General features: G+C 44.3%; 4 protein-coding genes and 1 pseudogene across 10 annotated transcripts; 2 read left to right on the forward strand and 3 right to left on the reverse strand.

Annotated features, from left to right (window-relative positions):
• Positions 1-61678: 61678 nt before the first annotated feature.
• On the forward strand, positions 61679-96283 carry PSMB2 (proteasome 20S subunit beta 2). Its single transcript, XM_020880246.2, has 6 exons — positions 61679-61892; positions 66236-66358; positions 69402-69472; positions 92371-92533; positions 93988-94037; positions 96050-96283. Exons 1-6 carry the CDS (start codon positions 61802-61804, stop codon positions 96155-96157), a joined length of 606 nt encoding a protein of 201 aa, XP_020735905.1. The 5' UTR covers positions 61679-61801; the 3' UTR covers positions 96158-96283.
• A 5165-nt stretch (positions 96284-101448) lies between these two features.
• TFAP2E (transcription factor AP-2 epsilon) lies at positions 101449-117706 on the reverse strand. The gene is made up of 7 exons (XM_020880252.2): positions 117680-117706; positions 116898-117374; positions 116276-116327; positions 106413-106635; positions 104753-104871; positions 104077-104218; positions 101449-102358 (listed from the first exon to the last, which is right to left on the reverse strand). Exons 1-7 carry the CDS (start codon positions 117704-117706, stop codon positions 102076-102078), a joined length of 1323 nt encoding a protein of 440 aa, XP_020735911.2. The 3' UTR covers positions 101449-102075.
• Positions 117707-124845: 7139 nt separating this feature from the next.
• On the reverse strand, positions 124846-133675 carry NCDN (neurochondrin). Of its 3 annotated transcripts, none has more exons than XM_020880279.2 (7): positions 133586-133675; positions 132268-132408; positions 130206-131174; positions 128940-129181; positions 128162-128386; positions 127640-127782; positions 124846-126364 (listed from the first exon to the last, which is right to left on the reverse strand). In XM_020880279.2, the coding sequence occupies exons 2-7, from the start codon at positions 132388-132390 to the stop codon at positions 125928-125930; spliced, it is 2139 nt and encodes a 712-aa protein (XP_020735938.1). In that variant the 5' UTR covers positions 132391-132408; positions 133586-133675; the 3' UTR covers positions 124846-125927. The 3 variants fall into 3 exon arrangements, with proteins under 3 accessions (XP_020735938.1, XP_020735940.1, XP_020735936.1); XM_020880281.2 differs by having other exon boundaries at positions 132268-132438; XM_020880277.2 differs by lacking the exon at positions 133586-133675 and adding an exon at positions 133262-133564.
• A 157-nt stretch (positions 133676-133832) lies between these two features.
• On the forward strand, positions 133833-230140 carry KIAA0319L (KIAA0319 like). 5 transcript variants are annotated; one of them, XM_020880269.2, is made up of 21 exons: positions 133833-133920; positions 136879-137045; positions 169486-169997; positions 189085-189328; positions 191738-191839; positions 195778-195875; positions 198691-198778; positions 200195-200287; positions 202133-202265; positions 205277-205505; positions 207200-207323; positions 208042-208174; positions 209965-210113; positions 211155-211306; positions 211661-211799; positions 213344-213503; positions 218611-218753; positions 219523-219645; positions 220348-220438; positions 221452-221543; positions 228867-230140. In XM_020880269.2, the coding sequence occupies exons 2-21, from the start codon at positions 136907-136909 to the stop codon at positions 229052-229054; spliced, it is 3132 nt and encodes a 1043-aa protein (XP_020735928.2). In that variant the 5' UTR covers positions 133833-133920; positions 136879-136906; the 3' UTR covers positions 229055-230140. The 5 variants fall into 5 exon arrangements, with proteins under 5 accessions (XP_020735928.2, XP_020735929.2, XP_020735927.2 ...); XM_020880270.2 differs by lacking the exon at positions 133833-133920 and adding an exon at positions 134075-134157; XM_020880268.2 differs by lacking the exon at positions 133833-133920 and adding an exon at positions 134170-134252.
• Positions 140371-140844, reverse strand: LOC110129107 (thioredoxin, mitochondrial pseudogene; annotated as a pseudogene).
• Positions 230141-243793: the final 13653 nt, after the last annotated feature.

The raw sequence follows: 243793 nt of genomic DNA on the forward strand, positions 1-243793 counted from the left end.
CAGACCCCCGCGCCGCCTCAAGCCGGGGACTCAGCACAAAGCGAGGGGCGGGTAGAACCGAGGACACCCCACGCGCCGGCGCGCACGGGACTGTTGATCCGCACGATTGGGAGCGACGTTTCCTGCGCTTAATCCCAACAAGCATGAAAACGGCTAGAGCGGCCCGCCAGCAGGCCCTTTGTCCCGGCCCCTCGCGGGGCAGCTGCAGCCGGGATCCCTCCCCACTTTTGTGTCTCCTCCCCCGCGCCCCTCTCCGCCCTCCCCACCTCAGCTGCCCGGAGGGCCGCAAGCCTCCCAGGGCTCTCGCCTCGGGCGCTTGGGCTGTACAAAGAGGGGCAGCGCCCCTAATCTGGGGGAGGAGGAGGATTAACCCTAGGGTCTGCAGGGAGGGGTGGGACTGTGGAGAGAAGAGTGAGAGGGGGCTGCGGTGTGCGGTGATGTGGCCTGCAAGTGAGAACTTAGATGTGGGACTGGAGCCACGGGTGACACGTGTGAGCGAGTGCAACTCAGGGCTGGAGGGACCCGGGTTTGTTTCTCCTGCCTGAACCCCTCTGGCCAGCCTCAACATTCAGTGTTCAGACAGCTCTCAGGTCAAGAAACTCCCTAGACCTTGATGGATTGCCCTGGGACCTCCTCTCTCTACACTCCTCCCAGGATCACCTCCACTCTGGGCCTGAGCCTCTGCCCATCGTCTGGATTCCAGCAGGGCCTCTGCCTCCAACTGCCCCCTGGACAGCTCCACCCAGAGGACCCACAGCCCCTCAAACCTCCCATGGCCAAAAGTGAGCTCATCTACCCCTTCCCACAAACCTTCTCACCCCACTCAGTCGTCTGGGGTGTGAGCCTTGGTCCTCCTGGTCACGCCTCACACCCATCACCAGGTCCTGTCCCTTCCTCCTCGCAAACACTTCTCCAGCCTGTGCCTTCCTGTCCGCTCCAATTTCCCCACCTTGGTTCAGGCCACAGTCATCTCAGGTGGCGCTAATGGTAAAGAATCTGCTTGCCAATGCAGGAGACATAAGAGAGGTGGGTTCGATCCCTGGATTTGGAAGATCCCCTGGAGGAGGGCATAGCAACCCACTGCAGTATTCTTGCCTGGAGAATCCCATGGACGGAGGAGCCTGGCAGGTTACAGTCTGTGGGGTTGTGCAGAGTCGGTCGCAACTGAAGCGACTTAGCATGCATGCATGCATCTCTCACCTGGACAACTAGAAGGGCTCTGGTCTTCTCCCTCTGCTCCCCTTCACACTGCTCTAGAGTGGGGCTTCCATCTGATTCCTTGAAAGTACGACCTTTCCAAGGCTCTCCAATGGCTCAGCTTGCTTAGCTGGAGATGCAAGGCCTTCCCTGACTGCTTCCTATATCTCCACTGGCCTGATCTTTCCCCAGGGTCTAGAGTTCTCAAGTTACTGTCTAGTCCACAAAGACCTTCCTCAAGAGCCTTCCTGGAGATTTTTCCCATGAAATCTATGAGTAGCCTTGCCCCTCCCAGAACCGTCCTTCAGAGCCCCAAGGTCTGGGGAACTACAGGGCAGTGGGAAGGCAGACCTTCCAGAGGCGGTGCATGCTGGCCCAGCCTTGCCCACAATATGCCTGCCCCACGCAGGACAGCAGGTCTCCTCCCTGGCGGATGTGGCTCCGCCCTTCCATGGGCTTCCTCAGGTCTTCGTGGCCTCTGAGGCCACTCCAGGTGCATGAATCTTCAGAGCTGCTAGCCACTTTTGTCCTAGATATCTCAGGATGGACCACATCCCCAGAGGGCTCAGGACCCCACACTTCGCAAGCATGTCTGAGTCACACTGTTCCTGTCACCACTATCACCAGACACCTCCTCCCAGGAATCTGCTTCCAAGGTGCTCTTCAAGTCCTCGTCTTAGTCATAGACAGAAAAACCCTATATCCAACAGGTATTTGTTACTATCCATCATGGGCCAGACCTTCTGGTAGGCAGTGGTTCACCTAGATGAATCAGACACAGTCCCCGCCCATCGGAACTTCACAGTCAATTTCTGGAGACCCAGACATGGGTAATAAGAGTGCAGTGTGATAAATGCTAATACAAGTCTGTCTATGGTGCTACAGAAGCACTTTCTAAGACGTGTTCCAGTGCGTAGGAAGTAAAAGATTTCCAAGTTCAAAGGGGATGATCAGGAGAGTGTTCAAGGAGGAGCTGATGTGAGGGGTGTGACCAGGAGGATGAGAAAAGCAGGCGAGGAAGACAGCATCCTAGGCAAAGTGAGAGAGGACTTGCCCTGGGCAGCCAAGAACCAGGAGCCTCCAAGAGTTCAGAAGCTGGGCACTGTCCCAGAAACAGTCTCTCTTAGCCGGCAACCACAGTGAGGAGTGAGGCTTTACCTGTACAATTGTTATGAGTGCTTGCTCTCATGGGGTTTGGCCTGAGACATCACATCACTTCCTGGGGTGCTAGGGAGTGTAATAAAGTGAGTAAAATATCCCACTTATCTGTGAACCACTGTCTTCAGGTACACCCAGAACCTTCACAGTATGAGAGAATCTGAAGAAGGAATGGGTACCGGCTGGGAGTCCCAGAAGCCAGTCCTCTGAAGAAAGGGCTTCTGCTCCAGGTCACTGGGCTTCATTATGGGAGTCAACAAGACTTCCTTAAAAGACCCTCCTTGATTAATATCAACTAAACTTGTTTCTGCCGGAACCACGCCGCACGGGGTCAGTCCAGAACATGCAGGTGTACACAGATCTTTATGTGTGTATCAAAACCCTGTGAAGAAGACCAGATCTTCTTTCCTCTGGTGCATCTGGTGGGTTTCAACGCCATACTCCATTCCCCTCCCTCGGTTTTATTCCTACTTGCATCTCTGTGTTATTCTTGTCCCTGTAGCCAGCTCTGCTTCTTCCCATTCTCAACATCATCTTTCCTAACTCACTTCTCTATTTTAGCCCAAATCATCTTCCTAACAACATCAGCAATAAAAGAAGGAAGAAGGAAGAGGAGAAGGCAAAGGGTAGTAAGAGGAGAAGAGTGTCCTCTTAGATAGCTAACTTTGCATCAGGGCAGCCACTGTTCTTGGTGCTTTATCTGTGTTAATTCACCTAATCCTTAGAAGAAAGATACTATGATCATCCCCAATTTGTGGATGAAGAAACTGAGGCTGAAGTTGTGGAACAACTTGCCTAAATTCACGTAATTGGCAGGAGGCAGAGCCAGGATTCAAGCCCAGGCAGTCTGGCTGTACAATCAATTCTCAAACCACCCCAAAGCCCACAACCATTCCCTGCCTGCCTCTATAGCCATCTTCATTTCCTCCTACCCTATCCTACCCCATCCCAATCTCATTCTCATTACCATTCTTTCCTGCATGTTATCATCCCCGTCCCACTAACTCCATGCCCAATTTCATCCTCATTCATTACCATCACCACCACCCAACCTTTGAATCTTCCCATTCCTATGCCCTTTCTCTTCCTCCCACCCCTTATAAAATTGGCTTTAGATTCTTTTTTTAAAAATATATTTACTTGGCTGTGTCAAGTCTCAGCTGTGGCACAGATCACGTGGGGTCTTACGCTGTGGCTTGCAGGCTCAGTATTTGCTCTATAGCACATGGGCTTGGTAGGTTAGGGAATGAACCTGTGTCTATGGCATTGCAAGGCGGATTCTTAACCACTGGACCACCAGGGAAGTCACTAGATTCTTTTTCAAGTTCACTAGCCTTGTGAACAAGAAATAAATTCACTTAAATTTTTGGAGCCTTAGTTTCCTCGTCTGTTCAAAAGGGGTAAGAAAGCAAGTACCATCTATTTCATAGGCTTGCTGTGAATATTAAATAATGCTCTTGAAATTGCTTCGTAAATTGCAAAATATTTTACAGCCCAGTGTGTTGTTGTCTGTTAATTTGCTTTGGTATTATTTTCTGCCCCTTCTAGAAGCAAATGTTTTCATTTCAGTAATTGACCATTTGTTTTCCAAACAGTGAAATTTTTATGCTGTTTTGAAACTAATTTTAATGGAGGCTACTGAAATGGTAATCTTTATTGTTTGTGATTATTAACAATTTAAGAAAAATAAAAGTAAATGTTGCTTTATTAACCAGTTTGGGAATATGTTCCATGGGACATCCTACAAATGAAATGGTTGTGAGTGAGGGTGCTGTAGGACTCGATGGGAAGGAGGGGAGATGGGAATAAAAAATGGGAAAGAGGGTGGGGACGTGGATGTGAACAAGGTAGAGATAAAGAGCCTGAAAGGATACAGATGAGATAAGAATGTTTAAGCGGTATTGAGGCTTCCTGTGTGCCATTTTACTCTCAAGAAAGCAGGAAGCAGTTTATCCCAGGAAACAGTTTCTCTATTATCCTATTTTATAGGTGAAAAAAACGAAGTTTCTTCAGGTGGGTTCTCAAACTCGGGCCAGAAAGAAATATTGTTAGAGACTCATTGCCTGAGAAACAGGCTTATCTGTGCCCAGAAAGGGTCGTCTAAGCCAGGGAGCATCCCCATGACCCACCTAAGACTAAGTTCAGTGGAACTAAGCAAGAGGTGGTATCTGTCACTGGGATAGACAGGGGAGGAGACATGATAGCAGGAGTCTGCTTCACGCTGCAGGTTTACGGGTGATGCTCCAGATGCCTGTTTCCTCCTTCACGTGGGAAAACCCAGGGAAGAGAAGGTTCTACTTCTTCTGACTCCTTGTGCCTAAAGTGCCTGAAATCCTCATACAGCCTGCCAGGACTCACAAATCCCCTCACCTCTGAATTCATTCCTACTCCCCAAACTCACCCAGATAGGAGCAAAATCTTCTAGGTTGATTTCCTGATCTCCCCATCCCAACTTTTCTCAGGTACAATCACCACCTTGATCTCCTTTTATATGAGACATTCAGATCTCCCCTAATTATTACCGAGATCTAGTTTGTGTGTGTGCAGGAGTGCCTACACATGTGCATTGTGGGAAGAGGGGTCAGAATGGCTACATGCTCATCTAACAGACGAGGAGACTGAGGCAGGGAAATGAGAAGGGGGATGTTGCTGACTCATCCTAAAATGGCAAATTATCTTGTGGAGTCTTCTAGTACCTTGTTTCTTCACAATATTTAACATTTTTCAAATCAATTCCAGTTCTGTTATTGGCTATAGAGTAGGTGTAGCCAACCCTACCTTTCAGTCAAGCAGCATTAACTCACCTTGGGAGTTATTTGAGTACTTTACTTAGTGAGGCAAGAATGACTAGGGTCACCATGCCTTAAGAACTTTGCCCAGAGAAGGATAATTACCTGCAGGAGTTCTTACTAAATTACAGCCTATGGCTCTGCTCCCCACTGTAATACTATCCCCTTATACATAATCAGAGTTTGGTAGTTTATAGAACCCTGCCCTCTATTTTCCCATAACTTTCTCATGACTATGCTGGGAGGTAAGCGATGCAAGCCTTTTTATAGAAGAGGAAATAAGCACTCAGAGAGGTTAAGTGACTTGCACAAAGTTGAACAGCTTGCAATGGAGCCAGGACCCTGATCTTTCAACTAACACTCAGCTGCCCAGGTCTCACCCAGGTCTGCTTTGATTCCCAGGGCAGCAATGTGGCAGGACTTAAAGGAAAGAGATGCATATGTGCAGGGAGTGTTGCTGGCTCAGTGGGAATGCCTTGACATGTGGATAATTCTTTGAGTCAGACTCTCCTAGGCAATGCAGTGTCCCAATTTGGCATCCTTATTCCCGAGATATGAGATACTAGTAGGACTACCTACCTAATTGTTGGGGGTCAAAGGTAAATCAGTGGTAAAGAATTTGCCTACCAATGCAGGAGAAACAGGCTTGATCCCTGGGTCAAGAAGATTCTCTGGAAGAGGAAATAGCAACCCACTCTAGCATTCTTGCCTGGAAAATTCCATGGTCAGAGGAGCCTCACGGGCTACAGGCTATGGGGTTGCAAAGAGTCGGACACGACTGAGGACATACATACACATATTTTTAAAGCCCTCCCACTCCTCTCTCCTCCCTGCCACTTAGAACCACAGTCTGTGGTCTCAGACTTCTCAGTTTTGGACACTGGTCCTCTTCCTATTGTCTACCCTCTGCCATTCTTCTTTTCTCCCAGGGCAGTTTCAGGACACTCTTCTCTTGGACCCTGTCAGCTAGAAAGCATCAAGAGTTACTGAAGCTTGAGCCCCCCCGTGCCTCTGAGGCTTAAGGAGTGAAGTGAAAGTTGCTCAGTCAAGTCCGACTCTTTTGTGACCCCACGGACTGTAGGTTGCCAGGCTCCTCTGTGCATGGGATTCTCCAGGCAAGAATACTGCAGTGGGCTGCCATTCCCTTCGCCAAGGGATCTTCCCAACCCAGGGTTCGAACCCGGATCTCCTGCATTGCAGGTAGACTCTTTACCGACTGAGCCACCAGGGAAACTGTGGCTTAAGGAGGCTGTTCCTTTAAGAAGGCCGGTTCCCAAGACTAACGGGGGAGGGGGTACTGGGAGGGACGAGGCGGATGGGGAAGGGCAGTGGGTAGAGTAGGAAGAGGACCCCACCCCCCGCCCCCTGCAGGCCTCACCTAATCTCCACTCTCTGCGTTATTACCCGCCTAACGCAGCGTGCTTTTAAATAAAATATGCAAAGATTTCCCTCTCAAATTACCTCCCCGGGCAAGCTAGCTCAACTCTAGCTTGTTAATAGAAAAAATGCAAATAGGTTCTCCCACCTCGCTCCCCCAGCCCCTAGGCCCCGGACAGCTCCTGTGATTCCTTCTTTCGGGGAATTTCTGTTTCCATTGAAACCAATCTTTAGGAGAATGGGAGAGCTTTTCCCAGGTGTCATTCAAAGGCAGAATCTTGGAGGGGAGAGAACAGCTCAGGTAGGAGTCTGAAGAAATCACTGTGCTATGGGGTTTGCCTCTTTCTGAGCCTCATTTTCCTCACCTGAGATCTCAGTTAGTCCTTCACTCTGCTGCTGGTGAGGCTGAACCGAGGGAAAGCCAGTGGGCTGGTTCAGGGTAGGTGCACCTTTTAGAGTTTAAATCTGCTGTGCTTGGAGGATACCGAGGTGGAGAAGACAGGCTCAGCTTCTGCCCTCATGAAACTCACAGTCTAGCAGGAAAAAAAAAATCCCAGACCACTTAAAATTTAAAAAGCAATTATAAGACACCTTAATCAAGCAACCGAAATCAGTGTCAAAGTAGGGAGACAAATGGCATCCACCTCCTAATACAGATCCAATCCTAGGAAGCATTCCTGCCTAAGATGCAGGATCTGAGGGATGAAGAGCCAAGGAGGAAACCATCAGACAGACCCAAATTCAAGGTCAAGCTCAGCTGGCAGGGACTTCTTAGAAACAGCAATGTCATGAAAGAAGAATGAACTGTTCCAGGTTAAATGGGCTAAAGAGACAAGACAACTAAATGCATCCTCCTGGATCATTTACTGGCTTGAGAGAAGGACAGTGTCTGTGAAGCACATCATTGGGACATTTAGTAAAATGTGAATATGGGTTATCTTATACACATTTTATTGTATCTATTTACATTTCCTGAAATGGTCATCAAATTAGGGTTACATAGAAGAGTATCCTTGTTTGGGGGAAATATATGTAGAAATGTATACGGGTAAAAGCTTGTATTTACAACTTAATGTCAGATGCTTCAGCAACTAATGTGGCAAAATGTTACAAATGGGGAATTAAGTGAGAAATTTAGGGTTGTTCATTGACTTATTCTTGCAACTTTTCTGTAGGTTTGAAAAATTTCAAAATAAAACATTGAAAAAGGAAAAAATATAATTGGCTTTTTAAAAGTATGATAATATTGTAGCTATGATTTTTAAGGGACACTTGATAAATAAAACATTTTCAGATGCAGTAAAATGATCTGTATTATTTGCTTAACAATAACACAGGAGGAGGGATGTAGTTGGGAGTTCAGGTGAAACCAGATCAGTGTGCATTGTTAACTGAAGTTGTGTGATGGGAAAGTTCTCTCTCTTTTTCTTGCATTTGAATTTTCTATAATTAAAAAGTGTTGTTTTTAAGAAAAGCAGTTACAGGAAATACGATGAGTGTCAGAGGGAAAGTATGGGTCTGGCAGGGGAACACAGTTCAGTCTGAGGGGTTTGAAAAGTGAAAGTGAAAGTTGCTCCTTTGTGTCTGATTCTTTGTGACTCCATGGAATTCTCCAGGCCAGAATTCTGGAGAGGGTAGCCATTCCCTTCTCCTGGGGATCTTCCCAACCTAGGGATCACACCCAGGTCTCCCACATTACAGGCGGATTCTTCACCAGCTGAGTCCCCAGGGAAGCCCAGTTTGGAGAGGTTTGGAGCAGGTTTTCTAGAAGAGAAAAGTGGTTAAGCAGAGACTTAGAGTGAGTGGGGCCAAAGTAAGGAAGAGCTCTCTTGGCCAATGGTCCAAAAGCTACAAGTGTGAGATGCAGCGTGGTGGAGTTCATAAGATCCAGGTGGAGATGACAGGCCAGCTGGGGAGTGGAGCCGGAGCTAATGAGGACCTTGCAGGCCACCTAAGGCATTGGTATTTTATCCTGAGAGCAATGGAGCGCTTTAGGCAGGGAAGTGACAGGATCAGATCTGCATTTGAGAAAGGCCACGCTGGTGCTTTGTGGGCTAGTAGGAAGGTGCCATGCTGGGGCCTGCTGTAAACTCCTGTCCTGTGAATAGCAGCCGAATCACTTCCCTCCCGAGCCTGCCGGACCCTCCCTTCCCAACTAAGGGATGGAACTTCCGTGCCAGGTTTCAAATCTGGGACTAGCCCATCCCCAAAGCCCTATAGCTGTCACCCCATCTCCAGTTCCCGTTCCCTCCCTCATCAAATGGAAGCTGTATGGCTGATGGTTAATGGTTCCAACTCTGGAGCTGAGCTGCCTGGAGTCAAACTCCACCTCTGCCCCTTCCTAGCTGATGACCTTGGACAGACTTCTTTAACTTCTTCATGTAGAAAATAGGGATGATAATATTATTACTTACATCACAGGGAAGTTGTGAAGATTCAATCATTGATATATATCAAGTGCTTAGAACAGTGCCTGACCTGTAATAAGGACTCAATAAGTCTCCTCTGAAACAGTTGAGGGAGATTAAGAGGCAGAAACTTCCAGTCATAAGATAAATGAGTCATGAGCATGAACTGTACATTGTGCAGAATACAGTCAATAATTATGTGATATCTTTGTATGGTTACAGATGGTAACTAGACTTATCATGGCGATCATTTGTGAAATGTATAGAAACAGCGAATGACTATGTTATGTACCAGGAGCCAACACTGTTGTAGGTCAATTATACTTTAAAAACAAACTAATAGGTAAAGATCAGGTTTGTCATTACCAGAGGAGAGGGAGTGAGAACTGGATGAAAGTAGTCAAAAGGTAAAAGTTATAAGATAAATAAATACTAGGGATGTAATGAACAACATGAAAAATATAGCTAACACTGCTGTATGTTACATATGAGAGTTAAGAGAGCAAGTCCTAAGAGTTCTCATAATAAAGAAATTTTTTTCTATCTCTTTTATTTTGTATCTATATGAGATGATGGCATGTGTGGATCATGACATACTGTGGAAAGCTCTTAGAGAGACAGGAATACCAGACCGTCTTATCTGTCTCCTGAGAAACCTGTATGTGGGTCAAGAAGCAAGAGTTAGAATGCTGTATGGAACAACTGATTGGTTCAAGATTGAGAAAGGAGTATGACAGGGTTGTCTACTGTCACCCTGATTGTTTAATTTATATGCTGAGCATATCATGAGAAATGCCAGACTGGATGAGTTACAAGCTGAAATCAAGATAGGCGGGAGAAACATCAACAACCTCAGATAGGCAGATGGCACCACTCTAATGGCAGAAAGCGACGAGGAACTAAAGAACCTCTTGATGCAAGTGAAGGAGGAGAATGAAAGAGCTGGCTTAAGACTAAATATAAAAAAAAAAACCCCTAAGATCATGGCATCAGGTCCCATTATTGCATGGCAAATAGAAGGGGAAAAGGTGGAAGTAGTGACAGATTTCCTTTTCATGGGCTCTAAAGTCACTGTGGATGGTGACTGCAGCCATGAAATCAGAAGACAGCTGCTTCTTGGCAGGAAAGCTATGACAAACCTAGACAGTGTGTTGAAAAGCAGAGACATCACTCTGCCAACAAAGGTCGGCAGAGTCAAGGCTATGTTCTTCCCAGTGGTCACATATGGTTGTGAGAGCTGGACTGTAAAGAAGGTAGAGCGCTGAAAAATTGATGCCTTCTTACTGTGGTGCTGGAGCAGACTCTTGACAGTCCCTTGGACAGCAAGGAGATTCAAACCAGTCAATCTTAAGGGAAATCAACTCTGGATACTCACTGGAAAGACTGATGCTGAAGATGAAGCTCCAGTATTTTGGTCATCTGATGCAAACAGCCTACTCATTGGAAAAGTCCCTGATGCTGGGATAGATTGAAGGCAGAAGGGGAAGAGGGTGTCAGAAGATGAGATGGCTGGATGGCATCACTGATGCAACGAACATGAACTTGGGCAAACTCCAGGAGACGGGGAGGGACAGGGAGGCCTGGTGAGTTGCAGTCCACAGGGCCACAAAGAGTTGGACACAACTGGGCAACTGAACAACAACAATGAGATGATGAATCTTCAAAAAACTTATTGTGATAATCATTTCATGATGTCTATAAGCCAAATCATATGCTGTACACCTTAAACTTATACAGTGTTGTATGTCAATCATCTCTCAAAAGGCTGGAGGGAAAAAAAGTCTACTTTATACCAAGTATTGTCCTGGAAGGATGTGGATGTGAAAGGGAAGAGAAGAATTGAAAGGGAAAAGAAAGATCTCAGCTTTACTGGACAGATGGAACACAGGTCAAAAAGAGCAGTATCAAAGCTCTTTTTTTTTTTTTTAATTTTATGACATTAAATACACTTGGAAACAACCAAGGTCCATTAATGGGGGAATGGCTAAGGACATTGTAACATCTAGGAATGTTTAGGAGGAGGTTGGGAAAATTCCCATTTTATCATGTTAGGTGAAAAAGTCAGCAGTAAAATTGCTGACTTTATATGACTTTACATTATATGACTTTTATGACATTTACATTATATGACTTTAACCATAGTCTGGAAAGAATAGAAAAAGAAATTCAAAGGAAATGCACTGAAATATTTACAGTGGTTACCTCTAGATGGTGCTATTTGGGTGTGGTTTAATTTTTCAAAAAATCTTTTTGACATATCTAATAATGTTAATGAATTACTTGTATAATGGTAGGGTTGCAACCTTATTTTGTTGACAATAAGAACATTCCTTTTGGTTACAAATGACTAATAATGAACATCATTAGCCAGCAGAAAAATGCAAATGAAACCACAATAAGATAATCACTTCACACCCACAAGGATGGTTATAACCAAAACAACAGATAACAGCAAGTGTTGAAGAAGATGTGGAGAAATTGGAACTCCCATTACCAACTGGTGGGAATGGAAAATGAGGTAGCCACTTGGAAAACAGTCTGGCAGTTCTTCAAAAGGTTAACATAGAGTTAATCACATTTCTACAACCCAGTATAAATGTGGTATACTCATACAGTGAACCGCTGCTGCTAAGTCACTTCAATCATGTCTGACTCTGTGCGACCCAATGGACCATAGCTGGCCAGGTTCCTCTGTCCATGAGATTCTCCAGGCAAGAATAATGGACTGGATTGTCATGCCCTCCTCCAGGGGATCTTCCTGACCCAGGGATCGAACCCACATCTCTAACGTCTCCTGCAATAGCAGTCAGGTTCTTTACCACTAGCATCACCTGGGAAGCCCACAGTGGACTATTACCTAGCAATAAAAAAAGAGGTAGTACTGATGCATTTTTTATATTATAATTATATTTCATTATATATCATATTTTGAAAGTAATAAGGCCACCAACTACAAATTTGAAAAGTAGGGTTGTGGAATTATAGCTGACTCCATATAGATGGCTTGAAGTTGCATTTCTATGGCAACTCACTCCCGTATTCTTGCCTGGAGAATTCCATGGACAGGAGCCTGTCAAGTCACCGTCCATGGGGTCGCAAAAAGTCATATATGACTGAGTGACCAACACTTTCTTATATATCAAGAAAACAAGTTGGTCAATATCTAAGAATAAGTGGGAGATTATGGTGAGGGGAGAGGGGCTAAAGATACCAGGCATGACTTTTCTGATACAGGAATTCTTAGCATGCTGGTGTATTTTCTTTCAGTTTGTTTTCTCTGATCATATATATATATTTTTTACCAGCAATCATAACGCATATTCATGATGAACCCTAATTTTTTTACTTCAACCTTTCAGCAGTCATTTTCCATGCTGTTACACAGACTTTTCAACCATTATTTTTAATGATTGTATGATGTTATGGGCTTCCCTGGTGGCTTAGACCTGTAAAGAATCTGCCTGCAATGCAGGAGACCAGGCTTCAATCCCTGGGTCAGGAAGATACCCTAGAGAAGGGAATGGCAACTCACTCCAGATTCTTGCCTGGAGAATCCCATGGACAGAGGAGTCTGGTGGGCTACACTCTATGAAGTTGCAAACAGTTGGACACAACTGAGCAACTAACACACACACACATAATGTTACATATACTACCTGGTGGTTCAGTGGCAAAGAATCCGCCTGCCAGTGCAGGAGACAGGTTCAGTCTCTGGGTCAGGAAGATCCCCTGGAGAAGGAAATGGCAATCTACTCTAGTATTCTTGACAGGGAAATCCTGTGGACAGAGGAACTGGTGGGCTACAGTCTATGGGGTTGTAAAAGAGTTCGATGACTTAGTGACATAATAATGATAACAACATTACATAGAGCAAACCACAGCTTACTTAACTCATTCCCTATTAGATGTTGAAGTTGCTTCCAACTTTTTATTATAATGAACAATGTTTATAATTAACATCTTTGTTCATGTTTTCCATCATATTTTGGACTACAATTGACTGTTGAACAAAACAGATTTGAATTGCACAGGTGCACTGAAATGCAGATTTTTTTCAGTAGTAAATGAATCCTTTCATGAGGAACTGCAGGGATGAACCATGAGCAGGAAGGGATGACTATAAGTTAGATGCGCATCTTCTACTGCTCAGAGGGTCAGCACCTCTAAATCTCCCCGTGTCCTGGATCATAGTATCTTTATTGTTCTTGAGAAACATTATGAAGTCATTTCCTTTCTTCGTGATTCCTAATGAGGTTGAGTAGCTCTCTTTTTTTTACAGTATCCCAATGAACCTTTCATGTAGCACCTACTGTGTGTTAAGTGGCTCTTTCCACCGAACCTGTTGTTGGAAGGTAATTGAAGCCATGGAAAGGTTGATGAGGGCCTGAGCTAAGCCAGTGGTAGTGGGAAAGGAGGAGATGGGGATGAATTTAAGAGACTTTAGGCAAAGACTAATACCCTCTGTAGGATGAAGTACCAGTTGAGTGAAGGGTAACGGAGAGGGAAGATAACTGACTCAGACTTGACAAGCCTAGAAGTTTGCTCATAACATAAGAGAACCCAGAAAAGAAGCAGGTTCAATTCAATCTGGGGTATGTAGATTCTGTGATGCCCAAGGATGTCCAAGTGGTGACTGGTGTCATGGATGCTGTGGTACCTTGCCCAGATCCCTCTTTCAGGGCTGAAATGCTCGTTCTGCCATTTCTGGATGTGTCGGTGGCTGAGGGTTCTCAGCTGAGTCTCTTTCTGTATTTGCCCTCAGCTGAAAAGAGCCACCTGGCCCAGGGTCAGACTGCCTTCCCCGGCAGCCAACATCAACGACTGGCCAGTGTGGAGATACGAAGGCCAGCACCTTTGCTCAAGGCCGGGACCACATTCCAGAGCTCATTGTAGGACTGGTTGCAGCTTTTTGAAATTAATTAATTAGTTATTTTTTGTTGTGTTGGGTCTTTGTTGCTGCATGGAGTTTTCTCTACTTGCAGTGAGTGGGGGCTACTGTCTAATTGTTGTGCACGGGCTTCTCATTGTGATGGCTTCTCTGTTGTGGAGCACAGGTTCTAGGGGTGTGGGCTACACACAGTAACTGTGGCACGCAGGCTTAGTTGCCCCAAGGCATGTGGAATCTTCCTGGACCAGGGGGCATTAGCGCTGGAGCATAATGTTCTGATTAGCGTTAGCATTAGGACCATCCCCTGCCTTAGCAGGTGGGTTTTAACCACTGGACCACCAGGGAAGTCCTGTAGCTTTTGTTTTGACCCTTTAGTTCTTTCATCTGCCCAACGTTCTTTCCTCCCCTGCCCTACTGATGTTCACACCCAAGAATTCTCCCCAATTCACTGCCTGCTTGCAGATCTCCACCTCGGACTCTGTCTTCAGGGAACAAACTTTAGACAGTTGGAAACACCTGTCTGGCTTGGGAGGAAAATTTGTTTAAGGGATGGAGATTTGGGGACCATTAGCGAGGATGGTGGACGTGGGGCAGTGGGCAAGATGATGGGAGGTGAGGGGCCAGAGAGCAGAGACTTCATCTTGAGGAATAAAGGCCTACAGGGAAGGAGTGGAAAACGAATAGACAGAGAAGGGAGCAGAGGCATGACCATGTAGGGCTGAGACTGGTCTTTTCTAAAGGGGCCACCAGTCTGAGCCTTTCTAGGGTGACTGAGCCCAGACCGCTTTTGATTATTTTCCCCAAAGTTTATTTATTTATTTTTGGCCATGACATGCAGTTTGTGGGATCTCAGTTCCCCACTAGAGATTGAACCTGGGGCCACAGCAGTAAAAGCATGAAGTCCTAACCACTAGGCAACCAGGGAACTCCCACAATGTGATCATTACAAATACCTCCATTAATTACTTATTTTAACAGTGATATGAAAAAACTTGATCTATATATAATCTCACTGGAAACAAAATTAAAAGTACAAAATTTAGGCCCTTCATGAATATGAAGCCTGCTCCAAAAGTCTTGCCAGGTCACTGGTTTTCCTACCTCTCCCTGTAGCAAGCCCGACAATCACTGACCTGCTCAGAACTTGGAAAATAAACCAGAAAAGAGCAACGGTTGGTGAGGATGTATAGAAATGAGAGCCTCTGTATATCACTGATGGGAATACAAAACGGTACAGCTGCCATAGAACATCATATGACAATTCCTCAAAAAAAAAAAAGTAGCATTACCGTATGATTCAGAAAAATGTTGCCTCTGAGTAAATTCCTCAAAAAATTGAAAGCAGGGTCTCAAAGATGTTTATTGCAGTGATACTCACAGTAACCAAAAGGTGGAAGCAACTTAAGTGTCCATCAATGGCTGAATGGATAAACAATATGGTCTATACATACAATGGATACATTTTGAATATATCAGCAATGAATGTAATTCAGCATAAAGAAGAAAGAAATTTTGATACATGCAAAAACACGGAGGAAAGCGGAGAACAGTTTGCTAAGAGAAATAAGCTAGTCACTAAAAGGCAAATATGATTCCTCTTTTATTAGATAATATAGAATAACCAAATTCAGAAAGACAGAAGTAGAATGGTGGTTGGCAGGGCCCAAGGAGCAAGAGGAATGGGGAGTTAATGTGTAGTGCGTAGGGGATTTCAGTTTTTCAAGATGAAAAGAGAGTTCTAGAGATGGACAGTGGTTTTATTTATACAACAATTAATGTATTTAATGCCACAGAACTGTGCACTAAAAAGTGATTAAGATAAAAAAATGATGAAGATGGTAAATGTTGTTACTATTATTTTTTTGGCCTCACTGTGTGGCCAGTCAGGGATCAAACCCAGGCCCTTGGCAGTGAGAGCATGAAGTCCTAACCACTGAAGTGCTGGGGAATTCTTATGTTATATGTATTTTACCACGCTCGCACAAACAAACCAAAAATGATTGCCACAAGTCGCACTCTTGTGAGAGTGTATCCATTCCTGACCTGCCTGGACCAATCAGACCTAAGTGACTTTGAGTAATCCACACTCAACAGCATCGCAAGCTGCAAGCAAGCACACATGGTACATCCGCCATCTGAGCTTAGGAACCAAAAAATGTTATAGGTGATCTGGCACTTTATAAGTCATATTTGAAAAATGAATTACTTGTAGCTGATGACTAACAAAATAATTAGCTTATACTCACTACCAAAAACAAGTTTGCAAATAACAAGAGTGGACAACTTGAATCAGGTGTTACAAAAACTCAAGTTCTGATTTTGAAAGGATTAGCCACTTTGACTTGGATCATCAGTGCCTTTTGGGAAAAAAAAGAGAGAGAAGAACCTGAATTGGTGTCAGTGGACTTGACAGCCAGTGGTGACTGGAAGAAAGTACAAAGATAGTTATATGATCATCATGGTGGTGGTTTAGTCTCTAAGTCATGTCTGATTCCATGGACTGTAGCCTCCCAGGCTCCTCTGTGGGATTTTCCAGGCAAAAATACTGGAGTGGGTTGCAATTATGTGAATGGTACCTTAGAGTTGTATAGTCTACAACCTGTACAACCACACTAAACTCCCTGAGTGGCCCGCAATGAGTTAGAGGAACATGTAAACACCTCCCAGAGTGCTCAGAAATACAAGAAGAAGGGAAGAACTTTTGTGATTACCCAGGATAGGGGCCAAGAGTTTTGTTATTTGAAGGTAGCCTCACAGGTTTACATGGGGGAGTCTCCAGCTGATGTGTGGCCAGATGTATATTTGCTGGTGTGTGTGCGTTTGTGAAGCAAAGGCAAATGTTTATTTGTTGGACCCCTCCATAGTAGGCGAGAGCAGAGGGCAAGGCTTTGTCCCTGGGACCAGGAACTGTGTCTGACACCCTTGGCGGTTAGAATGGTCTTTGTGCAACTCCCATAGATTAGGGAGTTGTACAACAGTGTACAACACTCTTCCACAACAGACGTGAATGACTGTGGGCTGCGAGGGTTGGCACTGCATCCTGAGAAGCTGACCTCAGAGGCAGATGATGCCCGCCCTCCTGCAGTGCTTTAGCTCGGTCCTGTCCCCACTGTCCCAGTTTTAGGAGGAGTTAAGGGCTGCAGTCAGGCCTCCCCTGGGGGGCCGAGCCGGGCTCCAGAGGCCTGCGTTCTGGCCAAATCCTGCTCTAGTGCTGAGAGCAGTCAGCTCAGCAGCAGCCAGCCGCCCAGCCTGGTTCTCGGTTCTCTGGCCCTCCTCCACCCCACCCCAGCTCTCCAGAGACCTGTCTAGCTAGGTCTCTCCCAGGCAGGTGCATAGACTGGCGACAGCCAGGGGAGAAAGCAGCCCCATCCCCTCCCCACGACCCTCTTTGCCCCCTTTTACAGCCTCTTTCCCAGGGGGTCCTTTGTGGAAATGGAGTGAGAATAGAGTCAGCCTCTGGCTCTTTATTAAAGATGTATGTGTGTCTGTGTGTGTGTGTCTGTGTGGAAGGAGAGGGAGAGAAGGACGCTGAAAAATGAATGTGTCCCTTTTCCAATTCCCCACAGCTCCCACCTCCCAGCCCCACTCATCTGTGCAGGTGGACCTCGGGCTCATCATTAAGTTTCATCTCTGACATCTCAGCAGCTTCCACGCCGACGGCACCTCTGTCCCCCCTTCCCCTCCCACCCCCTGCCCCATTTCAGCTGCATCTGCCGTCCAGCGTCCCTGAAGCTGCTCCCTCCCACCCCAGCGCTGGCCCTGAGAACCAGCCCTTCACAAAGTAGCCCCCCAGCCCCACTCCAGTCTCGGTGCTGAGCTCCTAGAGAACAGGAGGAGATAGAGGAGGGGAAAAGAGGTGTGCAGAGAGTATAACTGAGTCTAGAAAGATCAAGTTTAGGGAGGAGACAGTCTGTCTGTCCAGCTATTTTATACTCCTCTACTCTCTCAGCCACTTGCCCATCATCCTGTCTCTCTCTCTCTGTGTTTTTCTTTGATCTATTATTTTTCATTCATCCATTAATTCTTCATTTACTGATCAAACCCCAGTCAAACAGAACTGCAAAACAATTTACACACAAAAACATTTTCCGAGCTCTGGTTTTGGGAACTTCAACTTCCAGCTAATATTTATAACAATAATAATTCTTGTTTCCATTCTCTGTCCAGGGATGGTTTATACCATCTGCTTGACTAATAGCCACACCAGGCTGCCCACTGAGAATTGTGGGAGGGATTCCCATGGCCTCTCTGCTCTTGAGGGGCCCTCAGTGATGCTTCCTTTCCTACTCCCACACCATCCACATGCTCAGACCTTCCCCACTTCCCTCCCTAAGCTCCTACCTATTCTGCTCCTCCTCATCGCCAGACCCCCGCAGTCAACCAAGCTCCAACTCCACCCCTCCCCCGCGACTTCCGCCCCCCTCCCCCCAATGGTCGTTGAACTCTCCTCATCCTTCTTTCCCTCTGGATTCTGGTTTCTCCTTCCCAGTAAGGCCACCAACAACTTTGGATTTGACCCCTGCCTTCTCTAGCCTATATGGGCTTCTTTCTTTCCTGCATCTTCCATCTCTTCTGCTTCCACCATTACAAACACCTTCTCTACTCCCCCTCGTCCCACCCCTACCAGCCCAGTCTCCTCTCTGCAAAGCCCCATTTCAGAAGGCGGACTTCTTTTCTCCCTCTCTCTATGCCTCCCTTTCACTTCCTGCATGCCGGGAAGTTGCTTCAGTAATGATCGATTCTTTGCGACCCTGCAGACTGGCGCCTGCCAGGCTCCTCTGTCCATGGGATTCTCTAGGCGAGAATACTGGAGTGGGGTGGCCATTTTCTCCTCCAGGAGATCTTCCCAAGCCAAGGATTGAACTCGCATCTCCTGTCTCCTAGTACTGGCACGTGCTAAGTAGCTTCAGTCGTGTCCGACTCTGCGCGACCCTGTGGACTGTAACCCACCAGGCTCCTCTGTCCATAGGATTCTTCAGTCAAGAATACTGAAGTGGATTGCCATGCGCTGCTCCAAGGGATCTTCCCGATCTAGGGATCAAACCTGCATCTCCTGCATTGGCAGGCGGGTTCTTTACCACTAGCGCCACCTGTTGGCAGGCAGGTTCTTTGCCACTAGCGCCACCTTCCGCTTCTTCAGTTCAGTTCAGTTCAGTCGTCGCTCAGTCGTGTCCGGCTCTGCGACCCCATGAATCGCAGCACGCCAGGCCTCCCTGTCCATCACCAACTCCCGGAGTCTACGATTAATTAGGATTTTGTCTCTCTGTATTCCATGAAATGGTTCTCACTAGGGTAATCAATGAACTTTATGTCTTCGAATTTAATGGTTTTCATTCAGCTCTTATTTCATTTGTCTACAATGCAATATTTGATATAATACACTTGATTCCCTTTCTTGAAACCTGTTTATTGTCTTTGAGACCTCTTTGTCTCTATGTTCTTATACATTTGTAATAATGTCTTCCTAGCATTTCTACTTGAGAAGTCAGATTGAGCTGGCATTTTGCTCTAAAAACATAAAAATGTGGGATAGAGACTTTAGGTTTTTCCTTCCAGTTATAAAAAAGTGTGTAGCTGAGCTTGAAAGCAACAAAGATAAATTTTCAAATATCAAAACAACACTACAAAGTACTTCAATAATAAGTTGGAGTCAAAGTTCTGTTGCCCATGAAGATGTTGAAATCTAGGCTTTGGGGCTGGACTTACAACATTAGATGTTGGGGCAAGAGTCAAGACCAGAGGCTAGGATTGGGCTCTCTGCATGAAGTTGAGGGAAGGAAAGAGCTATATTGTCTGGTAATTTGGGTTTACAGAGCTCTACCTGCCCATTGCCTGGAGGATATGGACAGAAGTGGAAATGGGCCACTTAGTCCAGCTTAGGAGAAATATTCATGTCAATTGTGAGAAATCTGACACTCTGGCCTGAGCAATATGTGCTTACAGGACTAAAATTCTGCATTAACTTCCTAATACAGAAACCCTAATGTCAAAATAGCCTCAGCCTAAGGAAAAAATTTGTCCAGATCCAATGGAACACGGTGGTCATAGGCAATCCGCAAGGTAGTGCATAACCCAGGTTGTTTACAGACACCTACGGGAGAAAATGTCCCAGAAGATGTCACAAATAAAAATCACGAAGCAGCTAAGGGAATCAAATATCGTAAGAGACAGTCTTAGATACTTCCTGCTCAGTTGCTCAGTCGTGTCCAACTCTTTGCAATCTCCTGGACTGTAGCCTGCCAGGTTCCTCTGTCCATGGAATTTTCCAGGCAAGTCTACTGGAGCAGGTTGCCATTTCCTATTCCAGAGGATCTTCCTGACCCAGGGATCTGATTCACATCTCCTGCTTGACAGGCAGATTCTTTACCATTGTACCACTTGGAAAGCCCAATATATACACTATTATGTACAAAATAGATAACTAATGAGAACTGATTGTACAGCACTCAGCACTCTGTGGTGACCTACATGGGAAGGAAATCCACAAAAGAGGGGATGTATGTTTATGTGCAGCTGATTCAGTTTGATGTCCAGCAGCAACTAACATGACACTGTAAAGCAGCTATACTCCACCAAAAAGAGAGAGAGAGGGAGGGGATCTGCAAAGCAGAGATAATAGAATAATCAAATAGGATTTTTAAATGCTCAAAGAGAGAAAGAAGCTAAAATATATGAGGTATAAGTAAGACATTATTTAAAAATTAACTGTAAATTTTAAATAAGTTCTAAAACTAGAAATTGTAGTCTTTGAAAAAAATAATTCAGTAGATGAGTTAAACAGTTGGCTAGATATAACTGAAGAGAGAATTGTTGAATTCTAACACACAACACATAGATCAGTGGGGGATTAAAAAAAAAACCAGCAAGATTTGGGATAACAAAATAAGTATCTGGAAAAAAAAGTTAAAGACTCAGATGATAGGATGGTAAGCTTCAAAATACATCTAATAGGAATTCCAGAAGGAGAGGACAGAGAGAATGAGCAAAAGACAGTATCGGGAAAGATAATGGCTAATAATTCTCAGAATTGGATGAATGATATGAATTATCAAATTGGAGTTAAATACTGTGTCTCAAGCAATATAAATTAATAGAATTGCACCCAATACATCACAGTGAAACTAGAGAACATGAAGGAAAAATAGGAAATCTTAAAAGCTACCAAAAAGAGAAGATAAGATATATCAGAAGGAATGGCAATTAGACCAACAGTAGACTTTTCAACAGGGTTTCCCTGGTGGCTCAGATGGTAAAGAATCTGCCTGCAATGTGGGAGACCCAGGTTCGATCCCTGGGTCAGGAAGATCCCCTAGAGAAGGGCATGGTTACCCATTCCAGTATCCTGCCTGGAGAATTCCGTGAACAGAGGAGACTGGTGGTCTACAGTCCATGGGGTCACAAAGAATCAGACATGACTAAGCGACTAATACAAACTTCTCAAGGGCAACAGTAGATGCTAGAAGGCAATGGAATAATATAAAAATGCTGAGAGAAAATGACTGTCTACTTAGAGTTCTATAGCTGGCTGACCCATCACAAAAAGGTGAGAGCAAAATTAAGTTATTTCAGTCACCTGAAGACAAAAACAGCTCTTGCTAAAATTATCAAAGGATTTTCATTAGCAAGAAAGACATTAGATCCAGAAAGAAAGTATAGGATATAAGAAACAATAAAGTTAAAAATGTTTCCAAATATTTAAAAAAATTTCTTTCATCTCTTGACAAACTATTCCTTTATTTACCGCTTAAATATTGTTCAGTTCAGTTCAGTTCAGCCCAGCTCTTTGCGATCCCGTGGACTGCAGTACGCCTGGCTTCCCTATCCATCACCAACTCCTGGAGCTTACTCAAACTCAGTCCATTGAGTCAGTGATGCCATCCAATCATCTCATCCTCTGTTGTCCCCTTCTCCTCCTGCCTTCAAATATTGTGGTCTCTTCTAATTCTGTCTCCTTCTTCATCATCTTCTTTTTTGATTTTACTTGGGAAGTCATATCCACACAAATGGTTTCAACTATCATCTATAAACTGATGTGTCAAAGGGCTTTATTTCTATTCTTGATCTGGACCCGTATATACAACTGTCTGAAGGAATCTCTATTGGCATGTCCCGAAGACTCCTTCAATGCACCATGCTCAAACAGAATTCACTACCATCTCCAAACCTGCTCCTCCTCCAGCTTCCTTCTCGCAATAACTAGCACCAGTATCTACTCAGAAGCCCAAGCTACATATCTGGACACCATGCTCAATTCCCTGTCCCTAAATCCAGTAGGTTACTTACTTATAAAGTGTTTTTTTATTTTTTATTACTATTATTTCTTAGTTTTTGGTGTTTCATGTTTTCTTTTACTTATTTTTAATTGGAGTATAATTGCTTTACAATGTTATGTTGGTTTTTGCCACACATCAACGTGAATCATCCATAGATATACATCCATAGGTATACATCCTTAGGTATACATATGTCTCCTCCTTGTTGAACAAAATGTTTTTTAAATCCATCTTTCTTTTCCCAAATCATTCTTTGATCCAGGCCACCATCTTCTTCAGCTTTGACTGTAAAGGCAAGTAAGCTTTTATTTGTAAGCCTTGACTTTAAAAAAGGCAAAATAATTGGCATAGTGCCTGGCATAGAGTAACTATTTCATAAATGATAGGTATTGATTTTTTTAACTAAATGATTATAAACACTTTATGAAGTAGGTCCTACTATTCTGCTTTTTTGAGTTAAGAGAGCTGATGCTCATGGAAACTAATGTCACTAACCCCAAGTCACACAGCTTTCTGATTCAAGACTTCAAGCACTTAACCACTGTGCTACACTGCTTCACTTACTAACAGCTATTGTAATCATAGGCAGAGGTGTCTAATTCTCCCAAAAGACCAAGAGCTGTTCAAGGTCAGGGACTGGATTGGAATTGTTTCTATGTTATCAGTAAATACTTGCTGCATTGAATCTGATTGAGAGCTTTAAGGATAGGGTTGATACTGGGTGGGTGCCCACAAGGATTAATAGAATTAGTGAAGAAATTATCAGGAAAGGCCCTGCTTGTGGGCAAGAGGTAGATCTGCGGGTTTATAGAGAGAGGAACTTGATGAGCGGAGCACCCGAAGGACACTGCCTGTGAGTTTGAGTCTCTGACCCTGGAGCTGTTCCTCCTTGGATGGACTGTCTGGTTTTTTCTGGGGGGCAGGGGGTGGTTTGGGCAGAGTAGGGATGCAGGGGGACTATGCTGTCACTGAAGAGGCCAATTGCAAGCATCCACATTCTTCACTGGATCTCTGGATAGAGAAGAGAGAAATTTAGAGTCTGTCTCTAAGGGAGATTTTTTTAAAAAGCCTGATTAAACCCAGGTAAACAGCATCGGTTTCTTGGTTTTGACAGATACAGCATGGCAATATAAAATGTAATAATGGGGAAAGTGAGTCAGGGGTATACAGGAACACCCAGTACTATCTTCTGTAACTGTTTTGTAACTCTAAAGTTATTAAAAATAACATTTGTTAAAAAAACAGAAAAGCAAGATATAGCTGAACCCATGGCCAGAATCCCAGAAAAGTGCAGCCTTTGAACAAAGAGAGGAAAACTTCTCTTGCCCCTGGACAGCTACCTTGCTACTTTGCACTTCATCTATGTTATGGAGAAATATTCTTTTGCAGTGTACCTGCTGGGAATATGGTGATAATGAAATGAGAAAAAGGACAGGAAGGAGATCAGGACCCCAGAGCAGTGAGATTCAGGACCAGGCTGTAGGTTCCATAGAGAAGCAAGCCCAAACCCTGAGCAGAGGCAGTGGTGAGAATGGGTTCAGTTCTTTGCAGTACAGTGTATACAGAAGCAGGCTGACTCAAGACCTCTGCCCTGGGAGATAAGGCAGTAATCAGCTTGATGGGGCGGGTCCTGGCAAAGACTAATACTTCCTCACAGATGATGTCCCGAACTCCTAGGCTGTGGATGGCTTATCTCTGGCTCATTCTGGCTTCTGGATCTCCTGGAGACATGGACATAAGTTAAGAGGAGGTTGAGGGACTTCCCTTGTGGCCCAGTGGTTAAGAATCTGCCTGGTAATACAGGAGATCCTAGAGACTTGGGTTCGATCCCTGGGTTGGGAAGATTCCCTTTAGGAGGAAATGGCAACCCAGTCCAATATTCTTGCCTGGAAAATTCCATGGTCAGAGGAACCTGGCTGGCTACTTTTAAGAGTTGGAGTTGCAAAGAGTCGGACACGACTGAGCACATACATACGTGCCCTAGTGCACAAGCCCACGCACACCACAACTCAAGAGCCCACGGGCTGCGACTAAAGCTCCACAGTATGCGATGAGGATCCCAAGCGCACCAAGTAAGACCTGATGCAGCCAAATAAATATTTTTTTTTAAAAACTGTGCTTCTACTGCAAAAAGCATGGGCTTGATCTTTGGTGGAGAAACTAAGATCCCTCATGCTGCACAGTGTGGCCAAAAAATTTAAAAAAAGAGAGAGAGAAAGAATGGAAGTTGAGTGATCAGAGTCCAGTAAGAGTGGTATCCCAGGTTCCGGCCCCAGAGGACGGGTCTTCCCTTTCCCATCCATGGAGGCAGGCAGGTGGGAGACAGCTCGTGGCCAGAGGGACAAAGTGGCAACTTCGGGCTGGGAATATGAGTGAAGCTAGGTCTGACAGGTAGAGGCTGAGCATTTGTGTATGCCTGGGCCCTCCTTTGTTTTAATTACCTGCTGACACGGTTTGTGGGTTTGTGCGTGCTCTCCCTTTGTGCTATTTTAATTAAAGGGATCTCCTCCGAGCAAAGCAGCTGCTGTGTAAGTTGTCAACCCATCAGCACACACAGGATGAGTGCCATGGAGACATTAGTGTGGGAACTACCAACGGGCTCCCCATCTCCTTGGCACATTTGCACCTCCCTCCAAACCCACCTTAGTAACTGCGGGCAGAAGAATGTCAAGATGGAGAACTTGACTTTGGGTTCAGACAGGCTTACGTTTGAACTTTGACTCTGCCACTAATTCACTATGAGAATCTGTGCAAACCACTTAACCTTCTAAATCTTGTTTCCTCCTCTTCAAAATGAGACTAGTAACATTGGGTTGGCCAAAAAGTTCATTTGGGTTTTCTTGTAAGACATTACAGAAAAACTTGAACCAACTTTTTGTCCAGCCCAGTGCTTTTTCTTTTTTGACACACAAGGATTGTTAGATAATATATGTTACATGCTTCATCTAGTATTGCTAGTGCCCAATAACTGTGACTTGTTACTAAGTCTGCATTCCTGGTCAGCATAGGATTCCCTCCAGGCCCTTTGTAAGTTCACTACAGCCAGAGAAGCTCTAACTAAAACATACATGGCAGGAATCCTATAGCTCTTCTTGACTTTCTATTTTTCTGTGCAGCATTTTCTATTATATTATTCTAGGGGCTTCTGAGGTGGCCCTAGTGGTAAAAAAAAAATGCTGCCAGCCAGTGCAGGATAGGTAGGAGACGTGGGTTCAGTCCCAGGGTTGGGAAGATCCCCTGGAGGAGGGCATGCCAACCCGCTTCAGTATTCTTGCCCATGGACAGAGGAACCTGGCGGGCTACAGTCCATGGGGTTGCATGGAGTCTGACATGACTGAAATTGCTTAGCGCGCGCGCACACACACACACACACACACACACATTATCATTCTTTGTTCAGTGAATCCTTGTTTTCTCAGTAGCTTTGACTCTCATTAAATCATTAGGACCCTGCAGTTCTTTCCCCGCTTTCCTCCCTTCCCTAGAGGATTCTTGGGTGGACTGAGAATTCTTCTTGAGGTTCTTAAAGTTTACAAGTGGCCACCCTCACTGAATAAATGAATAAATGGATGGATGGGGAGGGGGTTTAAGGGAGAAGCTGATGGCTGAGTTGAGCCCAGACGGACAATACTTAGATAAAGAGGGGAAGTGAGGGTAGGGGAGGGTGTTCTAGGCAGAGAGAGTACCATGCTTAAACGCCCAAAGATATTTAAATGCCCTAATCATGCTGTGTTTGAGGAGGTTAAAACAGTTCAGCTGAACAGAGAGAACATGTAGAAAGCAAAGGGGTAGGTTTGAGAGAAGAGGTTCAGGTGAGGGTGGGATCTGAGCACAGAGGACCCCCTTAAGCACTCTTTCAGAATTTGGGTTTTTATCTTTATGGACAAGGAGAGGCCAATGAATAATTTCATGCAGCATAAGAAAACAGTCAGATTTTTGGACTTTCCTGGTGGTCTAGTGGTTAAGAATCTGGCTTGCAATGCAAGGGACAGTGGTTCAATCCCCGGTCAGGGGACTAAGATTCCACATGCTGCAGAACAACTACGTCTGGGTCACAACTACTGAAGCCCACAAGCCAAAACTGAAGAGCCACGATGAAAAATCCCACAGGACTCAGTGAAGGTCCCACGTGCTGCAGCTAAGACCTGATACAGCTGTTGACTACAAAGGACAGTCACAACCTGAAAGTAGAGAGTTATTTATTTGGTGGGAAAGTTTAGGCCTCTGAGCCTGGGAGACAGCATCTCAGTAGCTCTGAGGAAACTGCTCCAAGGAGGCAGGAGGGGAAGTCAGGCAACAAAGAGAGCAGGTGGTCTGAACATCAAAGATCGGGTATCAAGTTAAGGAATTGAGCACTCTGTGTTTGGGAAGATGCAGGCCTCTGGGCTCACTGAATTAATTTCTTTCATATGCACCTCAGCTACCTGGGCCAATCCTATTTCTTTGTTCACTTTGCTTCCTCCATCTCCCCAGCTCCTCAGCAATCACAGTGTGGGGGTGGCCGCATCCGCTGGATCCCAGTTTTGGGAGCCCTCCTTCACATTTGGAGGCCAGAAATCACTGATGGCTGTGACATTTCTTGTTTATTGATATGGCAGGAGATATTTTCATTTCACACAGCCAAATTAATTAATTAATTAATATCATTTTTAAAAGGATATAGTCGGATTTGGGCTTCCCTGGCGGCTCAGCAGTAAAGAACTTGCCTGTCAATGCAGGAAACATAAGAGATGTGGGTTTGATCCCTGGGTTGAGAAGATTCCCTGGAGGAAGGCATGGCAACCCATTCTAGTATTCTTGCCTGGAGAATCCTATGGACAGAGGAGCCTGGTGGGCTAGAGTCCATAGTGTCACAAAGAGTCGGACACGACTGAAGTTACTTAGCACGCAAGCACACATAGTCAGATTTTCATTTTAAAAAGATCACTTAAGGAGTTCCCTGGTGGCCTAGTGGTTAGGATTCTGGGTTTTCAGTGCTGTGGCCAGGGGTTCAATCCTTAGTTGGAGAAAGAGATCCTGTAAGTGTAAGTTAGAACAGATCAGAGTGAGCCCAGAAAACCTGTTACGGAGGTATTGTTTGAATTTAGACTAAAGCTGAAAGACTCAGTTGGGAAGAAGAGAAGTGGAGTCCTTTTAGAAATCTTTAGGAGGTAGAAGCTACAGAATTAATATTGATCAGACATGGGGAGTTTAAGAATAGAGGAAAAAGAGGCCAAAAATGAGTGGTCAGAGAGATAAGATGATGATGAAAGAGAGTCAATACTTGCAAAGAGAGATGACCAGGGAGAGAGCATTCCAAGAATTAGAGAAGGTCAACAATATCCCATGTTGCCAAAAGGTCCCAACTATAGGGACTGGGAAGTGGACACTGGGTCTAACTCAAAAGCAATGGCTGGTGGCCCTGATGGGCAGTTGTTTGTGGGTGCAAACTGAATGAGATCTTATGCAAAAGACAGCAGTGATTTGGGAAATGAAGCAGTGTAGAGAGGAAGAGAAGTGAGTGGAGACAATTCAAGAAAATTGGTAATGCACAAGAGAGAGACAGGGTGGCACATAGATGAAAATACTGTATAGAAGAATAACTTATTTCTCAGGATGGAAGAAATGTGAGCATATTTCTATACGAAGAGAAGAATCAAGTAAAGAGCAAGGGACTAAAGATGCAGAAAATGGGGGGATAGTTGATGGAGAAAGTTTCTGGAAGAGGTGGGAGGGGGATATAGAGCATCAGTTAGCAATTAGCTGTGGACATTGCTGAGAAGGGAGAAGGTAAGGATGAGAACAAATGTGAATAGGTTTCTACTGGCAGGTGTTTAGGAAGTTAAAGTTTTATTTTTGATAGTCCCTCATCTATTTGTGTTCTCTGCAAAGAAAGAGGTAAAATGATGTTCTGAGAGTGAAGCCAGAGGGTGGTGGAGATGTGGACAAGAGGGTTGAAGCAGCTGTTATGGAGAATGACTGGGAACTGACTCGGGGCTTGTGAAAGGCCTGTGCAAGGCTGAGGCCCAGATGACAGCATACCAAACATGTACTCCCGGGACAAAGTCCTTCCTCTCCTCAAACTCAATGTTTCCATTACCCACATGGGGACCCACTACATACCGCTCACTTGCAGGATGTGCAGTAGTGAAACCAGGAAAGGAAAAAGGGGCCTGGGGCAGCTGAGTTTGTGCAGATGTCCTATGAGATGGTTTTTTTTTTTTTTTAATATTTATTTATTTGTCTGCATCAGGTCTTATTGCAGTGGGTAGGACCTTGCGTTGTGGGTATGGACTCTCCAGTCACAGCATGCAGGCTTAGTTCCTCTGCAGCACGTGGGATCTAGTTCCCTGACCAGAAATCGAACTTGCATCTCCTGCATCGCAAGGTGATTCTTAACTACTGGCCCACCAGGGAAGTCCCCCTATGAGATGTTTTTGATGACCATGGCATTGGCCTGAGGGCTGAAGGCTCTCTGAGGACAGGAACTGTGGTTCAGAGGATCCTCAGCTTCTGCTCAGGGACATGGGAGTGCAAACCCCTGGGCATCTGGAGAGAGACAGACAAGGAAGGAGAGGAGAGAGGTCTGCTTCTGTCTCTCTGCCTTGGCTCCAGACAGATTGATTCTCTGCTGATAGCAATGTCTTGGAGCAAAGCAGCAGATTGGTGAAATCATTTACTAACTAAGAAGTCCTCCTTTGGCTCTTGAATGTTGAGAGAACTCAACCCTCTTCAAGCTGGAAGGTTCTTTCTTTCAGCAGACATGTGTGCCTCTGTGTGTGTGGACTTGCACACATGTGAGCCTAAGTGGGCATATGTGAATGAGCTTGTCTGTGATAGCGTGCTTGTCTGTGATAATGTGCTTATAAACTTGGGTGTATGTGAGCTGTAGGGCAATGTGGTAGACTGTGTGTGTGAGTCCAGATATATCTGTGTAGGCCTATGGGGGAGTGTGTGTGTCTTAGTGGATTCGTGGACCCATGTGAGCATACACGCCATTGCTACAGTGTGAACTTACGAGTCTGTGTGTGCAAGGCTGATATATGAGAACCTCAGTGTGTCTTCATGGACTTATGTATGCATATGAGCTTGTTTCTCAATAATAATAATTCTAATAGGGCTTTCCAGGTGGGAAGTCACTAGTGGTAAAGAATCTGCCTGCCAATGCATGACGCAAGAGATGCTAGTTTGATCTTTGGATTGGGAAGATGCCCTGGAGTAGGAAACGGCAACCCACTCCTGTATTCTTGTTTGGAAAATTCCATGGACAGAGGAGCCTGGTGGGCTACAGTCCGTGGGGCTGCAAAGAGTTGGACAAGACTGAGCGGCCACACACACACACACACAAACAATAATTGTATTATTCATAGTTTTGTAGCACTTTACTTGATCCTCACAAACTTGTGAAGAATATAAAATGGAATATTCAACCAAAGTCCCAGATACATTAGTTATGGCTATTGTGTACCAGACTTCCCAGGTGTAAAGAGGAGCCTGGCAGGCTACAGTCCATGGTGCTGCAAAGAGTCAGACACGATTGAAGCAAATGAGCACGCACGCACTGTGTACTAGTAGTGTGTACTAGTAGTGGAGGTATATGTAAGTCTGAGTGTGGGAGTGAGGGTGTATGTGGTCAGCCACACGTGTAGCCATGGACACAACCACACCCTTTCACAGACTTGACACGACTGCATCTGTTCATGTCAAAGAACAAAGGGGTACCTTCTTGTCAGCGCGGGCAGAGCTTGGATTGGTCTGGATTCTGTCACTGCACACAAAGGGTTGGCGGGGGATGTTCATAGGAAGTCTGGACATATCTGGCCCTAGGTCAGTCCTTTACCTTTCTGTTCCTTAGAGCTGTGTCTTCACCTTCTACTGCTCCTTCTTTAACCTATAAACTTGCGTAGATTTTCTCCATTGCCAAACAGGCTTATCTCACCTCAAGCTGTCATTCATTTCCCCGGTTCCTTTTGCTACCAAAACTCTTGCAAGAATAGTTGAGGTCAATGGATACTTTCTCCCCTCCACCCTGTCTTCCACGCCTGGCTACCCGGCTTCTGCCGCACCAATCCTGGGTCTCTGTTGCAGTGCTCAGCCTTTCTCTAGCTGTGGTGCGTAGGCTTCTCTTGTTGTGGAGCACAGGCTCCAGAGCACTCAGGCTTAGTGGGTTCCCCCAGGGCATGTGGGATCTTAGTTCCCCATCAAGGATCGAAATCACATTCCCTGCATTGGAAGGTGGATTCTTAACCACTGGACTACCAGGGAAGTCCCCGCCCCACCACTCTTGATAGAGTTACCAATAAGTGTAAATGTCAGTCCCAATGGTCTTTCTCACCACGTGTCTGAAACATTTGACACTGTGGATGCTGTGTTTCTCCTGAGACTCTCTCCTGCCTTAGCTTCTTTGACAAGGCTCTGTGCTCATTCCCCTCCTCCTTTGTGAGGTCTCATTCTTGGTCCTGTTCTCCACTTCCTCCACCCACCTTTCAAATGCTGGGGCAGGCTCCAATCTGCTTCTCCTTTAATCTATAAATCTCATCTATGTCCAAGTCATGTTCTTCCAACTCACTAGTCTGTCTCCTGCCCAGATATCTCACTTGCAACTCCCACACTTCTATCCTTTCCTGTTGGACTCCCTTCCCTCTTCTCACACTCACATTGTCATGTAACCATCACCACTAACCAGCTCCAGAACTCTTTTCATGTTGCTTAAAAACCTCTGTACCCATCAACCATAACTCTGCACCCTCCTCAGCCCCTGAGAGCCACCATTCTACACTGTCTCATGGATTTGCCTACTCCATACAACTGACTTATTTCACTTAGGTGAAAAATATCCTTAAGGTTTATTCATGTTGTGTGTGTTAGTTGCTCAGTCATGTCCGACTCTTTGCGACCCCATGAACTGTAGCCCACCAGGCTTCTCTCTCCATGGAATTCTCCAGGCAAGAATACTGGAGTGGATCGCCATTCCCTTCCCCAGAGGATCTTCTCAACCCAGGGATCGAACCCTGATCTCCTGCCTCACAGGCAGATTCTTTACCGTTTGAGCTACAGGGAAGTCATATTCATGTTGTAACATGTGTCTAAATTTCCTTCTTGGGACTTCCGTGCTGGTCCAGTGGTTAACAATCCAGCTGCCAATGCAGGGGACACAGGTTTGATCCCTAGTCTGGGAAGATCCCGCAGGCCACAGAGCAACTACGTCTGTGAGCTGAGCTCCTGAGCAGGTGGGCCGCAACTCCTGAAGCCCGAGTGCCTAGAGCCTGTGCTCCAACTGGTAGCAAGAGAAGCCACCACCATAACTACAGAGCGGGCCCTGCTTGCTGCAACTAGAGAAAGCCCACTCGCAGCAATGAAGACCCAGCGCAGTCAAAGATAAAGAAATAAAATTTTTAAAAAGCATTAAAAATAATTTCCTTCCTTCTTAAGGCTGAATAATAGTCTATTGTATGTATATACCACCTGCAATGTATGTTTTATATACTTACTTAGGGCTTCCCTGGTAGCTCAGGTGGTAAAGAATCCACCTGCAATGCGGGAGACCTGGGTTCGATCCCTGGGTTGGGAAGATCCCTTGGAGAAGGGAAAGGCTACCCACTCCAGTATTCTAGACTGGTGAATTCCATGAACTGTATAGTCCATGGAATTGCAAAGAGTCGGACACGACTGAGCGAACTTTCTTTTATATACTTACTTATTCTGCGCAATCCTGTATGGTAGAGATTACTGTCCTAATTTTTCAGGTGACACTTAGAAGTCAGGTGAGACTTGGGAGGAAAGTGGCTTTCCTTAAAAGCAGAACCAGGACTAGAACTCAGCTTCATTCCTGTTTCTCTCCTCACTGTTCACTTCATTTATAAAGCCCCAGGCACAAGCCTCATGCTCACCTGTGATTGAGATTCTAAGACAGCTCACGGTGGGGGTCTGGCCCACACCCTCTCATCATGTAAATCATAAGTTAGGTTTAGTTATAGGAGGCCCAGACTGAAACAAGTACACAGACCCCACCCAGTCCTGCAGGGACAGAATAGGGGGAGCCCCCAGCTGAGGGTGAGAAGTGAGCTTGTTGGGCAGGGTCTCTGGCTCTGGTAGAAGGCATTGAAACCTGGTTCTGACCTTAGGGGTGAGTGGTGGGGGGATTTCTATTATGAAAGAGCAGGGAAAGAAGGTGTAGGATTGGGGCAGGAAGCTCCCTATGCATTTGCCAGACAGGCTAGCAAGTTACTCAGTTACATTTCTACGAAGCAAACTGTTCCAGATGGGACTTCAGAGGTGGGCGGGAGCGGGAGGAGGGCCGCACATATAGAGTGCCTTTGCTGAGGCTGGCACGGTTGCAGGCAGATGTGTATGAGGGTGGATTCAGGTATGAGGTGCGTCAGAAAGTGTGATGCTGTGCAGAGTGCTGTCTTGTTCGACTCTTTGTGACCCCATGGACTGTAGCCGCCAGGCTCCTCTGTCCATGGGATTGGACATGGCAAGAATACTGGAGTGGATTACCATTTCCTCCTCCAGAGGATCTTTCTAACCCCGGGATCAAACCCACATCTCCTGCATTGCAGCGGATTCTTTACCGCTGAGCTGCTGGGGAAGACCTGCTGTGCAGAGGGTCAGGCCCCAAATCCAGAGAAGGGGGCAGGAGTCCCAAGCCACCTGGACTTTGTTCGTCCATTCCCATCCCCATTCTGGAGCTGCGGAGGGAAGGCATCCAGAGGACAGATCCCATCACGTCCGAACCCGCATGGCCTGGCTCCTTCATGGCACCCTTCAGCTTGTCTTGCCCTGGTGTAAGCCATCACAGAAGCCCCCTGGATGTTGCCTGGTGTCTCATTAATGGTATTACTGATCTCATTAAGCTGATCTTTCTCCTATCTTCAGCCCCCTAGCTCTGAGCTGTCGCCTCAGTGATTCTCAGCCTGTGGCTGAGTTAACCCTTGGTGGCTCTAGCCCAGAAGATCCTGCAAAGGTGGCTGTTGGTCCCATGAAACAGATTCAGAAAAACCAATCAGAGCTTCCTTTGGGAGTAGATTAGCTCACTAGAACTACCTTCACAAAGCATCACAGACTAAGTGGCTTCAACAACCAAATCTTCAACAACAAAATTTATGATTTCAGAGTCCCGGAATCTAGAAGTCTGAGATCAGGGTGTGGGCAGGATTGTTCCTTCTGAGCGCTTATGAGGGAAAATCTGTTTCATGCATCTTACCCCAGCCTCTGATGGTTTGCTGGCAATCTCTGGCATTCCTTGGCTTGTAGAAATATCACCCCATCTCTGTTTCCAACTTCACGTGGCCCTCTCCCTGTGCATGTCTATGTCCAGATTTCCCCTTTATTAAGGACACCTACCCTACTGACCTCATCCTAACTCGGTCACCTCTGTTGAAGATCCTACCTCCAGACAATTTGGATATACTGGGTGCTCCAGTCACAGTCTGATGTACTGAGGGCTAGGACTTCAATAGTCCTCTTTTGCAGGACAGAACCCAGCTTATAATAGGGGACCATCTTTTGCCCTTCTTAATCCCCCTCTGAACATCACATGTCTTTAGGAAACAGATTTGCATCCCAAATAGCATGAACTAAAAGCTCAGAAATGACTTCCTAATAGAACATGGTGCCAGACATGTTAATGGTCAAAGAGGAGAGAAAGGAAAGCAGGAGAAAGAGAAAGGAGAGGAGGAGAAAGAGAGGAAAGAAGAGGAAGTAAAGAAGGAGAGAGAATGGGGGAGAAAAGTCACATCCAAACTCATTTTCAGGACATGCTAGTAAGCAAGAAGACCGAAGCAGCCTCTCTAAGGTCTTGGGCTGAATCTCTTAGCTGGACCCAAACCAAAACCTTGGTCAGGGAAGATGACTTATATTTATACATAAATTTATAATATAATTTATATTATATTTAAGTATAATTTATATTCCTGGAGAGGGAAATGGCAACCCACTCCAGTGTTCTTGCCTGGAGAATTCCATGGACAGGTGAGCCGGGTGGGCTGCAGTCCATGGGGTCACAGAGAGTCGGGCACAACTGAGTGACTAACACACATAATTTATATTAGATAACCTTTCCTTTTACAGACAAAATGTCTAGTGGAAGGAGTCATACATAAAAGAGCACACACCATATAACTCCATTTGCATGAAAGTGAAGATTAGGGAAAAATGTCTACATTGAAAGAAGTCAGAAGTGCTTACTTTGGGAGGTTTTGATTGGGAGGAGGCCTGAGGGATACTCTCCGGTACCTTGATCTGGTGGTGGGGATGGGGGTGGGGGATGGGTGTGTACATGTATGTGACACCACTGAGCTTTATTTTGCATTAAAATAATCTCATTTTACTATAATTAAATTAGGCCATTGACAAATGAGTAAATAAACCCATTCCTTGCTTTTCTTCTCATCTGTGATCACCCCATACCATTTGTCCAGCTCTCAGGCTATGTCCATACTTTTTGTGCTCACAAATGCTCACACATGTGAAATAATAGAAACATCTAGCATGGTGTCCAGCACACGATAGCAACTCGGAAAATGCAAATTCCCATTATGCTTCTGTGCACATCATGTTCTAGGGCTACAGGATGGGCGGTGTTCAGAGATGATCTGGGCTCCCTCCTCCCTCCCACCCAAGGAGCATGACTCCAAGGTCTGCGGGTAGAAGGTGTACAGGCCTGGTGGAAGACTAGTGGAAAAAAAATGTAATATCCCCTATCCCCAGGAACAGAACATAGCCCAGCAGAAACCCCAAATCATAATTAAAAGATGCCCTGCAACTCTCTTGGCAGCATAAATTTTGAAGATGAAAGTAAATGATTAAAATAATTAAACACTTCAAGCTGACAAGCTGGAGCAGAATCTTGCCAGCGGACGTTTGTCAGTAATTAGCTAATTAATCCTGGCGCAGATTATAAGCCATAACAAACCAGTCAGGCTGAACAGAGCCGGCTGCTCTAATTCTTTAAAAAGAATTAGACTTTTTAAAAAGAGAAGGTTGGGTGGAGGAGGAGGAGGGATCAAGACAGAGGAAAGAAGGAAAAATAAGAAAAAGACATGGTTTTTCTGGCCACCTATCCTAACCCTAGCAAATAGTGTGGCTCCAGCCTATAGGAGGCTTCCTGGAGTGTTGCGGACCTGTGTCTAGGCCAGTGACCCTGCATCTGCTGGGACTTCAACAGAATAGATTCTGAGGAGGGGGGGAGGGAGTGTTCTGGCCCCCAAACCAGAAGGAATAGTGGGAAGGAGTCCCGGTAGGAGATGATGTCATATCAAGTGGGTACAGAATTACTCCATTTATTTTTCAGCAGAGGACCCCAACAGTGACAAAGTTCCCATTTGTGTGGAAAGGAATAAGACCCGAATAGGGGATCAGGAATAAGATCTAAGTAGGGGATCAGGCCCCAGCCAAGCAGTGTGGGATCAGGACAGGCTGCAGACTATGCTTTCAACAGAAATGTAATGCAAACTACAAATGTAATTAAATAAAGCAAAAAGAAACAGATGGAATTAACTTTAATAATATATTTTATTTGACCCAAAAGGCTATCATTCAGCATAAAATTATTATAGAATATTTTTTAATGAGCTATTTAACTTTTTCTCAGACTAAGCCTTTAAATTCTGGCATGCATTTTACACTTACAGCCCATTTCAATTTGGACTAATTGTATTTTTTGTTTGTTTGTTTTTTGGCTGTACTTGGCACGTGGAACTTCCCTGCCCAGAGATCAAACCCATACCCTCCACATTGGAAGTGCAGAGTCTTAACCACTGGACTACCAGGGAAGTCCCTCCAGTCATATTTCAAGTGCATAGTGGCTCCTATATTGGATGATACATCTCTAGACAGAAAAAAAGTGGGGAATTGAGATCCTAAGCCCTGGGACAGTCTGCAGGAGGGCAGAGGCAGAACAGAGTGACGCGACCTCCTTCTTGTCTTTCCCTCCTTGGCTGTTACTCCACCTAGCTGTGTCTGTTGGCAATTTCCAGCCGAGTTAGCCTCAGCTTCACAGGTCTCCAAGGTGGGTTTGGGCAGCCCTGAGAATGGGAGAAAATATTTGCAAACGAAGCAACTGACAGGGATTAACCTCCAAAATATACAAACAGTTCACGCAGCTCACTATAAAAAAACAATGCAATCAAAAAATGGGGCAGGGGAATCTAAATAGACATTTATCCAAAGAAGATCTACAGATGGCTAACAAATGCATAAAAAGATGCTCAATATCACTACATATTAGAGAATTGCAAATCAAAACTACGATGAGGTATCACCTCACACTGGTGAGGATGACCATCACCAAAAAATCTATAAACAGTAAATGCTGGAGAGGGTGTGGAGGGAAGGGAACCCTCCTACACTGTTGGTGGGAATGTAAGTTGGTGCAGCTGCTGTGGAGAAGACTACAGTGGTTGTTTTAAAAACTAAAAATACAATTACCATATGATCCAGCAATTCTACTCCTGGGCATATACCTGGAGAAAACAATAATTCAAAAAGATCCATACATCCAAATATTCACTGCAGCACTATTTACAATAGCCATGACATGGAAGCAACCCAAGGGTCCATCAACAGAGGAATGAATGAAGATGTGGTACGTATATACAAAGGAATATTACTCAGTCATAAAAAGAAATGAAACAGTGCCATTTGCAGAGACGTGGTTAGACCTAGAGACTGTCATAGAGAGGGAAGTTAGGAAGAGAAAAACAAATATCATATCACTTATATGCAGACTCTAGAAAAATGGTACAGATTAACTTATTTGCAAAGCAGAAATAGAGCCAGTTGTAGAGAAACGAACTTAAGGATGCCAAGGGGGGAAGAAGGGGTGGGATGAGTGGGGAGAATGGGGTTGACACATATACACTACTATGTATAAAACATAACTAATGGGAACCTACTGTATACCACAGGGAACCCCACTCAGTGCTCTCTGGTGACCTAAATGGGGAGGAAATCCAAAAAGAGGGGCTATACGTATATGTATAACTGATTCGCTTTGCTATACAGCAGAAGCTAACACAATGTTATAAAGCAACTACACTCTAATAACTTAAAGAAAAAACAAAAGACAAGGGTCTGGGAAGGACAGAGGAGAATCCAGAGGGACTAGTCTTCTGCCTTGCTGCATATACACGGGAAAGTGCAGTGCTTCTGCTGCATGCTGTGACTTGCTCTCTGGGAGTGAGGGTGCATCTCTGCGTTCCAGAGATGCTCCAGGACCTGAGCACTGACCCTCAGAGAGCTTCCTGCAGCTGCAGTCCATGTGAAAAGCTCGGGCTCCTTCACAATAATCATATCAGGCAATGGCCAAGAGACGGCACATTTCACGCCAGTGGAATATTCTGCTAGGACTGTCAGATGGAATCTATCTCTTAGAAAATAATCAGGATCTTTTCTCTTTCCAATTATTTTATTGTGTAAAAATATATAACATAAAATTTCCATTGTGACCATGTAAGTGTACAGTTAAGTGGTATTAAGTACATTTACACTATTGGGCAATCATTACTATCAATCATCTGCAGAACATTTTCATCTTGCAAACTGTTTGTGAAGAGAGCGTGTTAATTGCTCAGTTGTGTCTGACTCTTTGTGACCCTGTGGACTGTAGCCTGCTAGCCTCCTCTGGCCACAGAATTCTCCGGGCAAGAAAACTGGAGTAGGCAGCCATTCCCTTCCCCAGGGGCTCTTGCTGATTCAAGGGCTGAACCCAGGTCTCCTGAGTTGCAGGCAGATTCTTTACCGTGAGCCACCAGAGAAGCTCTGAGAGAAGGAAATGGCAACCCACTCCAGTATTCTTGCCTAGAGAATCCCATGGTCAGAGAAGCCTGGCAGGTTACAGTCCATGGGGTCGCAAGAATCGGACATGACTTAGCGACTACACCACCACACCAGGAAAGCACTGCAAACAGTTTAATTACTCATTAAGCAAATAACTCTCCATTCACTCAGCCCCTGGCAACCACTATGGTACTTTCTGTCTCTATGAATTTTACTAATCTAGGTAGTTAATGTAGATAGAATCATACAGTTTTTGTCTTTTGGGGACTGACTTATTCCACTTCACATAATGTCTTCAAGGTTCCATGTTGTGGCTTTCCTTTTTAAGGCTGACTCATATTCCAATATATATACACACATTTTGTTTTTCCATCCATCCATCAATGGACAGTTGGGTAGCTTTCACATTTTAGTTATTGTCAGTAACAGCTAATCAGGATTTCTTCTGAGGCAGAGATCACTGCTTCTAGCCAGAGACCAGTCTGTTTCCACTATCCTGGAGTAAACTCTCTGGAGGTAAGAACTGAATCTCTCAGAATGCAGAAGGGAGGGAGTGAAGCTCTGATAAAAGGGAAAGAATAAAAGGACACAGCTTCTGGAACAGTGGCATAGATTTGTTGGTGCAGCCACTGACGTTGCCCGCACAGCCTGGAGGGGAGGTCTGGGGAGGGAAGAGGAAGCAAGAAGAAGAAGGTGAGCTTTGAGAGTCGTGGCACAGCTCAGACTGCAGGACAGCAGAAGCCACTCTAACCCCTAAACTCACTGCCAAAGATAGAAAACACTTCTTTCCCACCCTCGAAACTCAACAGTGTTCAGCCAAGCGCACCTCTCCACAGGAAGAAGGAGTAAGGCTTTTCTGTTGTAGACTGAGAGATCCAAGTTTGACTATGTATCTTGGCCAGTAGCTCTGGGCTCATAATCAAATAAAGCAACATTACTTAGGTCCAAGAGAGATGCACAGAGACTCCTGCGCTGGCTCAGAGCTCGGAGACGTCTTTGTTAGCTGGGTTGGTCAGGGATGTCACCGAGGAGGAGAAACGCTTGAGTTGTACCATGAAGAAGGGGAGGAATCAGAGAGAAGAGAGGAGGAAGAAGGTACTTTGCAGGGGAATTTAATACAGGCCCTCTCCCCCTTGTTCACTTAGCTCTTCAGAGCTTACAAAGTATGTTCGCATGTGTAATCTCATTTCACCCTTATTTGGCTGTAGGTTCCCAGAGGTACTGTCTCATTTAAGAGGCAATATAGCATGGTAATTAAGGGTACAGTCTTTGGATTTATGATTAAATGTGGCAAATTGAATACATGCATTTATATCTGTTCCCTTAAAAAAAAAGCTCATTGAAATAAAAGTAAAGGAATATAAAAGAGAAAATGGTGGACCACAGTTGTCAACACGTTTTCAGAAGAGGGCAAGTGGATGGAAGGGTTGGCAGCGCTGAGATAGCTACATACTAAGTGCTACAACAAAGGGTGCTAAAGAGGAGTCAGCCAGTAAGAGACCCAGGACCAGGGGAAGAACAGAGACATTGGAGGCAACATTTATCGCAGAAGGTGGGAATGAGACATGGGGCTAAGAACATGGGAATAGGTTGAAAGTCTGCAACAGAAGCAAGTCCCTTCCCTATCACACAACCAATTATATCTTCCACACTCTGGCAGATTTTATTTTGTTTAAAATATGAACTAGAGATACAAACTATTACGTATAAAATAAGCTACAAAGATATATTGTACAACATGAAGAATATAGCCAATATTTTACAGTAACTATAGATGCAGTGTAATCTTTAAAAAGTGTAGATCACTATATTCAAACCTGTAACATATAATATTGTACATCAACTATATTTCAATTAAGAAAACGTGAACCAGGGCTTCCCTGGTGGTTCAGTGGTTGAGTCCGCTTGCCAATGCAGGGGACATATGTTCCATCCCTGCTCTGGGAAGATTCCACAGGCCATGAGGCAGCTGGGCCTGTGGGCCACAACTATTGAACCCTCGCACCCTAGAGGTCATGCTTCCCAAAAAGAGAAGCCACTGCAATGGGAAGCCCACTCCTGCACTTGTAGCAACTAGAGAAAGCCTGAATGCAGCAATGAAAACCCAGCGCAGCCAAAAATAAATTTAAAAAAAAAAGGGAACCAGAAAGACTCCAGCCAGGAACACTGGGTTCAGCAGAAATCAGGGGAGAATGTCATAGTACATAGAAGGAAACTGGATGGAAGATGTGAACAGTGAGGCTCTAGGGCCCATGAGACATGGTTTCTAGAATCTTACGGTCTGGTGCATAACCTCTCAGGTGGAGACGGGTGGATTCTTCACTGGAGAAGCTGAGCACACAAAAGACCTTTAGATATTCAAAGAGAGCTTCGATAAAACGGAGAGAAGACATTCACAGAAATAATAAAGGAAAATTTAGCAGAGCCAAGAAAGCTTCCAGCTTGAAAGGGCCCACAAAATGTGACAAATATAACAAATATATTACATGAAAATAAGCACATACAAGTCTCATTAGCATGAACTTTTAGATGGGCAAGGATATGTATATAATCTTCAAAGTTTCCATACAGAAAGGACAAGGTACATACAAAGTATAACACAGAACCAGGAATGCCAATGGACTTCAATAGCCACACTGTAGCAACGCTTTCAGAATTCTAAAGAATTCTGATAGCAGCCTAGCTATGAATCAACTCTGAGGTAGAATAAAGAATTTTCGGAAATCCAAGATTTCAAAAGTTTTACTGCTCATACATTCTTTCTTAGGAAGCTACTAAAGGATGTGGTCCATCAAAATGAAGGACTAAACCAAGAAAGAAAAAGATGTGGGTCCCAGAAAAGGGGATACAGTCCAGAAAAATTACAAAGACAATCCCCTGACGCAGGTGGCTGTGCAAAAGTCCCAGAGAGTGTCGTCAACAATCCACATCTATGTGTTGCACATCTGTGGACTCAACCAGCTGCAGATCAAAAATATTTGGGAAAAAACTTCCAAAAAGCAAAACTTGAATAGCGTTTACCCTGTGTTTACAACCATTTATGTAGTATTTACATTGTATTAGATATTATAAGTAATCTAGAGATGATTTAAAGTATGTGGAAGAGTGTGTGTAGGTTAAATGCAAATACTGTGCCATTTTATACAATGCCATTTATTGAGTGTTTGTGGCTTTCAGTATTTGTGGGGGTCGTTGAACTAATCCCTCAAGAATAACAAGGGAAAAATGTATCCTGGGGGGAGATGGAAGACTCCAGGAAGGATGCCTCTAGGAAAAACAAAAAGGTGGAATTAATAGATTACCTGATGTGTGTCACCACGTGGAAATTAGCATTTAGAAGGTTTTTCACATTCTGTTAAAGAGTTTCAGAAGAATTCATGATCAGAATATAGGAAACAGAAAATGGGAGAAAGAAAAAATAACAAAGTCATTAACATGAGGGAAGACAAAAAAATCTGTACAAGAAAGGTTATATAATATTAGTTTTGGCACTGAACTATGCATGTAAAATCAATAAGGTAAACCCTGAATATTGATTTAATAAAATTTATATAATTATATTAGAAGGATGTAAGAGGGAGAGATGTGCATGTACTGTAAGTATATTAAATTATTATCTTTCCTAATAGATTAAGACCTAGCATAAAATGCATATTATTTAGATCCTCAGAGGTAAATGCCAGTTGTTGTTCAGTCGTTCAGTCGTGTCTGACTCTTTGTGACCCCATGGACTGCAGCTCACCAGGCTTCCCTGTCCTTCACCATCTCCTGGAGTTTGCTCAAACTCATGTTCATTGAGTCGGTGATGCCATCCAACAATCTCACCTTCTGCTGCCCCCTTCTCCTCCTGCCCTCAATCTTTCCCAGCATCAGGGTCTTTTCTAATGAGTCAGCTCTTCGTATCAGTTGACCAAAGTATTGGAGTTTCAGCTTCAACATCAGTCCTTCCAATGATTGTTCAGGGTTGATTTCCTTTAGGATCAACTGGTTGGATCTTGCTGTCCAAGGAACTCTCAAGAGTTTTGTCTAGCACCACAGTTTGCAGGCATCAATTCTTTGGCCAGTAGGCACAGCTAAAATGATTTTAAATGGTTGCCTTGAGGAGTAAGACTTGGGGGTGGGATATGACTACTGTCTTTTGTGATAAGACTTATAGTACTAGTTGGCATCTTAAAACCGTGTACATGTATTGATTTGCTTTGAAAAAAAAATAAAGGACGCATACAATGGAATATTAGTCAGCCTTTAAAAAGAGGAAAATTCTGAAAATGCTACAATATTGATGAACTTGGAGGACATTACACTAACTGAAATAAGCCAGTTGTAAAAGGAGACAAATACTGGAAGAAAAAAGGAAAAAAAAAAAAAAGAGACAAATACTATGTGATTCCCCTTCTATGAGGTAGAGAATTCAAACTCATAGAAACAGAAAGTAGAATGGTGGCCACAGGGGCTAGTGGGCAAGGGGAATGGGGAGTTGTTTAATGAGTATGGAGTTTTAATTTTGCAAGATGAAAAAGAGTTTTAGTATGGTGGTAATGGCTATATGACACTGTGAATGTACTTAATACTGCTGAATTGCACACTTAAAAAGACTAAGGCAGCAAATTTTATGTTTATTTTATCACAACTTAAAAATATAAATAATTTAAAAATGGCTAACATGATCAATTTTATGTGTTCGGGTCAGTTCAGTCGCTCAGTTATGTCCAACTCTTTGCGATCCCATGGGCTGCAGCATGCCAGGCCTCCCTGCCCATCACCAACAACTCCCAGAGTTTACTCAAACTCATGTCCATTGAGTTGGTCATGCCACCCAACCATCTCATCCTCTGTTGTCCCCTTCTCCTCCTGCCTTCAATCTTTCCCAGCATCAGGGTCTTTTCCAGTGAGTCAGCTCTTCACATCAGGTGACCAAAGTATTGGAGTTTCAGCTTCAACATCAGTCCTTCTCATGAATATTCAGGACTGATTTCTTTTAGGATGGCCTGGTTGGATCTCCTTGCAGTCCAAGGGACTCTCAAGAGTCTTCTCCAACACCACAGTTCAAAAGCACCAATTCTTCAGTGCTCAGCTTTCTTTATAATCCAACTCTCACATCCATACATGACGACTGGAAAAACCATAGCCTTGACTAGACGGACCTTTGTTGGCAAAGTAACGTCTCTGCTTTTTACTATGCTGTCTAGGTTGGCCGTAACTTTTCTTCCAAGGAGCAAGCATCTTTTAATTTCAAGGCTGCAGTCACCATCTGCAGTGATTTTGGAGCCCCCAAAATAAAGTTTGTCACTGTTTCCACTGTTTCCCCATCTATTTGCCATGAAGTGATGGGACTGGATGCCATGATCTTACTTTTCTTAATGTAGAGTTTTAAGCCAACTTTTTCACTCTTCTCTTTCTCTTTCATGAAGAGGCTCTTTAGTTCTTCTTTACTTTCTGCCATAAGCGTGGTGTCATCTGCATATTTGAGGTTATTGATATTTCTCCTGGCAATCTTGATTCCAGCTTGTGCTTCATCCAGCCCAGCGTTTCTCATGATGTACTCTGCATATAAGTTAAATAAGCAGGGTGACAATATACAGCCTTGATGTACTCCTTTCCTATTTGGAACTAGTCTGCTGTTCCATGTCTAGTTCTACCTGTCTCTTCCTGACCTGCATACAGATTTCTCAGGAGGCAGGTCCGGTGATCTGGCTTTCCCATCTCTTTAAGAATTTTCCAAAGTTTGTTGTTGTCCACATGGTCAAAGGCTTTGGCATAGTCTATAAAGCAGAAGTGTACTTTACCACAATGAAAATTTTTTTAATTAAAAATGCAGCCTTTGATTCAGATTTTTAAAGATTAGGTGTAGGATTAGAATGTAGGGATTAAATGTAAACTCCAAGAGGACAGGGAGTTTTGTCTGTTGCTCACTGCTATATCCTTAGAATCTAGTACAATAATCACTCAGTAAACAAATACACTGAGCACTCGATAAATGCTACCTATTTTTATTCTTTATATTTGTCTCCAGGGCATATCCCTTCATGCTGGAGCAACAGCATTGCCTCTCATCATGTATGTGCAACATGTGCATACACATGCACACAAGCATGCAGTAAGTCTCAGGGCATATTCTTCCAAGTACTTGCTGAACAAATTAGGAATGACTTGGTAACAAGCATTATTATGCCATTTTTCAGGTGAAGAAATTGATTTCAACCTTGGTCTTCAGACTCCAGGTCTGGTGTTCTTTCTTCAGCTAACAGTTGAAGAGTTGTAGAAGCACAGAGCTGAGAAATCACCTATAATTAATAGGAATGACAAATAGATGTGTTTGGCTGGAAAAGAGGAGGACTTATGCAGGGGAGGAGTGGGCAATTCTGGTGATTTGAATGCTTGTCAGATGGTGGAGGAGAGCCTTGAATGTCAAGTGAGGGGGCCTGGAAATTATTCAAAAGTGATGTAGAGCCATTAAAAGTCTTCATAGGAAAGGCCTTTTAGGATGCTTCATTTGGCAGCTCTGTACAGATTGTGCTGGAGTGGGAGACTAGGGCATAAACACTTCTTATGAGGCTGCAACATTGAAATGATAATGTTCTAAACTGGCACAACAGAGACAGTGGCAGAAATAATGAAAAAAAATCCATGACATTTATAAACCTCTAGTCAGACTAATGAAAAGTGGAGGTGGTGGTTTAGTTGCTAGGTTGTATCCAACTCTTGCAACCCCATGGACTGTAGCCTGCCAGGCTCCTCTGTCCATGGGATTCTACAGGCAAGAATTCTGGAATGTGTTGCCTTTAAATGGAGAGAAGATACAAATTATCAGTACCAATGTCAGGAAACAGAGAAAGGTTATCACTATAAATCCTAGAAAAATTAAAAGAATAATAAGTGGGTACCACAAACAATCTCTAATAAATTTGACAGCATGGATAAAAATGTGATTTCCTTGAATTACTCAAGAAGAAATAGATAACTTAAATAGCCTCATGTCTGTTAAAGAAACCACATCTTGTTTTAAGGTAAAGGGGGATGTGCCTATTACTTCCCACTGCTTATTGCATCAAGTCTCAGGACTGAGTGCTGCCATCTCACTCATCTGGGTAATTCAAAGACTAGCTTAAGCTAGTTTGAAGTAGGCTTCCAATTTTTTGTGGTTGGAAGAATCATGAATAATCCAGGTCTTAAACACTACTTCCAAGACAACAGAGACTGTGGCATCTGTCCATGGTGCTAACTGCTGTGTGCCACTCCCTACTCACTGCTTCAGCGTGAAATCAGAGCCACTGAATTCATTCTCAACCCCAGGAACCCTGTACCCTGTTGATTCTGTCCATGGTTTTGACCACAATCTTCATCTGCCACCACAGCCCTTGGAGTCAATATCAGAACTTAGTCACATTTTCCAAATTTGGGAACTCAAGAAGATGCTCCCCTTTCTTGATGTAGCTTCAGAGACCTTTGGTGGTCCGGAAGTATGAAACTCAAGCAAAAATGAGGCCAAGCTCTGTAACAGAAGGCATAAGCAACTTGAGACAGAAGACCAGCCATCAGTAGAAAAGTCCAGGCTCCTAAAGAGAAGTGGCAAAATCAAGCAGAAAATCAAGGCCACTACCAACTGGGCAGAGCTCCAGCCTTGGAAGAACAGGAGAGAAAACTAATGAAGGAATTCTGCCATGTGGACCATGTACAATTTGAAGCAGTGGAAGAGGTCACAGCCTGGCAGGTGTAAGAATGCCAAGGGCATCCTTAGATACCATGTGACAAGCTTATGATAGAATGTCTAAGTCTAGATGGACCTTGTTGTGGGAGGGGAATGAATCTGAGCCTGTCTGGTTCCCTTGATGGAACTCTACAGTTTACTTACCCAAAGGCAACCCAATACTAAGGGCTGAGTTTTCCTGGAGGCAGAACTTCTCCAGGTCAGGGAAAACACTCAGGCACTTGCTGTCACTTATACATGACCCTAAAGAGATGATAAGAGAGACAGAAGTTGGATCAGCCAGAGAGGGCTTCCCAGAGTGGGTGCCTCTTGCAGAGAGTGGAGAGTCAATTTCCAAATAACATTTTTTAGTTCCTATGTGTCAGGGTCTGCAAAATGCTTTTTCACACACTTCCTTTTTTAATTCAAACAACCTAGAGAGAAGGCTATTTTTATCCCATATTGTATTTTTCAGGGTGCTCCAGAGAACAGAATCAATAGGATGTATATAGACATATATATGAGGAGATTTATTGTAGTAATTAGCTCACATGGTTATGGAGGCTGAGAAGTCTCACAGTAAGCTGTTAGCAAGCTGAAGCACCAGGAATGCTGGTGGTATAATCCAGCCTGAGACCAAAAGCCTGACCACCAGGAGCTCTGATGTTTAAGGACAGGATAAAATGGATGTCTCGGCTCAAGAACAGAGCAAGAGAACTTACCCTTCCTTTGTCTTTTTATTCAATTTGGGCCCATCAACAGATTGCATGCTGGTAAAGGTAGATCTTCTTTACTCAGTCTACTGATTCAAATGCTAATCTCTCCTGTAAACCCCCTCACAGACTCAGAAATGTTTACCAGCTATCTAGGCATCTCTTAGCTCAGCCAAGTTGACACACAAAATTAACCATCACACACACACATACATATGGAAAACAGAGCCCAGAAGGGTAAATGATTTGCCCAAGGTCACATGGTCAATATATGGCAGAGCCCTTGCTTTTCCCATTGCATGATGTAAGCTGCAACTTGAACCCTGCACCTACTCACTCACACTGGATCCTCCAAGCAGGCAGTGCATTTTGGAAAGGCCATCTGCCTTTCTATCGGCTAGCTGCACCTAGCATAGCTGAATGAGGTAAGTACCAGCCATGCCGCCTCTTTGGTCAAAAGCAGTTAGAGGTGCTCTGAGCACACATTAGGCCTGGCAGCTGGAGGAGGTTTGGAGACTTCAGGTGGCGGGGAGGGGGAGAAAGCTCTAGAGAGGGAAGAAACTGGTGGGGATGGAGGTGGGAGAGGGCTGGCTCCCTGCTGCTCCCAGAATGATTCTCACCTGCCAATCGAAGGCGGGAGACTCACGCAAGTGCTAATCAGCTCCATTGACACACACAGGTTGGGGCTACAATCCATTTTCACATGAAATGGCAGATCGATTCCTCATTCTCTACAATCCCTGACCAGTTTCATCAGGCCATCCATCCTTGAGGGGCTGAGATGCTGAGTTAATTCTCTGCATCTCCAGCCACCTGCAAGCTTTGGCCTTCTGTATTCTCCCCAGAAACAATCTCACTCTCCAAACCATTGCCAGGTAGAGCGGTACAGTGGAACTCTGGGCTGGGCCTCTAACAGACCTTGGTTCCAGTCTCAGATCACAGTTTAATAGTACGACTTTGGACAAGTCACCTCACCTCCTCCAACTTCAATATTTCTCATCTGTGTAACGGGAATAAAAGTTTCAGATCTGCAGGGTCACTGTTTGTATCCACTGAATGTAAAATTGGGAAACACTGCAAAATATAGCTAATATAAAGCACAGGCTAGAATAGGCTACTTCCCCAAACCTGGCCCTCCCACTTCACCTCAAGCCCTCTACTTGAGATCTGACAATTTGGGGAGGGAAGGTCTGTTGACATAGGTCTAGGAAAGGTTTATCTCCTCTCTTGGGTTAAGAGGTCAAAAACAGCTCTGGTCCTTGTTCTCGTGGCACGGTCAGACATTGTGGTGAAGGCGACTGTGTTCTGGAAACTGAGCTTAGAAGTAGCAGAAACCAGGCTGGCAGCAGCTGAACTCAGCCAAGCCAGGTGGAGTGCCTGGGCAAGGGACATTTCTTGGGTTCTAAGAACATGTCTGGGCTTATCTCCTACTCTCAAAAAAGAAATCTCACCTATAATGGCAGATACGTTGTCAGTACTCATCATTAATTTCAGGGAAAGGAGATGAACTTCATAGTCTTCGCATGTGTATCTGCTTCCAAAAGGAGAATTCCTCTGAATCTCTCAATCCTACCAACTGATCATAGATGATTAGATGGAAGTAGGAACATTTGCTTAAAGCTGGGCCAGATTCTTTCTCACTTCACATGTATTGGGGCCGTAGTAGTGTATGTGGAAACAGAGGAAATAAGTTCTCTGAGAGAAGAATGGAGCAGACATGAAGAAAACACAGGGGCAGGAAATCAGGAGGCTCTAAGAGACAGAAGTGAGGGGAGTTGCTGCCTGATGATTTCCTAGTTCCCAAGTATACTATTGAGTGTACCTGTTGGAAGTGGGTTCAGTGAGTTTTCCCTGTGTTCTTCCAATGTAAACAACCCTTTATTAAGCTGGATTGGGCACATTTCTGCTCTTTGCTGCCAAATAGCCCTCTATGCAGAACAGACCTCAAGTGTGCAGCTGCTGCTTTAAGTTTCTTTTTTAGACATCTTATGAAAATATTGACACGTTAAGTGGGACAATTACAAACATTGAAATGGAAGTTGTTTGGCCATGGAAAAGTTCTACTGAAGTGCTTCTGAATTAGCACCTGTACACAGCACATACCCTGCAGGTGAAGTATCACTCACTCACTCATTCAAAAGTATTCGGTAAATATCAAGTGATACAGTTACAGCTACCTTTAAATATGTGCTGAGGATACAGAGGCAGCGATACAAACTTTGCGCATAGGAAGCTTGCATTCTGTTCAATTTTTCTCATAGAAAATGGAAACAGTAGCAGTATTAAATAACCAAAACACATTTAATTTAAGCACAATAATCAAACAATTTAAATATACACATAGGATTTAATGTGTCTTAAAAGCTGTTATATATTCTCTTCATATGTAAATTAATTCATTTAATTCTTATACCATCTTTATAGGCAGATATTATTACTACATATGTTTTACAGATTAGAAAATTGAGGCACAGAGAAGTCAAGTAATCTAACTAAGGTTATATAGTTAAGTGTCAAATCTGAGATTTGAATCCAGTCTGCTTGGGGCAAATCACCCATGGACTTAACCATTACATCATACTATCAGTACAAATGAATAACATCCTAAATCACACATGAACCTCCATCAATTCCCCGGTCTCATCTGGGCTCAGATGAAGGCAAGGAAGTGGAGCAGATCTAACAGGTCATGAAAAAAGGAGAGCTTCATCAGCTTCCGCTGGAGCCAGAGCAGTGCACAAAACGTGGGCCCAGGGTATTGGAAAGGAGCCCTGGCCTCTACTCATCCTACCTTGGGCTCCACACAGCCATTGGAACTCCTCAGACCTGCCAGCCTGCTGACCTCGCCAGGGAGATTGCGGGTGATGCCAAGTCCCTCACATGACAGCTACTTGCCTCAAAGAGCAGACCACCCAGCCCAGCGCCTGCGTCTTCTGACTCTGCTCTTGCTCCTTTCTCTTGCAGAGCATTTATAGCCAGCTGCTCTGATTCAGAAGTTTTCTCACGTCCAGGCCTTCCTTAGCAGCCCCTGTCCTGACTGCGTAATTCCCTACCAGATGATGCTAACGGCCTCGTCATTGGTCTTCTGGGCTCAAGTCTCTCCCTCCAGTTCTTCCTCTTCACAACGGTTACAACAACTTTTCTCCAGTGTATCACTGACTAGGTCGTGCTCTTGCCTTAAAAGCAGTGGCTCCCTTTAGGGTGTTCCCATTTGGGAAAACTAAGGGAAGCATGTTTTGGAACTTTCAGCACTACTTTGCAAGTTTTCTGTAAATCTAAAATTTATTCCAAAACAAAAAGTTTATTTTAAAGCACAATGTTTCACCATGCCCCTTACCCTGATGCTCAAGATCCCCTGGCACACCCCTGCCCCCAGCTGCCTTCCCATCATTTCTCGAAGATGCCATCTTTTGGGAACCCCAATATCATTACATTGTTTGGAATGCTCTTCTTTACATCCTTAACTTTCTTCCCTGTTAGCCTGATGAGTTCTCAGTCAGTTGTTTTTATTTACGACACACTTATGTAGTACTGTGTGCTGTTATTTATGCAGTAGTAGTTCTATGTCCTAAGCATCTTAAAAATATTAATGTAATCTTTACAACAACTCCATAAGGAAGGTAAACATTTTACAGATAGGGGAATGAAGGCACAGAGAAGTTAAGTAACCTACCTCAAATCACACAGAATTGGTATTCAAACCCAAGCACTCTGAATCTAGACTCCATGCTCTTAACTAATACACTGTGCTGCCTTTTAAGCTTTCAAAATTCACCTTGAACATCATCCCTTCTGGAGCCTTCCTTGATGTCTTTCCAATAAAATTACTCTTTTCCCCACTCTCAGGTCCCAAAGCTCTTTGTATATTAATTAATTCACTAAAAATTAACCAATCGATCCATCCATTCACTCATTCATTCATTATGCATTGAAATGTATTTGTTGAGCACTCACTATATGACCAATCATTCTTCTAGGCACTGAGAATCCATCCACCTAAAAGCACTCTGTGCAATCTTATATTGGAATTATTGGTTGAAGTCTCTCTTTCTCCCTGGGGACTCCCCCTTGAAACTGTTAACCTTTGTAACTCCTTTAGAATCTTGCACAGTACCTGGCATGCAGTTTGTCCTCAGTGAATGTGTTTTTCAGGAATAAATGAATAGTTAATCAAGAATGGTGGTGGCAGTAATGATAGTGTCAACCATTCAGAGGAATCTGATGTGCGACTGTGACAGTGTGGGCCAGGGGCCAGGTACATTGTCGCAGTCAAGCCCCAGGCCAGGAGGCTCCTGGGCAGATGACAAGTACCTTCCGTATGTGGACCAAGCCGTTGTTGTCACGATGATTATTTCTGCTGTTAGTGCTGCTGTTACGCTACATCGTGGCAGATGCCAGCAGCAAGCTGGCCTGCCACACTTTCTCATGGCAGGAGAAGCATCAGGGAAGCAAATGCTTTCAGAGGATGAGCAGAGAGGACCAGGCTGGGGATGGGCTTTCAGCCCAGACTCTGAGCAATCCAAACATCAGTTCTGGGTGGATGGAGTCAGGGCACGTTTGTCTGTTGTCTTGTCTCTGCCGTCCAAAGCCCTAGATAGATGAAGGAGCAGGGATATAGAAGAGGGTCCTTTGGAGCAGGAACCATCAGATTAAAGGGCCCCAAGCAAAAGAGTTCATCAACTTCTGCTGGTTCAGAGCCTTACCATGTGATGGGAAAATTAGGGGTGGGTTCCAGGTGGAATATGGGTTTGCAATGAGAATGGGAGGGGGACAGATAAGGCAGAGCTTAACTGAGCTCTGAATTCCTTTATTTTTCCAAGCCCTGGGAGGGGGTACACCAGGTTTCCTAGTTCTATTTAATCTCCCTGGGGATCAAAAGTCAGATGGCACAAATGATATTTCTGATGTTTGTGGAGAATTCTCATAAGTCCTCTTTGACTTTTCCTAAAGGATCCCAGAATCACTGTATTTAATGATTATGTGCTTCTTGGGCCACTGGAATTCTCTAAAAGTCATCAGGTCCATCCCCCTGCCTCTGGGCAAGAGGTTGAAAGAGTCATAGGTGGTAAATAGCAATTACGAGCCAGTGACATGCTTGGGGCTGTCAGTTTCAGATAGTTCAAGGTAGCAATAGGTCTCTAATTATGGACCACTTCTTTTTTTTTTTCCATTTATTTTCATTAGTTGGAGGCTAATTACTTTACAATGTTGTAGTGGTTTTTGTCATACATTGACATGAATCAGCCATGGAGTTACATGTATTCCCCATCCCGATCCCCCCTCCCACCTCCCTCTCCACCCGATCCTTCTGGGTCTTCCCAGTGCACCAGGCCCACGCACTTGTCTCAAGCACCCAACCTGGGCTGATGATCTGTTTCACACTTGATAATATACATGTTTCAATGCTGTTCTCTCGAAACATCCCACCCTCGCCTTCTCCCACAGAGTCCAAAAGTCTGTTCTGTACATCTGTGTCTCTTTTTCTGTTTTGCATATAGGGTTATTGTTACCATCTTTCTAAATTCCATATATATGTGTTAGTATACTGTAATGGTCTTTATCTTTCTGGCTTACTTCACTCTGTAATGGGCTCCAGCTTCATCCATCTCATTAGAACTGATTCAAATGAATTCTTTTTAATGGCTGAGTAATATTCCACGGTGTATATGTACCATAGCTTCCTTATCCATTCGTCTGCTGATGGGCATCTAGGTTGCTTCCATGTCCTGGCTATTATAAACAGTGCTGCAATGAACATTGGGGTGCATGTGTCTCTTTCAGATCTGGTTTCCTCGGTGTGTATGCCCAGAAGTGGGATTGCTGGGTCATATGACAGTTCTATTTCCAGTTTTTTAAGGAATCTCCACACTGTTCTCCATAGCAGCTGTACTAGTTTGCATTCCCACCAACAGTGTAACAGGGTTCCCTTTTCTCCACACCCTCTCCAGCATTTATTGCTTGTAGACTTTTGGATAGCAGCCATCCTGACTGGTGTGTAATGGTACCTCATTGTGGTTTTGCTCTGATAATGAGTGATGTTGAGCATCTTTTCATGTGTTTGTTAGCCATCTGTATGTCTTCTTTGGAGAAATGTCTGTTTAGTTCTTTGGCCCATTTTTTGATTGGGTCGTTTATTTTTCTGGAATTGAGATGCAGGAGTTGCTTGTATATTTTTGAGATTAATCCTTTGTCTGTTGCTTCATTTGCTATTATTTTCTCCCAATCTGAGGGCTGTCTTTTCACCTTGCTTATAGTTTCCTTTGTTGTGCAAAAGCTTTTAAGTTTCATTAGGTCCCATTTGCTTTATTTTTGCTTTTATTTCCAATATTCTGGGATGTGGGTCATAGAGGATCCTGCTGTGATTTATGTCGGAGAGTGTTTTGCCTATGTTATCCTCTAGGAGTTTTATAGTTTCTGGTCTTACATTTAGATCTTTAATCCATTTTGAGTTTATTTTTGTGTATGGTGTTAGAAAGTGTTCTAGTTTCATTCTTTTACAGGTGGTTGACCAGTTTTCCCAGCACCACTTGTTTAAGAGGTTGTCTTTTTTCCATTGTATATCCTTGCCTCCTTTGTCAAAGATAAGGTGACCATAGGTTCGTGGATTTATCTCTGGGCTTTCTATTCTGTTCCATTGATCTATATTTCTGTCTTTGTGCCAGTACCATACTGTCTTGATGACTGTGGCTTTGTAGTAGAGTCTGAAGTCAGGCAGGTTGATTCCTTAATTATGGACCACTTCAATTCTACTGTGGCTGCATCAGCTCCTGTGGGACCTGCAAGAAGAGTTGTGGTTTGGCAGTCAGCAGATGTGACCACTTTGGTCCTTGGAGTAATGCAAGGAAGAGAAAGGTGTCATTTGTCTGACAACTTCCAGGATGCTGGAACCTACTGCTAAAAACACCAGCCAGCTCTGGTGTTTGTGTTTTCGGCCAATCCCACAACCCAGGGATGGGGGGTGGGGATATTTTCCAAGGACAAGTCTTTTTTCCAGAAGGAGAAACTAAGGCTTGGAGCACAGATGTAGTCATAGACTCTGTCCAGTCTCTAGGTTCCTGATTATTAACTTAACCTCTTCCCTAGGACTGGTTCGATCTCAAAACCTTCTAACTGAAATCCAAACTTCTTTTTCCCAGATCAGTAGTGGGGAAGCAGAAAAGAGAATTTGAAGGTTGCGAAGGTTTTTTATCCGTCCTGGCTCTTTTCCTCTAAGACTGCTTCTATCACCTCAGGGTACCTCGGTCAGGAAAGATACTGCTTTTCGGGGTTTCCATTCTGAATCCGTGCAGTCCATCCATTTGTACCTTAATCTTTCTGTGGTTATCCCAAACATAACATCATCCATCCCTGGCTTTCTCCCCTGTCCTGCCTCTCCAGATGAGACTCGGATGGTTGCCTTCCTGCTTCTATGCTTTGATTTATACCCTTAATTCTGTCTGGCCTCACTTCCCTCTGACCCAGCCTCTCCTGTAATGAACTTCCTTCTGGTACTTCCTTCGTACATCCACTCCCACAGTGGTGGATAGCTCTCATGGACATTTTTTTACCACACATTGATTGGTCCTTTGCATAACTGACAGGTAACTCTGGAGGTTGAAGAACTGCCTTTGAAGATGGTGAATGCATATTAGTAATATCATTTATTAAATGCATACTGTATGTCAGGCACTAGACTAAGCACTTTGTTTTATCTCATTTCATCCTCACAACTCTCTGAGGTAAGTGCTATTATTTCCCATTTTGTAGATAATGAAACGAAGACTCAAAAACGTTGAGCATCTTGGTCATGGTCTTCCAGCTAGTCAGTGGTCGAGCCAGGATCAAAACTTTCACTTGTTTTATGTCCAAACACAAGACTTTAACCACTATTTGCGTGTGTCTCCAAGTTGAAGGCACTGAGTTTTCTGAAACATGACAAAAATCACTGGTAAGCACAGAGATCATTTTACAGACATCCAAGAAACATGTGTTTGGAAGAAAGCTTCCTGACCTGACATAGAAGGTGCTAAATAGAAATGTGATGAGGGAATTACCTGGCAGAACAGCAACTGGGACTCCCTGCTTTCACCGCCAAGAGCACTGGTTTGATCCCTGCTCAGGGAACTAAGATCCTGCAAGCTGTATGGTGTGGTCAAAAAAAAAAAAAAAAAAAAGAATAGAGGAAAGATAAACATCCAGGCTGAAGTAAAAGTAGGTACTATGAAGGCCAAAGATGTGATATAGAAAGGTGCTTTGTACAAAAGGATAAGGATTTAGAAATGCTGCTTATGACTTCAAGTGTCTAACCATCAATAAAATATGCAAGACAAAAAAATGAACTGTTTAAATGATGTATTTGCCCAACATGAACAGCCTCAGAAGTACCACCAAGGTTGAGAAGAATGGGACTCGAATGTGGAAGAGAATGTTTTATACAATGTGAGCTTAATAAGACCAAAACCTGGGGACTATCAGGGCTTGTTCCAGAGGGGCAGGTAGCATATTTCAGATGTAATCAAGGAGGCAAGGGCAGCATTGGGAGATGAAACCAAGGACATCTAATAAACAGCAGTGGTTGAATGTCATGACCAGCCTATGAGGCAAAGATAGGGCCAAAGGGTAAACTATAGTCAGTGAAGGTCCGTCAGAGTGTGCCAAGCAAATGGGTTCTGACTGGCAGAAGCAAATGAAACTGGAGACATGGAAGCTTGAGGAGGGGGACAGTCATTCAATTAACCATGGTTCTGGCAGAAGGTCCCTTGCTGTTGAGACATCTTCCTATCACACTGTGTATTTTTTAAAAAGTACTGACTTGCATCACGCAATGAAAAGACGTACTTTGTTCAAAATAAATCCATCTACTGGAAGGAGTGTGGTGTAAACCAGAGGACAAGAGACACACTTTGGTAACAGGTGTGAATTTTACTCTATAACAGTCACATGTAAGAAGTGATACATTTCTCTACATTTGATAAATATCATGTAAGCCCTCACTCGCTCTGGTCAAAAAGTCAACTTCAGAAATGTTTTGGGGGACTCTCCCTCTTCCTAAGATCATACAAAAATTCTGAGTAATGTACACAGGCTTCACTTAGGTTCCCTAGATGCAGAATCTGAGATAGGGATTCTTGTTCAAGGGACTTATTGGGAGAGTGATTTCTGGACAGGGTGTGAGAGAAGCAGGATGGGACAGAATAAAAAGCTGGCGAGAAAAAAAAAAAAAAGCTGGCGAGAATGCAGTCTCAACTGGTTCTACAAGAAAGCTCTGGAGCACAAAATGGACATCAGAATTAGTTAACCCATTGAGGCAAAAGAACCAGTCTTTTGTATCCCTGTGTGAATGAGTTATTGGTCAAGGTGGAGTGCAGCTTCTCAGGTGAGGGGATGATAATTCTCTAGAAAAGAAGGTAGCTGTTCTGGGCTGACTGTTTGTGTCCTCTACCCAAATTCATATACTGAATCCCTAACCACCAGTATGATTATACTTGGAGACAGGGCTTTTGGGAGATAATTAGGATTGGATTAGGTCATGAGGGTTTGCCTTCATGATGGAATGAGAGGCCTTATAAGAGAAAAGGAAGATATAACTCTCTCCCTCCCTCCGTCTTTTTCTTTCTCTGTCTCCACATTCTGAGGAAAGGCCAAGTAAGGAGATAGTGACAAGTCAGCCATCTGTAACCCTGGGAAAGAGCTCTCACCAGGAACTGAACTTTGTTGGCACCTTGATCTTTAGTCTACAGAACTGAGAAAATAAATTTCTACTGTTTAAGCCACTCCGGCTGTAATCTTTTGTATGGTAGCCCAAGCAGACTAATACAGCAATTGTGAATTGTTATCAACCAACACAACTTGGCGGGGTGGGTGTTTACACAGATGGAGCGTCTACAGTTCACCCTTGCCCCAGTCAGCTCTGCTTTCTTCTCATATTAAATTCACTCTGTCTAGGCATAGCTTCTTCAGGACCCTGGCTGGTCACAATTCTGACCAATTCTAAACTTACAAGAGTAGGGTTTGGTGAAATGAACTATAGCCTCTCTTGCTACATTTTGTCTATGAGCTGTAATTGACATTCACCATCTTCTCTACCACTAATTTTATTTTTAAAATTTTTTTGGTCAAACCATGCAGCCTATGGGCTGGACCAGAGATCTCTTAGTTCCTGGACCAGAGATTGAAACTGCACCCCCTGCAATGGAGGCGCTGAGTCTTAACCATTTTGTTATTTATTGTTTATTCTATTTATTTACTTATTTTTGGCTGTACTGTTACTGTGTGCTGGCTTCCCATTGCGGTAGCTTCTTTTGCTCCGGAATACAGGTTCTAGGCTTCCCTGGTGGCTCAGATGGTAAGGCGTCTGTCTGCAATGCAAGAGACCCGGGTTCGATCCCTGGGTTGAGAAGATCCCCTGGAGAAGGAAACGGCAGCCCACTCTAGTACTCTTGCCTGGAAAATCCCATGGATGGAGGAGCCTGGTAGGCTATGGTCCATGGGGTCCCAAAGAGTCAGACACGACGGAGCGACTTCACTGCACTTTTTCACAGGCTCTAGGGCGTGTGGACTTCGGTAGCTGGTGACATGTGGGCTCAGAAGTTGTGGTGCATGGACTCAGTTGTCCAGTGGCATGTGGAATCTTCCTGGACCAGGGATTGAACCCGTGTCCCCTGCACTGGCAGGCAGAGTCTCAACCATTGGACCAGCAGGGAAGTCCCTGCCACTCATTTCAGATCTCTCTCCCCTTTAACTTACCTGGTAAGTTGACCCACTTCCTAATTTCTTTTCTCCTTCAGCTTCATTGAGATATATTTGACATATAATACCATGCATTAATAAATCCAAGGTGTACAATGTGATAATTTGATACACATTCACACCCTCATTTCTAAGGTATTTGGTCTTGACAGTTGGTCACCAGACCCTTACCAGGCCATGGTTGCTAAACTTATAGTTCAGCTGGGTATAAGAGTACCAAGAGATGCTCCAGTAGATCACCTGGATGTCAGGTATATTCCTCTATGTCCTCATTATGTAGCACAGCCCTCTCTCCTCATGATGATTAGCATCAATTATCCCTGCCAAACACTTCATGCAGTTTACTTGTGCTCTCTGGACTAGGTCAGACTTGATCCTAGATGTCTCACTTTCACTTTATGATGTGTTACTGCTGGGCCCACTTCATCTTATAATCTGGTAGGTTAGATAGAACTCAGCTCATAATGAGAAATTCAAACTTCATGGTCATTTAACATCCTATGGTCAGACACTTCTATCCAGATGGTATACCCTTCCTCTAGAGTCAGAAGTCTGAGCTACAACTCTCCCATTGTGGATTAACAGAAGTCTCATATGGCATATTTCTTTACCAAAGACAATTGTAGGACACAGTCAGCTGGGGCAAGGGGCCCAAGTAGCCAGGCTGCTTATATTGTAGCCCGACACTGCTGAAGCACTTTTTTATTCTGGACCCGCTCAGAGCTAGAGAGCCTCAATGTGTCAATAGACAAGACCACCAGGTCACCACTCAGCCTCTAAAACAAAAAATACAAAGCTTAATTATTGCTTACTTATGTACATGCTGATTAGGCTTAGTTTCTCCAAGAAAAGCAGACTGTTCATCTTAGAGTTTTGGGAGAGCATGGAATTCAGAGACTGTAGATTTTCAGAGGCATGAGTGGGTTGATATAGTCTTAATAAGTGTGGTTTCTTGGGTGAATTGGCTGGCATTCAGAAGTATGTTCGTTGGAATGGGTCAAGTCTTGACTGGCATTCAGAAGTATGTTCGTTGGAATGGGTCAAGTCTTGACTGGCTGACTTAGAAATAAGTCTTAGAAATAAGGAGCTGTCACTGAGTGATTCGCTTACAAAAAAGCATGTTCATTATGTCATTGACTGATGTATCAATACTGATTGAGTAAAAGTGTTTAAACCTGTTCTGGTGATTTGTTACCAAGGGTATAGAGCTCTCATTTATTGATTAGGCAGGTTTAAAACAGATTCTTGCTTGGTACCATGACCTCAAAAAACAGTCAATCTTTTCATAATAATGTGGAAACTTTTTAAAAAAGTATTTATTTTTTGGCTGCATCAGGTCTTAGTTGCAATACGTGGGATATTTGTTGTGGTCCTGAGGGTTCAGTAGTTGCAGTGTGCCGTCTTAGTTGCCCCGCAGCATGTAGAATCTTAGTTCCCAACCAGGGATGGAATCTATGTCCCCTGCATTGGAAGGCAGATTCTTAACCACTGGACCACCAGGGAAGCCCCAGTAATATGGAAACTTTTAAATTCTGTTTTCCCTTTTGATTTTTCATTCAGCCAAAACTCATAGAAAGAGTTTTGAAGCCGCTCGAGAAATATGACCCGTGATTTCTGAGGCCTGACCAAGAAAACAAGTTCAAACAACTTCTTGAGTCTACTACCTAAGACAGCCAGGCTGTTTTCTTCTAGCTTAGATGTAAACCGTTCCATTTCCCTGCAATGTTGGTTGATGTAAAATATGAAGTTGGGGGCCAGATGGTATACCTATGATGTAATATGTGAATCCCATCATAATTTTATTTTTCTCTTCTGTAAGAGGTTCTTGCCTAAGAACTTTAGATCCAGCAGCTTGTTAGCATGAAGTGAAAGTGAAAGTCACTCAGTCATGTCCAACTCTTTGTGACCCCATGGACTACACAGTGCATGGAATTCTCCAGGCCAGAACACTGGAGTGGGTAGCCATTCCCTTCTTCAGGGGATCTTTTCAACCCAGGAATCAAACCAGAGTCTCCTGCACTGCAGGTGGATTCTTTACCAGCTGAGCCACAAGGGAAGTCCAAGAATACTGGAGGGGGTAGCCTATCCTTTATCCAGCAGATCTTTCCAGCCCAGGAACTAAACTAGGGTCTCCTGCACTGCAGGCGGATTCTTTACCAACTGAGCTATCAGGGAAAACCATTAGCATGAATACCTGCTAAAGAATTGCCTTTAGCTTCTGAAGTAGGAGAAAGGGAGTAACAGAAGCCAGAAAGGGCAGGAATAAAGTTAAGCAAGAATGTGTCTTGGTTGGAGTCTAGTTTTAGACTGATCCACAGGGAAACTCTGGAGGACAAACTATGTTCCACTTTAAATTAAGGGAATTGATCTTTTATCCCTGTGTCAGTAAGTTAATGATTGGGGAGTGGGAATCAATTCATAGCCTCCCAGGCAAAAATGCTTCCCTTACGGTTGAGAGAAGTCCTCCGAAGAAAGGCAAAGTTGTGAGTTGTTATTCATCAAGATTTATAGAAGCTAGGGTATGGCAGCTACTACAAGTAGGTAAATAGATATGGGCAGGGCATCAACATTATCCGATATATTAATATCCCTGAATATTTAGGGGTGGACCACTGATTTCCAGTCTTGGTCCCAACCTTACTATCTAAGCTCACAGAGTCTTTTGAGTACAGGCTAAGCTGATGCCTCCGTGTCAAGCTTGGGAGTCTTGGCAAAGCTGGTAGCCCCCTGTACTATGACCACATTCCCTAGGTACTCTGCACTCATTCTTCTTTCTGATCCTACCAAACTTCCCAGAGTTCATGAAGGAGCAGGATATGACTTCTTATACTCATGGAGCCAAACAAGCCTGCATCTCCTTCCCATCTCAAGAAAAACAATAAGCAAATCTCTCTTCTGAATGTCCCTTTGATAAGTAAAGAAATTGAAGCTCAATGAATTTTGCACCCAAGTTGGAAGAGATAGAGCTGGGACCAGAGTTAGGTGCTGATTCACAGGCCTCCCACTACTTTTGGGGTCTGCAAACTATGTTCGATGAACCAAATCCACCTCTCCCTTTCACCTGTTTTTTTGTAAATAAAGTTTTATTGGAACATTGCCATGTTCACTGATTTATATATTCGCTATGGCTGCTTTTGCACTACAACGGCATCACTGAGTAGTTATGGCAGATATTTGATGGCCTATAAAGCCAAAAATACTATCTGGTTCTTTACAGAAAAATTGACTACATCATGCCATTTCTGGAACCTCTGCAGGCACTGTTCTAACAGTTATTCTAAGACTTTAACTGAAGAAGGGATTCTCCCTAATTCTTAGTGAAATAGAACAAGTTATATCTTGAAAATTAACTTTCTTCTATTATAATGAGAAGTTAGAGAATCTAGTTTGACTTAGCTAGAGGGGATTTCCTGGGGAGGAGGACAAATGGCCAGCTTACAAGATGCTTGGGGGTCCTTTCTTTTTAAGGTCCTTTTTAAAAATTGGGTTTTCCAATTCAGAATTCTGCAGCCTTTATGAATGAATGGATGAACAGACAAATATTGGTATACGCAAAGGAAAAAAGTTCTGGAAGGATACAGACATCTGGTAAGTATTATCTCTGGTGAGAGGAGGAGAGAGAGTTAACTTCACTTCTGCGTTGTGTATGTATAGTATAACTATGTAATTTTTGCAATTGTAAAAGACAAACAAAATGACAGGGGGAGTGAGGCTTAAGAGATTGCTTCCCCAGTGGTGTTTAAGAAAGGATGTTTCTAGGATGATGGATGCATCTGTGTTCACAGTGAGACGGTCGACGTAATGACCTCGCTTGCCTCTGGCATAATCCCATGATAGATTGGCTGCCCCAAGCTCCTCAGGCTCTGTGTTTCTGCATGGGCAGAGAGCTGGAAGAAACATTCAGAAGGGAGTAGGGACTACACATTTTTGCAGAAGCAAGAGAATTGCATAGTTGTGTTTAGAGATACAATTGCAACCAGTTTTCCATTTCTGAATAAGCTAGTATGATTAGTATGAAGACTCAATTATGAAACCATTCAAATGTCAGAAACTAATCATGGAATAAATGAGCTTTCCCAGAATGGCTGAAACATGTAAAGGGATGGCTGTACTTTTTCCTATTAAAATACGAGTAATACCTGAGCACTGTGACACATTCAAATAATATAGATGTGTATAAAATAAAAAGTGAAGGTGCTCCCTTCAAATTACTGTTATCAGAGGTAGCAACTACATATAATTTGAGGTTGGAACAACATAAACACATTTTTTATTATTTGTCTTCATGTTTAGATCTTTAACTCAGTCATATTTTACAATTATGAAACATGTAAAAAGGGCTCCTTTCAAATTTCAGGTTTATTTTTCTCTAATCTAGCTTGCGGAAAAGGGGTCTCAGGAGATATTTTACCGAGAACCGAAGGGAAATTGCCAGCTAAAGACGCACACCTTCGGGCAGACGCATGTGCTCGGCACTTTATATACAGCGCGTGACTTCCTCCTCAAGCGAGTTTTAAACTCCCAATTATAAATAAAGTAACTAGGTATTACGTAACATTACGTGAGGCAAGCGCCCAGTACTGCCAGGATCGCAAGAGACCGGAACAGGTCAGAAGCCGAGAGAGCGTTTTACATACCAAACGCCACGCCCACTTTCCAAACTCTCGCGACAGTTGTACGTCATCCGGGAGCGCCGGTGGCCAGGACTGTCGCGGGGTCTGCGACGCGCGGAGCTCTGCTCGGAGGTGCTGTCTCACCCGTGAGGCGGAGAAGCCGGCCAGCCCTGCGCTCGATTAAGCCTGCAGTCCCCGGCCTCCTGCCACCATGGAGTACCTCATCGGCATCCAGGGTCCCGACTATGTCCTTGTCGCCTCCGACCGGGTGGCTGCTAGCAATATTGTCCAGATGAAGGATGGTGAGAGGAAGCAGGGAAGGCCCGGCCGGGCCTGGGTATAGGGACAGCCGGGAGGAGTTCGTGGGAGGTTGGGTGAGTACCGGGGAGGTCTGGGGCATGGAACCTCGACTGCCCTGGTCAGCCCTTGCGTGGTTTTAGAATTAGGAGACAGGCAGACAGGCTTAGGACCTTGACTTTGGCTCCTCCCAGGGCTCCTGGGTCAGTACTGTGCTCCTGCTTTTGCTGAATGCTTACTAGGCGAGAGTTGCTTAAGGGAACTCAGTTTAAGTGTTTAAGCGCCAGCCCGGCTTCAGGATTCCTAGACCCCCTAGTCTCTGATAGATTTCTTGTTGTCGGTGCTGATGAGGTTAGATTGTGACAGCATAAGGTGGGATCCTGGGGGGAGTGAGAGACTGTGGGACCAGAAACCTGCCGTTTCCCTTCCACTGTCTATATCTTCCCGAGTCTTAGCTCTGACCCTTCCTTTTCAGGGCACTGGCTACCTAGTTTTCCTTGTATTTGAGTAGCTAGTGGAGTTAGGAAACTGGAACCCCCGTCAGTCATTTGCTTTATGACTTTGTACAAGTTATTTCGCAGTGCCCAAATTTCCTCATCTGCTAAATCAGGATTAGTAACGCCGACCTAAAAAGCTTGTTGAGAGGGTTGAGTTGAAAAAGTTTTGTGCAGATGTTTAACACTATGACAGATACTTGGTAGTAAACATACTGAGCACTTGTATACGTGTTATTTTAAGCAGTTTGCATTAATTCATTGAATCTTTTGAAATGGATGCTGTCACATTGACAGTTCTGAAGCATAGAGGTTAAGAAACTTGCCTAAGGCCTCAGTGACAGAACCCAGGTTCAGCCCTATGCAATTTGACTCCATATTTTTAAAAGATTTTGGTTGCTTGTCTGCGGAATCTTAAGAATGTGTTTTCACGATTCATAGATATCCTACTTTTGAAAAATTATTAATCTGTTTGCCCAGATGATTTAATGTTCATTTGACAAATAGGTTTGGAGCACCTATATGTCTGTTACAGTACTAGGTGCTGAAGGGATTCAAAGAAAAATAAGATGTGGCCCTTATCTTAGAAGTTACAGTTTAATAAGGGATTCAGATATGTGTACAAATAATTATAACACAAGCTAGAAAATGATGCTGCGTGTGAAAAGTACATTCGAACTTCTCAGGTAGTGCAGAGAAAGCAGAGATAGTTTTTATCTACTCCAGAGGAAGAAGAGATCTACAACTAGATCTCTAGTTGTAGAGATTAGGGACGGCTTTGAGGACAGGTAACAGTTCATTCTTGGCTTAAGGAAAGAGAAGTTATTAAACTGTTAAACTTTTATGGTATGGGTTGTGTTCTTTAAGTCAAATTACTTTATAAAATTCCATATGTTTGTGGAAGTTTTACTTGTAAACCATGTTTTCCACAGTAGTCAGTTCATTTTTTAAGAGTATATCTGTCCATTATTTTGAATACTAAGGCCTTTGACATGCAAGTGAGTTTAGCATGAAGTAGTTTCAGTTCAGTTCAGTTGCTCAGTCGTGTCCAACTCCTTGCGACCCCATGAACCGCAGCACACCAGGCCTCCCTGTCCATCCCCAACTCCCGGAGTCCACCCAAACCCATGTCCATTGTGTCAGTGATGCCATCCAACCATCTCATCCTCTGTCGTCCCCTTCACCTCGTGCTCTCAGTTTTTTCCAGTATCAGGGGCTTTTCAAATGAGCTTTCCGCATCAGGTGGCCAAAGTATTGGAGTTTCTTTTTTTTTTTTAGTATTGGAGTTTCAATGAAGTAGTTTAACAGTAACAAATTCAGTACGTTTATAGGTGTTCTGTTTCTTCATAATATGTATGAAGCCACTTCAAAAAATAGAATGTGTTTTAAGCCTACTTACATACACAGTACTTTTAGGTGGTATAGGGTATGCAGTGTATTTGGTATAATCCATGAAGGGGTCTAAGACATTAAGAAAACCAGGAAATAAATATCGCAAGATGATTTTGTATGATAAAAAGAAGTATCACCAGCGAGTATTAGGTTAGCTTTTAAATTAATGGTTTCAAAAGTAAATCCTTATGGTATTCAGAGAAATCACTGTGGTATAGAAGATGAATTTGAGTTAGTTCTTTAAAAATGCTTGAAAATAATTGTACTTAGCTCTAATTTTCCCCATAGTGTTTTCAGATATAAAAATGTTTATGATAGAAGCTTTGGAATTGTATAAGGACTTTTTCTTACCTTTCATTTCGTGAAAAAACTATGTAGGGTAGGCTGAAAATGAATTAACCTTTTGAGATTCATTATTCTTCTGGTATAAAATGAGAGTGATGCTTCCAGTTTTTTTGGTTTGTCATTATAAGGTATTTTGATACTATAGAGAAAATGTTTCCCAGAGATTGCTTGCTTGTTAAAGTGGTACAATATTTCAGTTTGGCTACACGCCACATTTCATTTCTCTTATCTTCTGGCCTCTATAGAATTGCTTCTAAATTTCTCACAGTATCTCAGCTCACACAGATTGCTCTTTTTCTTTTCCCCTGAATTCCTGTAGCATGTATAATCTGAACTTCATTGTCTCACACTGAGTATGATAATGTTGTACATGTACAGTTTTCCCCACCTATGAGTTAGGCAGGGGTAGGTGACAGTATCTTCATTTTACACACTTGGAAACTGGCTTAGAAAGGACAGATAATTTGCTCAAGTTCAGACTTGAGCTCAACTAGACTTGCTCAACCCAGGCTACGAAAATCTCTTGGGTTCCAGTCTAAAGTATTGTATGCTTACATTGCTTATTTTGTTGTCCACTTGTTTCCTGTATGTGGATCTTGTATGTTCTTTTTCAAGGATCAGAAATTGCCTTGAGCTACATAGCCTGTTTCCTGTATGATTTAGGGAGTCGTTAGCATCTTCTTTTTTTCTTTTTAATACCCCCTTCACCAATCACTATACAATGCATGTTTAAAAAACACTTTTTTGGCCTTGATTAAGTTCATTTCAAAATCGAACAGTTGAAGCGATTACTGTTTCAAAATTTAGCATTTCTTCTAAGTATAACATAAATTCTTTGTAAACAGGCTTTCCCCCCCAGATATGAAGCTTTTTTTCTCATTATGACAATAAACATATTAAGTAATGTTTTCTTACAAAGATGGTGCATATGAAATACAAACATTATAGGAAATATTCATAAGCATAATGAAAGAAATAAAAATTGCCCATACTTCTGCAACTACAGGAACTCAGATGCCAGCAGCATCTAATAGTCTTGGTTCTTTTTCTTTGCATAATTAATCTATAAGTGAATTTTTTCTTTCATAAACAGTCTTTAGATCTTTAAAGTCATAGTCTTTAAATCTCCTGTAGCCTTTAACAAATGAAAGTGTTTCAATCTAGGAGTTTCAAGGCAGGCACTATCTGCAGGCACATTTTCTGTGCACTTCCTCGCTAAAGTCTAGGAAACCTTATTACTGGTATCTCCAATTCTCAAATACTTGTAAAGTATTTGACTATAGCATTTGTTTTTTAAATCCTGTTAAGAGATTTTGACATTTCAAAAGCTTTCAAACAGGAAGCATGTCTCCCAGCGAAGATTATTCAGCACTATTTGAAAAAGGAAAAGTGAAAGTGAGAGTAAGATAGGGAGATTTAGCTTTTTTCTGAAGCTACGGACTGAATATGGAGTTTTCTTCCTTGGGCACTAATTTCTATCTGAATATTTATTTATCTGTTTAATCTGAATGTGTCTGGTTCAGCTAGATAAGATTAGAGTGTTGAGATTTTTGAGGTATTTTTAAATAGCTTAGTGCAATATTGGTTAGGATTTTTGCTTTGGCACTCACTGTAACTTTCTCTTTGTAAATGGAGTTGGTTTACTTTTTAAGGTGATTTGTATTCTCATTTGATTTTTTGTTCTTCCTTGAGATGGTTCCTTAATTGCAGCACTGGTTCTTTTCATATATGCTTTTGTTTATATAATAATTTACATTCCTATTTGTAGAGACATTTCAGGGTTTTGGAATCTTGAGCCGAAGATAATGGCCATTGGCTTGATTCCTTCAGTTATTGTTCATTGCATTTCAAAGTGCCTTAATGTTTTTATGTGTATTTTCAGTTATCAGCTTTTATATATATTCTCCACCTGAAATTGATGTTAATAAAATATGCAGATGAATTTAACCTGGAGAGTGAAAGAGAGTAATTGATACAGTTGCCCATCAAAGTCTTCATAAAACAGTTATTCATAAAATTCAATATGGTAATTGGTAAACCTGTTTGTAGTTGCTGTGTAATAAGAATAATTTTCTGCTAAGATAATTTCTAACACTGTGTGTTTCTTCTTTGAGCAGATCATGACAAGATGTTTAAGATGAGTGAAAAAATCTTACTCCTGTGTGTTGGAGAGGCTGGAGACACTGTACAGTTTGCAGAATATATTCAGAAAAATGTGCAGCTCTATAAGATGCGAAATGGTGGGTAATACTTAGAATGTGGCTTTGGTGGTCTTATCTTTAAAGTGTACTGAAAGAGAATATTCTATACTGGCAGTTCTATACATGTGCTCTTATTTTTATTTGAGTCTTACTATTTTTAAAGCCTTAGTTAGATCCTCCTTCTGGTCCTAAGGATTTTCTACAAAAATCCTAGAGCAGAAAAGAGAACTATTACAACACTGATACATGGGGGATAAAAATAACCCCACCTTGAAAAATGAGCATGATGATATGAGATTTTTAAGTGTTAGAGAATGTGACTTGAGCTACAGTGTATATGAAATCTCAGAACTAAAAGACCTAAGTTAGACTTGGTTACTGTTTTTTATGTGACAAATCACTTATCCTCTCTGGACCTTTACTTTCCTTATCACTAAAATGGCATTATTGGGAATTCCCTGGCAGTCCAGTGGTTGGGATTCTGTACTTCATTGTAGAGGGGATTGGTTCGATCCCTTGTTGGGGAACTAAGATCCCACAAGCTGTGCAGTGTAGTCAAACAATAAATAAATGGTATTGTTATAATAATATTAATGAATAGTATGTATGAAAATGCTTTGTAAACTTTAGGCTCTGTGTAATTATAAGAGATTTACCGTGTCATAAAAGGGTTCTGCCTTGCCTCTCTGGTAGGTTCTTGTCTAGGGAGATAATCAGAATTTTTGTGAGATATTTTGTGAACTCTCTGTGGCTAATAAACTCTTATCCACTGGTAAAGCCTTCCTGTGAAATAATACTAGCCACTAGCCCTTTGATCCAGGGAAGTTTATATTGATGCTTCAGCAGAAAAGAACCTTCCTTCCAGTTACTTAACTTCACAGTGTAATAATACTCTTAAACATAGAACTAGTATAAATTAAGGAAATTTTAATTGTATGTATAAAATCACTGGATATGATCCATTTGTATAGTTTTTTAGGTGGCAAGCTTAGCATCATGTATTCAGTTCTATAAATATTTTTGAGGGCCTCATCCATGTTAAGCCTTCTGTCTAGTACCATAGAGAATTCAAAGATGAATAAGGCTCAGTTCCTGCCGTTAAGGAACCTAAAGTACATGGTATTTAGGTTTAAGCAAGTTTAGAATACTTTTTTTTTTTACTTTTTATTTCCTAATGGGATATAACCAACTAACAATATTGTGATAGTTTCAGGTGAATGGTGAAGGGCCTCAGCAATACATGTACATGTATCTTTTCTCCCTCAGATTCCCCTCCTATTCAGGCTGCCACATAACACTGAGCAGAGTGCCATGTGTAAAATACTTCGTAATAATTATTTTTTAATAACTACTTGTTGTCTGCATGGTCCCCATGAAGGGTCCCAGTGTTTCTGAAGTACAGTTGGTAGAGCAATACTTCCCCTGTCCCGGCCCAGGAGAGCGTGGAGTAATAAACAAAAGAGTTTCTGTTATGTAACTCTCAGGGTCTAAAGTCAATGCATAAAAGACAAATTGTATATGGTTAGAATTGCCCTTAAAACTCCTTTAAGTTATATTTTGTGTATGTAACCCTACACAATATAGCTTGTGCATTTAAAATTCAATCAGTTCAGTTCAGTAGCTCAGTTGTGTCTGACTCTTTGTGACCCCATGGACTGCAGCACGCCAGACCTCCCTGTCCCATCACCAACTCCTGGAGTTTACTCAAACTCATGTCCATTGAGTCGGTGATGCCATCCAACCATCTCATCCTCTGTCGTCCCCTTCTCCTCTTGCCCTCAGTCCTTCCCAGCATCAGGGTCTTTTCAAATGAGTCATCTTTTCGCATCACGTGGCCAAAGTATTGGAGTTTCAGCTTCAACATCAGTCTTTCCAGTGAACATTCGGGACTGATTTCCTTTAGGATGGACTGGTTGGCTCTCTCAGTCCAAGGGACTCAATAACTAAGCCAAAATAAGGGAAAGAAAGAAAATCTATATGCAGATGGTCAGGCATCAGACTTTTCTGCCTTTTAAGATAATTGTGAAATCCTTAGCACTGTTTAGAGAGTTAGAGAATTGACAAGTATTCCTGCTTGTTCAGAGTTGTTTTTATTATAGTTTAACATGTACTAATAGACTTGTAAGGGTGAAATTCAGTAATATATGTGAAAGCACCTAGTGTAAGCTCTGAAACATAATAGCTGTTCAATAAATATTTGTTAGAATTTTAATCTGCATCTTACCTGATGTGATACTGGTATTTCGAACGTTGTAGGTAATAATCACATGCAGTCTTTCCAAACTGGCATTTTCTTGTGGGTCTGCTGAGTTGTGGGTCATTCTTGTGATTTTTGACACTAGCCCCATTTTATGCTGGAGTGTTAATGTCCAGAGTGTGTTACTAAGGCACATCTGATGCCATTCCTCTGGGCTGTACTTTGCTTGGCATTACAACTTTATTTATAGAGGTTTTATGCTGGAGAGCCTCAATTTTTAAAATGTTACAGATAGCGATAGAAACAATTTTTTCCCTGTGGCTTGTGCTTTTGAAAATCATATTACACTTCTTGATAAAATTACTTCACTTAAAAAAAAAGAAAACCTTATAAAGTATGACTAAGGCCATTCTAATTTCCAGCCTGTCTTTCCCAGTATCTTTTTTAAATAAACTAAAAACATTATCATCTCAAGACCTCTTTCTTTTTTATATATATATAAAACATCTGTATACATTTGTACCTCTTTCCTTCTGCAGAGGAAACCACAGTCTGTTGCTGAATGAATAGCTTAATCAGGGTGATGAATTTAGTCTCACTGTAGAATAGTTACCTTGATTCTGTTTTATGCCCAGTAATCACTGCCGGTACTAACTAGCTATTTCCCAACTGTTGACAAAGGCTACCCACTCCAGTAGTCTTTCCCTTCTCCAGGGGATCTTCCCAACCCAGGGATCAAACCCAGGTCTCCCACATTGCAGTATCCTGGCCTGGAGAATCCCGTGGACTGTATAGTCCATGGGGTTGCAGAGAATTGGACACTACTCAGCAACTTCCACTTTCACTTTTCAACTGTTGACAACAAGTATGTATCTCTTGTACCAGGTTATGAACTGTCTCCCACAGCAGCAGCTAATTTCACTCGCCGAAACCTGGCTGACTATCTTCGGAGTCGGGTAAGCAATACAACAAGCAGCCTTAGTGACAGAGAAATCTATGCTTCTTTTCTATTCCTATTACTCACGAGTAGTATTTTACCCTTATTTGGCCTTCCTGAGCCCTTCCTATTGCTATTTGTTATTCTTCAGTCTTGTGGGATTTGTTTTTTCTTTCTGCATAGTTGCTAATTAAAGCCCAGAGGGTGAACATAACAGTTGCAGAGAATTTGGAGGGGGTACACCAACAGGAAGATCTGGCAATGGCCTTTTAATTTTCAGTGTTTTCACAGCAAACCATGTGTCTTAATTCCTGTGGTTGGATTATGTGGTGATGGAGATGAAACCTTAAAATACTACTATATACAAATTTTATTTTGAGAGTAACCATGTCTTTCTGTGACTCTTCTCACCAGTGCACACAGAATTATTCCTCTTCACTTAGTCTGGCCTTGTTGTTATCTTAGAACTGTCTTTGTTCCGTTGACAGCATGTTAAAAGATGCAACATCTTAAAGATTCAATGAAAAAAGAAAGGGGGAAAAGAGGATTGAATGTATTAAAGATTGTGTAGGATGTGCCAAGAAAGTTTGTATGATCGCTAAAGGTGTGTATTATTCCCTTCCCACAGGGACTCAGTAAATAGAGCTCTGCCATGTGACTTTACCCCCTGTGCCTGTTTACTCATCTATGAAATCGTGATAGCTTCCTAACCCCACAGGAGTGCTAGGATAATGAATGCTTGTAAATCATAATATTTAACATTCATATGACTTTTGCCCAAAGCGTTTTGCTTAATAATTTAATCTACTCACTAGTCTGCGGAGATATATAGTAGTTAATTCTCCATCACTGATAGGAATGAAAAGCATAAAGTGGCAAAGGGATTAGCTGCAGGTCACACAGCAGGTCAGGCAAAAGCTACACTAATGGTACCGTAATTACTGGCCTATTCTGCCTTGACAGCTACTTGGTTTTTCAGTAGTGTTTCTAGAACATAATTTTTTTTTCATCTGTACTTATTTAAGCTGATTTATGACAAATCAAAACAAGTACAGGTTTTGATTTGTTACATATTACAGGTTTTAAAGCAGTTTATTTTCTAGTGTCTAATACTGAATTGAGAACTTCTCAGTAAATAGAATCTCTCTTTGCTAGCTTCGGTTTGTGCAATATGAAAAATTGTGAGGTTTGAAGAGAAGCTAAAAACAGGATGAATTGGGTAGAGGGGATAAATTTATATACATTGTTTTAATCTGGGTGAAAGATCAGTGGCTTTTCTTATTTACTCTTCCCCAAGAGAGGTAAATGGATCAGATACAACCTTCCCTGCTTCTTAGAAGTTCCTGTGGTATTCAGTAGAGAGTATACTGTGGCTTGCTGTGTAAAATATCCCTCTGACTTGCCAGGCAGAATTGGAATAAGAATTCCAGCTTTGGGCACAATAAACACTTTGTCTTAAATGCTACAGACATTAAGTGAGTTAAGCTCCTTTTAGAAATGAGATAAGAGAGGCAGTGTGCTTTATGCAAATGTAGTGAATCCGGTTAATCTCCTAGCAGAAATGTTTGATGTCTTAACAAATAAATATCCCTTGTAGACAGTGACATGGGGCTCTAGTAAACATTGATTACCTCTGCCTTGTGCTTCTAGATCCAATCCCTTCTCCGCCACCTTCCAATCAAATGAGATTGTTCTAAAATACTAATTCATATTTCAGGCATTTTTTTATGAGGAGAAAGGTGATGGTGATTTTTCAGTCTTCCAAATAAGTACAAAATTACTAGATTTGGCATTTTAATATAGTCTCACCATTTGGCACATGATACTTATTTGAGTCAGCCAGTTACCATGCATAATTTCATGTCTGTAGCTCAAATTGTTTGACCTCCAGTTTGCTATGTGCTGTGCTCTTTGCCAATCTTATATAAATTGGTTCTTTAAGATACAGACAGTTTAGCCTGTTGGTTAAACACAGTATCTGGAATTACACTGCCTGGGTTTAAATCTTTGCCCACTGACTTGCTAGCTGTGTCTTTGAACAAATTCTAAGCTTAATTTCCCTACTTATAAAATAATGGTATCTACTTCATGGAGTTATTATGAAGATTAAATGAGGTAATCATGCAAAGCTGTTAATACAGTATATGACACATATACCTAATTAATACATTTATTTGATAAATAAATTAATAAACTTGCTTTTATGGTGCTGTTACTGTTTGGTTAAAGAAGCAATTTAATAGTTTCCTATGGGAGATTGTTTCTTGTGCTATTTTAGTTCAACAATCTGCTAGTAAAGAGTGCTATTAATAAGGAAAATAAAATTAAACCAACATTGATCGTATATTATGTGCTCAGCTTTTTTCTAGATTGACATAGTCCAGCATGGTAGCTACTAGTCATATATGGCTATTTAAATTTAAAATAATTAAAATTATCTATCAATAGATGAATGGATTAAAAAGATGTGAGGTGTGTGTATACACACACACACACACGCATGCGCACACAGTGGAATATTACTCAGCCATAAACAAGAATGGAATCTTGCAATTTGCAACAATATGGATGGACCTAGAGCATACTATGCTTAATGAAAAAGTCAGACAAAGACAAATACTTTGGTACCATTTGTATGTGAAATGTAAAAAACAAAATTAAATGTATATAGCAAAAGAGAAGCAGATTTACAGATAATAGAGAACAAACTATTGCTTACCAGTGAGGACAGGAAAGAGGAGAGGCAAGATAGGGGCATGGGATTAAGAAGTACAGACTGCTATGTATAAAATAAATAAGCAACAAGGATATATGGTAAAACAGGGAAATGTAGCTATTTTATACCTTTAAATGGAGTATAATTATAAAAATATTGAATCCCTATACTAGACACCTGAAACTGATATAATATTATAAATCAACTATGCTTTAATAAAAAAACTTGCTTCAATTTAATTTAAAATTCAGTTCCTATGTGAAAGTCTCTTGAACTTTGAAAGAGAAATAAACTTTTGTTTCTTTAAAGAAAAGACTTTGGTTCCTCAGTCACAGTAGTCACATTTTAAGTGCTCAATAGCCACTTGTGGCTAATGGCTATCATATTGGAAATTATAGATATAAAGTTTGAAAACTAGTGTAATTGAATGATTCCTGATACAGGAGGTATAGCACTAACTCTCCCATGAGCTAGATGAAAAACCTTGGTAGAAAGAACATATGGGTAATTTTTACAGTTTCTTTCAGCTCCAGATAGCATGATTTAAAGATCTAATGTCAAATACTACAAAACTATAGTAATCAAAACAAGGTGATATTGGCACAGAAACAGACATACAGATCAATGGAATAGAATAAAGAGCCCAGAAATAAACCCACATACTTGCGGTCAGTTAATTTACAACAAAAGAAGTGAGAATATACAATGAAGAAAAGACAATCTTTAGCAAGTGATATTGGGAAAGCTCGGCAGTTAAATGTAAATCAGTGAAATTAGAACACTTTCTCACACCACAAAATAAACTAAAAAATGTTTAAAGACCCAAATATGTAACATGACACCATAAAACTCCTATAAGAGAACATAAGTGAAACATTCTTTGACATAAATTATGGCAATATTTTCTTAGATCAGTCTCCCAAGGCAAAAGAAATAAAAGCAAAAATAAAGAAATGGAACCTAATCAAAATAAAAGCTTTTGCACAGTGAAGGAAACCATCAGCAAAATAAAAGGCAACCTACGGAATGGGAGAAAATATTTGCAAATGATGTTACTGACAAGGGGTTAATATCCAAAATATATTAACAACTCATAAAACTCAATATTAAAAAAAAAATATTTAAAAAGTGGGAAGAAGATTTAAATACACATTTCTCCAGAGAAGATAAACAAGTGACCAACAGACACATGAAAAGATGCTCAACATCGTTAATTATTAGAAAGTGAAAGTCACTCAGTCATGTTTGACTGTTTGTGACCTCATGGACTGTATAGTCCATGGAATTCTCCAGGCAAGAATACTGGAGTGGGTAGCCATTCTTTTCTCCAAGGGATCTTCCCAGCCCAGAGATCGAACCCAGATCTCCCACATTGCAGGCAGATTGTTTATCAGTTGAACCATGAGGGAAGCCCAAGAATACTGGAGTGGGTAGCCTATCCCTTCTCCAGTGGGTCTTCCTGATCCAGGAATCGAATGAGGATCTCCTGCGTTGCAGGTAGATTCTTTTAATTATTAGAGAAATGAGAAAGGCAAATCAAAACTGCATTGAGGAATCACCTCACACCAGTCAGAATGGCTATCATCAAAAAGTCTAAAAATAATAGGGATTTCCCTGAGGGTCCAGTGTTAGGACTCTGTGCTCCCAGTTCAGGGGGCATAGGTTTGGTACCACTCAGGGAACTAAGATCCCACATGCTGCACAGCACCATCAAAAAATAAAAATAATAAGTCTACAAGTAATAAATGATGGAGAACATTGGAGAAAAAGGAAATCTTGTACTTATTGGTGGGAATGCAAATTGATGCAGCCACAATGGAAAACAGTATCCCTAAAAAATTACAAGTTAACATATGATCCAGCAACCCCACTTCTGAGTATACAGCCAGAAAAGACCAAAGCCCTAATTCCAAAAGATACATGTACCCCAGTGTTCATAGTAGCACTGTTTACAACAGCCAAGACGTGGAAACAGTCCAAGTACCCATCAACAGATGGTTGGTTTAAAAAGATGTGGTATGAATACACAGTGGAATATTACTCAACGGTAAAAGAGAATGAAATAATACCATTTGCAGCAACAGGGATGGACATAGAGAATATCATATTAAGTGAAATAAGTCAGGTAGAGAAAGACAAATATTCTGTCACTTATATGTGAAATCTAAAAAATAATACAAATGAATCTATACACAAAACAGAAACAGACTCACAGACATGGAAAACAAACACACGGTTACCAGAGGAGAAGGGGAGGCGTGGGGGTTAAACTAGAAGTGTGGGGTGAGCAGAGACCAACTACATAGAAGAGATAAGAAACATGGATTTTGGAAGAAAAGCTACGAAAAGGCTAGACAGAATATTAAAAAGCAGAGACATCACTTTGCTGACAAAGGTCTGTATAGTCAAAGCTATGGTTTTTCCAGTAGTTATGTATGGATGTGAGAACTGGACCATAAAGAAGGATGAGTGCCAAAGATGGATGCTTTTGATCCGTGGTGCAAGGAGATCAAACCAGTCAATCCTAAAGAAAAATCAATCCTGAATATTCATTGGAAGGACTGATACTGGAGCTTAAGCTCCAGTACTTTGGCCACCTGATGCGAAGCACTGGCTCATTGGAAAAGACCCTGATGCTGGGTAAAACTGGGGGCAGGAGGAGAGGGAGGCGATAGAGGATGAGGTGGTTGAATGGCATCACTAGCTCAATGGACATGAATTTGAGCAAACTCTGGGAGATAGTGAAGGATAGGGAAGCCTGGCATTCTGCAGTCCATGGGGTCATAAAGATTTGGACACAACTTAGTGACTGAACAACAACAGGAAACTATATTCAATATCTTAAAATAACCTATAATGGAAAATAATCAGAAAAAGTAAATATATATAACTGAAGTCACTTTGCTGTACACCTGAAACAAACCCAAGATTGTAAATTAAAACTATACTTCAGTTTAAAAAAAAATTCTGACATCAAGACCATAACTAGGACTTCCCTGGTGGTCCAGTGGTTAAGAGTCCACCTGCCAGTTCAGGGGACACGGATACGGTTCCTGGTCCGAGAAGATCTCATGTGTCGGGCAGCTAAGCCCACATACCACAACTACTAAGCCCGAACTCTGTAGCCTGCGAGCCGCAACCATTGAGCCCAGGTGCTACGACTCCTGAAACCTGTGAGCCCCAGAGGCCGTGTTCCACGACAGAAGCCACGGCAGTGAGAAGCCCCTGCACCACAGTGAGAGAGTAGCCCCCACTCACTACAGCTAGAGAAAGCCTGACTGCAGCAACCAAGACCCAGTGCAGCCAAAAGTAAATTAATTTTTTAAAAAGACCATAACTAGACTTGAATTTATATTTTTTAAGTGAAAGGGAAAGAATATATAGGAAAGAATTTCAGGTATCAGTCATTTCTAGAAGTGACTTGTCTCTGCACTCTGGCCTGAATTTGAGTGTGTTTAGTCTGGTTAATAGTAGGCAGGTATTGTGTGCTCCTGTCCTAGAAAGACCCTGTTGCCTTGAGCCTTCTATTCAGAGGACAGTATTGCCCTCGTGCCTTTGGTGGCTGACACAAAGACATCATCTGTTTGGTATCGGTGAGGTCATGTGATCTTGTGAACAGATGGCCCAGGTAAAATGTTGGCTTTGTAGGTCTTGTCCCCTAAACGCAACCAACCATTTGTTACTTGTGATTAAAATATCACTAACAAGGGTAATTTCACAAGCTTTTTGGCAAATGTGGTTAGCAGGATGTGACATGACACAGCACTGCTTTCTTCCTCCATGTGCCTTCTCCCTGGAGGCCTCATCTCCCTGCTCGCCCCCGCCTCACCCGAGCCCGGGCTTGCCTTCTAGCTCACCTGCTCCAGATGGGCGGCACAGTGGGAGGACACTGGCAAAGGCAGATGTGTTTCTTTTCCGGAGATGAAATGTTGTGCTGCTGCAGATGGCAGTGCCTCGGAGCAAATGGCAGCCTTTGACACTGCTGCCATGCAGCCTGGGCATCTAGACAGACAGCGCTGGCTCACTCTTGGTGATGGGGAAATTGAAAAAAAATACCAAGACGTTCCTCATGGAACTCGTGGAGTTTCAGTGCAGTCACTGGTTTTTTAGACCTGGAGAAGTGTTTTCTTCTGTGCCAGACCTCAGTTAGCTAGTCAGCTAGCTGGATTTTCACTATGGGCCAAGAGTTATATCTGTTAATTACTTTTGTCTACCAGCCTTAATAGAACATAGAGTAAAAACTTAAGTGGCTACATGTAGATGGACGTTCAATGGTATTGCAAAGCGTGCATTTCAAGTCACATCTCACTGGAATCTCTCAGGGTTGAAAGTGGCTCATGTCTGCCCCATTGGAGATAGCACCATTCTATTTTTAGTGGTCATTTTGATTATCCAAAGGCCCAGGGACAGATGTGCCCTGAAATTCAAATGCCTTAATTAATATGACAACACTTTGTGCTTATAGTGTTTTTCTGCCAAGAAGAATAAGAAATCTGACAGCTGCCCTTTTAAGCAGTTTATTTATACAGTCATTAGGGCTTGACTCAGTCCATTAAGGAGACAAAGACTTGGATGTTGAATCATTGCGCTTGCTAGTTTCCTAGGAAAAAAATGACTTAAGAACATCCTTCTCTGAAAGTTACTAGCTTTATCAAGAAACCTTTTTTCTTTTTTTTATTTTTTAAAAATATGTGCTGTTTTTCCCAGTCCTAGTGCTGATAGAGTTAGGAGTTTGCAGGTGTAAAGTCCTCCCCCCTCCCCTTCCCCATCTCTCTCCAGGGGGTTGTATGTGAGAAGGTGTTGCTTTCTCACTCAGAGAGCATATATGTGCTACCCTGTTGTATGCCTGCTGTGAGCATAGAGAACCCCTATTCTCCGCTGAGTGGAATGAGCCTGTTGGGTGGCTGGTATTGTGTAACCTCATAATGCCAACTTTTCACTTAAAACATCTTTCCTGTCCACAATGGGGGTGAAGCGGTATAAGTAGTTGGCCTTAAATTTGTGTTGTTTTGAAACTTGTATCTTGAAAATTATGTGGTTCCCTGTTAGGATTTGGTTTAAGCCATAAGCAGTAGAATACTGTTTTACTAAGCAGCAAAGTGTTTACCATTAGAAATACAGATTTACCCCACCTTTTAACATTGCTTTAAACCAGTGCCTTGGCCTGTGTGGGCATGTCCTCACACATATTCACAGATACGAATACACATGTACCCTGGCATCTTAGTGCTTCTCTGTACTTGCCATGGACCAGGATTGTGCAGAGATACGAATTCAGGGGCTGATCCAAACAACTGTGAGATTTTCTTTATTCTCCCACACAGGGGAATAGGAAGCCTTTGGAGGGAGAAATAGTTGACTCTTCTATTTCTTGACTTTGGTTGTAGTTAAATGTATGATCACTTTATTCATTAAACCATATGTGTATATTTTATGCACTTTTATGTGAGTGTATTATTTCACCAAGAAAGTTTAATAGCATAAAAAGGAAGAGTAAAGGAGTAGGAAAGCATAACACATTTTTTTAAAAGCTAAAAATGAAAAAAAAAAGTGTTTAGATTTATCATTACTTTTGAGTATAGACAATAAAGAAGATAGCATGAAGTAGATTGGAAAGAAAAAGGGAAGGCAGAAGACGTAATCTGAATCTTTATTAACTGAAATACTTGGCCAGAATTTCACACTTCCTTTTCTGATACCTCCTAATTTGTACAGTATAATATAGCTAAGAAGTTCTGTAGGTGCTGCTAGCCATCCATTCAGCAAATCTATAGCCTGCACTGTCCTTGGGAGCTGAAGAAATGTGCAGAGCTTAGTGTGTGCCTTCAGATGGGGCGGCGGAGAGATAAACAGCTGTCCTGCAGAGTGGCAAGTGCTGCAATAGCCTCGCGGGTAGTTGCTCTGTAAGCCAAGCCTAGCTTGAGTGTTGAAGGACCAGCTGTCATTAAGGCTAAGATGGAGCAGAAAGGACCACTGAAAGTGCAGACCTAGAGGAGTGTGAGAGAGGGTTAGGCTGGTGGTGGTGGTGCTTTAGTTGCTAAGTCAACGTCTGACTTGCAGCCCCATGGACTGCAGCCTGCCAGGCTCCCCTGTCCATGGAGTTCTCCAGGCAAGAATATTGGAGTGGGTTGCCATTTCCTTCGGCACAGTCACCTTCTAATGATGTTTGGGGCAGGCACAAATAGTTCTCTGAGCCTCCTACTCCTAATTTTTTACCTATTTTAACTAGTGGGGTACTGGATATGAATTAGGGCTCTTCTGATGGAAAAACAAATAGAAATACATATCTTCATATAGTTTTTACTCTAAACATGATATATACAAAATCTGCAATCTAAAGTAGTTTGTTAAATACAGCTCAGGGTTTTAGGGGAATGGTAAAAGATTGAAACTAGAGAGTTAGTCCATGTTATGAAGACTGATTAAAAAAAGCTCTTATGCTGAAAGCAGTGGGCCTCTCTGGAAGCTTGTTGGCTAAGATGGGGTTAGCGTGATCAGATGAGGTTTGGTTAGACCATTGGCTACTCTTTGGTAGATCATTTGGGGAAAGTAGACAGCAGCAGTGGCTCAGTGGTACAGAATCCACCTGCAGTGCAGGAGACACAGGAGATGCGGGTTTGATCCCTGGGTTGGGAAGTTCTCCTGGAGGATGAAATAGCAACCCACCCAGGGTTGTAATACTCAGGCAAGTATTCTTGCCTGAAAAATCCCATGGACAGAGGAGCCTGAGTTAGATATGCCTGAGCACAGCACACAGCACGGAAGGAAGCAGGAAGACCAATGAGGAGCTTTCATGTCCGTTGTGTTGGACCTAGGCTGCTATTGGGTAGCACCGTGTTCTAGTACAAGGGCTTCTAAATAGTCTTTTCCCCAGGATTTTCTAGTTGCTGTGGGCATCTGAAAACATACAATTATATGTTGCCCTAAGTAGGTTTTTTCCCAGAGACTTACTTATTAACTCAAGGAGATGAACCAGGTCAGATGCTCAACATTCAAAAATACTCGAGGGTGGGAGTTCCCTGGTGGCCTAGTGGTTAGGATTCTGGGCTTTCAGTACCATGCACCAGGTTCAGTCCCTGGTTGGGAACTGATACACCACAGCTGAGCGGTGTAGCGAACAAAACAAAAACCCCAAACAAAGATACTCATGGGCATGTTCAGCATATGCAGCTTAATATATATCTGCCTTGAGGTGTACAGAGCATGACTTTGGCCCTGGAATTTTTTGAGAACCGATGAAGGTATACGGAGTCTTACATTGGGTTGGCCAAAAAGTTCATTTCAGTTTTTCTGTAAGCTATTATGGAAAAACCTGAACAAACTTTTTGTCCAACCCAGAATTTTCCCTGGAAACTGCCAGCTCATGAAAAAAAAATTCAAGTGACCTTGTTGCAGACATGGTGTTGTTAGTTTTACCATTGCACAGTCAGCAATTTTATTTTGATGTTATTTGGGAGAAAGCAGTATTTTTGATTAGCAAGTAAAATTAATGTAGAAAACAAATACTGTGTTAACTAGTTGGTATAATAAGGCAGCTGTGCCATGTTGCATTTCAACTCATTAAATTTCTAAACTTCTAATTACGATGAGATCACAACTTTTAACAGAAGAACCACTCAAACTTGGAGTTAGTGATGGTTTTAGAGAGGTAAAATTTACAGAAATTTCATAATTATTGAGTATAATTTTGCTAAAAATTGAAATATACACAGTATTTAATTTTTTGCTTGTAAAATTCAGATTCAGTTGACATTTATTAGGCCCCTGTTACTTACTGGGCCTTCTTCTAGAAACTTTAACACAGATGAGTACTTTTCATTCCTTGCAGCTATCAGGCAAGCAGGACTGTCCCCATGTTCAGATGGCGCACTTGAAACTTCAAGGCCAAGTGGACTGTCTTTTATAACACAACTGTAAAGCGCTCAAGCCACATTTGATCTCGAGTCCTTATTTTTCACAAAGACACATGCCTGACTTTTGGTGTGTGTCATTTTAAAAATACAATTTCCCAGGGAAACTCTGTGTTTCCCCATATTTGTTTGTTACTCACGAGAGCTTCTTTGTGCTCTCCTGACAACCTAGGAAGAATATCTCTGCCATGGCGTGTCCTGTAGTAATTGTTTCCTCTCTTGTCTTCCACATGTGAACATAGGAATGTGTGTTTGTGTAAATAAAACCTTCCAGTTGGCTGACTCCTCATTCAGTCTTCCCTCATAGCTCAGTCAGTAAAGAATCCTTCTGCAGTGCAGGAGACCTGGGTTTGATTCCTGGGTCGGGAAGATCCCCTGGAGAAGGAAATGGCAACCCACTCCACTCTTCTTGCCTGGAGAATTCCATGGACACCATGGGGTTGTGAAGAGTCGGACACAGCTGAGCAGCAGCTAACACTTGACTTTCATTCAGTCTCATGATCTCATCTGTCCATTGTTTTTTCTTTGCAGTTGCTTCTGGACAGCTCAATTTAAGTCTCATTGGGTCTAAATTGAGTTTTTCACATTTGCTCTACCACCTTTCCCCCTTTTGAGCATTCTCTTAACTCCTCTTTCTCTCTCACCTTCTATTTCACTATTCTTAATTCCTATGTATTCTACCGTCTAAATATATCTTATATTCCACAGGTCTCCCTCCATCCCTACTGCTTCTGCAGTGTTCTAAGTCATGAAAAAGGCTTATATTGGCATGGGAATGGGGATGGTTTTTACTGGTTCCTCCATAGTTTATGTACAGAAGCTCTTTTTTGGGGGGTGTGTGGGGGTTGCTCAGCTGCGGGTCTTGCAGGATCTCAGTTCCCCAAGACAGGGATTGGACCCAGGCCATGGCAATGAAAGCCTGAAGTCCTAACTACTAGGCCCCCAGGGAACTCCCCATAAGTTCATACTTTATAGTCTAGGAAGTCAATGACAGTATTGTTCCAATTCCTGTTATCTCAGTTCCTCTTTGCTTTCTACTGAAATCACCTAATTCACTAAGTATACATGTCCCATATTCCCCAGTACCCAAATATTCCCTTTTCCGTTGTCTTTTTTTTTTTTTTTTCCATTGTGTCTTTACTTTCACAAATGCTGTTTCCTCCATCTGAAATCTTTCCTACTCCAGTCTGTCTTGTCAGCTCCTTCCAGATCCAGGTTTCCATCTTCATCACCTGAAATAATGCTTCTCACATAATAAGTGCTCAATAATATTTATTGAATTTATAATGTATTCACATTCCACATGCAAAAGTGAAGTTGGTTGGGGCATTCACTCCTTTTATAATTATTCTGTGCAGCCTCAGAGAACTCTTCTCAGGATTTGATTGAAGCCTTTTATAAACTTTGTATGGTTTTACTTAAAGCGTAGTCACCTCTGTTATTAGAAAGAAGAGATTGACGGTTTTCCTTAAAAGAGATTCTGTCAAAGAGGATTAAAGTCAAGGTGCAAGTGATTCTGTATTGCTTAGGCATTAGGGGTAAGGAGTTCTTCCTCAGCTCCAGTACTATGCCCATCTATAATCTTTTAGAGCTGGGAAAGGTACTTGGTCACAAGGACAGTTGGAAGCTGCTAAAATCTTTTAGATTTTCTATAAGTGTTTGAAGTAGTGAACATGGCAATTCCAGTATAAGTACAATGTCTTTCTTTAATTAAAGTGGCAAAATTAACATTGAAATTTTAAAGTTACACCACCTAATCTAGCCAGAGCAGAGAACTGATAAATTCTGTTGGTTATTGGAAACAAGCTCCTGATTCAGAGTTCAGAGCACCAGTGTAAGAAAATAACAATGGATCCTTTTTATTTATTAACAAAGTTGAAAAATTGAGCATTGACAAAGCAGTTAAGGTGTCAGCATCTGTTTATATTTATTTAGTATATCGTGCATAGTTGTAGACCCTTTAGAGAGGTCATAATGGTCTGACATTAAACCTGTCCTTTTAAAACTTAAAATATTATTGGTCATATAAGAGCCAATACATGAAATAGAGAACAATAGATGCTGATATGCAAAACAGTACATTCTGAACTATTTGAGTGTGAAACTGACATTTACATATTGAATCATATTTTCACACTAATTTCCATTTTGTGGAGGCAGCATCGTTTCCTAGAAAAGCACACAAGCTTGAGATTAGAAAGCCTAAATTCTGGTCCTGACTCTACTTAGCTGTATAATTTAGAGTAAGTCACTGTCCCCTCTTTGAACCCAAGTCCCCACATGTATGAGAGGGACATTGGATAAATTAGATGAGCTCTTAGATCCCTTCTAACTCTGTAAACTGCACTTTTGTGAAATATTCTTGGTGCCAAAGATGGAATTGTAGGCAGCTTTGACAATCGACTGGACTAAATGAGATAGCAGGCACTGTTCCCTTCAAAGCCGAGTCTCTGTTTAGAAGCTGCTTTATTGAAACACTGTTATCATTAGCCAAATCCTTTGTCCTGTTGGTGGTTCTACCTCTCTTACCAAATTACTGGCCCACAAGGAATGGAAGTATCCTTCACATGCTGCTTAATGTTCCAAGGTGTGCCGCACATTGCAAAGGAAACTGCATCGTTCTCCAAGGCACCTCACTTGTAGCGATGTCGTCCTATTCAATTAGAGGTGGGAAAGGCTGGCCTGGCTCCAGAGGAGGACTGTCAGTTCCTCTCCCTCCTGTGCCCACGCCCGGCAGGACGCTTCCTCACGCCCACCTCTCCCCCTCGCTGTGGCTTTGGCTTCCGCCAGATGTCACACCGCTGCTTGTCACCGCCCAGACTCTCCTCGCTGGTTTTGTTGTTTCAGTTTATTTGTCACAACTGTTCTCTTTAGCTGTAATATTTATGGAATTTCACACTCCTCTTAATCACTACCGTGTTTCTTTTTCATGAGAGAGGGAATATACAAGGAGTTGTATGCACAGGAGTTAGAAGGAAATGCTCCAAGAGTTAGAAGGAAACTTTGCGTATGTGTGTGCCCTATATACCTCCCACTTTCAACTGTACAAGGGAATTGAGCTCAGAGGTACAAAGTGAAACTGAACTCAGTTCTGCAGGGCTCACAGGTACTTAGGAAGTCCATTTCAATCCCAGGGAGAGGGACATAAGAGATGTGCTTATTGGCTGATTCCCCTGGCTTTAGTTGTATTCCTTTTAGCGACAGAAAAAGGTGGATAATTTTATTAGCTTTCTGTGGTACTTGTTTTTTTGAGCCACGCTATGTCACCTGTGGGATCTTAAGTACCCTGACCAAGGATTGAACCCAAGTCCTCAGCAGTGAAAGCTTGGAGTCTTAACCACTAGACCACCAGGGAATTCCCTGGTACATCTTGATCTTACTATTATCTAGTTAGATCTGTTAATAATGTGATCAGATCCTAAAACCAGTGGTGGTGGTGGTGATGATGGTGATAGTAGATCATCTGTGTTATTACCATGTAACAGGTGTTTCATTGAGCACACTTGTTGTTTCAGTCACTCAGTAGGGTTTGACTATTTGTGGCTTTATGGACTGCACCACACCAGGCTTCCCTGTCCTTCATAGTCTCCCGAAGCTTGCTCAAACTCATGTCTGTTGAGTCAGTGATGCCATCCAACCATCTCATCCTCTGTTGTCTCCTTGTCCTTCTGCCTTCAGTCTTTCCCAGCATCAGGGTCTTTTCTAAATAGTCAGCACTTCACATCAGATGGCCAAAGTATTGGAGCATCAGCTTCAGCATTAGTCCTTCCAGTGAACATTCAGGCTTGATTACCTTTAGGATTGACTGGTTTGATCTCCTTGCAGTCTAAGGGACTCTCAAGAGTCTTCTCCAGCACCACAGTTCAAAATCATCAATTCTTCTGTGTTCAGCCTTTTTTATTGTCCAGCTCTCACATTTGTACATGACTACTGGAAAAACCATAGCTTTTACAAGATGGACCTTTGTAGGCAGAGTTATGTCTGCTTTTTAAATACGCTGTCTAGGTTGGTCATAGCTTTTCTTCCGAGGAGCAAGTGTCTTTTAATTTCATGGCTGTAGTCACCATTTGCAGTGATTTTGGAGCCCAAAAAAATAAAGTCTGTCACCATTTCCATTGTTTCCCCATCTATTTGCCATGAAGTGATGGGACCAGATGCCATGTTCTTGGTTTTTTGAATATTGAGTTTTAAGCCAACTTTTTCACTCTCCTCTTTCATCTTCATCAAGAGACTCTTTAATTCCTCTAGTTAAAGCACATTACATTTATTTACTTAAACCTTGCCATAACCTTATAATGATGGATACTGTTATTATCCCTGTTGTATAGATGAGGAAATCTCAAAATGACTTAAAGATCTCCACTTCACAAATAAGCTTATAGCATGTACTTTTTTAAGGTAGGAAAAGAAATCAATTTATTTGTTTCATTTTTTTCTTTCCCTGCTTATAAAAAGTGGCAAAATTTTGGTTGTACTTATTTTAGAAACTAAAGTTCATTTTGAGTTCCAGGGGTGGTTCATTTAAATTTATGTGTGTCCGTTAGATACAAATTCATTTTTTAATTTTTAAAAAATATTTATCTATTTATTTAGCTGCATCAGGCCTTAGCTGCGGTACGTGGGATCTTCATTGTGGCACGTGGGCTCAATAGTTCCAGTGCGTGAGCCTAGTTGCTCCACAGCATGTGGGACCTTAGTCCCCTGACCAGGGATCAAACCTGTGTCCCCTGCACTGCAAGGCAGATTCTTAACTGCTGGGCCACCAAAGAAGTCCCTGAATGCAACTTTAAACCTGAACATGTTGGCATTTGCCCTGCAGACCGCTGATGGTGATCCTCATGGCCATTGGACAGTGTCTCAGCGAAATGTTTAGATTAATTTATTGGTCACTTGGATGTTTAGGTTAGTTAAGAATTGTGTGTAATATTTAGTGCTAGCCTTTGCTGTGGAAGATGCCTAGACATAAAAAAAATAGTGTTCCTTCCTTTGGGGACCTTATAACTTTGCTTTATTACTTAGACTTGCTATCTAAATAATTAGAATAGTGGAGCCAACCAAAGACTTAGATTATATCATGTACAGGATAAGGATTACCTTGTTAAAGATAGAGGATTCCTGGCAGTTTTATCGTGATTGACTGGTGTTCCCATTTCTTCAGGATAATTGGCAAATTCTCACATGTAGTACTGATCGTGGGAAAGAAGGGAACTGATGAAAAGGTAGATAGAAAGTGAGGCTTACCAGTCAGAATGGACATATCTGTAAAGGTAGAAATAGTATGAAGGTACTTAATAAGTGGTAATTTGTTCTCTCTCCAAATCTGGATGTAGGGTTTGTTGTTTTTGTTTTTTCAGGCTTCCAGAAAAATGTCTGTATGCCTGTATCAATTTCAAGATAGGTTAGGGTGTGTGTACTCTGAAGCAGATATGCTCGAAGTGTCAGTGCTTGTGAATGTTTGTGACAATGAATACTATCACCTTAGGGCTCCTGCCAAGAGTCCAGGAGGGAGAGAGGAGGAAGCTATCATCCATTTCTACCATGTGTCAGGCAGTGTGCTGGGCACTTTTATAAATAGCCCTTTAGGAAGATGTATATGGGATATTTATTTCTTTTCCTTTAAATTTTTGTTTATTTTCCTTTAAAAATTAAAAAAAATTACTAAGGTATAGTTCATTTGTAGTGTTTCAGGTGTATGGCAGAGTGAATCAGTTATACATATATACATATTCTTTTTCAGACTCTTTTCCACTGTAGGTTACCGTAAGATACTGAATATAGTTTCCTGTGCTGTACAGTAGGTCTTTGTTGTTTATCTGTTTTACATACAATGGTCCATATCTGTTAATCCCAAATCCCAAATATATCCTCCCCCCCTTCCTTTTTGGTAACCAAAAGTTTCTTTTATATGTCTGTGACTCTGTTTCAGTTTTGTAAGTAAGCTCATTTGCATTTTTTTTTTACAGTCCACATATATGTGATACTTGTCATTTTCTGTCTGACTGACTTCACTTAGTTTGATAATCTCTGGGTCCATCCTTGTTGCTGCAAATGGCATTACTTCATCCTTTTTTTATGACTTATTAATGATGTGTGTGTGTATATTGTGCCACATCTTCTTTATCCATTCATTTGTTGATGGACATTTCGTTTGCTTCCATATTTAGCTATTGTAAACAGGCCTGCTATGGTCTTTGGGTTGCATGTATCTTTTCAAGTTAGAGCTTTGTTTGACTGTATGCCCAGGAGTGGGGTTGCTGGATCATATGGAAGCTCTGTTTTAGTTTTTTAAAGAACCTTCATACTGTTCTTCATAATCACTGCACCACTTTACATTCCCACCAATAGTGTGGGAGGATTCCTTTTCCTTTTATTTTGATCTTGCAGCACAGCATGTGGGGTCTTAGTTCCTTGGCCAGGGATTGAACCCATGCCCCTTGCATTGGAAGAACAGAGAGTCTTAACCACTGGACTGCCAAGGAAGTCCCTATTTATAGGTTTTTAAATGATGGCCATTCAGACTGATATGAGGTGGTACCTTATTGTAGTTTTGATTTGCATTTCTCTAATTAGTGATGTTGAGCATTTTTTCGTGTGCTTTTTGGCCACCTGTATGTCTTTGGAGAAATGTCTAGATCTGCCCATTTTTCCTTGAGTTGTATGAGCTATTTGTATATTTTGGAAATTAATCCCTTGTTGGTTGCATCTTCTTCTTAAAAAAATTTTTGCTTGTGTATTCGTTTATTTTTGGCTGTGCTGGGTCTTCGTTGCTGTGTGCAGGCTTTCTCTTTTTGTGGCGCATGGGCTTCTCATTGCAGTGGCTTCTTCTGTTGTGGAGCACGGCCTCTAGGTGTGTGGGCTTCAGTATTTGTGGCTCCTAGGCTCCAGAGCACAGACTCAGTAGTTGTGGCATATGGGCTTAGTTGCTCCTCAGTGTGGGATCTCCCTGGACCAGGGGTCAAACCTGTGTCTTCTGCATTGGCAAGTGGATTCTTTACCACTGAGCCAGCAGGGAAGCCCCCTGGTTGCATATTCTGCAAATATTTTCTCCCATTCCACAGACTCTCTTCATTTTGTTTATGGTTTCCTTTGCTGTCCAGAAGCTTCTAAGTTTAATTAGGTCCCATTTGTTTATTTCAGTTTTTGTTTCCTTTACTCTAGCAGATGGATCCAAAAAGATAGTGCTGCAAGTTATGTCAGAATGTCCTGGGTCTTACATTTAGCTCTGTAATCTATTTTGAGTTTATTTTTGTATATGGTGTTGGAGAATGTTCTAATTTCATTCTTTTACATGTAGCTGTACAGTTTTCCCAGCACTACTTATTGAAGAGACTGTCTTTTCTCCATTGTATATTCTTGCCTTCTTTGTCATAGGTTAGTTGACCGTATGTGCATTGGTTTATTTCTGGGCTTTCTCTTCTGTTCCATTAATTTGTGTGTCTGTTCTTGTGTCAGTACCATACTGTTTTGATTACTGTAGCTTTGTAATACAGTCTGAAGTCAATGTGATTCTTCCAGCTGCATTCTTCTTTGTCAAGATTATTTTGGCTATTTAGGGTATATTTGACTATATGGGGAATTTATCTTGTATCTCATTTGCTAGGAGTGGATGGTCTTCTCTTGAGTGCTTGCATTGTTTTTTCCATGAACACTGTGAACTTCACAGTGATCATGTTTCCCTAGTAATTGTTTTAGCATTTATTGAGCCTTTGCTATGTCTTGGGCACTGTGCTTGTTTTACATGTGTTGTTTCTTTGAATGTTCATTGCAACCTTTCTGTAGTAGGTATCCCAGGTTTGCAATGAAAAAATTTTCAGAGACATTAGGTTACTTACTTTTCTAAAGCCACATGTCTAATAACAGAGCTGGATTTCAAATTCAGGCCTAGCTCTGTAAAACCCAGTTGTTTCTTGCTGACATGAGGTATTTATTTAAGCTATTGTTCTCCCCTTCATTTAATTTTAAATTCCTGCAGTATAATTTTTTTTCTTAGCAACCTGTGTCTAAAGGAAAGTAGAAAGAGAAGGACCTAGGAACCTAGAAAAAAAACCGCAGTATATGTATAACTATAGTGATACTGGCAGTCAACTTAAACTTGAGCCAGTTCTCAGAAGTAGGACCTATCACTTTCTGACATTTGTTTAAAGATTTTCTTAATCTTTCTTGTTATGATACTAGGCATTAGTCACATATGTATGGAAAAATATATAAGGCTTTTTGGTATGATTGTTATTCACTCAGCAAATCTTTATTGAACATATATATACTATATGCTTATACATCATTGAACAAGCCAGAGTCCTGCCTTCATGGAGTTTGTAATCAGTATAAATATTTGAATAGGTGGGTTGTGTCTTATACATACTATGTATTTCCCTAAACACACCATAGTCACACATGTATATGCTGTAAGAATATACACAAAATTGTATGGCTTGGAATTTGTCTTATTCAAGGAAAATACTGTTGCATCAGGAATAGGAGAAAATATAAGAATAAAGAAACCCATCAGTATGGCTTTGTCACTTTGAATGCCATGGTTCTTAGAGGAGTAAGGGAGTAGCAGTATATAAGACCTTATTTGAAATTAAAAACCAAAAACTGGTGTGAGCCAGAGATCTCTGATGGAGCTTTGTCAGAAGAATTTCAGAAACTGCAAGTTGTTACACAGATGTAATGATTTAATTAGTCTAGATAACACCATTTATTTATGCTTAAGCATCTCACACATGCAAAAGTTGGTAATTCAAAGTCACACAATAATTTGTGAGTTATCTTCTGTACCACGTGTTATAGCTTCTGAATACCAACTTTGATGAGTGTGTGTGTCAGATGCTTAAGCATAAATAAATGATATTATATAGACCAATTAAGCAATATGGTTTGTTTCTGGAATTCTCTTGACATCTTCACATAAAAATTTTTTGTGGTGGCTTTTAAAGGTCACATTAATTGTTTTAAACACAGTTTGATCTCAGTGTGGGCAAGATCCTCATTGGAGAAAGCATATATGGTTTCTGCTGATTAGGTCTTTTTAGATATCTGGGTGGATCCTTAATAAACAACTGGATAAAATAGCCATAAAAGGAATGTCCTCTAGTAAATGGAGAAGGTTTGTTATCCTTTTAGCAAAAAGATGAGCTTATTTTGTGATAGGTAAGTAACTATATTATTAAATCTCTTGGGGAAGGAAAACAGTTTGGATATTTCTCTCTTTTTTTGCTTTTCGTTTTAATTTATTTATTTGGCCGCATTGGGTCTTGGTTGTGGCACATGGGGTCTTCGTTGTGGCATGTGGGCTCAAGAGCGAGTGGGCTCAGTAGTTGCCCTGTGGCATGTGGGATATAGTTCTCTGACGAGGGATCAAACCTTTGTCCCCTGGATTGGAGGGTGCATTCTTAACCACTGGACTACCAGGAAAGCCCCTCTTTTTCGCTTTTCTAATTTTAACTATAAAAACACCATGATATTCTTTGTCTCCCTGTTGTTGCATTACTGTTGTCACAGTTTTCTAAAAATACTGTCATATTTATTTTTTATTTTTAGGTAGTTCAAACAGTTTTGTTGTTGTTGTTTAAAGTGGTAAGCTATCAAAAAAGACACTGGGATATAACTAATACACTAAGAATTTAGGTCACATTTTTTTTCTTCCAGAGTTCAGGATGTGTCACCTCTGTTATTTTTTCTCACCGTATTTCCTAGAAAGTAGAAAGGGGAAGGATTAATTAACCTAGTTTTACACATAAGGAAATATGTTCATAGAGGTTAAGTGTCTTGCTTAAGGTCAGACTTACTAAGAATGTAGTCACAGAATGTGGCAGAAAATTCCAGAGACTACTGGCAGCGGTTAGCATGCTACTTCCTGGGAAATGTAAAGGCAGTTAATTATTTTCTCAAAAGACTTAACTATTACTGGTTATTTCTTACTCCTCTGAGTCTATTCACTATTTTTTATCCCCAAGGCAGAAAGTTGTTTGCAGGTTAGAGCTACACTGTAATCTTTGGGAAATACTACTTAGCACAGCTGGCTTGGAATTCCAAGTAGGTATATAATGTTTTCATGTGTATCTTCTAACATGAGTTAGAATGTTTCTTCAAGCTGCCAAGTGCCCATGCTGATCAGTGTTCAAAGAATACAAAACATCACTTTTAAGACCATCAGCTGTTGTTACTTTATGCCCCATTATATGATGCATAAATGTATTTAGTTTCATTTAATGTCCATTTGATTGAATTTGTAAGTCTAGGAATGGGCACCTAACTATGGGCAAGGCCTGTTCACTGAGGCAAGGGCAAGAGGGAAAACATACTTGGCAGAGAAAAAAGGAAGTCATTTTTTCATGGAAGTTGCACCAGTGATGTCTGGGAACACAGACAGTCTGAATCTAACATGGCAAATGGCCCACCTGGTGTAGAAAAATAATCATCCATATAGAGATGAAGATCAAGGCAGACTTAATCAGCGTTCTCTGTAGAAATTTACTCATTACACTTGCAGGTAATACAAAAAAAGGATACCTATAAAATAGGTTATTGTAATTTTGTTTCATTAATAAAAATTACCTTTTAGTTATCTTAGCACAGCCTTGTTATATTAGAAAAATAATTAGCATTTCACCTAAATGTACAGTTCTTCTAGAGTTACCACATTTCTTTGAACTCACCAACTTCCATTACTACTCTCTGCATTAAAAATGTAGTGACTTGGGAGTTCCCTGGTGGTCCAGTGGTTAGGGCTTTGCCCATGCACTGCCTGGTGTGTGGGCTTCAGTCCCTGGTTAGGGAGCTAATAAGATCCCGCAAGCCGTGTGCTGTGGCCAAAAACAGGGTTAGTGATTTGATTGAAATATGTGAGAACTTCTACACTTGACCCCAAGACTTGTTTCTTTCTCTTTTTTTAATCTTTTTTATAGTTGATGCACTGTATTGTATAAATTCCAGATATACAGCAGAATGATTCAGTTATATATATACTTTTTTCAGATTATTTTCCATCATAGGTTATTATAAGATTTTGAATATGGTTCCCTATGCTATATAGTAAATCCTGTTACTTACCTATTTTATGTATAATAGTTTGTCACTGTTAATCCCATGCTCCTAGTTTATACCCCTCCTCCCTTTCCCTTTTTGTGACCATGCATATATTTTCTATGTCTTTGAGTTAGTTTCTGTTTTGTGTGTAGATTCACTTGTATTATTTCTGGATTCCACATATAAGTGATATCATATAATGTTTTTCTCTGAATTACTTCACTACATAGAATATTATCTGGGTCCATCCATGTTGCTGCAAATGGCAGTAATTCATTCTTTTTATGGCTAAGTAATATTCCTTTGTATATATGTACCACATCTTCTTAAGTCAGGCATCTGTTGATGGGCACGGGTTGTTTTCATGTCTTGGCTATTGTAAATAGTGGTGCTATGAACATTGGGGTGCATGTATTGACTTAGAGTTTTTGTCTTTTCTTGGACATATACCCAGGAGTAGAAATAGTGGGATCATATGGTAGCTCTGTTTTTAATTTTTAAAGGAATTTCCATATTATTTTCCATAGTGACTGCACCAGTTTACATTCCCAGCAACAATGTAGGCCTTTCCTTCACACCCTCTCCAGGATTTATTAAATGTAGCCCAAGACTTAGTTTCTTAATAGTGAGACAGACAGTTTGCCATTTGAGATTGTGGTCCAAATGCCCATACTGAGCCTTTTTATTTTGGATGATGTAGTTGGTGCTGTAGCTTTCTTTAGCCCATGGCCTGACATTCTCAGAATGGTGTGTTTTGGTTTCAGCTATTAGGAACAACACAAGAACACCCATGTTTTGTCTTTGAAATGCTTTTATAACAGGTTTTGGTCCATGGGCTTTAAGAAGCAACTTTTTCACATACCTTAAAGTAGTCCAAATGGTCTTCTGTTCAGAGAAAACAAGCTGACCTCTGTTTACCTCTCACCACACTTTGGGTCCTTTAGATTTCTCTAAATCTTTTCTTTTCTTTCTTTTTTTTTTTTTCCATTTATTTTTATTAGTTGGAGGCTAATTACTTTACATCATTACAGTAGTTTTTGTCATACATTGAAATGAATTAGCCATGGATTTACATGTATTCCCCATCCCAGTCCCCCCTCCCACCTCCCTCTCCACCCGATCCCTCTGGGTCTTCCCAGTGCACATCATCATTTACTCAGCTGCTGCTACTATTTATCAACAGTTGGAATGTTCCTGTTTCCATGAGACATGTTGGCGTTATCGCTTTGTCCATCACGTTACAGTGTCTTTCCTTGGCAGACCCCGTATCATGTCAACCTCCTCCTGGCTGGCTATGATGAGCATGAGGGTCCTGCGCTCTACTACATGGACTACCTGGCCGCCTTGGCAAAAGCCCCTTTCGCAGCTCACGGCTACGGTGCCTTCCTGACTCTCAGCATCCTGGACCGATACTACACGCCAGGTAAGTTGCAGCTCTCTAAGTTGGGAACAGTAGCAAAGCCCCGTCCTCAGCTGTTTCCCGGCTTTATGTACAACCCCTTGGAGTAGGGTGGCCAAGGAAAGTGCCCTCAGGAAGCTTTTTTCTGTAGGTCATTAGGGTTATGGAAAAGCTGGTCCAAGTCCCTCTTCCACCAGGTAAAATGAGGTATTGCATATGTCCAGAGCTGGGTTTTGTTTTAAAGGGGGGTTGGAATAATGACTAAAACTATAATTCTTCGGTTATAAAAGTTCAGGTTTTGCACTCATTTTGCCACTGCTTAGGGGCTCATTAGCTTTTCAGGTATAGAGAATAAGCAAGTAAACCAAGTGGTTTGGGTATGTTTGTTTGGAGCTTGTGATGATGAACAGGTCTCCAGGATGACAACTGAGGGTTTCTTTCCTTAAATATCAAAGCTTTTTAAGGCCACACCCTGTATCCTTATCACATAATAGCTGCCGTCTCCTATATGAGAAAGCTGGCTCTCTACTTGTCCATGAACTTTCCACTTGGCAAACCTCTAGACACAGGATTGCTTCTGTGTTAAGTTCTGTTTTCTGACCCCAACCCTAACCTCAGCTTCAGCCATCATGAGCAATAGGCACTTGGGATTCACAGCTTTTACACGCTGTAGATGCAGCACAGATAACCAGTTTTGGCCTTACATTCCGCTCTTCCCTATTAGTGTAGTAGGAATCTGGCTGGTTCTTTCTTTTTATGGTGCTGCCCTCTCACTCAACCTCAGCCATGCCAGAGCTCCAGGCCACATCCTGAAAAAAGTAGCCTGGCCTCCTAGTGACCATTGCCTGATTGGGCATCTGTCAGTAATACAGCTGATTTGCCCACCGAAATAGCCGCCAGCCACCCCTGAAACCAAACTGCATCATATGTCATCCCAGTTTGCCATGCCTGTGGACAGTTCCTTTGGCTCCTGTTTTATGAGAGACTCAGCCCCATCCTATGAATTCTGTTTCTATTGTTAAACTGGGGCCCAGCTGGCAAAGTGAGGCTAACACACTGGCCCTGTCCTCCCTTTCCCTGATCTGCAGCTGGCCAGGGCAGATGGAGCTGATTTAAGCCCTGGTCTAAAGGAGGGCTGGGGGTTGTTGGGAGTTGGGGGATGGGCTATAAAGAAGAGGCAGGCCGCTGGACTTCTCTGGAGGCAAGACTGGGCATGAGAGGCAGATTCCGTCATGCTTACCCTTCTCTGTAGCAAATCAATTCGCAATGGCTTGTGGCTGCCTGAGCACTGGGCCTGGGACACTCAACTGCATATAGAGCAAGTTGGTTGTAAATCAGAAGCCTTGGCTTTTTTTTTTTCCTCATCTGTTTGTGTGTCATGTTGACCTGAAAAAGTTTGAAACTTGGTTCAGAGTTGTGGCAGAGAGTTGGACTTAGTGTCAGCACCTTGAGGGCCTGACCTCCGTGTTCTCTTTCAGCTATCTCGCGTGAGAAGGCAGTGGAGCTCCTTAGGAAATGTCTGGAGGAGGTGAGTAGCTTTCATGGGATCCTGAAAGGAATGTTTTGTCTCTCTGTTGGCCAGTATTGTTTCCCTTCCTCAGTTGCATTTTTTCTTATCCTTGCCAGAAAGTGTAATATCCACTAACCATATGTGAAGTTCCTGTCAGGGATACAGTTTGATGCATAACAAGCTGATTTTTTTTCTCTCCTGGGTCACCATCTCATCAATGTCAATTTTACAATCTAATTACTTTTATTTTTGGTTCTTCCAGACTAGTAATTCTCAAATTTTAGCATGGGTAAGAATCATCTGGGGAACTTGTTTCTTTAAAAAAGGCATATTCATGCTTTCCACTTCACCTTAGTTCTGAATCACTTGCCCTGGTGTAGCTCTTGAGACTGTCTTGGCCAGCAGTCCCAGGTGATTTTGCTGCAGATGGTAGCTGGGGGCGGGGGGGCGGGGAAGTGTACTTTAAGAACTATTGTGCTGGATTTTATACCTGCTCCATTTTTGTGTAACCTGGGGTTGGCCGTAAAGTCTGCTTCCTTAACAGTACATGAGTCCGGGAGGGAAAGCCACCCCTGGGAATTCAGGAAGCCATAGAAGATAACGAGCAGGCTTTGGGCAGATGGAGAGAGTAGCCTTTAGTTTATGAGGCCAGGAGCATGGGCCCTTCGCCTTCCAATACTACTGCTTGGAGTCTGAGGCTCTGGTATGAAAGGAAGATGAGGAGGAAAAGAAAGCAGCTCCTTTAGGCTTTTTCATTATTTTGTTGTTCCTATAGCCTAAGGATGAACTTGAATTTGTACTCTAGTGAGAAGAGAGTAGGAGCTTGAGAGCAGCTGGTAGCATCAGTAATGTCAGTTTGCCTCTTATACAAGCCTGTCATTTTCAGTCCACAGGGGCCCTTCTTCCTCTTGTTAATCTCATTTCCAAAGCAGAAACTGAAAATAAACTCATGTGCTTTTCTTAAAAATTCAGCCAAGAGGCCATATTAGTCCAGCAGCTCCAAGTGTTGCAAGGGTTTGCCAGGAAGAAGCCATTGGAATGTGGAATGTCTGAGACTTGGTTCCCCAGGGAGCCTCCACATTTCCTTATCACTGTCTCTTTTTCTTGGTCTTGGAACTTCCTTCTGGACGTGGGAGTCATCAGCCGGGGAGGGCTGTGGAAATGGAAGTGGTGGTTGCTGCCCAGTCCTCATCTGTGAAGGGGATGGAAGCATCAAGGGAGGGCGGGCTTGGGCCAGGGGAGGGGTACCTTTTCAGGATATGCCCCTGAGGGAGCAGGTAGAGCTTTGTGCCTTCTATCCAGAGATGAAGTGAGCTGTCCAGGAAGAGTCGCCTAGAGAAGAGACGATTTCCTCCAGGTCAGCTGTGCTCTTCAGCAGTCTCCAGCCAGGTTAACGGGGCCTTTAGTCTGCTTTTTGTATACAGACCACAGGTCCTTGGGAACAGCCTCTCAGGCAGACAGTCACATGAGAGTCCAGAGAGGTTTCTTTAATGACAGTTCAGTTTGGATCGAAGAAGGTAGAAGTAGGGGTTGTTCCAAGAGCAGTTCTGAGACTGTCCTTGCCAGCATCCTCCAGCTCTGCACACAGACACACTCGCATACACCTGGTCCTTAAAACGTGTGTGGGTGGCTGGAGCATACTGTTGGACCTAGGAATGCATGGCTTTGGCCCAAAGCTTTTCCTAGGGCAGTAGCTCCTTGGTTGGCTTGTTGCCTTGAGATATTTTGAAAGAGAAGTCTGTGTTTACCAGGCCGATGGGTGGCAGACTGTGAGGAATAGAACATTAGATTGTACCATTCTTCACCAGCTGACTGACCAGAGTCAAGCTCCTGCTCACTGCCTTCCAGTCAGCCTCCAGCTGCAGTTTGGGCTTTCCTCAGTATCTTAGTACCAACTGTCCCCAGGAGGGTACCAAGCGCCCCCAAAGCAAAAGTCACTATCTGCTTATATGTCCAGTGCCTACAACAGAGCCTGGACCACAGTTCTCAATAAAAATTTGTTGACTGATTTCCTTCATGTTTCTCTGCAGCTCCAGAAACGCTTCATCCTGAATCTGCCAACCTTCAGTGTTCGAATCATTGACAGAAATGGCATCCACGACCTGGACAACATCTCCTTCCCTAAGCAGGGCTCCTAACGTCTTGCCCCCCTCCCACTTGCCAGGGGACTTTTTTTGATGAGCCCCTCTATTTTTTTCTACTCTTTTGATGTGTGCTCTCCACAGGTGGTTAATTCAAAATAAAGCTGATGGTGGATCTGTTGAGCCCTCTGGGTTGAGTCTGAGTTTACCTGACATCACCTCAGAAAGGAGGTGGGGGAAGGATTACCCGCACTGGACTTCCTGCGAGGATTCTTTCCTTCTGCCCCTTTCCTTCACTGATGCTCTGATTGTCCTTCAGTAGCTGACAGTTTGCTTGCTAAAGTCTCATTCCCTCTAAAGCAGTGGTTCTTTATTGCCCCTAAGCTTAAACATTTTTAAATTAATTGATTTGAATAGATAATACGTACATCTAGAGAAAATGCAAGCAGGACAAACACACAGTGAAAATGTTTTTTCCATCCCTATAATTTATTCACCTTCTTCCCTTCCCAGAGGAAACTTCAGCTACTAATTTCTTATCTAACCTTTAGAGAGATATTGTTCTTATATAAAATACATGCATGCACATGTCCCTTTTAAAAAATATTTTTAAACGTTCTGCATATTGCTTTTTTCATTTAACACTATTGGAGATGGTTTTTATATCAGTACATAAATAGCTACCTTACTCTTACTGACAGTTGCATAATATTCCATGATATTGGTGTACTGTAAGTGGTTAACCAGGTATTTATTTTACTTTCTAATATAGTTTTTTGGTAATGAGTAATGTAGATATTTTTCTGTTGGTGCCACTAAAACAGTAGTTCTTAGCCAGATGTATGTATCAGAATCACCTGGATGGTTGTCTTTTTTTAATCAGCTTGATTAGCCTGCGTTCACTCCCAGATTCTAACAAGTTTGGAGCCTAGAAACATTTTTTAAAGCTTCTAACCCTTAGTCACAAGAGAGAACCACCAATTTGAAGCTTCTTTGGAGCAGTGATCGTCAAACTACAGCATGCATCCCAACTTCCTTATAGACACAGCTTGCTGGGTCCTACTCCTGTAATTTGAGGAGGTGGCCTGAGATTTTACATTTCTGATATTTCTGATCGATGTGATGCTGCTGGTCTGGGAGCCATACTTTGAGCACCATTTGGTCCTAGACTAAGATAAGCCCAACTTTATCCGATTCTGTGCTGCTCTTAATACCACATACAATAGGTTTTTTGTTCATCTGGGGTGAAATATATCATCTGTCTAAGTTACTCCCTATAGATAGCATATTTGTGTTAACAGTATTGAATTACTATCAGATTTGGTAAATGCTTTGTACCATAAGCAAGCTAATTATTGAATAAATGGGAGAAAGAGATGATTCACATGACCATGTCTAGTTCGTCATTAGTTTACCACCATCACTGTGCATAGGTGTGAGCTTTTGGCTAGCTTCCTGACTCTCTTAAGACATCTGTTTTAAAGCTCCACAGGTGATTCTGATGCTTGGCCCAGCTGAGTGCCACTACTAAAGTGTAAGCAGTCCTGCTTCATGGTTTTCCTGTCTGTAAAATAGAATTGTATGAGGATTCCATGTGCTAATGTAAAGTATCTGGAACAGGGCCTGGCATATGTTAAGTGCTCTATAAACATATGCACGTGTGCTAAGTCACTTCAGTCGTTTACGACTCTTTGCAACAGTATGGACTTTTCCAGGCCAGAATACTGGAGTGGGGTGTCTTTTCCTTTTCCAGGGGATCTTCCCAACCCAGGAATCGAACCTGTGTCTCTTACGTATCCTGCATTGGTAGGCAGGTTCTTTACCACTAGTGCCACCTGGGAAGTCCCAGTAAGTATAGGATCATGGGTAAACTTGTTATTCTGCATCCAGGCCCCACTAAGAATGAAATCGTTCTCTGCCTTTGAATATGTGTCCGCAAGGCAATCTCATAGAGAAGGCCACCAGCCCACCTGGACCTCCAGCCTGTTTTCTCCAATCCAGATCTCTTTCTTAAACTCGATATACATGTAATTCTAGGTATCTCACCCTCTAGTCACAGGACATCAAACTCAGCATGTCTAAAGCTGAGCCTTACCACCAGTCCCTGGCTCCCAAGTGCCCAAGCCAGAAACCTATGCATCATTTATCTTTGATAAACTTATTTTGGAATAAATTTAGTTTTATAGAAAAGTTGCAAAGATGATGCAGAGTGTCATACTCCTCGCCTGGTTTCCCCTAGTGTTAACATGTTAGCCAGAATACGTTTGTGAAACTAAGAAACATTGGTTGGCACATTAGTATTGACTAAACTCCAGCCTTTATTCAGATTTCACCAGTTTTTCCACTAATGTTTTTTTCTATTCTAGGATATGATCCAGCATACCTCATTGCATCTAGCTGGGCATCATTTTTGTTGCCTTCTTTATTTCCTGCCTTCACATAGTCACCAAGTTCTCGCATTTGGCTTCCTAAATCTTTTAATGAAACTCTCCATCTTCATTATCTCAGTTCCCCAACCAAGGATTGAACCTGGACTACGGCAGGGAAAGCCTGAAATTCTAACCCCTAGGCCACCAGGGACTCCCTTTCTCAGACTACTTGAACAGCTTCCGAGCTTCTCTCTACTGTTAATCCTCCTCCCTCTCCAGTTTTTTCTCTGTACTCTAAAAATTGGATCATCCATTCCTCTCCTCACTTAACACTTTCTGATGGTTTCCATTGCTTATAGAACAAAGCAACTTTATTCCATTCTATTTATATTCCCTGATAGCTCAGTTGGTAAAGAATCTGCCTGCAATGCAAGAGACCCTGGTTCAATTCCTGGGTCAGGAAGATCTGCTGGAGAAGGGACAGGCTATCCACTTCAGTATCCTTGGGCTTCCCTTGTGGCTCAGCTGGTAAAGAATCCGCCTGCAACGTGGGAGACCTGGGTTCGATCCCTGGGTGGGGAAGATCCCCTGGAGAAGGGAAAGGCTACCCACTCCAGTATTCTGGTCTGGAGAATTCCAGGGACTGTATAGTCCATGGGGTTGCAAAGAGTCGGACACAACTGAGTGACTTTGAAAATGTGAAACCCAACTTGGGTTTGACATGCTAAGCATTTCATAATCCTCTCCCAGCCTAGCTTCCCAATTTCCTTTCCTTCTACACCTCATAAAGCCCATGGCCTAACTGAATTGATATAGCCTCAGCATACGTTTTTTACTTGATACCTACTGTATAAACGGTAAGCATTGCTTCCTGAAATCTCTCTTACAGATACATATATATGTATGATTGGGTTGTGATGCAGTGCACCCTGATATTTTCTAATCTATTACCTGTACTAGATTTTTTTTTTTTTTAATGCCGGCTTTGTCCTTCTTAATCGATTTTCTGAAGTTGAAAAACACTGGGAGTGTACTGATGCTTTAACACTTCTGGCCAAACCCTGCTCAGAATGGTATCCCAATTGGTTCCCATCTGCTTTCAGGTGATTAATACACTGGAAACAATTTATTCCTTCCCATGCTTGGGGTGAGAGGGGCTAGGTTGGAGAAGGGAGCAGCTGTTTTGCCTCAGGGTAGGGAAGCTTAGCTCCAACTAGTGAAGGCTGAGGAAGCTGACAAGGAGCCCCTAAGAAATGGAAGAGGCTGCTGAAATAGTCCAAGTGCCATATGTCTTATCTTCACTTAATTCCCTCAACTTCCTTCAGTCTAAAATAATGTTAGTAGTAGAACATCTCTTGCCAGGTCCAGGTCTTTCATTAAAGCAGAACATACTTTCTGCCTTTCCTCTCATCCTTTCATATGTGTAGGTTGTGGCAGGGAACCTTCTTGGGAGAAGCAATCACATCTTTGGACCTTTCCCTTGGGAGATGATTCCTAAACCTTTCATTTCTGCAAAACACCTGACCATCTGTCTTTGACAGCATGCCTATAAAGAACTGAGGGAAGAGAATTCCAGGCAAGGAGAATGGTAAGTGCAGTGGCCCTGAGGCATGAAAGTGGCAATCTGAGGAACCGAAAGGAAACCAGTGTGGCTAGAGCAAAGTAAGTGAAGGGAATAGTCTAAGATGTGGTTGAAGAAGTAAGCAACATCTCGATTGCTGGCAGGGCTTTACTATGGTGTACCAGTGAAAACAGACCAGTTGGAAGACTACTAATATTCCCAAGGACCAGGGTGGTAGCCCAGGAGAGTCTTCTATCTGGATGGACTTTGTGATGGATAGGGTATAGGGACAGAATCAAATATAACTTCTTAGTTTCTGGCTTGAGCAACTGGGTTTAGAGGGTGGCACCATTTACTGAGGTCAGGAAGGTGGCCAGGTCAAGATTTGAGTACTTGAGTCAAGTACTCCATTTTGGACATGAGTAGGGCGTGTTTCAGAAGAGACCAAGTGATCAGCCATGTCAAATGCTGCTAAGTCCAGAAGAGGGGACTTTGGATTTGTGGCCATTGATGACCTTGCTGAGTGGATTTCCATAGGCTGGTAGTGGTAGAAGCAGAGTAAAATGGGTTGAGGAGTGAATTGGGGGTGGGGAAGTGGAAGTAGGGGTGTCATAATCTTTTAAAGAACTCTTTAAAAGGAAAGGATTTATGTTTGGTAAGGTAAGAGATCCTAGAATGTGTCCTTTAGGGAATGATCTAGTAGATGACTCAGTAGGGACGGAGAGACTGAAGGTGCAGGCAAGAAAAATGGTTTGAAGAACGACCTCAAGAAGACAAAGAAGCTAGACTGGAATGGGCCAGACACACAGCCATCAGCATTCATATTGATACATGTCTAGACCCACCACCAATGATCATGGTAACGCATCACGTAGACCTAACAGCCAGACTGGCTCCTTCACACACAGGCTCAGTCACAATAACATGCAGCCGCGCCCCCACCCAGGATTCACCTCTCTCTCACACACAGAACAGCCACATTGACAAGCCAGAGAGACCCACCGTCTATCCCCTCACACAGTGGTGCCCACAGCCCCCTCCAAGATTTCCCCCTTAGGCCCTCCACCCCATTCCCCCAGTTCCCAGGGCCTGTCTCTCCGCTGTGACCTTGCCATCTGGGGAGGCAAATCCAGGCCTGAACTGAGGAAGGCTTCACATCCAGTGAAAGGTTTTATTAAGAGAATGAGAAAGCAGTCTGAGAGTGGGGGGGGTACACTGACTGCAGGGTCAGGAGAAGCAGCCGTGAGTACAGAACCTCAGCCACAACCTGAGTCCCTGGCATCTTTCTTCCTCCCGGCCCACCCATAGCCGTTTGAGCAAAAACACCCTCTCCCTCCTAGTGGAGCTGCACATCTTGGTGCGTGAGCAGGAGACAGTGGAACAACAGCCCTCAGCTCACTGGGATAAATAAGTTGCACTGGACATTTTTAAACTTTAATGATAAATAAATAGGACAGACAGCAACAGGACTGAAGTGCAGCCTGGATTCAAGTTACCCAATTTGTGCTTTATCTTCTCTGTTCCTGAGGGCCCCTCCTGCCCACTTCTTTAGAAGAGCGGCAGAGATCCAAAGAACCCCCTGGGGCCTCCTGCCAAGCGCCCCTTTTCTGGGGGTAGGAGACTGCGAGATGAAGCACGCCAGCTCAGCAGCACCTCTGGTTGGTTCATTTCCCTCCTGGTCTCAGTAAAAACAGCAAGGCCTTGGCCCCTAGGGGCACCCATCACTGCCCAGGCACCCTAATGGGCAGCACTGGCCCCAAGAACCAGGCTTTTGCGTGCCAACCTCCTCTTCAAGCCCGTCTCAGCAGTCAAGGGTCAGAAAATTGCACAGAGGAGGCAAACACCTGGGTGCTTAACTTATCAACACAGCACAAGAGGCCACTTCCCCTTACTCCAACCCAGACCCCTAACTCATGGGTTTCTGGAGGAATGTCCTTTTTCTGGTCTGACTCCAGCCCCACCTTTGAATGCTTCCAGGCCCACCCCCAGGAGCAAAGACCTCATTTCAGATCTTGCGAGCCCCTCAGGGATGGGGGGGCAAGCAGTCACTTCCGATGTTTGGCATCTTTCTCCGACGCCTTGGCGTCACCATGCCCACTGCCCGCACTGCTTAGAAACATCTTGTCCAGCCCCTTGAGTGACTCCAGTAAGTAGTTCTGGAAGGCAGTGAGGGCAGCACAGATGGCAGGCCCGCCGAAACCATGGGTGATGAGGCTGAAGTGTGTCAGACAGCTCTGCACTCCGGGCTCCAGGATGAGCGCTGGGCGAGTGTTGCCCAGCGGTGAGCGGTCCTGCGCCATCAAGTCTGCAAACTCCTTACAGATCTGCCTGGTCGGGGAAGGACGGTCAGAGGTTAGAGGACAGAGGTCTGAGTCCAGCTGGATATCATAGATATGATTGCTGACCCAACAGTCTACAAATGATGATCATACCCATGTTACAGAAAAGTAAATGAAGGTTCAGAGATGGTAACTGACTTGCTCAGTATCACACAGCTAATAAACAGCACATGCCAATACCCTACGATTTCTTTTCCTGTGGATATTCTGCCCACATTTCAAGTCCAGCTCAACTCCTGCCTTATCCAGGAAACTTTCCTTGATTCTCTCTCCTACCTACTCCCACCTGCACCCAAAACAGACAATGCTTCAAGAGCTTTGTTTATGAAATTATTTGGGAACAATCCAGAATCTACCTTAACTAACGGAAATAAAACCAAGCAGTGAATATGAATTGAGGCCTAGATTCTGTGCCAAGCACACTGTATCAGCTCACTTAATCTCACAACAAATCTGTATTGTTATCATCCCTGTCACATGGAAGAGGAAACTCGTTAGTTTCTGATGATTAGGTGACCTGTCCAAGTGACTAGACTGGAAGTTGAATCCAACTCCATTCTGTAGCCATCATTCATTTCTCTATGAATCCTGTGTCCACCTCAGGCAGGAGAACCACTTGTGTCTTCCCTTTGTATCACCAAGGAACCCAGTCAGCATCTTAGACATGACTGGGACCCAGGAAGGGCTTGGTGAGTAAGCTGATTAATGAGTGAGGTGGGTCCTGCCCTAGATATGTTTCTCCAGCTCCAATATGAAGTCTCAATTGCCCCATGAGTCATGGCAGTCCCGTGAGTCTGTGAGTCCATTTCTGCCCAGCGCACTTGAGAGAACCGTGAAGAAGGGAGGGTGCAGTTGTGATATGAAGAACTGCCTGAGGTGGAAGGACTGAACCCAAGAATGGGAGGGCAGGAGAGAGCAAGAGGGTCAGGTGGAGTGGGTGGAGTTCGTGCAGACCACATTGTGGGGGTCCTCAAAGGAGTCTGGATTTTACAGAACGGTGGTTTTCAAACTGCCCGTGTCTGTCTCTTCTTGCAAGGGAACCCTTTCTAAAAACTAAATCTTATCAAACATCAGTTCATTACTCAGGCCCTGCAGCGTCCCAGCAGAACCTAGTTTGAAAATCAATGCAGTAACAGTGGGAGCCGTTGAAGGCTCTTGGGTAGAGAGCAGTGCATGTGCAGGGCAGGAAGGCTGGGGGAACAGAGGGGCACTGGGGCAAATGTCCAGGAGTGAGACTAGGAGACCAGCGTCGAAGTGGCATGTGAGTGGGCTGAGGGAGGCATCCGTGAGACTTGTAGAGGGGTCAGGTGTGAAGGAAGGACAGAGTAGGGTCAACACAGGGGCCTGGCTGGGTGCCCTGATGCAGGTCACAGGAGCAGAGGGGCTGACTGGCAAGGCTCAGGCGTGGGTGCAAGGCTAGAGACCCTCGGACCCACGATGGGACTGGGGCTGGTGGTGCCGTGGGGGCATGGAACCCACACATGGGCTTCTGTGTGAGCCTGTCCTGACACTGTGTGTGTGACACAGAACTCAGATATGCTCACACGTCCACGTGCACCCTGTCACGTGCAGCATGAGCCTAGGTGTGCACAGAGCCACACGCACCGTGTGTGCACTGCAGGACACGTGGTGTCCACTGGGCCCACGCTCGGCGCCCGTGTCTGTGTGCGGCACCCATGGGAGCCTGTGCGCGACGCCCTCACTCACTTGGCAGCCAGCAGCATGCTCTTGCGGCCGTGCAGCTCCCCGGGGTCAGCATGTTGTCGGCCCAGGTACTCGGCAGCTGCCTTGGCTGGGAACTCGGTCTCACAGACGTAGCCAAAGTCTCGGGCCAGGTGGACGGCCTCTCCTGCGGGGAGGGGAGGCAGAGATGAGACGCCACCAGCCAGGTGTACCTCTGAGCCTGGAAGCCCCGGACCAGGGCTATCCTCCATTCTGATTCTATGTATGTATCTCCTTCCGATTCCCCTCTCAGCTCTGGTCACAACCCCACTGCCCTCCCTTCTCGGAAGGTCTCTGAGCTCAGGGATGGGAGCTCTGTCCCAGTGCCTGAATTCAAGATGACTGAGCTCAGAGTCACCAACCTCCCGGGAGCGGACTCTAACCCCATCATCTCTACCACATTCAAACACTGGCCACTCTTCCTCACACACACACACACACACACACACACACACACACACACACACACTCACTCACTCACTCCACTGCATCAGCACATGCATCTGTGTGCTGCGCATACATGTAAAGACTGTACACGTATTTCACACATACCCCTTATATATGGTGCACAGAGAACACACATATGACTAAACACACCCTCCTGCATCCAAGACAGTCACACACAGTCACACTGGGTGGCACGCGGCCCCTCGGGCCTCACCCTCTACTAGCGAAGTCAGCAGGGTCACGTTGGCGGCCTTGCGACGGCCAGCGGGCAGGTTGAGCCCAATCTTCTCCAGCCGTTCGCGCAGGCACCGGCCTCCGTTCTTGGACTTGGCCCTGGACGTGCACAGAGAGACACATACGCTATGAGAGAGAATCAGGTGTGCTCAGTGAGTCAACAGGGCCTGGCTGCCTCCACCAACCCTGCTGAGGCTTGGGTCTGGCCTTGGGGACACACTGGGGCCTCCACCTGCCCGATCCCGATCTCTTCCTAATCTCACTGGGGAAAGGGGGCCGTACACCCAGTTCCAGGAACCCCTCATTTCTCCCTAATCCTCCCAATAGCAAGGACAACCCAAGGTGGGGCAGGATGGACCAGCATCTCAGGGTTCTTCCTCCCACCTGTGTACATCAACACAGCTACCCAGGGACATGCAGGCCCAGAGACAAACGGGAAACACAGAGTGATACCTGGAGGCATTGTTATACACACAGCTGCCCAGGGGCACACACACACACACACACACACACACACACACACACACACACAGATGAAATGCACTGAGGGCCAGGAACAGAGACATGCACACCAATAGAGACAGACACACAGTCTCAGAGATCCAGGACACAGAAACACATGTCCACACCAAGTCAGGAGCCCAGGGACATTTGTGCAGATGCCCACGCACTCACACAAGCCACTCTGGGATGCTCAGAGACCAGGAATAAGGGGATATTCCCACACCTGCACAAATGCAGCCCCTACCCAAGGGTGCACGCTCAGTCACTCAGTCGTGTCTGACTTTGTGACCCCCATGTACTGTAGCCCACCAGGCTCCTCTGTCCGTGGAATTTTCCAGGCAAGAATACTGGAGTGGGTTGCTACGTCCTACTCCAGGGAATCTTTCTGACTCAGGGACTGAATCTTCCTGCTTTGCAGGGGGACTCTTCACCACTGCACCACCTGGGAAACCCCACACAAAGGTAAGCATATACTCACACAGACATACAGGGTGGAACATACTCTACCCAACACATCCCACTGAAAGTAACACAGGAAATGCACACTCATGGAAACATATACTCCTGTCCACTCCCTACACCATATACACACAAACACACATGTAAGCATGCACACAAACACTATCCTCAAATACATCAAAAGCCATAGTCCTGAAGCAGAAATACCTACCCAGGCACAAGGACATACTCAGAAAGACACAGACCCAATTATGAAGACAAACCACGGACCCCATGCTCCCTGCCCAGAACACACACATCAGAGAGGCCTATACTGACACAGGGAATGGGCCTTAAGTCCTGGGGATCCTTTTTCTGGGTGGGGTGAGGTTGAAAATGTCCCTGTCTCCTCCCCTAACCCAGCCTTGTCTATCATGCCCAAGGTGGGTGAGTCCTGCATCCCTTCTTGGTACCCAGGCTCTTCTCTACCCCCGACCTTCCAGCCTGCAGACCTATGGGAGCTGCCAAGGACGTAGGCCTGTCCAGAGAGCATGCACAATCCTCCTGGGAGACTGAGATGGAGATGCCCCTGTGTCCTGGGGTGGGGCCGTCCCCTCTCCAAACCCCTGAGAAAGTCTGAAAGAACCCCAGGTTTTAGCCTTGACCCTGGGCAGGGAGCTGTGGGCTGGCCTTCCTACCTGCGAAGGACACCACCCAGGAGAGAGGCATTGAGGCACTCAGGAGGTGAGAGTCGCCGCTGGACCTCCCCCACCGTCACCTTGTACTTGGACGTCGAGCTGAGCAGAGAGAGCCGGCCGGGCACGGAGCAGAAGACCTCACTGGGGTTCGTGATGCCGCCAACCAAGCTGTCTTTGGCCAGTGAGAGGGCCGAAAGGCTGCTGGCTTTGGAGAGGATGGGGACTGTGGGGCAGAAGCGAGAGCAAGGGAGAGAGACAACACTGAACAGGGGCCATGGGGCACGGGCACTAGCCAGATGGGATGCGAGCACGCTGCTGAGGCGCCAGCTGCGTGATGGCACCGTGCTCACAACCTATGCGCACACACAGCTGCTTCTGCACATCCCAGCACCTTCCGGAAGGAGCTTCCACTAACCCTGCTTTACAAGGGAAGAGACTGAAGCACCATGAGGTTAACGTGACTCACTCACGTTCACTCAGCCAGTGGGTGGTGGAAATGAAACTCAAAGTTCTCTGGCTCTGGAACCCCAACTCCCTTCACTGAGTCAGGCTGGTTCCCTGTTAAAAATCAAACAGCCTCAGCAGTCTTGGGAGTTTGGGCATGCGTGATCACAGAGGGTATTGGAAATAAGGAAATGGAATGTGAGCTGGAGACTGGATTCCTGGGTCACTGCAGCAGGGCCCAGCCAGATCTATGCAATCACAAGGAGTCCCCGATTCCCTGCTCCCACTCACCTGTGATCCCCATGTCTCCCCCAGCATCTCAGGTCAGTGAAAGGCCTGGGGGCTTTGGACTCCCCCATCCCAGGGACAGGGAGGTTATGGCCCCATTAGGTCCCCAACCCTGGCCCTCTTCCTGCTAAGTCACTCCGGGATGCTCAAGGAGCCCAGGAATAAAGAGACATCCCCTATCGTTCCCTCCCCCAATACTCTCTAATTTTGTACTAATATCTATGAAGGGCAGATAAGGGAATCTGAGAAGTTTATTTTTTAACACGCATTTGGACACTCTTGGCTCTAAAAGAAAGTTCTTCCTGCAGTCTAACCTCCATTCTCCTGCTAAGCCTCAGGGGGAAGGGAGAACAACTGAAGCACCTGTTTCCCCTTGGGCTTCTTTCAAGGAAGTGAGAGCCTTAGTAGAAAAGGCAGGCCTTCTGTATTTGGGGAGAGGAATCACGTGGAGATCCTGAGACCAAGAGTCAATGAGCACTCACTATACTATATACTCTGTGCTTCTACCGATAACCTTACTGAATCCTCAGAACGAGAGGTTACGTTTATTATCCCCATCTTACAGATGAGAGACTGAAGCCCAGAGAGGTCAAATAATGTGTCTGAAATCATGTAGCTGATAGACTTAGTACCAGTAGTAAGCCCTGGACTGTGGTCTCAAAGGCGGCACTTGGCCCTCCAGTCATCTGGCAAAATGTTCGCTGCGCACCGGTGTGCGGGGAACTGTGCTAAGCCTCGGGAAGGCAGAGGTAAGCAAGGCTGGCCCAGTGCCTGGCCTGGCAGAGCCCCTCCAGCTTTCCCCTCTGAATGTGCATTGAAACCCTCCCTGCCTTCGCCCAGCCAAAAACCTCAATGAGGCCCTCCACACCGCCCTCTGCCACCCCACTGCACCCATCAGCTAGGGCTTTCTTTTCTCCACGTGCCTGGATGCAGCCACAGGTATAGAGGGACACTCACTCACTTCCCACCTGAATTTCTGCACAGCCCCTGCTCCAGAAGGATCGTTCTGAAACATCCATCACTCCCCAGCCTAGAACTCATCAGTGCCTGAGAATCAAATTCTAGCTCCATAGCTGAGCAGAATGATGCTGCCTACCCTCCACTGAGTGCCAAGCATATGCCAAGGGCTTCACATTAACAGGTCTGTGGAGTAGATGGTATTTTTATCCCCATTTCAAATAAAGAGACTAAAAGTTCAAAGTATAAATAGTTAAGCTGGCTCAGCAATAAGGACCAGAGATGGGTCCTGACCTCTGATGGTGACCGTGACTATCATAGCGCCCTTCTTGGGACTTCCTTGGTGGTCTACTGGTTAAGAATCTGCCTGCCAATGCAGGGGGCATGGGTCCATCCCTGGTCAGGAAGCTAAGATCCCACATGCTGCACAGTGTGGCCAAATTTTCTTTAAAAAGTGGGACCTAGCTTGTGGTCCAGCCCTTCCTACCTGTCTTGCTTGGTCTTCCATCTGCCCTTTACGCTCTCGAACACACTGTCCAAGACCAGTACACTCTGAGCCACATATATAAATTTATATTTTCCAGAAGCTCCATTTTTAAAAAGTGAGAAACACATTAAGGCTAATTTTAATATATCTTACTTACCCCAATAAATAAATATATTCTCACTGAGTCATATAATCAATATTTTGAAAATTATGAATGAGCTATTTTACATTATTTTCTTGTACTTCGTCTTCAGAACTCAACACATATTTTATACTTACAACCCATCTTAATTTGGACTAGCCACACTTCAAGTGCTCTATAGCCACACATGGCTGGTGGATCCCACAGTGGACAGCACAGTTGTGGACGTCAAAGCGGGGAGTGCAGCAGTTAATATAAGTAAGTGAGATATGGGAGAGTGTTACCATGTAGGACACACCAACATTGCCAGAACTCTTAATTTGTCCAGGTTTTTGGTTTGTTTGTTTTTTTTTTTGCTGATAAGACCAGAATTTGAGGTTTCTAGGTAATATCTCCGGATTTTTTTTTTTTTTCACTGCACTGTGCAGTTTATGGGAACTTAGTGCCCTGACCAGGGATCGAACACACACCTCATGTGATGGAAGTATGGAATCCTAACCTCTGGACCATATGGGAATTCCCTGGATTTTTAAAACATTGGCAACTGATTCAAAAGTTTAGGGATGTCCTTGGTGGTCCAGTGGCTAAGGACTAGATTCCATGTGCAATCTCATATGCTGCAACAAAGATCTAAGATTTCATGTCCCACAACTAAGACTCACCACAGTCAAATAAAAACTTAATTAAAAAGATTCATAGAAATGCACATTTAAAAAGGGTGAACTGTACTATATGTAAATTATACCTCAAGCTTGACTTAAAAAAATAAAACTATGAATAATAAATTAACAAGAAGGGCAAAGAGACTGTCCGGTCGCCCATGACTCCTAGGCAGAAGGAATGGTCAGAAGAATAGAAAGTTCTTCTCTCCCCCAGCAGCCTCCTCCATCCATCTGGAGACCTCTGAGGCCAGGCTCTGTACCAGGAGAGAAGAGAGACCAAAGCGGGGTGAAGCCATTTGTGCACGTGCAAACAGGGACATATGTGAGCACACGTGTCACACAAATGTCTATACATAAAAACGACATGCCCTGCCATAGAGCAATGAGGGTGAACCTGTGCATGCGTACACTTAACGACAAACAGTGAGCCCAGCTCCATACACACAGGCTCTGCCCTCCTCCAGTGTTGCAGGAATGCAGCAGTGTACGTAAGGCTATCTGCAAGAGCTTTTGCTACTGTTGATACATTTAAACAGAGTATATGCCAGATTTATGCAGACATAGGTGCAGCTAATGTAGTGCAAGACAGGTGGAGAAGTGTTTCTGTATATGAATTAAGGACTTGGCTGCTTCCCCCCACTTGTCTGTATCTTTCCCCTCAGAGCTTCTTCCTTCAAAAATGATGGGTGTGAAGCCAGGGTTAGGCAGGGTGGCCTGGGGAAAGAGCAGTCACAAAGGTGGGAATTAACTAGCACAGATTGCAAGGCAGGGACACTGGCATCTGTCTCCCACACCACGGTGAGTCCTGAAGCTGGAGTGGTCCACTCATGGTGTCCCCCGGTCATGCACGCAGAAGGATGTACACACATGTGCACACGCCTACAGACAAGACTCACACACACCACACAAGTCTATACACTCTGTCCACAGGTGGGAGATACGTTCTGACCACTGGTTCTGGGCAGTGTGCCACGGATGCTCAGAAAGCTGGTTAAAACTGCAATTCTTTCTAGAATAAAATACAGGAGAAAAGCCTTCCTGACCTTGGACTGGGCAAAGAGTTCCTCATACAACACCAGAACATGATCCATAAAAGAAAATCATGAAACTAGATTTCATCAAAATAAAAGACTTTTGTATGTGAAAAGACACTATTAAGAAAATGAGGGGCTTCCCTGGTGGTCCTGAGGTTGGGAATCTGCCTTGCAACACAGAGGATGTGGGTTCGATCCCTGGTTGGGGAACCACGATCCCCCATGCGGCAGCCCAACCATGCACCACAACAAGTGAACTTACGTGCCACAGCTAGAGTCCATGTGCCACAAAAAAAGACCCTGCATGACCCAGTGAAGACCCCATGTGATGCAACTGAGACCCCCACGCAGCCAAGTAAATAAATAAAAGCAAGAGTCTCTTTTAAAAAAATGAATGAAATACTCTTGAATAAGACATCTACAAATCCTATATCTTATCAAGGATGTGGATCCAGAATATATGACTTCTTATAATTCAATAGTAAGATAAATAACCCAATCAGAGAATATTCAAAGCATGTGAATAGATGTTTCACTAAAAATGAGATATGAGTGGCTATCTCATATCTCTAAGCATATGAGAAAGAGCTCAACATTACTAGTGATTAAGGAAATGAAAATTAAAAATATACTGAGATACTCACCAGGAAGGCTATAATCAAATAGACAGACATATCAAGTGCAGATGACGATGTGAAGAAACTGGAACCCTCACATCTATTTGGTAGGAATGTAAAATAGTACAGCTGCTTTAGAAAACAGCTTAGGAGTTTCTTTAAAAAATTAAAGACAAACTCATAAAAATCCAGCAATTCCACTCCTAGGAATTCAAAAGCAGTGAAAATATGTCCACACAAAAATGCATTGTGAATGATCACAGCAGCATTATTCATGCTAGCCAAAAAGTGGAAACAAACCCAGAATCCATCAACTGATGAATGAATGAACAAAATGTGTTACATCCATACAATGGAGTACTACTAAGCAATAAAAAAGGGACAACCTACTGATAAAATCTACAATACAGATGAACCTCAAAAATAAGTACAAGAAGCTAGATGCAAAAGTTGGCATATTTATATATATGTTTCATTTATATAACATGTCCAGTATATGCAAACATATAGACAGAAAGCAGATCAATGGTTGCCTAAAGCGTGGAGTGGGAATTAATTACAAACGAGAATAGAGGATTTGGGGGGGAGGCTGTTGGAAATGTCTTCAAACAGACTGTGGTAATGGTTACACAACTCTGTAAGTGTCCTAAAAATCTTCAAATTGTACTCTTCCAATGGGTGAATTTCAGGTATGTAAATTTTACTTCGATCAATCAGTGTTTTAAAAAATAAAGTACCGGGGCCATATTTCCAGGGATTCTCATTCAATAGATGTGAGATGGTGCCCAGGAAATCTTCATTTTCTTAAGCAAGCACCCACTGGGGATTTGATGCATGTGGTTCCTTAGACCACACTTAGGGTCCCACCAATCCAAGGCCTCTGGGGAGAGGGACAGCAGGAGAAAAGCGGACAGGAGGGGTCCTGACCCTCCTCCCAGCCCACTTGAGTTCCCTCACCTTCCCCAGTGGGACCTGCTGGTTAAGTTTCCATCTCACCAACTGCTAGAGGGTTTCTTTTTTTAATTTTTAATTTCTTGGCTCAATCACGTGGCTTGTGTGATCTTAGCTCCCCAACCAGGGATCAAACTCACGCCTTCTGCATTGGGAGCTTAAAGTCTTAACCACTGGTCCACCAGGAAAGTTCCTAGAGGGTTTCTTTTATTTCAAATTTTAATTTCTTTTAATTGAGATACAGTTGATGTACAATATTACATAATATGCATGGGTACAACATAGCAATTCACAATTTTTAAAGATATATTCTATTGATAGTTATGATAAAATAATGGCTATGTTCCCTGTGTTGTCTTGTCCTTGTAGCTTATTTTGTAACTAGTAAGTTTGTACCTCTTGATCCCCACGCCTATCGTTCTCTTCTCCCTTTCTTTTAAATATAACTCCTACCCTTCACTGCCCTGCGTGTGCTATGCTGCCCTCAGGCAGAGTCCACAGTCCATTTGCAGCGGTTTTTTTAGTCTCATGCTGGGGCTGACAGTATCCTGGGAGGCAAGTGAGACAGGGCTGTAGAAGTGAGAGTCAGATTCCATCTTTGTGTAAAATTCTGGTATCCTGTGTATTGTGGATATATGTTGCATTTAAAAATTAGAAAAATATTGCACTAAGATACGTTATTTATCTTGATTACTGAGCTCCCAATCTTGCTTCAAGTGAGTTCCTCACTTACTTCACCCCAATCCTGGCCCTCCTGTGAAGCCCAGAAACTCCCCATTCCCCTTTTCCTTCCCCAGAGCCAGGGAGAGCAGAGGAAAGGGTGACTTCACACCAGTCTCTGTCCTTGGAATGGACAACAGAGCCCAGCAAGGGATTTCCACAACTACTCACTCTCCTGGAGGGAAGGAGGAACATCTCAGTTCTCATCCCCAAACCACTCTGTGTAGTCAGTAACCCATGGAGATGTTTAACCTTTTTAAACCTGTTGGCCTTTCCAAAGAGAGGGCATATGCATATGCCATGCCCGGTGGGGTGAATGTAGCTCGGCCATTTGTACACTACCTCTCCGAACGCATGCAGACTTCAAACCCTGTCACTCACTCATTCAACAAACCTCCGGAACACCTACTGAGCCTCATGCTAATGTTTCAATTTCAGGGCTCACCGCTTGTCTTTGGAGCTCCCATTACGACCTGTACAAACCGGCTCACTGCTGATATTCCTGGCCCTGTCTCTCTGGCCAGTCCCGCCCACTTTTTGTGCCCCTAGGACAGGTCGAAAACTGAAAGTGACAAATGTGGGTAGGAAATTGAGGGCTCCCTGCTTCCCTTCGGCTCAGCCTCGCCCCGTTTGCCATCGAGGCCGCACAGCTTCCCTGGCGGCAAAGGGCTGTCGACCTGTAGGGGTGTGGTGTGCCGGGGCCTTGCCGCCCCTCCCCTGCCTGGCCTCCCCTGACTCGCGGTCAAAGTGCGGGCCGAGGCCTCCTCCAAGTAGGAAAACTGCTTCTGGGGTAAGGCTGGGCTGCCTCCCTTTCACATCCAGGACCGCAGCCGCCCCTGACACAGCTGCTCTTCCCGCCACGGCCAGGAGGAGCTGGAGGAATGCAGCTAGCCAAGAACGAGTTTCTATAATTTCAGGGCTTTCCATAATTCTGTAACTCCAGGATTTTCTATAAATCCAGGAGTGGGACGGTCCTCCATCGCCCCTGGCAGATGCCAGAGGACTTCAGGACGGGACCGGGGCTCCAAGTCTTCGGAAAGACCCGAGGGCGAAGAAGGAAGCTGACCAACCGCGCCCACGTGGCTGGTGGCTGGCCCGAGTCCCGCAGTGGCTGCGGAGGGCGCAAACAATAATCACCCGCTGTGTGGGGCGTGGAGGCTCCAGGACGCAGGGCTTCAGCTGGGCCACCTGCTTGGCCACGGCTAGGTCGCCCGTGCGAGCGCGCTCCGAGGCCTGACCTTCGCAGATGGGCTCTGCCTGCCTGGTTGCAAAGCTGCAAAGTACCGCACGAACTCCGTCTCCTTCCCAAAGGCTAGCCGCGCCGGCCGCCAGCCAAAGGCCAAGTTCGCCGCTTAGGAACCAGCCTCTTCCTTCATTTGGAAGATTGAGCTCTCGCCCCTCCCCGTTTGCGGCACTGCCCTGGGCTGTGACTCTCCGCCCAGGTTGGGGCTCCCAGCGTGCAGTCCCTAACTCAGGTCGCCGGGCCACCCACGGGCTGACACTGCAGTCGGGCCGGTGTGCGCGCCCGCGACGGCGACATCCCGCACAGCACGGGCGCCCACGTCCATCCCGCACCCGCCGGAGTCCAACACTCCGAATCCTGGCCCCACTCCCTGTGTTCTTGGGGCTGCTTTGGGGGATCCTCGCGCACCCCTGGGACCCAGTATTTATGGAAGTTTGGGGCTGGGAGTTTTAGGCAGTTTTAGTTCCTCTTTGTAGCCAGTCTCTTGTCCTGGCTCTGTCCAGGGGATTGGGGTTTAAGGTACTCAGAGGCCCAGCTGGTTTTTCTACCCTTCCCCAAAGCAGAAATCCCCAGGTTCCTTGGGCTTCCCAGGTGGCGCTAGTGGTAAAGAACCCGCCTGCCAAAGCAGAAGATGTAAGAGACATGGGTTTGATCCCTGGGTCGGGAAGATCCCCTGGAAAAGGGAATGGCTACCCACTCCAGTATTCTTGCCTGGAGAATCCCATGGATAGAGGAGCGTGGTGGGCTAGACCACAGCGTTGCAAAGAGTCGGACACGACTGAGTGACTTGGCACACACATCTCCCCCAGGGTCAGTGAGTCCAGGCCCCCCCTAACCCACTGAGTCCTGGCAGGAGTCGGGAACTGGGGACTGAGACCGCGGAGACCATCTCCAGGGGACGCAGCCCGGTGGCAGGCTCTGGCCACTGGAGACGAGTTCTTCCTTCTGTCACTTTTGGAAAAATTCACTAAAGCAAGGCAGTGGCCGCTAGCAGAGCTGGCTCTGACCACACACCTCTGCTGGGACTCCAGGCAGCTTCCCCAAACCCCTAGCTCCAGGTAACACAGCCCCAGTACCTGGTGCCCCCTTCCCCCAAGTTCTGGGTGGACTCTTCCCTCATCTTTCCCCACACATACTCCAGGTGGTCCAGCTAAATCCTAGCCCCAAGTCTTGGAAATTCAAGTTCCGCCCCGCGCCCTGTCCCTCCCCGTCCCACACGCTCTCTGGGAGGGCAGACTGAGCCCTGGCTTGAATTCACTGGTTTGAAAAACAACTTGTGCCTGCCCTGGGCACTGTGGGCTTATCTGTGCCTCCATATTCCTCTCTTCACTGCCCCATCCCCAAATTCAAGGAGCCTGCTGGATGCCTGAGCTTCCTGAGTCTCTGTCTTTCTCACCTTTCTCTGTCACTGTCAGAAGTCACAGGTCTCAAGATCCAGTGAAGGGCAGATCTCAAACCCCTGGCTTTTACTAGGGCAGAGAGACACAAACACCCTGAAAATAAACAACTCTCCATGCTTAGAGATCCTCAGTGCCAAAAAACAAGTTTCTGGACACAACAGGGACCCTGACCCCCACAAGCATGGGAATTACACCAACATGACGGACACACATTACACACTCAACAGCAAAAGACACCAAGAAATACTAGAAAGACACCTGGGAAAGGAATATTTTAGACATGTACAGGACTGCAAACTCACATGGACACCAGGCCCTGACCCTCCTGCACATGGCCTGACACAATATTCACAGACCAGCTCCCTCACCCCGAACACTGAAAGAGGCTCCCCAGTGGAGAGAAAATTCCCTAGGGAAACCACAAGACTCTGGAGACCCTGCTGGGAAGGGAGCGGCAGAAAGAACCCAGCAGGTGAGGAAATGGTAAGGCTCCCTAAAGTGGAAATCATTTAAGGACGTCCATGGGAATAGCACCCCTATTACCACCTCTTAGGAAACAGGGAAGTGGTTTAACTTGTTCTGCAAATTAACTCCAGATCTAAAAGAGTGCCCTCCTTCTTGGTAGGGAGAGGCCAGGCCCCTGCACAGGCCTGGCCGCCAGGGTGGCTAAGTGAGCGTGGTCGGATTTCCGGGGCACCCTGGCTGGCAGGCTCTGGGGCCAAGTCACCAACCAACCCCAGCTGCCCGGGCTTGCAGCCTCCGTAGCCCCTCTACTGGGCCGGAAGGAGTGACCGGTGGCCACCGAGCTCGGCGATGCACAGGAGGGACGCGCCGTAGGGAAGACGTTGGGTCTGTGTGCCAGGGCTTGCATCATCTCGCCCAGTTCTGCCCTGGCAGTTGCACGCCATTCTTCCTTACCTTTCTTGATCACCGACTGGTCCAGGAGGCTCATTCCCGGTTCGTCCATGGCCTGCAAATAGGACAGGGTAGTGGTAAGGGCGCTCGTAGACTCTAGTAACTCTTGTCGCTTTCCAAGCCCCTGCAGTCCCCGCTCCTCGCACTGTCTGCTCCGCCCAACGCGCACCACCCGTCGCCTGCGGCGGCCTCGGGCGGGACTAGGATTCACCCACGCTCCAGCATTTGCGGCCGAGTTGGAGGCCTGGGAACCTCGCCGTGTAGTTCAAAGAGAGAATTTTGAACCTCAGGCAATTCCTCCGCCTCTCTTCGCTCCAGGCCCAGGCTGCCCCGGTAGACCAGGAGTGGGCATAGATGCCCTGCATTGCCCAGCGGAGAGGGACAGAGTGGTTCAGCCCCTGTCCATTTACTCGGCGAAGGGTCGCCGCCACCCAGACCCCAGGCTCACGGACTCAGAGCCCGGCCGCCTGAAAGGCCAGGCAGCGTCCAACTCAGGACGTGGGGCACGTCCTCGGTAGGCTGGGAGAAAAGTCGGGCGGGTTCCTGCATTGGCCGCTCTTTGCCCCCGCCAGGTCCTAAGTCACCGCAGCGGATGCTGGCCCATCCAGGACCGTTCGGGCCTCACCTGCAGGTCCTCCAGGCCCGGCGGGGCCGCCAGCCCGGGGAGGCCGAGGGGCGCGTCGGCCAGGCCGTGCGCGCCCTCGGTCAGGCCTTGCAGGAGCCGCGGCACAGCAGCGGCGGCGTAGTCGCGGCGCGGGTCGAGGCCCAGGGCGCGGGCGGGCGGCGCCAGCAGGCCGGGCGGCTCGTCGTGGGCGCGGGCGGCGGCGCGGGGCGCGGCCCAGGCGGTCTGCGGGGGCTGTGGCTGCGCCAGAGGCGCCAGGCCGCCGTACGGGTCCCCGGCCAGGTGGGGAAAGGCGGCGGCGGCGTCGGGCGCCTGGCCGTATGGCAGCGGCGGCTGCGGGTAGGGCGGCGGGAAGTAAGGCGGCTGGAAGTCGGCGGCGGTGGGCGTGTGGCACAGCGGCGGCGCCGGCCCGTAGGCCGCCTGGGGCAGCGAGGACAGGCGGGCTCCGCCCGCCGCTGCGCCCAGCCCGTCGGGGCGCTCCTGGGGAAGGAAAGGGGCGCGTCAGGCGATCCAGCGGCAGCTGAAAGGGCCCTCCTCAGCTCCCGAGGGGCCGGGTGCCGTCCTGCCCGCTCCCGGGGCCCGAGGTCTATCTCTGAACGACCCGTGGGCGCGGGAACCTTGGGCTGGGGACAGCGATGTCCCGTGCGCACGGTTCTCCGCGGGCGCAGTCGCTGTGGCCCCCTCCATCCGAGATTTCGTTGGAGTAGGAGTCTCGGAACGGAAGGTCCAGCACCCAGGCTGCCTGATCCCCGGCCGGGCACGCCCCCGTGCCCGAGACTACTCACCATGGCGGAGTAAGCGTGCACCAGCATGGGTCGGGCAGCGCGGGGCGCGAGGCGTGGCGGCTGCGGAGCCCTCGCCCGACGGCGAGCGCGGCGGGGAGAGGTGCGCGGAGCCTGCAGGACCCCCAGGCGGTCACTGCACGGTGGCGGGGTGCAACCCAGCCCGGAGCCAGCCAGGCATCTGGTCCTCAGCAGTGGGTGTCCCCGGCCGGGTCCATGGGGGCGGGATGTGGGTCGGACGGGCGCTGATCGCACTTGGAAAAGTCGGTCAACGGGTGCCCAGCGCCCGCCCTTCTTCCTCTGAAGGCAGCTTGCTCCATGCACACCAGTTATAGTGGCGGGGGCGCGCGGGGCCTCCGGGGGCGCGCATTAAAGAGACACGCTAGGGCCGCATTCTCCCCGCTCCCCAGTGACTGCTCAAGAGGAGGCGTGGCTTTGGCGCGACCCCCTGGAGAGGACAGGGTGGTGGTTCCTATCCGCGCTGGTCTGAGAGCCTTCTAGGCTCGAAGCTCCCAGCTACCTTGAAACAGAAGAATTCGAGGTTGGGACACAAGGGCCTTAGTTTGCTTTGGCTCGGCCCCATCTTTGCCTTTGGAGCAAAGCACTGCCTTTCCTCGGCTTTAGCTTGCTCGTCTGTAAGATGGGTATCAGTCCTTTCTCTAACCACCTCACCCCATTGTGGGTGAGGTGGGCAGTCCTGAAAGTGGAAGAGGTTTGTGAGCTGCAGACTCAAGCCCATTGGCTCCTGTGCAAACATATGTCAGTGCATGGGTCTGTGTGTGTGTGTGTGTGTGTGTGAGTTGGGGGCCATCACAGCCTCTCTGCATGTTTCTGGATAGAAGCCCCTCTGAGGGTGCTTACTTTACTCAGGCTTCCCCCAGCTGGTAACTCCCAATGCCTAGCCAGGGTCTGAGGAAGTTGGAGACAAATTAACTGCAGAGAGTTGCCTGGCCCTGGGATTGGGCATGAGTTCATTCTGAGTAGGGTTCGGGGTATTTCTGAGCCTTGAGGTCCTGGGCTGATTGAGCGTGGGTGGGTCATAGGCAGAGGATGTTGAGTGAAGCTGTAACTGACAGCATGTGGACCATGTGCTGTCATTGCATTTACATGCATGACGTGCACGGGCTGTGTGTTGGCATATTACCAGGACAGGCACTGGCTGGCTGGCACGCGTGTTCCAGTCTCTGCAGTCACTTTTGCTTGACTTCAAATCCCAGCCTTTCCTTCCTGAGGAACAGGGACAAGAATTAAAGAAAGGGAAATGAGAGGGGGCAGCAAAGGATGAGACGGTTAGATAGCATCACTGACTCCATGAATGTGAGTGTGAGCAAACTCTAGAAGATAACGAAGGGCAGGGAATCTTGGTGTCCATGGGGTCACAGAGTCAGACATGACTTAGTGACTGAACAACAAAATGAGAGAAATGGTAAGGGGGATGAGAATTAAGAAAGCAGATGGAAGGTGTTAAAAAAAAAGTTGGGCTCTTCCCTGGCAGTCCAGTGGTTAAGATTTTGTGCTTCCATGGCAGGGGGTGTAGGTTAGATCCCTGGTTGGGGAACTGAAATCCCACATGCCACGTGGCACTGCCAAAAAGATTTTTAAAAAAAGAAAAAAAAAATGGCAAGAAGGTGCTCCGAGCAGGGCAGAGCAGAAATGTTGTTCAGCTGCTAACTCGAATCCGGCTCCCTAGCCCCATGAACTGGAGCCTGCCTGGTTTCCCTGTCCTTCACTGTCTCCTGGAATTTGCTCAAACGCATGTCCATTGTGTGGATGATTCCATCCAAACGTCTCATCCTCTATCACCCACTTCTCCCTTCTGCCCTCAGTCTTTCCGAGCATCAGGGTCTTTTTCAATGAATGGGCTCTTCACATCAGGTGGCCAAAGTATTGGAGCTTCAGCTTTAGCATCAGTCCTTCCAATTAATAGTCAGGGTTGATTTCCTTTAGGATTGACTGGTTGGATCTCCTTGCAGTCCAAGGGACTCTCAAGAGTATTCTCCAGCACCACTGTTCGAAAGCATCCATCTTCAGCGCTCAGCCTTCTTTATGGTCTAGCTCTCATGTCTGTACATGACTACTGCAAAAACCATAACTTTGACTATACGGACCTTTGTAGGCAAAGGGATGTCTCTGTTTTTTAATATGCTGTCTAGGTTTGAATAGAAATGATCACAATTTATTACATACTATGTCAGACTCTGCACTAAATACTTGATGAATATTGAGTTATTTAATGCTCACAACAACCCTATGAGATAGAAACCCTTATCACCCCTCTTCTCAGGTGAGCTATGTGAGATACATAGAAGCCGCATGACTTGCCCAAGGTCGAGGAGCTAGTTAAGTGGCAGAGCTGAAAGAGTCAGCTTCTCACCTCTTTCTGTGTTCAGAATGACTATTCTGTATTGCCTCAGACTCAGGTGCCTAGAATTAAGTCCTAACTCTGATGAACTGTGTGATTCCGAGCAAGCCCCCTTTCCTCTCTGACCTCAATTTCTGCAACATCAACAACAGCAATATGGGGGGGAAGAATGGACTAGATGTTTTCTTAGACCCCTTTCTAATGAAGTGGAAATGAGAAAGTAAAGATTAAAATAGTGAGCTAGATTAGAGAGAAAGGGAGATAGAGAATGGGAGGTGTGTGGAGGAGACCTGAGGAGCGTTTCACAGAAGGCACACCTTGCGTGCAGAGCTCAGGTCTGAGTCATCTCAGTCTGGGAGGCTTTAGGGGAAGGGGGAGGATAGAAACAGCCAAAGTTTCATCACTAAGGACTTTCCAGAAGCTGAAACCACCAGCTAAGGTGGTAGAGAAAGCAAAATTGGGCAGCTTTGCAACCTCATGCCCAGGGCAGATAAGAAGTCAGGAGTGTGTGTATGTGTATCTACATGGATGTGGGGGTCTGTAGTGAGACCCCTCTTCCCCACAGGACATTAGACATCAGGCTCCAGGACAGGTGTACATGTGACAGCACATGCATGCAGGTCAGTGGACGCCTTTGAGAAACGTCCAGGACCAGTGAGACTTATGATGCCTGTGCCAGCCCTGGGCATCTCCTGCTCTCCTCAGGAGGCTTGGGAAGGCCAGAGTGACCAGAAACGCTGCCTGCCCGGTGGCTTTCCTCACCTTACTTCCTTGCAGTTTAAGACAACACTTTCTTGCTTATTTCTCCTCTTTTCTGACCCTTTCTCAATCTTCTCTTCTATCTCCCCTCTTTTCACCCACACCCTTAAGGTCCCTTATTCATCCTGAGTTGTAGCTGCTACCTTTTCTTCCTAGCTACACTCTTCACTAGTGAGTTCATACCCTTTCAAGACTTGAATGACTCCCTGTTCGTTGTTATCTCCCAACCTTGTTATCTCCAGTCTGTATCTCTCACTAGAAATCCAGACCCATAGGTGTGATTGCCTACTGGATATTCCCTCCGGACACCTTGTTGCAGCTGAGACCATCCAAACCCAAACTGAAGTCAAACATCTCCTCTACCACCACCACCAACTCCAACCTGCTTCTCCTCCAATGTTCTAGAGCTCTGTAAATGGCACCGCCATCCTTCAAATTAAAAAGAGCCATCCCAGGCTCTGTCCTTTCCCTCACCTCCATAAGCTACTGGAGTCGGTAGCCTTTCCCTTCTCCAGGGGATCTTCCCAACCCAGGGATTGAACCCAGGTCTCCCACATTGCAGGTGGATTCTTTACCAGCTGAGCCACAAGGCAAGCCCCTAATCCTCATAGAGGATCATCATTTATAATTCTTAAACATCTCTCTTCATCCTCTGTCAGCGTCTTAAGCTGCCATACTCTTCCTTTTAGACCAGTTGTTCTCAAAGTGTGGTCTCTGAACCAGCATCACCTACAACTTCTGGAACTTGTTAGAAGTGTCAGTTCTTAGACCCCACCCAGACCTACTGAATCAGGAACTCTGGGCAAGGGACCCAGCCATAAGCCTGTGAGGTGACTCAGCAGTACAATAAAACCTGGGAACCACTGCCTGGACCACTGCAACAACCCCCTACTTCAAACTGATTTCCTGTCTTCTTTCATATCTCTTCTTCAACAATAGTGACTAGACCATGTTACCTCCTGGCTGAAAACTCCTGGGGCTCCTCATGGCCCATCTTCAGGGAACAAAAAAATTGAAACACTGTAATTAGCATTTTAGGCTCTTTGCAGCTGCAACTAATTTTCCTTTCCTGCCTCATGAACCAGTTTACAAGAAGAAAGATGAAACAGAAGATATATCTAGTGTAGCGCTGGGCTTGGTACATAGCAGGTGTTCAGTAAAGGCTTATTAAATAAATGATGAATGAATGAATGGATGAGTCTATGAATTCCTCAGCCTATTCCTAGGATCCTTTAGGAAGCCTTATAAATGAATATGTCTTCCCAGGTGGCTCAGTGGTAAAGAATCCTCCTGTCAATGCAGGACATGCAAGAGACACGGGTTCGATCCATGGGTCAGGAAGATCCCCTGGAGTAGAAAATGGCGACCCACTCAGTATTCTTACCTGGAAAATTCCATGGATCGAGGAGCCTGGCGGGCTGCAGTCTGTGGGGTCGCAAAAGAGTCAGACACTACTGAGCAGGCACACATGTGAACATGACTCTGGGTAACCTGACGTAGAGCCCAGGTAAAATGTGGAGATGTCACATTATGATCAGTGAGTGATTTTGCTTATGGCTTCTGAGGAGAGGGATGGTCTTCATGGTTTGCTGTTTGGGGGCTCCTTAAAGTGTCCTGGTTGCAGACTCTATTCCCTTTCTTGTTCAGGACCAAGGGACTCTGCACTTTCTGAGGCATGGAGGTGAGCATTGCCAGTTGCCCACTCTCTGCAACACATGCACACATATGGAGGCCTGGAATGTGCACAGGGTCCATATGCAGACACATGGGGCACACAACATGCACAGAGACACTTAAGAGAAACACACAGATATGGGGACACAGGACATATATTGACACACAGGTATGCATGTTCAAACATGCACAGACTCACATTTGGCGTACTAGCCCTATTGCTCTTCTCCAAGGCTCAAATCTTTCCCTCTCTTTTCAAAAAGTGAGTTTGGAATAGGAGTTTATGTTAAGAAAGGACTCAGGCCTGCCTCCTTTATTGTTAACACAGCCACCCTCCAGCCCGCCTTTGACAGCCTTCTGCTCTCGGCCTGGTGGCGTGCAGGGTAGCGGAAATCAGGCACAAGGAGATACTTAGGCTCCACCTGGTGGTCAGATCTCACAACTGCAGCTCAGGTGCCCCTTTCTCCCTTGCTGCTAAATTGATTACCAGGGGCAAACTTGGTCTTGCTTGGCAGCCTAGCCCTCCTCGCATTCCAGAGTCAAGAACTCTATGACCAACCCTCACCAAAGTACAGACTCCAGTCCGCCTTGCATTTTGAGGCATTCTGCAGAATTTGTCTTCACCACACGAGGGAGAGTATTTTGAGAGCAGGGACCAGGGGCAGTTGCCAGTGGCTTTGGGGCGCTCTTCCCTTCGCTTTTCACTTTCCCAGATGATCTCAGTCACCTCCATCACTTTAACGACTGCCGATCCGACAACTCCTGAATCTGTTACTTGCCCAGGCCTCTCTCCAAGCTCCAGACTGCAGAGACACTTGCCCCTGAATATCAGCAGGGCAAATTCACCACTTACCAAGATGAGTTTATATTTTGCACAAACCTATTTTTCTCCCCATGACAGTGAAGGCACCATTAGTCACTCAACTGGCCCAGAACAGGAACCTGGGAGTCATCCTTTCTCTTCATCCCTCTTCACTTGCAATTAATCACCAAGCCAATTAACTAACACCGATTGCACTTACTTTCTCCACTATCATGGCCACCGGCTTAATTCAGACTTACTACCTCCTCTCCAAGTTCTCTGCCTCAGTCATCCCTCTTGCAGGCAAAGTCATCTTTCTACAACGCAAACAGAACCACACGCAATCTGCTCCAAAATCTACCACCTCAGCATGATCCCACATCTAAGCTCCTTGGCATGGCACACCAGAATTTGTAAGATCTGGTCCTTGCCCACAGGTCCAACTTCATCTTCCACCACTCCCCACCTCACACTCCCCACTGTAGCAGTAATGACCTACTTGCAGTTCCCAAGCTTCTGTTCTTCTGTTTGTCCATCTGGCAAGCTCCTTCTCCCCTCAGGTCTCGCCACAGATAGCTCCTCTGAATTTTCCTGGACTGATTCAGCCAGGCTGAGGTGACCTCATATTCTAGCCACACTGTACAGACCCCCTCATAGAAGCAACTGCTTACGTCTTTAGGAGTTGCCCATTGCCTTGTCTGTTTCCCCTCTAGATTTTGAGCTGCTTGGCAGACAGGGTCTGACTTCATACTTTTCAGGGATTTCAGGGACTCCATGCCAAGGATGTTACTTTGAGTACATCCAATAGATAAATCAATTTTGCTGTCTATGCATAGCCAACCACAGGTAGGTGCTTAGAAAAGGCTCAATGCGTGCTTGTAGGCTTCAGGGCCTAGGTGGGGAACGGTCTGTAGAATGTGGACCTGGGACTGGTCTGGCTCCAGCCTTACAGCTTTGGTTCAGGCCAGGTGAGGCAGTGGGTGCTCCAGTCCAGTCCCCACTGAAGCTCTCAGATCTTTCCCCTTCTCACTTGGCACACAACGGAAATGAACAGCTGGCTGCCTGAAGTCACATTTGGCCTGCAGATGTTCTGTTGGGGTAGTGATGATTTAATTAAAAACATCAACATTCAAAATCAGATTTCACATTAAAAACAGATTTTTGGACTTCTCTTTAAACATTGGAGGAGGTGACGGCCAACTTGGCAGCAACCTGCTGACCTGGAGAGGCAGCACTTCATTTGTACAAAAGAGCACAAGTTTCCCCTTGCCCATCCAGGCCTCACCACATCAACATGAGTTTGCCACCTGCTCTGGCATTGAAGGGTGTGGGCTGAGAAGCTGGATGGCCTGCATGGAGACTTGGCTCTGGGACTTACTGGCTGCAACATTTTGAGCAAATCACCTCCCGGCACCTCAGTTTCTTCAGAATCGGGATGACACTTGCTTCATTGGATTTTTGGAGGGAATGAATGAGAGGACACTTGTGAACTGTGATTAGCAGGGCACATGTGCTGTGAGCTGCTGGGGCCCAGAGGAAAGAAGGTGCAGGACAGACCACACAGGAGCCGTCTTGTCACCAATGAACATTTATTGAGTGTCCACATTGCACAGCTTTGAACTTGGCGATCACAGAACGCTGGGGGAGGGAAGAGGGGAGCAAGGGATCAGGTTGGGGTAGGGGTCCCCTGGGTTCGTAAGAAAGGTAGTCCCTGCTGGAGCCGCCAGTCGCGCCTCTTGGCAGAGAGCAGTCGTCAGCGGGGGTGGGAGTGGACCCAGGCACCACGATGGCGATGGGGTGCAGTCACTAGGGGAACATGCGGATTCTGGGGAAGCATCCTTCCGGCTCCTGGCTCCAGCCAGGCCAGATGGCACCGAGGGGACAGGGATCAGGTGCTCAGGAGTCCAAGCAGGGATAAGGACAGGCAAAATAAATAACTCCCCAGCCCCAACTGTCACTCCGCTGCAACACGACACAAAAGCTCAGAGACTGGGGCCCGAGGGCTCCCGGGTCCCCTCAAGGAAGCTCGCGTGGAAGGAGGTTTCCTGACCCCCCCACCAGGCCTGTCTGCCCCAGGTTCCCCCGGAAGGTTGAGGCAGTTCAGACCCTGGGTCACTGAAGTTAACAGGAAGAACTGCGATGTCAATGGCCTGAGCCTGCTCTCTGCCCAAGGAGGCCAAGGGCAAGAACCAAATGGCCAATTTAAAGGACATGGACCTGGGAGGCCAGAGGGGCACCACAGTCTTGGGGAGCCCACGCCCTGGCCGGCAGGGCACGTGGGCCGAGGCAGCCGGCTCCTGCCAGCCCTGTCCCATTTGAGGGCCTCTCTCCTGCAAAGGAGCCAGACATTCGGGCAAAATGACACCTGGTGCCCCCCTTCTCTGGGGGCTGCGCTAACCTCCCCTGACCTGGCGGGGACAACCACACTGATTTCCAAGTCAATCCCTGCCCCGGAGTGGGCCCAGGGGGCGTGACGCAGTTCCTTACACTTGAAGGGTGGGCACCATGCCCTCACCCCTCGGAAAAGCCAGAAAGCTGGGGTGTTCGGGGGGGAAGTTTGGGGAGGGGGGTCTAATTGGGGGGCTTCAGGGGAGATGCCTCCTCCCTCCTTCCCTCGCTGCCCACCCCCAGGTCTGTCCCCAGTGGATGCCCCCTCAGGGCTCGGCCAGGCACTGCTCCAGGGCGGCCATGCGGTAGTGGCTGGCAGTCTCCTCGCCGGCCTGCAGCCTCATAGCCTCCCGGCACAGCCGGTTGGCCCGAGCCAGCTCAACCAGGACGCCCTGATAGGCAGCCACCATCTCAGGCTTGACAGAGTTGGGGCTGACGCTGCCCAGCAACTGAAGCAGCTCCTGGGGCCAGCGGGAGCGCAGGGCGGCGGGGGCCAGCCAGGGAAGCAGGGGCACGCAGCCTGTGAAGGCCTGCATGCCCAGGAACCACAGCTCCTGCAGGTCCGCCCAGACGCCCTCGTAGTCGGGGGACAGGGCCAGCACTGCCTGGTCTGAGCCGGGCGTGGCCCGGGCCACGTGGGATTGCGACAGGAAGAGGATGGCGGCCGCGAAGAAACCTCGGGACGCGGGCGTTCCCTGCAGAGCTGGAAGGCAAGCAGCAATAGGGGCATGAACCAGAGGGGCTGGCGGCCCCCCGGACCCCCTGCCCTTCCCCCCGTCCTGATGAGCACACTTAGGAACCTCCGAGGCGCAGCTTGGAGTCAGGCCGCCTGGGTTCAAACCCTACCTTCATGGTGGGACCTCAGGTAATTCACTTTCTGGGTCTGGTTTCTTCACTGGTAAAACGGGGCCAATCGTGCTAATCTTAGAACTCTTGTCATGAGAATGAAAATGTAATAATCTTGGGACTCTACCTCGTGGTCGGACCCTGCTACGGTCTGAGTGGTGACGGGAGCTTCTGCTGGGCCTAGCCCTTCAGCAATGAGGGCAGTGCGGCAATCTGATCCTTAGGCCAGAAGAAGGTGCCAGAGGGGACCACGGCGTGGCTCACCGACCTGCAGGGCTACTGTGTCCCTTGCACTGCAGCCTCTCCCCAGGCTGTCAGGCTAACCAGCCCTGGGGCTCTGCTCAGGAGCTTTGGAAATGCAGCCTGGATCTGAGGGAGCTCAGGGCTAGAGGGTGGGGTGCGGCTCCTGATCCGCTGGGACTTGCATACCCCTCTTCCAGCTGCTGGGTTCCCTACTGGGGTCCCCCCCACCTCCGCCCAGGGAACAGAGGCTGCTGAGGGGACGGGCTCATTACACTCTGTTCCCAGGCATCTGTGCAGCTCCTCCAACCTGACAGATGGGGTACAGGAAAGGCGGGGACAGACGGACCCAAGCAGACACCCACAGCCAAAGTGGGAGACGCAGAGGGCTGGTAGGGGGCTGGAGCGGATGCCCCCCACCCGCACACAGCCAGAGCGAGGTGCGGGGCGGGGGTGCGGGGTGGGGAGGGACGTGCTGAAAGAGCACTGAAGCCTGTCAGGAGGGAGGTGAGGTGCTGAGCGGAGAAAAACCTCAATGGAGAGAAGTCGTGTTTCTGACTCAGGGCCTGGGTGGGGGCGGCTCCACCTTGAAAACACAGAATTCAGATTCCTCGGGCTGCTGGGGGTTCCAGGTGCTTATGCCTGTGCCTGAGAGCAGGCCTGTACTTACACCCACCAGGCCCTGCCTTCAAAGTCTTTAGAAGGAAGATGTTATTATCTTTGGGAAAGAAGGGTGTGGTGGGGCGGGGGATGGAGATGCACTTCAGAGATTGATTGGAAAATTCTGTAAAACCATTTTCAGAAAAATGATGACTTATGCCCAGAACAAAGCCTGGTCTTCTGCTTCCACCCAGGTCTTCCATCTGTTCGGACTGGGTCCCCAGGGGCTTACCTGGAGAGGTGCTCAGGAGCCGGGCCATGAGGAGGCCCAGGGTAGCCACGTTGGCAGCCAGAAGCAGCCTCCCCTGCTGCTGAACTAGAGAAGGCAGCGATGCCATCAGGGTGTTCATCAGAGAAGTGAAGCAGGCATCCCGCCTGGGGAGAAAGGGAGGCAAAGACGGGAGGCAGGGGATGAGTGGACCCAGAACAGCCCTGGGGCAACCTGGGCTCCCAGTTTCACCAGGCCAGGGTTTGGCAAGGGATTAGGCAGCATGGTGGACAGTTAACTGTGGGCCCCCGTCTGCGGCATCTGGGGAGCAGAGACTGGGTTATGGCCGGAGCAGGCAGACATACACGCCCAGGGGGAGTTCCACACATGCCAAAGCCCAGTGTGGGGTGGCTCTCACTAGCCTGAGGCCCTTTCATTCTAACGTTAACAGGAACCCACGGGCCCAGGGGAGCAGAGGAAGGGACCGAGACTGGAGGCAAGTCTGGGCAGGGTCCCTGCTTCCTCCAACCTCCGCCCCGGCCTCACTTGATCAGCCCTGGTGCAGTGACCACGAGGTTGAGGAAAATGTGGCAGCAGGTCTGCAGGCCGATCTCCACGCTGTCGGGCAGCACTGAGGTGTCGTGGCCGGGCGATGTGAGTTCCCACTGCTGTAGGAAGTACTTGCACAGAAGGGAGGGGGCTCCCTCCTTGATCAGGATCTCCCGGGGCCCGTCCTCAACGGTCAGGTGGCACCAGCCGGGCAAGAGGAGCCTGGGCGTGCAGAAGGGACAGCAATGTGAGGGGTGAGATGAAGGCACCAAGATTCCCTTTGGGGGGGCACCCCATCAAAGAGGAACAGAAGTCGGGGAGAAGGAGAACATATCCTTGCAGGCACTGTAGAAAGAATGCAGACTTAGAGTTACACAGGCCTGGGCTCAAACCTGGGCTGTGAGTGTGGGCAAGTGACTTTATCCTCCGGGAGTCTGTGTTCTCACCCTGAAGACGCGGATGAGACTCCTGTCCTAAGTGTGCTGGGAGGACCAAGGTTTGGTAAAGGGTGAAATAAAATGCCTGGCAGGCAGCGGATGCTCAATAAACAGGAGTTCTCTCTCTACAGAACAGTCTGGGCTTGGCAAGTGAGACTAGGAAGCCCAGGTGTCCTGGGGGAACAATCCCCCCCTACTCCCCCAAAAAGAAATAATACCAAACCCCATGCCCCAGTCAGGAAGCCCAGCACAGCCGAGTTCGGGGAGAGAGCACGTGTCCCTGTTACAACCCTTCCTTTAGAACATTCTGGCTCAACAGACCGTAAGTACAAACTCACCGGAGTGCGTCCCCGGGCCAGGTGGGCCCAGGGGTGGTGGGGGAGATGGCCAGGGTGGCCACCTGCTGGGAAAGGTCGTTGGCTTCCTCGGCCTCCTCGTAGAGGGTCTTGGCATAGCGGACGAGGAAGGGCAGCAGCTGGCAGACCTCCTTGCGCAGGGACGAGGTCTCCTCGGCTAGCCAGGCACCCAGGATCCGCACGGAGGCAAACACAAAGGGCTCCTTCTGCTTCTCTGGCCCCACCTGTTAGCAAAGGACCCTCCGTGAGATGGAGCAGAACCAGAGACCCTCCCCTGCCTGGCCAGCATGCCGGCCAGCCTAGGAATAACACAACTAGAAGGAAATCCTGGCCTGCGAGCCCTGCAAAGGCCGGCCCTGTGGGCCCAGAACCCAGCACATGGCTGGGACACGCTCACTCAACAGGGGCCTGGCACAGAGCAGGCCTTCCGCGCAGGCCTGCTGAGCCAACTGGACTTCAGAGGACATAGCCCTGAACTCGCTGGCACTCAACCTCTAAAGCAGCTCAAGGGAAGGACACCCACGGGTCCACGGCTAGATAAACACTCCCTCTCAGGCAACACCCCGCTCTGACCAGGGGTGATCGCACATACCTCGTGGAGGTGGGAGGTATGGGGTGGGAGGCCAGGAAACACCCCCACTGGTGGCAGTGGTGTGAGTGGTGGGAGAGAAGCCCCACTTTGGGCTAAGTCAGAAAGAATGAGACCATGGGAGAGCTTGGCATGGTAGGCGGGAGATCGGGGGGCTGAGGTCAGTGGCTGGAACAGGCTACTACAGAGACCAGAGTTCTAAGCGAAGCCCCGTGGGACAAGAGAGCTGGACTCTCGGACAGGAGCGGGGAGGGGTGCTGGGGGAGGTGATCAGATGGGAGTCGGGCAGGGAGGTCAGGAACCGGCAGCCCGGCTCCCGTCTGTATGTGTACGTGTGTAAGACAACGCTGCAGCCTGAGCAGGACAGACTGCTTCACTTCAGTGTGTGTGGATCGGGGGCAGGGTTGTGAGTGGGAGGCTTCTGTGTTGTGTGTGTGTGTGTGTACTGTGATGTGAGTGCACATATGGTGTGTGGTGTGGTGCTTGTGTGGAGGCTCAGGGAGGGGAGGGGGGAGGAGGGAGAGGGAGGCTCGCCACACACTACTCCCTGGAGTGCTGCAGGACCAGCCACACACCCAGGGGCGGGGTTTCACCTCCCCCTCTCCCTTGCCTCTGGGCCCCCCTCCCCCTCCATGGCCCACCCCGCCCCCCACCCTCACCTGCTGCAGGTAGTGGATGACAGCCCCGATGGCCTCCTTCATGATGCTCACAAGCTGCACCTTCTGAGGCTCCTTAAGCAGGGACTGCTCACAGCGGGTGCATTCCTGGATCCCCAGCTCCATGAGGGCGTAGCAGGCGGTCACCACGTCCTCTTTCACCTCTGTGCCCGTCTCCTCCAGGGCCAGCCGCACCTCCACGCATGCCAGGTTCACCAGCAGGGCCAGGAACTTGCTCCCGGAGCTGCCCGCTGGGATCCAGTCGGAGCCGCAGGCGTGTGCCAGGCGGGCGGCCAGCTTCAGGGCAGGGTTGCGCTGCCAGGAGCTCAGCTTGCTGCCCAGGATGCGTGCCAGCCCAGCCTGCAGATCCCGGAGGCACTCGGAGGGCACGGTTGTTGGGGGCAGAAAGAGGGGCAGCAGCTGGCAGAGCTCAAACTTGCTGGCATCCTCGGCTTTCTGGAAATCTTCGCTGAGGCCCCGCAAAACAGCCAGCAGGTCGGGCTCCGCCTCCTTCCAGCACTGTGTCTCAGCAGCAGCCAGGAGCCCCACCAGGAGTGCCAGGGCCTGGTCAAAGCCGTAGCCGTGCCCTAGGTACGCTTGACACAGGGCGGACACGGTGCCTCCGGCAATGAGGTGTCGGGGCCCACGGGGGGTACCTGCCACGGCTGTCAGGCACTGGTAGGTGTCATCAACCATGGAACGGCGGGCAGCATCATCAGGGTCCCCCCGGGCTGTGAGGAAGGTGGTAAGGATGGGGATCTTGTTCAGGACCTGGGGGTGGGCGGCTAGTTCAGGGTCACTGCAGAAGCAGGCCAGCAGGGCCACGCCCAGGGCCCGGAGAACGTGGTCGGGGCAGCCATCCGGCGCCTCCTTGGTGGTCAGGAGTCGATTGGGGAAGGTGAAACCGACGGCATCAAAGATCCGCCGCCGAGTTTTGGCATCGATGTCACCTGCTTTGACTGCCTTGGTCACCTGAGGGAAGTACGTGCGATCAGCAGGATGAAGGGAAGGGCTGCGAAGACCGTGCCCTGCACTCTGGGGGGGGACCAGCAGCAGGACTCGGTTATGTAACAGGACTCCCTCTGGGGTCAGGAAGCCTCCCAGAGATCACCCTATCCAGTTCCTCCCTTCTCCCCCGAGGCAGACGAGTGTGACCTCTGGGATCCCTCCTCTAGGGTCCCTGCAGAAGGGAGGTCCAGTCCTCCTCAACTGTTCTTTCTGCCATGTCATTACCCTGTTAGCTGGAAAGTTCTTGGTGTCTGAGCTAGATGCCCAACATCTGAGTTGCAAGAGGTTGGAACTCAGTGTTTAAAATTCTCCAAGGACTTGGGGTCCCTCTCTAATCACTCCCTTGAGAAGTCTCTCGTGCATTCCCGCCACCTTCTCAGGGGAAACGGCTCCTGTGTCTCGCCGCTCTGCCTGTCAAAACATTTCCCCTTACATTTCACCTAAACACCTCCTCTGCTGCAGTGTGAGCCCTTGACTCTGGAGCCTTCTCCCTGTTGCCATGGCAAACAAGCAGGCTGTACTCCTCCTCCCTTCACCCCCCACACACCAGCCCCCCCTTCCCAGCACTGCAGCTCCTGTTCTGGCCCCAGCTTGGGTTCCTCCAACAGGGCTGAGCCCCAAACCAGCTCCTTCATTCTCAACCTACATACGCATTCTGGCCGTCCCCAGGGACCCTTTCCCAGTCACTTCCAGTCCCGCGACTCTCTCCACCTCCAGAACATGCATCCCCAGCCATCAAGTATTCTGCACTAGTTACTACCTGCTGCTGTTACCCTATGAGTCAGCTCCCATCTGCTCTGGGACGCCCCAGAGAGCAGACCCAGGCAGCCTCCTCCAAGGTTCCTAAGGGCCACAAGCTTTATTCACCCTTATTTCCCCCTTGCTCCCATATGCAGTAAGAGCAAAAATGAGTCCACAGGTAGGTGCCTTGAACCTTCTTTGGTGCCTCCAGGTTTACCAGCAGCACCTATATATCCTTGGGGACTTGTTGACCCCATTCCTAGAGGGCCCAACCACCCAGCCCTTCCCACCTCCCAGCTGTCAGTCAGTTCCTTACTAGCAGCAGGGCTGCAAACTGCTCGCTGTCATTCTTGGCCTCACGGAGGGCTCCCAGGTAGCGCTCCAGGGTGGGGTTTCGGCTCTCTGCCTGGTTCAGAGCTGGCTCGCAATCCGAGGCCATGATGCCCGCCTTGCCCAACTGTGAACACAAGAGGGACTGAGCATCCCTCTGCAGAGGAGGGGTGGGGGTGGGAGTGGAGGAGGGAGGGAGGGATTAGCACAGAGGGAGGGGAGGATCAGGAGGGACGGACTCCTCAGGACTGACCTCCTGGGGGGAGCCCCTTTAAGGGGCTGGACCCTCAAGTCCTCAGGGATGAAGAAGGGACCCTGGTCCAAGGTCACCTCCAAAAAGTGGGAGAGAAGGACCATGCATCCTGCTGCTCAGTTGGACAGCTCTCCTCAACAGTCTCCTGGGGGCGGGAAAGGGCTGGCCCCATGGCTCCGCTGCCCCTGGCACCAAAGGCCAGGTTGTTTCCCTCCACCAAACGTAACAAGGAAGGAGTGGTGAGGACAGACGGAGGAATGGAAACATACATGGTGAAGTTCGATTATCCGGACTCAGGCTGACACGAGGGAAAAGGGCATGCTAGGTTTCCCTTCCCCTCCCTTCTTCAGAAGACACAGGACACAAGCTTCAGTAGAAGTGAGGGCGCAGGGCGCTGACCCAGGGAAGGCTCAGAGGCCCTCTGGGGACGCCACCCCTCCAGCCAGGGCTCTCAGTCGCCCCCGCAGGCTCAGTGCCTCCACTCCTTTCCCTCCCTCGGGCAGAAGCTGCAGCAGCAGAGCAGCAGCAGCAGAATTAACCCCTTGCGCTCCCTCTCCTCACCCTCCCCATCCGGCTACCAGCCTGTGGATGCCTGCAGGGGCTGGAGAAGCAAGAAGGGGTCCCGGGTGGCTCCCAGGACAACGGATAATCCAAAAGCCGGATAATCGAAGCGGGGCCGCTGAGATGGGGAGATGAGAAGGGGAGGAGGGTTTCTGGCGGTCACCACCTGTCCCGCCGCAGCCAGGTCACAACACGACATTGATGAAGTCACGACAGGGCGGCGATGAGATCACACTTCACGATGGCGCGGTGATGTCACGGAGAGATCACGGCAATACCACGACATGGGACAGCCCCCAAAGATGACAGGGCAAATTTTTTTTAAAAAAAGATATAGCTATATATTGAGAAGGGCTGTGACAAAATGGAGTCTCGACAGGGCACGGTGATGTCGCGATAGGGTCCCCGGGGTGTGTCGGCATCGATCCGCGCCGGCTTGGAGCGGCCCCGGCTGGGATGGAGGGGAGGGCCTGAAGGGGGCTGAGCTCACCAGGCTGCGGCCCCGAGCGGCGAAGTCTTCTCCGAGCTCGATGCTCCGGGAGCCTGGGGCCGCTGCTCACGCCGCGTTGTCCACTCTAGGCTCCGGGCTGCTGCAGCTCCACCCCCACCCCCGCAGAGCTCTCGACCAATCCGCGGCGACCTCACTCCAGGCTCCAGCCAATGGCACGGCTGGGCGCTAAGCCGTAGGGGGTGCTGCCGCTGCCGCCATCTTGCTTGTGGGTATTGCCCGAGTCTGGGGCCCGGGGCTCGCGCCGGGCTGGCGAAGGTGCAGACCGCCTCTGGAGAGCGGGAGGCGACAGCCTAGGGACCCAGGTTCCTTCGCTCGTGCGTAGTTCCACCCTCCAGCACTGCCCCTCCTCCCACGCGGGCTCGCGGCTAGAATTGAGCTTCCGGGGGGCCAGGAGGGCTTGTTTAGCCTGGAGAGTGTGTTTCCGGGTTGAGCCCGGGAGGTGGGAGGGGGCGGCGTTTCCGGCTATCGTCGCGGTCCTGGGAGGCTGAGGCGAGAGCGAGCTGTCCGGGTGGGGAGCCCGCATTCGCTTCTTCCTTTTCCTCCTCCTCCGGGTGAGGGGAGCGGAGGTTGGGGCCCCGACCCCATGGACCGGGAGGAGGCGGAGGCCGCCGAGAGCCGGGGCCCCGCTGTGTGGCCCTGAGCCCCGGTAGGTGGCCGGGGGCGGCTGGCTGCCGGGCCGAGGACCACGAGCCCATGGGAGGGGCGAGCGGGACGGGCTATTTCTGGGGGTGCGCTGGCCGGGTGTTGGGACCCGGAGGTGGCGCTCCTGGCCCGGCTAGGACAGCCAGCTGCTTCTGGCTTTGCAGGTGCGGAGCTGGAGTCCCAGGCTAAGCCCGTTTTTTGGGGGGCCAGGGCCTGGTCCTGCTGTTCCCTCCATCCCCTGACGGACAGACAGACCGGCCCCGAGACGCTGCTGGCCTCCTTCCTTCCTCGCCCCTAGTTACTGTCTCTGGTGTGTGTTCTCCCCACCGAGACGGCACGTTGATGCTGAATAAGGGGGGCGGGGCTGAGCACTACTTGTACATTACGTCGTGAAACCTGCCTTATTCAGGACACAGAAAATTATGCCCCCAGAGGGGTCCTTTGGTGGTTGCAGTGAGCACAAAGGTGAAATGAAGAAGTCGAGAGAAAAGACCTCGGGCGAGATTCCAGGAAAGATTTGCTTCCATTCACCTCACAGTGCTTGTGCCCAATTGACGACAGATGCAGTTAGTGAAGAGTATTAACTGAGTCTCCTCGAGCTTTCTGATCTGATTAACAGACTGGAAGCTAGGGAACAAGTTGGAAGGACGACCTCCCAGAACAATCTGTTCATTTTTCCAGTTATTTGTAAAACAATGTCTGCAAATATAAGCAAAGCTTTTCATGGCAGTCTGTTCTGTAACTTTCCCAAATATCTGAGACTTTTTTTTTTAAAAGAGCTTTATTCTTGATTACTCATACTAGCTGAATAGGCTGTTTCAGACGTGCTCTGTCGTTGTTCAAACATCTTATCGCTGGGTACATAAATGAAGTTCCACGTATGTAGCTGACAGACTGAACTATGATACATCCCCCATCAACCTAAAGTATTAAGTAAACATTACCCCCTTCTGTCTGAACAGCTGCTGCAACAGAGAGTGCTTTTATTTCGGGTGTACTTGTAACGCCCTAAATGCCAGAACTCTTGCTTGCTTTTCTAGATTTTCATTTGTCAAGTATTGTGGGGGTGTGTGTTCTCTGCCTGGGCTGTTTCCCTTTGATTCTGTAACAAGCCGTTTGGATCTTGGTGTTGTGGTGGTGTTCCTGCCTCTGGTCAGCAAGCGTTGACTGGACCCTAGCAGTGATTTGTGCCCTTAAGCAATTGTAGGTTTCAGAGGAAAGACTGATTGGGAGTTCACTAGAAAATAACCGCCTCTGTCTTCTGCACGGTGTGTGAGACCTTGCCCTTCTAATCAGCTTGCCAATCCAGTGGTGTTTATTACTCCCATTTTCAAAGCCTATTCATTTCTTTTATGCTTCTATCGCCCACCTGCCACGCTGTTGATGACAGGTGTTGAGTCACCTTGAATTTAAAATCCTTTTGTGGTAGGCAGTAATGTGTTGGGTAAGATTCATACACACACACTCACATGCACATTCACTCCTTCGGAGGCTAGAAGAGTTGCTGGATATACTTTCTAACTTAGGCTCCACTTCATAATCCCTTGAGCATGTGTCTGACCTGCACACCTTTCTGTCCCCTGCCCCCTAAGATACAATGACAAACCACTAGAAATAGGAATGGATGGAAGTGAATGAGAAAGAGGAAGTCCTTCAGATGCTTAAGGCTCAGTGAAAACTTCTTGTTGGGTGGGCTGTACCTTAGTTTTGCAGTTCTGTGTGTGTGTCTATTTCCTGATATTGATATCCAACCCAGACAGTGCTGGGCTCGGGTTGGGGGTTGTCAGTCTGTGCCATTTTCTAGATGTGCATGACAGGTGCATATTTAGTACAGAAGATTTTTGAATTGCTTCTTCAGAACTCAGTCAACCCTCATAATGCTGCCAACATTTATATAATAATTTATACAATATAGGGAGGTTGTGTAAGAAGAAACTGATGGAAAGTCATTTTTTTCTTCTGAAAGGGACCTGTCATTCAACCCCTAGAATCTGGATGCCTAGTACAAAATAGGGGTTGTGTAAATACTTGTTGAGTGGATATATGAATTTAAGTCAGGAATTGCTAATGATTCTAAGGATCCTGGAGTTGACATCAAAGTATAAACTGGATAGATTTTAAAGGTAAGAGTGGTGGGGACAATAGCAAACTGGAGAATGCATGCCCTACCTAATGACAATCACATTAAAGCTTTCTAAAAACATAGCTAGAAAAACCTTCAGATTAGTTTACCTGTGATGCTCCAAACTCTTCATAGATAAAAACAGTATTTGGATAAAGCCACAAAGCTCTTGGCAGAACTAGAACTGAAACTCAGATCTTTTTTTTTTAGTCACGTGCACTTTCCACTCTTCCACATAGATGATTAACTGTTAGATTAGAAAATAATGGAATATAAAGTGTTTCAGCTTTACAGTGGATTCATTTCATATCCCTTGCTATGTTTTTATCCTGATAATTATAGGCTATGTCAAAGCTCAGGTTTGAGAGTTATAGACGGGTATGAACAGTGAAAGACAAACTTGAAATTTCTCTTCTCCCTAATCTGTCACACTGTCGAGAACTCTGCATTTCGAGGAATCAATTATTAATTACTTGGCATATAATTTCTTCTTTTTCTGTCTTTCTAGTGGACTGGTTCTGCCTGTCTGGAAGGCCATGGAGAAGCTGGGAATCAAGCCAAGCTGTGCTTCTTGGATTTTATCAAGATTTTGTTGGCAGACATCTGTGAAGCAGTTGAAAAGCTTGTACCTGTTTTATATTTGCTTCTGCTTCAGTGCTTTGTGGTTGTTAACAGGTACCATTTTCTTTAATATTTAAGATTTTTTAAAAAGGGTACTTTGTATGAGTCTGTCAGTTCATTTTAAAGACTAGTAAGAGCCAGAAGAGCTAATTGATAGAAATGGTCACCCTTTTGGTGAATAAGTAGTTTGTTGGTTTTACTTGTTTGTCTGTTTTGTTTTAGACCAAAATTTAAATTGGGTTCGTTCTCTTTTTTTCATTTTTGAAAAAAAAATTTTTTTTTTTTGGCTTGCTGCTAAGTGGCATTCAGGATTCTTAGTTTCCCGACCAGGGATGGAACCTGTGCCACCTGCAGTGGAAGCGCAAAGTCTTAACCACTGGACCACCAGGGAAGTCCCTGGGTTCTTTCTTATAAAAGAGAATTGACATGATCATTTTGAGATTTCATGAAGATGTAATGAAGAGATAAAGGTTTCAAAGCTAGACCTAGGGAGCTGGATGTTTCTTCCACTTAATAACTACAAAACCTTGAGCAAGTTACCTATTGTCTGTAAGGAAGGATAAGACCTACCTCACAACTTGATTTAAAAGATAAAGTAATTAAAGCATGTGGTACAGTGCTGTGAACATAAGTGATACTTTGCTTTCTTTCCTTTCCTGATGGAATCTACTTTCTATACTTAGAAGGAAAATGTACCTTTTTCCATAGAAAGGGGTTATGCTGACAGATTTTTAAAGTATGGTTTCCTTCTAGAGATTATTTCACCAGTCTCTTACCTCTTGCCAGGAATAAGTGCCAAAAAGGCTCAGTTTCATAGAGTAGCCCTTTTTTTTTCTGTCTTTTTTCCTTTGGTTCTTTTGTTGACATTGTTCCTTTCAGAGTATGGAAGTGAGAATGACTTCTGCATATGCTGCTGTCCTGGGCAATGACCAAAAGACTTCGCTTGTAGAAACCACTGTCTGGGACAACTAATCAGTCTTTTGATCCTATAATTACCGAGATTTCTATTGCTTTCCAAAAGGAGTTGGTGGCCATGATCTTGAGAATCAAATAATTACTGTATTTAGCAATTTCAGTGACATCAACTTTGAGGTTTTTGTTGTCTTGCAGTGGTGGTTGATGATTGCATAATTATAGCAGTGGAAATTGCAGTTGACAGAAAGCTGACCTAAATATTTTTTACCCGGATGATACTTTCCTGGGACAGCTAGCTATTTCAGGTCAACATTTTATGTAAGGTTATTTGAATTAAATAAGTAACTGATTTAGCATCATCAAAGTAGGAAAATGACATTTTTTGAAGTGCACCTACTGTATACCAGACCCCAGGTTATAGACATTATGTATTTAATTTAATCTTTATGATATCCCTAAATTTATTTTTGTAATTAGGAAATTGAGGCCCAGGGAAGCAAGATGACTTGACCAGGGTTACACAGCAAGAGCACAACAGAGCCAGGAATCTAAATGCAGGTTTTTCCACTCTAGAGCTTATGCTCTTTTTCTTCTGCTTTGCTGCCTTCCAACCACGGGTGATCTTTTGGAGGACCAAAGGCAGCTTTTTTTGCCCTGAACCAGAATAAACAGCTTGTTGTTTGAGGGATTCTGAGTATAGGGGAGGAAGAAGCTTTTCTGAGTGTTTTTTTGTATTTTCCAAGCGAGTTAGTTAAACAGAGTGCTGTGGGTTCATTGGGCTAGTCTTTAGTATCCCTGGCGAGCCTGGTGCTTAAAAACAGCACCCTAAGGAGCACATTGAGTATAAAGGTAAAGAGGTGGTACTTGGTAGGAGTGGCTCTGATGGGAATTAGATTGTACCAGTTCCATTTTAGAAAAGTTTGGAGCTTTTACTATGGAAGAACCAAGACCTATGTGTGTTCAAACTGAGTGAACATGCAGGCAACACATGACAGATAGATTTGTTGTGTGTTTTAATTTCTCAGAGCTCTTAGATCAATTTTTTAAAAAGCACAATGTCCTAATAGCAAAAGTGAATAATAGACATAAACAGAGTATCATAAATAAGAAATTAAAATGATTTATAACATTTAAAAATGTTCATTCTCATTACTGACCAAAGAGCTGCAGAGTAAAATGAGAAATCCTTTTTAACCTATCATATTGATGAAAATCAAAGTAGAAATATCTAGTGCTGCCAAGGGGTGATGTGGTTGCTCTCCTGTTGTGCTGGAGAGTTGAATAGAGAACTTTGTGACATAAATCAGGATCCTTAAAAAGTTCATGCTCTTTGACTTCGTAATTCCCCTTTTAGGAATTTACCTCAAGGGCATATTTAGATGGTTGTGAATGAGAGCATTCATCCACACTCATTTATTCTGTGTTGGAAAACATTACTGCTACCTGCCTCACAATGGGAGTGTGGTGAAATTATGGCATGTCCACATGGTGAAATATTATCTGACTTAAAAATTTACATTTTAGAAGAACAAGTACATGGAAAATGCTCCTGGTGTTAAGCATGAAAAAACATGATACACAATTGCATATTCATGTTCAAAATTGGTGTCAGTTTTGTGAAAAGAGAAGTATTTTTGTATAACAGAAAGTTTGAAACAAGATATATATATATATATATATATGTATGTATATTTGAGTAGTGGAATTATTGTCTCTCTTTTTTTTTTAACAGTGTAAATCCTAGCTTTATTGGTCCAGTTTTTCAGTGAAGCCTCGGAGAACCAAAGGGCCAGCTAATGGTGAGGGAGAGTAGTGTCTTGAGCCTTGCAGAGTCAAGGGTTTGCAGGATACCCTCAGCCCAACACACGTTTGCTGCCCTGGCACCTGGGAGAAAAGAGGGAGGTGGCTCTCTGCAGGAGAGGTGGGGGTGTGGATACGGGGTCATGTAGTACACGGCCCAGGGTCTGTTATTCACAGTGGGCAATAGAAGGATCACATAAAGTTCTTTATTACAGACCTATGAAAAATGAGAGAATTATATATTTTATTCTCACTTGTTTGGGTTTCTTTTTCCTTCTTTGTCTTTTTACAAAACAGCAGCAGGAAAGGAAAATGCAGGAGGCAAATGAGCCAGGCACCAGTGTTCAGATCAGAAGGGAACAGGGAGACAGGACTTAAACCGTTGTTGCCGGCTGGCCCCAGGGCTGTGTCCCAGCATCCTTAGCGCAGAGCCAAAAGCCCTGGAGGGAGCAGACAGAGCCGGGGTTGGGGGCTGGTGGGGAGACGACTCTCAGCTGGGCAGCAGCCCTGGCCACCGTGTTTGGAGGCTTGGTCTCCAAAGCTTGGGGCCAGACAGAGGGAGGAGGTGGGAAGGGCCAGCAAAGAAAGGCTGTGAGTTGTATCAGGGTTCCCCTGGGACTGTGGGGCCCAGGCGGGCAGGGGCAGTCAGGATGCTTCCCGCTTGTCAGCCGGTCAGCTTCTTCAGGAAGGTCTCCAGCTCGTCCTCATCATTTGATGTCCACAAACTTGTCCACCACATCCCCGTTCTTCATGGCCGTGTTAGCCTACTCTACGGCAAGGTCTGTGTGGTCATCAATATCCACCTAGGTCATCACCTTCCCTTGCTGCTTGGTTACCACTTTCTCTAACCTCGGCCCCCAGATCTCGCAGGGACCACACCACTGTGCGTGGAAATCCACAACCACTGGTGTCTCCCTGCTGACAGCTCGGTCTTGAAAGTCAGGTCCATCCTGGATGTTAGAGTTTGTACAGCCACTGGTGGTGTCCATCGACCAGGCGTGGCTGGGTGTTCCTGTCAGGTTACTAGGACTGCTGTTGGTGCCTCCAGTGCCCTGGAGGTAAGGGCTGCCCACCGACTGAGAGGGCTTCTGGAGATGACAGAGGTCAGGAACCTCCTTTGGAGAAGTTGCTGAGCCATCTCCCTACAGCGAGAGTGAAGGGATGCACAGCATAGCCCTCCCCACTGGTTGTTACTCTTGATACTGATTCTTCTCTGTGTTTTCCAGGGTACATGTTAACTCTCTTCATAAGGGGGGCGGGGTAGACCCTATTTGAAAAACCAACAACAAGACAATAGCAGCAAAGTCCTGTTGTTGGTAGCCTGAATCAGTATTTATCTACTTATGAATTTGTTTGGTTTTTACCTGAGCTCTTTTAAGTTTTCCCTGATAAAATGCATTCTGATTGTTGTTGTCTTTAGTTCATGGATTATAGAAATTATTCTTGAAAAACTAACCAAAATAAAGCAGCTCTGCAGCTCTTAACTTATCCTCGTTCCTTAGCAGTTTCTTCATCTCTGGGAGAACCCCAGGTGTACATTGACTTATGTATAATGGGCTTCTTTTTTATTTCATTTTGGGGTTCAGTGCTGGAACCCACTGCTAGGAAGCAGTGATAACTGTTTGACAGAAGATGCTCTGTGTTTTCTTTGTGAGCCACTGAATCACTGTTTTTCTAATGTTATTGTTAAATGGCTTAAAATAGCATTTTGGATGTGGGGATTATCAGTATCTGGAGACAAATGTGAAGTGACCCCAAGAATTTGGAAACTCCTGCGATAGGTTGTCAGCTTCTTGAGAGCTGAGATTTTGCCTGTGTTGCTTACGCCAGCTATTCCTAGCAAGTACCAAGGGCTTGGCATATAGTAGATGCACCATAAAAATATTTGTTGACTGAATAATAAAGTAGCAATAAGAGAATTGTCCCTTGAAAATTAAACATTAAAATCAATACAGTCTATCGTTTGAGAGTGAAAGCTTAGAATGAACACAATCAGAGCAGAGATATGTGAAGGCACTTTAAGGAGACCTAATGCCTTTGAGAACATGATCTGATGACAGTAATAGAAGTAACATGATCTGATTAAGTACAGGATCTGATTAAGATATTCACAGATAGTGTGAGTGAGTGATAGTTGCTCAGTTTGTGTCTGACTCTTTGTGACCCCATGGACTATAGCCTGCCAGGCTCTTTTGTCTGTGTAATTCTCCAGGCAAGAATACTGGAGTGCGTTGCCATTTCCTTCTCCAGGGGATCTTTCCCACCCAGGGATCGAACATGGGTCTCCTGCATCGCAGGCAGCTTCTTTACCATCTGAGCCACCAGGGACACTTACTATTAAGAGACATTTCTAAATATAAAGATGGGTCAACTTAAAAAGTATCAGTAGATGCATACTTGACTTTATCTTATAATCTATAGACAATACGTTAGAGTATGTGATGAACATACACCTTTTCCAAAGGAACACCTGATATAGAAGTAGCAGTAAATTTGTAAATGACAGTCATCAGTCAGATGAAATAATTTAGATGAAGCTTATTTCTCTCAAAGAGATGGGGACTGGCCAAGTGGTCAAAATGGAAATACAATGTGCTTTTAACTTGGTGTGAAAAATAATGTCCAGTTCCATGTTGCTGAACAGTTTTGTTTTTGCCAAATCCTCTACTTCAGATTACTGCCCGAATGCTTTGTTAAAACTCCGCTTCGGGCCTTTGTTCTGGAATCTGTTACTTCTGTTGCCACGTCCTGATTGCTGACCTCTGAAGCTTCTGTTATCCCGTTGTCCCCTGACACCTGGGTTGCCCTCACGATGTCCCCTGAAGCCTCCTGCCTCCCCGTTGTCCTCGGAAGTTGCAGTATCCTCGTGGTGCTTCTAGCTCTGGTTGCTCCGTGGCCGCCGAAAACTGCCCATGTCATGAGTCTTGCCCCTCTTCCTAAACTTCTGTTACTGATGCAGTAGGGATATCAAAGCAAACATCCTGCTTTCCTTTGAGAAAGACCGTTCCCTTCACTTTGAAATCAATATCCTCACCCAGTTGCTCTTTAAGTTCTTTCCAAGCATAACTAATGTTTGGCATTTAAATTCACAAACATGTTAACCTTTTAACATATATAATAACAATCAAAAATATGTTAACATTTAAAGGGCCAGAACCAGCCTTGGAAAGCTAAACCAAGATGAGTCTTTGAGGCTAGTGTATACCTGAAGCTAACAATTGGCTGTGAAAATGTTTACTGTTGTTCTCTTGCTTCTGGGAAATAGATTAGAGTTAGTTAATAAGTATTTTGAGTACAGAGAAAAAAGATTCAATTCAGAACCAGTTTTTTAAAACTCACTAGGATTATGGTCCTGGACGAAGCACGAGGTTAATAAAGATGAGTGTAACGCAGTTCCTGCCCTGGAAGAACTCCTAGTTTAACGAGGGAGATAGATGTATAAATACTATGATGTGGTAAGTGGAAAGATAGAGGGGTGCAGTGCCCAGAGTGCTGCTGCAACCAGAGACGCATTCAGCTTAGAGAAGAACGGGGAGAACTGAAGCACTCTCTCCAGGGAAGCTGATGGCTGGCAGAATGTAGAAGGTTGAATTTGAAGGCGAGTCCCAGGCAATGGAATTGAAAGAGCAAAAGCACAAAATTGTGAAACAGCTTGGTAAATAAAGGATACTCGCCACGCAAATTAGTGCTGCTGAAATAAGAAGAGCAAGGCTAGAATGGTGACTTCTGAAGAGGTAGATGGTGGCCAGGTGATGAAGGATCTTATATGCCATAGAAAGCAGCTTTGATTTTAATTGTTTAAGGCAGGTGCTCTACAAATTTTCTTGATTATGCACTCATATCCATAAGTTGAGGCTGTGCTCCAATTTTTGTTTATACATTATAAACAAGCACCGTTGTGCTGAAGTCTTATGTTTATAAGAGATTCCAAAAGTAAAACCTTAATAAGATCAACTAAAAACAAATATTAATAGTTTTAATATTTTCTTTTCCTAACTCCATAATTTGTCTTGTGTATCTCTGGTAAGCAAAAACTCTACTTTGGAGAACATTGCCTTAGAAAATTGGGAGCTATTAAAACTTTGAGCAGAAGAGTAATACTGGTACATTCCTGGAACATTTTGGCTAGAATATAGACGAATGGTAGTGGTGCGGATGGGAGAAAGATGGCAAGGGGGGGGAGATGAGGGCTAGAGGTAAGGGTATCTGTTAGGAAGCGAATAAAATAGTAGTCCAGGAGAAAACTGTCTGTCTTCAAGGAACCTCTCTCTTGCTGGAAAGAGCAGTTTTACTCAATACAGATCAGTAGATATCAGGCTAAATAGATAGGTAAAATTTAGGAGTTCTGTAATGACAGATTAGAGGTGCCTGTTTTTTAATTGATATATAATACCATTATTTAATTCCAGAACATTTTATCTCCTAAAAGAAACCTCATACCTGTTAGCAGTCATTCCCTATTTCTCCCTCCTCTAGCTTCTGGAAGCCACTAATCTACTTTCCAACTCTTTGAGTTTGCCTTTTCTGGACATTTAATATAATTGGATTCATGCAGTAAGTGGCCTTTCATGTCTAGCTTCTTTCGCTTAGAGTCATGTTTTCAAGATTCATGTTGTAACATGTTTCGGTACCTCTTTCCTTTTCATGGCTGAATAATATATTAGATATAGATTTTGTTTTATATAGTAGAGTTGCTGAATCATATGGTAACTGTTTAACTTTTTGTTTACTACGGCAGCTGCATCGTTTTACATTTCCACCAGCAGTGTATGAGGGTTCCAGAACATTTCTCCGTGTCCTCACCAACACTTGTTATTCTCTGTTTTTTTTGTTTGTCATAGTGGAGGTTGTTGAAGGTGAGAAAAATCAGGGAAGGCTTTGTGAAGGAAATGGAACTTGGCTTGGGCTTAATACGTATCCAGTTTGCCAACAGACAAACTGACACAGTAAGAAACAAGGGCTAGTCAAACAACCAGATGGGTGCAGATCATTTGTTTTATTTTTTTATGATCGCTTATTCATTTCACAAATATTTATTGAGCCAAGCATTGTTCTTTGTGAGAGATCTCTGGCCAGGTTCCTGGCTTCGTCTTTCCCAGCCAGGGAAGCTTTCTGAACAAGCACACCACATTTGCTGTTTCTGTTCTCCCACCTCTGTCCTCTTCTGAACCAGTGAGGTCTGCTTCTGCCTAAACCCTGGCTTTTACCGAGGTAACCATGACCTCCCTAGCTTGACACCTTCACCTTTACTTTTTACTTAACACCTCTGCAGCATTTGGCACCTTTGACTGCTTTCTTCATTCCCTTTCCTCAGTTGCCTTAAGTCACACCATGCTTTTCTTTGCTCTCCTTTCAGCTGATGTATCGCACTTTGTAATTATTCTTCCCTCAGCCTCTTCGCAGCTTGTCCCTTAAATGTTTTGTTCTTTGGAGTTCTGTTTCTACTCTCTCTTGTGTGCCCACCCTGGACAATCTCTTTTTTTCCTTTAGTTGTAACCTGTATGCTCACTGCTCCCAAATCTATATATGTTCATTCACTTCTCTGCTGGACCTCAGACCGCATAGCCACCTGTATGTAACATATCTCCAACTTAATGTATCAAGACTGAAATCATCTTTTACCCCTTTTCTTCCTTTATTCCCTGTAGCAGTACAAAGACCATGTATGCCATGAGGCTCCTCAGTCTGTGAGATTTTTCCGGCAAGAATGCTGGAGTTGATTGCCACTTCCTCCTCCAGGGGATCGTCCCGATCCAGGGATTGAATCCATGTCTCTTGCATCTCCTGCCTTGCAGGTGGATTCTTTACCACTGAGCCACCAGGGAAGCCCCCAGTGCAAAGACCATCTCAACTCATTCTCTGAGGTATATAAGTCCCTGCGTCATTCTGTAGTCCCTTTTTACCTCCGCTTTGAACTCACTATTCACAGAGTGCCAGCTCATGTTTCCATGTAGAGTGCTCTGTTCCCTGCCTGTGCCGTTACCATTCTGCCTGATGTATCCTGGTTCAGGTAAACACAAGCTCCTCTCCCCGAAGCCTCTGATTTGGAATTTTTCTTTAGTGTTCTATGTTATCTGTACGTCGCTCTGTCACTGTGCCGTACTGCACGGTGTGGTTCTAGGCTTTGCGAGGAGAGCTTCGGAGTGGGTCACGCCCTCGAATGCGGTCCGCACTCCTGATGGCCTTTCTGCTGTCTACTGGCAAGTATGGTGGTGCGATTCCTTCGCTTTGGCAGAGCCTGAGTTCTGAAATGCTCCTCATCCCTACCCCAGCACTGCTTGGCCTCTAGTGTTTCTGTTTCCTTCTCATCGCTGTAGCATCTGGTATATACAGGCCTTTGTGTGCCTTTATGTCCCAGCCCTCAGCCTTTTGGGATTTCCCTATTTTCACAGCTCCCTGTCCAGTGTCCTGCCACTCAGATTCTAGCCACACTCAGAGCTCTGCCACTGGGGCTTGATGATACTCTGTACTGTTTGGGTCCCAGTTTTCTGTGCTGTGGTTGAGAAACTGTTGTTAAAAGAGAACTGGGCAACTTTGGGGCTCACTTCAAGTTTCCATTCTCCCAGGGATTGTAACCTTACACTGTTATCTCCTGATGGAAAGCAATTGTCTTAAGTATTCTGTCCAGTGTTATAGTTATTTATATAGATCATGAGTCTTGTACCAGCATACTCCATCATAGCTGGAAGCAGAAGTCTACTATACTTACGTGTCTGCTTCATGAAGCTGTCTTACTCATGGTTCCTTACTTGACATATAGCATGCAGTAGGTAGCAATAAAGGTTTGTTGGGTTAACCTAAACATAATGTTTGAGATAGGACCACTTTGGAATCAATAAGGAGAATCAGTTGCTGTTTTTTCAGTCTTGGTCCATTAAGTGGACACTTCACTTCCCAGGATGATAATTTTTATTCTTTTCCCCTGACCTTTTCTGATTCTTTCCAGGAATGGAAAAGTGATTTTTCTGACTAGTGATACTGGAAAAGAATTCTGTTGTAGGGAATGGCTAGTCTTCAGAATTTTCATGTGTTCTCTCTCTGCCACGATCTAACTGGTCTGCCCATGGCAGGGCAGCCTATATTTGTCCAGTTGATAAGTTTAATTCAGTGTAGGAAAGTATTAGGAACGCATTTGTGATTGTACATCTAAGCTATGTGCTCTAGTCACCTTATCCCTTATAAAAATACTTTGGTCTCCATGTACCTCTAACTCCCATGTTTTATTTTTTTAATTAGTCCTAAGCTCTGGGTGAAAGTGAAAATGAAGTCGCTCAGTCATGTCCGACTCTTTGTGACCCCATGGACTGTAGCCCAACAGGCTCCTCCATCCATGGGATTCTCCAGGCAAGAGTACCGGAGTGGGTTGCCATTTCCTTCTCCAGGAGATCTTCCTGACCCAAGGATCGAACCTGGGTCTCCCGCATTGTGGGCAGATGCTTTCCCGCCTGAGCCACCAGAGACCCTGAGTAGGAGAGATTAATGATGGCCCTCAGCCCGCACAGAGGTGCAGACAGGACAGAGACAGCTTTTGGCTCAGCAGGGGGCCTTTCCCCCACCAGTTGCCATCCCCATTTTGCTCTCATAACTGCTTGCATTTGCCCTGGGCGGACAGGAGGCGCCTGAACTCACTTTCCGCCTTTGCCCCCAGTTGTTAGTTGTGCTGTACTTTGAGAGCTGTAGCCCCTGTTGTACCAGTCAGACCAGGTGGTATCTTTTTCCTTTAAGAGAATAATATATTTCTCCTTTTTATATTAGAGAAAGCATTTTCAGGAGACTTTTTCGGTGGCATTGTATCGCTGCTCTTCTTGTATCTACTGGACACCTAATTTAAGGTGGATGACTAATGGACTATATACCTCATAGCAGTGAGCCTTCAGCAGCAACTTTTTCCTGCCAGACTGTCCTACATCCTTAACTACATTGCGGTACAGGAATGTAATGAATTATGAATCCTAAATCTGTCTCCTCGGATTGTGATAATGACTTGAGTACACGGCAGCTGGGGGGAGGTAGGGTTTTCTGGCTGTTAACATAAACCATACAAGCTCTTTGATTCTAAAATTCAGCTAGCATTGAGCAAGGTTGTGGCGTCTTTTTACATCACAATTTAATTGACCTAAGTAAGACCAGTCAGAATCATCTTAAGTTAGCCTCTCTCCCCATGAAATCAAGTAATTGTGTCTTGCTTAAATACTCTCCAATAAAAGATAATCATCTTTTTTGTCTTTTTAATCTTTTATTTTGTATTGGGGTATAGCCAATTAACAATGCTGTGATAGTTTCAGGTGAACGAAAGATAATCACCTTAAGTCCTTCTCTCTTGCCTGGAAAACTGTAATTCTGGTGGGTTCTATTTGAACTTTATGTAAACCCAAACTTGTTTCTTAACTTGTGTGACAAAGTAAAGAGGGTTAAGAAGATGGTGTAATTAGGCAGTAAATCCAATTCAATTTAAAAACTATTTTAAATCAACTCTCCTAGAATTTCCTCAGGGAGGAAATAATGAAATAGTGGAGGGATTTATAAAAACAGAATAACAAATACAGGACCAAAGTATGGTCTTTTGACTTATTTTGGAGGTTGTATAAAAGTCTTACTAATTGGAACAGCTTGCAATTCAAGGCATTGTGTGGAATGAGCAGGAACGTGGTCAAGACTGTGTGTGTGGTTGCTCCTTGGACATCTATGCTTCGGTGAGTAGTGCTAACTAAATAGACGCACAGTGTGAGAGTTGTGAGTTTTTCTGTTTGGGGCAAAATGAAGCCTGCAGCCTGGGAGGCAGCGCCTCAGATAGCTCTGAGAGATGCTCCGAAGAGGCGCTGGGGGAGGATCAATAATATATAAGATTCTGGTGAAGGGGGAGTTCAATGCAGTCATGCACTGACTTTACAAAAGGTTTTTCGCTGGTCAGGAGGAGCTGATGTCACCATGAAGGGTGCTTTTCTAGATATGAAGAGATGGGAGGATTGGGATCATAAATCAGTTCCTGAAAATATCTAAGACCTGTTCCATCAGTTTCCCTGGAGCAGACTGCCTCAGTCTCCACTCTGAATTCCTCTCAGGGGTTGCTGAGAGTCAGCAGCTACAGCAGCATGGGATTCGTTCCCACCGAGGGAGATGGCACATGCCGCTGTTCGGTCTCTGGCAGATGCTCTCGGCAAGTGCCAGTTGTAGTTGACGGTAGCATTGAAGGGTTTGGGTTAAGATGCAGGGCTCTTGGTTTGAGGGCCTACCCTTTGAACTTTCTTTCTGATCCTCCATCCAGGAACTGCCTTGAGAAAAGTCAGCCCATGTTGTTAAGATCTTTTAGCCACTTTTGATTCCAGATAGTGCTGGATATGTTTTAGAGAGAAGTTGTAAGAATTGGTCTTGACCACCTACCTAGTTCATCAGCTGAGCAAGAAGCAGGAGGCAGAGTGGTCAAGATCACGGAACATGGACTTGGGAGTCAGACAAGCCTGAATCTGAGCCCTGCTTCTGTTATATACTGGGTGGTGTTACTGAAACTCACCTTTCATCAGGTTCCTCATCTGCAAAACAAGAATGACAGTACCTCTGATACGGTTGTTATGAAGATTAACTGAAATGTTCCTGCAAAGTGCTTAGCCTACTCCCAGGTACATAAATAACAATTTAGCAAATGTTAGCAGTAGTCATGATATAGTGACATAAAAAACCCTGACTAGTTAGATTCTTGTCTCATCCCGAGATGACCCAGTAGGCAGTGGATTTGAGGTCTCTGTTGGCTTCTTAAACCTCTAGTGGGACATCAGTCCCCACATTTTTTGAAGTATACTGTAGGCAGTTGGCTTTTCTGCACTGTCAGGACAAGTAGGCCTCCATTCAGGTCTGAGGCCGGTTGAAGCCCATGACAGAGTGAACTCTGTGTTTCCTGTAACATACCCCTAAGGAGCAAGACTGGCTGCTTGTTTGGTCCTTCAGCCAGGGAGCCTTTTCCTCTGGAAGAGGGCTCTCCTCTGCTGGCCCTCAGCCCTGGTTCACTTCCCCCAACACTGATGATCTGCCCATGTTTGGCAAACTCCTGTGCTAGGCCAGGTTGGTTCTTGTAGTCACAGGGCAGTGTTTTGCCTGGGGCTACTCCAATAGCATTTTTGGATTTTATGTCAGAAGTAGCTTGCAGAGTTGGTTCCTTCCTTCAAAACATATTTATTGGGCGCCTGCCATCCTAGACATTAGAAATGCAGTGGTGAGGAAGGCAGACATGGTCTCTGCCCTCTTGGAGTTTGCAGCCTAGTGATTCCTTGGCCATTACTAGGGAAAAGAAATTCTCTTTGACAAGGGTGATGTTACTGCTATCAAGGTTCCCTTCAAAGAGGCTGAGGTCTCCCTAGGGTCTTAAGGTATTTCAGTGACAAGAGAGACCCAGTTTTACTTGCCGAATCCTAAGAGACTAGAGAATATGATGTCTCAGGCTGGTCTTAGTAGAGGAACCTTCTGCTGAGAATTATGTAGGTGAAGCCCCTGTCTATTAATACAGTATATCCAGCTTTCCTTTCAACCCAGCCCACTCTCTCCACCATTAATAACCCACATCCCTGAATAAGCAGTGAGGGTGGTTATCTGGAGATTAGGAAAAAGTGTGACAGCTGCAGCCCTTGCTCCAGTTTGGAAGTATATGTGTGTCCTCTGGTGATTTAGGGGTATTAGATATACCCAACCAGTCAGCTCTTGAAAATCCTTTTTGCATCAGGTTTGTTACTAGGCTCTCAGGTGAACAGTCCCTGTGCAAGGGAAGCACCACATTTTATTAATCCTGAACTTGTCTGGTCAATCACAAAAGAAAACTATAAAATACCCAGGGATGATGAGGAATTGTTTCATGTCCCTGAATGATGAATTAACAGGCCTTGTTCTAGCAGAAACAGAAACAGAGAGGAATGCTGGCCAAGGCCTATCCAACTCCGCCAGCTGCAGACTCTGCCCCTGAAGATGGATGCCTGGTGTGGCTCATCCCATTTCCTCTTTTAACACTCTCCTGGCAAATGACAGGAGTTTAGGAATGCTTGCTTTCTTCCAACTGGCTTAACATTATACTTTGATTCTGATCCAGCAGCAATTTAAAATAAATGCTTATGGATTCTCTCACTTTTAGGTAATAAGGGGAATTAGCAGTCCTGGGAGGTGATTTGCTTATACTGATTGGTTTTACTTCTGTACTCTAATTTCAGATTTAGGCTTAAAACTTTGAAGGGACTGCCGTTCTGCCTAGTAAGAAAGAACTCTGTTTCTTCTTCTTCTTTTTTTTTTTTTGATACAATTCAGTGCTTACTGTCCTTAACTGAGGGCAACCTGAGTCAGCTGGAGCTTATGGAAGTTGCCTGGTAGAATGAGTGAGTCTTAATCAGAATAAATGAAGCAGCCTTGTAGAGAGATGCTGCAGAGCCAGGTTCCACTTCAGAAAGTTGCATCCTGCTGGGTCAGTCTGTGGCTTTTGGCCTGAAGCAAAATAGCCCCCTGTGCTGAAGCACCGCCAGGCTGCCCTTCTAACTGTGCATTCCCCTTCATCAGTCTCTCTAGTTGCTTGGTTTTCTTTTCTTTCTTTTTGTTTGATTTCTTTAACTGTTTCTTTTTTTATTATAAAAATCATGCATGCTTAATGTAGAAAGTTTAGGAACTTATTACTCCAGATGGAAATAACTACTACCTGTGAATCCCATCGTGAACCTGCAGATGTAGTTTCAGGGATATTGCTGAGGAAGTTCTGTCTGTGAGGGGTTTGTTTTCTCTGCTCAGTTCCCACTTACTGGAGGCCCCCGTGGCCCCAGCCACCTCTGAACCTGATGGAAGGGACACTTCTGTTCTTGTGGAGTCCCTGTCCCAGCCTGACAGAAGCTTCTGGCTCTTCCTTTCTTCCTTGGTTTTCAGAATTGCTCTCAGCTGTGCTCTTCAGAGTATGCTTATAAGCTGCACCCTGACGTTTCTCATGATGCACTTTTCAAAGAATGCGGTGAATTTTCATATTACCTCTTCTGTGAAAGGTTTAAAGGGAGGGCTTGATTTCTAAGCGCAGGTGGGTAGATCTAAAGCAGGCTGGTTTGCCCAGGGTAGTCATGGCAGAAGGAAAAGTTTTCTGGCCTTTTCACGGAGACTTTGGCTGACAGGCGTACCCTCCTTTCCTTCCCCAAGCTGTTTGATTGAGCTGTTTCGCCCCCACTCTTTCGTGTTTCATGTGGGGGTTGCCGCCTTGGCAGCATGGCTGCCTCTGTCGTTAGGGAGGAGGAGGTAGAAGAGTGAGGCCCTCCACGGACAGTGTGTTTCCAAGGGTTTCTGTGTGTCTGTGGGGGTGTGTGTGTGAGAGAGAGCAAGAGGCCAAGGGGCGTTTGGATATCTCTGTTGCCCTGCCTAGAATTAGTGTCACTTTGAAGCCACAGAGAAATATTGCCATTTTATAGATGAGCATAAGGAAAGGCCAGCTTCTCTGTGGCTAGATAGAGTCTGTACTAGATAATTGGGTAGTAAGGAATGTTGACCATTTTGCCCAAATTTTTATTTCTGTCTGTTGAATGTGAGAATTACAATCAACTTGAAAATGGAAGTATAGGAAAAAAAATACCTATATATATACATACACACACACACGTTTATATATATGTATTTATGTGTGTATGTATGTAGGTATCATAAAAATAAAATTATTGAGAGCCACACATCTGCAGTAAATAAAAAACCATATCTGAATGTCAGTACTACATTATGTTAATGACTAACTAGATTACACTGTTCTAATACACTTTTCTAATATTTGTGATCTCTGGTGCTTTATATGTATTGTTATACGCTTACTGCATTTTTAATACCTTCTCTAGGATGCTTAATTCAAATAATTAATGATGATTAATATCTAGATGGTAAGTACATACTATAGATACATATAATTCATGTCAACAAGTACTGTCCCTGGCTAAATAAAACCCACTTCCCTGCCATCAGAGTGTTCACACTATGGAGGCAAAGATAGATGTAGAGACATGAAAAAGCATGATAAATTTCAGGACGTGTTGTGGGAGCACAAAGAGTGGAGCAGGGAAGAGCTGAGCCCTGCCCTGTAGTGGGCTGGTGAGATAGGTGATATTCTAATCCCTTTGAACTTCTCTGAGATTCATTTGACCTGGTTTTTAACCTGCAGAGCTCTTTTACTTCTCTGTTGCAGAGGAAAGGGTAAAGGGAAGAGTATGTACAGCTCTGTAAAGTCTAGAGAAGAGTCCTAGGAAGATTATTTTTATTTCTGTACAGATACAGATAAACTTTGGTTTAATTTAAATAAACTGGCTCTTAAAAATTCTAAGAATACTAACTACTCATACAGTTTTGCTTTCATTTACACACCGATGAGAAAGCATCTGTAGCTTTGCATTTTATTTGCTATAAGCAAAAAGTGGTTTGAGATATTTAAGAATCTGAAACTTGGTAGTATTGAGTCCTCGAATGTCCCAGTTCAGCCCACTGCAGTTTTTTTTTTTTTTTTAATGAGACTTACATAATACTCCAAAATGAGAGATTTTTTTAATGGATAAATTGACATAAAATTTTCCTCTATTGGTCAAATCTGCTGAAGTAACCCTTCATGGTTTGCTATATTATTTCCTTATTTCTTCTCACGCTTACTACTGTTTTATTTAATTTACATATCTCTGCTGCAACCCTCTAAATGATCTTCTCTTTAGAAACAACAAAACCAGCTAGCAAAAAAAGAGAAAAAGGAAAAAAAAAAAAGCAAAGCAAAAAAAAAAAAAAACCCAACCCACCAAAACCAAAAAAAAACCCCACACCTTCCCCTGAAACAAAACAGTGCTCTGATTCAAGGTTCACTGTGTGGGTTTCCAAAGAAGGTTGGTATGATTGTGAATGCAAATAATTTATCAGCCCTGCAGTCAGAGACAGCAGTCAGCTGCAGGTTCTTAACGATAACATCTACAAGTGGGCTGTATAGAGAATGGCTTGATTCTTGGCATCATATCCTGCAGCTTTTCTCTTTGGGGAAAAAAGTCTTTCTTCTTAAGACCACTTTTATTCACAGACTGAAGTTTGTCTTATTTGATAGCTGTGCTTTTTGAATATGAAGACAGTGTTACACAGAGAGATGTGGGCTCCTGCACCCTGTGGCTTGGAGGCGTGCTCTCCTTGACAGCGTTCTCGAGTCTTTTAGTCATAAGGTGGTGGGAGAAAAAGCAAAGCAGGAGATTCTAAGTGTATGATACGTGCAGTGTAACCCCCAGTCAAAGTTTTTCTTGAATACGTGGTTTAATCATTTGCCTTCAATCTGCCTTTAAAATTATAAAGCTCCTGATGACTGGCTTATTTCTAAGCAGGTGACTATAAAGTAGGTAGGAGAGCTATTTTCAGCTATACCAGCATTTCGATTCTTACTCTCACTTATGACTTGGTTGTGAAAATGGCTTTCAGCTAAATCTTAACATATATTTTTTGAAACTTTGTAGCAACCTTATCCAATTAATGCAAACTTTTGATTTATTAATAAGTATCAGGTAGAAACTAAAAGCGATAGAATTGTGGTAGACTGGTTTCCATTCATCTAGGTGACCAGAACTCAGATGTGTCCTTTTCTTTTTCTTTTCATCATTACTCAGGAGAAGGGAAATTGAACAGATCTAGATGTCATCGGTGATGAATGCCTATTTGCCTAGTTGAACTGGGAAGCTATTCCCCACCAGTGCTTTGTTCTGAAAGTTCTATGGTGAAAGCCTATCTTGCCTTTGAGTGAAGTGGAGTGGTCTGAAATAGATAACTCAGGGAACTGGAAATCACTTGGTCCTTTCATGAGGAAAGATTGCTTTGTGATTTGAAAAGATTTTTCAGTTCGGTGTTTAGGCAGGAAAGGCTGTATCCTAGCTGGTTATGTTAGATTCCATTATCTCTTTTTTAATCCATTTGGCTTTTCTTTAGTTTCTCATTTTGCATGTCTCTTGTCATTTCTGCCATTCAGTGCTCTCCCCAATTTAATTCACAAAGCTCTTTCTCATTTCTTAGTGAACTGGGAACTTTGGTTTTCTCTCCTCTCCCTCCCTTCTTTTAGCCAAGGAAATGAAATAACATTAAGAATCTGACTAAAACTGAAGTAATTCCATATTAGAGCTGACATCTTTTGACAGATATTGTTAGTTTAAAAAAAATGTAATTTTTAAAGTTTACCCAATATTTAAATAAATTTAAAGATAATTCTTTGAATGCCTACTATGTGCCAAGCATTTTGCTCTGTCAGCAAATACAGCAAACGTGCTACAGATACAGAGAATGTTCCGCAAGAGAACATGCTGGTCATAGCAAACACCTTCCAACAACACAAGAGACGACTGTACACGTAGACATTACCAGATGGTCAATACTGAAATCAGATTATATTCTTTGTAGCCAAAGATGGAGAGCTTGTATACAGTCAGCAGAAGAAGACCAGGAGCTGACTGTGGCTCAGATCATGAACTCCTTACTGCAAAATTCAGACTTAAATTGAAGAATGTAGGGAAAACCACTAGGCCATTCAGGTATGATCTAAATCAAATCCCTTATGATTATACAGTGGAGGTGACAAATAGATTCAAGGGATTAGATCTTGTAGAGTGTCTGAAAAACTGTGGACAGAGGTTCCTAACATTGTACAGGAGGTGGTGATCAAAACCATCCCCAAGACGAAGAAATGCAAAAAGGCAAAATAGTTGTCTGAGGAGGCCTTACAAATAGCTGAGAAAAAAGAGAAGTTAAAGGCAAAGGAGAAAAGGAAAGATACATGCATCTGAATGCAGAGTTCCAGAGAACAGCAAGGAGAGATGAGAAAGCCTTTTTAAGTGAACAATACAAAGAAATGTAGGAAAACAATAGGATGGGAAAGACTAGAGATCACTTCAAGAAAATTAGAGATACCAAGGGAACATTTCATGCAAAGATGGGCGCAATAAAGGACAGAAACGGCATAGACCTAACAGAAGCAGAATATTAAGAGGTGGTAAGAATAGAAGAGGTTTAAATAGATTAAGAAGAGGTGGTAAGAATACACAGAAGAACTATACAAAAAAAGATATTAATGACCCAGATAACCATGATGGTGTGATCACTCATCTAGAGCCAGGCATCTTGGAGTGTGAAGTCAAGTGGGCCTTAGGAAGCATCATGAACAAAGATAGTGGAGGTGATGGATTTCTAGCTGAGCTGTTTCAAATCCTAAAAGATGCTGTTTAAATGCTGCACTTAACATGCCAGCAAATTTGGAAAACTTAGCAGTGGCCACAGGACTGGAAAAGATCAGTTTTCATTCCAATCCAAAGAAGGGCGGTGCCAAAGAATGTTCACACTACTGCACAATTGCGTTCATTTCACGTGCTAGCAAAGTAATACTCAAAGTCCTTCGAGCTAGGCTTCAACAGTATGTGAACGGAGAGCTTCCAGATGTACAAGCTCAATTTGGAAAAGGCAGAGGAACCAGAGATCAAAATGCCAACATCCTTTGGATCATAGATAAAGCTAGAGAATTACAGAAAAACATCTACTTCTGCTTCGTTGATTACAGTAAAGACTTTGACTGTGTGGATCACAACAAACTGTGGAAAATTCTTCAAGAGATGGGAATACCAGACCACCTTACCTGCCTCCTGAGAAACCTGTATGCAAGTCAAGAAGCAACAGTTAGAACCGGACATGGAACAAGAGCTTGGTTCAAAATTGGGAAAGGAGTATGTATATTGTCACCCTGCTTGTTTAACTTAAATGCAGGGTACCTCATGTGAAATGCCAGACTGGATGAAGCACAAGCTGGAATCAAGATTGCAGGAGGAATATCAATAACTTCAGATATGCAGATGACATCACCCTTATGGCAGAAAGCGAAAAGGAATTAAAGAACCTCTTGATGAAGGTGAAAGATGAGAGTGAAAAAGCTGGCTTAAGACTCCACATTCAGGAAACTAAGATCATGGCATCCGGTCCCGTCACTTCATGGCAAATAGATAGGGAAACAATGGAAACAGTGACAGACTTTATTTTCTTGGGCCCCAAAATCACTGGAGACAGTGACTGCGGCCATGAAAATAAAAGACGTTTGTTCCTTGAAAGAAAAACTGTGACAAACCTAGATAGCATATTGAAAAGCAGACATTATCTCCAAAGGTACATATAGTCTATGGTTTTTCCAGTAGTCATGTACAATGTGAGCACCAAAGAATTGATGCCTTTGAACTGTGGCTCTGGGGAAGTCGCTTGCGAGTTCCTTGGACTGCAATGAGATCATACCAGTCAATCCTAAAGGAAATCAACCCCGAATATTCATTGGAAGGACTGATGATGAAGCTGAAACTTCAGTACTTTGGCTACCTGATAAGAAGAGCCGACTCATTGGGAAAGACTGTGATGCTAGGAAAGATTGAGGGCAGGAGGAGGAGGGGATGACAGAGGACAAGATGGTGGGATGGCATCATCGACTCAATGGACATGAGTTAGAACGGACTTCAGGAAGTGGAGAAGGATAGGGGAGCCTGGTGTGCAGCTGTTCATGGGGTTGCAGAGCCAGACATGACTGAGAGACTGGATAAGAAACACAGAGGTACTGGTGAAAATCCCAGCTCTTCAAGAGGGCAGAACGTTGAGGCAGACAAACGAATATGATCCAGTTAGAGAAATGCAGTGGTAGAGATATATGTAGGCTATGCAGAAGAGAGGAATCTTGGGTGAAGATTTCTAGGAAGACTTTCTGGAAGAAGTGGTGCCTGAGCTGAAATGAAGTGTAATAACAGCAAAAGTAATGGCAACTGATCATTACTGAGCTTTAATTACATGCCAGAAATTGTGTTAAGTATTTTGCATAGCTTATCTGCTTTTATATTATAGCCATGTTACCATTTCTGTTTTTACACATGAAACCAAGAAACTTGACCCAAGTTGACAGAGATAGTAAGTTGACTGGTTTGATATTAAAACTCAGGCAGTCTTATTTCAGAGACCAAAACCTTAAGAAAAATTGTGGGGTGGGGGTAAGAATATGGGTTAGATGGAACAAGGGTATTGATCTTGATATGGGATTTTCTTCTGGTTATAAAATTTTTAACATAATTTTCTGAGGTTTCTGTGTGAACATCCAGCCTTACCTTGGAGACTGGATGTATTTTATTAAACCAAGATTGAATGAGGGAGACTTTCATAATTCCTTTAGCCTGTAAAGTACAATAATAGGTAGGTTAAAAGAACATTTCTCCCCTCTTTTGCCTGTAAATTTTGCCCTCTTCTAAGGAGATGTTATGGTACTGTTTTTCTTCTCAGCAGTTTGCCACAGTCTGGTACCTTTGAGGCTTCTTTATTGACAACCTTATAAAAGAGAATTTTCTAAGTATTCTTAACTAGAGAAGTGATGAAAGGCTCAGGTTTTGTGATTGAGTCCTTGGAAGCTTGTTTTTCCTTCTAGCAGACTGTCCAGAGTTGATGTGAACAGTGGCTGAAAGGTGCCTGGTGGGCAGCTAGCTCCACGGAGAGTTTGTTTTTGATTAGAATGGTCTTTGGGAATAATGGAAATGTTCCATTTAAGGGAATGGAGTCAGAATATAGACACAAAGCCTATTGATTCTTCTTTAGCAGTAGTTTAGTTCCAGCAAATCATCTAAACCATGACATTCAACAAACTGTGCTCTTAACAAAGCTAGGCACACAGCAAAGGCAATGAATGGTAATTATTTTTCTTTGCTAAGGACTGCTTTGTGAAGCTACTGCTACCTTTCAGTCTAACTTGTGTGAATTGAGGAAAAAAGTATCGGCCCTTTTGAAAAGGAAGAGAAAGGGCAATGGTTATTACCCTGGCTTTTTGCAAACTTCATAATACCTGATTGTGCCCTTCAAAGGATTTAGTTACCTCCTCTGCCTTGCTTTCTGAATAAGTTAACCCCCTGCAGGAGAGAACTGGTGTGGGGAGTAACACGGAACCATTTTTGTGTTTGTTTATTAGTGGGTGTGCAGGTGACAGACATGCTGACAGTCAAAAGGAAAGTGGAGGCTGCCCCCTGAGGTGGTTTGTTTTGAACAGTTCCTGTGAGTTGTTTTGGGGATTGATAATATGCCTGCTTGTCTCATTTTCACATGGCAGCCATATTGGCTGAGACCCACTGCTTCTGAGAGAATACATATTTCTGATGATAGATAGCTTCAGGAAGACAGGTGGTGTGAAGCCATAGTTCAGTCACTGCCTGAAGCCCCAGATTGAAAGCTTTTACCTTGCTGCTTGGTAATAGTTCATTGTAGGTATAGTTATCAAAGGAAAGGGTTGAATGGATTCTTGACCATATTATAAAATTGTGTGATTTCAAGAAAAGAATTTTAGTTTCAGTGAATGTTAAAAGTAAGTGCAAGTCTTACCTATAAAATATGCTAATTATGTATAGTTTTCCACAGAAACTTGGTTCCCCCTGTACCCTGCACCCCTTAGTTCCGTCTCTTTGCAACCCCATGGACAACCCCATACAGTCCATGGAATTCTCCAGGCTGGAGTACTGGAGTGGGTAGCCTTTCCCTTCTCCAGAGGATCTTCCCAACCCAGGAATCGAACCCACGTCTCCTGCATTGCAGGCAGATTCTTTACCAGCTGAGCCCCAAAGGTAGCCCCCTTAGTTCCCAGGAGAATTTTATCAGCTGCTCTTTTTTTTTTTTTTTTTTTTCTCAAATAAAACCAGTGGGGCATTCTCTTTACTCCCATTCCTACCATCTCAGCCCTTCCATTGGGATGCTATTTAATGAATTTGGTTAAAGTGTGAATTTTCAAATGACCTTAACAGTATGGTTCCTAAGATGCCAGTATTCTGTCTTTACTTCCCTTCTTGGTTGCCAGCCAGCAGTTTCCAAGTTAGCTGGAGAAGTCAAGCTCGTTACCTGAGACTTAAGAATGCCGGAGGCAACAGCACCGTCTCTAAATATTTCCAGAGTTGTTCACAGCTTTCTAAGTGTATTTGATGAATTTCCTTCTGGCAATAATTCTTATATTCTGTAGACTTTTCTACTCTGCTGCTTGGAGTTATGAAACCTGGTCTAGATTTTGTGCCAGATTTATTAGAATTCTGTCTTTTGAGAGGTGGTAATGTTAAGTAAGCATTGTTACTTTCAGAGTTGGCTCTTGTGTGGACCCTCCGGGTAATTCACATGAGAGCTGTGCAGTCTCTACTTTGTCATAACTTTAGAAAGAATAAAGTCATGGCTCTGTCTTCCTGTTTTCACCTTGGGTAGGCTTTCTGTGTACTCCTACCAACAGTGAGTTCCATCGAGACTTTCCCAAAGGGTTTTCAGTCTAAGGTTCTACCAACTGTAAGCCCTTTTCTGTAAGGATTTAATATTACTTTTGTTTAGGCCCTGGGAGCAGAGCCAGGCTATGGCGGCGTGGGCAGGAGAGGAACTGATCTAAAATTGGAGCTTATTTTCATCTTACCTTTTATCCAAGTTACTTCTAGAATCCAATATTGATGCTACCAATGCTTCCCTGCTTCCTCCCCTGATGAATCCTTTATCTCAAGAGTAACAATAATGAAAACAATGAAAATTAAATCTCGGAGAGGTTACGTTACTTTTCAGAGGTTAAGGAAAATTAATAAATGATGAATCTAGAACTGAAACTAGAACCCTTGCCTTTTAACCATGTAAGATGATTAACCATCTTTTAACCATCTAAGAGGAAGAATTATGATCCACTGAATGAGTGAAAAAGAATTATTCTCCATCCCCCATGTTTGTTACTGAGCCCATAATAGAGTGACGTTGAGTAATATTTAATAAAAAAAAAAAAAGATCCTCAAATTCCCACTGAGTGAACATATGAACTAACAGATCAGAGTACCTCCTCTTCTTTCTGGGAGCTATTGGGGTTAATTGTTTTAGCAACACTGTAGCCAGCTCACTTGCCCCAGAGCTTGCCTCTCATCAGCTCCTCCTGGTCACCATTGAAGATGTTAAGTGCTTCTGACCATCTGGTCTCTCCCAGGTTCTATTCCTTTGAGCTGATACAGGGGATCAGTTTGTCAGATAAGACTCATGAGAATCTGAGACCTTACCTATTACTAAGTTTTAGTAATACTTTTAAGAGTACAGAAATCAAGGGGTGTAAGTGAAGTAGGGCGAGTCTGGAACATCCTCTATGGACCCGCAACAGATTGCTCTTCCCTCATTGGACATATTCTCTCCAGCCCAGGATAGTGGATGAGATCTCTAACTGAGGCTTCCGGTCACCTCACAAAGCAGGGGGAGTGTTTGGATTATGAAACATTTCCCTTTTATACTACCAGATAATGTTATGTAGCTTATGTGACATTCTTTGAGAAGCCATAGAAGCAAAAGAAGGCCTTTGCAGGACAAACCAGTTTTGTATCCCCCTTACCCCGCCGCTTTTATCTCCTCCTCTTTTAAGATCTCAACCAGAGCTACGAGTGACAACCAGGGAATTACAATTTTTGCTACCTTCTCTTCAACCTTGTAACCTCCATAAATCCTTAAATCCTCTCAACCATTTCCTTGGAGTCTCAATGTGTTTCTGTCTCCCCCATATTCCATTGGTAAGACGCCCTCTGTTGCTCGCCTTCAAGCTTGTGCTATTTTATACTAAGGATGGATAGTTAGCCGTCCTGTCATCAGTTTCTTGTCTTATTTTTCCATCTTCTTTTTTTCTCACTATGAAGTGCCTTAACTATTATGATTTGTGTGAATCTGACTTGACATTCCCACATAAATTCATGCTTTTCAACTCACTGGCACTTAACAACCCCTCCCTTCCTAACTTTTTAACTGTGACAAGAAACCTTTGAGTTAACCAAACCCTCTCTATACTCTAGCTTGTTAGTCAGGACATCGGATAGAGAGGATGTTCTGAGATCTAGCTTTCTCTTGGAGAAATACATATTTCTCCCTCTGCCCTGCAGGCAGTGGTTGTTTATTCTCCCATTTCCCATGTAGCTCTGAGTTTGGAGGTGGAGCTGACTCCTCACTGTCACTTCTTGAACATTACTCCTCCACTTTCGTGTAAAAACTTCTTCTCTTTGAGATTTATAACACTTCTTACCCCTAATCATTACTCATCTGTACCACCTATCATTCACCCTCTTTCATTTATTGTGGTATATGGGCCTCATCTCTTTTCACAGTCTTGCCATCAGCCTGGATGTCTTCAGTATGACCCTCTCAGTACCTGACTACCTGGTTTCTTAACCTGGCCACTTGACGGTTCATCTGTTTGTTCATTATTTCAGTATTTCCTTCATGCACACGTACATTTATTTATGCATTCATTCAAAAAGGGGTTTTGATCACCTGCTGTTGTTGCTGAGTCGTGTCTGACTCTTTGCGACCCCATGGACTGCACCACGCCAGGCTTCCCTGTCCCACCATCTCCCAGAGCTTGCTCAGACTCATGTCCATTGAGTTGGTGATGCCTTCCAATCATCTTGTCCTCTCTGGTTACCTTCTCCTCCTGCCTTCAATCTTTCCCAGCATCAGGGTCTTTTCCAGTGAGTCGACTCTTCACATCAGGTGACCAAAGTATTGGAGCTTCCTTTAGCTTCAGCATCAGTCCTTCCAGTGAATATTCAGGGTTGATTTCCTTTAGGACGGACTGGTTTGATCTCCTTGCAGTCCGAGGGAGTCTTGAGAGTCTTCTCCAATACCGCAGTTTGAAAGCATCAATTCTTTGGTGCTCAGCCTTTTTTATTATCCAGTTCTCACATCTGTACAAGACTACTGGAAAAACCATAGCTTTGACTATATGGACCTTTGGAGGCAAAGTAATGTCTGCTTTTTAATATGCTATCTAGGTTTGTCATAGATTTTCTTCCAAGGAACAAGCATCTTTTAATTTCATGGCTGCAGTCACTGTCCCCAGTGATTTTGGAGCTCAGGAACATAAAATCTTTCACTCTTTCCATTGTTTCCCCATCTGTATGCCATGAAGTGATGGGACCAGATGCCATGATCTTAGTTTTTTGAATGCTGAATTTTAAGCCAGCTTTTTCACTCTCCTCTTTCACCTTCATCAAGAGGCTCTTTAATTCCTCTTTGCTTTCTGCCATAAGGGTGATGTCATCTGCATATCTGAGGTTATTGCTATTTCTCCCGGCAGTCTTGATTCTCTTTTGTGATTCATCCAGCCCAGCATTTTGCATGATGTACTCTGCATATAAATTAAATAAACAGGATGACAATATACAGCCTTGACACACTCCTTTCCCAATTTGGAACCAGTCTGTTGTTCCATGTCCGGTTCTAACTGTTGCTTCTTGACCTGCATACAAGTTTCTCAGGAGGCAGGTAAGGTGGTCTGGTATTCCCATCTCTTGAAGAATTTTTCATAGTTTTTTCACCTCACAGTAATTTTCTGAGTCCTGTGCTAGAATTGGAGATACAGTGGTGGGGGGTGGATGGTGGTAGGATGAATCCAGACATGGTCGTCTCATTCTGGAGCTTACAGAGAAGTTGAGGGGAAAGACATTAAACAGATGAAGACACAAATAAATATAACTTTATAAGTTTTATAATTACTTTGAGGGAAAGAGGCTACAAGGCCCAAAGGATGTACTAGAGAGACTTATCTTACCATGGGCGTGTCTCGAGGAAATGATGGTTGAACTGCGTCCTCATTTGAGGAGTTAACTGGTTCAAGAAGGGAGGCGAGAAAATTCTGAGTAGAGGCGGCAGCATGTACAAAGCCGAGTTAGAGAGAGCGTGGTCCATTTGAGGGGCGAGTGGAGGCTGGTGGGAGAACATGGTGAAGGAGAGGGAGAGCGTGATGCCAGGGGGCTACAAGGTAGGCAGGGTTCAGACCACATGAGATCTCTTTAGGTTATGTTAAGGATTTTGGTTCATTCAAAGGGAGTGTAGCCATTGAATATTTTATTTACTATTTTTAAAATTTGCTTTTCCAAATATAATACATATACATTGTATAAATTCTAAAGGTATATAATGATATTTAGTGAACAAATAAGCTTCTCAGGTACCTAGTTTCTCCTCCTAAAAGCCACCGTGCCAGTTTCTTGAATATTCTTCCAAAAATAGTCTATGCATATATATGTGTGTATATATACACACATACATATAAACTCCCTCCCCACACACACAGATTGTGGCATACTATACACACTGCTATACACCTTTCTTTCTCCACATAATATTTCAATGTTTCCTGGATATCATTTCATATCACGACTATAGAGAGTGGCCTTATCCCAGCAACTGCATAAATCTTCCTCAGTTTACTTAACAAGTTCTCTGTTGAGGAATGTGTAAGTTATTTCCAGTGTTTTTCATTCCAGATAACATACAATGACTATTTTGATATCATATCACATATTTGATAATATTTCTGATAAATAAGCTCCAAAGTTAGCTACCTTTATTCTATAAGGACTGAATTTCTTTCCTTCATAGCACTTACATTCGTTTGCAGTTCTGCATTTTTTATTATGTCTATTTAATCACTGTCTCCCCCATCTAAATTATAAACTCCATCAAAGAAATGCCTAGCATGAAACAGATGCTCGATAATATTTGTTGAGGACTTCCCTGGTGGTCCAGTGGTTAAGACTCTGCACTTCCACTGCAGGGGGTGTGGGGTTCAATCCCTAGTCAGGGAACTAAGACCCCGTATGCTGTGCAATGTGGCAAAGAAAAACCTAAAAAAAAAATTGTTGAAGAGATGAAGGAATAAGGAGGTAAGGATAATAGCTAGATGGGAGGTAAGGGTGCTTTTTTGGTTAAGCCTTTTATACCAGATAGAAATAATTTGCATCTCTATAGAAATCAGAGTCCTTTGAAACTTATCAGTCTCCTATTAGTTAACATCTAAATTTAGGCTCTATTTAGTAATAGTAATTCAAAAAAAGTATGTTCTCATACACCTGGGGTTGGCAAACTTTCTTAAAGGGCCAAATAGTCAATATTGTAGGCTTTACTGATGTTGAGATAACTCTGTTGCAGCTACTTAACTCTGCCATTAGAACAAAAGCAGCCGTACATAATACATAAGTAAATGAGTGTGAGTGACTATATTCCAGTGAAAGTTTATCTACAATAACAGGCAGCAGCTAGAGCTGGCCCTTGGACCATGGTTGGCTCTACTTGTTTAGTGAATCAGTAATATAACCCTTCTTTCATTCCTGATGTTGTCCATTTGTGACTTCTCTTTTTTTTCTGTTATCAGTCACACTAGAGCTTTACCAGTTTTATTGACTTTTTAGACAATTAGATTTGTGTTTCGTTGGTTTTTCTCTATTGTTTTTTGTTTGTTTTCTGTTTCATTGGTTACTCTTTATCTTTTTCTTTCTCTGCTTATTTTGGATATAATTTACTCTTTTTTTTTTCCCCCTGTCTTTTATGATGAAAGCATAAGATCATTATTTTTCTCCCTGTTAAAGTTTGGCCTTTACTTTTCCAGATCTTTTTGAATGCATTTATCTACAAACAAAAAAGCTTCATTCTGAAGAATATAAATAAGACCATAACATATAGGTTTTCTGCAGCTTGCTAAAGGTATCATGGGTATATTTCTTCAGCTATATATGGAACTCGACCTCATTCTTTTCACTTTCTGTATAGTATTCTGCAGTAACTATTTCTATATTAGGTTCTTCAAATATTTCACTAGTACAAACTACACTGAAATCCTCACAAGTGGGAAATTCTCCAGGATAGAAGTAAACAGAATGTTTTTGTTAGATGTATAATTTATTGAATGTCTTGTCTTAATGCTCAGAAGGAATAAACTACTTCTATGTGATTTACCACATTAACTGCATTTCATGATTCTTTCTTTGTTACAAATTTTCCTATGTTGTTTAAGGGCTGAACTTTGGGGGAAAGTCTTTCTACATTAATTTTGTTTATAATTTTGTTTCTCTGGTATTGGTTCTCTGATGTCCAATAAGAATTGAACTCTTCCAATGGAATTTCCCACAGTCATTACATAAGTAGGGTTTATTTTCACTATGAGTCTTCTGATGTCCAGCAAAGGTTGTATACCTGAAAGATTTTCCACATTTACTACAGTGATGGGGTTTCTCTCCTTTATGCATTCTTTGATGATTAATAAGAGTTGAATTCTTCCTAAAGATTTTCCCACACTGATTATAACAGTATGGTTTCTCTTCAGTATGGATTTTCTTATGTTCCAACAGAGTTAAGTTATCCCTGAAAACTTTCCCACTTTAATTACATATAAAAGGTCTTTCTCCACATGTATTCTGTCATGATGAGTAAGGGCTACCTTCTCAGCATAGACTTTCTCACAGTCTTTACATTAGTAAGGGTTTCTGACTGGTCTGAATTCTCTGTTGACTTAAAAGAATAGAGTTCTTTCTGAAAGCTTTTCCACATTGATTGCATTTATAGGGTTTCTCTCTATAATGAATTACCTATTGATTAATAATTGTTGAGTGCTTCTTTAAGAATTTCCCACATTCTGTACATCTATAAGGTTGTTTTCTTATGTGAATTTTATGATGATTAAAAGGAATGAACTGCTCATAATGTCTATCACACATTCTTTATGTTTATGAGATTTTTTTGTGAGTATAATATCTCTGGTGTTTAATAAAGGAGAATTTATATTTGAAGACTTTGCTACATTATAGTACTCTTTCTCTGTGGAACTTCTGTACTTCTACTTCAAACCTATATTGATTGTGACACTTTTGTTTGCCCTTTCAGAGCAGACCCTTCAGAAGTATTTATTTTGCTTTAGGTCTGACATCTTTGTTCCAAACCAGTGCTCTTGGACTGCACAGGTACCTGGTGGAGCTTCTCATACTTTCATCCAGGGCTCTACCCCTTGCTCCAGTTGGGCTATTAATTTCAGCTTGAAAGAGAGAGAAGCCCCATAACAACAGATTCCTGTAGTTTTCCAGCATCATATATCCGTGTACATGTTTATCACATAGCATCTGGGTATCTTCATTCAATCTAAGTAAAGGCCACAGTCACATTTGCAGATGTCAGTGATCCCTGGATCTATGCCCTTGGTGGTCTTGGAGCCATCTGGCTTCTGAAGTATTCTTCCAGGCAAGGGGAGAAAGTCATGCTTAGGCTGATAGTTCTGGAGGTTAGAAATCCTAAATCAAGGCGTTGGCTTGGTTGCTTCCTTCTGAATCTTTGGGTAGAATCCTCCTTTAACTCTTCTTAGCTTTTGGTGGTCACTGTTAGTCCTTGACTTTTCTTGGCATGCAGCTATATCATTTCCATCTCTTCTTCTATCATCACAATGCATTCTCCCTATGTGTCTTTCTAGATCATTGATTTTAGACTTTTCTTCTTTTCTAAAATAAGCATGTAAAGCTATAAATGGCCCTCTAAACATTGCTTTAACTGTATCCCACACATTTTAGTATGTTGTGTTTTCAGTTTCATTCAGTTCAAAATGCTTTCTAAACTTTCATGGTTTCAACCTACACTTGGTGTAAATTAGTACTACACCAAGGGGAACCACTATCCAGATGTCTGGAGCTCTTTCTCTGTGTAACTCCTTTCTGGTAGTTTCTAGCTACCACAGTCCCCGTGAACTCTTGTTTCGTCAACTGAGCAAGACCACCATGCTCTGCTTAGGTTCTTCCCTGTCTCACAGTCTGCAGCATGCCTGGTCTGTAAACAGAAAGCCAGAGTGAGCATAGGGCTCACCCTTGTTTATTTCCTTTCTCTCTGGGATCACAGTCCCAGATCACATTGTTAAGTGCCCCAACCAATTGTTTCATATATATTTTTTGTCTAGTCTTCTAGTTTCTCAACGGTAGGAAAGAAAATTCTATGGCAGTTTCTCCTTCAAGGACAGAAGTGGAGGTCACGGTACATTAAAAAAAATACTGGCTTATAGAAAAGTGCAAGTTATTTTCGTTTTTGTGGATCTTTTCACTGTATTAAATATGAGAGACTTTTTGTGAGAGGAATGATGGAAAGTTGATATAAAGGTAACTGACAGTAGCTATTGATGTAACAATTTACTGATTTCAATAAACTCTGTGCACTCAGCTGTTACTGAGTCATACCATTGGTTATTGTGTGAGAAGGTGGATGAAGAAATGAGCGTTTCTATAGCTCTTAGTAGCATCATTTTTAAAATAGTTTCTATTTATTCATCTTTTCTTAAGGAAGTTTTTTTTTTCTGGCTTCTAATTTGCCTTGTCTGATGTTAGGTTGGTGCCCGTATTTCTTTTTTTAAAAGCACAGTGATAAATTGGCTTCCATGGTGTTTGATTCCATAATCCACAAGCCTTCCTATTTTTCTCTTGTCTTTCAGTTGACTAGTATCCACACTTAGTAAGTGTTTCCTTTGAGTCATGATGGCTTTGGTGGATTATCCAGTTGTTGCTTTAGTCAGTCTAACCCTTTTTCAGTTATGCACACATGCAGATATGACTGTCTTATCTCCTCAGTGGTTTGATTCTATTACATATTTTCTATAAGTAATTCTGCATTTTATGTTAGAACCCCTGGCTGGGACTAGGGTGAAGAAAGAGGTAACTAGGGTATGCAATTTAAGGAGACACTCAATCTCAAGGTTGGATAAGCCAGCCCTGCACTTACATGACTCTTAAGACTAAGCACTTCCTTAACACTTGTGCCCGGGGCATCTCCCTTGCCTCACCTGGTTCTGGCCCTGTATAATCTTGACTTCTTAGAGGTGGCTCAGAAGGTAAAGAATCTGCCTTTACCAGATTCAAGTAGTGCAGGAGTACTTGAGGAGTACTCCAGTGCAGGAGACCCAAGTTCGATCCCTGTGTTGGGAAGATCCCCTGGAGAAGTGCGTGGCTACCCACCCCAGTATTCTTGCCTGGAGAATCCATGGACAGAGAAGCCTGGTGGGCTACGGTCCATGGGATTGCAGAGTCAGACACGACTGAGTGACTAATACACGCATCACCCTGACCATAGTTGGTTACAGACACCTATATAACTAAGACCTTAAAATGAACTCTGTGTAAAAACTTTAGAACATGCTTTGGGATTTCTCTGGTGGTCTGGTGGCTAAGTCTCTGTGCTCCAAATGCAGGGGGCCCAGGTTCGATCCCTGGCCAGGGAACTAGATCCTACATACTGCAACTAAGACCTGGTGCAGCCAAATAAAAATAATTATTAAAAAAAAATGCTTTAACTTTATCTAAGAAAACAGAAATGAGGTGATATTTCAGGAAAACCAATACCATGCCTGAAAAAATTCAGTGGCTCAAAAGTTTATCCATAAGCAACATTAGCCAGAATTTTGGACCATGTTATCTAGGTTAACCATGGTAGGTCACTGTTGTACTTCTCTTCCTTTATTTCTTATTATGACATAACTTCTCATTAAAAAGTTCATCTAGCAGAATAAAATTTTTGGTAAACTTGACTACTGCTCTGATTAATGCTGTGATGTGCAAAGCCACCTAACTATGACCGACTGCTGATTAGAAAATGTATGAACCTGCAGCCTGCACGAGGTCAAGAGAACTCAGTTTGTGTTGCTGCCAGCTCAGTGGAGGGGGAGTACTCCATTTCTGTTTCATGAACTGGAGTTCTGTGTGAAAGGTCTACATGCAAGGGACTTATTGAGGAGGGGAGCCAGCAATAAGCATGGAGCAGTACTTCTACAAGCTAAAATATGCTGAGCCAAAAAATCTCTCTTTTGTATCTTCTTTTCCACTTAACCAGGCAGCTTTCCCACCCTTTTAAAAACCAGTCTTCAAAATAGCCTCCAATGTTGGTATTCAGGACTCTTTACAGAGCTGGAGTCTCTGCTTTTATTTCATTTTAAAATGTTTCCATTCTTTGTTTTTAGATGCCAAGGAGAGCAGGTGCCAGCGAGTGAAGACACAGTTTGGTTTTGGCCTGAGATCCAGGGGAGAAAATCACCTCCAGCTTCTAGAAGGAACCCCCTCTCTCCAGTCATGTTGGGCTGCCTGCTGCCAGAACTCTGCCTGTCATGCCTTTTGGTGGTTAGAGGGGATGTGCATCCAGGCAGACTGCAGCAGGCCCCAGAGCTGCCAGGCTTTTAGGACAGACTCTTCCAACTCAATGCTGGTGTTTTTCAAAAAATTCCAAATTGAAGATGATTTGGACTTTCTACCTGAAGATGATATACCACATATTTTGGGGCTAGGTTGGAGCAGGGCATCTTGGAGGAGGCAGAGCCCACCCAGAACTCCATTCAGACCCACTTTATCCAGTGACCAGTGGAGCTTAATCAGGAAGCTTCGGAAGAGAGAGAATCCCAGTGAAGAAGTAGCTGCAGTGACACAGCCTTCTAAAACGAATGAACTTGGTGATCTAAACAGCACTGGCTCTGCAGAGGTAAGCATATCATGAATAAGGAGCGACTAGAAAACTAGTTTAATCTGCTTTTGCATTTGGCACACAAACACACGAGCTTCAAAGCCGTGCTCGTGGGCGGTGCTCACAGGCTGAGGAGTGTGTGTCCACAGCTGCTTGGTGTCGGCTTAGTCGTTGCTGCCCAGGTGTTCATGGGTGATTTGATCTTAGGGATGTGCACTCCATGCAGATCTGACCATTGTTTTGGTTTAAGCAGAAAGCTGCTCATTATCTTGTCTAAGCTGGTTCTTGGCTACAGGTAAGTACGTTTGTGTGGGTGTTAGTCTCCACCAGCAATTCTGCAGCATTTTCTGCCGGATTGCAAAACACTTGATTGATGCGGTTACAGTCAAGTTCTCCTCCTCCTCCCCCATCTCCTGCTGGTAAACACTTTCCTTATGAGATAGTTTCTATTCCATTCTAAAGTAACCATCCTGGTACTGCATAAGACCTGGACCTGCTGGTCTGGGGAGCCGGATGTGGCCATTAGCCAAGAGGCCTCGGGTGAATTCTTACCAAGCTTTGTATGCTAAGGGAGATACTACCAGTAGAGTTTATTCTGCTGATTATGTTTCTTCATTGTTGATCTTCCTGGGCAAACGATTAAGAGGAATGACTCACCCTGTGCTCATTCTCCCTCAATTGCTGTGACTTATTTTTGTCTTTGTTTTGTCCTAGTTGTCTCTACCAAGTTAAAGCCAGAGTGGGGAGGCTACTACATGCCAGACACTGTGTGTGCTAATCATTGTGTTATGTCATTTTGTTTAATTTTCATAGCAATATTTCCAAGTATGTGTTATTAACCCCGTTTTCCTAGTGAGAAAACTGAGGTCCAAATAGGTTAAACAGTTTGATCATGCAGCTAATGAATAGCAGAACCTTTCTGTGCAATTTTAGAGCTACAGTATTAGGTTCAATTTGCTCATAAACATTTATGGACTTTTATTGTCAATGTTAGGCTTCCCTCATAGCTCAGTTGGTAAAGAATCTGCCTGCAATGCAGGAGACCCTGGTTCGATTCCTGGGTTGGGAAGATCCGCTGGGGAAGGGATAGGCCACCCGCTCCAGTATTCTTGGGCTTCCTTGGTGGCTCAGCTGGTGAAGAATCCTCCCACAATGCAGGAGACCTGGGTTCAATCCCTGGGTTGGGAAGATCCCCTGGAGAAGGGAAAGGCTACCCACTGCAGTATTCTAGCCTGGAAAATGCCATGGACTGTATAGTCCATGGAATCGCAAAGAGTCGGACACGACTGAGCGACTTTCACTTAGTGTCAGGTACTTTCCTAAGCACTAGAGGTAAACAAGACATGATCTGTGCTCTCAGGAGTTTATAGTCTAGTGGAAACTCAGGCATGAAGATGGTGTTTACAATACTGTATAATTTTTTTTTTTTTAAAGAACCAGCTTTTAAAATTTTATTTTATTTTTTTGACTGTGCTGGGTCTTCATTGTGGCTCATGGACTTTCTCTAGTTGCAGTGAGTGGGGGCTACTCTGTTTTTGTGGTATGGGGGCTTCGCATTACAGTGGCTTCTCTTGTTGTGGAAGCATGGGTTCTAGGGCACATTGGCTTAGTAGCTGTGGCCCACAGGCCTCGTTGCCCTGCAGCAGGTGGGATCGTCCCAGACCAGGGATCGAACCTGTGTCCCTGGCATTGGCTGGTGGATTCCTAACCACTGGACCACTCGGGAAGTCCCCCAGTAGTGTATAATTACTGCATTAGTAGATTTATGTATTGGGTTGGCCAAAAAGTTTGTTTGGGTTTTTCTGTAACATCTTATGGAAAAACCCAAACGAACTTTTGGCTAACCCACTACTACACAATAGGAACACAAAAGAAGAAGTGATACTCTTGAGCAGGCAAGTGATGTGTATGTGCAGGGAAGAGTTTACAGAGATTTTTAACTTATTTCTTAATGGATGTGTAGAATTTCACTTGGGGTTTAAAAGTTAAAAAAAAAAAATTTCTAGAGAGAGGTCCAGTGTGTGCAGAGGTTTAGTCAGCACATATTTACTGCACATTTACTGTCTGTAAGGTGTTGTACTAAAAGCAAGGCAGTACAAATATTATATCAAATAAGATCATGATTCCTGCCTTAATAGAGCTTACACTCTGGCAAGGAAAATAGACATGTCATTTATGATAATTAAATACTTATAAGCTCGATGTACATTATAAGAGGGTAAGTAGAGTACTGTAAGAACATCTAACAGGGACCTAATTAAGATTAAGGGGTCAAGTTAGGCCACCCTAAGTAAGGAAAGTTGAAGCTGAGATTGAAGTAGAAGTAGGAGTTAGGGGAAAAAACCGGCAGAATAATTCAGGCAAAAGAATAACAGTTTCAAAGTGTGTTAGATGCCTTAGAACATGGCAAGATCACAAAGTTGAGAGAGACTGGTCTTGTTTGGCAAACAGAGCAAGAGACCTTTAGAGAAAGAAGAGGCTTCAAAGGTGTTCAGAGCCTCGTTCAGTTGCCAAGTCATGTCCAGCTCTTGCGACCCCATGGACTGCAGCACACCAGGCTTCCCTGTCCTATCCTGTCTCCCAGAGTTTGCTCAGATCTATGTCCGTTGAGTCAGTGATGCTATCTAACCATTTCATCCTCTGCTACCGCTTTTTTGCCTTCAATCTTACCAAGCATCAAAGCCTTTTCAATGAGTTGGCTCATCTCATCAGGTGGTCTGAGTATTGGAGCTTCACAATCAGTCCTTTCAATGAATATTAAGGGTTGATTTCCTTTAGGATTGACTGGTTTCATCTCCTTGCAGTTCAAGAGACTCTCGAGAGTCTTCTCTACCATCATAATTCAAAAACATCAATTCTTTGGTGCTCAGGTTTCTTTATGGTCCAGCTCTCAGATCTGTACATTATTACAGTGAGAACCATAGCTTTGACTGTATGGAACTTTGTTGGCAAAGTGATGTCTCTGCTTTTTAATATGCTGTCTAGGTTTGTCATAGCTTCCCTTCCAAGGAGTAAACGTCTTTCAATTTCATGGCTGCAGTCATTGTCAGCAGTGATTTTTGGAGCCCAAGAAGATAAAGTGAAAGTGAAAGTTGCTCAGTCATATCTCACTCTTTGTGACCCCATGAACTATAGTCCATGGACTTCTCCGGGCCAGAATACTGGAGTGGGTAGCCTTTCCCTTCTCCAGGGGATCCTCCCAACCCAGAGATCGAACCCAGTTTGTTCATTCTTTACCAACTGAACCACAAGGGAAGCAAGAAAATAAAATCTATCACTGTGTCCACTTTTCCCCTTCTGTTTGACATGAAGTGATGGGACTAGATGCCATGATCTTAGTTTTTTTGAATGTTGAGTTTTAAGCCAGCTTTTTCACTCTCTTCTTTCTCCCCCATCAAGAGGCTTTTTAGTTCTTCTTCACTTCCTGCCATTAGAATAGCATCATCTGGGTATCTGAAGTTGTTGGTATTTCTCCTGGCAGTCTTGATTCTAGCTCATGATTCATCCAGCCCAGCATTTTGCATGATGTACTCTGCGTATAAGTTAAATAAGCAGGGTGACAATATACAGCCTTGATGTACTCCTTTACCAATTCTGTACCAGTCCTTTGTTCTAGGGCCAGTTCTAACAGTTGCTTCTTGACCTGCATACTCGTTTTTCAGGAGACGGGTAAGGTGGTCTCGTATTCCCATCTCTTGAAGAATTTTCCACAGTTTGTTGTGATCCACACAGTCAAAGTCTTTAGCGTAGTCGATGAAGCAGAAGTAGCTGTTTTCCTAGAATTTCCCTGCTTTCTCTATGATCCAGCGAACACTGGCAGTTTGAGCTCTGGTTCCTCTGCCGTTTCTGAATCCAGTTTGTACGGCTGGAAGTTCTCGGTTCACATACTGCTGAAGTCTCACTTGAAGGATTTTGAGCATAACCTTAATAGTGTGTGAAATGAATGCAGTTGTTTGGTAGTTTGATCATTCTTTGGCACTGCCCTTCTTTGGGACTGGAAGAGCCAGCCTTCAGGCCTTCTTAAAATATTAGTCTTTATCTTAACAGGGAATGAAATGGTCAGATACCTTACTGTGTGATGAATAGAATGGAGAAGCGCAAGAAGGTCCATGGAACAGTCGAGAAGGAGGCCTTTTGGGCAAGGGAACTATTGTACTAAAGAAAGTTGAAGATATGGGAAAGAGGATAAAGACTATTCTCCCTCAGGGCTGAGGATCTCAAACTTTAACAGAATCACTTGGAGGCCTTGTTAAAAACAGATTGCTGGGTCCTAGCTCCAAAGTTTCTGATTCACTTTGTTTAAAGTAGGGCCTGAGAATTTGCATTTATACAGCTTCCCTGGTGGCTCAGATGGTAAAGAATCCGCCTGCAATATGGGAGACCTGGGTTTGATCCCTAGGTTGGGAAGATCCCCTGGAGGAGGGTATGGCAACCCACTCCAGTATTCTTACCTGGAGAGTCCCCATGGACAGAGGAGCCTGGCGGGCTACAGTCCATGGGGTCACAAGAGTCGGACACCACTGAGTGACTAAGCACAAGTCCCTCATGTGCCAATGCTGCTAGTCTGGGAGCCACACTTTGAGAACCGCTGCCTTGTAGGGCTTCCCAGGTGGTGCTAGTCGTAAAGAACCCGCCTGCCAGTGCAGGAGATCTAAGAGACGTGGGTTCGATCCCTGGGTCAGGAAGATCCCCTGGAGGAGGGCATGGCAACCCACTCCAGTATTCTTGCCTGGAGAATCCCATGAACAGAGGAGCCTGGCGGGCTACAGTCCCTGGGGTTGCATAGAGTCGGACCTGACTGAAGCGACTCAGCATAGCACAGCCTCATAGGGCGGGGGGTCAGAATACAGGACACTTGATGAGTCTTAAGCAGGAGGAGAGACACTCCTTCATTGTGACAGGAAGGAAGGAATGAGTGGATGTAGATGTGGCTAAGGTAGACTGTTGGTTCGAGGGAAGGAAATTGTGGTAGTTCTAATCTCATTCTTGTTTTTTCCTGAAGTAGAATAAATCATTTATTGACAGTAGAAGCAGGGGTAAGTGGAATGGGGATGGGTGGGTAGTAGGCAGGAGAGTGAGAGATCCGGAGAGAGTGGTAAAGGTCTGAAATGACCATTGATCAGGATCGGAGATGGTAAACAAGGTAAGGAAATAGAAAGATTGCTGGGTAGCCTTGAAGATGGAGAACATGAATTTACAATTATAGTCATGTGATTCTCCCCAGGACCTCTCAGCAGCCCTGTCAAGGAAAGGTTGATGGTTTGATTCATCCAAGATTAGAACTTTGCCAGTTTTGTATGGAAGGAAATGGAGGCATGGAAAGTCAAGAGAGTGGATAAAAGAGATATAAGAAGAGAGACAAAGTCGGGAGGGGTTGACAGAGATTCAGTACAGGAGTCCGGCATTCAGAGACTTTGGTGATGGGAAACAGATAGGCAGAACAAGTACATGTGTGGGAAGGACATGAGGTAGTCCTGAGAATGGGGGGTGTTTGAATTTCAGCTTTCAGAGCTGTAGAAGTTATGGTGATTACAGGTCTAGGGTGAAGCTATGGAAGAGAGTTGCAGGGATAGAGCAGAGAAGAAATTTATTGATGATAAGGAGCTCAAAGAACATGTCGAATGAGTTACCCATGTAGACCTTGAGACCTTTAGTAAGGATGGTGATGATGATGATAACAGCAACAGTTAATGTTTGCTGGTAACACTTACTGTGTGTCAGGTGCTATTCTGAGCCTTTTACATGAATTAACTGTTTTATCTGTACAACAAATCCCATGACTTACTGTTACCATTTTTTATTTTATAAATGAGGAGACTCAGGAAAAGAAAGGTTAAGGCACGTGGCCAAGGCAGCATAGCTACTGTATGGTAGTACCAAAACTTGAACACAGGCGGTCTCATTCTCTCCAGAGACTGCCCTCTTACTCTGGAGGCAAGGACTTGCAGTGAAGAGGAATTTTGAGAGCCAGTTGTCAAGGCCGTCAGTAGGTAGGAGGAGTAATGAGTAAGTGGAGGGATGACAGCTGTGATGAGAGTTGAGATGTAGTGCAGCAAGACAGCAGAGAAGAGGCTTTTACAGAGAAGATGAAAGAGTGAGATTTGCAAAGGGTGTTGAGAAGGGGAGCAGATAAAGTAGCCTCCCACCTTTAATCCTGAAGTATGGGAGAATAAGTAGCCATTGTATTGCAGAGATACATGGGAAACTGCATCCTTCAAGGCGTGCAGACTTACCCTTAAGAATAGATCAGAGGGGGCCTCCCTGGTGGTCCAGTGGATAGGAATCTGTCTTGCAACTCAGGGGACACCAGTTCGATCCCTGGTCTGGGAAGATCCCGCTTGCTGCAGAGCCTCTAAGCCTATGTGCCACAACTACTGAGCCAGTGCTCCACAACAAGAGAAACCACTGCAATGAGAAGCCTGTGACCTGCAAGGAAGGATAACCCCCACTCGCTGCAACTTGAGAAAAATAAAAATATATATTATAAATAAATAAAAGATTAGGAGGTCAGAGATCACTTTATGAGCATGTGGCCTGTGCAGTCCTCACACTTAGAAAGGCCTTGTTCTTGATTTACTGTTCTGCTCTCATTATCTTGAAATTCTTAATTTTTGAACAAGTAAGCCACATTTTCATTTTGTACCAGATCCTGAAAATTTATATGTTGCCTGTCCCGCAAGAGGTATAGGGAACAAAATACGAAGGTACTGAGCATACTGGTGACTTTCTGGTTATATGGAATAGAAATTCCAGACAATTCAATGAAATTTTTGGAAGAGAAAAAGAGGTTGGGAACAGGTGTGGTGTGCTTAGTGTTTAACAACTGGGCTGTGTTCCCCCTATAAAACAAAGTCAAATCCTGAGTTGTAGACTCTGCTAGTTTATGTGGTGTAAACACTACCACCATGACCAGTTTCAAACTACAACATGAAGTCACTGAACACAACATTGGCAGAGATGAACCCAGTCAGCACACCATAGGATAACTATGATCCATAAAATTAGACCTATGGTAGATTTAGGCCTGACAGTCTACTGGAAGATGGTGAAAACTCAAACTTGGGCCTTACAGAATTCAGGTATATGGTAGGGGGAGGATCCTGAAGTTGTGTTGGCTGAGGAATTCTTTTTCTTGTTGTTCACCAGTCATAGACAGTGGCAATAAATTGCTGCTAGCCACCTGCCAATGCAGGTAGACATAAGAGATGCAGGTTCATTCCCTGGGTTAGGAAGATCCCCCTGAGGAGGGCACGGCAACCCACTCCAGTATTCTTGCCTGGAGAATGCCATGGACAGAGGAGCCTGGTGAGCCGTGGTCCATAGGGTGGCAAAGAGTCAGACACAACTGAAGCGACTTAGCATGCATGCCAGCACGGACAGGCTCTCAAGCTTATGGTCTAACATGGAGAGTGGGTGGACATGGAGGGAAGAATATTGAACTTGAACTTTGAAACCCTGGAGTGGAAGTGGGCTTTGTGCAGTGTCATACAGAGACATTACATAGTTTGGCATTACATGTTGGGAACTGTAAGCATTGTTGAAAAATGGGGAGAGGGAGGTCTTCAGATCCAGACAAGTGAAATTTGACCTAATGCCGTGCTTAGGAGTCTCATTCTCATCCCGAGGGCCATGGACAGCTCTGGTGGGGTGGTCCGGTCCCCTTGTGCATTCTGAATAGTTAACTGCTAGGCCTTCCTTTCAAAAGAGGACTTGGGAGTTCAAACTTCTGTTTAACATACTAGAGAGAGTAAGAGAACTGTGTGCACTGCAGGTCTTCTAATTAGGGAAGACTGAGTAGCAGCATTAGTTTTTAGTTTGTACCGTTTTCACTAGGGTAGGTCAAGCAAGTCTGCATCCAAAGGAGGAAGAAATTGTATGGAAAATTACTCTTGTCTCTGCCTGAAATGCGTACAGAATTGCAAAGGTCTGGGGTTGTCAGTAGCATTTTTTCATTCTTTTGAAAATATGTATATATTGCATCCAAGAGTAGATATTGTGAACTTTTAGCAATTCTAGAAGTGGAAAGGAATGCCGTGAATTTATTCACCTTTCTCAGCTTAGAGAAAGAGAAGCTTGTACTGTTGGTTTAAGTACTTTATCCTTTCTATGTCATGAACCTCTGAATTGTTGGTGGGAAGAGCATGAAAGCTTGTTGATTGGGTACAGGAACATTTGCAGTACAAGGAGTTCAGTCACTGGCAATTAACTGCTGCCAATCCTGCTTTCTGAAAGGAGAGTGTTCTCTTTGAGCCCCGTATCCCCACATGTATGCTTTGACTTCAGAAGATCTGAGGTGCTGATTTGTAGTCAATATTACACCTTTTCAACCCCTACAAGCAAGTGACTTTCTGTAGAAAACATGACTGAGAAGGATAAATGAGCCAAGCCCTTGGACACTTCTCTGCTGCCTTTGATCACCAAGGAAAACTCGTGCTGACTCTACAGAAAGTCGGAACTTACCTCTTCCCATAAGATAGAGGCGTGGGGTGTGAGCAGCAGCAGCAGCAAAGAGCCTTGCATAACCAAGGACAGAAACCCAAGCAGTTTTGTTTCCCTCATCTGTACTTTTGGTTTGGTTTGGTTTGTTTTTCAGGGTTTTCCACTTGGTTGCTTTCTCGTAGTTTTTGTTTTTAAATCTTTCCTTTAATCCTTTAGACTTGTGAAGTTTTTACCAAGGGTTCTTTTGTTCTTCTGGTTATTATTTCCTGACACATTTGGAATCTCTGAGGACCTAGTTTTCTCCAGCTCCTCATTCTCAGTTATCTGAGCAGCAGACACCAAAATTTTTATTAGCCCCAGGTTCCCTTCCAGCCCTTTGGCCTGGACCAGGGTTGTGGGTTTCTCACATCTTAGTGGCCTAGACCCTTCCCGCATTGTCTGTGTGTATATGTTCACTGAACACGTCCTCAGACAGCCCGCGTCCTCCACCTCTGTAATCTTGCCTGAGTGGCTTGTTGCGTTGAGAGAAACACCGGGCAGCCTGTTTCTTTGCTGTGAGCATCCAAGACTCCCTCCTAGGGCCTCCCCGGTGGCTCAGTGGTAAAGACCCTGCCTGCCGGTGCAGGAGACACAGTTCAGTCCCTGGTCCAGGAAGATCCCACCTGTTGAGGAGCAGCTAAGCCCACGCACCCCAACTACTGAGCCCGTGCTCTAGAGCCTGGGAGCGGCAACTGCTGAGCCCCCGTGCGCAACCACTGAAGCCTGTGCATCCTAGAGCCTGTGCCGCGCAACAGGAGACGCCGCGCGGCAACAAAGACCCGCACAGCCCCGAATAAATGCATCAGACTATCTGTTAAAAATCCCTGTTACTGTACTTTTCCTTTTTAAAGGTATCAGTGCCTGAACCATAATACCTCTTCCTTATTCTTTCCTCCACTGTAACTGCACCCTTTCTCCTCTAATCCGAGTTCTGGTTCTTTTATCTGATTATCTGTTGTTTTTTTTTAGTTGAAGTATGGTTGATTTATTGTGTTAGCTTCAGATGTACAGCAAAGGGAATTGGTTACGCCTATGTATAGATACATACTTCAAAGATTCTTTTCCATTACAGTTTACTATAAGATGCTGAATACAGTTCCCTGTGTTATGCAGTGAGTCCTTGTTGTTTATCTCTTTTACACATGGTAGTATGCTTCTGTTAATCCCATACTCCAAACTTATCCTCCCCACCCCCCCCTTGCCACTTTCCCCTTTGGTAACCATAAATTTGTTTTCTATGTCTGTGAGTCAGTTTCTATTTTGTAAATAAGTTCATTTTCACTTTTTTTTTTTGATTCCACATTTGAATGATACAATATTTGTTTTTCTGCGTCTGACTTACTTTACATAGTATAATAATATCTAGGTTTCATCCATGTTGCTGCATATGGCATTGTTTCATTCTTTTTTATGGCTGAGTAATATTCCATTGCTTTCCCAGTGGTAAAGAATCCACTGCCAATGCAGGAGCTGCAGGAGACACATGGGTTCAATCCCTGGGTTGGGAAGATCCCCTGGAGTAGGAAATGGCAACCCACTTCAGTATTCTTGCCAGAATAATCCCATGGACAGAGGAGCCTGGTGGACTACAATCCGTGGGACTGCAAAGAGTTGGACATCACTGAGCACACATGTATGCATGCAATATTCCATTGTGTGCGTGTCTATGTATATGTATATATTTACACACCACATCTTTATCCATTCATCTGTTGTTTCCATGTCTGGGCTGCTGTGAACAGTACTGCTATGAGCAGTTGGGGTGCATGTATCTTTTCAATTAGAGCTTTTGTCTTTTCTAGATATATGGTATGTATATGGATACATATATTTCTGGATACATGATCCTGGATCATATGGTGACTCTCTTTTTAGTTTTTAGAGGTTTTTTGAGGCTGCACCAGCTTACATTCTCACCAGCAATGTCGGAAGGTTTCCTTTTCTCCATACCCTCACAGGATTTTTTATTTTAAACTTTTTGATTATATCTATTTTGACTGTTGTGAAATGGTACCTTATTGCAGTTTTGATTTGCATTTTTCTAACAATTGACTATGTGGAGCATCTTTTCATGTGCCTGTTGGCCATCTGTATCTTCTTTAGAAAAACGCCTATTTAGGTCTTCTGTCCATTTTTTGATTGGGTTGTTTGTTTTTTCGATATTTAGCTGTATAAACTGTTCATGCATTTTGGAGATTAATCTCTTGTCAGTGGCTTCATTTGCAAGTATTTTCTCCCATTCTGTGGGTTGTCTTTTTGTTTTGTTTATGGTTTCCTTTGCTGTGCAAAAGCTTTTAAGTTTAATTCGTAGTATTTTTATTACTCTAGGAGGTGGATCAAAAAAGATCTTGCTGAGATTTATGTTAGAATGTTCTGCCTATACTTTCCTTTAAGAGTTTTATAGTATCCGGTCTTATATGATGTGATTTTTAAATGGAATTTTTTATACTTTCTGATATTTCACTATTAGTATAAGGAAATGCAACAGATTTCTACACATTCTATATATCTTATATCCTGCTACCTTGCTGAATTCAGTCATCAGTTCTAACAGTTTTTGTGTGGAGTCTTTGTAGTTTTCTCAGTGTATAGAGAGAGTATCATATCCTCTGCATACAGTGATAATTTTACTTCTTCCCTACTAATATGGATACGTTTTCTTTCTTTTTCTTGTCTGATTGCTGTGACTAGAACTTTCAATACTATTAGAAGTTCTTGTCTTTTTACAGAATTTATTGGGAAGGCTTTCAGCTTTCTACTGTTAAGTATTGGGTTGGCTGTGGGTTTGTCATAAGTGGCTTTTATTATGTTAAGATATATTTTCTTTATATCTGCTTTGGTAAGAGTTTCTTTTATCATGAATGGATGTTGAATCTTATCAAATGCTTTTTCTGCATCTATTGAGATGATCATGTGGTTTTGGTCTTTGGTTGATGTGATTATCTGCTTTTTTACTGTCTGAAATAAATTTGAAAATGTGTTTGTTGACTACTTTGTAAGTTAACTTATGAAGCAAGAAGTAAAGAGAGTTTTGTTGTGGCTCCATTATCAGCCTTTTGCTAATTGGCCAAACTTGAGCCATGGGGAAAACAGTCTCAAAACCAGCCGTATCTTAGTTAACACTCCTGTCATCCCTCCCCATTTCTCCTTTCATGAATGGTCTTAGTTTCTCAAGGAGATTTTGAGAGACATAACTTTGTAACTGACTATTACAAAGATAAACCCTGCCATGTTCTGATCTCAGCTTTTGCTGAGAATTGGGTTGGGATGTGTCATTCAGCCCCCCCGGCTTTGCTGCTGAGAGATATCTTTCCTCTGGTAGGAGTTTTGTTAGTGACAGTGGTAGTTTTTGTTTTAATATAGTTGTGTCTCAACTAAAAATGTGTTGAGGGCTGAGTTTTTGTGAGCCACTCCTTAATATTTAGTAGACATTAGTGTAGCATGTGTCTTATGAAGGAGAGCTCCCATCTGGACAGTGGTGATGCTACCTGGATACGTATCAACATGCCACGTATACCCTGCAGGCTCCTGCTCAAAACAGTTCCGTTTTGCTTATGATGGAGGAAATTTTTTGTCATTTTGAATCATGATATTAATCAGTGGGTCTGGCTTGCTCTGTGTGTAGAAGGTAGGCCCAGAGTAGAGGTAGGGAAGAAGGAAGATGGGGGAAGAGGGAGAAGGGGGAGAGAAATGAAGGGATGGAGAAAAAGAGTATGAATAGAAACCTTTCATCATTCTGAATAAAACTTCCTCGAAGAAACAGGTGTTGGCATCAGGAGCGTGATTTATGCAGTTGGGTTAGTTTTTATGATTTCTGTCGAATGCCAGAAAAAATTGTCCCAAGGGAATTCTACTCAAGTCTCCCTGACCCTATATCATCCCTAAAAATCTTTTAGTATTACTTCATAGTTTTCTGAAGTAAAATAATTTGTTCCATAGCTCCTTTTTCTGTTTCTTTAAAAATAAACAAATAATAATAATGATAATAAACTGCTTCTTTAAAAATAAAAATCTGCCTGCCTTACTTAGAAATATTCCTATGCTTCTACTTCTGGGAATCCATTCTAAATCAGTAATTCCTAGATAAAGAAAGAGCTTCACACTCAATGGTGAGATAGTATTTATTTAATAAAAAAGTGGAAGCAGTCTAATGAGGAGAAAGTGATGCTGTGCATCCATTAGTAATACATTTTTGGCTGGATGAATGACTCTTCTGGTACTGCCTTCTATTTTCCACTCCAACCACACTGAATAGAGTCTTTGGTCTTTTGTGGACACCATGCTACTGAAGTGAGCATGACACCATGCTTTTTAAAAACAGCTTTATTGTCATATAATTGACACATCATAAACTGTACATTCTTTTAATGGTTTATTTATTTGTTTATTGGCTATCCTGTACAACCTGTGGAGTCTTAGTTCCCTGACCAGGGATCAAACCTGTGCCCCCTACAGTGGAAGCGTGGAGTCCTGCCAACTGGGCCACCAGCGAATTCCCTAAACTCTGCGTGTTAAAGTGTATAATTTGATTATTTTTAACATATGTATATACCCATAAAATCATCACTACAAAAATAGATCATGAACACATCTGTTACTCCCAGAGTTTCCTCCTGTCTTTCCTTTCCATTCCCTCTCTTATTCTAGGCAACCACTGGTCTGCTTTAAGTTATTATAGATTTTCTAGAGTTTTAAAATACAATCATACCTTATATTCTCTTCTTTTATTGAGGTATAATTTACAGTTTTATTGAGATATAATTTACATACCATAAAGCTCACTCCTTTTAGGTGTATAATTCAGTGATTTTAGTAAATGTAGAGAGTTGTATGGCTTCCTCCATGGCTCAGTGGTAAAGAATCTGCCTGCTAATGCAAGAGACAGGTTCGATTCCTGGGTTGGAAAGATTGCCTGGAGAAGGAGATGGCAACTCAGTCCAATATTCTTGTCTGGGAAATCCCACGGACAGAGGAGCCTGGAGGCTATAGTCATGAGGTCCCAAAAAGTCGGACATAACTTAATAACTAAACCACAACAACAGAACAACAGAGAGTTGTATATCATAACCACAGCCAGTTAGCATTTCCATAGCCCCCATAACTTCCCTGGTACTCGTTTGCCCAAAATGAGCCACACTTCCCTTGTGCCTTCCCTACTCCCTCTCCCAGTCCTAAGTATCCACTGTTTCTGTAAGTTTGCCTTGTCTGGACTTTTGATACAATTGGGGCCATGCAACATGTGGTCTTTCGTGTCTCACTTTTTCACTTGGCATAATGTCTTGATGTTCATCCTTGTTGTATGTGTCAGTAGTTGGTTTCTTTCTATTACTGTACAGTGTCCCATTGTATGGACATGTCATAATTTGTTTATCTACTTGTTGATGGACATTTGGGTTTTTCCAGATTTTGGCTATAGATAAAGCTGTTAGGAACATTTGTGTGGTCTTTGTATGAACCTACCTTTAAATTTTTCTTGGGTAAATATCAGGGAGTGGAGTAGCTGGGTCATATCTTAGGTTCTATATTTAATATTTTAAGAAATTACCAAATTATTTCCCAAATAGTTGTACCATTTTACATTCCTATTAGTAATGTATGAAAGTTCTCAATCCTCTGCATTCTCACCATCACTTGGTATGAGTCTTTTTCATTTTAGATATGGTAATAGATGTAATAGTATCTCATTATGGTTTTGTTTGCATTTCCCTAATTACTAATGGTGATGAACATCTTTTCATGTTCATCTTTTCTTATTTGCTATCCATATGTTTTTGGTAAAGTGTTCATGTTTTCCCCCATTAAAAAAATTGGATTGTTTTCATATGTGTGTATACACACACACACACACACACACACACACATATTTTGCATATAAGTAATTTATCAGATACGTGTTTTACAAATATTTTCTCAGTCTCTGGCTTGCTTTTCATTCTGTAAGCTGTGTTTTTAAAAAATTTTTTGATTGAGGTATCTGTGGACTGAGGAGCCTAGCCATTTTTTCACTGGATCATGCTTTTGATCTTCTATCTAAGAAAGGTTTCTCCTAAGTTTTCTTCCAAAAGTTCTGTAGTTTTAGATTTTAAATTTAGGACTGGAAAAGGATAGGAAATGCTTTCCTTCCCTCCTTTTGATCAGTCTGGATAGATTTTCTTGAAGATAATCCTTGGTTTCATTTCTTTTTCTCTATTGCTTTCTCTTGTCTCTCATTGATTTTTGTTCTAATTTTTATCATTTCATTTCATTTTGTTCTAATTTTTTATTATTTCATGGCTGTTTAATTTGGATTTCATTTGCTCTTTTTTTCGAGTTTTTTTAAGGTGTAATCTGAAGTTGTTTATTTGAGACTTGCTTCTTTTTAATGTGGACATTTTCGTGCTATAAGTTTCCCTCTAAGTACAGTTTTAGTCACATCCTACAGATTTTGGTATTTGTGTTTACAGTTTCATTCAGTTGAGAATACTTTTAAATTTCCATTTTGCTTATTCCTTTGACTTTTGGATTATCTAGAAGTGTATTATGTAGTTCCCAAATGTTTGGGGGGTTTTCCAGATATTGTTGTACTGTTGCTTGTAATTTAGTGCTGTTGTAGCCAGCGAACGCTGTATGACTTAAATCTTTTTAAATTTGTTAAGACTCTGTTTCAATGCTGAGAATACAGTCTATCTTGGTAAATGTTCCAAGTGTACTTGAAATGAGTATGTAATACTGCTGTTAGTGTTGGGCAAGTTTTATATAAATGTCAGATCAGTTTGGTTAGTGTGGTTCAGATCTCCTGTATCCTTATTTTCTATTAATTTCTATCAATTATTTAGATAATGAAATATCACACTCTATTTTGTAGATATATTTGTTTCTCCTAGTGTTAGATTAGCTTCTTGTACTTTGAAGTTCTGTTATAGATAAATAAATGTTTAGGATTATTGTGTCTTCTTGATGAACTGACCTTTATCATGGTAACATTTATCCTCTTTATCTCTGTTAGTATTCTTTCCTCTTCTTTTTTTTTTTTTGTATAGTTCTCCTGTGTATTCTTGCCTCCTCTTCTTAATATCTTCTGCTTCTGTTAGGTCCATAGTATTTCTGCCCTTTACTGTGCTCATCTTTGCATGAAATATTCCTTTGGTATCATTAATTTTCTTGAAGAGATCTCTAGTCTTTCCCACTCTGTTGTTTTCCTCTATTTCTTTTCATTGATCACTGAGGAAGGCTTTCTTATCTCTCCTTGCTATTCTTTGGAACTCTGCATTCAAGTGGGTATATCTTTCCTTTTCTCCTTTGCCTTTCGCTTCTCTTCTTTTCACAGCTATTTGTAAGGCCTCCTCAGACAACCATTTTGCCTTTTTGCTTTTCTTTTCCTTGGGGATGGTCTTGATCCTTGCGTCCTGTACAATGTCATGAACCTCTGTCCATAGTTCTTCAGGTACTCTGTCTATCGCATCTAATCCTTCGACTTTGTCACTTTCACTGTATAATCTTAAGGGATTTCATTTAGGTCATACCTGAATGGTCTAGTGGTTTTCCCTACTTTCTTCAATTTAAGTCTGAATTTGGCAGGAAGGAGTTCATGATCTGAGCCATAGTCAGCTCCCGGTCTTGTTTTTGCTGACCGTATAGAACTTCTCCATCTTTGGCTGCAAAGGATATAATCAATCTAATTTTGGTATTGATCATCTGGTGACATCCATGTGTAGAGTTTTCTCTTGTGTTGTTGGAAGAGGATATTTGCTATGACCACTGCGTTCTCTTCGCAAAACTCTATTAGCCTTTGCCCTGCTTCATTCTGTACTCCAAGGCCAAATTTGCCTGTTACTCCAGGTGTTTCCTGACTTCCTACTTTTGCATTCTAGTCACCTATAATGAAAAGGACATCTTTTTTGGGTGTTAGTTCTAAAAGGTCTTGTAGGTCTTCATACAACCGTTCAACTTCAGCCTCTTCAGCGTTACTGGTTGGAGCATAGGCTTGGATTACCATGATATTGAATGGTTTGCCTTGGAAACAAACAGAGATCATTCTGTCATTTTTGAGATTGCATCCAAGTACTACATTTCAGACTCTTTTGTTGACCATGATGGCTACTCCATTTCTTCTAAGGGATTCCTGCCCACAGTAGTAGATACAATGGTCATCTGAGTTAAATTCACCCATTCCAGTCCATCTTAGTTCGCTGATTCCTAGACTTTTCATGTTCACTCTTGCCATCTCCTGTTTGACCACTTCCAATTTGCCTTGATTCATGGACCAGGTTCCTATGCAGTATTGCTCTTTACAGCATTGGACCTTGCTTCTATCACCAGTCACATCCACAACTGGGTGTTGTTTTTGCTTTAGCTCCATCCCTTCATTCTTTCTGGAGATATTTCTCCACTGACCTCCAGTAGCATATTGGGCATCTACCGACCTAGGGATTTCATCTTTCAGTGTCCTGTCTTTTTGCCTTTTCGTACTGTTCATGGGGTTCTCAAGGCAAGAATATTGAAGTGTTTTGCCATTCCCTTCTCCAGTGGACCACATTCTGTCAGACCTCTCCACCATGACCCTTCTGTCTTGGGTGGCTCCACACAGCATGGCTTAGTTTCATTGAGTTAGACAAGACTGTGGTCCGTGTGGTCAGATTGGCTAGTTTCCTGCGATTATGGTTTCAGGGTGTCTGCCCTCTGATGCCCTCTCACAACACCTACCGTCTTACTTGGGTTTCTCTTACCTTGGACAAGGGGTATCTCCTCACGGCTGCCCCTCCGCCCCTCAGATTGGTTAGTTTCCTGTGATTGTGATTTTCAGTCTGTCTGCCTATTGATGGAGAAGGTTAAGAGACTTATGGAAGCTTCCACCATAGTTTGGCCCCAGGTAAGTAACAGAGAGGGAACACAGCTCCACCCATCAACTGAAAATTGGATTAAAGATTTACTGAGCATGGCCCCGCCCATCAGAACAGTCCCAGTTTCCCCCTCAGTCAGTCTCTCCCAACAGGAAGCTGCTGGGCTACAGTCCATGGGTTGCAAAAGTCAGATATGACTGAGTGACGCACTTAACTGATTCTTATAATTAAGCATATATGTAATTAGCAATAAATATTTATAAGTATTTACTCAAGGTAAATTAAACCGTGTTTACAGAGACGTTTGTATTCTAACATTTATAGCAGCTTTATTTATGAGAGCTGAGAACTGAAAACAAATCTGCATCAGTGGATGAATGGGTAACAGATTTTGGTATTATCTCTGTAAAGGTAGACTGTGTGTCTGTGTGTGTTGTGTGCATGTGCACGCACGCATGCGCTCAGTTGAGTCTGACTCTTTGTGACCCTGTGGACTGTAGTCTGCCAGGCTCTTCCGTCCATGAAATTTTCCAGGCAAGAATCCTGGAATGGTTGCCATCTCCTATTCCAAGGGATCTTCCTGATCCAAGGATTGAACCCTTGTCTCTTGCATCTCCTGCGTTAGCAGGTGAATTCTTTACCACTGTGCCACCTGGGAAGCCCATAATGGTATGTTACTTGGTAATAAAAAAGAGTGAATATGATATGATATGAGTCTTAAAAATGTTATGTTGAGGGGAAGCAGCCAGAAACAAAAATAGTTTGTATGTGATTCCTTTTATATGAAATTTCAAAAAAGCCCAAACTAGTTAATGGTGACAGAAACAAATCTGTGGTTGTCTGAGCCTAGAGATGGAGGCAGGAATTTACTGCAAAGGGCATGAACCCGCTTTTTAAAAAAAATTTGGTTGACATAAAATATTATGTTAGTTTCAGGGAGACCTGGGTTTAATCCGTGGTTTCGGAAGATCCCCTGGAGGAAGGCATGGCAACCCACCTTACCTGGAGAATCCCATGGACAGAGGACTCTGGGCGGCTGTGGTCCGTGGGGTCGCAGTGACTGAATAATTAAACACACTCACAGTCTCCTTTAGTGTGGCCCTTGACTGTCTTTCCAGCTTACCTTCTGTTACAACACCCGGCCTCTCACTTTGCTTATGACCCTTGTTTCCCAACACTAGCCATGTTAATCTCATTTCTTTTGGCTATATGCCTCTCTTCCTCCAGCCTCTTGTCTAGTTTACCCTTTAAAACTCACCTCAGGACTCTGCCTCCAGAAAGTCTTCATTTATTTATTAAATTATCCTTCTTCACATGGTTCCTCTCCAAGAAAGAGAAGTACTCTGATGGTGTTTCTTTGGTTCAGTCATAGCTCTTAAAGGTACAGTTACCATTTTGGCTTGTGTTTCTAGTCCTTTCTCCCCTACTAGATTGTGTACTTGTTGAGCACAGTGATTATATTTTATTTATGCTTTGGATCCACAGGCCTGCTTTATAATAAGCGCTTAATAACTTGCTGAAGGATTGAATATAAATGTTAAGTGAGAAAAGGAGATAAAAGGGCACATGGAGCGATTATTACTGCTTTGTTTTAAGCAACACTTTTTGCACAGAAAGCAAAATACTGGGAAGATTTATATCAACATTTTTTAATACCAATTTGGGTGGTAAGATTAATTTCTTTAGTAGTTTTGGCAGTTTTGAATATTTCAAAAAAACATTTAACTTGCAGTTATTTCATGAGACATTATCTTAAAAACTGACTGTATAACTTTTGCCTATTCAAATGAATTTTTGCATTTCTCTAGGTCCACAGCACAGACACAATTTTTAATCCGTTAACCACAGACCTGAGTGTGAAGATTCCTGGTTGGTCAGATGTATCAGTTCAACGTGAGGCATCAGAGGATCCCGGTGCTACTCCTAGCATTCAGCAAGTAAAAAGCCCTGAGAAAGTCCAGATTGCTCACCCTCTGCCAGTGGCTCCCTCCTACAGTTATGCCACCCCTACCCCCGAGGCCTCTTTCCAGAGCAGCTCCACACCACACCCAGGTGAGCTCTTTGTTTCTCTCCTTGGAGATAGGATGGGGAAATAGAGATTTTGATCAAAGTGTTCCCTTTTAGTGGGAAGAAAGGAAGGACAGAGGCATGACTTTTATTAATAAATACTGTAGATTAAAGAAATAATCCTATTAGTATCCCTGTAATTATAGTACATGGTCTCTCAATCGTTTTTTCAGTAAGCTCCAACCTATGGGAATTTATGAGGCTCTTTCTAGAGTAGAATTCCACTGCCTAGACTCAGTTAAATAATGATCAGGGAACCAAGCAGAGACTACTGGGAAGAAAGTTGGAACTGTACAACTATTTGCCTTCTGAATGGCTGATTATAGGTCAGAACATTTGTGTCTCTGATTTTGAGAGCATCTTTATTTTCTTTTTAAAAATGCTTATTTAGGCCATACCACGTGGCTTCTGGGATCTTACTTCCCTGACCAGGGATCATACTTGGGCCTCAGCAGTGAAAGTGCTAAGTCCTAACCAGTGGACTGCCAGAAAATTCTGCATCTTTATTTTGAAAGCAGCTCATAGAAGGGAGATTTACACAGAGCGTTCCTTTAGCACAGGTCTGCTTTGTAAATTCGTTTTAAGATACTAGGAGGAAATGGTTAATCCAGGAAACTAAGTTGATCTTTATCTCCTGGAAAAGTCAACAGGGTGAAGCAAAGCCAGTGAAAATGAATTTTTTTGCCAGTTTTTAATTTCCTAAGGTTTCCTTTGGTGCTAATATAATGTGAAATCTAGGGTTTCAGTCCTGCAGCATTAAAATAATTTTTGTATTCAGGCAGGATGGTTGTGATTTTTGGTATAATTGTGAAAGATTTGGGCTGTGCTGTATTTTTGTCCATTACACTTTTTCTGAGTATAGTGGTTTCTTTATTTTCTTTTTTCCTCTTTTAAAAATTGCTTTAGCAGTTCTTATTCCACATCCTGGGGTGTCTAAATGCCATAGTTTCCATAATGGATGGTTTCATTTCTCCCCAAGTGCAGTATTCCCAAGCAGACAGATAAATCTCAAATTTCATATTTTGTAGGAAACCCTTTTCACCTCCCAGTCTTGGAATATGGATGAACCAGCCAATTGTTTGTTTTAAGCTCTCTTAGTTCTTGGGTCTCATCCAAATGAACAATTACTGTTAGAGATATAAGATTTGTATAATCAGTGGTTCTCAAAAGCCTGTGGACATTTTTGAATGTTTCAACTGTGGAGGAGGAGTGCTGCTGACATCTAGTTGGTCGGTAGTGACTCGGTATACTGCTGAGCACCTTACAGGATGCAGGATCCCCTTCACCCTCAGCACACACACACACATAATTGGTCCAGAATGTCATAGTTGAGAAACTTTGACATGTATGAAGTAGCTGGTGAATAGCAGAAAGATAGTATTTAATTATTAGCTGATGTGGATGTTCCAAATGCAGAAGTAGTTCAGGAAGTAGATCAGTTTGAACTGAAATGGTCTGGAAAGATTTTTTTGGAAAGAAGACTGGCTTTTAAGCCAGAAACAAAGTGCTGTACTTACAATAAAGTAAGAATACACCCCAGTTGAAGGAAATAGTTTTAGCAAAGTCCCCTAGCGTAGACCATGGTTTCTGTGGAGCCCAAGAGGGAAAATGAATATAGCTGGAGGCAGAATCAGGGGTAGGAAGGATGAGACAATGTAAACCAGTGATGATGGATCTCTATGTCAGATTAGGAGTTTGGACTGAAGCATAAAGTATGAGTGGGGGTCTTAAGTAGAAGAGTAAAATGGTGGGTGAGTATTTTAGAAAAATTTTGGCAATAGGTGTTTTAGGAAGACAGAATGGATTAGAATGGGGAGAGGTAGCAGAGGAAAGACTAAGATTCTTGAAATTATCTAAGTCTATGGTTATATCGGTTGAAATGGAAAGAAAATTAAGGCTGGCCCTGTGGTCAACATTTCATTGAGGAATTTTATGTATTTTATCAACATAAAGATATGAAACAGAGCTAAACTCTGTTTACTGAATTCTGTGAAAAGTACTATATAATGGAGGGCTTAGGGAAAGACCATAGTTAAAATACAGTAGAGAAAAACTCAGAGAGAAAGGAAGAAAGTGGAATAATACGGTATCAATAACCAAGAGTTTTTTAAGATGAAGTCAGCAGTATTAGATGCTACCGAGGTGAAGGTTGAGGGTTGAGAAACAGCTATTAGATTTGCTAAAAGCACTTTGTTGATGACCTCTGAAGATCCTTTTCAGTGGAAAAGTGGGGTAGAGTCACATTTCAAGGGACTCGAGAGTTGGTAAATTATGAAGAAATGAAGACAGTAGCTGAAAATTATTTATAGAAGAAATTTAACTATGAAAGAAAGGAGAGAAATAAGATAGTCTGGACCTAATTTCTTCTCTCTTGTGTATTGACTTCCTTTCCAGTTATAAAGGAATTGGTGGTGTCTGCTGGAAACAGTGTTCAGATTACATTACCTAAGAATGAAGTTCAGTTAAATGCATTTGTTCTTCCAGAACCAGATGCAGGTAAAACATCCACTAAATTTGTATAGTGTTTTCATTTATAATGATATCTACATACAATTTATTTGTTCTAAAAGTCCTATGAGATTAGGATATAGCTTGCACATGCACAAATATTTATATGATATGAGGCAGTTTAATGTTTGAGATCATAGGCTTTGATATCAAGGCTGGATTCAAATCATAGCTCAGTCAGTCATTGTTGTTCAGTCTCCAAGTTGCATCTGACTCTCTGTGACCCCATGGACTGCAGCATGCCAGGCCTCCCTGTCCCTCACCATCTCGTGAAGTTTGCCCAAGTTCATGTCCATTGAATCGGTGATGCCATACAACCATTTCATCCTCTGTTGCCCTCTTCTGCCTTCAGTCTTTCCCAGCATCAGATTCTCTCTAAGGAGTCGGCTGTTTGCATCAGGTGGCCTAAGTATTGGAGCTTCAGCATCAGTCCTTCCAATGAGTATTAAGGGCTAATTTCCTTTATGATTGACTGGTTTGATCTCCTTGCTGTCCAAGGGACTCTCAAGAGTTCTCCAGCACCACAGGTCAAAAGCATCAATTCTTCAGCTTTCTGCCTTCTTTATGGTCCATCTCTCAGATCTGTACATGACTACTGGAAAGACCGTACCCCTGACTATACGGACCTTTGTTGGCAAAGTGATATCTTTGCTTTTTAATACACTGTCTAGGTTTGTCATAGCTTTCCTGCCAAGAAGCAGTCGTCTTCTAATTTCATGGCTGCAGTCACCATTTGCAGTGATTTTAGAGGCCAAGAAGAGAAAATCTGTCACTGCTTCCATCTTTTCACTTTCTGTTTGCCATGAAATGATGGGACAGGATGCCATGATCTTAGTTTTTTTAATTGTGAGTTTTAAGCTGGCTTTTTCACTGTCCCCTTTCATGCTCATCAAAAGGCTCTTTAGTCCCTTCTTTGCTTTCTGCCATTAGAGTGGTATCATTTGCATATCTGAGGTTGTTGATATTTCTCCTGGCGGTCTTGATTCCATCTTGTAACTCATCCAACCTGGCTTTTCTCATGATGTGCTCTGCATGTAAGTTAAATAAACCAGGTGACAATTAACAGCCTTGTCATACTCTTCTCAATTTTGAATCAGTCAGTTGTTCCATATAAGGTTCTAACTGTTGGTTCTTGACCTGCATACAGGTTTCTCAGGAGATAGGTAAGATGGTCTGGTATTCTCATCTCCTTAAGTCATTAGCTGGATGATTTTAAGCTGATTGTTTAACTTTTCTAAGTTTCCATTTCTTTCTCAGTAGAATGAAGATAGTAATCCCTACTTCATAAGGTTACTTAAGGGTAAAATGAAATGATATATAAGGTACCTATATACCTTAGTACCTAGCACATAGTGGATGCTCATTAAGTGTAAATTTTATTATATCCATTTAAAAGAGGAAGAAACTGAGACTCAAGTTACCCTGTTTATTTTGGCCAAACAGCTAGTAAGTAGTAGATACAAAACTTGCAGAGAAGTTATTCAAGACTACTGCTAATATAGATTTGTCACTTAAAGAAAAAAAACCAAGCCCAATGTAATATACAATATTCAGATTTATAAGATATATAAATTAGGGGATTATTAGCTTATTATTTAAGAAAACTTTTATGAGTATCCCTTTCTCATGTATATGTTAGTATACCAAAGTTTGACTTACATATTTTCTCAAGACTGTCTGTGACATGAAGTAAAACATACTTTGATGGAAAATGATTGTGTTGAGGTTGTGTTACTCTTATTATAAGGTGGTCTTCCCTTGTGGCTCAGCTGGTAAAGAATCCTCCTGCAGTGCAGGAGACCTGGGTTCGATCCCTGGGTTGGGAAGATCCCCTGGAGAAGGGAAAGGCTACCCACTCCGGTATTCTGGCCTGGAGAATTCCATGGACTGTATAGTCCATGGACTATATGTCGCAAAGAGTCGGACACAACTGAGCGACTTTCACTTTCACTTTTCATTATAAGGTGGGTCAAGTAGCTAGTTTTAAGGCTAGTTAAACAGAATGCCATACTGTATTCAGGATGGGGTCCTTTTTAGGTCCATTTTAGAAACACATTTCTGGTACAATATCCTTACTTTCTGGGCCTATTTATGCAAAAAGTACTTTTCCAGAACCTAAATGCCCTCTGTCTCTGTTCTGTATTTCTGCCCTCAAATTGAGTTTTCCTAATCAATTCGTTCTACCTTCCTGTAAAGAACCATTTTCCTTTCCTGTTCTGGTGATGAGGTGAATGGATCTGGTGGCCTTTGAAGATGCAGGTGAGGAAAGAGCTGCTTTGAGCTACAGTTACTTCCACTCTTTTCTGAAAGATATCCTGGCTCTACTGTATTTTCTTTTCTTACCCCTATTTGCATGTGGGTGAGTTAACATCACCTTGTATATCAGTCTTCCAAAACACATCAGTTCAAAAACAGATTCTTTCAACTCTCCTTTTCCCAGTTTTTTTCAGCCTTTATCTGGTGGTACATGAGCTGGATGGTCTCAAACTTTCAAAGGTTGGGGACAGTGAGGCAGGACCAGCTCTTCCCGTTCATCCCCCTCGTCTTTGGCAACCCTGAAGCGCCTCTCAGGATCCCTCTGGGTTCAGAGGCATGGATTGAAAACCACTGCCCTAAATCATTAAAACCAGCATTCTGTCTAACACACCTACACTCCAATGTTCCTATCCTTGGGCAAATTCCTGTCTGTAAGGCATAATTCATCCCCCTGAGCTTTTCTGTCCTAGGAATATCGTCATATTTTGAAATCTGTGTTGCTAGCCTTAGATATGAGAAAATTGTCAGTTCCTAAACTAGTGTGAGTCTGTTCTCTGTGTGGAAAAATTTTTTCTAACTACAGTTCAAGAAATGTCATCTCTTAGCACCAGTCCTGCTTCTCCTACTTCTTTCCTGCTCCTCGCCTCACCTAATTTTTACATCTACATTTATTAGAGCTGCCTGGGTCTGACAATTGGCTAAAACATAGCCAGTATTTTCTGGAGGAAGAAAGAGTAGAAGATCTTATATCTCAGGCTTATAAAGTAAAATCTTGTCTTAAGTCTGTTTGGAATTAAGTTCTATGTGTTAACTTCAACTTTTGAACTCATGAAATAAAAAGATGACCATTCTCTGTAAGTATTTGAGGCTTTTTATTTTTCCTTTTATTTTTCCCTTTTTGGGTAGTAACTTAAATTAAACCTTCCTACCAAATCTCACCCTTTCCTAGCCATTAAATGCATTTTATTCCCCAAAATATTTAAGACAACTTTAACTGGGGAGGAATTCCACTTAGATAACAGGATTCCATGGTCACTCTAGATAGTCATATAGTCTAAGTTGCAAATGAGGACCATTTAATGCTTCATGTGATCTTAATTAATTTCAGTGGGCCCTGTTTTTAAATGGGCCATTCCCTACCACCTTCTGCAGTGTGTTATTTAGCTCAGCAGGAATGAAGTAGCTCTTTTAACTCACCAGGGTGTGATGACCTCAGTGAGACGAGCATTGTTAGCACTCTGTAAAAAGCTATTTTTGAACCATGTTATTTAGAAGTCATTGCTGTTCTTTGTTGCCTAAGAAGTTTTGCAAGAAAATGGCCTTTGTTCCCAATGAGTTCATCCGTAGTGGTTGGTAGGGCATGTGTTTTCACTGGGTGCCACACCGTGAGCAACTTGGTATTTTAGGGGAGGATTGGTCCAAAGCAGGGTGGGTATGGGGCAGGAGTGAGCTTGGCTGGGGGGAAAGTGGAAGAAGCCCTGACTATAGCCATCAGCAGAATCTACCCTTCCTTTCCATAGAATGTTTGGTTTTGCTTTGGCATTAGGGTGAAATCTTGAAAACTAAGTTCTTGTCAAGACTAGAAAAATTTTGTTATTGGCAGGCTATGTGGCTGCCCTCTTTGTGTGTAGGTTTGTGTTTTCATGATTTTTGTAACTGCCCTTCCATAGGAGAAACCTACACCTACGACTGGCAGTTGATTACTCATCCTAAAGACTATAGTGGAGAAATGGAAGGGGAACATTCCCAGATCCTGAAGCTGTCCAAGGTGAATTTGCCTCCTGTCATTTGCAGGGATGGGGTAGAGGTTTTGACGATTTTCTAAAATGTATAATATAGAACTTTCTGTCCACACTAAAGTTAGGAACAATCTTTCAGAAGTGAATCCTCCAAAAATCTGGTTGGCTGACATCCAGTATTTGTTAGTGTATGATTCTCAAATTTTCATTTATGGTGAGAATATAAGCATAGTGGTGATAGCTGAAAATATACACTAAACAGCTTTTAAGGGTAACATAAGGATTTTAAAATTTGAGAGATAAGCTAGGTTATTTGTGGCCATATGACTGTGTAAATTGGCTCAGTCTTTTTTGGGATTCTGTATAGTTATTAAGAGCCATAAAAATGTTCATATTCTTTGGCCAAGCAATTTCTCTTTCTATCTGTCTTTCTTTTAACAACTGTTCATTGTACATTAGTTATGTGGTAAGAAAACTAGTAAGCTTTACTAGTTTCTAATCATAATATTAATATTTATGGGAAATAGAGTCTAGTAGGTGCTACTGACTGAAGCAGGTAATTACAACAGGGATACACTGGGTCAGTGTATGGGGTATTGAATCCCCAGGGAGTTAGAGTAGATTTGTTAAGAGAGTTGGCCTGGTTGGGTCATGGAATGTGACTGGCTTACTGGATAAAGGTTGGAGTGGTAATACACCCAAGTAGAGGAAGGAATGTGTCCACTGGGCCAAATGATAGAGGAAATATGGGGAAAAGGGAATTACATGTGGTTCATCCTGACTGGACCCCATGGCATGAGAAGAGCAGTGGCACAAATGAGTTGGAGGGGTGTCGGGGCCAGATTGCACAGAGACTTGTGTGCTAGAAGAAGGACTTTGATTCTTATCCAGAGGGAGCCCTTGAAAGGTTTTAAGCAGGAGAATGACATGTTCAGGTTTTCAGTTTAGAGAGCTCACCCTGACTGCAGATTGGAGGAGAGAAGGCTCACACTGGGGACACGGTGAAGAGTCTGTTGAGACATGTAGGCATGAGATTGATAATAGTGTGTGTGAAAAAAGCAAGTAATATAAGCCTTACAAACCACCCATTGAGCTCTTTCCATGTGCTAGACACAGTGCTAATTGTTTATGCAATTATTTCATTTAATCTTCCTAACAACCCCAAATGTAATATTAATATCTGTTCTACAAGTGACGAAGCTAAAAATTAGAAAAATAAAGTTGTTTGATCTAAGTGCACAGGCTATTAAATGGTAGATTCGAACTGGAATTTTCCATCTCTGAAGCCCATGCACTTAACAACTGTGCTATCATGAATGGTTAAAAACTAAGGTGGTGAATAGTGTGAACAGAGAGAAGTGGGTGGATTTGAGAAATATTATGGAGGTCAATCTGGTGATCAGTTAATTGGATGGAGGTGTTGGGAAAGAGAGGTCTAGGATAATTTTAGCCTTTTGGCCTAGGAACTGACTGGATGTTGGTATATTTGTGACAGTATTCACTGAAATGAGAAGTATAGAAAGAGGAGCAGGTTCGGAGGAGATTTGCAGATGATTCATTCATTTTGGGACAGAGTGAGTTTGAGGAACCTGTGAAACATTTGAGTGGAAGTGACCAGTATGTAGCTGAGGGTAAGGGGCTGGAGATCAGGATGCAGGTCTGGGCTGCAGAGATAAATTTGTACACCAGCATCAAATAGATGACAACCAAAGCCATGGTAATAGATAAAATCATCCAAAGATTATATACAGTGAAGAAGTAAATGGATTACAATTGGGGTCCTGGGGGACACAGTCATTAAAGGTATGGAAGGAAGAAGAAATGGGAGAAAGTGAGGAGTAGGCACAGAAGTGGGAAGTCGAGGAAGGGGAGCATTACAGGAAGAAGGAAGTGATCAGAAATGCTACATGCATTCAATTAGCATGTACCCAAAGGAGATAATTCAAAAGAAAAACACCATTTTACTTGAAAGATATTCATCACAGCATTAGTTATAATATTTAAATTTTGGAGACAGCTCAAATATCCAACAATATGAAAAGCTTATGTGAATTATGGCACATTTATTCACGTACTATTCTGCAGCCATTAAAATGACTGTTAAAGAGACTATTCTAATGGGAAAAGTGCTCATGCTAAACGAATTGAAGAAAGAGCAATAAAAAGTTTGATACATACCCTGATTTTAGCTAGGCCCTGAATACTGCTGAAATAATGAGCTCCTTGAAGGCAGGGACCTTGCCTTATTCATCTCCAAACTCCAAGCCTAGAACAGTGACCATATACAATTGATTCTCAATAAATGTTTGCTGAACAAATGAACTGTTTATAGCTCTTTCTTCGTGTGTGTGGTGAAAGATTAGACAGATATAAGAAAAATATGATTAATTGGGGTGTTAGGACAATGGGATTGTGAGGTTTTTGTTTTGTTATGTTCATACAGTTAGTAGAAATCAGGAGGGGAAAATATTCAGGTATTTGAGAGCTATTTGGTGTTTTTACAAAATGTTTTTCTTTGCAGAGTTGATTGTTTTAATTTCATAACTGAAGTAGGATGGTTGGGTCCTTAATGTTCTTCTGGAAAGAAAATGGGAGTGCAGAGATACTGAAATCCCTTCTGTTGTTCAGAGTCAGCTAGTAATAAGATTCACATTGAAAGCTATGGTTTTTCAGTTTCTAATTCATTGTTTCATCTCTTCAGCTAGTTTACTTTCTCCATTTTGGAAATGGTGCAAGAACAGGAGTGTGCAAGAATCAGCATTGAAAAATTTAGGTATACATGCTATTTTAAATATAATTGCTGCTGTTTGTGGTTTTCTGAAAAATCTTCTCTCACTTCTGCAGCTCACTCCAGGCCTTTATGAATTCAAAGTGATTGTAGATGGTCAGAATGCTCATGGCGAAGGCTACGTGAATGTGACAGTGAAACCAGGTGTGTTTCCCAGCCCCAGCCCTGTCTCCCTTGCACCCTCTGCAGGATTCCCAAGGAGATGGAGGTTTCACTTTAGGGGTCTTAAATTCTCATTCCTTTTTGGTAATATATTTCACGTATTGGACAATTCCTAGTTCAGTGTAGTAAAAGGTTAGCCTGGTGAAGTGTATGTAGTTTGATTCTAATTGGCATACCTGGCTGGGCAGGGAAAAGTTGGTCACATGGCCCATAGTGTAGTGTGGCCTACCTCCTTGGGAATTACTTCTCCAAGTGGGTCATGCTGAGAGAGGACCATGTGTTGTAATTAAGAGACACAGGAAAGGCAGGAGCCTGGGAGAAGCATGTCTAAAGAGAACCAGGCCAGTGGCAGGCTCTGTCTGATCTCTTTCCAGAAATGTGGGCCTTTGCACACAGAATTCCTCATTTAAACCCTGCCAGTCCTCTTTTATCTTGAAAGCCAAATCTCATCATCCTTTTCAAGTGATCCACTAGGGCTTCCCTTGTGGCTCAGCTGGTAAAGAATCTGCTTGCAATGAGGGAGACCTGGGTTCAATCCCTGGGTTGGGAATATCCCCTGGAAAAGGGAAAGGCTACCCACTCCAGTATTCTGGCCTGGAGAATTCCACGGACTGTATAGCCCATGGGTTCGCAAAGAGTCACACATGACTGAGTGACTTTCACTTTCATTGGTAGATTACAGTGCATTAGCAAGGTATCTTGTTGTGCATTTTCAGAAAAATTTGGGGGTAGTTGGAAAGTGACACATACATTGGCACAAATTCTTAATACTGTTTTCTATCTTTGTTGGTAAAGGTTTTCTTTTCCTTCCTTGAACTTTGTAGCCAAAGTAATCCCTTCACCTTCTTAAATATGTGTTAAGCATAAAGACTGTTTGATCATTTCTCAAAGAGGAGGCTGCTGGGTTTATAACTCACATTCATGAGAGTGGACTGAAGTGTCTGTTACCTTCCCAGTACTCAGGCCTAATTATCTCACACACAATCAGCTCAGGGATGGTGGAGAAATCACCCATTATTTTTTTCACACAATCTGTGCCAAGAGATAGTTTGCTTGCCAAATCCTTTATTGCACAAAGCTTGTTTGTTGTCCACCTCTGTTCAGCTTGCCTGAAAGCAGTCAGTTGCTGCTATAGTACTTATGATATACTAGATAGTGCATGAGCATTGAAAGTATGCACATGGCCTTAGCAGTCATCAGGTTTCCAAGAGGTTTCAACAATCCCGGGTGTGTCAGGTTAGAACGGTAACCTGATCTTGTGACTTTCCCATTTGGCGATGCTCAGCTCTCCAGTTATGTAATGGAAACTGACATATCCTGCACTCAGATATGACCTGCTTCTCCTGTGATATAGTTTATGAAGCCCTTCTCCCAGTTTCTTGTGGGTCGTTTTTGCAGAGCCCCGTAAGAATCGGCCTCCTGTTGCCGTTGTGTCGCCGCAGTACCAGGAGATCTCCCTGCCGACCACTTCTACAGTCATTGACGGCAGCCGTGAGTACACGTCTCAGCATGACGGTTTGGAAGGGCATTCGCTGTGTACTCTAGTAAGAGGTTTGCAGCCAGCTGTGTCTGAGTACTGTTTAGACCAGTCCTCTTGGCCATGCTATGGGAAGACCAACTGTCTGAAGCAATCTATTAGGGAGTAAAACCTAAGCCCTTTTTAAAATCCCCGTGTGGCCCGACTAAAGTAATAGTTCTTCTCTGAGATGGTAAAAAAAGTAGTAGTATTCATGTACTTTGCGTTATGTTAATTGAAGCTTGCTGATTTTCAAATTTGCTTGCCTGGAGTTGCCATTCTTAGTTATGAAAACAAAGCTCCTTCCTATCTGTCATGGCAAGATAAGTACCTGCAAGTCTTGACAAAGAGCTCTCACTTAGCCATCACTGCCTAACAAGATCCTTGTCAGCCTTCTCCTGGAGGGACTCAGAATGTTCCCCCCACCTTTGCCTAGGCTCATTATTAACATTTTACCCTTCCGAGTAGTGTCACCTGATGAGTAACATGAGAGGATTTCTGGGTCTTGGCTGTGTGTGTGCACAAGAGGTTCAGGCCTGGCATCTCACCAGTGTTCACTTGCTTTCTTTTGAGACCCGTTAGGGTCCAGTTACCCTGACTGTCTTGGCACCACCAGTGGTTTCTGGTAGAGGCAGTCACCGCTTAGCAGAGGAATCTCTAGCAAGGTTAAACATTTCGTGTAGATGCTTCTGGCAAGCAGAGGAGGATGGAAGAGTAGCAGGCCAAAAGGAAGAGACAGAACAGAATGAAGCACTTGTGAGAGTGGCAGGAAGAGTTCACTTAGCACCATCTATTTTATAGTTTGAGTAGGTCAGAGCTAAATAATGCCCAAGGGCGCGCAGTGAAGAGTCATTGTCATCCCTGTCTCCCAGCCGTCCAGTTTTCCTCCAGACAACAACTGGCATTATTTATGCATCTTTCCAGAGATACTTTAAGTGTTTATAAGAAAATATACGGTCTGACAACACATTACACACTAAATTATGTACAATGATTGCTTCTATATGTTGGAGAATTTTTCTGACTTAATACATGCAATACTTCTTCACTCTTTTTTTCTTTTAATGTTTACGTAGCCTTCCATTATATGAATGCATAATTTCATTGTATAAATATATACTTGTTTTCAGTCAGTCTCTATTGATGACCATTTAAATTATTTTTGATTTGCTTTTAAAATAATATTACCATGAATAATCTTATAAGCATGATAGTTAACACAAATGTTAAATGTTCTACAGATATACAGCACAAGTGCAAGTATATATATAGGATTAAGTTCCTCAAAGAGGTATTGCAGGGACAAAGATAAATTTTCCCAAATTCCTGTTTATAGAGGTTTCAATTTATGCTTCCACTATGACATTATGAGGGGTCCTCTTCCCCCACACCTTTACCCATATAATTTGTTAGGAAATTTTGGTGTTTACCAGTTAGCTAGGTTAAAAAGTGCTGTGCTAAGTGTAAATTTCCTTTTATTTTAAGTAGGTTTAATCACTTTTGATTTTACTTTTTTTATACAGTAACATTTTAACGAGAGGTTGCCTATGTTGGAGTCCTTGGAAAACTATGCAGTGGAATATTCATAGAGAGGCAGAATGACCCAATAATCCTAGGAAAGAAACACTCTGGAGAGATAGTCTGTAATTTCATGAAGTTTTTCTAGACTTTGCTAAACTCATGAAGTTTTCTTAAACACAATGAAGAGAGAGTCTGTAATTTCATGAAGTTTTCCTAGTAGTTGCCCTGCTTTGTGTAAGCTGGATAAATGCTGAGACCCAGTGCTCTCATGTTGTAACTGGTATTTCTTTATGACCAAGAAAGCACTGATGATGATAGAATTGTCCAGTACCACTGGGAAGAACTTAAGGGACCTCTGAGAGAAAAGAAGATTTCTGAAGATACCGCCATATTAAAACTAAGTAAGCTCGTTCCTGGGAACTACACTTTCAGGTAAATTTGGATCCTTCAAGCTTACCATAGGCCATTTTCTCCCCCCTTGTGAGTTTTGCATTATTAAAAGAGTAGCTCTGACAGATATCAGATTCCCTGTAGAGCTGATTGGTAATATAACCTTTGGTTCCATTGGTTCTTTATGCCGTGTGGTAGTTGTGGTCAAAGCAGTGATAACTTTTCAGGGCAAAGGTCCTTGCATAGTAGATCAGGATCCACACAGCTAATCCCTCCCAGAGCCGTGCTTGGCACACACCCAGACCTTTCTATGGAATTTCCGTCATAAACTAGACCATCTTCCTTTGCCTTTTCTCGGGAAAATTCTGTAAGGAATCTACTCTCATTTTTTCCCTTTGGGAGATGCTTCCTCAGCTTCTGAGATCTCAAAATCCTTACTTTTGACTAGTTATTTATTTGAATATAATTTGTGGGATCTTTCTCTATTGGGGACTTCTCAGAGAATATGATTCAAAGTCAGTTCTTTTGGGAACTAGCATTGATATACTAGATTGTGATTAGCAAGTATGAGGCTGATTCTAGAGTAATCTTCCTTGTATTTGCATTATTCCTTGTATGCTGCAAAGCGCTTGTACTTGAGTGTCACACAAACACCATATGTACACTATACTATCCTTATTTTACAGCTGAGAAAAATGAGGCTAACTACTAACTTCTCTGAGGTCACACAGCTAGAGCTGAAACGCAGATTTTCTCACCCCCAAGGTCAGGGCTCGTTCTACTCTGCTGCTTGACTTGACCTGTATGTGTTTTGTCTGTGCTTCCTCGAATGCTCTTCTCAGTCTTTCAGGGTTCTGCCTCTCTCTAAGGGTCTCCTCCGTTTTCAGCGAGGCTCTTGGAGATCCCTTCAGAGAGGAGCAGTCTCCTCACTCCCCGTTACACTCAGTGACTGGGTGTGGTGCTTGCCGTGGTGCAGCAGCTTGCTCACAGGTGTCTGTCCTCCCTGCTGGACCTGAGATTAGTCACATTTGAGACTCTACCAGAGACGCAGCAAGGAATGTCCTAGCACAGCACCTGCCATATAAATAAACGAGTTCTGACTTAGCAGCTCTCTCACTGACTTCACGCTTGAAGTGAATGAAGGGTATCTGCCATTACAGCAAGATAGGAGCCTTCTCATTGGCTTAAAATGGAAATATGAGTTGGTTTTTGCCTTGAATTTCTAATATAGGAACTTTAATATTTATGGAATTTAGCCTGGGCCATGTGATCCTTTTTGAAATAGTAACAAAAATAGCTACTGCTTCTTGAACATTTACTGTGTCTTTAGTACTGTTCAGAGCTCTTTGCACGCAGTAGCTCATTTAATCCTTGTAACTGATATTATAATTATTCTTATTTTACAGATTAGGAAATACAGTCACAGAGGTTAAGTAACTTGCCCAAGGTCACATAGGCTGCTGACTCAAGTCTGAGCTTTTAACCACAGTTCAACCTAGAGCATTTCAGGTGAATGGGTGCAATTCTGTTTTTCTAAGCCTCAGTCCATAAAAAGATGGAATTGGGTTTGACTAGCATTAAGGTCCACTTTGTTTGATTCCACTTACCTTTTCTTGTCCCCTGCTTTTACATGGCAGTGGCCTCTTTCCCCATCCCTGTGGTCATCTGCTATTTGGTTCCAGGATTTTTACATGCAAGCCAGGGACCGTCTAAGGTGAAAGAGTAACAGGCATTTGCCACTTTGCATCTGTCTATAAATTGCTTTTGTTCTGAAAGAGAAGACAAATAAGATATGTTTTTAAAAAATAAAAAAACTGAAAACAGGGAAACTGGAAAAAGAGGACAACTTATGTGGATTTTTCTTTTTCAGGTATTTGCTGATTTGCACATGTCTGTGTGTGATGTTTTTGTGTTCTTTTTCTCAAGGCTGTAATATCAGAAATCCCTTTAAGACCATAGGTAAAAAGTGAGATTGTGGGATTAAAAACCCACAGATGTCTGGCTCTTTCTGTGGCTGGTGGTGAGATTTAAACAAACGACATGTCTTTTATATGCTTTTCCTCTTTCTGTCAGCAAAATGGAAGGAGCCCAAACCTCCTTGCTTGCTTATGCTCACATTTTGAGGTGGCAAGAGAAGCTTTAGGCTGTTCAGCTGGAAGGCATCATTTAGGTAAAAGCCTGCTCTTATAAATGAACATTTTTTTTTCTCTTGCAAATTCTCTTTCACACTGGCACAAACTGTGGGACTGTTGCGTAGGAGACTCATTTCCATCTCAGGCTCCTATCTTACTGGAGCCAGCCTTCCCGGTCCATCCTAGAGGCGGTCTGCCCAGGAAGTCCATTCTCGCGCTGCATACACAGCCAAAACAGGATGATTGGAGGAGAGCCTGCTGCAGTCAGAGCTTGCTTTATTTAGTGTAGCGTCTTTGAACCTCAGGGATAGGGGCTGGGAATTACTACTTCTTAAGACTTGATTCTGGGCTTTGGAGTCAGAGCACTGGGCTTGCACCTTGACTCACTGTTTAGCTCTGGGCAGGTTTCTTAACCTCTTAAAGACTTGTATAATTGTGAGATTGACGGTACCTCTTTCTGTATGTTCGTTGGGAGGGCCATATCAGATAATGCTTATAAAGGTCCCAGCCACAGACACATGCAGGCAGCAGAGTGAAACGGTGTAGAGATGTATTGTCTAGATTTAGATCCTGACTGCACTACTGTCAAGCTTTCAAGCTTGGGCAAGTTACTTGATCTCTTTCTGCCTTGGTCTCCTCATGTGTATAGGGAGCGAAATAGGGACAGTACTTTCTAGATCTGTTGTGAGGATTAAGTGAGATACAAAGTGCTTAGAACAGTGCCTGCTGCACAGTAAACCCTCAGTCAGCGTTAGTTTCTAGCATTATCCTGACTCTCCAGAAAAGAGTGGGTTAGAATTGATTGCCACCTGGTAACCCTGCCACTTTGCTGTTTTCTAGCCTTGAGTTCTAGTTCTTCCACGTTTATTCCTCTCTGTTTAAGCCCATCCCCGACGGCACTTCGCTCTCTGTTCCTGACAGCTTGACTGTAGTAGACTCTGATGGAGCTACCAACTCCACCACTGCAAGCCTGACTGTGAACAAGGCTGTGGACTACCCCCCTGTGGCCAATGCAGGCCCCAACCAAGTGATCACTCTGCCCCAGAACTCCATCACCCTCTTCGGGAACCAGAGCACTGATGATCATGGCATCACCAGCTACGAGTGGTCGCTCAGCCCAAACAGCAAGGGGAAGGTGATGGAGATGCAGGTAGGAAGGAAGAGCACCTATCTGTTCTTGCCCAGGGGAATTAGAGCTGCTGGACTGGGTCACCCATCCAAGGCTTATTTTTCTCCATCTTAATAATGAAAGTCAGATTAGTACATAGGACATTGATTTTTTTTTTTTTTAAAGAAAGGTTACAGGGCCTTCAGTTAACCCATTAGCAAAAACTTTTATCTTAAATATTTAGTATTAGAGGAAAAGACTGATAGCTGTTCTTGGATAATTTCAGGGAGTCAAATTCTTTAGAAACTGCAACGGTAGAAATCTTTTTTATTTTTAAATCAAATTTTTTTTTGGCATATAGTTGCTTAACAATGTTGGGTTAGCTTCTGCTGAAGAGTGCACATCTTGAAAGTGAAAGCAAATGTAAAAGTCGCTCAGTCGTGTCCAACTCTCTGCGACCCCATGGACTATACAGTCTGCAGAATTCTCCAGGCCAGAGTGCTGGAGTGGGTAGCCTCCCCCTCCTCCAGGGGATCTTCCCAACCCAGGGATTGAACCCAGGTCTATCTGCAGGTAACACTGCACGCCTGCAGTGTGGGAGATCTGGGCTCGATCTCTGGATTGGTAAGTTCCCCTGGAGGAGGGCATGGCAGCCCACTCCGATATTCTTGCCTGGACAATTCCCATGGACAGAGGAGGCTGGTGGTCTACAGCCCATGGGGTCGCAGAGAGTCAGACACGACTGAGCGACTGAGCACAGCACAGCACATCTTGGTGAGCTCTGTTAAAAACCGAGTAGATCGCCTGACTGGACGGTGAGCATCTTCTCTGAAGATATTTAAGAAGAGGCTCGGTCAGTCAACAGGCAGGTAACTAAATGAAGAAAACTGGGTGGGGGCTGTGGCAAACTGGACAACATAAGCCCTGACTAAAGGGCTCAGCAGCCCCTCAAGTTCAGCTGGTTGCTGCCACTTTGGAGTACGGTCCCAGTGTTGTCAGATCCTCCAGCTTTTCAAGAGAAGACAAGTCTAGACTTTTACATGAACTTTCCCAACTTTTAAGACCCTAAGACCAAATAAAATGCCTGCAAGCTGGATTCAGCCCAGAGGCTGCTAGGTTTTGCCTACTGTTCTAGAAGTTCCTGCATTGGCAGTTGGCTCTAAATTATCTATAATATCCCTTCTGACACTCAGGAGTCTTATGTTTTCATATTTGAGGCATGACTTAAAGCTCACATTTCATCCGGCTTTAGTTTAAGTATTATATGAGGTTCTCTGCTGTCACAGAATCGATTGAGACCTGTAAGGGGACAGCACAGCATTACAAAGCATCTTGAGTTGTTGCTGCCATGTTTGATTGAGGCAGCTTTGTTAGGCATCACACTTTGTTAGAACACTGTTTTTTAAATTGTGTTATTTTGTTATATGTTCATGGTCTTTTTGGCTTGAGTCATAGAAATGGATCTTGGTTATCTCTGCACATTTTCCTGTACTCCCTTCCCTTGTGAGAGCTCTGACTTTATTTGAAACTGTTGCTGTGTCAGAGGGTTATTCCCTTGAAGGGTCAAGCGTTTTTAACAAGATGTTCCTTAGTGTCTGATTGAGTATTCACTAATTAGAAGGTGGTGGCCCAGTACCAACCTAGGTTTAGAAAACTGGGTAGATCATGTAGACCAGAGGAGGACTTACTGTATGGTATGATTCTGAGAGGCCACTTCTCTGTATTTATTCATTCAGGGGGTTAGAACACCGACCCTGCAGCTCTCTGCCATGCAAGAAGGAGACTATACTTACCAGCTCACAGTGACTGATACAATAGGACAGCAGGCCACCGCTCAAGTGACTGTTATTGTGCAACCTGGTGAGTTCTGACATTGTGGCAGGCTCTTCTGTTGGCTGGTCCTTTGACCCTTGGGTCAGAAGAGGGCTTGGGTTCTGAGCTATATGAGGGTAGAAGTGGGAGTTACGCATCTACCATCCCCCGGCAACTTCGATTGTCCCCTCCCCTGGTGCTTTCTTCATAGGCACAAAGAGTATTTCACAGCCTGATTTGTGCCCTTGCTCTGGTTACTGTGTCTTCAGGGGGAGCCAGCAGATGGTCTCTGCCATCCCAAATCCTTTTTTTTTTTTTTTGATCCACCTTGCAGTTTGCAGGATCTCAGTTCCTTGACCAGGGATTGAACCCAGTCCACAGCAGTGAAATCCTAACAGACCTAGACCACTAGGGAACTCCTCCTCCCATGTCCTTTAAGGGCCAGCTTAAAGCCTACTTCCTCAAGAAAACCCTTCCTTATCTCTCAGGCCCTTTCGTTTAAACTCCTGTAGCATTATACTTCAAATTTAGCATGGCGCTGTAACTTCGTTATGTTCTGCCATGTTCTTTCCGAGTTGTTTTATACGTTTTGGTCTTATATTCTTCATTGTGAGCTCCCTGACGATACCCTACCTCCCACAGTATCTGAAAGTTCTGTGGGTGGAGAGGCAGAGTCCTTGAGGCTTCCAGAACATATGTCCCAGTTGGTTCCTCTGTTTTCCCAGCTGGACTGCCTGCTTTTGACCTCCAAGTCTCTGTCTTCTAGAAAACAACAAGCCTCCACAGGCAGATGCAGGCCCAGATAAAGAGCTGACTCTTCCCGTGGATAGCACAACCCTGGATGGCAGCAAAAGCTCCGATGACCAGAAAATTATCTCATATCTTTGGGAAAAAACACAGTGAGTACTGACACAAAACCCTTGTGTTTGCAAAGGCACCAGACCTTTGAAGAGCTAGGTTTTACTTGCCTTTAAGAGTTTACTTTCTTATTAGCTTATCCAAGGGGGATTACTGAGAAAGAAGTGTTTGCAGTCCCAAACTTCAGCTCTAAGGAAATGATATAATTTTTATAAGAAAGAAAGAGAATGCTTACCATCAACTGTCCCCAGGTAGTACTTTGTGGTTCTGGTGCTGTTACAGGTACAATCCGTCTGCTGAAATGCATAGTTTAATTACACTTGAGAGGCAGGATGGAAGGGGTAATGAAGCAGAAAAGTACCGTTGCTCAGAATTAACTGGGCAAGGCTGGCAGCGGGGATGGGGCGGAGCAGCTATTAAGGAGAACTGAAAATTCATCTGCAAAATGAAAGCATTACTCTGTTATTGTTTCCTTGAAGACACCGGTTACCACTTAAGTTAGCCAGAGGCCAAAGGCAGTAACTGAAATAATACTAATTAAATTGGAACTTCCTAATCGAACCATTCCTGGTTCTCAGTTTCTTTCATTTCCTTTAAGCCATGACAAAAGGAACTCAGGTTATATGCAGGATCCCACAGGAAGCAAAAGAATTCCAAGAAAGAGTTAAAAGCATTCTCAGTTTCCAAAGATAGCAGCCATAAGAGAGACTGGGTTTTTTGGTTTTGGTTTTGACTGGGACGTTAGAAATGGGTGGGTAAGGGCTGTAATTTGACTTGAAAAGCACTTGACTTATGATTGGTGAGTTGGAGTCTAGAAATTATTTTGCTTAGCTTTTGTTGTCTAGAAATTATTTTGCTTAGCTTTTGTTTCTTTCTTTTAAAGAACCTAATTTTCCTCAACCTAGCATGTTTTAATTATAACTGTTTGTTGAAGATACAGCAGATAAACCGTTTAGTTGAGTTTTATTAGTGTTTACAGCAGAAGTAATGCCTAGCATGGCTTCTTGGAGGCGAATCTGTTTTAAGAGGGGCGGCTGTGGTCACGGTTATACGTTTAAAACAACACAAGAGCAAAACCCTGGGAGTGTGCAGCTTTCTCTGGCTGTCCCTGGGTCTTAAGGAAAGCTCTGAGGCGTTTTGGCCCTTGAGCAGAAGGGCTGTCTGCTGTGTGTAGTGTTGTGCCTGCATGTTGGCGCAGAGCTCACTCCTCTGCCACAGGCTCCTTGTGAGGCCGCCAGGGACAAGGAAGATACCGGCGTTCTGGGTCCTCTGTGGCCCCTGTCTAGGAGCGGGAGGGAGTTTTGCTTATGGAGCTGCTGTGCTGAGAAGAGGATGATTTTTCCCTGAGTGCTCTCTGCAGCCTTGGCCTATTTCCTCTCCCTGACTTTTCAGCAGGAGGGAGTTTGGCGTGTGATTAAGAAATGCATTTTGCTTCTTTGCTGGCAAGAGGTGAACCAACTACTGGGCCAGAAATGCTTTTCAGAAACATGACTCTTAAATCATTCTTTTGATCAGAGACTTGCTCAGAGCACTTTCTTCCTTTTGCAAACTGGAACAGCACAGAGTTTGGATATTCTAGAAGCTCTCATAAAGGATAAGGCTAAATGTGTCTGAAAGCAGGTGAATGGAATTTTCTGATCAGCAGGTAGCTTGTATTTTTGGGGCCAGATGACACTCTGTCCAAATGGAATATTTTTAAACATGCCCTCTCGAGGTGAAGGAAACAATGGTTCATGTCTTAGCTGAGGCAGTAATTGTCTGCTCCTGCTGAGTCGGGGACAGGAGAACAGTAGACAGGTGCAACTCCTCCCTCTGGTTTCTCTTTGTCTAGGGGACCTGACGGGGCACAGCTCGAGAATGCTAACAGCAGTGTCGCCACTGTGACTGGGCTGCAAGTGGGAACCTACGTGTTCACCTTGACCGTCAAAGATGAGAGGAACCTGCAAAGCCAGAGCTCTGTGAATGTCATTGTCAGAGAAGGTATATCTTGCCACCTTGGGTTGGTACAGCAGCCTCTGGGTCAGATAAGTAAAGAATCCGTCATCTCTTGTTTGTTTGAAGAATTGATTAGAGATAAAAGGTAGAGAAGAAAGTCAGGGGTAAGGGCAGCTGTTATTTGCTTTTCTAAAACAGTCTTTGATTGAGTGGCTTTTAAGGTAAATTTTAGCTCCTTGTTTTCCCTCCCTCCCTTCTTCCCTCCTCAGTTGAACAGGAAGAGAATTAAGGTTTTTTCCCTTTGCATTTTTATTTTATCTCTGCTGCTAAGTCCCTGGGTCTCTGTAACTCTCCTGCTAGCTACAGTGACACCTGCTGTCCAACCTTAGAATGACTGCCCTGCACTATTGCTTCCTGTGCTTCTCCTGGGAGCCTGCACGCTGAGGCCAGCTTAACAGGAGTGGCTTAGCCTTGCTGTGGTGTGCAGGCACGGAGATCAGTAATGGTCTTGGGAGAGGCCCATAAGCTGATAGTGGGAAAAACTATCGGATAGGCAGATGGCCCCCCAACACAGTACCCGGAACGCAGCGACTGGAGAGCACACACTGAGGAAACAGCTGCGTGGGGCCCGGGTAAGGAAAGTGTCCTCTCCTTTCCCCCTTTTAAAGTGCTAAGGAAGGGGTCAAAAAAAGATGTTCAGAGAATAACATTTTAAGCCACATTTTGAAGATAATATGTAGTATCAGCTGATGAAAGCTGAACTTCAGGGCTTTAACCACTTTAGGCCTTTGTTTCCAATCATCTTCTATCACCAAAGCAGAGAAATGGATTCCTTCCAGGGAGGCTGCTGTGAGAATTTAGGAAGAAGCTGTGCTTGTCCTCTCTGCTGGACCGTGTCAGGGAACATTTCTCTGGGTGGCACTGGTGGTGGTAACCCTACACTGTTCATTGCTGATGTGGATAAACACTTAACATGGTTCTCCAGTTAGGATGTTTTTGATGTTTAATTTTCTCACAAGCACCATGAAGAAGCATTTCTTTCTTTTCTGAATGATACATTTTTTTCAGTTGTTTCTCTTTGTTTAGAAATGAACAAAGCACCTGTGGCCAAGATAGCTGGGAACGTGGTAATCACCTTGCCCACGGACACAGCAGAGCTGGACGGCTCCAAGTCCTCAGATGACAAAGGAATAGTCAGCTACCTCTGGACTCGAGATGAGGGGAGCCCAGCAGCAGGGGTAAGTGTGCCCGGAGGTGGAGAGCTCCACGGGTCAGGTGGTGAGATGGGGAGAGGAGGCTGAGTCAAGCACTCCAGGACCTGTTTTAACCAAGTGGTCTCTTGTGTCAAACCTGGATTGTGCTCTGAAATCCAGGGAGATTAAATGACTTGCCTAGGGTCACCCCTCAAACTCATGTGGAACAGAACGTAATTCTGTTCTCTGATCCTCATCACTGTGGGTTGTGATGCCCTCACAGAGCAGGAACTCAAAGCCATCTACCCAGAGGGGGCTTAGCTATGACAGACGCAGCTGACTCCCATGCAAGGAGTATGGTTTTGTTCTGCAATATTGCCGTATCGTTCCACCCCACAGGAGGTGTTAAATCACTCTGACCACCACCCTGTCCTCTTTCTTTCCAACCTGGTCGAGGGAACCTACACGTTTCACCTGAAGGTGACGGATGCGAAGGGTGAGAGTGACGTAGACCGGACCACGGTGGAGGTGAAACCTGGTGAGTTCATTTAGTGAGGAGCCGGAGTGGAGTTGCTGGGTCAGCCCAGCAGGGCCTGGATCCTGAGACCCTTCCCCCACAGCATGGACAGAGCCAGATGGCGTATCCAGCTTTAGAACAATCTAGAATCCCCAAGCTAAGAGCTGTAGAGACTCTCTGTTCCACCACGACCTCTCCTACGCACACAGAAACATGGACCCGCCCTGCTAACTCAGACGGAGAAACAGAAACTCAGAGAGGGCAGGGCCTGCTCAGCTTCACACAGCTGTCGTGTCAGAGCCAGGCCTTCGGGCCCCTGTGCCAGCGCTTTCTCCTCTATGTGTGACTGATGACAGAGGGCTCAGGGTGCTTTGGGAATCTGAGCACAGGAATAACTTGAGTCATGATGTCTCATCAGCACCCAGCTGCAGAAAACAATTTATTTTTGTAAGTTGAGCCTCAGGCTTTATCTGACAACCCCCAGGGAAGGTAAAGTAACTGGTGTCCTTTACATTTTTCAGATTTGCAGAAATAAAATTCATTTCTTAAATAGAACCATGTTTTTGTTTTGTATCGAGGCTAATTTGGTATTAGGGAGGAAATGAGTACAGGGTGGGATAGAGTGTTATAAATTCCTGAGCATCTGATGAGAAGGTATAAACTTTAAACCTACTCTTTATTAGGTTTAAGGCCAGGCTTATGTACAGATGTCTTAGAAGGGAAGGGATCTTGGCAGGTCTTCCAGTCTTTGCCCTGCCTCTCTGAAGGACAACAGCCAAGACACTGTGAAGTCTCCTCTGTGTTTAAAATCACATCACAGATAGTCTCTAATTATGTAAATGATACATCAGAACAGACAAATGGTGTGTCAAGTATGTGAAGGAGGTATTCTGAATAGCCACTTTTAACTTCCACATATAGAACAGTCTTTAGGACATAATCAAAAGTAAGACATAATGGTGTCACAATTCTAGAGTTGTGAAAACATTGTCCGGCTGTGATGTTGTTTTAAGGAAATCCTTGTTTCTTGGCTGCCTGGATTTCCTTCGTGTTTATGATTTTCAAACCTGTAGGGCAGGTGCATTCCCACTGGTAAGATTGTTGGCATAGAAAATTTCCCTTCCGTTGTTGCATACAAAGTACATCTGTCAATGAAAATCAGACTGGATCAGGAGAGATTGCTGGACACCCACCACTTGGCCTGGAGAGTTCAGCAAAGCCAGTTGGGCAGAGACTTTTAGAACAAATGTTGAAGTGTTTCTCTTTTCCCCACTTCCTTCACTAAACCCCATTGATTTGGTCTGGGCCCCAGCACATGTGTGGTATTTCTCAGGTTAGTGGAGAGACCAGGAATGCTCCAGAAGCTCTCCAAGCCAGCCCCAGATTGCTGGGCTCAGGACGAAGCAATGGGGGGTTCACCATGGGGCCTTTCCACTTTGAAGGAGGTCACTTGCGTTTCTGAATGCTCTCACCACGTTCTGTCCTGGGCCAGAGTGCAGGCACAGCGGCAGGTCTGTGTTAACTCTCCTACTTCTAAAGCCATGACTGATCCACATGCTTTCCAGATCCCAGGAAAAACAGCCTGGTGGAGATCATCTTGGATGTCAACGTCAGTCAGCTGACTGAGAGGCTGAAGGGGATGTTCATCCGCCAGATCGGGGTCCTCCTGGGGGTGCTGGACTCCGACATCACTGTGCAAAAGATTCAGCCGTACACGGAGCAGAGGTAGCCGGGCATGAATGGGGGGAGACGAGGAAAGACCAGGGGTCCCCTGGGCTTCTTGCCTGAGCTGATAAAGTAGTGTGGGTAGACAGAGAAGAGTGGGCTCTCTGACCAGGAGCCACTCATGGTGTTCATTTCTTTAACGAAGAAGAAGTGTACTCTCTTAGGACAGGTCATGTGCTCTGTGCTAGACACTGCAGCGGGTTACAAGGTCAGAAGAGGGCCATGATGTTTGAAGACCATGTTCTAGTAAGGGAGATGATCAAGTACATTCGTAACATCAATACACAGTGGCTTTGACAGAAGGCCAGTTGGAAGTAGATAGGGTAGGAGGTCCCCAGAGAAAGAGTATCAGGCTTTTCTTAGCTTAAGCCATTTTTGGCCTAAGCCATTTTATGATCTAAACCTGGCTACAGTGTTTGCCCTTGAGGTCTCACTAATTAATGATCTTAAGGGAAGAAAGAATGCAGGGACAGGGAGTTCCCTAGTGGCCTAGTGGTTAGGATTCTAGGCTTTCACGCCATAGCCCAGGTTCAATCCCTGGTTGGGGAACAGAGATCCCACGAGTCATACAGTGTGACCAAAGCGAAAAAAGAATTCAGGACCCAGTGATTCTTCTCAGGGAAGAGAAGTAACAATAGCAAAAATAATAAATCAGTTGTAAAGACTCCCAGTTCTGTTCCAGTGGTAAAGATAGCCTGAAGCACTCATCGACCAGATCAGCTGGAACCTAAGAAATCATATTGACTTTTTGTGAGCCTCATGATTTCAATCAGCTAAAGCTTGGACTCTGTCGACCTATGTCCCGTTTCTGTGCTGAATTCTGTGCTCAAGCCCCATCGTTAATGTGCATGTCCCCTTAGTTTAAAACTTCCCTGAATTTGCCATTTAGGGAGACACTGCTCTGGGAAAGATCCCCAGTGTTCTCACCTGCCGCAAGTGATAAATTCTTCCTTCTTCTCACCTTTGGCTTGGTTGTGTCTTTTGGCTCAATACCACCTAGAGGAGAACCCAGTTTTGGGGTAACGCTATCATGGAGATACAGGCAAGGGTGATTATTTTTTCAGGAGAATTTGGGATTGAGGTAGGTCAAAGATTTTCCAGAAGTAAAACTTACACTGATCAAGCAGAGAAGGACAAGGAGGAAATTCAGCATAGGGGAACAGCATGAACAGTATTCCTGTGATATGAATGTAGAATTTGCTCTGGAAGAAGCCATTGGGTTCAGAGCACTTATCCGGTCCTAAAATGTGGTGGACAGTAGGCTGGCTCTGTAGACTCAGGACAGTCATAAGCAGGCCAGGCAGGTCAGTTTGAATAGTTTGGGTGGGAGGACTCGGAAGTTAGTTTGTTTTGTATGTGAAGTTTTTGTTTATTTTTGAAGCAAGGATATTAGTTCTTTTTTTTTTTTTTTTAAGGGAGGTTGGTAGTGTGGAGGCTAAAACTAAAATAGGAAGAGACCAAAGGCTGGGAAACAAATCAGGAAGCTTTTGGACTAGTCTAGGAAAAGGCTGCTAACACAGAATGAGGTAGTGCTGTAGAGATGGCAGGAGATAATGAGGAAATTAAAAGAGCTTCAGAGTAAGTCAGTAGGACTTAGTGACCCTTTTGGAATGAAACTGAGTGAACCGTCAAATATGAGAATTTTCATTTGCATGCCTGGATAGATGGTGGGTGCTGAGATTAGGGATACAGAAGGAACCAGTTTCAAAGAAAAGATAATGAGTTCAGTATTGACTGTTGAACTTGGGGTGTCTTGGGCTTCCCTGGTAGCTCAGATGGTAAAGAATCTGCCTGCAATGCAGGAGAACTGGGTTCAGTCCCTGGGCTGGGAAGATCCCCTGGAGAAGGGAATGGTTACCCACTCTAGGACTTTTGCCTGGGAAATCCCATGGACACAGGAGCCCGGTGGGCTACAGTCCATGGCATTGCAAGGAGTTGGACATGATTGAGTGACTAACAAACACTTTCACATGGGCTGCCTAGGGAGATGCTTCACCTGGTGGTAGGATGTATAGGTTGGAACCTGAGGTGGGAGGAAAGGGCAGAGGTCAGGAGTCACGGTATAGGCAGGGTTAAAGCTGTGAGGATGGGTGAGTCACACAGAGAGAGTGTCAAGAGGGTTGAGGACAGAGCTCTGGAGAACATCAATATTTAAGAGGAAGGCAAAGAAAGAAGGTCCAGCAGAGGAAACTAAGAAACAGCAGTCAGAGAAGTGGGAGGAGAGCCAGATGGGAGCTGCCTGCTGGAAGCTGAGAGACAGGCTGGCCGTGAGGGGGTGGGCTGCCAGAGGGCTCAGGTGCTGCAGAAACAGGTGTGGTGAGCACGCAAAACAGACCTTTGAGTTTGTGATCAGTAGATCATCAGAACTCAAGTGAGATCATTTCACTTAGATGCTGGCAGCAAAGCTTTTTCATAGTTTGAGAGTACAGAGACGGTACAGTGCCTCTTCAGAGAGGCTGGTGTTGAAAACAATGTGGGAGACGAGCTCAAAAGAACACCTTTTAAAGATGGGAAGTACTTGAACATTTTTATAGAGTGAGGGAAAGATGTAGAAGAAAAGTAGACGGTGGAGACTGGGCACGTGGGTTATAAATGGAGGTAGTTCTGGGGGACTGGCTATGGACAGAGCGGGCGAACAACTTCCTCTGGAGATGGGAGAGGAGGAGGGAAGATGTGCTCTTACGGGTGAATTTAGTAGAGAAGGACGACATTTGAAAGGGTTAGTACAAATGTCCAGTTTCTCTGAAACTGGAGGCAAGGCCATCTGCTTCGAGGAGGTAAGAGTGAGGTGGACAGGCTGAGGAAAGTGGTGAAGGCTGAGAACACCCACTCCAGGAAAGGATGCTGGCTTTGGGCAGTATTGGGGTCTCACCCAAAGTCAGAGACAGGAAGTGAGAGCAGCAGTTTCAGCTCCAGCCGCACAGTTGTATCGCTCAGAGCTTTTATGAACATACCATTCCCCAAGCCTCGCCCCCAAAGATGGCGTTTCAGTTGGTCTGGAGTAAGGTCTGAGCACCTAAATCTTAAAACCCTCCAAGTGAATCTGATATGCAGTCAGGGTTCACTGGATCGGAGACAGCATGATGATGAGGACTTTCTTCTTAAGCTCTGCTTAGCAGCCTGGGAATAGGAAGGTGGCTGCTGGGATCGATGAAGCCGGTGGGATTGACTGGGACAAAGCAGTAGCGAGACTCCAGTGAGCGCGAGGGCGGGAGCACTGTGGACGGGGCAGCTTGCAGACTTGCCATCACTGCATCTGAGGCACAAGGAGGAGACAAGCGTCTGGGTTTCTGGTTTGCCTTGATGGGCTTTGCTGAAGGATTCAGGAGGAGGGTATGACTGGAGGGAGAGAGAGAGTGTGTTACGACGGGAAAGAGCATGGGCCTCTCCCCAGGCAGCCCGGCCTCTGTCGGGGGCAGCTTTGTGACAGTGGGCAGGTGACTGTATCTCTCCAAACCCGTCCTTCACCTGTAAAAATTCTAGCAGCCGTTTTGAAGGCTTGGTGAAGATTACATAAGATAATGTTTAAGTAGTCCCTCCCTAACACATAATGAGTTAGTAATTATTATCAGTCTATTTCGAAACATGTTGGGTTTGAGATGTCTATGGTAGATTTGGTGTAAATACTCCAGCAAGCATTTGTAGGTATAGGTTTGGTCACTCAGGAGAGACTTGGGGAGAGGAGATAAAGCTTTGAGGGTTGTTTGTGTGTAGATGGAAATGGAAACTGTAAGCGTGAACTAGGTCACTAGGAGAGAATGTGGGAAACGGCCACATCTTTTTAAATCAGTTTTCACTGGAGTGTCGTCGTTTCTCAGTGTTGACTCCATTTCTGCTGCGCAGCGGTGAATCAGTTACACAGAAGCCCATATCCACTCTTTTCTTTAACTGATTCATTTTTAATTTGAGGATAATTGTTTTAAGATATTGTGTTGGTTTCTGCCATGCATCAACAGGAATCAGCCACAGGCATACAAATGTCCCCTCCCTCTCACACCTCCTTCCCACGTCCCGCCTCACCCCGCTCCTCTAGGTAGTCAGAGTCCACTCGTTTTTAGATTTCCTCCTGTTTAGTTCTCCAGAGAGCATTGCGTGGAGTCCCCTTGGTATACAGTAGGTGCTCACTAATCATCTGTTTTACATGTAGCATGAGAGATGACCACAGATCTTATGGGAAAGATTTGTTTCTTGATTCTGGAGCTTATGATACCCCATTTTTAGCCTCACTACGCAGTGAAGTCTTTTAGGAAAGGACTTCCCAAACTTTCATGTCAGTCCACACATAGAAGATGATACTGTTTCTATGACACTTTGAGATAAATACACACAGTTGGGATTGCACTAAACGAAGCTGGTCCAGGCCCTCAGTTATGAGACTACATGGAATCACAAAGCAGGCTGCCAAAAATGGAGGCCAGGGCCTAGTGAATAGATTCCATGCCACCCAGAAGTGAGCTCAGACTTTGTCTACCTTGGACAGAAGTTGACAGTCAGCGAGCAAACAGATCTGGACCTAGAATAACATAGTCTTGCACCAGCCACACCATCGTGTCAGACTTTTCTTGTTGCTGCCATGGTAGTTATCATTTTGGCCATGTTTTGACCTGTGGATAATGCTTTGATACCATGCAGCAGTTTACGTTTTAGAATACACTGTGGTTTGTCTTATAGATAATCTGGGCACAAACCCAACAGCACTATACTCTTAGCTGTTAAAAGGCTGACAGCAGGATGTACCCAAAACTAAATCCCTGTGTTTCTGACCTCCAGTTACCTTTTGGAATAGGTCGTCTTGTTAATTAGGGCAGCTTAGGGCTTTTCTAAAAGCATAGGCTTTGGAGTCAGGCATATCAGGGTTGGGATCTGGCTCTGCCATAATTAACTGTGTGACCTTGGGCAAGCTACTTAACCCCTCTGAGCCCCAGTGTTGTCCTCTGTAAAATGGAGGTGATGCTGGGCAACCCCTTTCTCACTCTGACTTGCTGTGAGAGAATGTGTGTAGTACTTAGCACAGTGTCTGGCACATACAGAAGGTACTTAGCAAGTGGTAGCTACTGCTATCCAGTTGACAGCTTCAGCCCATTCATACTGTTGCATGTCTTCGCAGCACCAAGATGGTATTTTTTGTTCAGAATGAGCCTCCTCGCCAGATCTTCAAAGGCCATGAGGTGGCAGCGATGCTCAAGAGTGAGCTGCAGAAGCAAAAGGCAGACTTTCTGATATTCAGAGCCCTGGAAATCAGTACTGTCAGTGAGTAATTGTGGGGAGTTGGGAATGAGAGCCTGCCCAGTGCCCACAGCTCACCTGTCATCCCTGCTGTCCTGGGGCTTCATGTTGGTTCTCTGGGAATAAGGAAATAGTCACTTTCTTCCACTACCATCATCATGAAAGAGTCCCAACTCATCGCAGAGCTTCTTCCCCTGGGGTCCCTGGGCCCCTGAGACAGCGTTCAGAAGGGCTATGAATTCAAATGGGGGAAAAAAATTAACTATGTCTTTGTTTTCATGAGCCTCTGACTGAAATTTACTCTTTTCCTCAATCACAAACTACTGTAGTATTAAGAGAACATGCGACTTTAAAGCAATAGAAATTCAGATAGTTTTGTTTCATACCACTTGATGAAATAGCATTTTTTATTTATCACTACTTCAAAATTATAACAGTTGTCAGACACTGTTATAATCTTATTAATATTTTAATAAAGACATATTATCTTTAAAGTTTTATATTCTTAAATTCTTCAAAAACATGTTTAGTATAATCGCCTTCCTCTATAATACTATGTCTTTTATCTTGGCAATTAATTATTCTGAGAAGAAGGTCTGTGGGACATGAAAGATTAAGAGCTGCTGATATGGAAAACAGCAAGTAAAAACAGTCTGGAGCCTTTCTGACTGCTCCAGTTGTGTCCAGCCATGATGATGATCTGGGGGTCCCGTCCCGTTTTCATGGGCCCCGGAAGGCGGTCATCTTCCAGCTCTGACTCCTGTGGCCCTGCTTCCCTCTCCTGTACTTGCAGCATGCCAGTTGAACTGCTCTGACCATGGCCACTGTGATTCATTCACCAAACGCTGTGTCTGTGACCCCTTTTGGATGGAGAATTTCATCAAGGTGCAGCTGAGGGATGGAGACAGCAACTGTGGTGAGCTTCCTGCTTTGACTGTGCCAGCTGGTTTGGCATTGACTGTGGCTCTGAGTTGAGTGGGCGGCTGTTGGTGTTTCCAAGGCAGATGAGCAAGCAGGGAGAAGAACTTTGTGTATTTGCTGTTTGCAGAGGACTTAATACTTCCTTCCTCCGCACTTGTTCAAGGTTAGAGGAAAGCTCTGAAGCAGTTTTTCGTGGTTTTCTTTTGTTGTTGTTTTTTGGCCAGGCCTTATGGCTTGTTGGATCTTTCTTTCTTAGTTGCCTGACCAGGGATTGAACCCAGGCCCCAGCAGTGAAAGTGCCAAGTCCTAACCACTAGACCTCCAGGGAATTCCCCTAAAACAGTTGTTTTAAACGAAATAAAGCTTAAATCAGACCAACCACAAAACACAGCATAAATGAGACCAGCTGTACGGCCTCCTGCCCTTTCCAAGGGCCTGTGTGCTCTCGCCCATGGAAGCCTGTAGATTTCCACTCCCCTCTTTTCCTCTGTTGAAGCTCACTGCAGCCTGCCCCGCTGCCCCAGGGTCTCAGAGCCAAGCTAGGAAACTCGGCAGTTCACACCGTGTCAGATTTCAGCTGCTTTTATCTCTAAGGTCGCATCTTCCCTGGGGACCATTTCTCTCGCCCACGCTGGGCAGCCCAGACCTCCCTTCTAGCCTCTCCCCACCACCCTTACTATTTTGTTTTTCTTGGCAGAGTGGAGCGTGTTATATGTTATCATTGCTTCCTTTCTCATTGTTGTTGGCTTGGGGATCCTGTCTTGGACTGTAATCTGTTGTTGTAAGAGGTAAGATGCACTTGCCCTGTAAATTTGTTCAGGCTCCTAATTACATGTTTGCTCATTGGAGAGGTATCTGGCCCTTCTGCATGGGGGCGCTGAGTCCTGGGTTTTTTCCCTTACCGTCGCTGTTACATGCCCACCCACAGCATGCACAAAAAAGCTCTCCTTACCTTCTGACGCTCCTAAGGGGGTGAGTGGCTGTCCTGGAGGGCCTGGGGCATCGGCCTGGCTTACATCTGTCTCTAGGGTTTGTGAGCTTTAGTACTCCACACCTCAGCCTCACCACTGTTCCCTGAGAATTCTTAATTTGTCTGCCTCCCCTTCGATTTGAGAGTCATGTGTGTGTATGTTTTCTTGTAATTATAGACTTAGGTTAGTCATGATCAAGTCTTTCAGGTATTTTTCATTTAGTCTTCCTATCTAGTCTTATAATATTTGAGAATGATATTTATTATTTTTCTCATTATTAATAATAGGTGTCAATTCTGTGTTTACTGTGTGCCAAGTACCATGATGACATTTTATAGGTAATATCTTTTTTAATAGGCATAACAGCCTTTGCTCAGGAAAATGATACCATCCATCCAAGGGCACACAGTTGATAAGTTGCAGAGCTGAAGTGCAACCTGCGATATAACCTCAGAATAAAACTTAGCAATAAAAAATCTAAAAAACACTCCCACCAGTCCAGGACAACCACCGTTGACAACATTGCTGGTTTAAGCTTTCCTCCACCTTCCACCCTTCAAGGATAGGGGTTTCATTTTATTTACATTTTTAATCAATCTGTCTAAGATAATAATGTTTCCTTTACCTTTTCCCAAGTTGGTGAGGAATACTTGAATAACAGATCACAGTTTCTGCCTGTCCCAGCTGAGCAGTAAGGAGAAGCAGCTCTTCCCTTAAGCAGCATCCCTGGACCCAGGCCCCACGTGCCATCTGGCTGTCCCCTGTGGGTGGCGACCTGAGCCTCACACAGACCCTCTTTCCTGAGCAGAGACAGGGATTGTGTTTTTCAGGCAAAAAGGAAAACCGAAGAGGAAAAGCAAGTACAAGATCCTGGATGCCACGGATCAGGAAAGCCTGGAACTGAAGCCAGCGTCCCGAGCGGGTATGTCGGGAACTCGGTGTGGAGCCACCCCGTGGTAGACGGGTGCACTCTACCCGAAGAGCCGCCACCATCCCCCGTCCCCCCCAGGCGTGTTGCCAACAGCTGTTTGTGCTGGAAAAGCATCTTGTCCCCTCCGTGATGAGGACCAGGGTCCGCTTTGCCCCGTGGGGGCAGAACCTGCCTGTTGGACAAGCTCGGCCTCCAGGGCCCACGCCTCAGTCGTTTTCCCTTGCTGAGGGGGCTCGCCTCTTGCTCTCCTTGGCCTGCTCTTTCCCCTTAGTGTTTCTGCCGGGGGTTCAGCTTTTCAAGCTGCCCCTGAGGTTGAGCTCAAGGACCCGGGTCTCTTTTTCCTGATCAGGCTGTCCTTTCTGAGCAGACAGGATGAGGCTGTGAAGAGATCAAAGCCAGTGTCTACCAGCTGGCCCTTTCCCGCCAGCCTCCTCTCCTGTTCTCTTCTCTCCTGCGTTTGTGAGGTAGATCCACAGGCCCCACGACTCTCAGAGCGGTGGAGGGCTGCTCGCCTGCTGGCCCGGGTGCACTGGGCTCGTCTGTCGAAGAACCTCCAGCTGCACAGGCACAGAGGCAGCTTCGGGGATGGGCTAGGAGGGCCAGGGCAGGTGCAGGGCTCTCCTTCCTGTCTGAGCGCGCTCACTGGTGAGGTTCCCTTTTACCATGGAGGTCCTGTCGCAGGCCTTATCCTCGTGTGGGAGCTGGACTCTCTGTAGAGCTGTTCCCAAACACTCTGCAAGTAGAACTGGTTTTTTTTTTACAACGTGTTTGTTTAACATCTCTCATACTTAAAGCTTTGTATTAGAAAGGCTGTAAGGGGACTGTATAGAGAGTTCTAGGACATAGGCTCTGCTCTCAGAATTTCACTGTAGTGAGGGAGGAAAGACATATGAGATGAAAGTAAAAGCTCGTAGGCAGTCTGGCTGTCAGCACCCAGGCAGCTTGGTTCGGGAGCACGGTGGGGCAGTGTCTGGAGGTGGGGGCTGGTGAACCACAGAAGTACTGCCAGAGCGTCCCAGAGGGATCCTGAGGATGAAGGCCAGAGGGGAAAACGTTGCACAACACCCTCCACGAGGTAGCCAAAGTTGTGTTTGTTGCTGTGGCAAGGTTTCTGTACCCTTTGAAGTCCTTCGGCGACTTACTTTTGGTCTGGTAGATAGTGGCCTTGGTGAGCCTGCGTCCATGTGTTTTTCTGAGATCCTCCTCCTTGCTGATGTCTCTCTTTTCTAAACGATATTCGTTGGTTCATATTTCTGTCCAGAAACTACTTTCTCATCCAACCCTTAACCTGCCAATTAAAAGTTGTACTCATCTTTCTCCCACGTGTTTGTTTTGGCATTTCTCTCACTGTATTATATCACTTATTTTATTGTTTGTCCCTTTCAGTTCAGTTCAGTCACTCAGTTGTGTCCGACTCTTTGCGACCCCATGAACCGCAGCACGCCAGGCCTCCCTGTCCATCACCAACTCCCGGAGTCCACCCAAACCCATGTCCATTGAGTCAGTGATGCCAACCAACCATCTCATCCTCTGTCATCCCCTTCTCCTCCTGCCCCCAACCCTTCTCAGCATCAGCGTCTTTTCAAATGAGTCAGCGCTTCGCATGAGGTGGCCAAAGTACTGGAGTTTCAGCTTCAACATCAGTCCTCCCAATGAACACTCAGCACTGATTTCCTTTAGGATGGACTGGTTGGATCTCCTTGCAGTCCAAGGGACTCTCAAGAGTCTTCTCCAACACCACAGTTCAAAAGCATCAATTCTTCTGCACTCAGCTTTCTTTATGGTCCAACTCTCACATACATACATGACCACTGTAAAAACCATAGCCTTGACTCGACGGACCTTTGTTGACAAAGTAATGTCTCTGCTTTTTCATATGCTGTCTAGGTTGGGCATAACTTTCCTTCCAAGGAGTAAGTGTGTTTTAATTTCACAGCTGCAATCACTATCTGCTGTGATTTTGGAGCCCAGAAAAATAAAGTCAGCCAGGTTCCCCATCTATTTGCCATGAAGTGATGGGACCAGATGCCATGATCTTAGTTTTCTGAATGTTGAGCTTTAAGCCAACTTTTTCACTCTCCTCTTTCACTTTCATCAAGAGGCGTTTTAGTTCCTCTTCACTTTCTGCCATAAGAGTGGTGTCATCTGCATATCTGAGGTTATTGATATTTCTCCCGGCAATCTTGATTCCAGCTTGTGCTTCTTCCAGCCCAACGTTTCTCATGATGTACTCTGCATATAAGTTAAATAAGCAGGGTGACAGTATACAGCCTTGATGTACTCCTTTTCCTATTTGGAACCAGTCTGTTGTTCCATGTCCAGTTCTAACTGTTGCTTCCTGACCTGCATATAGGTTTCTCAAGAGGCAGGTCAGGTGGTCTGGTATTCCCATCTCCTTCAGAATTTTCACAGTTTATTGTGATCCACACAGTCAAAGGCTTTGGCATAGTCAGTAAAGCAGAAATAGATGTTTTTCTGGAACTCTCTTGCTTTTTCGATGATCCAGCGGATGTTGGTAATTTGATCTCTGGTTCCTCTGCCTTTTCTAAATCCATCTTGAACATCTGGAAGTTCACAGTTCACTGAATTGCTGAAGCGTGGCTTGGAGAATTTTGAGCATTACTTTACTAGCATGTGAGATGAGTGCAATTGTACAGCAGTTTGAACATTCTTTGGCATTGCCTTTCTTTGGGATTGGAATGAAAACTGACCTTTTCCATTCCTGTGGCCGCTGCTGAGTTTTCCAAAATTGCTGGCATATTGAGTGCAGCACTTTCACAGCATCATCTTTTAGGATTTGAAATAGCTCAACTGGAATTCCATCACCTGCCCTTGCTTTGTTCGTAGTGATGCTTCCTAAGGCCCACTTGACTTCACATTCCAGGATGTCTGGCTCTAGGTGAGTGATCACACCATCGTGATCATCTGGGTTGTGAAGATCTTTTTTGTACAGTTCTTCTGTGTATTCTTGCCTCCTCTTCTCAATATATTCTGCTTCTGTTAGGTCCCTACCATTTCTGTCCTTTATTGAGCCCATCTTTGCCTGAAATGTTCCCTTGGTATCTCTAATTTTTTTTAAGAGATCGCTCGTCTTTCCCATTCTATTATTGTCCCTTTACTAGTCAATAATACCTTTGAGGGTAGGGACTGTATCTTATTCATCTGTGCATATGCATTAATACCACTGAGTACCAGACCTAAGCCAGACACTGGTTATATTACAGTAAACTGAATAGATGATGCTTTTGTGTAGCTTATATCAGGCATTAAACACACAAATCCACAAATATACAAAATATGATAGTGGAAGGTATTTATAAAGAATAACAGTAAAGCTGAGACCCCAGTGTCAGCGAGGAGAGTGAGGCACACAAAGGCTCTGAGAAACAGGATCACAGGCCAAGCTGGTCGATTGACGGCCCAGCCGCCCGAGGGAGCCAGGGGCGTTTGGAGGAGCAGGGGGCGTTTGGAGCAGGGGGCATTTGGAGCAGGGGCGTTTGGAGCAGGGGCGTTTGGAGCAGGGGGCGTTTGGAGCAGGGGGGCGTTTGCGGAAGATGCCGTGAGTGTGGGGTGAGTGGCGCAGGGCTGGGCAGGTCAGCAGGTACCCTGCTGTGGGCTCCTTCTAAGAGCAGTGGGGAGGTGTGAATGGTGCGGTTAGATTTATTTACATTTTAAAAAGACAACTGGCTGCCGTGTGAAGGAATTGGAGAGGCAAGAGTGGGTGAGAGGAAACTGGATAGAACACCCTCATGGTGGAGAGATGCTGAGATAGAGCGGCAGAGTCCAGACAGACTTGAGGGGAAGACTTGCTGAGATTCATATGTGTACAGAGGGGTGCGAGAGAAAAGGAGAAGCAAAGGATGGTCCCCAAGCATCTTCTCTGAGGATCTGTGAACGAGAAAGACTGGAGAAGAAATGCAGAAATGTTTGGTTTAGAACAGTTGTGAATGGGGTTGAGGAAGTGAGGCTAGAAGATGGGTGGGGATGAGTTTATGGGAAGTTTTGAATGTTAGCTTAAGGATTTAGGCATTTTTTCTGGTGGTGATGAAAGTACTGGCTTAGGAAAATTAGTTTCTTGGCATTTCATTCACTTAAGAGGTTACAGGTGGAGGCCAGCAAGGAGGTTTTTGTGGCGGGGGGATGGTGATGGCTCAAACAGTATGGTGTCAGTGAGCCGGAGGGACAGGAAAGGTCCAGGCTGACTTCCAACCCGAGAGACGGACTGGTGGCACTGCGGACAGAATTGGGACGTTGGGTGCAGTTTCAATGAGAAGAGGAGTCAGACTGAACTCAGCAGAACGGGACTGGACAGGAATCTTCTGTGCACTGGAGACAGTGGGTCACATCCCTCAGTGGGGAGAAGGTTGGGGGTCAGAAGAGTGCCAGGCTGAGGAGCTGACGTGAGGGAGGAGACGTGTCCCCAGGGAGCAGTCAGGTGAGAGTCGGCGACGGTGATGGCGGTGACAATGCTGGAGAGGTTTCTGGTCACCTGAAGAGCTGGAGTAGATGGTGAGCGGACAGATGGCTGAAGTGAAAGCGCGTCTGTTTAGGAAGTAGGTAGGTGGTGAGGAAATGGAGCCCCTGAAGAGTTAAAAGTCCTTTCAGAAGTTGAATAACAATGAGTGGAGATTAAGGACTGTGTGGATGGGGTTTGGGAGCAGGTTTGTGGGCAGAGATGCAGAAGATGGGGGTGAGGTTTCTGAGGAGGACGGCGGGCATGGAGGACTTGAGAGCCCTCTTCTGAGGCAGGAGGGAGGGCAGCTGGGAGGAGGAGGCAGTTTGGAAAGGCAGACTTGTGGGGAAGGCTGGGGGACGCGTGGGGAAAGGTAGGGGGACGCAGGCGGCCAGCCGCTCCTGGGAACCCCAGAGGAGAGGACAGCCAAGGGTCGCAGGCCCTTCTCCCAGGGGCGGTGTCTAGCCAGGGAGGCGGCTTGAGGTGAGAGGCCCGCGGATCTGGTGCGGGTCCGATCGGGCCCGAGAGCAGGCCTGGCTCTCGTTCTGGGTTCTGTGGCGGGGGAGTGGTTGCATCCTGGAACAGAGCTGCCAGTGGGATGTGGAGAGTGGATTCAGGACCTAAATGTGCGAGGTCTGGACCGGAAGTTCAGCTTGAGGAAGAGTGTCTGTGGAGCCTGACGTGTGTGGAAGTGAGCCGAAGTGGACACCGTGCCGGGCGCCCAGTGAGGCCGGAGGAGAGTGCCGGGGCCAGGCTGGGAGCCCAGCCGCAGGGCCTGCTTTACTTTACGGTTAGCACCTGTGGGGTGGGCTGTGATTTGGTTTTGTTCTCCTGTTGAGTTTTTTCACAACTTTCTGTTTGTTTTGGTTGAACCATATAAAATTACTGATCATTTGACTTTTGATCTAGAAGACAGCAGTTTCCTGTGATTCAGTCTGATGCGTACAGAAAATGCGTTTCTTAAGTGAATGTGTCCGTGTAATCAGCCCCCCAGAAGCACCTGCTATGTGCTTCTTTGCAGTCACTGCCTCCCCACAATTGACTTCTGGTATCTTGGAGTAGCTGATGTAAACGAAATCTTAGTGTATGCCTCCTTTCACTCAACACTGCATTTGGGACATTCATCCATGTCCTTAGGCAGAGCCACAGCTTGCTCATTCCCATTGCTGTATGATTTCCTCTGTAGGAATACGTTTTGTCAGGCGTGCTGTTGGGCACTTTGGCTGCCCTGGGGGCTGCTGCTTTAAACCATCTGGTCCGTGTCCTTTGGTGGACAGATGTATGGATTTCTGTTAGGTGTAGGCCTTGGAATGGAATTGCTGAGTCAGAGAGGCGAGTGGTCAGCACCCATTGATGGTACCAGTGTCTTCGCTTGTATTGCTTAGTGGATGAATCCCACTCAGTTCTCCAGGCAGAGCAGAGCTCGTCGTGAGAGGGCCCGGGGTGAGTGCTGTGTACTGAGGAGCCAGAAACCCACCTCCGCCTCTGGCTCCTGTCCTCCACACCTATGGCCCAGAAGGGCTTTGGGGAAGAAGAGAAGCTTCGAGTGCTTGGGTGCTGCGGGGAGAAAGCCCCCAAAGGGTATTCCATCTATAGGGCAAAGCAGAAGTTGTGAGAGCCTTGACCCGCCCTGGTCTTGGTTCTTATGTCACCACTGTCCCCACCACACTGGAAAAGCCTGCAAAGCTGCATTGTTCTCTGACCCTGCTTCTCTGCCGTCCTGAGAGTCAGTGGAAGGTTTGACTGTCTGCAGTCAAGTCCCAGAACTGCCCTGAGATGGACAGACAGCATGTGGGCAGGGTCTGTGGGCGTGAGGTTCCTGAGCGCCGGGCGTGGTCAGAGTCTCGATGCCCTCGTCATTCACAGCCTTCCGTCCCGTCTGGCCAGGAAGGGGCAGAGTGGCTGAGAGTCATCTCAGGAGCCTCTTTCAGCGTTTACCGGGGATGGGACCGGGGGAGGGAGAGGGGCTGCTGGGGGTGAGGGTGCAAACACAGCTCACCGGACTGGCCACCTTTTTAAGAAAGGAGGTAGGTTAGGTCCTGGGGGTGGACTGGGCTGGGCCCAGAGCACTGCCAGGCTGGGTTCTCGCACTCCCAGTTCTGCCATCTCAGCCTGCGTTTGCTTGGGGCGGCATTGGCACCAGCCAGAGGGCACCGTCTTGCTGGGGGTCCGCCCTGATGCCCTTAGCAACCCTCGCGGCACCGTCTGGTCTCTGTAGCCTTAGGGACGCCTGGTGAACGTACCTGTGGCGGCTTAGAGGCTCTCTAAGCCTAGGCATCTGTTCTGACCTCGGGGGTTTCTTCCGGGTCCGTCCTTGTGCGCCCTGACCAGCTGGTGGCTTGGGGCAGTCCCTCCTCCAGTCCCTCCTTGGAGAGGCCTCTCTGAGCCACACACCTGAGTAAATGTCTGCGTGGAACACGGTGGTCTCCTCACTCGGGGCCAGCAGCCGTGCAGGTGCTTTCCATCCACGCTGAGCCAGGGTCCGCTGACGGAGCTCAGTCTCTGGAGTCTCAGTGCTTGTTCCTTGCTTGCCTGCCTCCCGCAGACCTCTGCCCTGTGCATGAAGGGAGATGATGAAACACCCCACATTTAGGAGAGAGAACAGATGATGTCATTGGGTGGACTAACCGAAGCGAATAGATGCTGGAGGCAGAGAATCTGCAGTGGACGCTGATCTGTGGGTCTGCAGTCTGCTCCCTGAGGCTTCCCTGCTCTGTCTAGCCAGGCCTGGGAGGACTCGGGAAGCCTCCTGCCCACAGGAGAGGACCCTGACCGTCCCTGCCGCTCTGCTCCTCTTCGGGCTGGGGGTCGCGGGGCGCGGCTCCTGGCTCCTGATGCCCGGCTCCTTGACTCCCTCGCAGGTGTCAAACAGAAAGGCCCGGCGCTGAGCAGCAGCCTGATGCGCTCGGAGTCCGAGCTGGACAGTGACGATGCCATCTTCACGTGGCCAGACCGGGAGAAGGGCAAGCTCCTGCATGGTCAGAACGGCTCTGTGCCCAATGGGCAGACCCCGCTGAAGGCCCGGAACCCCCGCGAGGAGATCTTGTAGCTGCCTGGTCTGTCTCCTCAGGGTGGGGGTTGGCAGTGCCAGGGTCCAGAGCATCGCCAGGCTGGTTCTCCTACCTCCCGCATTGGCGGGCAGCTGTTCTCCCAGCCTCTGCTGGTCACTCCATCCCCAAACCCTCAACCAGAGCCGCTGCTACTTGAATCCAGAGACATTCTCCAGGAACCCTGAATGAAGCTGTGAACGAAGAGGTTTCCTCTTTAAACCCATCTGGTAGGTCCCTCAAAATGTCCTCACCTCAGGGCCTCCTCTTTTTTGCACCCCTCCCCTGTTCCACGGGTGGACACTGCCGGCTCCTGGCCTCCTCTCCAGCTCCTTGTCGGCAGGACTGCTGCCGCCGGGGCCCCTGCACGCGAGGCCTGACTGCGCCCCCCACCCCGGGGACAAAACCAAGCCCCGCCAGCTCCTGGCCACAGAAGCCTGCCTTCCCGCCTGTGGGCGTGTTCCTTGTTCTCTGCTTTGAGATGGAGCGTGCCCTCTCTCTCTCCGCCCGGAGGAAGTGGCGCCCCCTCCTCACCCTGCCCGAGTAGGGGAGGGCTGGCTGCTTCCGGAGAGGAGCAGGGCCCAGGCCGCGGGGCTGGTGGGTCGCAGTCGCCAGGCTGGACACAGGCTGCCACCCGTCTTCCTCCTGGCCACCCTGGCTGCTTCCAGAATCAGGTCCAAACTCCCTGTGCCCAGAGGAGACGGCCGCAGACAGCCTGGACTGCCCTGGCATGAGAGGCATGTGTGACTGCCCCCCCGCGGTCTCCGCTGTGTCCGTCTGTCCGAGCGCCTTCTCTCTGTGTCCCTGCACGTGTGTGGTAGAGTGAGTGTGAGCATCAACTCCTCCTCGGGCCCTGGGCTCCTCACAAGGCAACCTTGATCTGGAAAGACTTTGAGCTTGGCGGAACAGAGACCCTCCGAATCCCTCTGGCCCTGTTCCTCGGCCGTGAGGAACTGGTCCCTCCGCTGTGACGTCTGGGTGTTGAGGAGTGGGAGCTTTGGGGACGTGGCTTTTTAAAAAGAAACTTCCGGTTTATACTACTGCACTACAGTCTGTCGTGAGATGATTAAACGTGCTATTTAATTGTACGCCTGCCTGCCGCGTGTGCTGCTGCGCGCTCCGTGGCCGACCTGCGCTTGGGGCCAGCCTCGGTGCCTGTGATGCTTCCGACGGGCCGTTGTGGGCCTGGCATCTGCACGGGTGGTCAGCAGGGCTAGGCCTCTCCCTCGGGGGCGGCCAGGCCCCTTCTGGCCAGCTGCTCCTTTTGTCTTTCAGGACGGGAGTTTTCTGTCATTTGTTCAGCCTTTTGTGAACACAGAATTGATACATATATGCACACAAACCCCCCCGCCTCCTGCCCGTCTCCACCCCGTGGACCAGCTGGGGACACACAGGGCCCTGACACCCAGCTGGGCCCCTGGCCTTCCCGCTTGGTTTCCAAAGCAGCGGGGCTCGGCCCCTGCCTCCAGACAGGGCCGTGCTGGAGGGATAGCGTGGTGAGCTCGGCAGGTGGAAAGAGGCTGCTGTCCAGTCTCAGACTCCTAGGAAAGGGACAGGAGAGAAGGACCAGGGAACTCTTATCTTCCCAAGACCCTGTGCACACGTGAGGGTATCGGTGACACCAGCTGAGGGTACTGGTTCTGTTTTTACAGAAGCAGAAACGAGGCATCTGAGAAGTAACTCAGTCCACACACTATCCACAAATGAATTAGAGTTGAGGCCCAGCAGAGCCCGTGCTTGGTCTAGAGCAGAATCACCCTTTAAAAACGGGTGGCTGGGCCCCACCACTGCGTTTCTGACTGAGTGGGATTGGGGTGAAACAAGAATCTGCCTTTCTAACACGATCCCAGAGTGCGCCGCTGCTGGTCTGGGGACCGCACTTTGACAACCACTGGTCTAGAATCGCACGCTCTGTGGCAGGAAGAGCGGGCGGCAGCTGACCTGAGCGAGGGTGAAGGAAGCTCGGAGGAGTGGGTACTCGACTGCGGGGGGCGCTGGGGCTGGGGTGTGCAGAGCCGACTGCTCAGGAGCTGCTGGTGGGCGGGCGGTCAGGACTTGCTGAGGATGTTGTATTAGGAGAGCTTTGAAGGATTCACCAAGGAGCTACAGGACTTGATAACTTACTGGTTTTTTCTGGTTTTCTTTGGGCCTCCTTGCTACATCTTATTTATTTCACCCATGGCTCATTGAAGGATGTATCTTTATCTCTGTTTCAGAGATTAAAAAAAATAATTTTTCATCCCCTGTTCCTCCCACCAAAAAAAGGAACAAAACTCAGAAACCAGTGCCTCTTTCCTGGCTTGGGGTCTGGCACTGAGAAGATTGCCATGCCCCTGTTCTGACCTGACTCAAGAAAGAGGCAGAAATCCTCGGGCTGGCTTAGGGAGCGCTAGGCTACTTCCACATAACCCTGTCACCCCAAAGAAACCCTTCAGAAATAACTGAATTTCAGGAGCCTGGTAGCCCCTGCCTTGACCAAACTAAATACTCCTCCACCCTCAGAAACCTTCAGCTTAAATTTTCTGTTCAGAATGGCCAGAAGGGAGGCCGGTAGAGCGCATCGTCGCGTTTCTCAAAGCGCGCAGGTGCTGTGTGTGGACAGTGCTTAGTCGCCAGGAACACCCCGCCAGACTGGAAGGCTGTGGCGCTGGCCTGCCTTCTAGGGAAGGAAAGTGGGGAGACTTTGGTTCTTCCAGCTTCCCTTCAGCCCATCTGCTCAAGAAAGGAGCCGGAACAGGTGGTCACACACACAGAGTTGCTCTCTGAAGACAAATAGGTCTGGAAGGAAGTTGTATGCCGTCAAGAGCCATGAGTCTTTGGGAAGGAAGGTTTAGGGAGCCTGGCTCAGGCCCGTGACGCCTTTGTGGAATTTGTGTTGAGGTTCAAGGATCCCTGTTTAGCCTCTGGTCAAAGCCATGCCACCACTGTAACCCCTTTCACCTACGTCACCCCCCAGTCTGTGGTTGGTGCTGATGGTGGCTGCTTAATAGCCAGCATCTCCAGTACCAGGGCTGGGGCTGTCCACGCTCAGGCCTCCCACAGAGGCCCAATGGGGTGTGAGCCTCTGTGTCCGAGCGCTGCCAAACAGGTGAAGCCCCCGCTTCCCTCCGTCCTGGGGGGCTCTCTGAGTTGTCGGGTTTGACACTGGAGGTTAACTGATCAGGCCTTTTCGGCCACAAGGAACAAAACTAAAGTTACCTTTTCTGGGGAGGCCAGCCTTCTGCCCAGTTCTCAGCACAGATAGGAAACTCTGGCTGGCAAGTCACGGCTGTGCCCTGGTCTAACCTTCCGAGCTACTCTCTGGGTCCCCCTCATCCCCACACGTCTGACAGTCACGTTCCTCTGTATCCACACGAGTAGTTCTCACGGGCTGCACATGAGAATAACCTGGGCAGCTTCTAAAACATACTGATGCCTGGAACCCACACCTCACAAGCAACTGTGATTTAATTGATCTTTTATTAATTCTTCAGATAATTTGTGCATCCATACCGTACCCTTGACAAGGGGGCAAACAGCCCTTAGCAGCTCAGCTCTAAGAGCTTTGCAAACCAGTTGGATTTGGTGACAAAGAAGTACCTAGACACCCAGCTCCTCTTCATCACCTCAGGGAGAAGCCCTTCAAGTGGTGTGTGGCAGAGGTCAGCAGTTTGCCAAACCAGAGTCCTTCTCTGCGACACACAGCTCGGTCCATCTCCAGCCTTCTGCACAACGTGGGCAGAAGGGAGGAGCTCCGTCTTCCACCCTGACCCATTAGAAACTTCTCTGTGAACCTCACTCCCTCCCTCCACCTGCCGGCCGGACGCAGAGGAGCCCTTGGGGGGACTGCAGCCAAGTAGAGGCATCCACGGTGGAGGCAGCCGGTTGCTGAACCGCTGTCTAGCAGATAGCTGCTCTACCAGGGTGGACATTGGAGCGTGTTGAGAGAGATGAACTGTGTTGTGCTAGCCAAAGCACTTTTTAAGAAAGTAATGGCTGGTGTTAAGATTGTGGCCTGGGCTCTCTGTGACAGGCCTCCCCGGGCCGGGGGAAGCCACCAGGGTGGACAAAGACGCCTCAGCTCGGGGCTCCGCGGCAGCCTCGTGGGCTGCAGGGGGGCAGCGGCAGAGAGCTAAGGCCTGCCACAGTCTTGGCCACACACTTCCAGGTCACATGCTCTGGCTTTTGTTTGCTTGTTTTCTGAAGGGCAGACACTGATAATTCAGGTCCTCCCTTAGGGTAAGGGCGACATGCTTGGGGATCCGGAGTCAGAGGTGCGATTGCCTGTAGTGTGTAGGCTGGGAATTTGGGGGCATGGAGAGGAATAATCAGTAGCAGCCTGAAACTTAAACATCTGGATCTGTATGTGGGGGAACTTACAACCTGACTGTTGACAAGCGGTATCTCAGTTGTTACCATATCTTGTAGCCCAGAAAATGGAAGAGATTTTTCAAACACTTATTTCTGTGATCAAAGAAAAACAAAAAAAAAACTTAAAAGCCAGGACAAATTCAGTGCAAAAAGTATTTAATTCAAACTTTGTGCTGGAAATGACTACAGCACTTTACTATTCAACTGGAAATATGGCCACATGGAGGAAAGTTGTTATCTTTGTAATCTGCAGGTAACCACTCACACCCTGAATCTCTGAAGGAGTCCAATACCTGTAAGAAAAACAATGTCAGTATATACTTGGAATCAGACCTGGGCTCCCAGTTTGAACTGTAGAGCCCAAAATGGGGAATCAAATCATGGGGATACCTGAGTCACATGATTTTCTTGGCATTTATTCGTTGGCTACAGAAATTAAAGCATGAAAGCAGATTAAAGTGCCATCCCATTAGAGCAGTTTAAGCTTTTCCCCAGGCAATGCGTCCAGCCTTCAAGTAGGTCCCAGCAGCCTAGCATCTCTCTCCCTCTAAAACCTGGGGTTACATCAGGGCCTGCAGGGACCCATGTACCTCTTACACTGTACACCATTGAGCCATCTGTCTCCTACCCGCTTAGAAGTTGCTGAGGCTGTGGGGCCATTTTATGTGGGTTTTTTTTTTCATTTATTTTTATTAGTTGGAGGCTAATTACTTTACAATATTGTATTGGTTTTTGTCATACATTGACATGAATCAGCCATGGATTTAACATTATGTTTTATAACACTCTTCGCGTGCTGATTCTGTTACATGGAGACAGAACACAAGTCTCCATCACCTGTGCCTCAGACCGAGTCCCTGTCTCCCTGTCACCCTGCCCGTGATCTGCATGTGCTTGTCAGCGACGAACGCCAACGACAGGCAGCCATGGAGAAATCACAGCACTGCTCTATTCCTGCCACAGCTCCCAAATCCCAAGCTGTCTCTACCAAAAGCAGGAATCACTTTTAAACATGGTTCTCTTTGGAACTATTAAATACCATATTCTTATTTGGAAAAGCAGTGTCAGCTTTAGCATTCCAGAAGCCCCCGTGTCATCTTCCTGTCATATCTCTAGTTCCTAGCACAGTGGCTGGTTTGCCCTTGAAAGTGTTACCTGTGACGAACACAGAGATTAGCACAGACTGACTGAGCCAGGGACGTGGAAGGGGTGGCTTCTCAAAATGCCAGCTGAGAGGGGAGAAGGATCTAGTCACTGCTGAGGTGAGCTGACACTCCAAGGGAATCTGGCCTAGTTCTCAAGTAGTATTACTTGGGGGAAAGAATAAAAACATGGAATTAAAATACTGAACAATGAATGACATTTAAGATATGGGTAGGGTGGTAACTGAAACGAAAGTAATGTAAGGTCCTTTCATAGAAGGACAGTAAAAATGCCAATTAACTTTAAAGTTTAAGTCAGCTGTTCATGTTAAAAATACTGAGAAAGCCACTAAGAATTCAGAACTAGAATATGTAACATCTAAACAAGAGGCAAGGAAAAACATACACACACACTTCAATCAACCAAGCAGAAAGCAAGAATACAGGCAGAACTACAGCATTAAAAGATCTGATCATTTAATACGCAGAAGTCAGATTGGATGTTAAAAGAATCACCACTACCACCTCCAGACAAAAGTTAACAGATTGGATATAACTGTTAAACTATATTCACAAAAGACACCTAAAATATAGTGTGAAAGTGAAAGTCACTCAGTCGTGTCCAGCTCTTTGCAACCCCATGGACTGTACAGTCCATGGAATTCTCCAGGCCAGAAGACTGGAGTGGGTAGCTGTTCCCTTCTCCAGGGAATCTTCCCAACCCAGGGATCAAACCCAGGTCTCCCACATTGCAGGCAGATTCATACAGAGACTGAAAAAAAAGCAAAGATAATACTGGGGGCTTTGATTCCTATGAAGATTATGAAGTGGCATAGACTACTGGCTCCCTTCCCCTAAAATTAACCCTAGAAAAACAATACACATTAGACAGCAGCATAAATCTGAGGGACCACCACCAAAAATCGCACCAAGAAGTCTCCCCAAATCCTGTAACAACCCCTAGGACACCGAAGGTCATCAGAAACTGTGAGAGGATGTAGGACACCAGTGAGACGTCTACTCTTGGTGAACACAGGACGCAGCCAAGTCACTGGGGTAAGAGGGACACTGTTGAGTCAGCACAAAGCTCTGCTGGGGTGAAAAGAGAGTGGGCTAGGCAGCTGCTCTTGGGATTAAAACTTTTTTCCCTCCAAAGCCCCAGCATTGGGAAATGACAATTAGGAATTGCTGCTGCTTCCCAAGGCTCTGAAAGTAATCTTAGAACAGTTGCTGGTGGAGTGGTTGACAGTGACGGTGAGGTACCCAGAGGTCATTACCTTCCCTTCTAAAATGGAAGGGACAGAATTGGCCTTGCCCTTTCCCCAATAAATACTACCAGGCAGAAGAGCTAGTGCTGTGAAGGGACATGAGCTCACAGGCCAAAAATAAGCAAACCCTGGCCCCGTAGACAGCAAACTACATATACTGCCTAACCAAGAATTGAAAATAAAGCAAAGTAAATATACAGGGAAATATTAGCAGTATGAAGCAGGAACAAGAACCAAGTGGAAATATGAAGAATGGAAAATATAATGAATGTGATAGACACATACAGGTCAAACCCATCAGCTGGAGTGTCATCCCAGGGCCCTTACCGAAAGGAAGCAGGAAAGGGTTACAGGAGACGGACGGACACACACAGGGCAGTGGCAGGGTAGACGTGTTGACGTCTGAATAAATGGCAGCCTGAGAAGGAAACATTTGAAGAAATAATAATAGGTTGATGAGAATTAAAGATGAAGGAACTTATGGATGATTAAGAAAAACATACCATAAACATTGTAGTAAGAGAATTAAGACCATCTAAGAAAATGAGAAATTCTGAAAGCTCCCAGAGAGAAATAGCAGATCAATAACAAAAGAACAAGAAACAGATTGACATCAGGTTTCTTAACAGTATCCTCAGGTGAAAAAAGTCAAATCATGTTTCCAAAATGCTGAAGGAAAAGAATGTAGTTGAACTCAAAATTTATAGCACGACAAACTTAAACATGAAAGTAGAATAAAAAATATTCTCAGGGATACAGGCTTCAAATTTTTTTCCAATAGATCCACTTAAGATGTACTTAGAAGAAGTGGTTAAATATGAAAAAGAGAGACTTCCCTGGTGGCCCAGTGGTTAAGAATCTGCCTGCCTGGAAGAGCCCACGTGCCACAGAGCAACTCAGCCTGAGCACCATAACCACGAACGCCGTGTGCCAGAGCCATGGTCTGCAGTCAGGAGCCCCCACTCGCCACAACTAGAGAAAGCCCTTGCCCAGCAAAGACCCCAAAATAAATAATTTAAAAAATTCTACAAAATATGAAAAGTAAATTTAGACATGGAAAGATATATAGGAAATAAGAGTGAACAAATGAGTTATTTGGCAAAGTTTGTACAGATGGTCTCCAACGTAAAATGGTTTATGATTTTCCAACTTTATGATGATGTAAAAATGATGATACAGATTCAGTAGAAACTATCAAAGTTTGTATTTTTATTTTGAAGATTTTTAAAAACGTGAACCATTTTTAAAGTCTTTAGACTTTGTTACCATATTACTTGTTTTATGTTTTGGTTTTTTGGCCACAAAGTATGTGGGATCTTACCTCCCTGACCAGGGATTGATCCTGTACCCATGCTTTGGAACGTGAAATCCTAGCCACTGGACCACCAGGGAAGTCACTCGAACTTTGAGTTTTAATCCTTCCTGGGCTAGCAATATGTAGGGTACCTGCTTGTGATGCTGGGCAGTGGCAGCAGCCACAGCTCCCAGTTGCCACAGATCAGAAGGGTAAACAACTGAGACAATGTAACCATTCTGTATCTATACAACCCATCTGTTTCTCACCTTCAGTACAATATTCAATAAATTACATGAGACAGTCAACACTTTATTATAGAACAGGCTTTGTGTACAACCCCCTATGGCAAAGCAGTGAAGAATCCACCTGCAATGCAGGAGACAAGAGTTCAATCCCTGGGTCAGAAAGATTCCCTGGGGAAGGAAATAGCGACTCACTCCAATATTCTTGCCTGGGAAATCCCATGGACAGAGCAGAGGAGCCTGGCAGGCTACAGTCCATGGGGTAGCAAAGAGTCAGACATGACTTAGCAACTGAACAAAAACAAGAAAATGGTATTGCCCAATTAATGTTAATGCAGGCTAATTTAAGTGTTCTGGGCACCCTTAAGGTAGAATCGCTAAGCTATGATGTTGAGATTAGGTGTCATAAATGCTTTCTTGACTTAAAATATTTTCAACTTACTGGGTTTATTGGGACATAATACATAAGTTGAGGAAGATCGAGATGACAGGAAAAGAGAGGAAGGAGAAGGAAAGGAAAACAATGAAGTATATTAACAATCCAGAGCCAAAATTCTAAAAAATATCAACATGGTAGGGTTGCAAAGACTAAATCTTATTAGAAAGAAGATTTAGATGACAGTTAAAGAAACCAAGGAGAAAACAAGCATGTTTAGTATTGAGTAACATCAATTTAAAAGAGTAGAATATGTAACTTTTAAACATGTAAAAGAAAATTTTCCATTGCCACCCAGTGGAAAGCAAGGTAGGGGGAGGGAGAAGTACACTAAGTAGAAATTGTGAAATAATGGCAGAAATACATTGTAATATCATTAGTTAGAATGAAAATAAACATCTTCACTGAAAACAAATTCACCCCTTCTTTTCCATCTTCACTTGCTCTTCCTGCATGGACATTAGTGATTAAAGGAATAAATGCACAAGGGAATAACTGATGGGCCTGGGCCCATGGAAGCCCACTGGTGAGGGGGCCGCAGTGAAGCAGCCCAGCAGCAGGGCAAGTGAGACAGTGGGTGGCTGCAATCGGGGTGATTGAGTACCTTGTGCAAAATGCTAGGTAATTGAGAAAAATACACATACTGAGTGTAATGAGAGACAGTTTCCTCACTCTTAAAGGGCTTATGAGTGTGAAAAAGGAGGTGGCTAGAAAGAACCCCGAGGTATTGAACTCAAATTGGAAGAATTCATATGAACTCACAGGTTAAGATACATAGATAGATGATAAATAGTTACATATAGTTATATATACAGTTATACAAGCATGTATTGTTTCTACTGATTAAAACCTAAGGCAATTTGAGTATCAAATTATAACTTAATAAAATAGGAATATATGAGACTATACTGATATGCATAAATGAGTAAAAAATATGAAGGACTCAAATATGAATTCTCTTTTTAAAACCCCAAAATTTAGGACTAAAGCAATAGAAAAAAGAATAAACAGCAAGGGTAAAAAACGAGAGAGGAAAAATAGTTATAAAATCAGAGATGGAAAAGAGAAGGCTTGGTTCCAAGAACCAAGTGATGGTTCTTGGACAGATTTTTAAGATAGGTAAGTCTAATCAAAAACAACAAATAACATACAAGGGAGTCTCCATAAGGTCATCAGCTGATTTTTCAGCAGAAACTCTACAGGCCATCAGAGAATGGCATGATATATTTAAAGTGATGAAGGGAAAAACCTACAACCAAGAATACTCTACCCAGCAGGGCTCTCATTCAGATTCAATGGACAAATCAAAAGCTAAGAGAATCCAGCACCAGCAAACCAACTTGACAACAAACACCAAAGGAACTTCTCTAGGCAGGAAAGAGACCAGCAACTTAAAACAACTTTGTGTATATATAGACTGCTATATCAAAACCTCATGGGAATGGCAAACCAAAAAACTATAATACACACACACAATGCCAAAGATAGTCATTCAAATCACAAGTGAACAAAAGAAGACGGGAAGTAAAAAGACCTACAAAAACAAATCCAAAACAATTAAGAAAATGTTAGTAGGAACATGTGTATCAATAATTATCTTAAATTAGTAAATGGATTAAATGTTCCAACCAAAATATACAGACTGGCTGAATAGATACAAAAATAAGACCCATATATATGCTGTCTACAAGAGACCCACTTCAGAGCTAAGGGACACATACAGATTGAAAGTGAGGGGATAGAAAAGTATTCCATGAAAATAGAAACCAAAACAAAGCTGGAGTGAGCAATACTCATTATGAGACAAAACAGATTAAAATCAACAGTGACTTGAACACCCCACTTATACCAATGGACAGGTCATCCAGATAGAACATCAATAAGGAAACACAGGCCTAAAGTGACACATTAGATCAGATGAACTTAATTGATAATTTTTAGAACACTCCATCTGAAGGCAGCAGAATATACTTTCTTCTCAAGGGCACATTAGAATACTCTCCAGGATACATCACATATAAGCTACAAATTAAGAAAACTGAAGTCATATCAAGCATCTTTTCCAACCACAATTCTATAAGACTGGAAATAAATTACAGGGAAAAAAACTAACAAAAACACGTACAATAATGTGTTATTAAAAAACTAATGGATCACCAAAGAAATTTTTTAAAAAATAACATGGAGACAAAATGACAATGAAAACACGATGTTCGGAAACCTATGGGACACAGCAAAAGCAGTTCTAAGAGGGAAGTTTATAGCAATACAATCTTACTTCAGGATACAAGAAAAATCTCAAAACAACATAATCTTACACCTAAAGCAACTGGAAAGAGTAGAACAAACAAACCCAAATAAGTAGAAGGAAAGAAATCATAAAGATCAGAGCAGGAAAAAAAAAAAAAAAAGATCAGAGCAGAAATATAAAATAGAGATGAAGAAAACAATAGAAAAGATCAATGAGAAGTTGGTTCTTTAAAAAAGTTTAAAAAGTTGATAAACTTTTAGCCAGACTCATCAAGAGAAAAAGGGAGAGGGTTCAAAGTCAATAAGATTAGAAATGAAAAAGAAGCTACAACTGACACCACGTAAGTATAAAGGATCATAAGAGCTATTACAAACAACTATATGCTTATGAATCTGTCCATTTCTTCTAGGGGGACAAATTCATAGTAAGGTACAATCTTCCAAGACTAAACAAGAAATAAAAAATACAAATAGACCAATAAGTACTGAAATCGAAACTGGTTAAAATAGCTTCCAACAAACAAAAATTCAGGACCAGATGGCTTCACAGGCAAATTCTATGAAACATTTAGTTGTGGCATGTGGGATGTAGTTCTCAGACCAGGGATCTAACCTGGGTCCCCTGCATTGGGAGTTAATGGGAGCCACTGGACCACCAGGAAGTCCCTCTATCAAACATTTACAGAAGAGTTAACACCTGTCCTTCTGAAACTCTTCCAAAAAACCGCAGAGCAAGAAACATTCTGAAATTCATTACGTGAGACCACCATCACCCTGATAGCAACACCAAAGATACCACAAAATAAGAAAATTACAGGCCAATATCACTGATGAACACAGATGCAAAAATCTTCAACAAAATACTAGCAAACCAAATCCAACAATACATTAAAAGGATCATATACCATGATCAAGTGGGATTTATCCCAAGGATGCGAAGGTGTTTCAGTATCCACAAATCAGTGTGATACACCACATTAACAAACTGAAGAATAAAAACCATATGATCATGTCGAGAGTTGCAGAGAAGGTTTTTGACAAAAGTCAATATCAATTTATGATAAAAACCCTCCAGAAATAAGGCATAAAGAGAACATAACTCAACATAATTAAGCTCACATATGACAAACCCAGAGCATATGTAGTTTGTCAAACCCAATTTTCTCAACAGTGAAACACTGAAAGCATTTCCTCTAAGATCAGGAACAAGACAAGGATGTCCCCTCTCACCACTTTTATTCAACATAGTTTTGCAAGTTCTAGCAAGGCAATTGAAACACAGATAAAAGGAATCCAAAGTGAAAAGAAATAAAAACTTTCACTATTTGCAGATGACATAAGACTATACATAGGAAATCCTAAACATACTACCAGAAAGCTGCTAGAGCTCATCACTGAATTTGGTAAAGTTGCAAACTTTACAACATATTAGTACACAGAAATAAAATTAATGCACAGTAATCTCTTGCATTACCACACACTAACAATAAAAGATTAGAAAGAGAAATTAATGAAACAATCTCATTTACCACTGCATCAAAAAGAATAAATACCTAGGAATAAACCCTCCTGAGGAGGGAAAAGACTTGTATTCAGAAAACTATGATACTGGTGAAAGAAATCAAAGATGACACAAATGATTGGAGAGATATACCATGTTCTTGGATTGGAAGGATCAGTATCATTAGAATAACTATACTACCCAAAGCAATCTACAGATTCAATGTCAAATTGACATTTTCCACAGAATTAGAACAAAAAATTTTACAATCTGTACAGAAACACAAAAGACCTCAAATAGCCAAAGCCATCTTGAGAAAGAAAAATGGGGCTGGAGGAATCAGGTTCCCTGACTTCAGACTACACTATAAAGCTACAGTAATTAGACAGTATGGTACTGACATAAAAACAAATACAGATCAATGGAACAGGGTAGAAAGGCCAGAGATTAAACCCCCACACCGATGGTCTAATCTATGACAAAGGAAGCAAGAATATACAATGGAGAAGACAGTCTTCAATAAATGGTGCTGGGAAAACTGGACAGCCACATGTAAAAGAATGAAATTAGAACACTCCCTAACACTGTACACAAAAATAAACTCAAAATGGATTAAAGACTAAGTGTAAGGCTGAATACTATAAAACTCTTAGAGGAGAACATAGGCAGAACACTGATGTAAACTGAAGCAACATTTTTTTTGATTCATCTCATTAGAGTAATGAAAATAAAAACAAAAACAAATGGGACCTAATTAAACTTAAAAGCTTTGCACAGCAAAGGAAATAATAACTAAAACACAAAAATAGCCCATAGAATGGGAGAAAATGCTTGCATTTTCTCCAACAAGGGATCAATCTCCAAAGTATACAAACAGCTCATGCGGCTCAGTAACAAAAAATAAACAGAAAACCCAGTCAAAAAATGGGTGGAAGATCTAAATACACGTTGCTTCAAAGCAGATATACAGATGTTTAAAAAGCATAAGATGCTCAACATCACTATTACATGAACAGATCTAGAGATTGTCCTACTGAGTGATGTAAATCAGACAAAGACAAATATATCACTTATACAAGGAATCTTTAAAAATGGTACAGATGAACTTATTTACAAAACAGAAACAGAGGTACTGATGTATAAAATAATCTTATGGCTACCATGGGGGGCAAGTGGGGGAAAAGGATAAATTGGGAGATTGGGATGGACATACACATACTACATAAAATAGAAAACTAATAAGGACCTAGGGTGTAGTACAGGGAATTCTACTTAATACTCTGCGGTAACTTATATGGGAAAAGAATCTAAAAAAAGTAGCTATATATGTTTCCCCTCGCTGGACAGCAAAAACTCAAACAATATTGTAAATCAACTAAACTCCAATAAAAATGTTTAAAAAGAAGGCAGATCAGGAAAAAGACACAATGCAAACAAAATAACAAGAAATAAAGAATGGAGAAGGCAATGGCACCCCACTCCAGTACTCTTGCCTGGAAAACCCCATGGACGGAGGAGACTGGTAGGCTGCAGTCCATGGGGTCGCGAAGAGTTGGGCATGACTGAGTGACTTCACTTTCACTCTTCACTTTCATTCATTGGAGAAGAAAATGGCAACCCACTTCAGTGTTCTTGCCTGGAGAATCCCAGGGACGGGGGAGCCTGGTGGGTGACTGTCTATGGGGTCGCATGGCGTTGGACACGACTGAAGCGTCTTAGCAGCAGCAGCAGGATGGAAGAAGGAATTATGAAACATATGCTAATAAACATGAACATATAGATCAAACTGAGAAAATTATCAAAAGATCCAAATTGATAAGACATAAAAACTTTGAGTAGACAAATGAACATTAAACAAACCAAAATGGCATTAAATAAACCAAAATCCCTTTAGAGGAATTTAAAAAACAATTAAAATTGTATATGGACTTCCCTGGTGGTCCAGTGGTTAACACATTGCACCTCCACTGCTGAGGGTGCAGGTTCCACCTGTGGCTGAGGAACTAAAATCCCACATGTCACATGGGATGGCCAAAAAGTAGCAAAAAACTTTCATAGTTTGACTACACTCTCAAGAATACAAGTTCTATATAAGTTGTTCCACAGATTGGAAAAATAAAACTTGACTATTTCTTTTTCTAACAGTGATTCCAAAATCAGATGAGAAATCAAAGAGAAAAATATTCAAAAATAATTCAAAGAGAAAAAATACAGTCACTTGTGACTACGATGTAAAAACAGAACTGAATATTAGT

This window comes from Odocoileus virginianus, chromosome 5 (assembly GCF_023699985.2).
Source record: "Odocoileus virginianus isolate 20LAN1187 ecotype Illinois chromosome 5, Ovbor_1.2, whole genome shotgun sequence".
NCBI classification, from domain to species: Eukaryota; Metazoa; Chordata; class Mammalia; order Artiodactyla; family Cervidae; genus Odocoileus; species Odocoileus virginianus.

Excerpts from the sequence above, each read along its gene's own strand:
- KIAA0319L (XM_020880269.2), top strand. The coding sequence starts at position 136,907 with ATGGAGAAGCTGGGAATCAAGCCAAGCTGTGCTTCTTGGATTTTATCA. Across the intron at positions 207,324-208,041 it reads GACTGTTATTGTGCAACCTG|AAAACAACAAGCCTCCACAG; the intron begins GTGAGTTCTGAC and ends TCTGTCTTCTAG. Across the intron at positions 221,544-228,866 it reads GAAGCCAGCGTCCCGAGCGG|GTGTCAAACAGAAAGGCCCG; the intron begins GTATGTCGGGAA and ends ACTCCCTCGCAG.
- TFAP2E (XM_020880252.2), bottom strand. The coding sequence starts at position 117,706 with ATGCTGGTGCACGCTTACTCCGCCATG. Across the intron at positions 106,636-116,275 it reads CCAGTCGGTGATCAAGAAAG|TCCCCATCCTCTCCAAAGCC; the intron begins GTAAGGAAGAAT and ends TCTGCCCCACAG. Across the intron at positions 104,872-106,412 it reads CTGGGTGGTGTCCTTCGCAG|GGCCAAGTCCAAGAACGGAG; the intron begins GTAGGAAGGCCA and ends GTGCACGTCCAG.
- PSMB2 (XM_020880246.2), top strand. The coding sequence starts at position 61,802 with ATGGAGTACCTCATCGGCATCCAGGGTCCCGACTATGTCCTTGTCGCC. Across the intron at positions 66,359-69,401 it reads GCTCTATAAGATGCGAAATG|GTTATGAACTGTCTCCCACA; the intron begins GTGGGTAATACT and ends CTCTTGTACCAG. Across the intron at positions 92,534-93,987 it reads GGACCGATACTACACGCCAG|CTATCTCGCGTGAGAAGGCA; the intron begins GTAAGTTGCAGC and ends GTTCTCTTTCAG.
- NCDN (XM_020880277.2), bottom strand. The coding sequence starts at position 133,294 with ATGTCGTGTTGTGACCTGGCTGCGGCGGGACAG. Across the intron at positions 132,409-133,261 it reads ACCTGGCTGCGGCGGGACAG|TTGGGCAAGGCGGGCATCAT; the intron begins GTGGTGACCGCC and ends TTGTGTTCACAG. Across the intron at positions 128,387-128,939 it reads TGGCCCGGGGACGCACTCCG|GCTCCTCTTGCCCGGCTGGT; the intron begins GTGAGTTTGTAC and ends CTGCACGCCCAG.